This window comes from Molothrus aeneus, chromosome 12, assembly GCF_037042795.1.
Source record: "Molothrus aeneus isolate 106 chromosome 12, BPBGC_Maene_1.0, whole genome shotgun sequence".
NCBI classification, from domain to species: Eukaryota; Metazoa; Chordata; class Aves; order Passeriformes; family Icteridae; genus Molothrus; species Molothrus aeneus.
In genome coordinates, this window is record NC_089657.1 from 20,397,164 (window position 1) to 20,682,585 (window position 285,422).

General features: G+C 47.3%; 3 protein-coding genes and 3 long non-coding RNA genes across 9 annotated transcripts in view; 3 read left to right on the plus strand and 3 right to left on the minus strand.

The window, feature by feature from the left end:
- The first annotated feature begins 12,920 nt into the window (after positions 1 to 12,920).
- FBLN2 (fibulin 2) lies at positions 12,921 to 82,659 on the plus strand. The gene is made up of 16 exons (XM_066558106.1): positions 12,921 to 14,250; positions 50,152 to 50,263; positions 52,550 to 52,679; positions 56,925 to 57,111; positions 57,892 to 58,098; positions 60,038 to 60,154; positions 60,745 to 60,846; positions 67,642 to 67,776; positions 68,870 to 69,007; positions 69,295 to 69,438; positions 73,484 to 73,612; positions 74,839 to 74,964; positions 75,969 to 76,085; positions 77,055 to 77,183; positions 79,380 to 79,503; positions 81,751 to 82,659. Exons 1-16 carry the CDS (start codon positions 12,921 to 12,923, stop codon positions 82,106 to 82,108), a joined length of 3,585 nt encoding a protein of 1,194 aa, XP_066414203.1. The 3' UTR covers positions 82,109 to 82,659.
- Positions 82,660 to 93,391: 10,732 nt separating this feature from the next.
- LOC136561524 (histone H1-like) lies at positions 93,392 to 181,580 on the minus strand. The gene is made up of 2 exons (XM_066557861.1): positions 181,576 to 181,580; positions 93,392 to 94,013 (listed from the first exon to the last, which is right to left on the minus strand). The coding sequence occupies exons 1-2, from the start codon at positions 181,578 to 181,580 to the stop codon at positions 93,392 to 93,394; spliced, it is 627 nt and encodes a 208-aa protein (XP_066413958.1).
- Positions 181,581 to 213,915: 32,335 nt separating this feature from the next.
- On the minus strand, positions 213,916 to 248,345 carry WNT7A (Wnt family member 7A). The gene is made up of 4 exons (XM_066557889.1): positions 248,167 to 248,345; positions 247,058 to 247,284; positions 235,632 to 235,903; positions 213,916 to 215,332 (listed from the first exon to the last, which is right to left on the minus strand). The coding sequence occupies exons 1-4, from the start codon at positions 248,235 to 248,237 to the stop codon at positions 214,853 to 214,855; spliced, it is 1,050 nt and encodes a 349-aa protein (XP_066413986.1). The 5' UTR covers positions 248,238 to 248,345; the 3' UTR covers positions 213,916 to 214,852.
- Positions 248,346 to 249,245: 900 nt separating this feature from the next.
- On the plus strand, positions 249,246 to 251,099 carry LOC136561697 (uncharacterized). Its single transcript, XR_010784387.1, has 2 exons — positions 249,246 to 249,355; positions 249,465 to 251,099. It is a non-coding gene; the product is annotated as an uncharacterized lncRNA (long non-coding RNA).
- A 23,126-nt stretch (positions 251,100 to 274,225) lies between these two features.
- On the minus strand, positions 274,226 to 277,330 carry LOC136561690 (uncharacterized). Of its 4 annotated transcripts, none has more exons than XR_010784384.1 (3): positions 277,221 to 277,330; positions 276,929 to 276,977; positions 274,226 to 276,333 (listed from the first exon to the last, which is right to left on the minus strand). It is a non-coding gene; the product is annotated as an uncharacterized lncRNA (long non-coding RNA). The 4 variants fall into 4 exon arrangements; XR_010784385.1 differs by having other exon boundaries at positions 277,217 to 277,303; XR_010784386.1 differs by lacking the exon at positions 277,221 to 277,330 and having other exon boundaries at positions 274,226 to 276,001; positions 276,929 to 277,161.
- Positions 277,331 to 283,453: 6,123 nt separating this feature from the next.
- LOC136561780 (uncharacterized) overlaps positions 283,454 to 285,422 on the plus strand; it is a 2,111-nt gene continuing 142 nt past the window's right edge. The window contains exons 1-4 of the long non-coding RNA XR_010784405.1: positions 283,454 to 283,551; positions 283,858 to 283,977; positions 284,610 to 284,775; positions 285,305 to 285,422. The exon at positions 285,305 to 285,422 is cut by the window's right edge and continues 142 nt beyond it. This is a non-coding gene — a long non-coding RNA (uncharacterized lncRNA). The remainder of the gene's footprint in view (positions 283,552 to 283,857; positions 283,978 to 284,609; positions 284,776 to 285,304) is intronic.

The following is a 285,422-nucleotide window of genomic DNA, read 5'->3' on the forward strand; positions in this document are numbered from 1 at the left end:
TTTTAATGCCACTTCTGGCCTTTTGACTGGGAATTCAAAGTTTTACCTCACAGGAGGCTGGAGCGAAAGTTAGGTTTGTTTTTGTTAATGTTAGTCAAGGAGTAGCAGTGATTCACTGTGACAGGCTGAATGTGAGCCATATGAACCGAGCTGCACAGGCATAAAGGAGAATTGTGCTGCAAAATATCTCCAAGTAATTTAGATTTTGACACACTTACCACTTCTCAAGTTGCATTTCCCCGGTCTCCTCACACTCCTGCCCTTCCCCCACCATCCTGGATCTGATGTGATGGAAAAATATAGGCATTGTCTCTAGGATTAGGAATGGCTGGGCTAAAAGTGCGTTTTGCTTCTGTGGATTTTATTATAGCAGTGTGAGAGCTTCCCAGAGACATGGCAATGATTGTATACGCTTACATAAAGGGTCTTAAATGACAGCTTTCTGGGCTGAAATAATAGAGTTTTGAGATGTTCGTTCCTATCCCTGGGAGCGTGCAAGTGCTGTGGGCTGGTTTGTGTCACTGGGACGGTCCGTGGCTGGGTTCCTGCTCCAAGCAGTGTGAGTTGTGTGCATTTGCTGGAGCCCGGCTCCCACAGCTGAGGGGGACAGGGGACAGGGGCTGCCTGGCCCCAGCAAACCCCAGGAACTGGGCACGGGGCCACTGTGTCCCACTCTGGGGGCAGCATTCTACAGAACCCTTTTTTTTCCAATTAAACACCTCCGATTCCTTTTGTGTGTGTTTTGGGGTTTTTTGCTGTAATTCTCCTTTTTCCCCTTTTTTAGTCTGTGGTTTTCTTGTATGAATGTGTTTCAGTGTTGACTCAGATGGTACATACTCATAGCAGGACTTCATGTCCAGCCTCTTTATTGATTGAACATTGTAGCATTGGGGTGTGGAAAGGAATGGCAAATGGCAGTTCATACCATCATGAACGTGGGGTTTCTTGTCAGTCAGCGAAAGGCAGAGTGTAGAGCTGTGTGTGAGGGCAGTAAGTGCAGTATCTGTAAAATAAGGCATATTTTAATGGCTCTTAAACTTGAAGATTGAATTCTGTTCTCTTAGGAAGTGTATCCTGCAGCTACAACAGACACATGCCAGGGGCAAGGCGAGCAGAATGTGGTGTTGCAGTGAATTTGTTATAAGCCAGTGGCCCACTCCCAAGTCTCTTTCTTCCTGAAGTTATTAGCCAGGACCCTGCTGGAAGTGGGGATTCAGCCAGACGTTAAGGTCACGTTGTGACCCACCTTTGCTGTTTAATGTTGAATGTGAAGTTTTAAAAGCAAACCAAAAATAATACATTGGGTACTATTTTTGAGTAGCAAAAATACCCCAGCAAAATGTCTGTCATCAGGTTTCAAATGATGCCTTGCTTCACTTTAACAATGAGCTATCCATTCTATGGTCTGAATTTATGGAATGTTAAACAGTTTCTGGTATTACTGTGCCCCTGCAGGAAGAACAGATGGTACTTTTGAATGAGATTTGCTATGGGATAAAATGTTCCAGGTCTTCACCAGATCATACCCATCTGTAAGAAAGGAATAGCATTTGTGTAAAGTAAACAAGATAAAGTCAAACAACTCAAAATCTCCTGCTGAAGGAGGAACAGTGCCTGTGGGCTGAGATGGAAAGTAATGTGGAAAGGTACTGCTTAATATTATTTTAAAGGTGAACACTTATCTTGGTGAAACACCCCAAAGAGGAAATCTCCTTTATCAGGCCCTGGGAGGCAGTGGTCAGGGTGTGAATGGTCAGTGTGTGACAGGAGCCTGTGTATAACAAGAGCACATTATTTTTATATCTTGTTTGATTTATAGAGCTTTGGCTCTCTGAGAAGAGCATGGAAACACTGAAAATCCAGATCCTGACAGTCCTTATCGTGCTCATGTGTAATGTGGCCCCCCCCACATTACTGAGAGGAACACCTCCATCTGGATGCACACCTTGCACCCTTCATAGAAGTTTGTCTTGTAGGTGAAACAGAGGATTGGCAGAATTGTGGGGTGTTGCACCAGTTTCCTTCTCCATTCTTCTGGATGACCAGAAACTGCTGGAGTGATGGAGTCCATAATTTTTTTCAGAGCTCTGCTGGGATTCTCCCAGTTGACCTCCAAGGGAATGATTACTTTCTCCTCCCTGGCCTCTGCAGTGTTGTGGTCCACATTTGGTGAAGGAATATCCCTTTCAGTTTATTTCTGTTCCTTACAATTCTGTTCAAGCTTTGTTCATATTGCCCATAGAGTCCTGCTTTGCAAAGTGAAAAATCACAGGCTCTCCAGCTTTATCCACCCAAAATTAAGGTAGGTATCATGTAAATCATGTATAGTCTCTGGTGCACAGTTGTGGGCTTCCCATCCCTGGAAGTGTCAAGGCCAGGCTGGACAGGGCTTGGAGCAACCTGGGGCAGTGGAAGGTGGAACTGGGTTATCTTTAAGGTCCTTTCCAGCCCAAACCAGCCTGGAATTTTGTGGTAAAGCTCAGAGCAAAGGGACAATGTATCCATCCCAAACAGTTTATTAATTGCCCACTGGAGAATTACCCAGCCCTCCACTGATTGTAGAGAACCTCATCAGCGAGGTGACTTCTAGAAAACTGCTGTTAAACAGCACCAGTGATCTTCTGAGAAGTTAAACTCAGGGACCTCTTTGTTCTGTTCTTGTTCTTTGTACTTGGGATACCCAGGACGTGGTATCTGCCCCTTGCTTTCAGAATTGAGCCTTCCAATTCAATGTCCGGTTTATTACTGAAACCCCGTGGGAATCTTCCCTGTGGCAGGCTCCAGCTCAGTCAGCTGGGTGTGCACGTCTGGCTGGGCTGCCAGAGCGTTTCCATCAGGCAGGGTGAGGCAGGGCCGTGCCACAGGAAGGCTCTCTGCAGGTGCCTCTCGCCTCAGAGAGCCTCGGGGAGCACTGACAGGGGAGTCTGGAAGGCTGAAATACCTCCCACTGCACCCCCTCCGCTTTCCTTGGTGGGGTTTTTGTCCTCCTTTCATTGTTGTAAATACCGAATATTCTCTACTCTTGGGAAATTTCATTTCATCTCTCATGTTAGTAATTTTTCCATCTTAATTTTCCTTCTCAGTCATCTGCTGGATTGTACATAACTAATGTGGAAGGAGGGACTACAAACTCATTCTTCTTCTTTTGTACTAATTATTTATTTCCCCTTGTACTGATTATTTACTTCCTCTTGTATTAATTATCTTTAGAGTTATAGGATTTCCTCAGCTGGAAAATAAAATAGGTTCCTTCCCTTCCAAAAGATCATTGACCAAAACATAAATATGTATTTTAATGTGCCAAGACCAAACAAATTGTTCGTACTAGTCAATACCACTTTAGCTGGAGTATTGTTTGCTGTGATGAAAATCAGATTGAATTTCCTGTTTTGTCAGTGTGTTCAACAAAACCAAGATGATGATAAAGGAAAAAAAGTATTCTTGTTTAAATTATGTGTGTGTCTATAAGGCAACATATACAATTATTCAGTCAGCATTTTTTGTTAATGCAGTATCATCTGGTTTGCTGGGATTTCTGTTTTGAATATTCCACCTGTGGTTGCAGGTGATCATGGGTTTACTTGTATTGGGTGATGATCAGTAAATTAAAGTATTCAAGAGTCTGGGTTGCAAGTTTACCCAGCAGATCACTGTAACTTCCTGTGGTATTAGAAAATGTCATGTGTAATTTACAAAATAAATAAGAGTTGCTTTCCTAATCTCATTCTGGTTTGTAGATTGAATATGGTACAGAACCACAAGTTGTTCTGAACACAAGAAGTGCATACGTGCATCTGAGGGCAGAAGCTGTCCCAGTGCATTTGGACACTTGGCAAACTATCACTGAGTGTGCCAGCTTGGGGTTCTGTGCAGAAACAGGAAAAACTCGTGCTCCTATCTCCAGGAAATTATTCTGCAAATTAAGGTTACCCCCTGGACAGTTTGGATCTGTTCCCTATGAAAGGAAGGGAGTCAAGATACAGGATTCCACGTGTGCTGCAGGCAAAAGGGCAGGATAAACCGGAGGTGGAAGATGGGGCCATGCTCGTGTGACTTCTGTAAGCTCCACCTGGAATTATTGTTGTCTCTGCATGATGGGCTCTGAGATGGAATAGCAGAGCAGGTTTCTTTCCTTTTCAGTTTGGTACTCACCAAACCAAATTAATTCCATTATCTTTTATGGAAAGTTTGTGCAGGAACACTTGGGATTGATGGATTACATCTGTGGCTGCTGACTGATTAGCAGCATGATAGATGCAGCTTCATTTACAGGGATCTACTTTAATTCATGAGGAAAAATTGAAGGTTTCTTTCCAGCACTTTTTTTTGCAGTAAAACTTTTCAAAGTGCTCAACAAATGGTAGGCTTTGATTTCCATTTGTTTAATGCCTGTGGTAACCAACATTTCAATGAAAACATTTTAACCAAGTTTTGTTTTAGCTGAAGAATTTAATTGCTATATATAATAACCTTGATATGGACTTTGTTTTGTCACCATGTGAGAGGAAACTGTTCCCAGGGAATGATCACTGTTGCTTTTTCTGGATTTTATTAATTTATAATTGGCAATATGCCTCATGGTACGTCCAGTCCATACTCCAGATATGTTCTTGTCTGCAGTCCATGGAGGTTGAGAAGGCATGTGCAGGAATGCTGAAACAAGTCTGAGTTCCTTTTCTTCAGACCAAAGAATCATGTATTTTGTCAGATGCTCAACCAGATTCAGTAATTGGGTATTTTTCAGTGCCCAACAGCTAGACTTTCACCATTAATCACGATAGTGACAAAGTTGGGATGCAATTACAAAAAAATTATTTGCTGCAAACTTGCTGTATTGACATTTTGTTTTAACACGGATTTGGAATGAATTGGCAGACTGAAGCAAACCCCTCTGAGTTCTTCTGGAGGGTCTCAGATCCACTCCTGTTCTGAAGCTGAAGTTCAGATGATGGAGGCAGCTCTGGCTCACAGGTACGCTGTGCAAAGCTGTCTGGCAGCTCCCTTCAGCCTTCCCTGGATGAAAACCATTGTTAATTATTTCCAAATTGCCACATGGCAGCGCACAGGGCAGGAAAGGCCACTTGCTAAGCTGTCAGTTAAATAGTAGGCTTTCTTTGGCCTAATTTGGATTTTAGATGGGGGTGGGGGAATTTTCAGTTTGAACTGCTTGGAAAGAACTGCCTGAAATAGGTGGGGAGTGCTCAGATGTTCCAACCAACGCATTTCCCAACAAAAGGTCTGTATTATTGTCACTGCTTAGGGGGCAGTGGGGTTCAAAGTGCATAACAGGGGACTGGATTACGAGAAAGAAACAAATGCAAAACTTAAATGTACTGCTTAGAGAGAGCTCTAAGTAGTGTCAGAGTTCTTTCATGGAGGAAAGGAGAAACGGGGAGACGGAATCACAGAGGGGAGTGGGAGTGACATCTCAGGTTTTGCATGCCACTGTCCCTGCAGCAGGCTCTTTCCTTGGTGAGAGGCACTGCAGCCCTGCAAATGGGAGCTCTGTAAAACTGTGGGAAGGGGCAGGGGGCTGGAGCATCCTGCAGGGAGGTTAGAGGAAGGAAGCAGAGAGAGTGAAATCTAGTCCAGGATCTTGAAAGGATATATTTGAGGGGCATGGTTGTGAGATTGTGCAGGGGTTGTGCTTGGGTTAGTTTTGGGAAATGGTAAATGTCTAAATAGTGGGAAACATCTTGGAAACTAGGGGTTTGTTCCTTCCTGAGAGGAAAGAGAGGAGTGCAGCTCTTTAAATAAATGAGAAAAAATTCTTTATTTCACTTATCAGAGCAGCCTCCAGTATTGACAGTGCTCACCCAAGCCTAGAGCCCAGAGCTGGTGCTGGTTCCTGGGAGCTGTGCTGCCCCATCACGAGGTTGTCTCCACATGTGTGCAGCTGCTCAAGGTGCTGTGGAGCTCAGGGACCTGCCTGCTGCCAAAAGAGCTCTCCCTGTGCAAATTAGTTCATAACTTATGAGCTTTGACAAGTTTTTGTTGGCTGTGCCTTGGGAAACATTTTTGAGTGGCTGTTGCTGAGTTTGCTTTAATCTTTTCCCAGATTTCTTTGGCTGGTGTGGAAATAGCTGGATTATTTAATTGTGTTTTTGAGGAGTATATATAGTCACCTGAAACTTGGTGATGTAAAAAGAAGAGAAAAAAAGTGTATCAATAGCAAACACATTTATTTTCACTCCAGTGTAAGAGTTTGGCTCCTTCTGCAGCAGAGCTGTGACCCTGGCTCCGCTGTCAGGACTTGCTGAGCCTCCTGTGCATTGTCCAGAGAGAAACCTGGCCATGGTGGGTTTGCCAGGGATCCCATGGTGGGTTTGTCAGGGATCCTGCAGTGGGTTTGTCAGGGATCCCATGTGGGTTTGTCAGTGATCACATGGTGGGTTTGTCAGGGATCCTGTGATGGGTTTGTCAGGGATCCTGCAGTGGGTTTGTCAGGGATCCTGCAGTGGGTTTGTCAGGGATCCCATGTGGGTTTGTCAGGGTCCCTGTGGCAGAGTCCTGGGCCAGTCCCTACTGCTCTGGTCCCTGAGCTGAGCTCCCCATGTCCCATGTGAGCCCTTCCTCTCTGGCTCCTGGGCAACTGCTGTGCTCCCACTGATTCACTTTGGATCTGCTGCACTGGCGATTCCCAATGACACAGAATTTCATTCCTCTGGAATCCAAGTTCCTGCCCTGTTGTGCTGGGCTGGGCTGAAGGGGAGCACTGACACAATAACCCCAAGACAGGATTCTCCCCTCCCTGGCTCTGTCATTCCCTTGGAAAAAGGCTGCCTTTGTGCTCTGGGACTTCAGAAAACCTTCAAACCCTGCACATTGTGGAAGAGTAAGTCCCTGAGCTGCCTGGTCACTTCTGTTAATGCTTGGCTACTTCAGCTGAAATACCTTGGGTGATGCTTTTCCATTACTGCATCATGTCAGATTCCTGTTTGGATTTGAGCGTGGGGAATGTCCTGAGAAATTTCTGGAGCATCTCTGTCCAAGAGTGCTTCTGCTGGGAAGGGAGTTCTCATTGTAGTTCTTTTGGGAGGCTGCATGAGTTTTGATCCCATCCTGCTTTCTTCTTGTTTGTCTCCTCTTGAGTTCACTGTTGAATTGAGTAAAAATCCCCAAGACTCCCAAATGTCCAATTTTAAAAGCTTTTCCATGAAAAGGGGGTTAATGATAACTGACTTCCTATTGAAAACAAAGCTGAGGAAAACTGCCTGCAAAAGCTATGACTCCTGAACACAGCCTTGTTTAGCCAAGAACCAGAGTGTTGACAACTCCAGAGTGCTTTACTTTCAATAACAAAAAGCAGCTTGTTGGACTGGGATTTACCCTGAGGTTCATCCTACCCCTCTGCTCCTTCTGCCCAACACAGGGGTTCAGCTCAGCTCAGATTCCATAATTTGCAGGCAGAGATGATGAGACCTGGGCCTGAATGTTGCATAAGAGCAGTGATGGAAACACTTCTCCCTTTTCATTCATTCTCCCGGTGAATAGCCTGCAGTTCCCTCTGTGAGGAGAGCAGCAGTCCCTTCCAGCAGCCATCCCTTCCAGCGCCTGGTGAGATCACAAGTTTCCGGATTGAGAGGGTGTGAAAGGAAGATCTAATCCATGGGCTGGCACAGCCCAGTCAGGACTTAGTAGGTTTAGGGTTTTTTTCCTGGTTTTCATACAAGATTGAAATACTCTCACAAATTTCCATTTTCTCTTGCATTTAAAAGGGATTGTTTTAAAATTGTTGTTTCCTTCCGTCCCCTCCCTTCTTCCTCCCTCACTCTAAACTGTGACCGCAGGCAAGGAGAGCTGTTGGCAGCTGCAGCAGCCCGGAGCTCTGGCTGGGGAGAGGTGTGAAAATGCTTGGACTGGGGAAATACATTCCCCTTGCTCCTCGGGACGGGTATGCACATGTGCTTCTGCCTGCTGCCCTGCTTTCTGCTGAGCTTTCACTGCTGTGAGAGAGATTCAGCATCACCAAAAGATTCACCAGCACAGAGCAAGGCTGTGTTTGGTCCCTGCTCATGTACAGCTTGAGCCTGCAGGGCCAATTTCAGCTGGCTGGCACTGGTGAAGCAGGAGAATGTTCGTGGCAGCTCTGTGGGCTGATGAACTTGCTTTGTGCACAGGCGGCGAGTGCCAGCCCTGCGCTGGCTTTCCCACAGGTTTTTTCTTTGTGTGTCTGAACCTTAGGTGTGGATTCCTGGGCAGGCTCAGGGGCTGCTAGCCCAGTTACACCCAGGGTGCTCCCAGTACCCAGCACGGGAGGGATTGCACAGATGGCTGCCACCTTCTGCTCTTACATCAGCCTGGCGTCTGGCACCGCTCACTCTCAAAAGTAGAAGATACAGATCAAACCAGCATTTCTGTTACTGTCATCCTCAAACATGGCAATTTAGTGAGGGACTGAGAGGTGGGACAGAGAAAAGAATTGTTCTGTCAAAACCTCTTCACAGGGATCTGCAGCTGGTGAAATTGCAGGTACATCTTAAAGATGGAAATCAGTGAGTTCTCCTACAGTGCACTGGATTTATTCTCTTTACTGCTTTTTCTTTATAAACAGCTGTCTCCTTTTGTTCAGTGAACATTTGACAGAATGCTCCTGTGTTGCTCCTGTGGCATCTCTTCCACATGTGCCCACCTTCTGTATGTCTCTGGGGCACCCTTCATACAGAGACATTGTCTTTGGGTGAAATCTTTGAAGGAGAGTGCCTCCTGTCACCTCTGCTTACCTAAAATAAGCTTTCTGGTTCAGCACTGAAATGAAACCATCTGGAAAAAGAATCTCCCAATAAAATGCTCCTCTTAATTTAAAGAACTTGCACATTTAAAATGTCTAGATCTTCTGTGGGAACACACTGGTTTCATCAACATTTTAGAGTAATACGACTGAACAATTTTAATCAAGTCAACATTCTTCCTTTTGGTTTTATGTTATGGCTTTGAATGAAGTAAATCACTTGGAGTATATTGTTTTGAAAAAATGTCAAAATTTATAACTTTTTGGCCCTAAACTGCATTGAAATAAGCATCTTGAAATCTTGTTTTATTCCCCTGCCAGGAGACAGGAATATGGTGTTTTTCAATCAGGACTAGTTACAATTTTGATGGCTGCTGCTGTTATGGATGTCCCATCACACAGATACTGGGTTCATCTGCTTTCCTTTCCCATGAAAATGTGTGCCTGCAGTTCATGCTTATTTGGACTGTTTTTAAAGCTGGTTTTACATAAAGTGTCTTTATTCTGACTTTCCTAGGAATACTTTTTCAAGGGGGAATTGAGGCATAAGGAACTGCAGCAGTGTGACCATCCTCCATTTACTGCTGGTTTACCTCACATGTTTATGTGGGTAGAATTTGAGGGACTCACACTCAGTCCAGAGCATTGCCCCTCTCTTGCACAGGCACTCCTACTTGCTCAGGAGGTATAATGAGCACAGGAATGGCAACAATTTCTTTAATAATGGCCCAGTAAAGCCAACAGGGTCAGCCCTTGAACCAAACCAGGGCAGGATATACAGGTTAGGAAATTCCACAGTGGACATGAATGGAATTCTCCTGGGACGTGAAGCAGTGCATGAGGGCTGGCATGGGTGGCACATGGTTCCCTTGCTGTAGAGCTCTGTAAAGCTTTCCACAGAGCCTTTGAAAGACTTTTATTTTAGGTGTGCAGGGCGTAATTTGTCCCTCAACGGAACAGCAAAGGTCACTGACATCAGTAAGAGTGGTGAAGGACATTGGTGAGAGTACAAAGAACCAATTCTCATTTTAGTGAAGCCCTTGTGTATTGCCCTAGTTGTTTAAAAGGACATCAAGGAAAGCATTAAAATAGTTAATGGAAACAAATCATTGCAATAACATCTGCTGGTATTAAACTCCCCTGTCCTACAGAGCTAGTGTATTGTTTTTACCCTCTTGGCTCAGAGACCTTTCTTTATTTACAGCTCCAGCTTTTGGTGCCTCTCCCCAGTAATGAGCTGCTGTCTCCAGAGCATCGTTGCAGTGTTGGGGCAGGGCAGGGGTCCACGGTGGAGCACACCAGCTGTGGGGGCTGGCAGGAGCACGGCTCTGTGTGCAGGGATGGGGGCTCAGTGGGGCTCAGCAGCCCTGTCTGTGCTTCCCTCAAAGATGGTTTTCCCTGTGCCTGAAGTAGAGGCTGTTTCTTTGATAAGTGAGTTTGTGGTTTGGGGGAGTGAGGGGTGCGGGAAACAGATGGAGAAAGCAGAGGGAAACGCAGTGGTTTAAAGGAATGAAAAGATACTTTTTGTTGGAGTCATTGCACCAAAACCAAGCAGCCTCTGAGGAAAGAAAGTGAGCCTGAGGTGAGGAAAGGGAAGGTTGTGGTGTCATTCATGGAGGAAGGGCTTATAAGGATTTTAGCCTTATCGGTTAAGCCTGAAAACCCATATGCTGAGGGATGTGGAAATGGTGGGAAGAGGAAGGCACGAGGGACTGAGCAGGGCACGGAGCAGAGAGTGTGAGAGGCAGGGACAGTGGGTGAGAGGCGAGGGAGCAAGGATGGGAACAGAGGAAGGACCGGCGGTGACCCAGGCAAGCAAACAAACCCTCGGATGGAAAAAGGTGGGGGTGAGGGGGCCAGGGGGTGACAGCACAGGGGAGCAGCTCCTTTCTCCAAAGCAGGATTGTCCTGTGATGAACCCTCAGCTGTCCTTGAACGCTCTCCCTGTGAGGGATGACTGCTCTCTGCCTCTTGCTTCAGCACAGGGGTTTCTTTTGGGAGTGTGTGCCTGAGGCATTTCGGGGCACCATTTACCTGGGGCTGTGCCCCAGCACAGACTGGCTGGGCAGGGGTGTTCACACCAGCTCCCCCTTCCCTGTCCCACAGGTGATGCCTGGCCCTGCCCTGGTGCACACTGAGGCTGCCACACCTGTGTCTCTGACACCCACATGGCCCATTCTGGGTGCTGGGGCTCTCTGGGACACCTGATGTAAAAAAGGGAATATGGCCAGGGCAGAGCTGAGCTCAGCTGCCTCCCCATGGGGTTTGCACTGAGGCATCACAGCCAGGAGGTACCACGGCAGGGGATGTGACAAAATCCTACTGTGAGCCCCTTACAGAAGTCACCTGTACTTGTTCTCCCATTCATTATTTCCCAGCTAAAGCAATGTAACAATTACAAATTTGGATTACCTGGAAAAGCTGCTGAAAGCAGGATAAATTATTAATTCCCAGGCTACGTTCTGAGGAATTAATTTCAGCACCACGTATTGAAAATTCTCCTTCATGAGAAATAGCCTGGTTTTGAGAGCAGTGAGATTTTGAAAAAGTGAAATTGTTCCAAGCCATTATTGTATTTTCTGACAAATTTATTTTTCAGTCACTCTCCTTTAGCACACTCAGCTAATATACTCAAATTAGTAGTAGGAAACCTACATTTGTAAGAATTCTGTCTCTGTATAAGGTACTGAAGTAATTGGGATTCCAGGGCAGAACTGTGGAAATTCTTAGCACGGTTTGCCCATATCTTATCAGAACAGGCAGGCATTTCCCACAGCCTGGCCTCTTGCCAGAGGGACTGAGCAGACTTGTTGGAAGCCCCCTTTGAATGGGAGAAGTAATCTTTCTGAATGGATTTTCTGGCACAGCTCCTGTTGCGTGTGTGGCTCATTGTTCTGGGTGATGTGGCTGTATTTTACCCCCTAGATAAATGTTTTAGGGTTGTTGGTTTTTTTTGATGATGGGAGGGGTCCTGGGAAAATAATCAGATTGCTGGTTCTATAAAATTTCTATAGGCAAATTGGTTTTTTGTTGTAAGTGGTTTTCCAGGTTAATTGTGTAGCTTTGTGAGCAGAATTTTGATATAAAGGACAACAGCTGATTAACCCTTGAACTTTTTGATGTTCAAAGGGCTTAGTAATTAGAAAGCAAACCATTTTCTCTTCTTCAAGGCATTTTAACAGTGCTGTTATGGCAGTTCATGTATGTATAGATGTATATTGTATGTTCATAGTATAGTATAGTATTTAGTATTCACTAAAAAGTACCACTGGTGTTGTCAAAACTAAAAGAAGTGGTTGCCAGTGGTGGCACAACCTCAGTTGTTGTAAATGTCCTCCAGTGAAGTTGGAGTTGATCCCTCTGTGCACCACAGTCCTGCTGTGGAGCTGTGCCAACCTCTGTGAGCAGAGAATCTGGCCCTTAATATGTATTACAGGATAGTTAGTATTACCACAAAGTAACCACAACACACAAAGAAGTTCTATTTTAGCCCTGCTGGAGCAAAGAAATAACTGTTAATGCTGAAGACTGAAGTGCAAGAGATTGCTCAGTGGGGGAAGGAGGCAGAAAAAATCCAGATTTTGAGTTAACATGTGTACAGACAAATTCTCACGTCCCAAGGCTAAGTTTTGTCTATAAAAATTCCTTAAGATTTGAGTCTTTGTAATTAAAACATAAAGAATAATTATCTTAAGCTGATATCTGCAGAGGAAGAACAGTGTATTTACTTATGCTCTGCCAAAAAATCTTTTTAGCTGAAAAGATTAACAAAAAGGCATTGAAGTATAAAGAAGGGCCTTCCTTTTATTGAAATATATATGTTTTGTCAACAGATTCAAAACAGAGCAGTCACAACCTTTTTTTCTTCCTTTCCTTTTCAGAACAGGGTGGGGGAAGCATCCAGCTCCAAACTTAGTGCCTCTAATGCTTGGAAGACATTATGATTAATTTTTGTCCTTAGGTTTCCAGATGTTGGATTTCGTCCCAACATTTAAAGACCTCTAATGTTTAACAGGATATGTGCTGAGTGTAGTCTTTAACAGAGTTTTCTTTCATAACTCCAGGATCTATGAGAAAAAGTAACTTAGGAGGCCGCTGCAGATTCGGAGCTGAAGCCCCAGCCTTCCAGGAGAGCAGCCAAGGCTGAACGTGCGAGCTTGGAGCGGAGCCGCGTTCCTTCGGGAAGACGATGGCCAGGGCCCGGAGCTGGCAGCAGAGCCCTTGGAACGCCCTGCTCCTGGTGCTGCTGTGCTCAGGCGGCTGCCAGGCCCAGAGGGACTGCACGGGCGCTGAGTGCCAGGCCCTGGAGAACTGCATCGAGGACGTGCTGGAGCCCGGCGAGTGCTGCGCCACGTGCCTGCAGCACGGCTGCACCTGCGAGGGCTACCAGTACTACGACTGTGTCAATGTGGGCTTCGTCAACGGCAAGGTGCCTGAGGGACAGTCCTACTTCGTGGACTTTGGCAGCACCGAGTGCTCATGTCCCAAGGGAGGGGGCAAGATCAGCTGCCAGTTCATGCTGTGCCCGGAGCTGCCCCCGAACTGCATTGACGCGGTGGTGCCGGCGGACGGGTGTCCCCAGTGCGGCCGCATCGGCTGCCTGCACGAAGGACAGAAGTACGTGGCGGGGCACACCTTCCACATGCCCCCCTGCAAGGTTTGCCACTGCCCCAACGCCGGCGGGGAGCTGATGTGCTACCAGCTGCCGGACTGCGACACGTTCCCCTTGAACACGGCCAGCCCGGGGGACTCCGAGGACAGCGAGCCTGAGCGGCACTACGACGATCCCTACAGCTATGACCAGGAGGCCTCCGAGGGAGACAACACCCAGGTGGAGTCTCCAAAGAAGTACAGGAGTTACTCGTCCCACCTGGAGCATGAGAGCCTCAGCCAGGAGCAGGGTGAGGACTATGACTACCTAGCAGCTAGTGTGGCTCCCTCAGTGCCAGCCCTGGCTGACCCCCACACCGAGGGCACGGCGGCGCCCCGCCCCACCCCGGTGCCCCGGGGCCCCGCTGAGGCCCGCAGTGCCACGGAGCGCGGCGAGCGCCGCAGGCTGCCCCGCACCACCGCACCCTCCCTCCAGCAGGGGACACACAAGGAGGCACCAGCCACCACTGGGGCTCCTCCCCAGCACACCACGGCCACCACCGAGGCATCCCAGCACCTGGAGGAGTTGGAGAGGAGGCCAAAAGGGAACAAAGAGAGGCACGAGCAAGAAAGAGCCCCCCACTCTAAAATGAAAAAGCATGCCAGGAAGGAAGAGCTAGACAATAGCATGTATCAGGGCTTGAAAGAGGTGAACTTTACAGAGTCAAGCTCAGCAAGATCATCCCATGAAGGCCTCGAGGGGAATGATTTCCCCAAGGTGAAGTTCAGTGCAACAACCTCTCCTCCTGTTGCTCTGAAGGAAGACCGCAGCCAGTCCTCCCCAAAGCAGTCGCAGACGCTGTACCGGTACCATCCTGAGGAGGATGGGGACCCCAACTCCATCCACGCTAACCCCAGGCTGCCAGAAGGTAAGAACGACTCCATTGTGGGTGTCTAGAGAACTCTTACTCGTGGTAACACTGGTGCTCATCCTCTGCTGTGTTGTTCTTACTGTTGCATGTGGCCTTGAAATCAACCAAACCACCACCAACCTTTCTTCCATCCCCTCAGGAGGTGGTTTGTGTTTCATTTCATAGAACAGGTACCATTTCACTGTTGTCCTCCTTGCTTTGATTTCACAGACAGTGGATGGGGTTTTCTGGTATTTTAACTTTATTTCAGATGATGATTGATTAAACTCTGGCATTTTTCTTCAATTACTTTTAACTTCTGTTATGATGTTAAAGAAACCTCTTCCTCGGCATAGAAGGATTTAATTATCTCCAGTTACCACCTCAGTGTAATCACATTTGTAGCTTTTGTCTTCTTCTGGAAAGGAAGTGAAACAGTTGTGCTTTCACTTTCTAAATAAAAATATTTAGAGCACTTGTAATGTTTATCTCATGGTTGAAAGGCTGTCTAAGCTCATTAGTTCAAGAACTGGAGAGACACTCAAATACCCCTGAGGACTAGTAGGGAGAAAAAGGGCTCTCTCTTTCTTTATGTTTTCATGGGACTGGAAGTTTATGATGTTTATGATCAGCTGTGGCAAGTATACGTATTTCCTCCCTGCCTCTGGATTCCTCTTGACATCTGCAGGGAATGTTGATTATACACTTTATGCAATGCTCATTACTGTAATGAATGCAAACTTCATCGCTGTAAATTAGCACATATACAGCTCATATTTCCAATTCATTTTTCATCAAATCAAGAGCAGTACCTCCTCTTTCAAGATGTAGCACAAAATGTTCTCCCAAGACTCAGCTGGAGGATGCTTGCAGAGAATACTGATGAGTCCCTGGGCAGTGGCATTTCTCCTGGGCTGTGTCAGTAGCCCTTAAATCTTGAGCTGTCCAGTCCATCTCCTGGAAAAGTTTAAGGCAGACGGGAGGAGGAGAGCAGATTTGGAGCTCAGACTCTAAGTCCCGACACACACAGCACCTTGTGGCTGTTCAAACAGAAAATGTGCCAGGTCCATGGATGGAGATGGCAGCTTTTTCCTTTTTCTTTGACTTCCCTTTTATTTGCTTCAGCCTCCCTCAAAATCTGAGCTGTGCACCAAGGCTGTGTATGATACATGGGCCTGAATTAGGACTGACACACAATAACCTGTTTCCTGATGTCACTTTAAAGAAGATTTTTTTTTAAATAAAATTGCCTTTTCTTCTTTCAAAAAGGGATAAATGGGTGGAGCACCCTGAAACTTTCAATGAGAGGGTTTAAGAAAGTCTGTTGGGGTGAAAGTGTTCAGCACCAGAACTAAATACTGAATTTTAGAGTCTGCTTGGGTGATTTGCAGTCTGTGATTCCCAGGAACTGCTTGGCTGAGACAGGTATTGTTGGGGGATGGGTTAGGTTGAGGTGCCTGGAGCAAGATGTGATGGATGGCATGTCAGGCATGAATTGTTCAGCTGGGAGAAGCAGACTTGGGAATCACTGGGTGCCATTTTCCCCTTAGCTGAGATACCTGTGATTTCCTTTAAATATTGCAGAGGTAGAAATGAGAAATAAATGTCCCATGGGAGCACAGAACTCTCTGACTGGCTGTAGATGGTGCAGCTCCAAGGCTGCTGCTTCCCTGGCCCATGGAGCTGCTGCATGCTTTGGGAGCCAGCACTGGTGCCACCAAACCATGTCCATCACCCACAGTCACTGACAGGTGGGACCTGGACAGGCAGCCCCTGATCTGCCCCACCATTCTCATCAGGAATATTGGTGGAAGATCTGTATGGAACTGCAGCCTCTCAAAAAATGAGGGCTCTCTTCTGCCATGACCAGCGCTCGTTCCTAGGGACAGCAGTGCTTTCACTCGTTATGCTGCTGTAATTGACGTGGTTGTGATTCACGGGAGTAGCTCCATATGTTTCAAGTAATAAAACACATACATCTTGTCTCTTTGGTGACTTCTGAGCCAGTGGTGGAGGAGTGAAGATACTAGTCAGACTTGAAAGAAAAATTAATCTTGCCTACAGATACAGAATGAAAACATAAATCCTGTGCATGCATTTCCAACTATAAAATGGCAAAATCTACCAGAATTGCCAAATAACTTATTTCCTCCCTTCAGGAATTGTCAGCATGATGTAAACTACATCAGTCCCCTGATTTTCAGAGCCTGTGGGGCTGTTGGGCTGTTCCCTAATGAGGCTGCAGCCACTCTGGCAGTGTGCAGGGTTCTGTTCGACCAGCTCTCAGCAGAGTGCTCTGGGGTACATTTCTGTAACTCTATGGCCATTCTAGATTTATTTTTATGTTTTGTTTAGTGTTTCTTTTTCCCCAGAGTTTAGGAAAGTTTGTGAGCTTCCAGAGAGGCTTTCAGGCCAAGTTAGGTGGCTGTTGCATTTGTTCCTACTGTTTAGCTGTATCCTGTCCCCAGAATTCTGCTGTGCTTGGGTCCTGATGTCTTTGGTTAAAAACTTCGCTTCATTACTTGTATTTTACATATCTCACTTTGGTTTTATATGTAGCTGAGTTTTCATCTCCCAAATCTTTGCTGGTTCATATGTAATCTAATGGTGGAAACAACATGGAACACTTTGGTGCTCAGGAAAGGTTAATTTTGTGGTTTGGTTTTCTTTCTTCTTTTTAGCATTGTTTTTATCTGTTGTATTGCCCTGTGTTCACATCAGCTACTCCATTCCTAAAGGAGCTGTAAGTGTACAGCAGAGGTAATTACTCAGCTGAGAAAGTACAAATTAAGTGCTTTCACCATGGGAAGGGATGAGATTAATGGAGACTGTTCTCCTTATACAGTCTCTCTACAAACATTGATCTTACCCTGTCACTTACTGCAAGAGCAGCAAATGTGGGGAATTTTAATTTCTGTATTGCCTATTTCCTCATCCTAAAAATGTCCTGATCAGGGGAGGGCTGACTAAAATATATTTCAAGAACTTAGTGTCAAATTCTGTTAAGATTTTCCCACTTTCTTCCATTTCCCCATGCTCTGGCAGTAGAGTGCTATTCCTTGGATAAATGTAACTCAGGTAGCAAGCAGCCTCACTGTGAAAGTTTTATGATTTGCATTCTGGTTTTGGCAGGATCAGCAGCAGTTTGGATCTAGCTGGACCTGTCATGTTTCAGAGTGGAGGTGTTTTTCCACTTAAACTCCTCCATAACTGGTGGTTTTTTTCCCGTGGTGGCTTTTAGAGATAAAGGTAATTGTTCTCGAGCTGGAGTAAATTGCACCATTTTGGGAGCTGAGATCAGTGGATGTGAGAGTGGCATTTATTGCCAGTGAATCCTGCTCAGGCAGGAGCTTCTGGGAGGCTCCTGTGAAACTTCTGAGGATGTAGCTGAGATTCCAACCTACCCATCTGCTGCATGTTTGCTGATTCTGAAACTCCTGGAAGAGGATGACCTTGAATTTCTGAAATGAGGGCAGACAGATCCATGTGCAGGTCCAGGAGTTGGACTTGATGGTCCTTTTGGTCTCTTCCTGGATATTCTATAACTCTGTGAAAGCAGACCTGCAGTGAGGGTTTGGAAGCATTCCCTGAGCTCACCCACCCTTTCCTCCTCTTACTGCCACCATAAAAAGCACTGGAGGTGGAAGAATGCTTGCATGGTCCTTCAGAAACAAACTCTGTTTGCAATTAATTTGGGTTTTTTGCTATCAGGTGAAGTGTTGTCTCATTTTTACTTGAATTACCTCAGGCTTAATCCTGTGTTCTCTACTTTATCCCAGTCCTTTCTTGTAACAGGAAGAAATGAGCTTTGAGGCCTCAAAATAGGATATCTGAGGAATAAAAATAAACCTCAGGAGACTGGTGTATGAGGAGAAAAAGTCTCTGGGCCAGCAAGTGTGAATCAGCATGAATTACAGCCCTGGGTGATAGTGTTCGGTGATTCCTTTGGTAGTTGGAGTTCTGACGGAGCACAAATGGGAATAAGGCAGTTCGAGATACTTGCAGAAAGAGGAAGACTAAAATACTATAAAATTAAAAACTGTCTATCTGTTCTGCAAAAAGTGGCCTTTGTACTGTATTAGGCAGCCAGATGCTAGTTTAGAAGGAAAAATGGAAATAATTCAACCATTTCTATTAATGAAAACATCCCATGTATGATATGTGGGGGGCTGATGCCCTCACTGCTGCTGGTGCACAGCCTTCCCTGCACCCTTCTCTTGTCACCTCAGGCATGGATTTGTAAGCCGAGGGTGCAAGGAAAACCCAAACGTACCCAAATGACACAGAGGAGTGCACTCAGAGTAGATGTTTGCAGATTCTGAAATAAACAGTAGCCAGAGTATCCAATCTGCAGGCACAGATGTGACCTGGCTCTCTGCTTCCTCAGCTCTTGCTTTCCATTGGGTCTGTATCCAGTGCTGGGAGCAGCCCCATGTGAGGGATGGGAGCAGCCCCGTGTGAGGAATGGGAGCAGCCCCATGTGAGGGATGGGAGCAGCCCCGTGTGAGGGATGGGAGCAGTCCCAGGAGCAGTCCCATGTGAGGGATGGGAGCAGCCCCGTGTGAGGGATGGGAGCAGTCCCGTGTGAGGGATGGGAGCAGCCCCATGTGAGGGATGGGAGCAGTCCCAGGAGCAGTTCCAGGAGCAGTCCCATGTGAGGGATGGGAGCAGTCCCCTGTGAGAGATGGGAGCAGCCCCATGTGAGGGATGGGAGCAGTCCCATTTGAGGGATGGGAGCAGTTCCAGGAGCAGTTCCATCCCGTGTGAGGGATGGGAGCAGTCCCATGTGAGGGATGGGAGCAGCCCCATGTGAGGGATGGGAGCAGTCCCATTTGAGGGATGGGAGCAGTTCCAGGAGCAGTTCCATCCTGTGTGAGGGATGGGAGCAGCCCCGTGTGTGGGGCTGGGGAGCCCCAGGCACGCAGGCAGCAGCTGAATTCCCAGTGTCCAGACCTGTCCTAGGGGCATGCTTTCAGGTCAGTGCCAGTGCTTTGTGGTTTGTGTCTGGGTGATGGCTCTGGGCATGTTGCTGCATGGCTGCTGCTCACCTGGCTGTGTTTTGGGAGCTGCTCTGGGTCAGATCAGGCTGTTGCTTTTCCAGCTGTCTGGGCTTCAGGGCGCCTCTCAGAGCTGCAGGCTCTGCATTGGGAATGTTATTCTTTGCAGGAATTCCCCTGTAGAACCCAAACCCTCCTCACCACTGTCCTTCTCCCATTCCTCATGTGCATCTTCCTTCTAAAACAGAGATATTAACCACAGGTCGCAAGCTCCTGGCTACCAATACTCTTGTGTCAGGCTTTTATGGGACTGTTTTGCTCCTTATCTTAAAGAGTATTTTAAGCCATAGCTGTATATTGAATAGTGGTCTTTAGTTAGAAAATATCGTTTAGATGATCCTTTTTAAAGTTGCAGAGATCTGTGCAGTGATGCAGGCACAAGCCTGGTATGCAGAATGCCAGCACTGGGTGCCATGCTTTGCTAAAAGCTGTGTAGCCTGTCACAGTCAGGTGTCTGCCGACTTCTAAGAACCTAAATAATTTAAGAAATGCTCAGATCTTGAGTTCTTTTCTTTTCAAACCCCAGTACGTGCCAATCTCATAAACAGAGATGTGTAAGAAGGTGGCTCTCCATCTCCCTGCATTATTCATAAAATTAAGGTAACAGCTGCTGCCTGCAGTGTGAATCACTGGGGACCACGACAGGCAGGTACAGTCTACAAGGTGGGAGAAACATGTGTTCCTGCAGCTCCTGCCAGTCCTGCCTCCATTAAGTACCCTCTGAAGAGCACACTTCTTGTCCCACACACAGCTCTGTGTGCTGGTGAGGTGCAGACTTCCTCTGCTGACAGTGCATTATACTCCAGGCTGTTGGTGCTGCAGCACAGGGAGTTACTCACAGCTGGCTGGGAGTGTTCTGTATAAGGAAATCCATTGTGCTCAGTCTGGCACCAAGGGAATGTGCAGAGGATGACTGAAAGTGGAACAGGATGGAGCATTCACACCTGGCTGGGGCGTGCAGGGTAGACCCATCCTCCCTGCAGCACAAAACCAGGGCAGTGCCTACATGGGACAGGCTTTCCACAGGGACACTGAACACAGGGGGGTTTCAGATATCCTTGCCTTCAGGAGGTTGAGGTACTAAGATAGTTTAAATCATTTCAAATTGTTGCCATAATACAGCTGGAGTTAGGCACCCAACCTAGGATGGCACCAAAGTACCTTTGAAAACCCATCTCACATACCTGTTCTGTTGAGGTAAAAATCATTATTTATGCAAAGTCAGCTCCATCCATGGTTTGCAACAAGAACATTGAATCTCAGTTCAGAAAGTCAAACATGCTGCAGACAAAGTATGAACATAAGATGGGAGTTTTTTTGCATAAATTAATTACCCACTTGAACAGACGAGGCTGTTGGGCTCAGCAGGTTTCTTGAGGGGACTCCATTTGCTGGCTATTTATAAAAGTATCTGAGAGTATATTTTTTTGGTGTGCATGATTGATACTCCTTCAGAAAACAGAATTTAAATGAGGCTTCTTTGCAGTAATGTGTCTGTTATTCTAATCGATCACCAAGGAATTAAAACCGTGACTCTGAATGTAGCTCCTTGTTAGAGAAAGGAAAGTATAAGTAGTAATTCCTGATCCAGATTTTGTGAGACAATAACCTTTTGAACAGTTTCAAATATGTAGGCCAAATAAACGTAGCTTTCCAGCATATGCTTACTCATGAAAGGATTTGTAATTTCATTATCCCGGGCCTCACAGTGAGCAATATCTCTTACCTCTCAGGGATTCTTAGGTAACACGCCAGCAAGTAATTGGAATTTTATAAAGATCCCCTTATGTGTGAGCAGGTTTTATGTTTTCTTGACTGTTCTCAGTCTCTCTGGGAGAGACTCTGCTCTGCTTGAGATGACCAATTCCTTTCCAAAGCCACCAGAAAGTCCTAAATGACCATCCGAAAGCACTGGGAATGTTTCTGCTCAGCAAAGGCTGGGAGAGGGGTAGGAGAAAGAAGGATTTGTGCTGTATTTTGGGCCAGCAAACCTCCTCGGCACATTTCCCCTTCCCTGCCCTTGCCAGGGGCCAGGGGGCTGCAGAGCCCCCCAGGAGCCACCTGCCTTGCTCCAGCACCACGTGTGGGTGTCTGGGACACACCAAGCACCCTGCAGCAGCATTCCAGAGTCACTGCCTGCAGCAGCTCACTGCCTGCTGGAATTGCAGCTTTCCCTCCATCCTGGGATACTCTGGTGGTGATGGGGTGGCTGATGGTGATGGGGTGGCTGTGAGATGGTGGCAGTGGCTCGGGTGGGTGCAGTGAGGTGGGAAGGGAGTCTGGGCAGCCAGGGTGGGCAGGGGGCTTGTGCTGGGGCTGCCCTGCCTGTCCCTCTCCAGCCCTGCCTGCCCCCTCCAGCCCTGCCTGTCCCTCTCCAGCCCTGCTTGTCCCTCTCCAGCCCTGTCCCTCTCCAGCCCTGCCTGCCCCCTCCAGCCCTGCCTGTCCCTCTCCAGCCCTGCCTGTCCCCTTCCAGCCCTGCCTGTCCCTCTCCAGCCCTGCCTGTCCCCCTCCAGCCCTGCTTGTCCCTCTCCAGCCCTGCCTGTCCCCTTCCAGCCCTGCCTGCCCCCTCCAGCCCTGCCTGTCCCTCTCCAGCCCTGCCTGTCCTCTCCAGCCCTGTCCCTCTCCAGCCCTGCCTGTCCCTCTCCAGCCCTGCCTGTCCCTCTCCAGCCCTGCCTGTCCCCTCCAGCCCTGTCCCTCTACAGCCCTGCTTGTCCCTCTCCAGCCCTGCCTGTCCTCTCCAGCCCTGCCTGTCCCTCTCCAGCCCTGCCTGCCCCCTCCAGCCCTGCCTGTCCTCTCCAGCCCTGTCCCTCTCCAGCCCTGCCTGTCCTCTCCAGCCCTGCCTGTCCTCTCCAGCCCTGCCTGTCCCTCTCCAGCCCTGCCTGTCCCCTCCAGCCCTGCCTGTCCTCTCCAGCCCTGCCTGTCCCCTCCAGCCCTGTCCCCCTCCAGCCCTGCCTGTCCCCTTCCAGCCCTGCCTGTCCCTCTACAGCCCTGCCTGTCCCTCTACAGCTCTGCTTGTCCTCTCCAGCCTGGCCATGCTGCTGCACTTCTGGCTGCAGTTTCTCCAACCCTTTCTACACCAGAAATGGGGCCATTCACACAAACCCCCGAGCAGTAATTCCTTCCCCTTGGTGTCTGAGTGCTGCTTGCTTTTGTGGTCCTGTTGTGAATCACAGGGAGGCCGATTGTGTTCAGAAGGGCTCAGAGTTGTTTGACCATAGTTTTGAATTACCAAGTACTAAAATAAATGTTTATGGCTTCAATAGCTCTGTGTTTAAAAGCTTTTAACAGTTCTAAGAGTTGCCTGAAAGGGGAGGATTTGCATCAGTAACTTTTAAAAGGTGTAAAAGTTGATGCTCTTGTGAGCTGTTCCTGTGTGTAAACTATGCATCTTAAAAATAATGAAAATCATCAGATGAGATCTCATGGTCTTACTCGTGCCATGCACAGGGCAAGTGACTCCTTGCAGCTGCAGTGACCTGTACTGCCCAAGGAATAGGTGTGTGTTAGTCCTGAACACCCTTCCACCAAGGTTACCTGAATTGAACACATGAGGATGCCTCAGGGGTAAGGATGCTGAATTCTTAGGATGAGCTTTATTTTGTATGAGGTCACTCTGTAGAAATGTTGTTTCTAGAAGGTGTGGGGGAGCTGCTGCCCAGCATGGGGACTTGGTGTGGGGACCCTGCAGCCTGATGCTGGCCACCAGACACTGGGGACCACTACAGGAACTCTTCTGTGAGAGCTGCAGGAAAGAAATGCAGGCAGACATGCCTCCAGTGGTGTGAGGGAAGTCAACAGGTTACCAAAATCCAAATCACTGGAAAAGCAAGTGTGTGCTCAGTACAGGATCATCAGTGAGCGCTTTTGAAAAGGAAGAGAGTATGGGATGTGAAAAAAGGAATTTTCCATGGATGTCTTACATGGTCCAGAAAATTTTCAGCCAATTTGATGCAATATATTCTGGTCTTGGAATGGCACTGAGATGTTTGTTGTGTGATAATCCCCCTAGTGCTGTGTGAGGGCTCCAGTCTGGCACTGATCTGTAATAACACTCATTCCTTGTTTCATTCTCTGAGAGCAGCAGCATCAGCTGTGTTTGGAGCAGGGGAGCTGGGGTTTGACTGGAGCTGGCTCCTAGGCAGGGAAAAAGAATTGGGAAGATGAATGAGCTCTTGCAACAAGAACATCTGGCTGTACCTCAGTTTCCTTCTCTTCTAACCTCTCACTATTTTATGTTAATTTCAGTCTTGGTCTTCAAAGACATTGTATGTGCAACTTGCTGGAATAATTTTGTGAGCACAAGTTAAATTGATTAATATTAGGGAGTTACACATCTTGTATGAAGTGAATCAGATAAAGTGCTTCTTGTATTTGTGTTCTAAGGTAGACATCCTGCAGGGACTTAGGAACCCATTACATTTTGTCAGTGGTTTGTAGCACAGCATTTGTTATACTCAGTAGCAAACCTCTTGCATGCCAATGGCACAGGGAAAAGACATTCCAGGCACACAGACATTGCCGTGGTGGGGAGGAGAATTCCCTGGAAAGCAAACACTGAACAGCAAAGCACACCCTGCGCTCCGGCCGGCCGAGCTGTGAGAGCAGAGCTTCTCTGGAGGGGACTCCTGTCCAAACTTGTCTGCTCTGTCATTCCAAAAGTGAACTTCATGACTGCAAAATGAAAATATGTGAAAACATATCTTTGTCATGAAAATGGAGCTTATATAGTGGTGGTTTCTTACAGTTCTTTCTGTAAAGTTAAAGAGTTCTTCTGCGTTGAACAAGAAGCTCTGAGTGAGTTTAATGGTGTTTAAGGAGTCTTTCATTTTTCTTTCTTCTACTTTTAATAATGATTGTGAGAAGGCTTCTGGATAAGAGGTGAAGGCAGTGTACTGTGTACTTGGTGGCACGGAGAGCCCTACACCCATCCCACATCCCTGCCAAGTGCTGTCAGGGTTTGGCTACCAAACTTCCAGCTGATGGCTTTAAAGTTTCCTTACACCCGACTGTAATTCTGCAGCTATGTCTATAAAACATCTTGTTTATGGCCTATAAGCAGCTGAAGATTAATATAGTTCTCCCTCTTATCCAAGAATCCTTTCTCTGCAATGTTCATTAATTTTCCTGGTGTTGGAATTGCCTTGCATGGTATTACTAGTAGTTTTCATTTCCAGATTCAAACCTACAGTGCTGTAGCTGAATGATTTTGTGAGAGATTCACTCAGGCGAACTGTTTTCATTGAAGATAACATACACTAAAGTAATGTCTCATGTAATAATGATAAAATTTGTACTTTTCCTGGTTCTGGATCAAAGTTGATAAGCATTGTCTGAACTCATGGCATTGAAATCAGAAGTGTAGTGACCATCAGTAATGGCTGGCTTTACATTAGAAGGTTCCATAAATGTTGAATTTCGGTCAGTTTGGATTGACTATGGTTGTTTTGCTGGTGGAAGATAAATATGGAGACTTTCCAAAATCTTGTGCTGCGGTGTCAGAAGTTTTGGACGATGCTTTAAAGTGATGAATGTGCTTTGCGTGTGTTCTTGAAGTACAGACTTTTGGCTTGCTCAGCCTATGGCCCTGGGAAAATTTTCCTGGTGGTGTCTTTGCTCTTTCTCCTTCACCCTTGGCCGCCAGGGCCAAGAGGAGCAAGTTTGTGCTGTGGCATGGCCAAGAACAAGTTGTGGGATAGGCAGGGACTCTCACTGCCCTGGTACCATGTGAAGTTAACCAGCTAAGATGAAAAAAGAATTACACTGCTGGTTTTCTTATTCTGAAGGAATGTAACCAGGCAGTTAAAATGAACAGGAGCTTTTGGAGTCAGCCAGTTGCATTTGCTTTCCAGTGTGAATAATTTGGTATGCGGAGAAATTGTGGCCTGTGGCCTGTGGCCGAGAGGGCAGTGCAGGCTGAGCACTGGTACCTCCTGTGGGAGGATGAGCAGTTCAGCACTGCAGGGCTGAGCCTGAGCCTCCTTTAGCCTCCAGCCCCAAGTCCCCATTCTCACTCTGGACCATGCAGAGAGCCAGTGCATCATCAGCACTGCTGTTTGTCTGCACAAACCCTTCAACCATGGGATCTGACCTTTATTAGGTAATACTGAAGTCTCCTCTTGGTATGGTGAACAGATTTACACAGCTTTGAAATCTGACCCTGCTATTTCAGAGAGAGTGCTTGCTTGTTAGTCAGCTTTTAAATGGAGTCAATAATGTTCCTTGAAAAAAGACTCTGAAGGTCAGACCCTGTCTTGTCGATGCCATGTTAACCCCATTACTTTCAGTGAGGAATACATTCATTTTAGCTGTATTGCTCCTCTGACATTACTTTAAAATGGTGAAGGGCAACTGTTAAGCATCTGAAATTTTAAAAATGAAATGCTGTCTTTAAGAAAGAACTCCTTACATCTCACATAGGCATTCAGCAGCTGCTCTCACTTCACAAGGCTTCCTTTGCAGTAACAAAGCACTTAGTTGTTTGTTATATTTTTTGGTCAGACTCAAATTCCTCTCCCAGAACTTAGAGTTAATCTATAGTAAACGAATACATCATAAACCATACGATAACTATATAAATACACTATTTTAGCCATTTGTCTCTTTTGTTTGTAAATTCCCCAAACTGAATGTCTGCATAATGGACATTTGTGGCCATGCAGTTGATAACACAGGGCCCCTGGCACCACACGGTGCTGAGGGTCACAAGTGAGCTCCCCTTCCCATGACAGGCAGGAAAGGACTTGATGCCTGCTCATCCAGCATCACCAAACACATTCCTTTGGGAAAGAAGAGCTGGTGTTGATTGATTCATATGCTTCCCCCACCCTTGCCAGGGTCACAGAACTGAGATTACCACTGCTCTGTTTCAAATGTGGCACAGACAGCTTCAGACTCCCACAGAAAGTTAATCCTGCCCTTGAACATAAATATCTGGACTATGATTGGTTTTGTGCCATATGGTCAGTTGGTCAGTTTTACACCCAGAGGAATTGCACAGTTTTCTAAGTATATAGCATGAGAATTGTCCTTGTGTGCTGCCCTTGTGTGCTGCATTCATACTAGGTCAGGATGCTGCTTGTCTTGGAACAAGTCTTGGCTTAATTTGATGTAGTCCTGGTATTAGTGAAGAAACCTTCACAGCAGTTTCCTATTTTATATTTTAATGGAAAGAAACATATATATATATATATATATATCTAATATGTATATATATAATAGAATCAAAGAATCAGTAAGGTTAGAAACTAAGACCTCAGAAATCATCAAGTCCAAGCTTTCACTTCTCTCTCTCTCTCTCTCTCTCACTGTCCTGCAAGGTTCAGGAAAGAGTTCATTCCTGGAGGGCCAGGGGACCACGCTGCTGATGCTATGGTGATTGATTCTGTTCCCTAAGATGAACCTCCCCTTGAGGTTTCCTAACCTATTCTCATTTGTTTTGGCTGGCTGTTTGCTGCCACCTTGCTGAGATTTTCCTTTTGCTGCTTGAATCTGCTCCAGATTCAGAACCTGAAAGCTGCCAAAGCTCATGGCAAGTGAGAGGGAACAAATGTTGGTGCGTGCAAGGAGAAGCCAGGCTGGCAGTGGGTGTTGAGGATGTTTTTGGTGTAGTAGCCCACTCTCAGTATGGGCTATGACTTGACTTATCTGTGCATTCTCTCAAGGATGAAAAGCAAATTATCTGCTCTCATCACCTGTCCCCTCTCTGCTGCTCCATCAGTTCTAGTGCACAGTGCAGGTTTGTTTGGCCCTGCCTCTCATGGGGTGGAGAAGGTAAAGTTTAACCTTTTTTAATTAAGTATCTTGGTGTAATTAAGAGAAGGTGGCTCCATGTGGGCTCCCTCAGCCCAGCTCAGAGGCCTGGCTGTGTGTGCAGCTGGGGGAGAGTCAGCACAAAGCTGTACCTCATGTGTGGATGTGCAGGCTGGGCCCTACAACAGGAGTTAAAGCTGGTGTTCTGCACAGACACTGCCCACAGCGTGCAGGATGAGTGTGCCAATGCAGCCAACACTGCTGGGCACGTGTGTGTGACTGTTGGGTATCAAATGCCTTAAAAAAGGTGCAGAGGAACTTCAGCTGTGTGCTGGGGAGCTGCCTGCTGAGGCTGGAAGATGCCTTTGTCTTGTTTGCCCTCTGATTCCCTCGTAGTAAAACTTGGTTGTTAACTTTCAAACTGCTGAGCAGCTTTTAACTACTTGTGTGGACTAAAAATGCACCTTTATCAGATGCTAAAATAGCTCCTAACACCTTCCCTGAATTAGTCTGTCAAGCAGGGGAGAGTTCAGTTCTGCAGCAGTGATGGCTGTTGCCACAATTTATGTAATTGAAAATAAAACCTTTGTAAGCAGGAGTTCAGAAGTGGCAGAATTGCTCCACAGGTGTGTGTGGTGCTGTGGGAATGCTGGCTAGCTCAGTGTAAACACTTGGAATATTGACAGATGGAAATTTTGGCATGTCCCTAAAGTGAGGTGCTGCAGAGCCCCAGGGGTTTGGTCACTGGAGGTCAAGCCAGGGGAGATGAAACAGGGAACCTTTGCTTGGGGAGCTGAGCTGAGCCCCAGGGCTCAGAAAATCCCCAAAGTGATGAAAAGTAGGGCCTGGTTTGCAAAGCAAACACAGCACAGCAAATGCATTTGTGACTGTAGCTTGATAACAGGGATGTGTAAACAGACTGCACCTGCCTTCCTGTTTAGCTGCATTTTTCTTCCATAACTGCCACTTATGCAAACGGATTAATTTGACAGATTTCTGCCTTTTGTAGCAAGTCATGTTCAGAACAAGGAAGAGTGTTAATCTAGAATGAGGTTAAAGTTGCTTGTCAGGTGTTGTGCTTGTAAAGAAGATGAATAAACTCTTCCCAGCATGGAAATGTATGCCTTGGACATCACCTACGAAATTAAAGGAATGCCAAATTCTACAACATGTTTCAAATCATTGGATATATGAGGTTATTTGTTAGGGTCCATTCCCTGGAGTCCTGTGGCTGTCCTAAGCCATCAACTTTCATTTAAAACATTTTTTTTTTAGAAAAATAGGAGGGTCACAGTTTTCCTCAGAGAGAAAAACTAAATCTCAAATGTTTAAAACTAAACAAAACGCACCAACCCTGTAAAGAGAGAGCAAATTAAAAGCTATTCATTAGACTTTACTATTTAGATTAGATGTTTAGAAGGAATTCTTCCCTGTGAGGGTGGGCAAGCCCTGGCACAGGGTGCCCAGAGCAGCTGTGGCTGCCCCTGGATCCCTGGCAGTGCCCAAGGCCAGGCTGGACAGGGCTGGGAGCAGCCTGGGACAGTGGGAGGTGTCCCTGCCATGGCCGGGGTGGCACTGGGTGGGCTTTCAGAGATCCCTTCCAACCCAGCCCATTCTGGGATTCTGTGGTTCATGTTTCTGCTGTTGCAGTCCTTCCCCAGCCACCAAGGCCCTCAGGCAGGGTGGGGTGGTGGCAGGGCTGTGGTGGGGTAGCTGGGAGCCTGGGAGCACCTCTCCCAGCAGGTTTGGGAACACCTTTCCCTGCAGGGTTTGGGAACACCTCTCCCAGCAGGGTTTGGGAACACCTCTCCCGGCAGGGTTTGGGAACACCTTTCCCTGCAGGGTTTGGGAACACCTTTCACAGCAGGTTTGGGAACACCTCTCCCAGCAGGTTTGGGAACACCTTTCACAGCAGGGTTTGGGAGCACCTTTCACAGCAGGGTTTGGGAACACCTCTCCCAGCAGGGTTTGGGAACACCTTTCACAGCAGGGTTTGGGAGCACCTCTCCCAGCAGGTTTGGGAACACCTTTCACTGCAGGGTTTGGGAACACCTCTCCCAGCAGGGTTTGGGAACACCTTTCACAGCAGGGTTTGGGAACACCTTTCACAGCAGGTTTGGGAACACCTTTCACTGCAGGGTTTGGGAACACCTCTCCCAGCAGGGTTTGGGAACACCTCTCCCAGCAGGTTTGGGAACACCTCTCCCAGCGGGTTTGGGAACACCTCTCGCAGCAGTTCTTCTTGGGTGCACCTGAAGCACCTGAGGTCACTGCAACAAGGAAGAACCAAAGAGGAACCAGACAGCTCAAAGGGATGAGAGCCAAACTAAGGCATTTCTTTTGCTGAGACCCCCAGAAGTCACTGGAGAGGGCAAAGGAAGCCTTGCTGGAATGTTCTGCAGGAGAAGGGAGAGGAGCAGACAGGAGTGTCCTGCTCTGTCACATGCCCTGAGCTGTTAGAGGGGCGCCTGATGGGGTAGGCTGGGGCTTTGTGTCTATTTAACATTCAGCCTGGAGGTGGCTAAATGGGAATGGTTTAAAATAGCCCCACAGTTGCCATAGATACTTGTCTAAATTGAAAATAGAGGCCCAAGCTTGGAGTGCGTCAAAGCCGGCCTTGGTGTGGGCTAGAGGAGCCCCACAAAACTGTGGTGCTGCAGGGATTCAGCCCAGGATGGGGATGTCTGGATGTGTTTGATGTCCCCAGGTAGCTCCAGCAAGGCTTTGCTTGGGCCTGGAGACTGGGAAGGGAAAAATCCTTCATGCTTCAAACACTTTCCTCCCTTTTTTGCCCTGGGAGGTCTGTAGAGCTGGAAGAAACGCCATGGAATGCTGCTCTCGTGGCACTGGGTTTGGTTTTTATTTGTGAAATGTTACTGTGCAACAAAGCAGCAGCAAATTTAAAGTAGTTCAGCTGGATAAAAGCACCCTATTAAGGTAAATTTGGTTTATTTGTCCCAGGAATGTGTAGCAAATGCGTGTCTAATTACAGATAAGGCAACTAAGCCTTTCATCTTCTTTCGGTGAAAAAAACTCTGCAAATAACGTGAATGAAGGTCTTTTCAAGGATTTAGTTATCACAGATGAGAGCCCCACTTGAGGGAATTGGAATGTTTCTCCCTAGCCTCCGGTTGGATGGATGTTTTGGGACAATTGCAGCTGGCTCTGGAAATGCCTCATTTTGAGATAACAATCTGTCCCTCTGCCTTTGGAGATCTCTGGTGTCATCTCTGGGTTTGGGATGGGGAGGGCAGATCTGCAGGGCTCGGTGAGGAGGATGGAGATGCAGGAATCTGACTGAAAAGTGCACACTTAGCAATGTGCCATGTTTCCTCTCCAATTTCTTGCTCTGTAGGTGGTAGAGAATTAGTGCTCAATTACTTCAGGCTGTGGACAACAACCACCCCCTTAAACTGTTTACATTTCTAGATAAGGCTGGAGCTGGATATTCTTTGAGGTTCAGTCCTTCCTAAAATCTATGGAAGATTTTATAGTGCTTATTTTGCTTTTATACCATGTACTGGAAAAAATGTTTGTTCCCAAAGAGCTTTTATCTATTAAGAACCCCTGTTCATCCACGTCTACATCCCATTATATATGATAAATCCCATTCATGCCATTCATCTTCCCAGCCTGTGAAAAGACTCAATCAAGAGGCTTGTGCAAATGGGGGAGTTCAGAACTGGGCAGAAAATCAAATCCAAGGTGGAGCTGGAGTTCTAGACTCACTTAGCTACAAGGAATTATATCTAGCAAATATCACTTGAATAAAACATTAATTTCCCATTATAAAACATAATGTTGCTCTGATAGTGGTTCCTGTTTTGAGTAATCCTCATTTCCTGCGTCTCTCTGGTGACTCATCACAGCAGAGCTCTCATCCATTCTGCTCTGCAGATGCTCTCAAGCTGCCTGTTCCCCATCTGACTCAGCTCCTGTGTATCAGCATCTCCTCCCATTGCTGTGGAGCTCTGGGAATGTTTGCCTGCAGAGCCCTTCAGCCTAAGCATGACTGGTGCTCCTGGCTGCGCTTTTAAATTTAACTCAAATTTTTAACAGGTTTTTGGTTAAAAATTCACATGTCAAAATTTCAGGTTGTCTCAAGTCTTGGATCTGGAGCTGAGAAGCCCAGATTGCAGAAATGTGTGTGTCTGTCCTTGTGTCTATCTGTGAGAGGAACCAATCTTTCTTCCTTTCAGGTTTTCAGTGAGTGGTTGCCTGTATAAAACATTCCCAAATGTGATGTGTGCCTCCTACAGCTTTAATTAAACTTCAAGGGGTTAAAAGTGATGGGGTGCAAGGGTCTAAATGGAGACTGTACCTCTCAGCTGTCACTTCTGTAACAAGGCCTGAGCTGCTGCTACTGAATTTTATAGGTAAATATAAAGTTTTAAGAAGGCTGATGGGTGGGTGGTGAACTAAGCAACAAAACCACAGGATTTAAAGAAATTTTTGCTGGAGCTTGGAGGGCTGCAGTGCTCTGAGGTGCCATAAGGTCCATGCAGAATGTTCCACGTGTGAATTCAGAGCCCCCAGAGCTGGGGCAGAGCTGTGGGCAGGGCTGGCGTGACATTTGTGGTGCTAGGGGAGATGTTTGTGAGCTCTGGGGTTACAGCAGAGCCTTTTCTGACCCTCTCTGCCATTTGGGCTAAAGGAGAGGAGGGTGCAGCTGTTACCAGCTGTACCTCCCATTACAGAATTACCTGGCTGTAAACAGGCTGTTAAGACTTCCCTCTGCTTCTTGTTAAAGGCTACAAGAATTTGTTGATCCTGAAGAAACACTAAAATCTCCTGCCAGGAGGCTGGTGGGATGTGTGCAAGGAGGAATCTTGCACAGATGAGCCTTTCTTTCTCCTCCCAGTGTTCCCTCTGTGCTGCTCTAGGTGAGGTTTGGGCTGGAGGTTCATTCTCCAACTCCTGGGTAATGTTGGTGAGCTTTCTTTTCCTTTTTGAAGTCAACCTCACCCTCCTATGAGCAAAATGGAACCTGGTGTTCAATAAAGGGTGCACTGCAGTGAATATATAACTGGTTGTGCTTGTCTGGGGCTTTCATTACTCAGGTGAAGCCCATGGAATTGGCACTGCCATGGAGCTGCCCTCTGTCACCTGTACCACGGGATGTAGCTGGGACTCACTGCACCACAACCTCTTTACTTTTAATTGACTTCTCCACTTTTTTTCTGGCAGTACTTTAAGCTTCTTAGGTCATATTTGGGTAAAGTTTTCCTTTCCATCCTGAAAGCAGTTTCTAGTATTAAAAGTTGCACATGGATGAGAGTTTTCACTGAATGAATGATGACAGAGAGGGGAGTTTTGGGAAAGTGCCATGCTTCATATAGTTCCTTAGATTGTCATGAGGTGGTTACCTCAGCTGTCAGTCTGTTAGGATTACATAACATTTTAAAATTATCTCCTTTCCTAAGGCCAAAAAATGATTCAGTCCTCTTGTATATTGTATTACCTCGAGCTCTTGGTATTTATTACATATGCAATCAAGAAAATAGGAGTCTGAGGCTTGCAGAGATTTATTAGGTAGCATTTAATAGCTCTCTGTTTGCTAGCAATTTGGTTCATCAGAATGAGGAATTTATTTCTGAATTGTCTTTTAATGAGCAGGTAAGCAGGTTTCTCTATCACTTGAAACTGTGGGTTGTCACTTCAGGGCTTTGTTTTACAAATGGAAGTTGTTATCTCTTGGATAGGTATCAGCCTGCTGTGGTAGTTTCCACTGGTTTTAATGGAGCTTGAGTTTAAATACCCCAGCTAAAATAATGACAAGAACGTTTCTCTTTAGAGATATTTCTTTTACTGTGTATTTTGTGCTTGATGGAATTTACACAGCCAGAACTAAATGATTTTCAGTTCTGTAAATAGTGACTTTTTACTTGGGTAGATTGTGATAGGACAAGGGGGAATGGTTTTAAACTAAAAAGAGCAGGTTTGGATTTGATATTAGGAAGAAATTGTTCCCTGTTAGGGGATGCCTATGACACTGTAATAACTGGTTTTGGAAGGGCCAAGGCCAACAGAGGTATTACTCTGTGACAAGGATTTATGAGACCAAAACAGAGGATGAGCAACGTGATGTTTCTTTGTGGGAAATAAAAGTGGTTTATTAACTGATGGACTAGCTGGGATTTGACTTAGTGCTGCTGAAACACTGCACATGTGCAGCTGAAGTTGTCTGAAAAGAAGGAAGGGAACAGAGCAGAGTTGTAAGAGGTAAATTCAGCACCTGGGCTCTCAGTCCCTCTCTGCTGTGTGTTACAGGTTCCACAGCAGATCAGAGTATCACAGAATTCACAGAATCACTGGGTTGGAAGAGACCTTCAAGATCATCGAGTCCAACCCAGCTCCAACACCTCAGCTAAACCCTGGCACCCAGTGCCACATCCAGGCTTTGTTAAACACACCCAGGGATGGTGACTCCACCACCTCCCTGGGCAGAACATTCCAGAACTTTATCACCCTTTCTGTAAAGGACTTTTTCCTAATATCCAGCCTATATTTCCCTTGGTGCAGCTTAGGGAGGAGGAAACTCCTCCATTCTGGGGGAAACAGCCACAAGTTGCCCCAGGGGAGGTTTAGGTTTGATATTAGGAAAAATTTCTTCATGGAAGGAATTGTCAGGCTTGGGAGCAGGCTGCCCAGGGCAGTGGTGGAGTCACCTGAACATGTTCCAAAACACGTGTGGAGGTGGCACTTGGGGAATGGCTTTGTGGGGAACAGGGTGGTGCTGGGCTCATGGCTGGACTTCTCCAATCTTAACGATTCCATGGTTCCTTTTGCCAGAACCTGGAAACTTCTCTGTGAGATGGGATTTCAAAGCCAGGCAAAGCTGGTGTTCCTCCTCCAGGGTCTGCATGGAACACAGTGTATGACACTGGAGATGTGCAGCTCTGTGGGGCATTTCTCTTTCACACACCATGTGGAAGGGGAAAAGCCAGAAGAGCAGAGGAGAATCTTTGTGCTGACCCAGTGGGGTCTCCCAACAGCTTTTAGTTTTGTTTTTGTTTTTTTTCTTTTTCTAATCTGAAATTTACAATTAAAAGTCCCTGCTGCAAAGCCTGTAGATGACACATGGGTTGAGGGAGCAGGGAGTAGCAGGGAGTCCTGCACAGGGCTGTGGGAATTGCCTGCACTTTAGCATGCTCAAATGAAAGGTCATTCCTCTTCAGCCAGGAAGGAAAAGGAAAAGCTAATTCTCTCTTCTTCCAGGCTGGGAAAGCCACCAGCATTTCATCACACAGGGCTGAAAGCTGCCATGAGGCTTATGGAACAGAGAGTGGGGTGATGGACCCCTAATTCAGCTGTCATTCAGTTTTAAGGCTGCTCTTCCTACAAACAATTGCTATACACAAAATTACTTACCTCTGGGTCCTGGGTTATGATGAACAGCATCAATCCCTACAGATAAAAAACTCACTTCTCTCATTTGCAGCTTGTGAAATCCTGTGGGAAATAGGGAAAAAATGAGCTTTGGGTTAAGGAGATAGAAATGGGCAAGTAATTGCAGTTTCCTCTCTGTTTTCCAAACACAGGCATATTTGGCAGTGCAAATTTGCAGATATTTTCAAAGAAACACTGAATAGTATGTAAAGTGTGTGAGATTTTTGGTCAATATCCATATTTTAAGGAAGTCAAAGAGAAGTGTAGTAGTAGGTGTAGTTCTTACTTTTTGTTGGCTTCTTGCCAGGGCAATGGTCCTTTTTTTAAAGCCTTTTTGTCCTTCAGTTTACTCCAGTTATAATTTATTTACAAAAGTATTCCTCAGGAATGTCATTCAAAAGCCATGTGCAATGAGACAAGGCAGATTTTTATTTTTCACCCAGTCAGGTTAAGCTGTAGAAAGTGGATTAAACAGTACACATGGCTGGCCTCTTTGATTTTTTCCTCCTCTGCTGAAATAAACTCATAGGTGTGGGGAGGTAAATCCTACCTGAGAGTGCTCATACCTGTGTGGGGGTAAATCCTAACTGAGAGTGCTCATACCTGTGTGGGGGTAAATCCTAACTGAGAGTGCTCACACCTGTGTGGGGGTAAATCCTAACTGAGAGTGCTCACACCTGTGTGGGGGTAAATCCTACCTGAGAGTGCTCATACCTGTGTGGGGGTAAATCCTAACTGAGAGTGCTCATACCTGTGTGGGGGTAAATCCTACCTGAGAGTGCTCATACCTGTGTGGGGGTAAATCCTACCTGAGAGTGCTCATACCTGTGTGGGGGTAAATCCTAACTGAGAGTGCTCATACCTGTGTGGGGGTAAATCCTAACTGAGAGTGCTCACACCTGTGTGGGGGTAAATCCTAACTGAGAGTGCTCACACCTGTGTGGGGGTAAATCCTACCTGAGAGTGTTCATACCTGTGTGGGGGTAAATCCTACCTGAGAGTGCTCATACCTGTGTGGGGGTAAATCCTAACTGAGAGTGCTCACACCTGTGTGGGGGTAAATGCTCCCTCAGATGCTCATACCTGTGAGCTGGAGCTGGCTGAGCCAGGTCTCAGGGAGGTGGGAATGCTGATGCACTCTGCTAAATCAGGTGAACAATGCACACAGTCTGCCCCAGCTCCTGCTCAGCTGGGATGGCTGAGAAGCTCCAGCGTGGAGGGGCTGATCTGCTGGTCCCCTCCCAGCTGGAGGAGCAGTGTGGGCTGCTCGGGGGCCCTGCAGTATCCCCAGCCCTGGCAGGGGCTGGGCTCTGCCCTGGGACCAGCACTGGGAGCCATTCCAAGCTGGAGGGTCATCCCAGGACCCGGGTGTGTCCGGCCACGCAGCTCCAGGGAATTTTGGCACTGCTGTGCAGAGCCATGGCTGCAGACTCCCCTCCCCGTGGCTTGGCACCAGCCAGGCTTTTGGCACAAGGCTTTTGGCACAAGGGCTGGCAGGAGGAGTGACGTGGAGCAGAACTCCACCTTTGGCCTGGCTGGCTGCAGGAGCAGGGCCCTCCCTGCTGCTGTCACAGCCCAGGGGACATCAGCCCTGCCACACTTCTGTCTTTTGCCATGATCCCTGCACCCCCATTCCTCAAATCCTGCCAGCTACAAAGAGAAAATGAATGTGGTTTTTGGGGTAGTGGCTGGACTTGATGATCTTGAAGGTCTCCTCCAACCAAAATGATTCTGTGATTTGTAAAACATGAAAAATCACCGTTTTCTTACATGGGGGAAGAAGGTTTGGAAGGAGGAATTTGTATTGTACCAGCTCTGGTAAGTGAAGATTACCACTATTAAGAGATAAAACAGTTAAAAACATATCAAAAATGAATGTTGGCTTGGGTCCTGCTTTGAAAAAGAAAAAAAGTATTCTGTGAGGTGTGATGGACCCATTTGTTTATCTGAGGTGAAAAAGGAAGGAAAAAGTCATCTGAGATCTGTCTGATGTGAAGATGACCTGAGCTGTGCTGTATATATCTTTAGAGATGGGAATGATACCTCTTGCTAGCAGCCAAGACATTTCTTAAGGCATTGAGGAGATTTTCAAGATGTGCATAGAGAGAGATTATTGTGAGTTAGACTGCTGGGATTCAAATTATGGCCATGTTGAAGGGAAAGCATCCTCAGCTTGAAGCCATTTTGATTTATGTCAGGTCAGTCTGTCCTCAGAATTTAAAGTCATAAAATTATTGCTAGAAAAGTAGATGCATTGCAGTGTGGAAGAATTGGGACAGGCTGGGCATTTGTGGAGGTATGGCTGGAGTTGTACCTGCAATCATCAATTAAAACAATTATCAGTGATTATAGCTCAGTAGAATGTCAACATTCCTCCAGCAGGGCTGGTGCTGGATGGTGCTAGGTACACAGTTCCTAAATTCAGTTTGCAACTTGTTTCTGTGCACCAAACTGGATTGGGAAAATACTACATCAAGAGTTAGAAAGGTTGAGTCTTTCCTTTTACCAAGTATCACTGGATGTCAAGCAAACATATCAAATTTAATTGAGTTTTTAAACACATCAAGTGTTTTGGAGCTATTCTGTGGAAATAGCATTTGGAAAGTTTTACCTGTCCATGGTATTTCTGTTTCAGTTGCATCTGCATGGTGCTGGCAGAGAACAGGACAGTTTGGGCTTTTGGGGTGATTTTGTTTGAAGGCAGTTGCTGATTCTTGGGAACTAATGTAACCTTCTGTCTTTAAATGCCAGTGTTTAAATTTTCCTCATTTGCAGTTGGTTTTTATGTACCAGGTCTACTGTACAGAGGTTTGCAAAAAAACCAAAACCCCTTTTCATGACTAATTCTCAGTGACAGTGGATGTCATTAAGCCTGTTTGTGTCATTGTAAATTGACATGAAGCCTTGGAAAGCTGGAAGTGGCTAAGCAGTTTTTCCACTCACAGGTAATTAGGAAACAATAACATGGGAACATTGGTAGAGATAAAAGGATGTGGAAAGCAGAATTGTATTTAGGAGGCTTCTTTTCACTCTGTTCAGTATTGAACATTACTTCCTAAAGAATTAACTTTCCTCCATGAATCAAGTCCATGGAGTTGTGCTGGTCATAACTTTAACAGATGATGGTGAGGAAAAGTAATTAGCCTTCAGTCAGAAATGGTTACACTGTGTGAGGCAGTGGTGCTTTACACTGCATGCACTGTAAATTTAAGTCATTTTCGCATTGCTGGGAATTCATGAAGCTCTGAACTCAGGTTTCCATGTTCTCTCAGGTTCCTGAAATGTTAACTCTTGGGTTGTGGTGCCAGTCAGTTCCTGTGCTGACAGTGGGAATTAGAAGTCATTGAGGAGTCACTGAGCTGCTGCACAGGAATGAGATCTGCTCCAATTGCATGGATTCAGTGCAAGTGTCACATTACTGTGATTCCATCCCTGGCTCCAGGGGCTGCACACAGCAATCGTGCAGGGGATGCTGCAGCACAGACACAGCATGGGCAGGTGCTGCCAGCAGGATAGGGATCTGCTCTCCAGCAGGATAAAGGATCTGCTCTCCAGCAGGATAAAGGATCTGCTCTGAAACAGGACAAGGGATCTGCTCTGAGGCAGGATAGGGATCTGCTCTGAGAGAGGACAAGGGATCTGCTCTGAAACAGGACAAGGGATCTGCTCTGAGACAGGACAAGGGATCTGCTCTGAGGCAGGATAGGGATCTGCTCTGAAACAGGATAAGGGATCTGCTCTCCAGCAGGATAAAGGATCTGCTCTGAGACAGGACAAGGGATCTGCTCTGAGACAGGACAAGGGATCTGCTCTGAGACAGGATAGGGATCTGCTCTGAAACAGGATAAGGGATCTGCTCTCCAGCAGGATAAAGGATCTGCTCTGAAACAGGACAAGGGATCTGCTCTCCAGCAGGATAAAGGATCTGCTCTGAAACAGGACAAGGGATCTGCTCTCCAGCAGGATAAAGGATCTGCTCTGAGACAGGATAAAGGATCTGCTCTGAAACAGGACAAGGGATCTGCTCTCCAGCAGGATAAAGGATCTGCTCTGAGACAGGATAAAGGATCTGCTCTTCCCCAGTACCTGTGGAACACGAGCTCAGGGTTCATGGCACTTGGAGGGCACTCTGAGCTCTGGTCCTGACTGAAAGCAGAACCTCTGCTGAGTCAGCGAGTGGATGTGCACAGAGGTTTGGGGCTGAAAAAGGCAGACTGGGTGAGAAATGTAGCATCAGTAGTGGTGGCCTTGCTGGATTGCTGGATTGTTGTTTTGTGTCCTAACTTGGAGGGAAAAGGATTTTTTTATATTTTGGTTTTGGGTTTGTTGTTTTTTTTTTTGTTTGTTTGTTTTGTTTTGTTTTTTGTTTGTGGTTGTTTTTTTTTTTTTGTTGGAGATTTTCTGAAGAGATGTGGGAAAAGAGATAGGGTTTGAGGGGGAGATAAGGAAAAGGGTCAAGAAAAATAGGGGTAATGTGTGCAGGTAGGAAAGGGAGAAGACTAAGGGACTCTAGAGAGGAAAAGCAGTACTGAAACAGGAAAACCTTCAAGGGTGAGAGCTACAGGACTCCAGCTGGACACAGATGAGACTGTTAGTGCTGTAAGGCTGCTATAGTTACTCCTGTCTGTCCCAGCAGCTGGGTCACTGCTGCTTTTGTCACTATGAGGCCATCCCTGTGTGACAGCCCTGCCTCTGGCCCTGCAATATGCCTCACACAGGAAGATTGAAGAGAGGGGTCCTAACCTGGAAGATGTGGATGGCACTTTTCTGTTATTGAAAATGGAATATTCATATTTTTTATGAGAGCTTTTCTAACAAATTGCCTAGAAAGCTTGTGATCCCAATGGGGTTTATACTGGCTTTTGTCAGATAGCCAATCTTTCACTATAATGTGGTTGCAGCACATTTTACTTGAGTTTATAAACAAACAACTCCTCCCTAAAAGCAGCCTTGCCAATACACTCTGTTGGTGGTCCTCACCCTTGCAGAAGGGAGTGCAGCTCCCAGCTCTTGTCCCACAGCTCTGGAGCTGCCCCTGCCTGGCAACTTCAGCCTTTAACTGTGCTGCTGTTACAGAAAACCTTCTCCCATGACCTTGTGCTGAGCATCAGAGCCACAAAGCTCAGAAAGCTTTGTCTTATCTATGGGAAGGAGTGGAAAATCCTTCAAACCAAAATGTATCTTAGATATCTACAGCTTGTGCTGGTTGGGTCAGTGGCCTTCCAGAGCATTAATATGTTGAAAATGTTGAGATTTTACTTCAAGTTGTTATAAGGAGTCACCTGTCTGATGTGAGACGGGTTTTGGGCTTTTGTTTTGGTTTGCAGACACCACAGGGATATGTGTTGATACACTGCCATCACCATTTACACCTCACCTTCCCTCCACTCCTTGTGAGCTGTGTTTCCAGCTCTGTAGTGGAGGGGAGCAGTCAGTCCCTCACCTCTCCCCACTGTGTGGCTGTGTTCCATGTGCAAGCTGATGTCTTGCAGCGATTGGGAAACAGCTGACAGTTCAGCACCAGTGTTTGTTGGCTGGGAGAAGCTGAAGTTTAAAGGTGACCCTGTCCCCTGATGAGGAAAGCTTCATTCCTTGCAGGGAGGGGTCTGGCTGGTGCCCAGAACATGCTCTCCTGTCCCATGGCACCCCACATGTGTCCCCCAGTGCTTCCCACTGGGCTCTGGGCAGTTCAGGAGTGATGGGGCAGGGAGGCTGGGGCAGCTCCTGGCTGTCAGGGACAGCCCATGGTGCCAGAGCTCGCCTGCAGTGCAGCACTTTCCTCCCTGAAGTCTCAAAGGGTTTGAGTTTTTCTGAGGTAAGAGCGGATTTCCCCTGGCAGGGGTTGGATTTTGAGATGAGGCTCAGTTGGTGTAAATGTGACCTGGAGCCTGGTAAGGAGGATACTTCCCAGAGGAATTCTTGTCCTTTCCTGCCTCCAGGGTCCCATTTGGGATGTGCAGGATGTGCTGCTGGCTTTGTCAGAGCCAGTTCTCAGGACAAGAGGACTTTTGGGAGGTTAATAGGAAGAAACTGCATCTGAGGAGGAAAATGAGGGGATGCCACTGGCACTTTACTGAGATCTATGGGTTTGCTTGTCAGTGCTCCCCAGTGTTGTATCTTGCCTTTAAAGATCCATTTCACATCCATTTGTGGTTGCAGACACAGCAGAGAAAGGTGTAACTGCTGAACCCAAGTAAAAACAAAATAGATCTCGGCAGCAAGAAGTCAAAATTGTAACAATTGCTGGAGAGAGCAAATAGTATGCAGGGTCCTGCTTCTATGGAGTAGTTTAAAACAGACCTCTTTCTATGGAGTAATTTAGGAAAGACCTTTCTTGTGTTACTGAATTAAATTCTGAGAAAAATGTGAAGTATTCTGGCCTTCCTCAGTGTTGTGCTTGTGTGTGTGGGTGTGCAAAACTTGGTGGTGCTCCAAACCCTCTCAGGCACCCAGAGCCCAGTGTTCCAACCACTTCTATCCCTTCTCCTGGCTGATGACTCAGCAAGTTATTGTCTTTTTCCAGCAATGTCCAGACTTGTCTCCCTTTAAGTATCCAGACACTTTGTTCTTTTCTTGTTGCTGCGTCACCACAAAGGGCCTCATATGGATCTTATTTTCAACAGCCCCTGGGCAGCACTAAGGCTTTATTCTCATCACGAGCTGTTTCTAACCTGGGTAAAAACCTTCAAAATTCAGCCATCCTGATATTTTGAACATTCACTTATAATTTGCACAAGTGCTGTGTGGGAATGGATGTTTCTGGCGTGTGGTTAAATATTGAAAAAGAGAGAAACTGAGAAGTGCACTCTACTTATTTACACACAAGTAATAAAGACTGGGGTTTTTTGGAAAAGCATTGATGAAGTGGTATGTGAAGTTCTGCCTCTTTTCATATTTTCCTTTACTCTGTTTTAGGTGTCTCTTGCAGAAAGTAACAGTAATGAGTCTTTGTGGGAGAGATGAAGACTCCTCCACCCTTCATTAGAATTTGCTGCCTTATCCCAAATGCTCCAAAACACATTTAAATCACATAGTTGGAGCTTTTCACAAGTCAGTGCCTTTTCTGTCTCTTCATCTCTGATTCCAAACTGGAATGTGATTGGGAATGTAAATTCCTTTACAAGTGGCTGCAGCCTGTGTTGTCCAAGTAGGAAATGTGAGCCAGAGTGCACTGCAGGAGATGGAGCTGCAGCTGTGGTTTAGCTTGTGGCTCTAAATTTTAAGTTGTGCATGTGGGGTGTGGAACCTGCCCCAGAGCAGATTTGTCTGTCTCTGGCTGCTCAGGAGCAGCAGGAGGAATGTGAGCAGAGCCCGATGCCAGCTGTGTCCTTGCAGCCGTGCTTGTGTTGGCTGCAGTGGTGGGAGAGGGACTGGGGCTGTCCCTGCAGCTGGAACAGCTTCTGTAGAGACAGATACAGGCTGAAATACTGATCCATAACAGGCTGAAATGCTGATCTGTCCACAGCATCCTCCTGATTGTTTCATGCTTTGTACATGCAGCTGTTGCTTGTTGGCTGTTCCCTGTAGGAATCGCTGTCCCACCCGTTCTTGCTGTGCCTCGGCGGGGCTGGGGCCAGCAGTGGCCATCAGCACTGCCTGAGCTCCATCAGTGCTGCTGCACTAAGGACTGGCCTAAATATTAATATGTTTGTATTTACTCTGTGTATAAACAACCCCAGGCTGAACTGGAGTTGCTCAGCCTGGAGAAAAGGACGCTCAGGAAGACCCTTCTGTTTCTCCACAATTCCATGACAGGAGGGGTTGGGCTCTGTTCCCAGGGAGCAAGGGACAGGACAAGGGGAAATGGCCTCAAGCTGTGCCAGGGAGGTTTGGATTGGATATTAGGGAAAAATTTCTTGATGGAGAGTGTTGTCAGGCATTGGAAAATGCTGCCCAGGGCAGTGGTGGAATCCCTGTCCATGGAAGTGTTCCAAAACAGGTGTGGATGCAGCACATGGGACATGGTTTAGTGGTGGCGGAGCTGGCCTGATGGCTGGACTTGATCTCAGGTCTTTCCCACAGAAACCTTAAGGATTCTGTGAATCTGCATTCAAGGGCTTTGTGCTTGAATTTCTGATAAAGGAGCAGGCAGTGCCTGTGGGCTTCCCTGGGCATGGGGTCAAACCCCAGCTTTAGGTGGAAACAGCCACTTCTGCCATAGTTTACAATTATTATCAAGTGTTGCCTTGTTTGAAAGTGACTTCAGTAGCAGTGCTGGCAGGTATTCCAGGAGTGTCCTTTATCCTGATGAACACACACCTGAGGGACTCACTACTTTTAATTAGGAAGATAGAATTGGAACAAATAGTAGGAATTTTGTGTGTGATCTGAGTGGTGTAGATCTTTCACCAGGAGAAAGGACTTTGGGAATTGAACAGTTCATGTGAATGTGTTTCTCTTGGTGTGTTCTGGGGTTACACTGAGCTGCACCCTGGGCAGTCTGAGCTGGAGGCAAAGTCTGAAGTGGGAATTAGCAAAATGGTTCACCCAATCCCTGCTGTGTGAAACCACACTAACAGCATCAAACAAGGTGCTTCATTTAGAAGTTAAAAACTCCATTTGCCTAATTTCTACCCCAAACCATTACTTTCTTAGGGAACTAAACCCCCTTCTTTCCAAACATCTGTGGCTGAGGCATGCTGCATGGCAAAGGAGAGATTTCCTGCTGTGCTTCCTGCTAGGGCTGCTAAATTCCCCTGGAACAATCTAAACATCATTATCAGCCCATTCAAATTAGTATTTCCTCCTACTTCTGTAAGGGATAAAAGGAGGTTTGTTTCCTTGCTGTTGACTTAAGTGTCCCACTGAAATTCCTTCACAATAACTGCTCTGGCGCTGGGTGCAACCTTGAGAGTTTAAACCTCCTTGGGGTTACTGGATCAAGGCAGAACCGGGAGCCATCAGCTCTTCCAGCTTGTCATTAATCCAGGAAATGCCCTGGGCCGCAATCAATACTGCTGAAATTCTTGCCCAAACCCTGATTACAAAACTTCATAAAGGAAAGCCTGAGGAAATGAGAGATCTCTTCAGAACATCATTGTCAAATAAGGAACAATGTAATTTATGATTATAAACCTGACAAGGACTAGCAAGGAATCCTGGAGGGCTCCCAAATAAGGAGATGGAGCTCTACAACAGCTCTTCTGTTCAGTTTAAGCATCCCTGCTCACTAATTAGAAACTCAGTGAAACTCAGAGGTTTCCTTCCTCTGCTATTCAGAATCCTTTTGTCAACAGCCCTCAGCCAAACAGAGCTGGAGGGCACATACTTGGTCAGGAGCACTCCTGGGGCTGTTCAGGTCACTGACTGCTGCTGTCATGTCCTTTCCTCTCTGTTCTTACCTTCTCCAGGTGTGCAGGCTGGTGCTGCAGCTGAAAGCTGTGCTGAGCAATGTAGCAGAGCAAACAAGCTGACACCAGCAGCTGAGCTGGGTCAGGGGGTGAATCTGCCCCGTTTTCAGTGGTGTTCTGAACAGAGATGAACTCGGATGAATTTTACACTTTTTCTACTTTGGGTGAATTGGTCATGAGGAAAATTAAAATCTTGGCTTCCCCCTCCTGAATGGATTTGAGACTTTGTGAACAATTTCTGGTGGGTTCTCCTGGGGGCAATGAGGCTGTGTATTTTTTAGCCTGTTCTGTGTGTGCTGAACTGGTGGAAGCAGACTGAGCACTGGGCAGGTGCTGGGGATTTTCTTTTCAGTTGCCAGAGTTACAAAACTCAAAACCCTAAAGGCTCACAACAGCAACCTGAAGGATGTTTGACCTTTGGGGTCGGCTTCATAGAGCATCCGTGAGCAGTTCCCTATCCCATGTTAGCCCTGCCAGGGTGTGCACAGTGCAGTTTGTGCCACAGCAAGTCAGATGTGGTTCAGATATAAATGTACAGTCCTCCTTCAGGCTTCCAACAAAAATACAATTCTCATGTGCTTGGTGTGAGAATGAATAATATATTTATATGGATTGCATGATTAAAGTATGTGTAGTGGTTTTAGGCAATTGGGCTTTAAAATGGCACAGTAACTTGGCTTGTCCTTGATCAGTGCTCCCAGTCCAGAACAAAGACCTTTTTCACTGCTAAACTTTTAAAATTTCAAGCAGAAACGTGTCTTAATGGATAGCTGTTCCTAACACTGCAGTGTGGGGGTGTGAATGGGTAATGGTGAAATGAATGCATTTTTTTCTGTAGATAAGGGGAACATATATACTAAATGAAGGCCTTACAAACACATCTATTTGCTTCTTTATATTTGTTTGCCTTTATATTTTTTAAGACAAAGGAATTTTGGTTTTTGTAATTTAGTTACCATTACAACCTCAGCTCAGTTTGTAATTGGTTAAGAACATCCTGGAAGTGCTTGGCTTACTCAGTGTTTGAGTTGCAGCAGTTTTAGTGATCCTGCCTGATTTTCCCAAGTGCTTTGACAGGCAATCCCTGACTACATTCCCTGATAAACACTACTCCTCCGAATTTTAACTTTAAAATTAAACAGGGCTGGTGGAAGTGCTTTGGAGAAAGGAGCCTACCTAGCCACAAAACAGATCATGCAAAGAGCTTGGTCTCCCCAAGATAAAATTCTTCAGACAGGAATTACAAGGATAATCGGAACCAGGCTTTCCAAAGCCTCAGCTCTTTTGAAAGTTAATAGTCAGCATAAATATGCTCTGTGCAATATCTGGGGAAGGAGGGTTGAGGGGGAAAATACGGCCAAGACTGGGCTGAAGGGCAAGAAACATTCTGCCTGCTCTGAGTTATCATTGTAACTGATGGAAGGATGATTGTGCATGAACTGTTCTGCTTCAAACTCCGTGGCAGAAGGATACAGCAAAATGAGACACATTCTGCAAGGCAGGCAGAGGAATTGCTTGGGTTTGTAGCTGGTGAAAAGGGTTAAAGAATTTATTTAGTTGTGTTCCCCCCCCCCCCCCCCTTCTTTCAACCTGGATCTAATAAAGGATGCTGTCATGGAAACCTTAAAGACCAAACATTGTCTAAATTATCTGGCCTCTGCCACAGGTAATACAAGTTTTGACTTACAAGGATTACCCAGAACTAAAGCCAGAGGGAGTATTAGGTTGCTATTCATTGACACTTTGAACAAAATCTGCCAAACAAGCCTGGCTGAGGCCATGTTGATGTATGTCTCCACTGTATGGTGCACAGTAAAATGAACATTCAGCTTGGGTTATCCGGTTTTCATTGTGCCTTGGGGCAGACACAGCTCTCTATGTTTTGCCAAGCAAGCCAGCATAAGGAATTTATGAAAAAAAGAATAATGTAGGAAACAGAATGTTTTCATGTTGAAATAGAAAGCAGATGCTTCCCAAAGAGTGAAGGCAATATAACAGGAACTTGTCCTGGATGAGTGGTGGGATGGATTCCCTAAGAGACGTGGGTACCTTCAGAGGATGGAGGAGAGCACAGAAAAACACTTTGCTGCATGAGGTTTAAAATGAAGGCAGGTTGCTCCAAGTGTGATGGACCTCCCTTGCACTGCTGTGGTGATGGCATGGCAGGCAGGAATTGAAGAGCATGGTGGAAAAGGATTAGGCACTGAACTGAATCCAAGAGGTGTGCGCTGAGTGCTCAGCTTAGCCTGTATTTCTTCTGCAATCTGCTTTTCCATCATTTCCAAGGAGAGAAGCCTCAAAGGCTGAGGAGAGCACGTGGGTTAATGCCCCATCCTGAGCAGCGAGCTAACTGTGGTTTGGTCATGGAAACACTCCAGCCCTGCCCTCCTTTCAGGGAGATTTAGAGTCAGACACGTCCTGAGCACTGAGGCACTTGGAGGAGCCTGCAGGAACCTGCACAGAGTAAAACCCTCTGCTCATTTATCTGGGAACAGGTCCTGGGAGAGCTTAACCAGCCCCAATGACGTAAGTGATAGCTCAGTTTGGAGTGAAAGCAGCTGGCTTTGGGGCTGTGCTTCATTCTCCCCTCCCCTGTCTTTGCCAAGATAAATGTTCTTCTCCTCTTTACCTTACTCATTAAAACGTCTTCCCAGCCATCCCAGATAAACCAAGTTGAGAACATGTTACAGTGCACACCTAGATTGTGAAATTCAAGGAGGGAGTTTAATAAAGCCTCTCAGGCTGTTGATAAGATAGGAAATGACAACCTGTTAAGGGGTAAAGCCACAGTGCTTTATTATATATTTATTTGAGCTTTAAATGGTGAAGAGATTGGAGCAGAAAAAAAGACCCACTGGAAACAGTTATTTTTTAGTATGTTAAGAACTCCCCCAAGTTGTCCTGTGAGGTTTTTGTCATTATTTTTCATAATATATTGCTTTATGTTTTCAGGCAGGTATTTGATAAGGAAGTACAACTTATTTTTCTCCAGTTCTTGTTAAGTGTATGTGCTGGGTGCAAGTGTAAATACTATAGATTTGGGGAAGATACACTTCTTTCTTTAGGTGTAGGAATGGAATAGGAAGTCCCATCATAACAGCAAGAGCTCAGCTCAGTTTTGGTGGTATGACCTTTGCCTCTCTCCCATGTGAGTGCTGATCCAGCAATTAACAGCTGGAATTAAAGCCAGCAGGGAAGAGATGTGGGTGCCTGGGGCTGGCGTGCCCTGCCCGACATCCTGATCCTCCCGGTGGTTCCTGCAGTGCTTTGCCTTTCCCTGGCTTATAGATAATTGGTGCTGGTGTTAATACCAGTTTTGAACTTCACCTCTGCCTGAAGTCAAGTGATTCTGTCCAGGCCCCTGCACTGTGTCTGCCTCACTTGGGTCTCTCTGTAGTTGAAGTTGCTGTCTGAGATTCCTCAATGTCATGGCTCCTGGAGTAATTTTAGTGGAAAGGGAATTAATTGTCCACTTGTGCGTTGGAGGCTTGGGTGGATTGGTTGGTGTGGTGGGTCAGTCCTTGCTGCTCCCATCATGTGAGGAGTCGCAGACTCACAGAACAGTTTGTGTGCAAAGGGATTTAAAGCCCACCCAGTGCCACCCCTGCCACGGCAGGGACACCTCCCACTGTCCCAGGCTGCTCCAAGCCCTGTCCAGCCTGGCCTTGGGCACTGCCAGGGATCCAAGGCAGCCACAGCTGCTCTGGGCACCTGTGCCAGCGCTTTATCAGGCTCAGTGAGGAAGTGCTGATGTCTTAAGGTTTGTCTGTCTTTCTACTGAGACACAAGAACCGCTTAGAAGGGAATGATGGATAAAGCTGCTGACAGCTCAGTCAGGAGTGCTGGCTCCAAGAATGGGCATTTGCATAACAGGAGTTATTCAATCGATGCAAATGCTCTGCAGAGCTGCAGACCCGAAGTGAGAATGGGAGGAAGCAAATTGGAGATGTTAAAGGTGTGAAATGGTCTGAGTGGAAATTCAGGTGAAGCTGAAATCAGGAAAACTTCAGTATCAAGAAAGCTCTGGCAAGAAACTGAGATACTCTATCCCTTCTTGACCTTCTAGAGCTGGCTGATGATTTATCACTCTGGAAACATAATTTGTGAACACTGGGAAGGAAAAAGGGGAGGAAAGTTTATGAAAATCCACTTTGTCTCCTTTGCTCCTTTAACAAACTTAAGGTTCACTGTCACAGTGGCAGGAAATAATTTAGTAGCCTTTAACTGTGTGTTTTTCTCAGTTTGAACTTCAACTAAACTTTTTAAAATACACCCACCTAGAGCAGATTTTTGTAGCTGAAATTCTTAACCTGTAAAAGCTGTGTAGATTTTGTGTGACCATGGAAAACCTGGATGTGTCCCTGGGTCAGCCTGAGGCCATCTGGCTGCTGCTCAGGGTTGGATCAGGCACTGAGACAACTTTAAAGCACAGACAGGGAAGGGTTAAAACTCTCGGAGGGAGAAGTGTTATTTAAAATATTTGAATTAACTTCTAAGTGTCTTTAAAAGACAATACACCAGTTTTTGTGATCAGGCCAAAAAGTTCTGTAGTTCATGTCTTGAGACTGATGCAGAGTGATAATTGCAGGAGGTGAGTTTCTGAATTGCAAACAAGTGAGGAAACTGCTGCTGTTTTCTAGTGCAGCCTTCACTTTTTTTCCTTAGTGAAGACATCTATAAATAGCAAATTATCTATTAGCAGGTGGGTTGTGAAATGACTTTATCTTTAAAGATTCACACAGTATATATAAAAAACCAAACCGGGATTACAGAGTTCTCAAACAAAATTACTTTGTTTTCCATAAGCAGATGCAAATCTGTTTCTAAATCTGCTTATATCATGGAAGCCCCAAATAAACAAAGCTCTGTTTGATTGTTTTTGTATTTCAAAGTCTGTTACACACAGAGCTGAAAATCTCTATCCAGCATAGAAGCTCTGTGATCCCCAGTCCTGTGCATGTATTTAGTTGTATATATTTGTTCTCCCTAATGGAGAATTAAAATATCATAAATCTATGCTAATGTCTGTGAGTCCTATTATGAGTTATTCCAGGTTCTTTTAAATTCCTGATGAAGATAAAAAGCAGTAGGTTGTTTACTTTATGATAACTTCATTCTGGGTTTAATTATTCATAAGATCACAGCAAAGGCAATATATTTTGCAAATATGACTGTTTAATAGAATGGCACTTCAGTAGAGCAAGCTGATATTGAATCTTCAGTGAGGAATGAGTAACTCACTTTTAGTTGAATTATAAATCATGTAGATTACTGCAATGTAGATAGTTAAATTCTGCTCTATTCTCATGTTCCAGCAAGAGCAACAAATGTATTTCAGCACTTGGTAAAATGAATGGAGTTTCCGCCGAGGGGGTGAATTAGAACTATGTTAAAATTTCACTGTTTTATAGCAATGTGTGGTAATTATCTAGTACTGGATATATTTCCTGCCAGTTTAACTGCATAGATCAACCCTCCAATGTCACAGAGCAACTCTTACACCTAATAGAGCTCTCAGAACTCAAGTATATTTTAAAGCTGTTAATGTGTTGTATAAAATGAGACCATTGCATAGCCTGGGGACCATGTGCAGATTGTTGTGGTGCCACTGCCCCATGTGTGAGCAGGAGCTGGGCAGGTGGGGAGACACAAATGGCTTTGGTCATTAACCCCCTGCACCTGCAGGTCTGGTTTGGGCTGTTCCTCCCCCAAGGCTGGAAGAGAACAAAGTGCCCCAAGTCTATGCAGTAGGTGTAGAGGATCCAGCAAATCCCATTTCACTGCAACTGCACATTTACATCTTGGGTGCAAAACCACAGAATCAAATGTGGGAGCTAGAGCAGCATTCTCCATGTCCATCTCTCTTACTGCATCTTAGTGCCAGTGTAACAGTCTGAGTTATGGCTCCCAGACCCTTTTCACTGTATTTTTAAGCCAGCTGAACCATGCAAGGCTGGGGCACTCTATGCTAACCCAGTCTGTGTAGTGAGAGCACTGTTACAGCAGCATAATGACTAAATCAACTTGCACCAAATGGCCAAGCATGATTTTTCAAGGATTTTGCTCAGAGTTGTCAAACATAGAATGTCCTTCAAACCATTTATGTAATTTATAACATTTAAAAGTCTTAATTTCCTTCTGTTTTTCCTCCCTGAAGGACGTCACCAGGTGATCAGTTATGTCAAGATGTTTTAGGTATCAGTTGTCTCTTTATTTTTTTTCCTCATAACAAAATGTGGAAATAAAGGGAAAAATGAAAAATCTCACCCTGAACAATCGTTATTTTTAAGATTTTCTCAATTAAGAAGCAGAGTTAAACCAAATCCATTCCCTACAAAATAATCTAAAAAAATCTGTGTGTATGCTTTGTACAGGTTCCACAAAGGAGTTGATTGAGAGCTGCTGTGGAGCTGGCCAGCAGTGGGCTATAGACAACGGGGAGTGCACAGAAATCCCTGTAAGTGGCATGGATGGTGATATTTGCAGGTACGTAAGGTAAAACTGAACATTTTTGGTAAGCATAAAGAGTGGCCCTTGAAAAGAAATCAAATGTACTTCATGGGATGTCCAGGAGACTGGAAACAGTGTCATTCATTGTCTGAATTATTTGTGGGCTGGCAATATTCATGGCTAATTAGAAGCCAGGATTTCCCCCTCCATTTGCCCAAATCTAATCTAGACGAAAGCTTTTTAAGGTTTCTTTTTGTCTGTCCCATGAGCAGAACACAGATTTTTATTTCCCATTTTCCGCCCGTCTGTGGAGTTGCAGTTCAGTGGGAGGGCAGAGCTGGCAAGTGCTGAGTGCAGTGATTATCTGTGTGTTAGGGGATGTGTTCATTGCTCTGTGAGTGCCCCTGGTTCTGCTGAGTGGGACCATACCCTGATCCTGCTGCTGGTGTCAGCAGCACCTGCTCTGAGAGGGAGCCAGGTTCCCTCTGCACAGCAGGAGGACAGGGATGGGTGCAGGTAACCTGGACCAGCTGCAGTTCATCCCTCTCCCTGCCCACGAGCCTGGAGCAGCCCTTGGGGAGGTGGAGACAAACTCACTCCAGACTCACATTTTCGAAGACTGATCCCATCATTTAGAGCATTGAAAAACTTTGGCATAATTCCTTTTATCAAATTTAGTATCATTGCACCTTTCTGAAGTTACTGGGAGATTGAAGTCCTTCCTGCTGGGATCTGGCTGACATAACTGACACGTCCCAATTGTCTGTGAAGTAAAGGCAGATTAAAAATCCCAGCCTCGGCCTAAGTAAGTGCAAATCCAGTACATGAATGAGTTGCACCTGCACATCTGAGGCTGGCTGTAGATGAAAAAGCCAGATCCTAAATATTTCAGTCCCTGTGAACCTACTGGGATTAAAAGGAATAAGACATCAGGGGTTGAATTGTCTTACTTGTAAAATTTCAGTTGTGTCCCTGTTTTAAAGATTTAAGCCTGCCCATAAATATTACGTCTAAAGAAAATGTTTTATGTAAAAAAGTATTCAGGTATGTGGCCTCAGAGCCTGGAAAGCAAGGACAAAATCTTGCTGCTGGCACTGGGAGCTGTGCCAGTGAGGAGAGCTGGTGACCCTGCCCCTCTCCAGCCCCAGGGCACTACCTGTGCTGGAACCCTGCAATTCCTGCAGCTCCCAGGAGTCTGCTCCAGCTCAAATCACTGCCCAAAGATTGTAAAATCCCGGTCTGGTTTGGGTTGGAAGGACTGGAAGCTCATCCACCCCCTGCCATGGGCAGGGACACCTTCCACTATCCCAGGCTGCTTGAAGCCCTGTCCAGCCTGGACTTGGACACTTCCAGGGATCCAGGGGATAGATACAAAGTAGATACTCATTAAAAAAATCAGTTCCTGTTCTGCCAGGATAGTTCTCTGCAGCACATGTTTAGGCCTTCCGAGTGGGGTAGTTGAGGTGGCACTGTGACATTTGCAGGGGTGTCAGAGAGCCCTGTCCCTGGGCTGTGTGACAGTGGTGCCTGTCCCTGGGCTGTGTGACAGTGTCCCTGGGCTGTGTGACAGTGGTGCCTGGCCCTGGGCTGTGTGACAGTGTCCCTGGGCTGTGTGACAGTGTCCCTGGGCTGTGTGACAGTGCCTGTCCCTGGGCTGTGTGACAGTGTCCCTGGGCTGTGTGACAGTGTCCTGGGCTGTGTGACAGTGCCCTGGGCTGTGTGACAGTGGTGCCTGTCCCTGGGCTGTGTGACAGTGTCCTGGGCTGTGTGACAGTGCCCTGGGCTGTGTGACAGTGGTGCCTGTCCCTGGGCTGTGTGACAGTGTCCCTGGGCTGTGTGACAGTGTCCTGGGCTGTGTGACAGTGGTGCCTGTCCCTGGGCTGTGTGACAGTGTCCTGGGCTGTGTGACAGTGGTGCCTGTCCCTGGGCTGTGTGACAGTGTCCCTGGGCTGTGTGACAGTGCCTGTCCCTGGGCTGTGTGACAGTGGTGCCTGTCCCTGGGCTGTGTGACAGTGTGCCTGGGCTGTGTGACAGTGTGCCTGGGCTGTGTGACAGTGGTGCCTGTCCCTGGGCTGTGTGACAGTGTGCCTGGGCTGTGTGACAGTGTGCCTGGGCTGTGTGACAGTGTCCCTGGGCTGTGTGACAGTGCCCTGGGCTGTGTGACAGTGGTGCCTGTCCCTGGGCTGTGTGACAGTGTCCCTGGGCTGTGTGACAGTGCCCTGGGCTGTGTGACAGTGGTGCCTGTCCCTGGGCTGTGTGACAGTGTCCCTGGGCTGTGTGACAGTGTCCTGGGCTGTGTGACAGTGTCCCTGGCCCTTGCAGGATTGCCCAGAAGCAGTGCTGCGTGTCCACGGTGAGGGAGAACAGCTGCCTGGCCGGGATGGTGGCCGCCAAGGAGGGGGACACGTGTGGCCCCGAGGACAGCGACCCCTGCGCGGGCTCCTCCTACAAGGTGAGCTCCTCTGTGGGTGTGTAAGGTCCTCCTGCCTCAGCAGGGATCTGTTCCTGCATTCCTGTGGGGCACAGAAAAGATGAACTTGCAGGAATGTGGCAGTGAAATGGTGCTGTTTGCATTTCAGTTTGCAGCCCCTTTTAAAACTTTGCAGTAATGTTGAATTAATTTCCATCTCCATTTTGTAGACCTAACTGGCTGTATTGCTTTTGCTTCCTCGCTTTGGAAGTAGGTGAAAAGTCCATTTTAGTTTTTATATCTATAGCGTAGAAGAATTTAGAAAATGATGGGGCAAAACTTAATTGAAGCTATAATGTGAAACCCATTACTGGGCACTTTGCTTGGCTCCAGTGTTGAATTGTAGCCCCCTTTCCCAGTTCTGCACAATGCTGGACTAGATGAACAAGCATTTAGATGATGATGGAAGCTTTTGTTCATAAATAAAGGCAAAGTGTTAATGGACAGCACAAATCACAAATCCTGAGCCACAGCCTCTGCTTAGATAAATGAGATTTGCTTTATGAGAACCAGTGGAGCCAAACCAATTTAAACCAGTTTGAAGATTCAGCAGCTCACTTGTCCTGTTTTCACCAGAACAGTGCCTTTCAGAATTCATTTCCCTCTGATCATAATTTACATAGCTATAGCTCAGCTTAAGTGCAGCTTCCTGGGCTCAGCAGGAACCCGATTAGTTCTATCTTTTCTTTTACATCGCAGATTCTCCAAGATAATTGTTCCCTGGAAAAGCAGGGAATGTGGACATCCACTGCAGGGTTTAAGGGTTAATTAGCTGTGCTGATTTGTCATCTTCAGAACCATTGCTAATTTGGGTCTGAAGTCTGTCATTAGAGTAAAAGGAGAATTTGTGCATTCAGGAGAAGACATTAATATGTCTGAAATGTGACAGAACTGTTATTCTTAGGTTTTCACCAGGGGTTGTTTGCATGCCAGGCAGAGCCAGGCTGTGGAGTCAACCTGATTACACATGCCATTCCTCAGGCAGAGGTGGGGAGGGAGAGCTCCATCATTCCTGGCTGAGCTGAAACCAGTGACAAAATACTCTCGTGGAATGGTTCCTCATGCCAGTTCCAGTAGGATTTTTCTTTTAAGATAAACCATCTGAGACAGTAAAATTACTGAACAGCTTTGCTCACCTATTTAGCTCGTTTAGCTCTTGAGTCATTGCAGTTACTGCTTGAAAAAAATCAATAAATATTGAGACTGTTGAGACTTCGTATTACGTTAACATTGCAGTATGTACTGCTGTAATACAAAATAATCCAGCTTTGTACTGCTTTTTAATGCTTTGTATTACAAGAAAGGTTTTCTAATTTTATTGTAGTTAAACATTGTTTCAGAGGGGATCTGGCAGAAGATGCTGACAGTCCATAGTGGTGTTTCCCCTGATCTGTCTGCTCGTAGGAAATCCTGCGGCATAAATCAAAAAAGTTTGTCTGGAACGTGGAAAGGTTCATTAATTGCCTCAAAACCCAGCAAGATATTTACTCTGTCTTGCCAAAAGCCAGGGTTTTATCTCCAGGTTACAAACATTTGCAGGTCTTCAGGCGTTTTAGATGTTTTCACCTTTTGCTTCAAGGTGAATGTGGCAGTGCTGGTTTTTCAGATCCAGGAGTTCAGCCTGTGCTAAATCAACCTAATCTTTGGGTGCTTTAATTGTTATTTACTCTTTACACCAAAAGCACAGGCTTAGGGATTTTTCCTAGTGGATGGAGACTCCACCATGGTAAATCCAATTATGCAGAATTCCAGCTAATAGTTTTGAGGGGAATGCAGAAAGCTGTGAACCAAAGAATGGTTCTCAAGGTGGGTTCCTCAATTGCAAGCTTATTTGCTATTAAATCAGTTATAGAATTCCTGGGAAGTTCGAAAAGCAGCTTACAGAAAGTCGAGGCATTCCAATTTTTTCATTTTAGAAGGAACTTTTCAGAGAACAAGTTTTTCCACTGGAAAATGAGACAGTTTTGTTCACCTGGAAAATATGTCTGCCTAAAGATGTATGACTGATTTAATACTCTCTGTCATGCCTGCACATGGGATAAATTGTTAATCAAAGTATGACTGAAAGATGCTGGGGTCTTCAAGTCATATATTGCACATTTTACAGTAATTCAGTAAAAACATGTATTATCTTGAACTTCTGTTTTGCATATTGAAGGTGACAAAACTGAGCTAAAACAAAAGACAAACAAAGAGAATTTGTTTTCATAAAATTCAAATTTGAGGGTTCTGGATTTGGGGAGGATGGCAAGAGGAATTTTCTCTTTTCTAGCATGACCACAATTCATTATTGCTAGGGGTTTTGGTTTTTGGTTTGTTGTTTTTTTTTTTTTTTAATATTCATTTGAAAAGATAATTTAAGCCTATTTAGTGTGCAAAATAATTCATCCTCTTCAAGGCTTATAGTGTAAATAATTTTTCACAAATGTATTTGGGCATGTGAAGGGAGCTCCTTATGGCTGTGCATATTTGCAGATGTGAGTAATGTCTGCTGTTTATGGTGTTTGGGGATTTCTCAGATTAGGAAGCAGGGCCATAAAATGTAAGCTGCAGCCATCAGTGCTGGCTGAACATGCCAGGCTCTGCACTGAGTGTGAAGTGCTCACAAAACCCCAGTGCTGTCCTGAAAAAAGGGGCTCAGGAGAAGAGTTCCTGAGCATTGAGCTGGCAGTGGATGCATCTCCCTGCAGGAGACAGGCTCTGGATTAATGGGAATGCCCACCTAGGATTTCTAATGATGGGAAGTGATCCCTCCTCATTTCCATGCTCCTTAGAACACTGCTTCTCTTTGAGCCTTCCCAGCTCAGGGATCTCCCTCCTGGCAACTGCTCTGTCCCTGGAGCTCCTGCTGCCAGCTCAAATCCTGCCCCTCATTTCCTGTGTCTGACCCCCTTACACAGGGTGAGTGTTTGACCAGGCTGGAGTCTCCTCTCTGGGCTCAGGGAGGCTCCTCCAGTGTGGCTGCAAACTCTGAGTGAGTGGGTGACTCTCAAAGGAGCTGCAGAGGGAAAGAGACTCTGTGCTTTTCTGGCAGTGAAACATGGTATATAAATACCTAAATACATACCTAATACGCTAAAATACACGAACAAATAAATAAATAAATTAGGGGTGAGAGGACACAAATTCAAATCCACAAAGGCATCTCCAGCTCAGGTGTGACCCCTGTTGTCTCTGCAGCAGATTCAGCTCCTCAGCTTCCCAGCTTGGTTAGGTATCCACTGTGCATCCACACTGTGGACTTTTTGAGTTTGGTATCATTTATCTGATGCCCTTTTGTGGCCTGACTGTGCAGTAGATGTGTCTGGGACTGAGTAAAGCAGCACACAGGTTTTGCCTGCCACCTGCAGCAGAGCAAACTGCAAGAGGTGGGAGATGAACATGTCAGCGAGGCTGCTGTTCAGGTACTCTGAGGAAGGAAAGAAAGGCACAGAGCTCATCAAAGACAGCCTGGCCTCCCTCCAGCCAGTCCCAGCAGGATGCTGTCCAGCACAGCCAGGTAATGAAAGGTCAGAGCAGGGCTGTAGTGCATAGAGGAGAGTCTTTACTGGCACTGACAGGGCTGGGATGCTGCTGACCCTCATGTCTGTGCACGTTATTTCCAGTTCCTGTCACACAGCTTCAAACTGACCATGGTTTGAGCTCTAATGCAAAGAGGTGCAGATCTCTATTATTTTGTTTATAATTTCTGTTCATACTAGACACAGGCAAGGCCTGGGGGGGAGCAAGATGTGCAGCACCACTCCTTCCTGGCATGTGGAGCTGCTGAAATCACTGGCACAGCCAGACGTTGTGTTTGTTGTGGCTGCAGTTGACCCGTTGGTGCAGAATGGCAAAAACAAGCACAAGTAAAGCTTTGATATTTACAACTGTCCACACTCCAAATGTTTTTCCAGATGCTCCACTGCTTAGGAAACTGCAAATCAGTTCCAGGTGTGTGTGGACTCATCCCTGAAGCTGTGTTGAATCACAGAATAGAATTGTTAAGGTGGAAAAAGGCCCCTAAGACCATCAAGTGCAACTGTAAACCCAGCACCACTGCCCTGTTCACCACTAAACCATGTCCTCAAGTGTCACATCCACACACTTGTTTGAACCAGGTGTGGGGACTCCACCATTGCCCTGGCAGTTTGCTCAGTGCTTCTAAATCCTGGTGGCTGACAGACATTCCCAGTGCTGGTGGCTGACGTCCCCAGTGCTGGTGGCTGACGTTCCCCTGTCTTGCAGCAATGCTGTGATTGCTGCAGCCTGGGCCTGCGCCTGAGGAGTGAGGGGAAGAGCTGCGAGTCCAACATCAACCTGGGCTACCCCTGCAGCCACGTGATGCTGTCCTGCTGTGAAGGGGGGGATCACTTCGTGCACCCCGAGATCAGACGGCATCCGGAGCCCGTGCCCACGGTGACCCCCGAGAAGGGTGAGTGTCCTTTTGTCACTGAGGGCTCTGCCTCACACGGGCCTTCAGCAAGCTGCTGGAGGGAGCAGGGCATCAGGGGCACAGCTGCTTTCCTCTCAAGATCTAGCACAGATTGCCTTGTTCCTAAGGCAGGTTGGAGAAAGCAAAGAATCTCATCCCTAAATATACCTGAGACCTCACTGAGCAAGGAGCTTTGGCGTTGTGTGTTTAAGAAAAGTTGACTGAGAAACTCAGTTAAGGATTAATTTTAATGTCACAGAAATACTTGGTCAGGAATAGAAGCAGGTGGTGCTCCAGCTCTGGCTGGTGTTTAAAGGCAGTAGGAAGGACAGCCATGTCACTGCTCAGTGGCTCCCAGGCCGCTGCTGATGATAATATAGGAGAAGCCAACAAATTGTGATGTTGGAAAGTTTCCAAACCAATTGGATAACTCCTCCTGAAATTTGGAATTCAGTGTGGAGCCAGTTTCAGCTGGGGGCTCAGCACAGTGCCTTAGTTCAAATGTCAGTGGGAATGGGGTTGGCAGTGATGTGGAAGGTCAGCTTGTGACCTCCCCTGTGACTGTTTCTCAGTGGCTCTGTAAAATCTGTCCCTGCAGCCCTGGGGAAGGGGGAGGTGGCCCTCCAGCACAACGGTGTTATCTCCAGGATGGGTTCCTTTCTTCTTATCCTTGCAGTAACTGTTTTGGGTAGATATGACTTTCCTTGGCATTTTGTGCCCACCCACCCTGTTGTGTGCAGTGCCAAGGCCAGAACAGCTGTCAGACATGTTCTGCTGTAGTTTCAGAGAGGGAGGATCACCACGAAGCGTTGTCCATCAGCAGTGAGGCTGAGCTGTCCAATAACCTGCCAGGAGATGACCTGGATGAGTGTCTGCTCTATGGGGGGGAGCTGTGCCAGCACCTGTGCATCAACACCGTGGGCTCCTACAAGTGCTCGTGTTTCCCAGAGTTCACCCTGCAGGAGGATGGCACCAGCTGCTCTCCAGGTGAGAAAAGAGACATGAAGGGCAGTATCTTTATACCTGCACTCATCAGCCAAGCTTTTCTTTAGTTTCTCTACAGTTTCTCTTTTTTAATCGGTGTTGATGCATGGATGTGTTCTGTAGAAATTGTAAAATATAAAGAAAAATGGTAATTTAGGACACTCAGTTACACCTTATTTTTGTGTTTGGTGGTATGGGATAAGGATGGTGTTTCATATGTTCAAAACAAGAGTGTTTGCACTTTTCAGAAGGGGATTTGTAAAGATTTTTTAAGAAATACCTGTTCTCAGATTAATTTTATATGTCACAATTAGGTTTTCTTTAGATAAGTTTAGATAAACTTAACTCAGTTCAGACAGACAGCATTGCTTCCTGAGCTTTGATTTTAATCTAAAATCATTAACATCCTTCAGTGATAACAAACTCCAAATTTGTCTAGTGTGATGGAAGTCTGGAAAAGAAAGTCACTTGTGTTGTAGTTGTTTTGATGTGTGGAGTTCTCCAATGGCACAATTTCAAGTCAGATAACCCAGAAAATTGAAACCTCATATTAGTTACAAGTGCTTTCTGTTATTTAACAAGCAAAAGCAGTGTTTCCATGCAATGACAGAGCTCCTTAGGCTTCTAAATCCTCTGCCCAAGCCAAACAAAGAGCATTCTGTATGTCATCCTTCTCAATGTGGAGTTACCTCAGGAATGCATTTGACTGTTCCTGTGGCAGCTGTCTGCTCTGCTTATATTAAAATTCTGGGAAAGGAACCTAATCCAAAAGAGGCAAAGAAAGTTCTTATTTTAGCACTGCAGAATTTGGCCTCATTGCTCACCTGGAGTGTATTTATGGTTTTGCTTTGCGGTTCTTCTCCCAGCAGTGCCTCTGCTGAGGTTCTGGGTGAAACACCTTGTGATCTGGGAAGTCATGTTCCTGCAGATGTGCAGGGCTGTGCCCAGGGCTGCAGAGGGGTTTGCAGAGCTCACCTGGGGAATGGGATTGTGACAGGGGCAGGGCACAGCCGTGGGACCCCAGAGATGCATGGCAGGGGCCAGGGCAGGGAGGGCTGGTGCTGCCTTTGCTGTGCCAGGCTGAGGGAGGGTCAGGGAGGGGACTGGCAGCCTCAGTGGCTTTGCTTGGCTGAACCATACATGGCACAGTGACCTTTCAGTTCTCCTTGTCCCTGTGTGTCTGTGCCCATCTTGGGCATTCCTGGGGAAATCATTCAGGCTGTGCCCCAAGCAGGTGAATTTTGTTTGTCTCTGTTCCACAGCCTTTTATGTGTCCGTGCTGACTTCATTTGTTTAAGGAAATCACTCTTCCCACACCCCAAACCTGCACTGCAGTCACCCTTAGTCATTTAAGGTTGTCACTGTTTTGGGGATCACACTTTGCTCCAGGTGACCCTTGAACTCAGTGGGGACAGGACACATCCCTCTTAAGGGACAATTTAGCCCTATGGATTTAGGCTTCTATTTTGATGATACTGATACTCTTATTGATGTAACAGAGCTCTTTTTTCCTGATACCTTTTACATTACTGTCTGTTGAAAATATTAGTGGCAGACAGCAGCTGTCATGTTTTCCACTTGGCTGTACAAAAGTCATTCCAAAGTACCCTGTGCTTGTAAATATGTTTGTTGTTTGTCTGTGTTGAAATAGGATGGACAGGATAAGGTCAAAGCTTGGGTTTTTTTCCATCAAATTCCAAATGAAAGACAGGCAGTGTATTTAAAATACAGCAAATGTTTTAAAAATGAAAATAGTGCTTTGTAGTTTATTCAGATATTGCAGTACTTTACAGAAGTTATTGTCAGCCAGCCTCTCTGATCTGTGTCCATGATATTTGTTTCCTTCTCCAAACCATGATGGAGTGGGATGAAAGGGATTCACCCCTTGCTGTGGGGTGTCTGGTGGGGATGGTGCTGTCCCTGATCCTCCCTTGCCTTGCAGATCCTGACAGAGGACAGATGACCAGGCTGGAAGCTGAAGCCACCATCCCTCCAGTAGCTTCTCCCTCCCAGCCCATCCTCGTGGTGTCCTTGCAGGAAGAGCAGGACAAGTGCAAAGGTTCGTTGGAGGTGTCAGTTGCAGAGGAATGTTTAGAGACAGAATAAAACTTCTCTCATCCCTCCTCAGGTCTGATTTCAGTGCACAGCTTTAATCTGTTGCTGTGGCACAAGGCTGAGAAATTGTCAGGGGGAACCCGAGGGAGAAATGTGAGGCTGCTCTCTGCTTCCAGGGTTGTTCCCCACTGCTCCTCAGGCTGGGGTGGGCAGTGCAGCAGTGCAGGGGGTGTGAGCAGTGCAGGGATGGGTGTGAGCAGTGCAGGGATGGGTGTGAGCAGTGCAGGGATGGGTGTGAGCAGTACAGGGGTGTGAGCAGTGCAGGGATGTGAGCAGTGCAGGGATGGGTGTGAGCAGTGCAGGGATGGGTGTGAGCTGTGCAGGGATGGGTGTGAGCAGTGCAGGCAGGAGGGACCAGCTGTGTCTGTGTGCAGCAGCAGGGTGTGAGCAGTGCTCAGGGCTGCCTGGACAGGTTGGTTCCAGGCTGGTTGCCCTTGCCTGAGCTGGGATTGTGCCTGGCTGGCCTGGCAGTGTGGAATTGCAGCTGATCTGTGCTGGGGGTCCTGATGCACTGTGCAATTTTGTGTTGTGCAGATAATGGCCCCTGCAAGCACCTATGCAACATCGTGGATGGAGATGCTGTGTGCTCCTGCATGGCTGGCTACACGCTCATGGCTGATGGGGTTTCCTGTGAAGGTGAGTGCTTTGGGCTCCCCACAGAGCCATGGTTAAATGTTTGTGTACCTCACAGCCCTGGCTGTTCCTCATTTTCAGAGTTGGGAATTGCAGTGCCACCAGAGAGACCATTTGGCAGAAGGATTCCCAGTTCTGCCTCACAGATACCTCCTGAAGCACAGCGTGGCTGTTACCCAGCGAGGTGGAGGCAGACCTGGGCTGGTGCTTTTCTCCTCTGACGTTGCAGGCTTTTTTACAGCCCTTCGGGTTTCTCTTCCCACTGAGGTTCCTCCCCAGGCTCTGTGTGCACAGCTGTGGACGCTCAGCACTCTGGCTGGGAGCAGGAGCAGCGAGCAGGACACCTTTGCTGTCCTGGGCACCCTCAGGGCACAGCTCTGCCCTGGCATCTGCTCTGTTTGCTTTTAGCTCCTCTTGCCTTGGAAACCTGAACTCAGGGAGGCTTCACAGCTGAGGCAGGACATGCCATGGGAGCTGGGCCAGCTCCAGGTGTTCATTTGCTGCTGGAGCTCTGGCCTGCCCAGAGATGAGCAGTGAATTCCAAAGCTGCGTTCTCACCATTCACATTACAGACATTTAAAATGGACATTCTTGAGTAGTCACAAGGGATGTGTTTGCCCAGGGAGGGCTTGGGGATCAGAAGCCATGTCCTGTGACATACCTTAATTATAAATCTCTAAGTAAGGGAGCAATAACAGTGAAATACAAGCAGGAGCTCCCAATGCTCAGAATTGCGCACAAATGATCCACATCACTCTTAATCTTAGATCTTATTGAATAACAAATCATTTTCATAAAATTCCAGACAGTCTGTGAAGAAAATGGGATTTTAATATCACCAGATGAAACATTCACAGTGCGCTGCTTACCCAAGTGTGGTGGAAGCTAATTTGATTAATTAATGTCAGCATCAAAAGGGGCATTTCAAGGCAATCGTTTTCCTACAGGAAATGAAAAAATTTGTATTTGTCAGTGGAAGCAGTGAGTTTAAACATTGGCAAGGGACGTTTATAATCTCTGTTGAAGTCAGGATCTGATGGTGAGGGTGGTGCACTGTAACAGGTTTCTTTCAAGGAGTGTGCTCTGTCTCTGTGTGAATGCCTGCCTGTTTTTAAGGACATTTCTTTCTGGAATGGCAAAAGTACAGGAGTGTGAGCAAGGACTGAATGATCTCCAAGGGTTTATTCCAGCCCTATTTTCAGTGTAACACTGCATGTATTGCAGCCTGGTGCTGATGTGGGAGCTCCAGCACACTTCATCTCGGCATCCCCGGCGTGAAAGAAATGTTGTTTCATTTCAGGACTGTTCTAATGGAGTTCTGTTTTTCCCTTTTGGCTGCCCCGTGCTGCTGTAGATTTGGATGAGTGCCTCACAGGTGCTCAGGCTTGTTCCAGCGGACAGTTATGTGAGAACACACTGGGATCATTCTCCTGTGTCAGCCACAGTGGGATGTGTGCAGAGGGCTTTATTCTCAACAGGCATAGGAAATGTGTTGGTAAGACGAGAGGTACACGCCCTCCCTCAGCATCACAGCTCTCCATGCTCTGCAACACCTCCCCACCATCCCTGCATCTGACATCTCAGAGCCACTCAGCACAAACACACATCACACATGCACCATTTGCTCAGCCCTTCACCTCATGAGTTGTGTGCTGTTTGGTGTTTCCCAGCCATCTCAGGGTGCAGGTACCCTTGAGCAGGAGCCCCGAGCCCGCAGGGTGGGGAGCACAGCAGCTCTGCTGGCTGCAGACTGAGCTCAGGGGTCAGAGCAGCTGATCTCTCTGCACAGTTCAGTACTGCCAAGTTCTAGGCACCACCAAACAACAGAACTTCAGAAATACAGCTCAAGAATCCGTGTGAGTCCAGGCACTCGACAAGATCCATTCCAAAAGGAGGGCATTTTAAAATTCATGAGTCCTTTGTTGATTCTGGCATAAATTTCTTTGTGTAAAAGTCAAAGATGCATCACAATTCTGCTGGATCATCCCTGCTGTTTGAATTCATGGAAGAAACCAATCAATTTTTACAAGTGTATTTATGAGGATTTAGTTTCCTTCCAGCAGCCAGGACCTCAGTTTATGTGAAATAGTTTCTTTTTTGGGTATTTTTCTAGAGGCTGGGTTAGGAGGCAGCAGGAGCGTTGCCTGGAAAAATGGAGCACCTGGAGACCTCCAGTCATCCATGAAAGCATCAGTGCTCATGGCTGTAATGTCCTGTGTGAATGCAGAGCTCTCTTCCACCCCTGTCCTCCTCCCTACATGTATAACACTGTTTTTCTGACCACCACAGCTTTGGTTTTGTTCCTGTCTTTAAAGCTCTGTGATCCCATCTGGTTAATAAGCACCCTGTGGCATTTGGGCATGAGGAGGAAAACTTCTGCAGTGTCAGAATCCAGAGAAGAACTGTGATTTACCGCCTTTTGGGTGTTCCTTAAATTGTTGACACTGGATTTTTATTTTTTAGTTGTTATTACTATTTATTTTGAAATCAGAAGCACTGGTAAGAATGGGAAACTAATGAAATTATTTGGTTCCAGTGAAATGGCTGAGAGAGCAGCACTGTAAGGAAAGAGGCCTTTATGAGACAGCTCAGCCTGAGCTGAAGCTGGTGCTGGAGGTGCCCAGGGTGTGCCCAGAGCCTGCAGCAGGCCCCACACTCCTGCTCAGGAGCCTGGCAGCTCCAGGAACGGCCCCTCCTCGAGCTCTGCTCCCGACTCCTGCCACTGAACCCCCTGATGTTTTCCCTGGATGGTGCAGGAAGGATGGATCTGTCCTTTTTCACCTCTCCCAGGAGTGTTCTGAGACTAAACCAGTGCCTGTGTCTGCAGCCTTGGCAGGAGCTGCTGTGCCAGGTGCTTCCTTTGTCTCACGTTCTCCCTCTGCCCCATGACATTGGAACAGTTTGATTATGGCTGATACCAGATAAACCTCAGGCACTACTCATGAAAGCAAAGACACAACTCTCATTTGTGAAGCTCTTCTCCCTTACTGAACACCAAACTTCTGTGTTCCTCTAATGCAGGGCAGTTTTTACAGGTATCCTTTTAAATAACCTAAAAACCTTCCCTTTTTGTGTGTGCTGCCTGCTCCCATCCAGCTCTGCTCTGTGTGTGGTGCCACCAGAACATTTGCCATGTTTAACATTTTTTCCTACTTTTGTAGTCGAAGGGGAAAGCCACAGGCATACACTGTGGTTTGTGTTTTGCTCACTGCCTTGTTCTCCTAGGGTATCCTTTTCCAGCCTAACAGCTTGCTCTCCACCTTGAACTGTCTCAAACACCAGGAGAAAACCTTAGGTAATTAGTTTGCAAATTCTTGTTGGTTTAAGGATGTTACTCTGTGCATGTTTTAGGGACGGGAGGAACAATCTTTGCAGAGCCACAAAGCAGCTGGTAATCTTTGATCTGTGGAGTTCCCTTTAGTCAGAGGTGGGGAATTATAACTCCAGGTGCATTCAGGAGCAGACAGCCAGGATTTCCCAGAAGCCAGCCATGCACAGAGAGGAGTCCCCAGCTGTTTAAACAGCTCTCACACAGGCCTCTGTGTGTCCTTGGGAGCAGACACTGAAATGCCTTTGGGCTAGAAGCTCTGTGTTCTTCAGAGATAAGAGCCAGGCTGGGTGTTGCTTTCCTGGTGACTTTGAGGCAAAGTCATTCCCACCACCCACTGCACTGGGTGACAGCTCTGCTCCTGCCTTTGCTACTCCCACCTCAGTTCCCTCCTGACAGGGAGCAGGACATGGTCTCTTTATTCCTGGACCCACAGGGTGGGTGGTTGCAAAATAACAAAGTGCCTGCATTGCACAGATGTGTCCCATAAAGCCAACAGAGCTGAGGTGATTTGAAGAGGAAAAAATAATGAGAAACTGCAGATGCAGCACAAGAAAAGTCTGAATTTCACTTTTTTAATAGAAAGTGCATCAAAATGAGGTTTTGATGTCAAAGTGCATATTGAAATAAATAGCAGTAGGTAAAATGTTGATGGCAGAAATGCCAGCTCTTAGGTGCAACAGATGTGCTCAGGGATCATGTGTGTGTTGCTGTTTTCAGCAACAGTTCTGTGGAAAAAAAGAGTTATTATATGATTGCATTTCATTCTGGGTTTTGCTGACATAAAGTGAGGAATGTTGCTGCCACACACAGAGACTGAGTAGATTCCTCAAAAATTAACCGTGTGACTTGTTTTCAGTATAGTACTGAGTTATTTTTCCTCTTTTCCCTATTTTTTAAAGAAAACATCATCTTACCCTCCCTCGGAGCCTTAATTGGGTTAGATGAATCCCACAGCTGGTCCAGTGTTGGAATTAGCTGTGTTTGAGACTGAAAACATAACTCCTGTTATTCCTAGTGCTCTGTCAAGCATCTTACTGACTTGTGGAGTTGGCTCCAGGACTGGAGGGAGACAGGTCACGGGCACTCTGGATTCTATGGCAAATTTAGGAATTTGTTTAGAAAAATTAACAAAACCAGGCATGTTTGCGTGCTAAACTGGCCAGGGGACTGTGGTGGGCTGGCAGCTGGCCTGATGGCACAGCCAGGGGCTCCTGCCCTGACTCTGAACAGGCAGAGCTGAACTTTGCTTGGCCATGGCTCAGGGTTTAAGCCTTGCAGCTCAGCCCAGCTCACAGTCAGGCTGTAGGACTTGTCAGTGTCTCATGTGCACAAAACTTCCATTGAAAATGAGAACACTGCTTTGTAATCTGCCAGTTTCCATCATTTTAATTTCCTCAGATATGTTCCAGCTAGTTCTGCATATTTTTTCAAGCACTCAAAGGTTTGAAAATTGAATCAAAAACATAGACAAAACATGAAATCATATTAGATTTTTTTTCTCTCTGTTAAATCACAACTTTTTTTTTTTATGCCTGTTACTCAATATCCACCTGCTGATCACATGGAATGCCTCCTACCCTCTTTGGTTCATATGTCACAAACATACTTTCTCTTTTGACATGGTGCTGGACTGACTCAAGCTCATGAGCTGCAGTGTGATGCTGTCAGTTTGTTTATGTGAGAGCCTTTTTGTGGTTTGCAAGAGCAGATAATCTCAGATCTGTGGTACAGCCAGCAGAAAGTTTTGCAGTGCTTTGGGTGCTATTAAGTGGCCATCCATTGCTGGTTTCCTCTAAAATAAATTTCTAAAAAAATCAAAATTTTTAAAGAACTAAGTAGGTAAGAGGGATCTACCACAGCACGTCACATTCATCTCCCAGCATGTGGGGGGGGGTTTGCTACCCCCACAAGATCACTTCTGAAATTACTCTTACTCTACTCCATTGTGATAATACCAATTAATAGAAAGTGGGAAACTACACAGGCATCAGGGGGACATAACCCTGCAGGAACTTTGGGGCAGGCAAGGACCTGCCCCTCAGTGCAGGAGCTCAGACTTCATGTGGGACAGGTGGAAAGAGATCCAGGTGATGGGCAGGACCTTGCTGTGGATTAACCAGGTGCTTTGGAAAGCAAGCACAGAGCATGTGGAGAGTGGCAATGGCAAACAATGAGAAAAACAAAAAAAAAAAGGAAAATAGGAATAAGTGAGAAGTGGAATGTAAACAAGTTAATGCAGGTCTTGGAAAACTCATTGCACATCATCAGTTATCCAAACCCACCAGGAACTGAAGGGTTTTGGTGCTTCTCCTCATTTCTTTGCTAGAAAACCAGCTGACACATTTTTAAATACAAAAATCTTCTCAAATGGCTTTTCCTGTTTTCATGCTCCACAGGAGAAGTCATATATTGATGTACTTATCTGAGAATGAAAATTTGTTCTACCAGCCAAAATGAAAATCTGATTTAAACAATACTTGCTTTATTGTGTAGTATGAAAACAGCTTCATGCACAGAGCAGCCAGAGGACTGGTAATGGTGCTGGTCACATTTGGCTTTTGTTAGCTCTAGCAATTCTTAGCTTTATATAGAACTGGGAATGTGTGAGGTTTTGTGGAGGTTGGCAAGAAAATTTCTCTTCCCAGTCTCTGCCCCTTTTTGTTGCTTCTAAGTATTTGCTCATCATGCTGTTCTAGCTTTCATTATTAACATAAGCAAAACCTGAATTTTAGATTATTTCATCCAAGCCTATCAAAACATATAATTTTAAAGGTGTTTCATATTCCTTCCCTGTCCCATGCTCTGCAATCTTGTGTTCAAGTGATTTCTTAAAAAGAACTTTTTCACTACTCCACTTGCTGAAATCAAATCTCTTTAAAGCTCTAAATACAAATTTCCAGACTTGATTGAGCTATCAGAGTTCCTCTCCATGAGTTCCTGCATATCCAGTCCCAGTGCTGTATTCCTTAGGGAATAGGTGTCAACATGACCCAGCTCAGCAGGCAGCCTCAGCTCCCATCCCTGGGCTGTGCTCCCCCAGCAGCCCCTGGCAGCCTGGCCTAAGGCAGCAGGGCTGCTCAGTGGCCTGGGCTGTGGAAGTCTGGAGAGAAGCAAGGGCCATAATCCCTTTCTCATTCCCTTGTCCAGGAGTTCCCATCCCTTCACCACCAGCTGGTCATCAATCCTCTGCCCACCCTGCCTTTCCTCAGTTCTGTCCATCCCCGTCCCCAGTGCCTGCACCATCCCCATGGCATTTGGGAAGAGGGGAGGAGGAGGAAATTTGTGTCTCTTCAGTCACTCTGTGCTAACTAAAGAGCCTGGACTAAAAGCATCTTCCATCATCAGAGCCCTGTAACAAAGCCTGTATTGAGTGTCCTTCATCTGAGCTTTCTGCTCCCTCCAGAAGAGCAGGAAGAGGGAGATCCCTTGGCACCCTCTGGCACTGATTTGTTCCCTCTTCCTCACAGACATCAACGAGTGTGTGACAGAGAGACACACCTGCCAGAGGAGAGAGCACTGTGTCAACACCATGGGCTCCTTCCGCTGCCTGCAGGAGCTGAGCTGCCAGCCCGGCCACGAGCTGAAGGACGGCGAGTGTGTGGGTAAGGGAAGGTCCTCAGCTCTCACACGGAGAGGGAAAGGATTGCAGAGCATTCTGGTCTTGCTGCTCTGTGATACCAGCGCTGCAGCTAAAAAAGGCTGCTCATCATGGAGGTGTTGGGCTTTACAGGCTCTTCCTGCACATTCACTCATTTGAAATGGTTTCCAGGGATAACTGTAAATTACTTAGAACATGGATAAAACCTTCTGAATTAGGATTTGACATCTCCCTAAAGGAGGAATCCCCCTTAGCTCCTCTACCTGGCTCAGCTGATGCTGTTTGCTGATGATTCCAGCAAAAATTCCCAGCCTGAATGGAACATGGGGCTGACAGCCCCATCCTTTCTGTGTTCAGAATCCTTGTCATCATTTATTTACATGTAACCATTTGGAATGGGTTAAGAAGTTATTCTTCATCCCCCCTGTCCCTGTAGGTGACTAACAAAGAAGGGAACATCAGTGCTCACAGCAGCACAGGAGTGTGTAAGGGACACACGTGCCCTGCCTTCAGGGCAAAACTCACTGTTATTTACACTTACACGTTTTACAGTTTCCTGACAGCTGCAGTAAGAGATGCCTAAGGAAAGAGCTTAGCTTTTGATGTAGAACATAAAGCCATAAAATAGAAATTACCAGAACTCTCCCTTTATAAACAGCTGTCATAAATAAAGCTTGGTTTACTTGAAGAGGCTGTTTTGTGAATGCCTTGTTCTGTTGGCTGATTCTAGAGCATTTCTAACATTTATTACTAATCTAATTTACTTTCTAGTCTTGAAAATAGATTATAGAGGATTATTATATTTACAAACTGTTTTACAGTAGCCTGTAAAAAACTGCAGATATTTTGGTATTTGTGGGTTGCAAGAGATGCTGTGAATGAGGCAGTAGGGACCTGAATCAAATTTGCTGCAGGACCTGACAAATCCTGAAGTGATGTCCAACAGCACACACACTTAACCCTCAGATTTCCCATTGGTAACACGTGTCTGTTGAAATAATGCCTCCTAATTTCCTTTCTGGAGGTTAGCTGGCCATGAAGGCCACTGAAGTGTAGAGCTGAGCTCACCCCAGTGTGGTGTTTTGTGTGCTGAACAGATATCGATGAGTGCAAGAGAGGAACTCACAGCTGCAAGGTGAACTTTGTTTGTCAGAACACAGAGGGCTCCTTCTACTGTGAGTCAAAGCAGCGCTGCATGGATGGCTTCCTGCAGGACCCCGAGGGCAACTGTGTGGGTGAGTGTGAGCAGCAGGGTCTGTGCCCTGTGCTGCAGCTCCTGGGCCTCTTGGGACCTGTGCACTGACCCCTTGGAGCTGGAGTTTTCTGTAAACCCTGCTGTGAGCTTAATGCTGCTGCCCATGCTTGCATGTTGAATTTGGAGCTATCCCCACAGCAGACCTTCATCAGCCATATCTTTGTAGCACGAGAAACTGAAGTGAAGAAAAAGAAGTGACAGTTGGAAGAAAGCAGACCAGAAGGGTTACACAGCATCTCTCACTGCTCTGTTCATGTTCTCCACCAGATATCAATGAGTGCACGTCTCTCCCTGAGCCCTGTAAGCCAGGATTCAACTGCATCAACACCGTGGGGTCCTACACGTGCCAGAGGAACATGCTGAGCTGCAGCCGAGGGTACCACTCCAACGAGGAGGGCACGCGCTGCGTCGGTGAGGCCAGCCTGGGGCTGGGGGGGTCTCCCAGGGGAAACATCTATTTCATTTCCAAAGAGATATTTGCAGTTATTTCCAGATTCCTAAGTGTGTTTGAGGAGTGGGAATTTGCTGTCCCTGCAGCTCTGGGATTTGTTTGTGCTGCAGGATCCTGATGTCTCATTGCTCCATAGAGTTTCTCTTGGTACGCTCAGCAACTGGTTTTGGCTGCAGATTTCACTGACTTCCACTCTGGAGAGAGTGTGTTTTAATACTTTTTAAATTCATCCTGTCAGTCAAGACCACAATGCCTAGGTGGTTTTTGTAGTACCTCCCTGGAAGTGAAGTGATCTGCAGTAAACAAGGCATGCTGGTTTTGGAGGCTCACAAGACTAGCACCACATGGATTTTCTTTGTAGGGATGTTCTGTGCATGGTGTTCCCCATTACATCCACTTGTGAGGGTGTTTAGGATAAATTCTCAGTGTGTGAAAAAAGTTCTGAGGAGAATGAGTATATGAAATATTCATATAGGCTGGCATGCAGCTTGATCCTGATTTGTGTTTGTTCCAGTGTATTTAGGGAGTTACTGACTCAGAATAGCAGATTTCAGTGCTTGTTAGCATTTGTTTGTAAATGAGAACATGAAGCACCAAGGGCTGGGAAGCTCAGTCCCTGGTGCCCAAGGCAAGGCTGGCTGGATGTTCTCCGATTCCCCATGTTCCAGGTTACATAAGATAGGAAATCCTGACATGACAGTGGGGGAAAAGAAAAAAGGAAATGACAAAGCAGCAGTTTGCTTAGTGGTGATATCCCAGTGATTTTTACCTACCTTCCCCTGGAATAAAGGAAGGATGGCAGATTAACAAAATGTGCTTTGTAGTGCTGCAGGTGGGTGGGAACTGTGTTGAGAGCCATTAATTTGGCCATGGTTAGCAGCTTGTAGTGCACACCAGTGGTACAGCTAGACCCCATTTCCACAGATATTTCTGCATTCACCTTTTTGCTCTTCATTATCCTCTACCTCCCCTCATTTGCCCCCTGGACTATCCAGACCATGCGTGGCCAGTGGAAAGGTGGAGAAGATTTGGAAGTAGCAGATTTGGAAGGAACAGGTTATGTGTGCAACTGAGGAAATTGAGAAAGCTTCCAAATACTGTGTTTTGTAAGTGCAGGGCAAAGCAGTGCAGTGTTCTTTGCTGTCATGTTACAGCCTGGGATATTTCAGTTCTTAGAAGCTCCAAAAGTGCTGTTCCTCTCAGTTCTGTGCAGATACTCAGAACCTCTCAGTTCTGCAGCTGCTTTTGATCAGTCCTTTGTCAGCCAGGCCACCTGGGCTGGGTATGGTTGCACCACCTGGCGTGTGGTTACCCAAGGTTGTTTTTAGGGTGACCACCACGCCAGAGTCTCCCTGAATGCCATTTCTCCACAGGGCAGCAGTCAGCCCTGAGCAGCACAGCTGTCCTGGCTGCAGGGCCAGCAGCCTTTGCCCTGCATGCTCCGTAAATGAGGGCAAGGGTGCAGTCCCCATCCCTGGACATGGCCAAAACCCACGTGGGTGTGGCACCTGGGGACATGGCTTAGTGATGAACATGGTGGTGCTGGATCAACAGCTGGACTTGGTGATCTTGGAGGCCCTTTCCATCCTTAATGATTCTATGATTCTGCAGTAGCTGGGGGAAGTTATGTTCCTAAATTTATAAATGATGGGACAGAAAGAATCCAGCTTTTCTCCCCAGCTGTTCCTAAAAAAAAAAAGTTACCGTGTGTAAATCGAGGAGAGAGGAGGAAATTGCCATTAATCGTCCAGCATCTCTGCTCTAGAGCACAGTGAGATAACACAATGCATTGTGATTCCTGATGGCCTTCAGTCTCTGCTTTACAGCACTCTCAAGGCTCTTCAGGAGCAGCCATAAGGAGGCTTCTCTAGCTTGATTTTGGGAAAACATAATTGATGTTAATTAGTGATTTCTCTGTCTTTGCTGTGTGCACTCTGTCCCTACTGCTGGTCTGTGTTGTTTGGTATTTTTTGAATGGCTTTTTTTTTAAGTAGGCAGAGAGCACAGAGAAGAAAGAAGAAAAGCATATGGTCCTAATTTCCTCTCTCTGTGATAAAGACTAGTGTCTGTGAGGCATTACAATAGCTAATTAGATCCCTGAATCAGATTTATTCATTTCACAGTAGTAAAAACATCATCTGCACGTGTTTCTTCAGCAGAACGACACTTGTAGGGTCATCTCCTCTGTTTAGAGAATTCATCTGTCTTTAAAATGCTCAGATTTTCTGATTTAGCAAATGAGTTATTAAAACCTGCCTCTTAGATTTAGCTGAAAACTGCTGTAAGTGTGAAATATGGCACAGTTCTGATGGTGTAATGCCCTAGAACTAATTAAAGTCTGAATGTAATGGAATGCAGAATTTTGGACAAACTAGCAAACTGGTTGCAGACATGAATTCATTACAAATAAAGCTGCTACTTTACAAATTATCTGCATTAGAGACTTCCCTGTTTTTGCTGCTACCTCTGATTAAAAGAAAACTGGTAACTCAGTGTTCCAGCAGGAATCTCAGTTCCTGTCAGGAGTTCCTGCACGGTGAGGGCACTCCCTGCCATCCCTGACCCCGGTGCCAGCAGGGACTGTGTGGGTGCAGCCTCTCCAAGGCTGTTGTTTGATGGAGAACTGCCCAGGAGTCCTCTGAAATGATTCAATGCTCAAATTTATGAATTCAGATAGGGCAGTATGGTGAATTTCCAGCCTTAGAGATGCATCCTGATGATTATTACAGATGGGCTTAGAAGCTCACTGTGAGCTTGGCTGGGAGGAGCCACTAATAAATGAGAAATGGGAACAGTGGAATAGCCCAGAAGATACAAACTGTAATAACCAAAATAACAAAACATGGTGCAGGTTACAGAGGCAAGATTCCAAAGATCCCTGGGCAGGGCAAATGCAGACAGGTATAGGGACACAGGTGCAATCACAAAGGTGAGCTCAGAACCTGACCTTACATGAACTAGGCATGGAGCCAACTGGAAACAAGAACTGGAAACTTGACCAAATACAGGATAGTCCTGTTAGCATACTGCTAATTCCCATGACCCCACTCTTCCCACTGTGGCCTGGTCAGGTGCCCCTCCCCTCAGTGCCCTGCCTGCCCTGGCTTGTGGCCAAAGCCCTTTGCAAATGCGTCTGGAGCAGGAGTCCCAGTTGGACGGGGTTCCACAATTACATGAACAGGGATTTGGGTTGTAAAAGTAGTTGAAGATGTGAACAATAGGAAAAAATCAGGATATGTTGGCTTAGGAAGTGGCAAAGCTTGGAATACTTGAAGAAAAACACAGTTCTGAGGGTTAATCAGACTTTTTGATGCTTCTTGTCACAGATGGTAAGAGGGATTTGTTAGATGCTGATGAGCTATTTAGTCATGTTGCAAGTCTTGTAAATCAGCCTGTATTGAAAACTCTCATCTTCCTCCAAGGATGTTTCAATGAGATTGGAAATGATGTGTGTGAGTGGAGAAGCAACTAATTTGTTGGTATTGGATTTTGGATGAGAGGCCGTGGGGAATATGAAAATGGGAGCTGATTGAGAAAAGAAAAAAATCAACATTGGGAAAGAGCAAAAGGTAGACAGCAGGAGCAGACTGAGAGGGCAGGTGGAGATGAAAATAGCAATTGCTTTAATTGAAGGGATGAGCAGAATTTCTGCTGGTTCTTGTTTTGCTTTAAATGGCTTGGTGTGACTCATGGAATAGCAGAACATCAGAATGGGGGGTTTAAATGTCATGGTTTGATCAGAATCAAAGTGTGTTTACACTGAAATGCAGAATATACTGGGAGAACCCCATTGCAAGTCCAGTTACCATTTTCACTTTGAAGGTAAGGCTCTGCTTTTCCCAGGTTTGACTCAACTGCCTCTGAGAAGAGCACGGAGGGACGAGCTGGTGGTATTTCTCCTGTCCAGTTTCTAACCCTGCCATTAAATGGACCTTTTTGTGTCTCTTTATAAACACTGGTTTTAAGCAAACTGTACTGATGCTGATGCCCTCTCTGGCTCTGCAGATGTGGACGAGTGCCAGACTGGGGTGCACCGGTGTGGAGAGGGGCAGCTGTGCCACAACCTGCCCGGGGGCTATCGCTGTGACTGCAGGATGGGCTATCAGTACGACGCCTTCAGCCGCAGCTGCATCGGTACGTGGGGCAGGGGGGGCTGGCAGCTCACCCTGCCTGAGCCTGGGCCCCACGGCACTGCTCAGCACCACTGCAGTCTGATTGTGCCGTGCTCAGCACCACTGCAGCATGAGTTGTGCCACGCTCAGCACCATTGCAGTCTGATTGTGCCGTGCTCAGCACCACTGCAGTCTGATTGTGCCGTGCTCAGCACCACTGCAGTCTGATTGTGCAGTGCTCAGCACCACTGCAGTCTGATTGTGCCGTGCTCAGCACCACTGCAGTCTGATTGTGCAGTGCTCAGCACCACTGCAGTCTGAGGTGTGCAGTGCTCAGCACCACTGCAGCATGAGTTGTGCCATGCTCAGCACCACTGCAGTCTGAGTTGTGCAGTGCTCAGCACCACTGCAGCCTGATTGTGCCGTGCTCAGCACCACTGCAGTCTGATTGTGCCGTGCTCAGCAGCAGTGCAGCCTGAGGTGTGCAGTGCTCAGCACCACTGCAGCCTGAGGTGTGCCATGCTCAGCACCACTGCAGCCTGAGGTGTGCCATGCTCAGCACCACTGCAGTCCGAGGTGTGTCATGCTCAGCACCACTGCAGCCTGATTGTGCTGTGCTCGGCACCACTGCAGCCTGATTGTGCAGTGCTTGGCACCACTGCAGCCTGAGGTGTGTCATGCTCAGCACCACTGCAATCTGATTGTGCAGTGCTCAGCACCACTGCAGTCTGAGGTGTGCAGTGCTCAGCACCACTGCAGCATGAGTTGTGCCATGCTCAGCACCACTGCAGCCTGAGTTGTGCCATGCTCAGCACCACTGCAGTCTGAGTTGTGCTGTGCAGTGCCTCAGAAGAGGGTGGCATCACCTCCAGAGCTGGGCTGTGCAGCACATCCAGGGCTCTGTCCCTCCCAGCTGGGATTTGGGACCAGGCGCCCTTGGCTTGCCTTAACTGCAGGTTGTCACTTAAGCCATGTGCAGAGTCCTTTCCTGTGGGTTATGCTCTTGCTGCTCTGGGAGTTTGTCTGTCTGAAGGTTCCATCACTGTCCTCCCAAGAGCCATGACACAGCACTTTGTCTTTGGTCCCCCCTGTGCAGCAATTAGAGCTCAGAGTCACACAGCCTCACACAACCCGAGGCTGCGGCACTTCACGCTCTGCAAACCAATCTCTGACACTTTAATAAATACCCTCCTGCACCTCGTTTGCTCGTGTCCCTCAGCTGATTGTGGGTTTCCTTGTTGCTGGCAGACATAAACGAGTGCTGGAACTACCCCGGGCGCCTGTGCCAGCACACGTGTGAGAACACGCCCGGCTCCTACCACTGCTCCTGCTCCTCCGGCTTCCGCCTCTCCTACGACGGCAAGCACTGCGAAGGTACCGCGCTCCTCCGTGAGGAACGACCTGCTCGGGGAACTGGGGGACTTGGGAGGAGGCCTTGAGGTGAAATATAAAGGCAGTAACCTTTGTGTGCTCAGATTTGCAGTCACAGAATCACAGAATCACAGAATGAGGTTGGAAGAGACCTCTAAGATCATCGAGTCCAACCCATGCCCTAACACCTCAGCTAGACTATAACACCAAGTGCCATGTCCAGTCGTTTTCTAAACACATCCAGACATGGTGATTCTACCACCTCCCTGGGAAGAGCATTCCAGTACTTTATTCTTTTGGTGAAAATTTTCTTCCTAATATCCAACTTGTACCTTCCCTGACGTAGCTTGAGGCTGTGTCCTCCAGTTCTGTCAGTGCTGCCTGATGGAAGAGACTGACCCCACCTGACTACAGCCTCCCTTCAGGAAGGTGTAGAGAGCAATAAGGTCACCTCTAAGCCTCCTCTTCTCCAGGCTAAACAGTCCCAGCTCTTTCAAACATTCCTCAAACACTGGAGTTGTCAGATGAGTGTCAGCAAGTTTCTCCTTTTTCTTTCTTTCTTTCCCCATGTACTCTTTGCTTTCCTTTAAGATGACAGGAGAACAGAACAAAGTTAAAACAGGAAACCATTCAAATTTTGATAAAGATGAAACTTGGTAATGACAAAACTTACAAAAAATGACTTTGGATTGAATGGAAAATTTTTGAGTTCTCCATGATTTTTTTAGGGAACAATTACATATTTTAGTGAACTGAAACCTATGAAGTCTGAAACATATGTCTGCATGTGTGTGTGTTTCCATTGGCATATGGAGAAATGAAATTCAGGTACAACAGACATGCTCCAGCTTCTTGGCATTCTGCCTAGGGAGCAGAAAAAATAGGGACAAATTAGTCCTTTCTTAGTCACTGTGACTGGAAGGTAAAGGTTTTCAGGGGCAGGAAAGGGTAGAAGACACTGTTCTGAAGCACTGTGACCATCTCTGTGTGTTTGTTTTTGGATGCAGATGTGAATGAATGTGATAACAGTCCCTGCAGCCAGGAGTGTGCCAATGTTTATGGTTCCTACCAGTGCTACTGCAGGCAAGGCTTCCAGCTGGCTGAAGATGGGCATTCCTGTAAAGGTAAGGTGCTGCCTCACCAGGTCAGGGGCGTGTGTTTATTCCTTGTAGCAGGAAGAACTCTCTGACCCTCAGCAGCCCCTGATGCTGCAGATGATGCCTGAGGATGGTTGTGAGCTACAGCAGCTGCCACAGAGGCTGCCAAAGGTCACTCAGCTACTGCACAGTGCAGTTCAGTGGGTGGAGCACAGCTGTGGGACTGCACAGCCAGGGAGGTTGTTGTAAGGGTTTCATGGGGCCAGAGCTGACTGAAGAAATCAGGTGGGAAGATATTCCTGTATTGCATCAATGAACACGTGCACTGCTGAGTGAAGGTTTGCTCTGACTGCTGCTCATAGTGAATGAGGAGCAGAGTGATCAGAATGGAGAGGAAGGGTTTTACCTCTTTAGCTGAAGTTACCAGCACTGACATGCTGGAGAGTCTCTGTTTAAGGAATGATGAAGCCAACACCCTTCCTAGCACAGGGAAGCCTGGTGAAAAATTCATTGCTGAAAGGGGAGTGAGGCCCTGGCACAGGTTGACCAGAGAGATTTCCCATCCCCAGAGCGTTCAAAGCCAGGCCCAGCCTGGTCTTGTGGAAGGTGTCCCTGCCCATGGCAGGGGGTGGAATGAGCTTTAAGCTCCCTTCCAGCCTAAACCAGTCTGTGATTCTATGATTCTCTCAATTACAGAGGCACCAGAGAGAGAGACAGTGCTTCAAACTCAGACATGCCCCACCCTCATTATTCCTTCCCATGAGTGTGTACTGCTTGCAGCCAGTATTTCTGGGAGCAGGCTGGTGTTCAGCATTTCAGAAAGCACCAAAGAAATGCCAGACCTCCATGGTTGTGCTCACGTTTAGCAATATATTATAAATGTGTCAGGTGAGAGTTTCCTGGTGTCCTGCAGCCTGCCTTTGCAGATCTGTGTTTTGTTTTTTGGTTTGTTTTGTTTGTTTTGTGTGCTGGGCTGTGACTGTGTTCTTTGCACAGACATTGACGAGTGTGCCCAGAGCGCCGGCATCCTCTGCACCTTCCGCTGCGTCAACGTCCCCGGCAGCTACCAGTGCGCCTGTCCTGAGCAGGGCTACACCATGGCAGCCAACGGCAGGACCTGCAGAGGTAACAGCCCTGAGCAGTGGGCCACTCACCCCCTTGCACTGAGCTCAGCCATTACAGCTGCTCAGGCAAACCTCCGTGCTTTGTATCAGTCACTGTTCCAAAGTGAGTCTTCAACAAAGTTGCCAAATATTGGTATCTGCAAAGTCAGTTTTCCTGTGCTAGAAGAAAGTGCTGTGGCAACTCAGGTGTCAGTGTGAGCTAATTGCTTCAATGAATTCCCCAGGAGCCCACTTCATCCCTCAAACTGAGGCACTTGATGACTCACACGAGCTGTGTGTGCACCTTGGAACAGCACTCAATGATCAGGGGTATTAGAGGTGCCAGATGTAGAAATCTGTGGCTGTTTTATGAGTTACAGTTTTCTCCTCCAGAAAACTGGGAGATTAAATGTTGGTGCTGTAATTGAAACTTGGCCATCCAGCACTGTCACCTAAGCTTAATCGTGCTGGCATTAATAAATGTTAGTGAAATGACAAGTACCCTCCCCTCACACACCCCTTTTCCTCAGAATTGTGGAGATGTCTCCTGGGAGTCGGGTGGTTTTCATCTGGTGTGCAGCTGTGTGGTTCTGAGCTGAACCCCCCTTTCCAAACGATGCACTGCCTGTGTAACCTGATGGAGGATATGATTACCTTTAGTCCTCTGCACATTCCTGCAGTCCTTACACCAACTGCCAGGCATTTCCTGCCCTGGCTCTTTCAGGAACCCTTCATGTAATGAAGAATTTGGTTATGTATCTCCTGTGCTTGAATTCTGAGTGCTAATGGCAGTGAATTTTCTCTGTGTAAATCCTGAGCAGCATGAGCATACTTAATCCTGACTGTGGAGCAGTGAAGCAGATGAAATGACAATTAAAATCCTTTAGAAATGTTTTAAAATATTTTCAAATGTGTTTTTAAGTATGATTGCGGTAATATCCATATGCACTTAAATTCTTACATAAAGTTCACCTTTAGAAAACTGCAGCTCCCCTGGATATATCCCCTTTTTGGAGCTCTGCAGGACTGTAGATACAAGTTTGGGCAGATACTGAGGTGTGTCTGAAAATGTGGTCAAAGGAAGGCTGGGTTGGTATTGGCTCTGTTGTTGGCTCCTCTCTGCAGGGAGATAATGTTGGTTCCTCCCAGCTAAAGATCTGGCTCCAGTTGCTCATCATCTGACCAGTTCTGAAGAGTTACTGGTGGAATGTTCCTTGTAGCCTATTTTCAAAAGATGAGTTGTATCTCATGGAGTAGTGGCTCAGCATATGGATCTTTTTTGCAGAAACTGCCTGTGGCGTTTTGCAGCGCAGCCAAAGTGGTACAGGGAGTGCTTTCATGACAATGATTGCAATATGGAAGAAATTTTCTTTTCACCTACGGGCACTGCTGAGAACCAGCAAGGGATTTACTTGACTTTGATTCCTTCCTATTTCCTATTGTATACTTTTCTTTGCAAGACTTTTAAACCAGCCGGTTCAGTATGTGAGATCAGTTCTCATCCCAGGGGAATGGAGGGAGTGGAAGGCTGTGATTTCCCTCTAAGAGTCTTTGCTCTGTGAGAATCGACAGAGCTGCAGGGCCCTACGCAGTCCACATGCCTTGTCTGTTGGAATTTATTTCATTTTAAAGCCTCTGTGCATTGTCTAGACATTTGGGAGTACACAGTGTGACTGCCAGGGCTCTGCCAATGCTTCCTGCTCAGGCTGGATCCTTGTCTCTGCATCTGGCTTTCAGCATTATCAGGCCCATGGCTTGGGCTTGTGGCTATGTGTTATTTAGGTAGCCACATTATTCTTTGGTGTCTATGAGCTTTTAAGTGCTCTTTATTATGTCTTCTGTAATTACATCTCATTATGGGGGGATATTTGTATTTAGGTTTTCCAAACTCTGTGCCTTGTTCTGAAGGGTTGTTCTGAGTTCCCATGTTCCACATCTCCTGGATCCTCTAGGACAGCAGTGACCACTTTGCCTTTGCTTGCTTTAACTCCAGATTTATTTTAGTTGCTCTGCTTTAATCCAGAGCTACCTTCATGCACAGATGCATTCTTCTGGCACAGCCCAGCTTTCTCCAGTCTCAAAAAGTCAGTGAGAAGGTCCTGTTGTCTTTTAGCATGGCTCAATTATATCCTGGTGGGGCTTGTTTATTCCTGAAAAATACTAGGAACTAATTCTTACTTTTGAACTTAGAACCTCTTTTTCTTGTGTTTCTTCTTAGATATCGATGAGTGTGCAATAGGAAGCCACAACTGTTCAGCTGCAGAGACTTGCTACAACATCCAGGGCGGCTTCCGCTGCCTGTCCTTCGAGTGCCCTTCCAACTACAGGAAGGTGTCTGACATGTGAGTATGGCCTTGGGGCAGCACCAGAGCCAGCCCAGTGCCTCTGCTGCTGTGTGGTGCTTAGTTTGTGGGTGGGTGTGGGTGCTCTGAGAAGCTGCTTTGGTACCTGGAGCTCATAAACCTTCCCTATGCAGAATTTGTGTCTGGTTATCCTTCATTCTCTCAAGCCCTAGAGCCCCTGTTTGCCCTCCAGCTGCTGGAACAACAGAAACCAGAGCCTGCAGCTCTCCTTGCAGCTCTAAAATGTCTCTGTTTATAATTATGTTTTAAAGTATGATCTTCTGTGCTGTTTGTATCAGAGCAGGAGCAGCCAGGCTGCTCAGTGCTCCACTTTGACAGTGGGTTTGGGGCTCCCTGCTTAGTACTCACATTGCAGTTCCTCAGGGAGTGCTGAAAGGGAGCAGGATACTGAGCTTGCCAGGCCACAGGATTCTGGGAATGGCACATCCCCAGCTCCTCAGCAGCTGGGGCTCAGAAGCCCCAAAATCTCCCTGCCCATTTTCTGCCTCGGTGGCTGCCAGTGCTTTGGGAACCCATATTTAGTTGCTTATGGCTTAAAACATACTTTTCCTGCCTTACAGAACTGAGCAGCTTTGCCAGTTGAGGAGTTTGTTTCCCAAAGTGTTTTAGGTACCTTTTCAAGGGGTCTCATTGTTATTTTCTTGGAGCAGTGCCCCAGCCCTGCTGATGATGAGCCCCTGGCTCCCTGTCCCGGCTCTGTGCCGTGCAGCCTGGCTCTGGCTGTTCCTGTGGAGCTTCCCCTCGCTCTCCCCAGGCTGTGATCTGTGCCTCGGGCTGTGCTGCTCTCAGCTACACACCCAGAGGTGTCCTGGGCACTGGCAGGGCAGAACAAGCAGCTGCTGATCACACACTGAGGTTTGGGAATGCCGTTTGTCCTGATGGGACTACCTAAAAACAGAGGCCAGACAAAATTAAGAGAATAAAAAGCTGTTATATTTATTGAAGGGCCTTCAAGTACATTTAGGGTAGAAAACCCCCCCCGGGGGCTACACCCAAAATGTGTAGTCAGAGGTTTTTATACTTTTTTTATAAGTTTGGTCCATTTGCATATTGGGGGTTAATCTTCCAATTACAGCTTCAGGTAATGAAGTCATTTACCCCAAGTTTGCTCCCCCCAAACTCACTTTTGTTTCCATCTCTGGGGGCCTGAGGCAGTGAGGTGTCCTTGACTGCCAGGCCCAGAGAGGAATTGTTGTGTCTGCCCAAAATGGGAAAGCTGCAGCTGACACTCTGTATGGAGTTTGGAGTTATACACTAAAGAATTGCAGGATTACAAATGCATGAAAAATATAAAAGCTGAAATCCTAAGGTATTGAAATTAAATCCCAATATTGCCAGATGGAACGTGCCTGGGCTCCTCTGGCCCTTGCTGCTTGACCAGAGGTGGCAGCTGTGGTGGTTTCACCTCAGAGACACCTTTGGCTAAGCTGGATGTGTGGTGGTTTCACCCCAGAGACACCTTTGGCTGGCTGGGTGTGTGGTGGTTTCACCTCAGAGACACCTTTGGCTAAGCTGGGTGTGTGGTGGTTTCACCTCAGAGACACCTTTGGCTAAGCTGGGTGTGTGGTGGTTTCACCTCAGAGACACCTTTGGCTAAGCTGGGTGTGTGGTGGCTTCACCTCAGAGACACCTTTGGCTGGCTGGATGCTGCAGCTGGTGCTTGGGACAAGTCCAGGCTTGCAGGAGCTCAGGTTTAGCTCTGGCAGAGAGGCTTCAAGGCGAGGGGAAGGAAAAGGAGTCGGGTTCTGCTGGAGGGTTTTGATCCAGAGCTTTATTCCTGGCACATGGGCCTCTGAATGCAGCAGCTGCTCCAACAGAACAGAGAACCGCTGTGGTTGCTGTGTCTTTTAACCCCGGGGAGAGGGGCAGGGAAGGGGTAGGGATCCCACCAACCAGGTAACGGGGGGAGTGTCAGGGGACAAATGACACCTGGATGGATGGCCCAATGTCCCCAGGGCTGAGAGGCATCTTTTGAACTTTGCCAATCACACGAAGCCCTTGCTGGAATGCCAAGATTGATGGACAGCACTCAGCAGGGGCCAAAGGAGGGGAAGGGAGAGGTGATTGGCACACCTGGGGAAAGAACCGGGATGACTGAGACAGGCAAATACATCACACCACAACATCAAGGCATCAGTCAGTCCGATCCTTGGCAATGCCCCCAGGTTTTCATGTTTTCCCTGCTGTTCCCTGGCCGCTGAAGGTGCCTCTCTCCTCTCTCCCCAGGAGGTGTGAGCGCATCAACTGCTTCAACTACCTGGAGTGCCAGAACACGCCGGTGCGCATCACCTACTACCAGCTCAACTTCCAGACCAACATCGTGGTGCCCGCGCACATCTTCCGCATCGGGCCCTCGCCCGCCTACGCCGGGGACAGCATCGCGCTCACCATCACCCGCGGCAATGAGGAGGGCTTCTTCAGCACCCGCCGCCTCAACGCCTACACCGGCATCGTCTACCTGCAGCGCCAGGTCAAGGAGCCCAAAGACTTCCTGCTGGATGTGGAAATGAAACTCTGGCGCCAGGGAACCTACACCACTTTTCTTGCCAAAATCTACATTTTCATCACAGCTCATGCCTACTGAAGCCTGCGCTGACGTTGGATTTTATTGGTGCTATGCTCTTTAACTGTTCTACCAAAGCTTAATACCGTTGAACTGGCATTTCATGTATCTAGCCTTTATATTATTTTTCTTTCGTTGCTTTAAACTTTCTTATTGGTTGTGTAAATTAAGTTAATTTTTATCTTTTTATGTTCTGTTTTCCTATGCAATTCTGTACATCATCGTCTGCCAGCAAACAAAGGAAGGGTTAGAAAGGCAGTACAGACCTTGTAATAAATGCTGGAACCTTTTCTTAGCAATTATTTTTAGGTGTAGTCACTTCTGCAGGGTATTGCACTAGAGAGGGAAGGTGTTCATGTGGGAGTACTGGGAAAAAAAACATGGAATGATTTATCTTTCTGACAAAGTTCTGATTTGGTTGGGCCAGTGGCCTCACTGGGGTGTCTCTGCTGAGGTGCTGAGTCCAAGGCCATCCATGGACACTGATGGGGACCCCACCTCCTGCTCCCAGGTTATTTTCCTCCTTCCAACTTTCATAATATGTTGCCTTAAAATATATATAAATAAAAGGAAACTCCACCAGTGAAAAAGCCTATGGATGAATCTTGCTTTAGTAGGAATGCTCATGTGCTGAATATTTGCAAGACCAAGGCCTTGCCAGAATGTTACACTTTAAGGTAAAAGCTCACATTGCCATTTTTAGTAGTTGTCTTTGAAAGTGTTGGTGTTCCTCTGTTCCTCACTCTATAATATGTAAGTGCAGATGTGAAGCTTTGTCATTCTTAAAGGAATGTCCAAATGGAAATAATAAAATAATAATTACTGCTCCTTGTTTAAAAGCTTGGGCATGTCCCTGAGCAATAACTTGCAGTTTTAAATAGACAAAAAAGGGATTTGCTTCTCTGCTTCAGGAAAATGGCTCCAGTGGTGTTGCCAAATGAAATGCCAGTGAAATTGGTGGGTTGTATTTTGCCATTTAGAAAAGAGCACAACCAAAGTTTTGAGCTCGATTTCCTTTGGTTCTTCAGGGAACTGGATGAAGTCCAAAGTTACAGGCCAGATCTGGCAAAGCATAATATAATTGAAGTATTTATTAGAAGTTAGAAATGAATATCAGAACTTCTTTTTGGCTGTTTTTTTTTTCCCTTCCCCAAAAACCTCCAGTGTTGCAATTTTTTGAATTTTCTGAGCTTCCTTTGTTTCAGCTGTAATTATTCTGCAAAATGTTTTAAAGGAAAAACATAGCTACAAGATATGGATGTTTATTTCTCTTCAGTTTAATAATCCTAGAATCCCAGGTTGGATGGGACCTCAAGGATCCAGCCTTTCTTGACAAAACAAAATCCTGTTCTTTTCCACAGTCGATCTTACTTTGATTGATGTGTACACAAAAAGAAATGGAGAAATTGAATCTAACACGTTTTTATGCCATATTCAACAATTTTATTATATTGTAAAAATTGTATCTAAAAGTCTTGTAAGCATCACCTATATGGTGAGAGGTATTCACTGTATCCCCAGGCCAGTCTCTACTACTTTGAGTCACTCCTTTAATTTAGACGTTCTTAAAATAAAGGGCAAATCTTTCTGTATCTGAGACCATAAAATCCCATTAGCAGGGAAAATTTATTTACGTTCCCCAGCTGTAAAACAAGGCCTATCTGTGAGCTTGCCTACATCAAACTTCTCTTTTTTTTTTCCTATAAAAACCATTTAGTAAAAGATCTTCCATCCATCTTTTGTTTTCCATAGTTAACAGTTTTGTAAGCATGTAACAGGGAAGTGCCAGCTGAGAAACACAGGCTTGTGCAATTTGTCATTCCAGTTAATTCCTATCTTACAGCTCCAGGCCTTCCAGATCCATCCTGCACACGTTCAGGGGTGACACATTTCTCCAAGCCCCACTGGGGCACGTCAGGAGTCACCAAAACCCAGAGTTTTCCATCAGCATTAGGATTTGATTGAGCACAAATGATACGCAGGCCTCGACTGTGCTTCTTGTCAGAGAACAAATGGACAAGACATTTGTTACTGGGAGACCTTTTGCTGACTAAAACCAGCCACAGTCAATCATATTAAGGATCTGGCAGTTCTTAGCACCAGCTCTTCATTTTCTAGACAGGTAATTGATGAAGAAAGTTTTAGGGAAGGCTCTGCATACTATTAGAAGGAAAATGTTCTGCTAGGAAGAAGGGTGTCTTCATCTGTAGTTGAGAAATGTTAGAAAGGGTTGCTCAGTGCAGCTGGTCAAAACAAGGGGAAGGATTTCAGGCGATAACTTCACATTCTTCTGCTTCCAGATGAACCAGAGGAGGGTTTAACCTTTTTCCAACCCAAAGAGTTCTCCCTGTCAGTTCAAGAGGGAGCAGGAGCAGCCAGCACTGCACCCTTAGCTCTGCCCTGGGGCAGTCCTGTGGCTGAGCTTGAGCAGCCTCAGCCCCACCCGCAGGGGGATGTGCTTTCATGTGGTGTAAATGGCCTTGAACTGGGATTTTGGTCTCCTTCAACTGGTCCAGCTCCCAAAGGCCCAGTCCCCATCTCCAGGAATGCTCTTTCCCTTTATTTGGCTGGGTAACCTGTCTGTGTGTCTATGTGCACAGGAGGTCTCAGTGGAAAGACTTCAGGCCTGGGCTGTATTTCTTTTTCTTTTCTTTTGAGTAGGTTTCATTTATTCCCTTTGCTCTTTTGTGGCCCCCCCACCCCTTGCCTGGTTGAGGTGAATTAAGAGCAGCTACACAAGAGCTGTGCAAGCTGATAAACTCGTGAGGAAGACAACAGCTGCAAACCTCATAAAGAATTACAGCTGACTTGGGGCATCTGTTCTATATGTGTGAAAACTCAGATTATTGGTGTGTTCCCCAGGATGGAAATGGCCTTGCTGTGACCTGCCTGAGCAAGGCCTGCTCTGCTCTGCTCAGCTTTACTTGCTCCTGCCTCGATAAAATCTGACCTCTCTGCACTCTGCTGTTGTATTCCTTGGGAGATCCAGTGATCCCAGAGACTGAGCAAGATCAAATGAGCTGTTGGAAAGAAGAAGAAATGTTCCTCTGTGTGTTTGCTGGAAATTCGAGTGGGTCTATTCCAGAAAGAAGCATCAGGTTTTATTTGGACTGGAATGTACATAACAGAGTTGAAATAGCAGAACACGGGTGAGAGAGATGTTTTTACCTCGAATTTTAAATTGTTCCCTTTCTGGAGCAGGGAGGAAGTGCTTTACAATGTCTTTGTGTGTAAATACATGTCTGTGGGTCACTGCAGGTGCTGGCAGCCTGTGCCAGCATTCCTGTGTGAGCCTGGGGCAGGGAAAGGCCTTGGATGGCTCAGCCTGGGCCTCGCTCCTTCTCCTCACACTGGGGGATCAGAGCAGGGGAGGGACCTGTTAGTGGGCCCAAAGTTTTACATTTCTTCCAAGATATCCCAAACAGACTTTCATTCTCTGTTATTTCTCTATACCAGCTATTCAGTCGCGTATATAAATTCTATCAGATTCAGGAGAGGAATAAATTTCAGACAGATTTTATAGCAAAAAGTTGTAATAAGGGCCATTTTGCAATATCTCCTCAACTTCAGAGCATGAGAGCCTCTTGTGCAAAGGTCCCAGTGCCTTTGTCAGCTGAGGGCATCTTGGAGAGTGAGGGCAGGGCTGACCCCTCTCCACCCCTGTTCCATTGGGCAGCCCCTGGCACACCTTTGGTAGACCCTGGCTGTGGGGGGCATGCACACATTGTCCTTTTGTGTTCCTCTGTGTCCTTCTGCAGACCTGCCTCACACCTAGGGAGATGATTTTCCCATTCATTTGCCTTTTTTTGCCTTTGTCTTTCTTTTGCTCCCACCCATGCCAGGGGAAGAGAAAGTTCCAGCTGTGGAGAATTAGGATTGTGGAGTAAAAATAGATTTTGAGGTCAAATAAAAAGTGTCTTCACACTTCCAGTGTTCTCTGCATTACAGAGACACTCATTTTGAAGTGGCTACTGAAAAGCAGGATTTAATTATATCTGGTTTCAATGATGTGAAGCTGAAGTCACAAACTCGAGCCTTTTGTCTTTTAAAGCACAGTTTTTTCTCTTGCACGTTCTCTTCCTATAAGCTGAGGCTCCTGTTAGTTTGGGGTTAAAAATGACAACATCTGCAGTGAATTTTCCCTTTTTAGCAAGGGCTGGAGAGGAAGAGGATGCCATTGTGGTGCCTGCCCTACACGCTGTGACCGGAGGGGTGGGACGAGAGCCTTTGTACATCAGTGAGTTCTTGTGTGGCAGCCAAGGATTGTGTTCAGTGCATAAATGCACAGCAGGACGTTTGGAACATGGGATGGTGCCGTGGTGGTGGGATGGAGGGGCTGAACTGGTGATGCTGGGGCTAGGCTGCAGCAGAAGGGTCTCTGATCTCACTGCCCCATGGGACATAAACCCAGGCTCACTCTGGGTGAAGAATTGGTCTCAGGTGAGGTGCCTTGTGCTTACATGTGACCCAGAGTCTGGTTAGTGAGCCCAGAATGTTGAGAAGGGAAATTAAATTAGTTCTGTGCAAGGTTCATGAGATTTGGTTCATTGCTAATAGTCTGTAACTCGAGCACTCAACCTCCCGAGGAAGTGCTGAGTTTCTGAAGAGAAACACTGATTATGGAAAGGCCATCTGAAGGAGTCAGAGCTTCTCCCAATAGAACAAGTGTGGAATGCTGTCCTTTCTGGGGAAGGGTGGAGGGGGACAGATGTAAAATCTAATTTTATTCAGGAATAATAGTCCAGTGTGCAAAGCACTAAACTCTCCTCTGTGCCACCATTACTAGAAAGGAGTTGTGGAACATATTAGCAACACCAGTTGATCCAATGTAAGGAAAATGCATCCCAAAAGGAGACATGAATGCCCTGAGGGAATGGGAGGGAGGAGATGCCTTTCTCTCTGTCAATGAGGGCCCCTGACAGCAGCACAGACTGCACTGGGCTCCGCTCCAGGGAGGGATTTTGGCTGACTCTGATTGCAGAGTTACTGGTTGCAGCCAGATGCACCATAGAAGGGGATAGATCCTCCCCAGCACTGATTGCCAGGAGGAAAATGTATGTGGAATACTTTCAGTATGGAAAAAAAGCTGATAATCTTTGATGAAGGACACCTGAGGTGGAACAGCGCCATTGCTGGAGTCTGAGTGAACCATGGAACATGGAGGCTGAACAAATCCCACTGGGGTTGGTTCCCTTCTCCCAAGGATTTCCCACAGCAGACACCAGAGGTGGTGCTGGTGGCTGAGGGCTGAGGCTGAGTTTGTTCTCAGGTGCCACAAACCTGCAGCTGTGCTGGGCTGAGCTGGGTGCCACCAGCACCTCCTGCTAACTGCAGGAGCTCTACAAACAAACAGCAAAAACCCCAACCTCAATCACCTCAAAAATAATGCTTGCTGAAGAAAAGACTTAATATTCTTGAGAAAGAGTTTTCCACAGGTTCCAAGCAGCTGTTGATGCAGAGCTCCATTGAAGTGGATGGGCTGGGTGAAGGCACAGCTTTAATCATAACTTAATTTTCCCCTGGGGACAGGAACAGACACACAAATGACATGTGCTGCTATCATTGCCTGAATCACATCTGGAAGCTGCTGACATAAATAATGATGAAGGCCATTTAAAAACGTGATTACTCCATGTAAGTACCTGAATTTTCTTTCAAAAACATATGTTTGCACTAGGAAATGAAGTGCTCAGAGGAGGGTGAAGGCCAGGCCTCCAGTGTGGGAGGACACCAAAGCCAAGAGGCAGGGTAAGAGCTGCCAGAATGCAATGTCAGGCTCCCCAGCCTTCAGCCAGCCTTGACCCCTGCGTGGAGGGGGTGTTGGAGCAGCTTGGGTGTTGGTGGTTGGACTTCAGGAGGTTTTCCCTGTTTTTACTGGCTTGGGTAGAGAGGGAGGCTGTGGGTGTTCACAGCTCTGCCATGGGTGTGTTGAGCATTATCATCTGCACCTCACCTGGGTAGTCCAAGTCCCTTGGCAGGTAGTGCAGAGTTGGTTTTCCATGAAGTGTGACCTTCTCAGGACTCTGAAAGCTCTCACCATCCTCACTTCCCAGCCTCCCCACCCTTGGAAATCCAGGAGTTCTCAGTTTATTTGGTAACTTTGGTACCTTTAACCCCTAACAATCTCCACCTCTTTTTCTCAGGAATTCCATTTGCATCCTGTCCTTTCTGCAGCTGCTTCCTGTGGGTTCTCTTGCTTTTACCCCACTGCCAGGAGATCTTTGTTTCATCACTTCTCTCTCCTTTAAAAGAGCACAGCTCAGAAAGAGAAACGTCCACCCTTCTTTATGCCTGAGAGCCTGCACCAGCATGAGGAGTTCACTGCCCTGCTGAGCCTCTGAGCTGCCAGGCCAGATCCTGAGCAATGATATTATTCTAAACTACACCATGGCTTTAAACTGCAGCCTTGCAGGTTTGGAAGGCAACTGCTCTGTACCTTTGGGATTCCAGGGTGTGTTGTTGAATGAGTGCCCTGGGAAATCATTAATAAAGGATGATTTGTATTTCCACAAATTCCACTCTTTGTTTTTATTTTTTTAAGGCATTATGTTTTGTTCTTTCTTGGAGTGTTTTTGTAGAAATGTAGAGTTTAATGTTCAATATTTGCTCCCATGTGTTCGTTTTTGAGAGGGTATTGGGATTTTCAGCTTATGTCCTTCAGCATCATCTCCCCCCAGGGAACAATCTGGGGCAGGGCAGGGGCACTGCTCTGGTGCTGTCTGGCCCAGCCACAGCTGGTGCTGGAGTGGTTCAGTCAGTTTTGGGCCCATTGTTATTGCAGAGCTGCTTGGGTTTATTCTGGTGTGTTTGGTGGTGCTATCGCTGACTGGAACAGTGGCAGTGGAGATGTTCATGGAAATACACAAAAACCAGAGAAATGGCAGAGGGATTTGTTCTCTCTCATGTGCTGGCACTGGAAGACTTTGAAGAACAGGCTTCAAGAGCAGTTGTTACCTGCACACACCATTTTCCCAAACCTGTCAGTGATGTATTTATCCCTCCCCCCATGACAATAACTCAGTTGTTTTGTAGGTTGGTGTACCAGGCAGGACAAGACATTTCCAAATGCACATCCCAGTGTTTCATCATCTCTGCTGTACATTGCAGCCATATCTGCACAATCAATAATGCAGAGATTTGCAGGCTCATTTTCTTTCAATGCTGATCTAATTAGTTAATAAAATAATAGTCTCTCCCCTACCTCCTCCTACTTGTTTCCCCCTCGTTTCTCATCTTAGCCACTAAAGAAATATTTCCTCTGTTCTCACAAAAGGAATGCATTTACTCTTGCCACAGCAGTTCAAAGATACCAAGAATATATTTTCCTTATGCTGGTAATTGCTTTTCTTGGTCATTAGTTGATCAAAGTGGAGGAAATAGAGCGGGGGCAGTCAGACTAAATAATGGATTTGGAGTAGAACTGGGACTGGAGCTTTCTTGGGGTTTTTCTTTTGTTTACAAAGTGCTGAGTTATTCAGTCTGTGCACAGGGGTGCCTCCCTGGTACATGGGGAGTAACTGTGGATCACTGAGGTGGTTCCTCCATGGTGTAAATCAGGCACCAGCTGCTCCACGTTGTTCCTCCAGACTCTGAAGGAGCTCATAGCTCCAACACAGGTTTGTCTCACAAGCAAACTGAGCAAACTGAGGAAAGCCTTTTCTTTTCACCTGTCCAGCAAAATATGCAGGTGCTGAGAAAAAAAATGGAAAACGGGATTTGGTGCTTGAGGTTTTTTTTTTTAATTTTTTTAGAAAGGTAAAAGTTAAGATTGTTCTTCCATGCTTTCTGGCACTGTTCTTGTTTGGAAAGCTTGTGTGGAACGTGAAAATGAAACTTTGGATTAGCATGAACATTTTAAGGTCTTTCATCAAGTCTCTTGCACTTACTGTCAATGTATTTCATCATTGTGGCTCTTTAATGAGATTTGGCTGGTGCTGGCGAGACAGACAGTCAGAAGTTCACTTTTGCTTCATTTGGGTTTTTTGTGGGTGTTTTTTCCCCCGCCTGTGTCCGGCCCCGTGAGCTTTGGTGGATTTGCTTGGAGACAAACCAGTTTCTAGATTTCTCCTTATTTGGAACAAGTGCCCTTATCACTGCTGCCAAGAATATCCCGGGCTGAGTGGCAAAGGGCCAGGACTCGCCGCAATCACTCGGAGGGCTGGAATTCTCAGGAAAACTGGGGCTGGCACGGTCACTGCCACAGGAGGGAAGGTGTTGGATACGCTGGATGTGTCTCATGAACACCATCTTCACAGAAACACTGGTGTCTTTGGTAATCCTCCCTTTATAACTGGATGCTGAGGTCAAAGATAATTTATTTTAAACAAAGTTTGGGGTTTTTCACAGTGAAAGTCTACTTGCTTACTCAGTGGCATTTAATCATCTCAAGATCCATAATACACATAAAAAGTCTGAGAAATATGGAAGGTGGGTGCCCTAATTTGCTTTTTATTCCTCAGAATAATTTACTGGAATATACTCAATAAGGATTTTTATGAGCTTCCAGGGGAAATTGCTACTGTCCTGCATTCTTGTAATGAAGGACGATCCTGGAAACAACAAACAACTCCTTGACTTGGAACAAAAGGGGAAAAGTGTCTGAAATTGTCAGTATGTGTTTACTGGAAGAGAAGGTGTCATTTGGTAGTGTTAATGATTCAAGATAGTTCCGTGTTTTACTTTGAGTGTGGAGGAAGTTTGTTTTGAAGACCTGACTCAATTTCAGTTGGGTTTAGTATGTGTGTGACCTGCTTTTGCATGTATGAACAATATTCCCTATGGATATCCTGGGAAAGCACCGGGCAAAATCACATCTGATGTTACTTCTGACATCAACAAACTCATAACAGGGATGAAAGTAATGCAGTATTTCTACTTCAAAAAGAGGAAAAGCAGAAACACCTGGGAAAAGCTTAGATGATCTTGGATTTCCTTGGTGTGTGGAAGGATGGCAGGGGTAGACAAATTGCTCCCTGGGATTGTTCACCTGATCATTGTTAGTTTGCCAGAGAGGACCACCATAAATATAGGAACCACACACAAAGGGAAACAAAGTGGGGGGAAGGGGAAAATGGAGGGGAGGGTCACAGATGGAAAAATTAAGACATTCTTTTAAATGGAATTGGTAAAAGCAACAACTGAATGAGCTGCAGTGATCCCAGCCCTGCTGTCAGCTAATGCTGGCAGGCATAATAAATGTTTAAAATCGGCCTTAACAGTGCAAAACTTTAGGACTCTGCACCAATAAACAGAACTGTTCATAATGTACTTTTAATTAGTACCCATCAGGGAAGTAGCACACCTCCAGACATTTCCACACCCTCTGCCATGCCCACGTTTTCCAGACACAGCCAGGAGCAATGCACACCCATAGCAGGGACAATGCACACCCACAGCAGGGGCAATGCACACCCACAGCAATGCACACCCACAGCAGGGGCAATGCACACCCATAGCAGGGACAATGCACACCCACAGCAATGCACACCCACAGCAATGCACACCCACAGCAGGAGCAATGCACACCCATAGCAGGGGCAATGCACACCCACAGCAGGGGCAATGCACACCCACAGCAATGCACACCCACAGCAGGGGCAATGCACACCCATAGCAGGGACAATGCACACCCACAGCAGGGGCAATGCACACCCACAGCAATGCACACCCACAGCAGGGGCAATGCACACCCACAGCAATGCACACCCAGAGCAAGCCTGAACCGTCCCCCACGCACGCGGAGCCCCATGCGGGACACTGTGACAGACAAGGCCTCAGAGGCCTCCCCAGGAAGGGTTGAAAAGCTCCATTTTAGGAGCTCCCTGCCTGGAATCACATTCCCCTGTGGACCAGGGGATGCAGCTCAGGTCTGGGCTCTTGGTGAGGTGAGTCCTGGACTCAGGTGAAGTCCTGGCAGTGTGGCATGAGAGCGGCTCAAAAATGGAGCCAAGCAGAACTCAGCCTGGCTGGAGGCTGGCAGGAACAGAAGGGAGGGATATTTTTGAGTTTCTGGGAGCAGGGCTCTGACGGGGGAGCAGGCTGGCTCTGGTGCTGCGGAACAGGCTGACATAATGCTGAGGGAAGGAGCCAGCAGAGTGGGTGGATGGTGCTGGTGCCACGTGCATGAGCGTGGCTGGCACATGGCTGTGAGCCACAAGGACAAGGAGACAAACGCTGGGCTGCCCCTCCTGTGCCTGGCAGGAGGCTTGGGTCTCCCCTGGGAATGCAGGTGTTTGTCTGGGACCTGTCCCCTGTGTTTGGGTGGTGGCTGTGCTGGCACAGAGGCCAGCCCAGAACTGGAAACTGATCCCTGTTCCTTCTCTCCATGGATGCTGAGGTCTCCAGGCACAACCTGAGCAGTGTGTAAATGGATTTCTGGGGATGTAAATTGTACCTGTGCTCACTGTAAGGCCAACTCGTCCTGGCAGAAAGCTGCAAAATGGTTTGGGTATAAAAGGTGCCTTGTTGGCTGTCACAATGAGGGGAGACAGCACAGCACTCGTGGTTTGTGCAGCAGAGACTTTATTGGTTTGCACAGCTCTCACACACCCTATTCAAAATACTCCACGTTCAAACCTGCTTGGCTATGACTGGTTACCACCAGCTCACTGACCAACAGCTGCCTGCATTCTTGTCAAGGGCTGGCTCTCCAAACCCCTCCTCCTTTTATGGCACTCACAGTCCAGCTGTGTGCTCTCACAGCTCCCCCTTTTCTATTTTAAAATATAAAAGCCATGTTTATTATCTCTCTGTGGGGCCCTTTGCAGAAAGGACAACAAACACAGTACAAGGAGAATGAAATTCTTCACTAAACTGACAAACCTAATCTTTCTAGCTATTGGTGTGTCCCATCAATTTTTTACTATCATGTCCAGGAGCTATCAAAGGTACAATGTTGCTGCCTGGCATGCTGCCAGCTAAATACTTAAAACTTACAACTTGAATGTTACAAACAAACAAACCAACTTAAAAACTATTAGAGGTAATATTTGACACTGTCAGAGGGAGCATTTCTTTTTGCTGGTAATGTCCTTAAAGTGTCTGACTCTTGAGGTCCAGGTGAAGTCACAGGCGAGTTGTCATTCCAAAGGTCTGGGGTTTCCATCCAGCTGGTGCAGAGGGTTGTTACCATTGGATACCAGTGTCTGTGGGAATACACACACACCCTGCCCTGAGTGACAAGGTCCTGTACCAGTACCTTCAGTTTAGGTAACTGGGCATCACTAGAGGACTGTAATGACAAAAAATTATTTAAGATGACAGGGTTTATTTAAATGAGTAGACTCTCAATTTCTCTCAGTTGTCTTACTTCTTTTTTGGCACTGCCTTCTTTACCTTGGCCGCTTTGGGTTTGACTGCCTTAGGCTTGGCTGCTTTGGGCTTCACTTCTTTTGCCTTAGCTGGGTTCTTCACTGCCTCCTTGGCGTGGCCTGCCCATGCGGCTCCCTTGAGACTCTTGGCTGCTTTCTTGGCTGCTGTGGCTGCTGGCTTCTTTGCCTTCTTGGGGCTCTTCTTCACCATCTTGGCCTTCTTGTGGCTCTTCTTCACCATCGCCACTTTCTTGGGCTTCTTGGCAGGGTCTGTGGGCTTCTTGGCTGCTGGGTTCTTGGGTTTGGCAGCTGTCCTTTTCTTTGTTGCCTTTTCTTTTGTCTCACCCGTCTTCTTGTTCAGCTTAAAAGAGCCAGAGGCCCCAGTGCCCTTGGTCTGCACCAGGGCTCCATTGCTGGCAAAGCTCTTGGGCCCCAGCTTGATGTGGCTCTTGTTCTCCTCCTCGTCACAGCCATCGGCAGCCAGCGCCTTCCTGAGCATGGCCAGGGAGAGCTCCTTGTGCTCCTTGGGGGCAGACACGGCCCTGGTGAGCAGCTCGGTGACGCTGGGCCCTGCGGTCTCGCGGGCCTTGGAGCCACTCGCTGCTGCCTTCATCTTCCTGGTCCAACATCGTGCTGGCCTTCATCCGTGACCCAGGGAATCCACTGCAGCTGCCTGCCTGTGCTCTCCTCAGGCACTGGCTCCTGTGGCCAAACCTGCCTCCTTTTATGATGTGTACAGTCCAGCTCTGCGCTGTCACAGCTGCCCAAAAGGCCGCCCAGCCCTCCCTTCTGCCTGCAGGAAAACCATGGTGGGAATTCCCTGGGAGGGCTGGTTTGGCTTTAGCCCTGCCTGGGGCTGCTCTGTCCAAAGGACAGCGGGATGGGCACCTCCTTGGGAAAGGAGCAAGGCTTAATTCCATGTGCTGGTAGGGATGTGGTGTGACTGGGCAAACCAGCTAACTCTACCTTTCGTCTGTCGCCCTGTTTTTTAAGTTTTTCTAAGCCTTCTGATGTTTATATTCTTGTAACAAACTTTCTCACACACTTTATGTAAATATTTTACTGTTTTGCATTCTTTTATGGAGCAGCAGAAATTTGATGGACTGTTGGTTTGTCCAGTGTCGTTGGAGAGGTGGCACTGTCACCCTCCAATCCACTGTCACTTTTGGAAAACCATAAATGTTGGAGTCAGAAATTAAACTTCCCTCTTTTTTACCTTGAAGAGCTGCGTGTCCACATTGTTTTATTTCGTGTCTTATAGCGACATTCTTCCCTCTCAAAAATGGGGATTATACCATCCCTTATCCACAGTACAGGAACAAAAAGCCTGATTGTTTTTTTGTACACTTCTAATAAAAATAAATGCTACCTAAACATCTACAATATGAGTTTAGGGTATTTCCTGTTTGCTTTATTTTTTTCTTATTTCTTTTTAGAAAGAACTCAAACTAATTTTGCTACACCCACCAACTCTTTTTTTCTTAACTCTTTTTTCTTCCAAGTAAAAGATTTTTCTTAAGAATTATAGACTAATTTTACTGTACACATATTGCACTGAAACAACTGGTAACTTTTTCTTGTGCCTACTCATAGAGCTGGCTCCTATAAATAGTATTTCACATGGCAGGCATATAATACCCATGCTCTGTGGTCTCTGCCAACAGTTTGAGGTATGGAAATGAGGTTAATATTAATCTAAAAGACATATTTTATTTGGAAACCCTCTTCTGCCTTTTCCCACGTTGCTGTGGGAGAGGTGGGAAGCAGAGATGGACAGCAGTTTCATCCCTGGGAACAGATGGAAGGTGCAAAGCAGACATCTTCAAGAAGAGCTGACATTTTAAGCACTATAGAGTCTGCAGGGAGAGATAATATCGTTCCTGAGACATAATGATATACTTGGAAGAGCAGACAAGCTTTACAGCATGCAAACTGAAAAAGCATTTTGAGCCTGAATGTTTATTTCTTTTTATCATTCTATCCCTATGTGCAATAAAGATGTTATCTCCTCCTTCAAATCTTGTCTTGCTTGTATCCCAAGATATTCATGTCCAAAATTATATCCAAAAGATATTCATGTCCAAAATTATATCAGATTTGACTTTCCAACTTGCTTTCCCATCCTTGATATTGATGTCTGCATCTTCCCACCTTCAAGGCAATGCTGCATGTCCTGGCCATGTGACACAGGATAAAGAGAGCAAGGGTTTATTTTTTATTTGCTGTCTTCATTGCTTTTACTGATGAATGTTTATTTATCCATCAAGTCAGAATAAGCAGTCATTTGCACTGGATCCTAATTTCAATTATGGATAACTTAAGTACTTGAGTAGTAATGTCATTGTTTGTTATTAGGTTTTAAGTAACAGACATGAGTAAATAATAAGACAATATAAATATAAATCTATTTAATTATCTGAGCCTTAAATGCCAGGCAATAATACCTAATCTAAAAAAAGAAACCCATGTGAATTACTAACATCAGAGAGACTTCAGAAAGAATCTGTCTCTTATTAAATTTAAGTGGGTCAAATCCTGCAGCTCCTCAGTGCAGGGGAGAGGTTTGTTCAAGGATTTTAATGGACTACACCATGATAAATGATGACAGAGGGGGTGATAAATGCAATGTGTTGCTCATTAGGACAGGCAGAGATGGGCTGGTAAATGATGGGTACAGATCTAATGATTTATTTGCAGAAGTACTGAGAAATATTCAAGCCCTAACTTAAGCTGTACATTGGGATGATTCTAAGTGAGTTTCTGCAAAACTTGAGTCTCAGGGAGTTGAATCTTACATTATTTGTCTTCTATATAAGCAGAAATAATAGTAATAAGGAATTAAAATGTGTATCCTAAGAGATTGATTGAAATTACAACTTCAGGGATTTTCTTCATCAAAAACTGGCAGGAAGAATTTAGTGCTGGCTGGATGTTTTCCATTAATTTCTGAAGAGCTCACCTTTAGCTGAAGCATTAATAGGGAGTAAAGTGAAAAACTGACAAAAGCCTTCAGTGTTTCCTGGGTTTCAGCACTTTGAGTTGATCCTGTGGCAGCCCTGGGCCCAGCCTGTTGTGCTGTGCAGCTCAGATGAGCTTCCCTGGATCACCAGGACCCTACGGCACCATCCCTGCTCCAGAGTTTCCTCCCTCCCTGTTTGAAATGGAAGGAATAACAACCCATGAAAACATTGCCTGTGCTCCTGCAGCAGCACAGGGAAAGAAGAGCTCACTTGGGAAGCCACCAGGTTTCCTGCTTTGTGTGAGCTCTTGGAGGGGGGATGGTGCAGCAGGGTGTTCTCAGTCTCTTCCAGGACAAAACTGGATTTGGTAACTGGGAAGGAACAAATGGCAGCCACAGCTGGGAGGGAGATGGGGCAGGATGAGAGGGAAGGAAGGAGCAGGGGAGGGACCAACCTGCCCAAGGAAAGGAGCCTTCAGGGCAAAAATGATAATCGAGGTCAAGCTGTCAGAGGAAACCACAACCTGTTATATAAAACTGATGGCAGCTGTTCCAGGGCTTTGAGCATGCCAGTGCTCCTCAATTTATTTTACATTCCCCTGGGGCAGTGATATGTGTGCTCTCTACCCCTCAGATGTGTGAAGGGAAATGAATTTCTGCTGCCTGCAGTGGGAATCTGGAGGGCTCTGACTGAGGCAGAGGGGAGGAATGGGCCTCAGGACAGTTTTAGAGATAATTTGCTGTGAGGACAGGGGTGGGAGCTCTGCTGCAAGGGCTGAATGGGGGTCCCACCACACATGGCTGAGAGGGAACTGGTTTGCAGTTCTCTCACTGCCTTGCTAAGATTCACATCTTTGGAGTCTTTTAGGAGAGGACTGCAAACCTCAGAGTGGTGTTGAAGCTGCAGCTTTGCTGTTTCAATCTGCATGATTTTCAGAAGCAGCCTTCTACCTAAGCAAGTATTTTGGTATTGAATTAATTAGCAGTTCTCTTACCACAGCACTTTCACAGGAACTCCATCCCACACCTGCATCCCTTCACCTTTTCTGGCTGCAGCCCCAGCCAGACTCTCAGCCAGGCTCATGGGGTGCCAGCACTGCCTGCCCTGAGCCCAGGTCCTGCCTGCTGCCATCCCCTGCCTTTGCAGAGCTATCCCCACAGTGACCTTGCCTAATGCCCTCACTGCAGAGCCTGGTGCTCAATCAGCCTCTGCAGAACTGCTCTGGCCCTGGGCCAGGCTGGCCCTCTGCAGGCTGGGGGGGCTCACAGGGTGCTCACGTGCTCTGCAGTGGGACAAGAAGGACATCACAGTGCCCCTTCCCCACTTGGTTTTAGTCTTCCCTCTGGTTCTGCAAATGTTTTGAGTTTTCCAAGTTGAAATAGAAGAGAAGCTGATGGCCACTGCCTCCAGTTATGAGTTAATGTAGCTGATGTAGCCTGGCTGCCAAAGAAGGTGTGAGGTGAGCACTGTGCTGAGCTGCTCTGTGAAACAGGCAGGCAAAAACTGCAGCAAGCACAAGGGGATTAAACACCTTCCCAACACATTGGGCACTGCAGGTCACCAGTTTTCCCTAGAGCCACCAGGTTGAGCCCCTCTGCTCTGGAGCCAGGCTGGGAGAGCTGGGGGTGCTCACCTGGAGAGGAGAAGCTCCAGGAAGAGCTCAGAGCCCCTTGCAGGGCCTGAAGGGGCTCCAGGAGAGCTGGAGAGGGACTGGGGACAAGGGATGGAGGGACAGGACAAGGTGGAATGGCCTCAACCTGAAGGAGAGTAGATTTAGATTAGATTTTAGGAAGAAATTTTTCCCTCTGGGAAGAACTACCCTGAGAGTGGGAGGCCCTGGCACAGGTGCCCAGAGCAGCTGTGGCTGCCCCTGGATCCCTGGCAGTGCCCAAGGCCAGGATGGACACTTGAAGCACCCTGGGACAGTGGGAGGTGTCCCTGCCCATGGGGGTGGGACTGGATGGGCTTTGAGGTCCTTCCAAGTAAACCATTCAGGAATTCTGTGATTTATTTAACTCTAGAGTTACTGGTAGCCTCTCATTTCCTTGTGTTCCCTCATTCCTACAGTTCTGCCCTCTGGACTTTTGTCCTTTCCCTGTGCCCATGTCAGGGTAGGAGGCAGGAGCAGAGGGGTTGGGAGGCTCAGCCTGCAGCCAAACCATCCTGCTCTTCTCAGGTAACATTGTGCCAGGGGAAAGAACATCTAAGAGTTACAGGTAGGCCAGAATGACAACAGCACCGTTAAAGCCTTTGTCATTCGTGATGAATCCTTGCAAGAAGTGTTCCTCAGCTTCAGAGGATGAAGGTGATCTAAACCCAGATAAAATTCCCAGCACTACACTGCATTCATCAGCACAAAGAGTCAGAAAGATGCTGGGTACCACTGGCTCACACAGGAAAAAAAGTATAGCCAGCATCAGACCTCACAGCTTCAGGGTTTCTTTCTGAGCTAAGCAAACTTCCAGCAATTTTCCAGCCAGGGATTCGTTTCTGTTGTGCTCTTGCTTTCCAGCCACAACACAGCTACTCCTGGGGCTGTCAGACTGGGGCTGGGCTGTGCACCCCTTTGGGAGCAGCAGGGTCACAGCGTGATCTCTCCTGTGGAACACTTGGTGCCCCCTTGAGAATTGTGATCCAAACAAGAAAACAACTTGCTGGAAGTCTTCCATCCAAACTGGTGTTCTAGAACTCACTTATTTGTGTGAGTGATCTGATGAAAGTCAAAGGAAATTCAGAATAAGATTTCTTCCACCAGAGGAACTGTTTTTAGCATCTTTGGGAGCTGTGCAGTATGACAATAGGTAGGAGAGAAAGGGAACATGCTGGACTGAGTAATGGCAATTGTGATGAATGTATTTCAGCTACCTTAAATATACAACTCACTGTAAAAGAAGTAAAGAGCCAATCTGAGGAACTATTATTTTTTTTTACATCCTTCAGAGTAATTATTTGTGCTTGTTGTGTTCCACTTCCATAAAACATGTACATAGGGCAGGTTTCTGAGCATCACATCCTCCAACTCCAGCACAGGAATTTGTGCTGCAGGAGTGGTTTTTGGTTTGAGAAGGGAGGGGTAGGGTGTGGGTTATTTTTAGGGTTTTTGTTCCTTTTTTCTGAACAGGGAAATGGAATGGTATTGAAGAAAATGGAATTTTAAAAAAAGGAAACTGGAATGGCATTGAAAGCAGAAGTTCCCTTCCACGGCAAGAGGGAAGCCAGCAGACCCCCTGTTAGCCCAACACACTCACTCAGAGCACTGAGAGCTGTGTAAACTCTTTACAGGGATGTGCTTATCCAAATTTCTTCATGGAGAACATGGTCAAGCATGGAACCAGGCTGCCAGGGCAGTGGGGGGGTTCCCACCCCTGGAAGTGTCCCTAAGGTGTGGATGTGGCACCTGGGGACACAGTTCAGTGGTGGACAGGGTGGTGGTGCTGGGCTGATGGTTGGATTTAATGATCCTAAATGTCCTTTCTGACCTTGATGATTCTGTGATTCTGTGTTTGTCTGGGGGATAATTCAGACAGGCTGCCCTATACAATTATTAGTACAAGTAGAAAGAGCTTTTATACTCCTCTGTCTCTACTAATTTCAGCAGCCAGCTTGAATTCTTTTCTCTCTCTGATATTTTCCTCTGATTGCCTTCATATTCAAATTTAAATTAAAGCCAAAGATAAGTGGCCAGAAGTTCTCACCTTTGGCCTGTGGATGCTTTTGCTATCAGCTCTGGTGTGCCATGCAGCAGCAGTGCTGCTGCCATGAAGGAGCTGCTGCTGGAAAGGTTGAATGGAGCTTTGCTGATACACGGCTCATAAATCTGAGCAAGTCAAGAGTTCTGATTTACACTTTAATTAAAGGATGTATCATACATATATTAAAATTCAAATGCTTAACTAATATAAAGGTCAATGGAATGCAGAAGCTGCTCCCTTCCTACATTTTTAATTTCCACATTTTGGTTCACTCAGTCAAATGTGCACACAGAGTGATCAGGAAACTTAATCCAACAGTTTATAAGGAAAGATACAGTGATGTGTCTTAATCTAAATTCAAATTACTTTCTTCTGGAGAAAAAGTCATAGCTGTCAAAAACATTGCTGTACTAACTGTAAATTTATCACTTTTGTTACATAATCTCTGGGGAAATTAGATTATAAAACCTGTTTCTGATTCTTAAGGCTTATACACCAAACAATAAAAATTTGCCTTGATTCATAACCTGTTAGACTTCATTAAAAAATATGGAGCCTAGAGATTTATGAATAGCACTGACATTGACATAGCTTCATTTGCAAAGAAATTACATCCATAGCTCTGCATTAATCTGTAAATGCTTATGAATGAGAACTATTTATAATTGTTGGGAAAAATATTTGTAGGATTTACAAGTGAGATATGATTTATCTTGGGAAATTTATAATTTCAATTATATACAATTAATACCAGTCATAATTTAAGACTTCTGGCTGATGAAAGGCTGTGCACATTGACTAATTATCCTACTTTTCAGTTAGACATAAAGAATGTTGTGCTTTGAATAGTTTAAGGACTGCAGGTTTTCATCATGTATTAGCAAGCAATGGCACTGATCTGTTTTATATGATATAGATAATTCTTGTCTCCTAATTAACTAAGTACAGAATTCAGCACTTGCAAGGGCAGACTGTCAATGTGAGGACTAAAACCTTTTGTAGTGAATGTGAAAATACAGTTTTATGGTTGTAGGTGTTTATATCTACCTGGTCTCTCCTTCCTAGTCTGTTCTAACATCACTTTGCAGCTTCTTCCTGGGGCACCTGCTTGGTCCTTTCCATGCTGTGCTGGGGCCTGTGGCACAGGGAAGGGGCGCTCACAGGGACAGTGGCACCATCCACCCACACCTTCCTGTGCTCCACATCTCAGGTGGGTTCTTGCCCAAATTAGATCAAGTTGGCTGCTATGGCACCAAAGGTTTGTTTCCTGCAACAGGAATGACCAAGGGAGAGATTTTCTGTGCAAACCCCCTTTAATCATGAAATCATCCTGAGACTGTAAGTGCCATAAGGATGCAGCTGCTGTCCTGGCTCTGTATTCCCTGGGAAACTGGGTTACATTTGCAAATAAATTTTCTTCTATTTGTGTTTTGTATCTACCAGAGCACCAGTCCCAGGGAAGACTCCTTAGCATCCATTCCAATGTCCTTGACCTTGTGTCTACCTAAATCCTGAGTCTGAAATGGGAGGAGGGATGTCTCCACAAGAAAATTTTAGCAGTCTCTGGGAAGACTGGACAATGATATGAGAGAACAGGAGTTTCTTTTGAGTGCATGATGTAGAAATGGGAATAATTATAGTGTCTATGAATGCTTCCAGGCTGTTCTCTGGGCCCAGGAAGTCCTCAGTACAAGAATTACCAATCCAAGTTTTCGCAGCACGACAATGTCCCTCAGTTCTCTCAATGTCAAACCATTCAGTGCATTGCTAAAAATACTTTGCTTGTGCACAAAGCCAGCCTACATGACAGGCTGGCGTGCTTTGAAGAGGAAAGCATCCGAGCTGCCTGCACTGATTGACTACTCCAAAAAAGCTTTCTGCAGAGAGCTGTGCAACTTTCTGAATGGATTAGCTGTGGCCAGGCTCACAGCCCTTGGTGCTTCCCTGAGTACAGACAGACAGGCACTGAGGGTTTATTGCATTTTAACTTGGAAGTTGAATTTATTGCATTTTAACTTGGGAGTGTGGACACAGCAAATGACAGCCCTTAATTTTGCTTTTGAAGTCTGTTTTGCTCAAGAATATAAAAAAGTTATGCTCATTTTGTCAGAGAACTTAGAGCCCCTTATGTGTCTGGGGAATAATCAAAGCTGCAGGCATGTGTTTGGGTGGGTCATAGTACAGAAAAAACCCCTGGCAAAGAATTGTTCAAATGCTGATACTCGATGTCAACATTTGTACAATATTTTATCTCAGGCTCACAAAGGTCTGAATGAAGCAATGATTGACTTTGGGGAGCTTCCATTTCCACTTGCAGAGAAGATCCTGTGCTCTCTGGTGCTGCCAGGGCATTTGAGAGCGCTGAGAGCAGGGGGTGACAGTGGCTGAACACTTGGGACAGAGCTGGAGCACACCTTAGGACAAGGGACATGAAGTGGAGGGGAAAGCAGAGCTGAGGAGGACGAAGTGGGGAACCAAGCAAGTGGCATTGCAGATGACTGTAGTCTTAATTAGCTCTTTTCTGTAGCCATCATCCTACTGAGATGCTGTGGCAGCACTCTGAGGAGGCTAATGGAGTTTGGAAGTATCGAGATCCTCCTGAAATTTGTGTTGAAGATTTTGCTATTTCTGGAAAGGCAAATAAGCTTCTCAAAATGGCAAATGTTTGAATGGGCCTTAATTGGACCATAATGTAAGTTCTTCTTTTTTTTTTTTTTTTGAAGGTAGGCCAAAGTTGGGATTGAGCAAGAGAGATCAAAGTAAACTGGAGCTAAATGCAGCTGAGGCAAATGTGAAACTAATTTACAAAACCCCAAGTGTCGCTTTATGATCTGAACAAGAGAGATCAGTGCTGGAAACTGTAACACAGCTCCTACATGGCAAAGCCAAGAGCACTGAGAGGAATGGTTCAGCAAATCACTTGCATATGAGCCAGTCCAGGCAGTAAATGGTTCATCTGATAATTTGCTGCTTTAAATGTGGAACTGAGTTGGTCTTTGTTCTTTCACACTTGCCGTCTCTATTTAGTGACAGTTTCAAATTGCAGTTTGAATGACTTTGTAATACTTTCTTCCTGAGGACAATTACCTCTTCAGAGATTTGTGGTATTGTCATTATTCCTAAAGATAATCCTTATTTTCTAGCACCTTGGATGGACCTGTTCCTATTGATTCAGTGTTGAGACTTGACATCTTGATGAAATTTTCAGGTATCTTCCCACAATAGCCCATGGCCACAGGAGTGTCCCAGGAAGAGCTGCTGGCATGAGGGTGCCCTAAGGCTAAAGGCAGAAGACAAAAGCAAGGGGAGCTCACTTGACTTTTTTTTAAGATGTAACATCCCTAGAAGTGTGACTTGGAGCCACCTGGGCTGGTGGAAGGTGTCCCTGCCTATGGCAGGGGTGGAACAGGAGAAGGTTTAAAGACACTTCCAGCCCAAACCAGTCTGGGATTCTGCGATCATGGGCCTTTCTCAGGCCCTGGATCACATAACTGCCATTAGGGTCAATCCTGAAACCAAAATACTTGGAGCTGTACACACAGGGCAGTACAGAAATGTGAGAGCACCCTGTAATGCACAAACTGGAACCACAGAGGGCATCATGGCATCCATACCTGTTCTCTGTTCAAGGCAGGGCTTTGGAATATTCTTGACTTGGCAGACACGTTCCAGATGCTGCATTTTGGTGGGTGCTGGTGTCTGTCCTGCTCTGGGCACTACTGCATCCTCCTGGGAACAGCACCCAGCCATTGTCTCCAAAACCCCAGCCAGGTTCTCAGGCAAGCCAGGAGAGTCTTTGATAGCTGCGATGCTGAACACGCTGAAACCCAGCTGTGCTACCAAAGAGTGTTATTTCTTCTTTGAAGATCCTTTCAGAAAAGTTGATGAATTAAAATGCTTTTCAGATCACAGAAGGAGCTGAATTTCCATCTCGTGCCTCCCTCTCACAAAAGGCGCCGCAGTCATTACGGAGCAGCCAACCCCTGTCTGCCTGTGATGGATGTGTGCGAGGGAGAAGTGAAAGTTCCTTTTATTCTCAACAGCCAAATGCCACAGTCAGAGCTTCAACCTCTTAATCAATCAGTGTCAGGCAGTGTCACAGTCCCTCAGCACCTCAGTTAGCTCTGCACTACCCATTACTCCCATTACTGCTCCTGCTGCTGCACCGGCTCTGCCTCACAATTCCTGCATCAGGAGTGGGGAAAACTCTCTGTGCTGGAAAGGCCTGTGGAGCTCTGAGACACCCTGGGGTCTGCTGCCTCCTCAGCTGACTTCAGAGGGCAGGGGAGGGAAGAGAAGAGAAGAGAAGAGAAGAGAAGAGAAGAGAAGAGAAGAGAAGAGAAGAGAAGAGAAGAGAAGAGAAGAGAAGAGAAGAGAAGAGAAGAGAAGAGAAGAGAAGAGAAGAGAAGAGAAGCTGAAATACAGCATTGTGGGTGAATCTCTCAGTCTGGTGCTGTTCCTTTGTCTGTCACTGGAATTACCCAAGGAGGCCAGGATGGGGATGAGTGGCACAGCTGCAGCACCACTCTGCTGCTGGAGCTCTGCTGGAGTGTCAGACAGGGCTCGGGTTGTCCTTCAGCAGAGCCGAGCAGCTCGTGACCTTCAGCTCTATTGCAGCCTCTAATGTGAGGACTGAAGTTCAAATCAAGCCAAACAGATTGCTTTTGTCATTTAACTTCATGCTGCAGCCTCACTGCACTGCTCCCACCCCTACCCTCACTTTTCTCATCTTGGACTGACTGCCCAAAGGAGTTAGGGAGAAGCATTGTTTTAAAAACATACTGCTTCTAGGAACAGGAAAGCAACACAGGGCTCTTTTAAGGGCTTGCTCATATGTGTGGTCTAGAATTGTTTCCTTTGAAGAATGTGAGTCTTAAAAAACCCCAGTTGCAGTGAGAAAAAACTAATGGAAAAATAATTTTCTACCTGACAAAGCAGCATAGTTCTGCACTCTGAACAAAACCCTAAGGGAGGCTGTGAAAATCTGAGTCTGTTGCCTCCTAAACCAGAGTCTCTAGGAAAAGGTTACCCTGCAGTTTTTGTAAGGTTGGCTGGGAGTTGGAGGCTTTCCACTCTGAACAACCTTGTTTGGGTGCCAGCACCTCTTCCACCATCACGTCCAGCAGACACAGACACAGGGGCCCTGGGGGGCCCTGCCTTCCTCCCCTCAGCCCCCACCCTCAGCTGTGATGGTCAGAGAGGGGCTCCAAGATGCTCTGAGCAGATTTCTGCCCCTCCTGCAGACAGTGACCACAGGCTGTGCCTGGAGACCGTCCTGGCTGAGCAGCCCCAGGGGCTCCTGTGTGTCCCTCCTGCACAGAGGAGGTGTCAGTGTGGTGTCTGCACAGCCCTGGGCTGGATGAGCTCCCCAGTGTGGGCTGAAATCTGCTCTGCACGGACCAGCTGGGCGCTGCTCCTTTAAATGCTTTTCATTTCTGTTCCTCTCCGCTTCCTCTGGCGCTCAGCGCTGCCCAGGCTGAGCTCTGCTCTCTGCTGGTCCGTGACCACCCCCTAGTGCACAGCTCTAGTGCACTAGTGCTAGTGCTCCACTGCTGCAGGCACAGAGCCTCGGCCGGGCACTTTGCTGCGGGGCTTTGCAAAATTCCCACCTTGGGAATTCCATCCCAGCCCCTCCCCACCCTCCCAGCCAGGAATTCCTTCTCAATATCCCATCCATGCCTGCCCTCTGGCAGTGGGAACCATTCCCTGTGTCCTGTCCCTCCATCCCCTGTCCCCAGTCCCTCTCCAGCTCTCCTGGAGACCCCTTCAGGCTCTGAGCTCTCCCTGGAGCTTCTCCTCTCCAGGTGAGCACCCCCAGCTCTCCCAGCCTGGCTCCAGAGCAGAGGGGTCCAGCTCTGGGATAAGCTTGGTGCCCTCCCCTGGATTCAGCCCAGCTCCATGTCTCCCTTGGGCCGTGGCCCAGGGCTGGTGCTGTCCTCCAGGTGGAGCGGGGTGCTCCAGAGGAGTCCAGAGCTGATGCCTTGTGCAGGCTGACCCAGAGCAGAGGCTGGATGGAGCTAAAGAATAAAGCAGGGATTTATTAAAAGGCCTCAATGGATGCACCTTGGGCAGCACAAGAGCCCAGCCAGGGCTGCACCCAAGATGAACCACAATGGTCCCAAAATGCACGGCCGGGCACGGGGTCTGTCCCTGGGATCAGTTCTGCTCCATTTGCATCTTGCAGTTCATTGTCCCATTCCAGCTTTAGCCCCTGCAGTCCCATCCTTGTTTTTCTCTCTCCAGCCCACGGTGTTTGTGCTCCTGGGCTGAGATTTGGATCATTTGTCCTTGGCGCCCAGCTGGAGCAGGAATTGTTTTGTCTCCCTTGCTCTTTGCACAGAGCTCACCATCCCCTGATACAAACCCCAGACCCACACACTAAAGCAGCCCAGAATGAATAAAATATAAAAGCTAAACCTGAGGCATCACAGTGACCTCACAGAGGTTTGGATTGGGGTGGGTTAACTGCAGACACACATCCCTGAACAAAAGAAAAGTCAAACTGAACATGTGTTGCAAAGAGCAGGGATGGGTTTAGATCCATGCTTTTTCTGCATAGATCAGGAGGCATTTATATTAAACTGGAGCCACCTAAATAATCTCATTGCTGAAAGATGTTACTGAGGGGAGTTTGGTTTCTTTCATCCTGAGCAGTGCAGAGCGCAGCTCAGCACTCCCAGCTCTTCTTGAGGCAGGTTGGCTGTGCCCTGGGATGCTGGCCAACCCATCTGATCAGTCAGTTACTTATTTATTCAACACTTATTTCTAAAAATCCCAGGCAGATTAAAATTTGGCAAACGCTAGGCTGCTGGAGTGAGCGATGCAGAGAATAATAAATGGAGCAAAATTAATCCAACTTCCTCTTGGAAACTTTGCAAATATGCATATTAAATCATGCTTGAATCACAATGAATATAAAAAGTAAATGTTCACCCAAACACAGTGCCCTTTTACAACCCTGCTCCCTGTAAATCCAGAGTTTACAAGGCATGTAAATCCTACACAGTCCCACCTCCACAGTAAATCAAAAGGGGGAGGATTTGTTGTATGCCAGTAGCTACTTCATACTTCTCTGCAGCATGTTTTGCTGAAAGGTATCCTCCAGGAGAATCTGCCCAGGATGGAGACCCTGCCCAAGAGAAAAAAAATGAAGAAAATTTTCTGAAGAATGGCCTCTTAGATTTCCATTTTAGTTTGTAAACTTCTTATTTGTACATTCTTATAACAGTCTCAAGGGGTTCTTGTTTTTAAAAAAATTTAAGACCTCTAGGCTGTGAGCCAGGATGTCAAGCTTCTACCTTAATTATTCTTTAGTGTTAAAAATAAATAAATATACCTGCATCAGTGCTAAAAACCCCCAAAACATAAATGCTGAGGTGTCTTGTATTAGCCTGGGAAAATGTCCCAAGTTTTCTCAGAATGTTCTTGCCTGCAAAGAATGAAAATGTTATATAAAAAAGGGTATGGTGGTTTGTCTTACAGAGATATGTGAATGCACAGTACCCTTTAGAAATGACAAACACCTCCAAGTTTCTTGTGATTTGATTTGTTACTTCTGCTCCTTTCCTCTTGGTTTTACCCTTGGCCTCAATGGCTCATCTGTGCAGTAAATCCCACCACTGCTGTAATAGCTGTGGGTTGGTTTTATTTTGGGGGTGTATTTTGTCTTGAGGTTTTTGGGGGTGAGGATGGGTTGGGTTTTGTTTGGTTTTTTTTGGCTTTTTGTGTGTGTGTGTGTGTATTTGGGTTTATTTTAGGGTTTTGTTTGTTTGTTTTGTTTTGGGGTTTGTTTTTTTTTTTTGTGAGTGGAAATTTTTCTATTTGTTTTATTGTTATGGAGGGGTTTTTTTGTGGTTTATTTTGTGTTTTATTATGTTTCACTCCTATTTTTTCTTCAGAAAAAGAAATTAGTTTAAATAATAAAGGAGGGAGGAAGGTAATGTACAGTTGAGTAAGGACCTGAATGGAATTGAAATACAGAGATGGAATTAAGATAATTTCCCTCTCTCTAGGTGTTGTCATTGTCTCTATTTCTTATGTCTGAGGAGTAAAAGCAGAAGGGAACTGGTGTGGCCAGCATGTAAAAAGAATTAGGTTTGGTTTTTTTGCTAGAAATGCCTTTGTGTACTCATGCTGGAGATGCAATGAATGTTCTGAGGGCTTCCAGCTCACGTTAAATTGAAGTCTGCACACCCAGCCAGGAGTTTGCTTCTAACCCAGCTCTGGCTTTGATTAAATACTGAGGAAAAGGGTGAGGAAAAGGTGCTGTACACAGCTGCATACACTGATTTCAGGGTTTTGTTTTCTCCCTGTAGAGACACTGCTCACCTGTCTTTCAGCTGCATGGGAGAACACCTGGTTTATTCTGCTGCTGCAGTTCTCACCCAGCAGATTCACCTGCTGGCAGAGGTGGGTGCCAGGGAACCCCTGCCAGCTGCATATTGCAAATAAACCTCATGGATTTTAACGAGCAGCTCCATGCCCACACACATCAGCTGCTGCTGCTGCTGTCGGTTCAGAGGAGAGTCCAACCCACAAACCTCCTCCCCCTGCAAGGACCATTCCCTGGTACACACTTTGCCATCATCACTAATTGGTGATGTGAAAGGAGGTTCCTCTGTGTTGGTGATAAATAGATCAACTGCCACATAAAGCAGTCTGCTTCAAACTCAGAACCTGCGTGCAAAAGAATAAATAAGTTCATCAGCCACTTTCCAATATCAGATTTTCTAATCCCAAAGCCAGTCCTTGAACCTTTTGCTCTAATTGATTTTATTCTACCTGTGGTTGCATAAAGAATCATCTTCTAGTCTTCCTTTCTGCCTTTAAATCCCTTCATTTAATTTTTTTTTTTTTTTGCAAAGCATCAGTTTCTCCCTCCTTATTTGTCAAGAGGCTGCAGTCAGTTTTCATAAGTGCAAAATGAATCATCTGTAAAAACAATACTACCAAGTTTGTGATAGATCATGTCCAGAGGGAATAAAAGAAACCCAACCCCTGCACTGGCAATGCTGTTACTGATGGCAGAGTGATGTGTTTTGTCATCTGCCAGAGCTGTGGTGATTCTGAAGGGGAATCACAGAGTCCCAGAATGGTTTGGGTGGGAAGGGACCTCAAAGCCCATCCAGTGCCACCCCTGCCCATACAGGGACACCTCCCACTGCCCCAGGCTGCTCCAAGTCCTGTCCAGCCTGGCCTTGGGCACTGCCAGGGATCCAGGGGCTGCTCTGGGCACCCTGTGCCAGGGCCTGCCCACCCTCCCAGGCAGGAATTCCTTCCTACTGTTTAATCTGAACCTGTCATGTTTTATTTTAAAATCATTCCTCCTTGTTGTGACACTATGTGCCCTGAGAAGTCCTGCAGCCTGTGCCAAGAGAGCAGGAGGAGCTGGGTGGCAGGAGAGGAATTCTGGGGGTTTCATTATGGGCACAATCTTTTGCATCCTCCTGTCTTTCCCAGTGACCAGAAGCACCCAGCAGAGCAGGAGCACATGGCAGAGCTGTGTCCTGTGCACCTTTTCCCATTGCCTCTTCAGCCCTGCAGGTCTCTCCAGGTCTGTCACCCATCTGCCCACCACAAACAGCTGAGAGTTTATTCAGCTCACCCTTCTGAGGGCTGTAGGATCCTCTGGATTAAGGTGGGGGTGCCAGATAAGCAGTGCAGCAGCAGCAAGAACAGTCCAAGGACATTTGTTCACTCTCCAGGCCCTTGGCTCAGCTCACAGTTTTGCAAAATGGAGATTTCAGTTTTCAATGTCCACCTTGCCCCTTCTCAGAGGAGTTATGTGTATCTGGTAGGAAGAACATCAGGAGCCTAGGTGTGTTTTACAACCTGGCGCCCCCGTGAAGCAGTGAGGGACGCAGCTCTGTCATTCTCACCCTCTGCCTGATGGAGACCTGGGCTTGCTGCAGACAAACCCCAGCTCAGCCTGTGCTGGCTGCTGGGAGCGAGCTCAGCCCCTTTTCCTGATGAGCTTTGTGCAGGGTGAGAGGCCAGCAGCCTGGGGAGGCTCAGGAGCAGCTGGAAGGGGACTGGGAGGGTTGTTCCCCTCGAGTCAGCTCCCTTGCAGCTTCCCTTCAGATCTCCTGCAGGAAGAACAGAACTGAACTCTGAATAACGATGGTGCAGCTTGTCCAACACCTTCTACAGTAATTTGGGTGATAATGAAATGCAGAATTGAGCTTTAAAACAGCTAGCTCAGCTCTGGCAGCTTCCCAGGGGAGCACTGGGGAGTACAACAAACTCTGCTGTGGACCTTTCCCACTCCCAGCTCCTGGAGAGGTGTGAGCTGTGCAGGGCTGATGTGCAGGGACAGGTATCAGAGCTCAGCGAGCACCTTCCCTGTGGTTAGCTCAGGATTTGACTCAGAGCAGCCTTGCTGTGATCCACCTTTAACAGAAGCATGCTGTGAGCTCAGGGAGGTCAGGCTGGGGCCGCCTGCTGAGGGCTGTGTGCAGGGTGCCCGCAGCAGGGGATAGAGCAGAGCCATGGCACTGCCCTTCAACTCGGGCAGGGGAGGCTCCTGTCAGCTCTGAGCCCTCTAATTTCATTACTCAGCAAGCTGCTGAAATTGATTTTGCTTCTCCAGCTGTTAGCAAGGGTAAAATTACATTTTTACTAGATTTCTGGCTTTCAGCAAATTAACTTGAAGCCAATCAGGATTCTTTAGAGACTAAAGGAAGGAGAACAATTAGCCAAGCCATAAAAATCTAACTTAAAAAAAGCTGCCAAATACAAGGCCAGCTCTCTCTTAAAAAGTTTTATATCAGCATAGCTCTACTTATGCAAATTATTGGTGCAAACAAATATAGAAAAGGTCTTTGCTCTCTTTCTGCAGCATGAATTTTAATGTATTTTCTGCAATTACTAGGGATATTTTGCTTTTAGTTCTTATTAGGTGAACATTGCTGTAACCACTCACAAAATCTCTACCAGATGATGCCTTTATGACTTGGGTCAATTTACTGTCATGAGGTATATCAAATGCCACCTTATCCTTGTTTCCAACCTCAAAACATCCCAGAATTTGTTAGGATGTATTACTTTGCTTTCACTCCTTCGCCTGCCTCCTCTGCTTAGCAGTATCTATCTTTATTTTTGCCCTGAAGCTCTTTTCCTCTTTCTTTTTCCTCTGATTCTCCTTTGCTCTTCAGGGCATAGATGTGCCATTTATTCTTGGCATCTTTCTGTGAGCCTATTTCTGCACATCCCCTTCCTTAGCGGTACTCTAGAAAAGAAAAAATCAAAAAGAATTTCATCAGCATTCCTGATATAAAGTACATCCATGGGGGAAAACCTGCTTAACCCCATTTATTCCATTTAAACAAATGGAATAAATGCTTTGTGTGTGTAGCAGGAAAATTCTTGGGAAAAGGCAAAATCGGGACTGAGGGGCAGGAACTTCCCAGGAGATGGGAAATCGGGGCCGAGGGGCAGGAAATTCCCGGGAAATGGGAAATTGGGACCAAGGGACAGGAAATTCCCGGGAGATGGGAAATCGGGGCTGAGGGACGGGAAATTCCCGGGAAATGGGAAATCGGGGCCGTGGGACAGGAAATTCCCAGGAAATGGGAAATCGGGGCCGAGGGACAGGAAATTCCCGGGAAATGGGAAATTGGGACCAAGGGGCAGGAAATTCCCAGGAGATGGGAAATCGGGGCCGAGGGACGGGAAATTCCCGGGAAATGGGAAATCGGGGCCCAGGGACGGGAAATTCCCGGGAAATGGGAAATTGGGACCAAGGGACAGGAAATTCCCGGGAGATGGGAAATCGGGGCTGAGGGACGGGAAATTCCCGGGAAATGGGAAATCGGGGCCGTGGGACAGGAAATTCCCAGGAAATGGGAAATCGGGGCCGAGGGACAGGAAATTCCCGGTAAATGGGAAATCGGGGCCTAGGGACGGGAAATTCCCAGGAAATGGGAAATCGGGGCCGAGGGACGGGAAATTCCCGGGAAATGGGAAATCGGGGCCCAGGGACGGGAAATTCCCAGGAAATGGGAAATCGGGGCCTAGGGACGGGAAATTCCCGGGAAATGGGAAATCGGGGCCCAGGGACGGGAAATTCCCGGGAAATGGGAAATCGGGGCCCAGGGACGGGAAATTCCCGGGAAATGGGAAATCGGGGCCGAGGGACGGGAAATTCCCGGGAAATGGGAAATCGGGGCCGAGGGACGGGAAATTCCCGGGAAATGGGAAATCGGCTTTTTTGAGTCAACAGCGGCACCTCGTGGCTGCTCGGGTTATTGCAGCCGTCCCGCATCTCCCGGCAATTCCCTAATTCTGGGATTTCCCTGGGATTTCCCAGGAATTCCCGCCCGGGGATGGCCGCAGGACCCCTCTGCCGCCCTCGCCCCCACCCCCTGCGGGTTTTAAGGGAAGGCACAGAGAATATCGGGTGTTTATCTGGTGTGGAGCGGGCGATGCTGGGTCCCCTTCTCTGAATGAGTGTCCCTGCAGTGCGGGGCCCTATGTCCCCCTCAGCGTGGGGCAGGGTCCCCTCCTCAGCATGGGGTGTCCCCCTCAACCTGGGCTGTCCCCTGCAGTGGGGGGCACTGTGTGCCCCCTCAGTGTGGAGTGTTGGCTCCCCTCCTCAGTGCGGGGTGTCCCCCCTTTGCAGGGCAGTGTTCCCCTCCTCAGTGGAAGGGACACGTTCCCCCTCAGTGTGGGGTGTCCCCCGGGCTGCCACAACACCCTGCCTTAGGCTGAGGCATTTGGTGCCCCTGGAGTGCTCCTCAATCTTAGCCATGTTCCAAGTGTTTTAGTGCTGACTCTAGGCAGTGTAAATTCAGGATAAACGAGGCTGCCACAGAGGTGGAATACTCAAAGGAACACGGCCACATGGCCACATAGGTCTTGTCAGAATTGGGCTGTAATCTGGTATTTTCCATGCTGAGAGGCCACGTGTGTAATTGCTTCATCCTTTTCCTTGGGACAGACATGTGCCAAGTACACTGCTGACCCTAGCACATAAATTTTTCACTAACAAATGAAAATAGTGAGGGGAAAAAGGAGATATTTCTAAAGGAAACTTTCAGTATAAACTTTAAAACCCAAATCCGCTGATTTGGGATAAGTGATATGTCCTGCTTCCTTCGAGCTGTCACCTCGTGTTACGCACAAGATGTGACCTGTGAGCAGCACTCCAGGACAGGACAGATTACATCTGGGCACGGCAGAGGCTCCAGGAGTCACTCAGAGCCAGGCTGAGCCCCACACGCTGTGGATGCACCCCAGTCCTTCAGCATTTGTGCAAGAGTTACTGGCCCAGCTCCATGCAAGTGAAAAAATGTGTGCTCACAATGAGACAGGTTTAGAGCTCTTCCAGGCTGCAAACAAAACCAAACCAAAACCAAAACCAAACAGGCTCCTGCTGGTGCTGGTTTAATGCTGTTTCAGGCTTGGGAGCAGCAAACTGCCCTGGGAGAGGGGCTGGGCTCTGTCCTGTGCCAGTGCCCCCTGCACCAACTCCCCTGGCAGCGCCTCCCTGCCCTCCTTCCCTCGCCCAGGGGCATTGCCCAGCCTGGGCTGCACTGGGGAATGAGCACAGCTCAAAGGCTCCTCAGCCCCTTTTGCTCTGGATCTTAGGGGAAACAGAACTGGACCTGCTTCAAACCTTTTTATTCTCAGTATGCCCAGCAGGGCAATAATTTCAGTTGTGTGGGCCAAGATAAAGAACCACTTCCAGGATTGTGGAGTCCACCCAAAGAACACCCATTTCTTGCCCTTTTTGTAATCAGAGGGTTCAGCAACTCTGGCAAGAAGCCATGAGGGGAAAAGCAGTAACTCAGGTGGGTCAGTGCTGGGCTCTTTCATGTTGGACTGGCCACCAGTGCCTTGCTGTGTGGGTGGAAATCCAGAAGGGAGCTCTGGCTCACCTGTTCCCAGCAGCTCACTCTTGCAGTTGGAAAATCTCACTTTGTGAAAATATTATTGTCTTCTTGTCTTGGACCACAGTGAAAGTTCCAGGACCTATTACATAAGGGAAATGGTTATCTCAATGGATAAATGCAAGCTGAGTACACAAGGAACAAAATTCTAGAGAAATATGGAACCAAATATATATATTATATGTAGAAACCATAGATACCCTATCATATAGATACCATACATATCCTGTGGTACATAGAACCATCATTGAATTTGTGAGTGCAGGAGAAAGGCAGAGCTTGGAGCCTGGAGAACAGAGTGAGTGGGTCTTTCCAGCTGTCTATAAAAAATGGAAGGTGAAGGATGTGCACCATCCAGGTCAGTTTGCTTTTGTCATGTTTCCCAAGGTGATGCTCAGTTAGACAATTAAAGCCACCATTCTGGGGGGGGATCAGCCTTCTCCAGTGGCTGTGCTCTCATCCAGAAAAGCTCAAGAAGGCTTTAAGTAGTTTACAAAATCCATCATGTGTTAAGAGCAGCAAACACAACTCTTCATGCAGGGAAAAGATTCAGTGTCCAGAGGTAAAATGAAAACAGACTGTCAGAGTTCTGAAAGCCTTGGTATGAGGCTGAGAGATGAAAACAGAGCAGTCAATCATGTAGCTTAAAAAGACTTAGAGCAGCCCAGAGCAGCAGTGACAGTGGGGTTTGGGCTCCTATGGCAGTGTTAAAGTGCTTCAGGGCCTTCCAGTTATTGACAATTCAGCTCCACCTCCACAAACCCTGCACCCAGCTGTGACAATAATGTGTGTGCTCCACGTTCAGAGCTGGTTAATGAGGAGTCAGACGCTCCTGGAGGATGCTCCTGGCTGAGTGGATGCCTGGAGAGGAGAAGTCTTTGGGGCAACCCAATTGTGACCTCCCAGTACCTGAAGGGAGCCTGCAAGAAAGAAGGACAGAGACTTTTTCCAGGGGCCAAAGTGACAGGATGAGGTGGAGCAGCTTCAAACTGACAGGAGGTAGGTTTAGGTTGGATATTAGGATGAAATTCTCTGGCAGGGTGGGCAGGCCCTGGCACAGGTGCCCAGAGCAGCTGTGGCTGCCCCTGGATCCCTGGCAGTGCCCAAGGCCAGGCTGGACAGGGCTCGGAGCAGCCTGGGACAGTGGAAGGTGTCCCTGCCATGGCAGGGGTGGCACTGGGATGTAAATTTCTGCCAGGGAATAAAATGCTCATGAATCCAGGGAGCCAAAGGAGCCTCTTCCATCCGTCCATCTGCACCAGCTGCACCCTAAACCTTTCTTTGAGGTTCCCCAAACCTTTCTTTGAGGTTCCCTGCCTCAACAGCTCCTCTCAGGCAGGCACGGCCCAAGCCCTCCAGACTGGATGTGTTTATTTGCTTACGAATTATCTTAATTGCAGGCAGGCCCTTGTATCTTGGCTCCAGAGCCATTGTCTTCTGTCACCCTGCAGCTCTGGGGCTTCCTGGGGAGCCTTCTCTATGGCTGGGCCATCCTGAGGAGCCCGAGGGTACCAGAGTGTAAACACTTGGGCAGAGTGGAAAATGCCATTGGGAAACAATGGAGCCAGCTGCTGCTGGGGAAGCTGGGTGTTGTTACTGGGATATTGCCCAATCCTTCACTTGACCCCGAGCCATTTCCAGGCTCAGAGACCTGCTGGGGACACAGGAGCTGGGGACACAGGAGCTGGGGACACAGGAGCTGGTTCCTCAGAGAGCTCTGCAGTGCAGCATTAGATCTGGCAGCCAGGGCAGATCCCCTCTGTGTGCAGGGGCAGGTCTCACCGAGAGCAGTTTCTCCTTTTGCCAAAGCCCAAAGCACCCATTTCCTTCTGCTGCTGCTAAAACATTCCTTTGGAAGGGCCCGGGCTGCCGTGTGCCCTGTGAGGGGCTCTCAGGAGCTGGGATGGCAGCTCCAGCCCCCAGCTGATGGCAGAGGGCAGGAAGGGAGTTTTCCTGCAGAGCTGGGGCTCTGACCCAGGCTGCTTTTCTTCATTCCAGCAGCAGCAGCAGCAGCAGCTCTGTTGCCCTCGCTCAGGGTGTGTGCCCATGCGCGCTGGTGTCACTGCAGCCACACGCAGGGGCCAGGGAGGGACCCATCCCTGCCCCTTTGCAGGGCTGTGGCAGAGCTGGGGCTGTGCTGCAGAGCTCCTGGGCAGGCGGGGCTGTGCCCTCTGCTGGCTGCACAGCCGGGGTCACCTGCTGTCCCTCAGGAGCTCTGAGTGTCCCCAGCGTCCCTCGGGCCACACCAAGGCTCTGGGGAGGGACACAGTGGCTGCGGGTGAGGATACAGCACCTCACTCTGTGGGACAAAAATGCAGTTATTGTGATCATGCTCAGCCAGAAATAACCAAATATTTGAAAGCATGAGGAACACCTTTAAATTCCTTATTAAAAAAAAAAAAGTAAGAAGGAGAAGCCCAGAACTAGTTCCTTCCCACCCCTAAGAATGGCTTCTCTTTGATTCCAACAGAATAGGAAAGCATTGCACCTTTCAGTTGTGAAATTGGGACTGCTGAACGCACTGCCATTTGTTTCTATCTCACATTTCACCTCTCCACAGGTGATGGTGACAATCCCTGAGGGCTGGCCCAGCCTGCACTGCCCCAGCTCAGGGCAAGGAACAGCTCTGTGTGTGCCCTTCCACCCTGGGCACAGGGCACGGGCTCTGGGCCAAGGGCAGAGGAAAGAGGTGATTCTGGTTCTGAGGAGACACCAGCCATGGCTCTGCCCCACTCCCCAGCTGGTGAATGTGAGCGATATCCCCGGCATTTGTTAACATCCCCAGCCTCTGGAAAGCCTCTGTAGCAGCCAGGCAGGCCCTGGGGTGCCTCCCAGCCTCAGGAAAATGCTAATCTCCCCTCAGCCTTCTCCTCCCAAGGCCACAGTCAATGTCTCTCCGAGATTCAGCTGCCAAAGGATGTTCCTGCAGAACTCTGCTCACACCCTGTAACATTTTTGTCTGTTAGCTAAATATAACATGGCTAATAATTTTACTGACATGGCGTAAATGGCTGTAATTTTTCTTTGCAGAGTCTCTGCTTGGGATCCTGTGTTATAATCCGGCTTCAAAAAGAGACATTTTTTCAAGTGTGTGTCTTGATGCCATACTGTGCTATACATGTTGTTTAAATCAGTTGCTGGCTGAGTTTGGGCAGGGAGTTTTTAAGCTCCTGTGCTACCAGGGGAATCTGTGACCCCAGCTTAGGGTTTTAGTTCTTACTGCAGGATCTAACTTTCTGCACTTCTGCATCCTTTTGGTGTCACCACATTTCCCTTCACAGAGAAAAGCAAGGCACAATTCTTCCCAAGAATATTTCTGAAATTCACATTCTCTGAACCGCAGAGAAAGGAAAAATATTTTTTATCTCATTTGCTGTGCCTGTGTTGTGCCAAAGTAGAATGCAATATGGAGATTGTTTGCCCACAGTGATGGGGTTTTGTTTCCTTGGCCTGTCAGGGCCAGGTGTGTGTGTGTGTGTGTGTGCGTGTGCGTGTGTGTGTGTGTGTGTGTCAGGACTGTTGGTGACAGTCACGAGATTCTGGGCAGTGTGTGCAGGGTTGAGTGCTTGGCAGATTGAGTTTAGATGTACTGTAACATAGTGTAATATAATATAGACTAATACAGTATAATAAAGTAATTAATTAGCCTTCTGATCAGATGGAGTCCTCCTCGTCATTCCTCTCCTTTGTCAGGGTGAAAATATCCTCAACACTTTTGGGATCTCCCATCCCCCGTGGTGCTGTGGGCCCTGTGTCTGCTCTGAAATGAAGCCCTGTGCTGTTCTACACCCAGCTATTCCTCAGAGAGACTCCTCTGCAGTCTCTTGTTCTCATGGGGCTAGTAAAAAACAATTTCACACCTGATTGGGCATTTAATTTTCACAATATGTCTAAGAAACTGCAGAGAGCTCTTTTTCTGCTCTCCAAACACCCTGATGATCAGCTGTCTTGGGTGTACTCAGTCATCATGCCGTACTAATACACTTAAATACCTTCCAGAGAGAAGCTCACATCCAGACAGCTCCAAAGAAGTAAGGTCCCTAAAGAATTGCTGTAATTCACATCCTCAGTGTTCACTTTAAAAGAACAAAACCGTCTGTCTGTGATTCTTCTAATTATTTCATGTGCTTTCTTTTAGAGAAAAAGGCATTCAGGTTTTCTCCCCTCTCAGAATACCTGATTAAGCATCCCAGAAAGGAAGCATTTCCCTAAAACGTGTTCCTTAGTGTGTTATTAGCTCTGGGGTACTTGCCCTGGTGCAGGAATGAGAATGAATTGTGTGGTTGTGAGCTGAGGATGCTGGCAGAGGAGATTCTTTGTCATGTGAAAGGCAGTAATTCTGATACTGCACACGGCTGCAACAAAGGGTTTGGGGCACAGGAGCTGTGCTTTGTGCAGTAATTGTAGCATCTGCAGCAGGGCCATGGTTCTGTGCAGGCAGTGAATGGTTCTCCTGCTGCAGTGAATGTTTGCAGTGTGCACTGCACAGTGCAGGAGGAACAGCTACTGCTGAAGGGTCCAGGAGAGTCCACAAACACACAGGTGAGAGGGCTCAAATGTTTTGGCTTGTTCCCAGTGCTGCAAGGCTGCCTGGCTCCTGCCTCTGGTGGATAAGCAGTGTCTGGGTTGGGCAGGATGCCCATGAGCAGTTCCACAAGCAATGCCAGAGGAACAGGAACACACCCAGCCCCACCTCTGTCCTGCAGAGCTATCTGGGGATGTGAACCCCTGTGCTCTGCTGGGAATGCAGGGTGCCCTCTGCCTGCCCAGGGCCAGCCTTAGGGCTGGCTGCTGCTTCCTAAACCTCAGGAGGCAGCCCCAGATGAAAAGAAACAGGAGGAACAACTGAGTAGCTTGAGGGCAGGGAGGCAAAGTATCTGGAGCAGCTGAGAAATGAGCCTGTGGGATAAAGGTGAACTGGTCACCAAGAGGAGACAGGAGCATCTTAAATCTTCAGCCAGACAGAGGCCCTGCCCTGAGCACAGGATCTTCACTGGCTTGGGAAGCATAAAATCCATATCAGAGATACCAAGGGGTTGAGCAAAACAGAGGCTGTTTTTCTCTGTAGGCCATCATCACACTCAAGAATTTACCTTCCTTTCTGATAGTAAATGTCAGCCCTGAGACATTGAGGGGAAGCAAAAGCACATGAAATTCTTGTTCACATTTCTTCCCTGCATAGTTTTAGATGAAAAGAAGTGTGGCTACAATGGTCATAAGATTGCAATGAGTTCTCTGGGGAAACATTAAACTGAGCTCTTGGGGGTAACTCCAGCCTTGGCAATGTCGTGGCAATACTGACTGTTCTGCAAAGAGCTCAGCTCCTCCAGTGCCCCTGCAGGAAGATGAGGGAGGGTCAGGCACAGGCTTTGGGCGTGTTTGAACTGACCAGCCCAGTGTGAGGGCAAACACTGTGGGCAGCCCTGTTAGCACAGGGGTGGGCAAGCTCAGGTGGGTCTGACTTTTTACTAACAGGTACAAATATTTTCCCACAAAAATGAAATGTACTTTTTGATGAGTGCCATCAGCAAAAATGTGGAGTTTTGAACACTAATTTGGCAAATGGATTGCATGCATGGTTGGGGTTTTTGTTTTCAAAACTACAGGTGGCACAAAAAAACATTCATGTCTAAAGGTAGCATGGAACCAGATAAATTCAGCTAAAGGTAGCACCCTGGCTACTTCCTAGGCTCTTCATAAGTACTTTGCCATAAAATTGAAATTCCCTGAGATTCACTGATGAGAAGAACCTGTTGGATTCTCCTTCACCCACCAGGTGACAGGCACTTGGCTCTGTGGCACGAAGAAGGGATGGGGCCATGTTCACCTAACAAAGGTGCAGCTCAAGGAGTCTTTTCTCAATCCACCTCTTGCCCCAGTGTGAGCCAGGATCTGGCAAGATCCCTGTGTGGCAGCAGATCTGCTGGGGGCTCTGGGATCTGCCCTTCCCTCCCTGCCTGGGCCCTTCCAGGATTGATTCCCAGGGCTCTCCATGTTTTGCACTTGTGAGATTTGACAAATTATTTGCTTCCCCTGCTGCCTTTATCAGTAGAGCTGTCCCAGTTTGACTGAGTGCCAAGCTGTTTTTCGTAATCCCAAGTGATGGGAAATGGACCAGAGACATTCTGATTGAATGGGTGAGGAGATTCACTAATGAGCTAGGAGACAGTAATCAGTGCAGGACCTGGCACTTGCAGAATGCTTATGTTTTGTGAAAACTGCACAGATTCTAGTTTTTTAACATTATGTTAAAAAATGCAGTGTTCTAATTGTCTGGAGGAACTAGTATTAAAGATCAGCACAGCTTTTTGGAAGTTTGCCATTAAAAAACCAATAATGATTATTATTATCAATTATTAAAACTTATTCAAGATGCCTCCAATCTCCATCTCATGTCCATTTATGGTAAATGAAGGGAATAATTTTACAGATGGTTATATTTAATTTTAGTAATATAATTATAAATTCTCTTTTTTCCTTCCCCTTTTCTGTATCCCTGTGATTAAGCATTAAATTGAGAATGTTTAAACATTCCCTTTGGAAAAAATTGTGTCATGTGGTGGGACAGGAATGGGAAGCTCTCCATTTCTTATTGTACTTTATATAATCCTGCTTCTGGGCACAACAGAAGTTTATCCAAACCCACAGTTGTGTTGGTGTGCAGGTGCTGGGGCATTTCCAAATGGCTCACAAGGATCAATCAAAGGCTTTAATGCTCCCAGCTCGAGCCAAATGCTGCCCTCCCTTTCCAGGGAGCTCTGTGAGGTCACAGAAACTCCTTTTACTGTTTCAGCCATTCTGGTGACACCGAGAGGAAAACTGAGCTCATGGATTTGTGTTTGTGCCCAGCCAAGGCTTCACCTGCACCAGTCCAGTGTGCCCTCATGGGAAATACTGAATAATTCAGTTGATTGAAGGTGAAATGTTCAGAAATAGGAGGCAAAACAAGAGCAGATTTTGACCTGTTGAAATATTTTTTCTCATTTTTTAGTGCTGACCATGGCTCTGGTGTTGATGGGACCTCCACCTTTGAACTGCTCCCCTCCAGACTGTAATGGAAGCCTGACCCCTTTTGGGATATCTGTTGCTGTGCCTCATGTGTGTGCTTCCTTTTTGGTATTTGATCCTGAAATCAGTCTCACACCAGGTATCCAAAAAAACCTGGGCAAAACCCCTACTGCTGTAAAAGGCTGCTGTAAAAACAATATTCACCAGTGCTTAGCAGAACTTTGCAGAAATTGCTGCTTATTTGGTAAGGAGCACAGTCCTGTCTCTGTGTCTTATGCATTCTTTGTGTCCTCACCCAGGTGAGGGCACCTGGGTGTGGACTCTTCACATGGAATAACTTTGGTTTATGAATTGATTTGGTTTGGGCATTGAGTGGGTTTTGTTTGGGCACTGAACCAGTTTGGTCTGGGCACTGAATCCATCAGTTTGGTTTGGGCAGTGAGTGGATTTGGTTTGGGCACTGAATGGGTTTGGTTTGGGCTCTGAATGGGTTTGGTCTGGGCACTGAGTGGGTTGGTTTGGGCTCTGAATGGGTTTGGTTTGGGCTCTGAATGGGTTTGGTTTGGGCACTGAATCCATCAGTTTGGTCTGGGCACTGAATAGGTTTGGTTTGGGCACTGAATGGATTTGGTTTGGGCTCTGAATGGGTTTGATTTGGGCACTGAATGGATTTGGTTTGGGCTCTGAATGGATTTGGTTTGGGCTCTGAATGGATTTGGTTTGGGCTCTGAATCCATCAGTTTGGTTTGGGCTCTGAATGGGTTTGGTTTGGGCACTGAATCCATCAGTTTGGTCTGGGCACTAAGTAGGTTGGTTTGGGCACTGAACCAGTTTGGTTTGGGCACTGAATGGATTTGGTTTGGGCTCTGAATGGATTTGGTTTGGGCTCTGAATCCATCAGTTTGGTTTGGGCACTGAATGGGTTTGGTTTGGGCTCTGAATGGGTTTGGTTTGGGCTCTGAATCCATCAGTTTGGTTTGGGCACTGAATGGGTTTGGTTTGGGCTCTGAATGGGTTTGGTTTGGGCACTAGGACAGAGCATTTGGGGTGGAGGGTGTCAAGCCCCCCCTGCTCAGCAGAGGAACAGTTCCATTCCATGTCTGAGTGTTGCTGTGGGCTGAATGCTGCTGTGGCAGGTTTTTGTTCACAGCGCTGGGTGCTGTGAGCAATAATCTCATGAGCTCCCTGTGAAAAAAACTCCTTTCCACACCCATTATTCTGCAGAATAAAATCAGTATTCTCCTAGGCTTTGTCAGAGTGAAACAAAGGCCCTGTACAAGTGGAAATAATAACCATTCATGTATGGGCTGTGGGTGAGGGAATTATGCAGGTTTTTTAACCCTCTTCTCAGCAGGAAAAATACTCTATCAGACAAAAAAAAAAAAATCTTATTTTGTTTGATTTTTGAAAAGAGAATAATTTTATCATGCGACCTGTCTTGGTTTTGTAATGTAGCCAGTCAGAAAAATAGGCTAAAATGTTTTGGGCAGTGTTTTTTTTCAGCTCTGCCTTGACCTGTCTTCCAGTTAACCCCCGGTTAAACCACTGGAGGGCAGGATGGAAACAAAGGAAAGCTCTTTCCAAAACGGGACTGCACCTGGTTCCCAGATTTGTGTGTGCAGGACATTTATCTTCAGAATTCTGCAGACCCACTTCTACTCATTACTACAGTGAAATCTTGGCACAGATAATTAGAGGGGAAGTCCATTCGTTCTGAATAAAAGTCCAAAGTTTTTATTTAGCAATATTTTTTTCCCCAAAGTCTGATGAATGAGCCTCCTGGAGCACTTAGGTCACAGAATATATCACAGATATCACAGAATCCTGTAAGGGTTTGGGTTGGAAGGGGCCTTAAAGATGCTCTGGCTCCAGCCCCCAGCCTGGGCAGGGCTGCCCCACAGCAGCTGAGGGATATTGCAAACAATGCAACAGAGAAAACACCCCCACTTTATAACCCAGAGGTACCCCTTGGACAGCAGCTGAATGCTGGCATCACTTTGGGACAGCCTTTGGGAGTCAAAAAGAGCTGTGCATTTTGGAAATTCACCTTTTTTCCTGAAAACACATAAACTGGACAGATCAGTAATTTCTCTAGTTGCACAAATAAATTGTATATCTTGCCATAAATGTCAACCTTCAATGCAATTGTTCCAGGACAGCTGTAGGAACTCTCTGGTCTCAATGCAGTTGTTGGTTTCTCTGTCCAGTTCCAGTTATTTATTAGTCAAAAGATTGAGGTGCTATATTGAAGTGATCTCTGTGAGTTGTTGGGGGCCAGGTTTTTGTGGGGTTTTTGGTAGGTTTGCTGGCTTGTTTGTTGTTTGGTGGTGCTGATGGGGGGCTTGCTTCAAGTGAAGTAGAAGGAAGCTCAGGCTCAGCTGAGCACTGAGGGTTTTGGGTAACAACAAGTGCATCAATTTCCTCTATTAAATTTTAAATAAAAGGGAAAAAATATGTAGGCTGAGCAAATAGGTAGGGTTAGAAGGTGCCTCAGGTGCTGAGTGCAGTAACCTCTATTTAACCAACACATCCACCAGGGACAGAGCTGACCCTTTGCTGAGCAAGGCTGCTCTGACTTCTGGCAGCTTTAGAAGACCTTGCCTAATTTATTAATTTCTTTCCAGGCTGTGTTTAAAACATGCTGGTTAAGGTCTGTGAAGTGTTTAAAGTCCCACCTGCTCCCCTGGCAGGTCCCCATGCAGCTCAGGGTGTTCCTGAGCCTGTCCCACTGTCCTGGCCCCACTTTGATCTGGCTCAGTGCAGCCGAGGTGTCGAGTGGCTGCAGGAGGGGTCAGTGCCAGGAACACGATCCCTGTGTGCTCCTGCCTGCTGCTGTTGATCCCAAACAGAAATGCTCCTTTGTGTCCAGGACAGCTCTCAGGGAGGGGCTGAGGAGCTCTGCCTCTGCCCTGTCAGGGCAATCCCGAGTTGATGCCAGCCCAAAAGAGCAGCTGACGAAATATTTGATAACAGATCAGCTGCAGAGCCACCCCAGCTGCCCCTGGCTCACTCTGCCTGTGCAGGGGAGGGCCAGGAGCTGTCCCCAGGCACACACAGGGAGCACAGGGACCTGCACAGATTTCTGCCTCATTTTCCTGCTGCTCTCACCTAACCCTGTGTTAGCAGTTTATGTTTTTGTCTTTCCTTTCACTTCCAGTGAAAGCCTATTTTCCTTAGCCAGCTAATTCCGTGCTTCTGGAAATCCTGCTTCCATTCTTAGCAGCCTGCCTGCTTTTGACAAATTAAGAATACCAAGGGAATATAACAATGTGTTTTCCTTGTGGTGAAGACAGCATTTAAAGTACAGAACAGCTATTAAAGACAGTAAAAAATGCAATTTTGATGTTTTCCAATTTTTATTATGGTAGACAGGTAGTTTCATGTTAGAGATAAGCCTATCTGTAAGTGCAATAATTACTCTTTAATTAAGATAATTATAAAAACAGGAATGTAAATACTCAAGGTATAGTATGCCTCAACATTTTTGCCTTCACATTATCCACAAACTTATCTTGCATACCCTGTTTTTACTTGATGATTACAACAGCATATGCTCAAAACTGAAAACAGAGTAAGCAATTAAACTGTATGTAGACTGTTAAGTTTAATAGCTGAGAAAGAATTTTTGTTGTCATTTTCCTAATTTCTTCAACCTTTATCTGTTTATCTTCCTTCCTAAGGAGCTGGTGGGATTCTCTCACCAGTCTCTGATACTGAGCTTATTTCCAGCTGGACTGGGGCAAGGGGCAATGCTTTCCAAGTTCCATCAGGGTTCACAAAATTACCTGGCCAAGAGTAAGAGACCTCCCTAGTACTGAAAAAGGCAGAGGGTGAATTCTTATTAGAGAAACAGGTGAGAAATATTGTGTGCCCCAGCTGCAGGAAAATTGTGTATTTTGAGATCTCAGAGGCGCCAACCATGAACCAGCAGGTTCATTGGGGCCAGTCCAACTGCAGCAGCTCTGCTGCTGGTGGCATTGGTCATTTCATCTGTTCTGCTAAGGGGGAGCAAAATATGAATCTCTTCTGTGTCCTCTTAATAGATAAATCCATGGAACAAAAGTGCAACAGCAGATCTGTAACTCCTTTCTATTCTGACCAAAGAGAAACTCAAACAATAACCAGCTCCTTGCAATCCCAGAGCCCATTATTCCTGGGCTTGTTTCTGATCACTACAGTGATGAACAGAAGTTATTAGAGAATGATGGCAGTTTTGTGACTTTATTTTATTAATTTTTGTAATAAAGAAGGGAAATCACGCATCTGGAATTAATGGTCTGGAAAAACACTCATGTGTCCAGCTGCTATCTTGTCTCCTTATGCAAGGTGCTTTCTCTGATGTGTCTGTGCTGCAGAGTCCCATCCTGTTCCTCTTTGAGTCTCTGCGTGCTGTTCCCTGTTGGTAATAATGATTAATGATTTCTCTAAGTGTTTAATTTCCTTTGTCCCCCTTTATTCAGGGGTGTAGGACACTGCAGAATGTGATGTGGGGGATCACTGCCATGAGCCCACAGAGCTGTGGTTTCTGGCCCAGGCTCTGAGATGCTGGAGGAGAGCATTTCCCAGAGCCTGAAGCTGTGCTGCACATCCAGGATGTTCTGGTAGCCCAGTTTGTCTCTGAGCTCTGCCTGTGCTTGTTTCACACAGCTGCAGGCTCTGGTGCCAGCACCTCTGTGCTGCAGGGCTGCAGGAAATCCCTGTGCCTTCCCTGCAAATGGAAGCTCTTGGGCTACCAGGAAAATGGAAGGTGGTAAGGAACACAAGGAAGGCAAAAACAAAACCAAAGGCAGCACCTGGATGACTTTGCTGCCCTTCCCCTGTTGCAGGACAGCAGTGGCTGCTTGCTGCTCTGCTGGGCTGTGGAATCAGAGCATCCTTGTGGGCTGGTGAGACACCAGAGGAATCTGTGGAGGAGGCTGAGTGCCCCCAGTGCCCATTGGAAAGGGAGACTCTATCAAGCTCTCAGTACCTTAAACATCCACAGTGATCTGGTGGTTTGGTCAAACTGGGACACTCAGGGTTAGGTCATGAGCAAAGTGCAAATTCTGTGAGCAGAACTGCCACCTGTGCAGAATTAACACTTTTAAACTATCGAGACAGGGCATCCGTGGGGCATTTATTGCACTTTAGCAGGAGTAAGAGATGTGTCCAAAGCCACTAATTCAGTACAATGCAGCTCACTCCCCTGTTGGGTCTCTGGGAGCTCAGTCCCACTGGGAAGAGCACTAAAGTTCTGTGACATGGAGATGCCAAGCTCCAGTTCTGCAGAGCTTAGAGGACGACTCAGGTCTGCCAGACAGCATTGACCTCAAGGTCTCACTTTCAGAATTGGTGGAACAATAATTTTGGCCACTTCACGCAGGTTAGATATGTAGGCCCTGATACCTGCAAATAAAAGTGTCTCTGATGGATGATGCAATGACCCAGTGAAGAATTATAATGTCTTTTCTTGGGAAAACCCCCTCAATTTGAATTGAGTGCACCTGGTGACAGGTCTGTGTGTGTCAGCAGTTCAGAACCAGGGCAGGGCCACTCTGAGTGCTCCAACAACTCTTGGGGTGGGATTATATCAGTAAAGGCTTCCCTTGACTTCGGGGCCATTTGGGTTAAGATTTAGGGTTACATTAACTCTTTTGCTTATTGATATGTTTAAGGGAATATTTTTTAAAAAAAGCTTTTTTAGGAAACCATTCCAATACTATACTTGGTTGTAGACAAAATGAGGAAATATTCCACATCTCCAGAGGGTCTGGCTCTAGAAGTTCCCAGTCTGATCACTGCTTTGGTGAGGGTAGAGTGTTCTTGAAGAAGTTAAGATGGTGAATCCAGAGTCATTCTCTGAGGTTTGGGGACACTCTTAACTTACTGATTCAAAAAGGAAGATGACCAGGTGCCCGTTCATTGGAAGAGTCTTCAGACTCCACACTAAGGCAACTCTTCATTGGAGCAAACTGGTCATCCTAACCTTGGAAAGGAAATTAAAGAGGTGCTGGAATCCAGAGGAGCTGGGGAGCTGGAGCTGGTCCTGGCCCAGAGGGACCTGTCCCCACTGCCAGGGCTGCCCTTGCTCTCTGACAGTCACAGAATGCCATGGCTTGGCGGGACGTGCCCAGGGCAGGAACAAGGGAAAGGGGAATCTTTTCCAGGTCAAGATAATCCTCACAAATCCCAGGGACAGAATTCTTGAAAACCAAGTGCTGAGGCACAATGATAACCTAATCTTTTACTGGAAGTTTAAATCATAGGAGAGAATCTGCCTGCAAAGTTCAACATGCAAAGTTTTGAACAAGGTCAGTTCTGCAGCCTCCTAACCTGTACATGGGGCATCTGGAAAAGCAGACAGCAATCCAAAATGACTCCAGATTGGTAGTGACAACCAATTTTTAAAGGAAGTTTAGTGAGTTCTGTAAGGCAGGCCACTCTGGATGCTGTTTGCAGAGCACAGGTATCCCAATTTAACCATGACTGTGTCACTAAAATGTTTTTCTACTGATCCTCTGAACAAAGCAGCCAAACACAGAATGGTGCCCAAGGAGGGAGGGCTGTGCAGTGTGGCACCTCCAGCTCACTGGCAGGATAGACAAAATTCTCTTGGTAAACCTTACCTCTTCTGGTGTCCTTGATGTCCTCTGAGGGTGTAAGCCAAAGACCTTTACATTTTAAGGCTCTTATTAAACCAAAGAACGAGCAAATTTCTGTGAGGTTGCATTGTTTTGCAGCAAATTATCTAAATCAATAAACTTGATGTCTCAGACAGGTGTTGTGCCCAGGACATCCTTCTTGACCATTTTAGGGCTGGTTAAAGGAGTAGTCTCTGAAAGCAACACCTTTTATTGAAGGAAAGAGCACAAAAGGTCCCTGTCAGACAGCTCCTGAACTGGACCTCAGTGCCATTCAGGCACTTTTCTCTTCTCTTCTCTTCTCTTCTCTTCTCTTCTCTTCTCTTCTCTTCTCTTCTCTTCTCTTCTCTTCTCTTCTCTTCTCTTCTCTTCTCTTCTCTTCTCTTCTCTTCTCTTCTCTTCTCTTCTCTTCTCTTCTCTTTTCTCTTCTCTTCTCTTCTCTTCTCTTGAGAGTTTTGTACATTTGTATTGATTGGCTCTGTGACAGTGCAGCCACCTTAACCTTTTGCAGCAGGTTCACTTCCAGCAGAGCAGGGTAACTGATCAGCAAGGGTACAGCAGGCAGGTGGGAATAGTCTGGAGTTTGCCTGAAGGAAAAAAGGATTAAAGAAACTTGGGTGGATGTGTTGGACTGCAGCTCCTTTCCTCTAAGTTCTTGTGATATTTGTGGTGGTGATGTGATTGGTATCTAACTGCTGCAGGGTTACCTTTAAACAGAGCACCAGAATGGCCCAGGAACTCACTTTCTAACAGTCTGGTTGGGATAATTTATTTTCCTTGAATTGAACATGTCTCCAGGTGTGGTAAATTTACAGAACATCCTGTTCCTTGATCAGTTTGTGCTTGTGTTTCTCCTTCCAGTTTTCATCTGGAATTAATTCTGCAATGTGTGGCTCAGTTTTATGGTCCTTCACTGCATCCTCTCCTCTGTAAATAGGGAGAATCCAGTCTGGATGCACACCTGGCTGTACCTGAGACCCAATGCACAACTGGAATAGATTCTGGTTACCATTTGTTACTCACCATGATGTTTGCCAAATGGATGACCTCTAACACGGATTTTGTGATGTGGGCTCTTGGATTCTATTCCCTGAGGAATCCTGGTTCCCCTTGGGAAGATGTGCAAGTTGTTTTCCTCCCTGTGCTTTTATTTTATTGTTTGTAAATTGGGATTCCATTTGAATCTCCTTTATAAAGCTGTTATTCCACTGTTGTCAGCAATAGTCACATCCAACAGAATAAAATGCTGATTTCTAATTTCTATCAAACCTCTCCACATTGTATTTTTGGGGAATGCTTTGTCCTTGTATCCTTTGCAATAGCACAGGAGATGAGATTTAGATTTCACCCTCCTTGGGCCAGGAAACACTGGGAGCTGATAAATCCAAGGAAATGCTTCAAACTTCCTTATCAGAGGAGTGGCATTGCCTTTGTCTGTCTGAGCAGGGTGGGGCCCTGCTGATGTCCCAGAGCTGGAGGGAGGACAGAGGAGTTCCAGGTACTGCAGGGGGGACAGATGCGAGCAGGTTTGGGGGCTGCACTCTCTGATCTGTTCCCTCTCTGCTGTGCCACTGCTGGCTCCCCCAGGGCAGTGTGAGCACGGCCACCCTGGCAGGGGCCTTGCCCAGCTCCAGTGCAGGGGCAGCAGCTCCAAGCACCACCTCTGCAAGGGGGGAACGAGGGACCCATCCGTGCCAAGAGGCAAAGCATTGATTAATGGGCTTGAGAATTAACCCATTTTTTTATGCCTGGTTGGAAAATGATTCAAATTGTATCCCTTGTAGATTGTGTATTTAATAGGATGATAGGAAATACATGCAGTGTAAAACAAAGTTTAGGGATATAATAATAAGAAAATGGAGGTGTTCTGCACTTTGAGGTAATCCCCTGAATTCCACCTGGGTACACAGTTCACAGACTGCATGGGATCCATAGGTTTGTGCATCCTGGGGGAGGAATGCTATGATTTGCTGAAAAACAGAACTGGAAAACAACTGCTGTCCCCCAAGCCCTTTCTGAGCTCCAGAGATTGCACAAGGATGTGACCACAAAGGAAAGCACTACCAAGTTCCCAGTGGAACAACTCTCACAAAATGGTCTCACTACCCAGGGCTTTTGTGAAGGTCTTTTGCATCTTGAGGTGAGTTCAAGATCACTTTCATAAAAGCACTGACCAGTCAAGTCTTAACTAACCCCACAGAGGTAATGCAGAAGTAATTACCAGTCTCTGCTGTTCATCCTTCTGCCTCTCCCACCATGCTGCTGACATTTCTATTTTTCTTGGCTAATTAGTCTTGAATTTTGTTGTTTTAAAAAAACCTTTTGTTAAGTTTTTAGTTTGTAAAAAAATAATTATTGGGAATTCTTTTACTGTTTCAGTGTCTGTCATGTGTTACTCCAGTAAATAACTTAAAAAAAATCAAATATTGATTTATATGTTTGGCTTCCCTTTGTTCTATACAAGAGCAATGATTTCACTTAGCTATTATGATGGATAAAACTTCAGAGATAATTAAATACATTAAATCCCTAAGGGAAGACTTACTTCAGGTCTGAACTATTCAGACTTGAAAGCCTTTGGAAAGTGTTAAACCCACCATCATTTCAATACTGAGGCTTGAAAAGCCCAGCAGAGCCTCACAGAACAGATGCAGTGCAAGGAGCTGTTGTGTGTTAAAGGCATTTTCCTGAATTTGTACAAAACCAGCAGCAGAGCACCACTGCTGTGTGTTTTATGCAAACTTTTCATATATTCACAGTAGCTGAACAAGAACTTGCACTTTGTACACTTTTAAAAATTGCTGTGCAGCTGTGGCCAGGTGCTGAGAGCTTTATTTGCCCCAGCACTGGGGCTGCCAACTTTGGTAAAGCCTCCTGATGTGTCTGTCTGTCCCTGCCTTGCTTTTCCCACCCATTCCTTCTCCGGGGCAAGAACAGGAGAAATCTTTTACTTTGCCATCCCTGGCAGGCTCCAGGGCCAGGCTGGACAGGCTGGGAGCAGCCTGGGGCAGTGGGAGGTGTCCTGCCCATGCCTGGGGCGGGATGAGCTGAGCTTTATGTGACTCCCATCCCGAAGCATTCCAGGACTCTCTGATAACAAGTTCATACTTTGAGATGTAGATATTTAGGATTATTGTCAGTGTGTTGAGCACAGAACTGCAGAGAGCAGCAGGTATCTCCTGCATCATCCACTTTTGTCCTGGATTGATTTAGAACTTGCTGTTCCTATCAATCAGTTGTCAGCTGTTGTCACCTGAGTTAGTCAGGAGACCCTGAGCCAAGGAACCCTCACTAGGGAACTGCAGCAAATCACTCCCTGTGGTGAATTGCACCATGAATTATGTGTAAGTCAAAATATTAATTTTTTACTTTATATATAAAAATGTGTTTTTCAAATTCAGCTGAAAATTTGGAATAAGAGGCAAAGCATGAAATTTCCTGAAAAGGGAAAAAATTTGTACACATAAAATATTAACATTCCACATGAAAATCTATCATACATCCAGACTGCAGCTGAGAAGAGGGGAGTGTGTCCATGTGTGAGGAGTGTGAGCATCTTCCCTGAGTCAGGACTTTTGCCCTGCAGCAGGGCTGGGCCTGGGGCTCTCCCTGGGGATGGAGTCCCTGTTAGCAGAGCCACATCCAGCCTTGGATGACTTCCTGCCCAATTTCCCCTGGCTGGGGTGATCCAGCAGCCCTGGAGGACCAAGGGGAGGATGAGGGCAGGTTTGGCCCCAGGCTGGAAGGGTCACAGCTGCCAACCCCCTGGGACTGGCTCTGGGGACACCTTTTGGCCACACATTTCAAGTCAGATGAGCTGAACCCACATTTTTCAAAATTCATAACAGCTGGTTTTGCATCTGACCAAATACAGGGAACAGCACTGGTGGAGAATGCTGTGCTGGTCCTTCAGCTTTTTCCTCTAAAGGTGAATAGGGAGACTAGGGTTAAAGAGAGAAGAGGAGAGGAGAGGAGAGGAGAGGAGAGGAGAGGAGAGGAGAGGAGAGGAGAGGAGAGGAGAGGAGAGGAGAGGAGAGGAGAGGAGAGGAGAGGAGAGGAGAGGAGAGGAGAGGAGAGGAGAGGAGAGGAGAGGAGAGGAGAGGAGAGGAGAGGAGAGGAGAGGAGAGGAGAGGAGAGGAGAGGAGAGGAGAGGAGAGGAGAGGAGAGGAGAGGAGAGGAGAGGAGAGGAGAGGAGAGGAGAGGAGAGGAGAGGAGAGGAGAGGAGAGAAGAGAAGAGAAGAGAAGAGAAGAGAAGAGAAGAGAAGAGAAGAGAAGAGAAGAGAAGAGAAGAGAAGAGAAGAGAAGAGAAGAGAAGAGAAGAGAAGAGAAGAGGAAAGAGAAGAACCCAAAACAATAACAACAAAACAAACAAACAACAAAGAAAAATAAAAATAAGATTGTCAAGGCTTTTATTTTACAAGCAAAGCAAGTGCTTGTGCTGATGAGCTATTTTGTCTCCCTTTTCACAGCATATCTTGGCACCAGCCATGAACCATTCTGCAGCAGCCTGCAGCTCCCTGCCTGCCCTGCAGGGCTGTGGGACTGTGCCACCCTGTGCCAGCAGCCAGGGCAATCCTCACAGACACCCTGGCAGCAGCACAGCCAGCAGGGAAGGCATCAGCATTCTGCAGGCAGAAAATGTGAATCAGAAGATTTATTAGCTAGAGAATGAATCCAGTAGATGATAATGTGGGAGACTTGGCATCTCTGTTTTGCCTGCTTCATGAATAAAATTGAGCATTTGTGTATTTAATGAAAAAAAGGAACCTCTTAATATTAAAAGGGTTAATTCTTAACTCATTTCTCTTTCACAGACCAGAAATATTTTCTGTAAGTCATAAATAACACATTTTAATAAATGGAGACTTTGATTACTTCATGCGGCCCGACTTGCATTGTAATTTCACAGAGACTCTTTGACACCGTTCCAACATCCAGTTTCTGTTGTGCATATTAAAAGTTCTACATATTTCAGACATGTACAGGTCTTCATGGTCTACTAGTGAACAGTGTTATTACTGAAAATAAGTTTGACTTCTAGAGAAATAATTGGCTTTTAACGGAAAGCGATTTTATTTTTAAAAAAACTTCATTGTTTTCATGATTTACCTTTAATTTATGTTCCCTTACTATACAGTCATTTTTCTCAAACTGCACTAATTTTGTAGTTCAAACAAGGCTTCCATTTCACCCTTGAGCCAGGATCCCTGATTTTTCTTTCAACTGGAAGTGCACAAACTAAATTTTTGGAATCGGTTCAAGGTCAAATTCAGTTCCTTGGAGTTTTGTCTTGAATGTGAACTTCAACAAGGAATGAGAAAATGTAACTTTTTCTCAGTGACAAATACTAGCCAATATGTTGGTAGTGGCATTAAAAGAGCAAGAGGGCTCATGCTGGCATGTGCTCCAGTGCTGGAAGGAGCTTTAACTGCTTCAGAAGACTGGAAATTAATTCAAGCAGCATCTGCTTTGCCCTCTCTAATTTACTTTCATTGATTATAACCCTACAATGAGCATTTGGTAGAGAACATTTTTAATGTGGTTCCCTCCCTGACCCCCTGAAAAAGAAATAAGGAATGAATATACGTACCTGTGGGTTCAGCAGGTGCACAGTGAATTGCTTGAAATTCTGAGTTTACTTCCACACTGGGCAAAAATGTTTTTTCTCAAACTGGGGAAGTGGTTCAGCTATTAACTAGCTGAAAATGTGCTAAAAATTATAGACAACCATTCACTAAACCTCAGTTTCTGCAGAAAACTGAGCAGCCCTGAGCAAAAGATGGCCCATGTTTCAGCTGGGTGAGCTCCTTCCAGAAAGCCTGAATTATTTTCTCTGTTTACAACCACATATTAAGAACTTCTCCCTGTATCTCCAGTGTTTCCCTGTCTTTGCAATTGTTTAGATGTCACCAAGAGTCTTTGCATTATTGTCATTACAGGTTTCTGGTGGCCTGAACAGCTTGCACAGAGGTGAGCTGCTCTCCTCCACTGCTCCAAAATCCACCCATCGCTGCTCAGACTGCAGCCATGCTTTGCTGTCCCTGGAATTCCTTTGTTCAGAGCTGACTGTTCATCTTTAACCCTGGTTATTTATGGTTTACCTGATTTTGGCAGAGCTGAGTTCAGGGCTGAGTAATTTTCCAGCAACTTTGTACATGATGAACACTTCACTAAACTTGCTACCAATGCCTTTGATCAATGTTCTCTTATAAAAGTAATTATTCAAAGCAAAACAGGCTGCTGATGGAGTTCATAGCTCACTTTTGAACTGCCAGGCGGGTGGTGGACAGTGCTTATATTGTAATTGTAAATGATAATGGTATTTATTGCTCCTTCCAGTTGCTTTTATGGAGGCGTCTGCTGTAACTTGGGGCTCTCTATTAACTCAGCCAGGCATTCCCTTTACCCAGAGGTATTTCTGACTTTTCCAGTGTCCATGAAATTGCTCCTGCACAGCAGCATAAAGGGACATAGAGGCTGCTGAAAATTTCCTATAAAAAAAAAATTAAATCACTCTTACAAGCACACAGGAAAGAAAAAAGATAAGAATCTGAAATTACAGTCAAGGATTCTTAGAGAAAGGTGCTTGACAGAAGGATTTAAATGAAAAGTCAGGACTTATCTGAGGCTTCAAGACTGGGGGCAGGTCTCTAGGATCAGGAGTAGTGAAGTGAAAGTTAAGAAGAAGTGAAGGCAAGAACAGGAGTGTGTGAAAGGAAAGTTACAGAGATATCAGTGGTACCAATAAGCCTTGAGAAACAAAGGTTAGGACAGTCACCATGTGCTTTATTTTGTCTTTCTCAGCTGTTGAGTAGAAGCTGGATTTGCATTACATTTTGTATTTTTATGAAGGGATCAGTTAGTTCCTGTGGCAGTTCCATCCCAAGTTTGTAGCCCAGCAGAGCAGGGAGTGTAGGGCACCTTAGGAGGAGGCAGCAGAGCAGGAGGACAGGACAGGGTGGTGCCCAGGGGCAGCGTGTGCCCCCAGGCTGTGTGCCACTCTGGCAGTGCCAGGGGTGATGCTGCTCTGGGACTGGCACTGGCTGTTTGACACCCACATCTCCATGCTTTTGTTTGGGTTTTTCTCTGTTCTTCCCAGGACTGCATGCAAGTGATTACAAAACATTACCAGGTTCTTCCCTCTTGCTGCAAACGTTCATACAAAGAGCAGTGCTCTCCTTGGTGCCCCATCCAAAGGCAGAGTCGGTGCCTGTTCAGATCTGTGTTCCCACTGTCCTTCCTGTGTGTGCAATCAGTTCTTGTGGTCTATCATCGAATGCTTCCAGGAGATCCTTGGGCTCAGGGTTCAGCTGCCTGGCTCCTGTTGGAGGTTTGCAGGCTCTCCAAGGGCCTCTCTCCATGGAGGGCAGCCCAGGAATTTCCCTTAACTTGGGTGGGCTCTGGGTCTGACACCCTCTGGAAGGCAGCAAAGCCATAGGTGCGCTCTGTTTCTCCCATTTTCTTATCCCTCACACTGGAAGAAAACTTTCCCTTGGCTTCAGTGGAATCACTTCTTATTAACTCCAGTACAAATAAGAGCAGGAGCTGGTCTGCAAGCCTTGAATTATTCATTGTGTCTTCAGCAGGGCTTTCTAAGATACACAGTATCTTTGATCTATGACATCATTGGTTGTGGAAGCCAGGAGGAGACATTCTACAACTGAAATGTAAATTCCCAGATATGACCTGAAACGTAAATTCCAGTAATATTCCTCCTCCAGGTGATCTCTTATTTCATATAAACTCAGCTTAACAAATATTCACCACCCCCACTGCAGCCAGCTTTGTGCAATTTAAAAGCAATGATGCACAACTAATTGCTGGTGCATTGTGCTCAGTTATAGCAGCAGTGAATGATTTCCAAAAGTTGATTATCCTTGGATGAATGATTTTCTTACCTCTGGTACATGCAGGGTTTACTTTTGCTGCTGTGATAGACAGCTAACCACACGTTCTGCCTCAGTGGAACATCAGTGTGTGGTGCTGAAATCCATTTCATGCCTTGCAGTGGGTGTGCTCTCTCATGCTTTTTGATACTGATGTTTTATGGTGCACACAATCACCAGGCCACACTTGGAAGAGAGAGGGCTAAAATGGAATTTATTACCTCTAAATTTGATCCAAAGCCTTCAAAGAGTTTCCAAAAAAAAAAAAAACCAAAAAACCCAAAAAAACCCCCCCAAAAAAAAACCCTAACAAAATTATGCACACTGGCAGGAGACAGTGTTTACAGTGTTTGTAATACTTTCACTTTTTTCAGTTGTAGAACATGCAGAAAACAAACACCACCACATGCATTCTTCATGGCAGGCAGGTAACTTCAGTGGGCTCCTCAGAGGGCTGAAATCACCCTGAGTGTCCAAACCAATGTGATTTCCAATCAACCATCTGTCTGTAGGCTGCTCATAGGATTATCCACAAGGTGTTCAGAAAATATCAGTTCATACAGAAACTTTAAACTATCTCTTTTAGTTTAGGCAAGTTAACTGAATCTTTTGCACTCAAAGCCACTCACTGATGTGAAGATCAGCCCTCAATGTCCAACCCTCAGTGCTGAAAGAAAGAGGAGGGAAATTATTTAAGAAGTTTAAATGAGTAAAAGCTCAGACTGGTATTTCTGAGATAATTTAACAGATTGCCCAGAGAATCTGTGGCTGCCCCACCCCTGGAAGTGTCCAAGGCTGGGCTGTACCTTGTGCAGACACCCAGGTATCCAAATGGTGTCATAAAATGGCACCAAGCTTCACTCTTGGTGGCAGTCCATGGGATTTAGCTCCTCCAGTCTCAATGTTTGTAAAGCAAATTAACAAATTGTGGAGAAGTTAGTCCAGGGTGTATTGTTATCCATTAGGGTTGAACCTGCCAAGAGCAGATCCTGATGTGATTACTGAGACAAAAGTATCACTGAACTTCTGGAGTTCTGCCCAAATTAGGGCTTCAGCACTCAGTCCTTGTTCTTTTATGTCATCAGCAATCATAACGAGGTTATTTGTTAGTGTTCTCAGCTAAATAGTATCTAACAAGAAATCGTCACATTTGTTTGACAGAACAAAATATATTTTCATGTGAAATCTGTTCTTCAAAATTCCAAACCCTGTTTACACCCAGGAAATTGCTTCATTTGTAGCAATTTCCTTTTCTTTAATTCCATTTCCAATTCCCATTATGAAACTCCCAGGCACGTAGTATGGCCCAATAAATAGGTGGAGTAGGACCAGAAAGGAGGAAATACCTGCCCTTTTGTACATTTTACTCCCATTTAGAGAAGGAAAATAAGAGAGACATATACAGAAATTCCAAATGTAAGCAGTTACAATAATTAGCAGCAAGATTAGCACTTGATTAACACTTTTTTTGATTTTTTTCCATATCCCCCTTTGCAGCCAGACATAAGTGGAATATTGTGGCTGACGTACTAAAGCCCTCTTGTGAAAATTCCAGTGCAGATTATGAAGCTACGCCCCGAGCCCTGCTCCCAGCAGAGGTGGGTATCACCATAGCCAGCTCACAGGCTGCCAAATCCCCCTGAGAGCCGTGCTCAGCATCAGCCACAGAGCCACAGTGGTGTGAGCCAGCTGCATCCAGCTGTGCTGCTCTCCTTGCCCCCTTGCAGCAGGAACTCCCTGGGCTGGGCTGGGCTGGGCTGGGCTGGGCTGGGCTGGGGGAGGCACTGCTGGGTGTTGGGCTGGGGGAGGCACTGCTGGGTGCTGGGCTGGGGCTCTGCAGCCCTTGCTCTGGTGGGACCCCGCTGGTGCTGGCACCGCTGCCCTTCCCGGTGCTCTGGCACAGCCAGGGCGCTCCCTGCCCTCTGCAGTCCCTGTGTGTGACACCCAGGCAGGGCTGTCTGAGCACTGCCCTCGCCCTGTGCCCCGTGGTGACATTTGTGACCAGGTGGCAGCAAACAGCATTGCTGGGCAGGGAGGAGCAGATGTTTGACACGGGACAGGCCCTGGCAGGGGAGCGTAAGAGCCAGAACAAACAAAAGAAAAGAGGCTGGTATATATTTTCTTCCTTGATAACAGAACTGACTTAGCAGAGAGGGGAATCAGAATGCCAGGAATGACCTCCCTGAGGCCAGCACTGAAATGCAGCAGCACCACAGCTCCCTCTGCCATGCTCTGGTGCTCTCCTTCCCATCCCAGCCGCTCCTGAGCTGGACTCCAGTTTGCCTTGTCCTGAGCACAGCTCCTGGTGCTGCTGACCAATGCCACCAGCTGCAATGTCCCCGGCAGCTCCAGGGCCACATTTGTGACAAACTGGGCGTGGATGTGCTCAGCTTCCTCCCAAAGAGCAGGGAGATATGATTGCAAACCGAGTGTGCTGAGAGGAGGGAGCCTCCTCCTCAGCCATCTCCTCCTCCTTGTGTTTCCTTCCCAGCAGCTTCCACTGCAATCAGAGGGTGTTTGCCCTGGAGATCTCCCAGCAGCTGCTGCTGGGGAGGGCTGAGGTGGGTCCTGCTCCCAAGCATTGATGCACCCAGATCAGCTCTGCTCAGCCTCACAAACCTGACACAGTGCTTGCTATGGGATTGGGAAAAAGTGCAACGCCCTGTTACCCTGGGTGAGAACCTTACAGGGGAGCTGGCAGTTAAGAAATTACCCTTCAACTCACAGTGTTTTACATCAAATTTTCCTAAATAGACTAAACCCAGCTCCTGCATATAGAAAATGCAAGTGTTCATCCATGCTTCTTGAAATTCACTCAATCAGTGTCAAATCCCGGAGAGCTGGGACTAAAATCTCTGGTTTCTGTAGCTGATTTGCATGCAAGGATTGTGCACTGGATTGTGGTGACATTCCAGCTTCACCAGCTGTGCTCCAAGCCCTGCTTCTTTATGTGGGAAATTTAGCAAAACCATGTATTTTACATTGCTTTATGTTCTTGTTTTCCTGGGAAGGGAAGGGAAGGGAAGGGAAGGGAAGGGAAGGGAAGGGAAGGGAAGGGAAGGGAAGGGAAGGGAAGGGAAGGGAAGGGAAGGGAAGGGAAGGGAAGAGAAGGGAAGGGAAAACCCCTACAAAACGCCAAAACCTGAACCATTTTTACTTTGCAAACACCAAAGAATCTTGATCAGGGTACAAAATAGAGTTGAATTTTAGCATTGTTAAGGCTGCAGCCCTCTCTCCCGTGCCCTGCAGAAGGCAGTCCCAGCTTTTTCCCTGCTGCCATTCTGCTCCAGCCAGACAAGTTGTTCTGCCTGGTTAAACCTGTGCTGTGTGTTTCATGAGCAGTGTAAAAGATCCTTATTGCTGTTCTAAAAATACAATGTAGTCAACAATCCTAATCCAACAGTGCAAGACAACACAGGTTTCTTTCATTAGAGGATCGTGGTAGGTATTGCTGAATCTAGTTCAAACAATTACCACTGAATTTTATATCTGCAGGCAGTGTAATAAACTGGAATATAGTTTTCACTCTGATCAGTCACATGAGAAGTATCTCCTTACTGCTGCATCCCCTTAAGCATCCTTATTCACCCATATGTGCATTCTGGCAAGTTCTGCATCCTCTCCACCATTATTTTATGTACAGACCTCAGCCAGGGCTCATTATTTTGGGAGTTAGGCAGCCCCTTCTCAAAGTGCCACTGAGGATGCACCCAAAGCCAGCGGCTGAGCCCAAATTCAGAGCCTGATGGACTGGACCAGAGCACCCAGCCAGGAGTGTGGTGATGGAAGCAGCCTTGTTGGTTCTTAAGCTTCAAGATTTGGGGGTTTGTTGTTGTTTTGGTTTGGTGTTTTTAAGAATAGTTTCATGAGGAATAGAAGGAAATGGTGAAAGGAAAGATTTACTTAACTCTTCACAAAATAGGCTCGTATTATTGGTCCAAATTAATGTTCTGACATGGTTTTTTCTTCTAAACATTTTTTCTGAGTTGTGCAGAAAATGCAGCATGAGCTTGTTACAGATGAAGATTGGGGCCTTTTTTGAAGCCACAACACTGCTGCATGTTGCAGTTGACCACAGCTTATTTTAAAAAGAGCAGGTGGACAAGGTGAGGCCAAGGAAGTTGCGTTAATGTGAGTCAAAAAATAAGAGGGAAGAAGTCTGCTAAATGAAGAATTCCAAGGTTTGCATACTTCCTGAAAAATTAACTTCTTGATGAAGTTTCCTTGCATTCCTAGATGAGCTCTGCTAGATTTCATTATGTGGGGATCAGTCCAGAACAAACCATGGCCTGGGATTGCAGAGGAAGGTGAGAGGTGATGGGCAGGCTGAGAGAGCGGGGCAGCCCAGACCTTGCTGTGGATGAAAATGTGTCACTCCATGCCAAGGGGCTGCTGGGGGACAGCTCTGACTTCTGTCAGGGCAAAAGGAGCTGCAGCCCACAGGGGTGGGAAGGATTTGTCTGTAGACCTCAGGGAATAGAGAATCCTCATTAATTCTATGTGTGAACATAAAAATGAAATAAGGCCAATGAATCATGTAAGAGAAACAATTTTAAAAGCTCAGGCAACTCGAATTGGATGAATTTCTATTGAATGTTGTCTCATGGGATGTAGTGTCACTCAGGGAAGTGTGTGCATGTACCAGGTTATCACACGTGCTCAAACCAGCTCCCTCCCCAGTAATGCTGCTCCAGGGGGCAGGTGATAAACAAAGAGTGCAGGCAGGTCCAGAATAGATGTACCTAATTAGCTTTTTTCTTTTTTTATCTCTGAGCTGTGAAAATTGGCTGCAGCACTCCCTGTGATTACACCTTTGCCTACTACAAATTTTGCTGATGTTTGGTTGAGGGAGAAGAAGCAATTACGCAAGCCACAGGTGCCGTGGAGCACTCCAAGGTGTGCTGAGGGAGTAAACAGCCCTGCAGGATCAATTTCCCTGTGTTTCAAAGCAGAGCATGTCTTCTGTAAATCTGCTGATGCTGAAAGATGTGGCTCTTCACATGTCCAAATCTCAGAGCCAAACAGCCACAGAGAGCTCCAGTAAGGGAGTGACCTCGTTACATTTCTTGAAGGTTGGGCTCCAATGTGTCATGCAAAAGTAAACAAACATCATGTCCTGATATAAAAAGGGCTCAGTGTTCCTCATCAGTGCAAGGTTTCAGGCTGTTGGTAAGGGGAACATGAAGAGTTCTCATTAATGCTTTATCTGTTACAGGAGAGAATGCAGCACGGGGATGGGGAAGGCAGTGATGTTCTCTCTGCTGCTTCTGCCTTGCCTTCTGAAAAGGCAGAGACTGCAGAGGCATTTCAGGTCCACAGGTGCATTTTAAGCCTTACACTGACTCCATCTACTCAGGTGAAATACTTGCACAGTGAAATATCCCCTCCCACAGAAATTCACCTCTGCTTTATCAAATGTGACCCAAAGAGAACACAAAGCTGCCTTCTCATAGGATTCCAGAATGGTTTGGGTGGGAAGGGACCTAAAGATCACCTTGTTCCAAGCCCCTGCCATGGGCAGGGACAACTCCTGCTTGTCTGTGTCCCCTCAGGAGCTCCTGCTCTCCTTTCTAGTGCAGGCTCTGCTGCTTTATCTCTCCCCTCTCAGACACGTTGCTGTCACTCACCTCTCCCAATCTTTAGGAGTCTCCTGTACTCTGTGCCTGTAAGAATTTCCCCTTTTTAATCACACTATTTTGTATCTTCTCTCTGGTGTCTAAAATGCTTCAGTCTTCTGTGCCGTGCTGGTTAATGAGTTTAAACTAAATTTAAAATAGCTGAATGTAGCTTCAAGATAACTAGATATATTTTGTAGGGGAAAAACTAATTGGAGAGACAATGAGAAAATCCCTCCTAACATTTTCATTCTGAACATTGAAGGGTAATTCTGTTACTTGTAACTCGGCCTTGGTTCTGTCTGTTAAATTTAGGTCTTTAGAGAGTCTCCAGCACTCATTTGCTCCCAAAATTTCACTGGTAGTTGCAGGAAAATTGTACCTCAAGGACACTGTGAACTGCAGAATGGCAGATTTCTTTGGGCTGGGGACGGTGCAGAGAGAAATCTGCAGCTGGAGGGATGTGACACACACAAAGCCCAAACACAGGGAAACCCCAAACACACACCAAGAGACCCACCCCAAAAAAACCCCAAGCAAACTCTCCTCTTCAGATGGAGCTCTTCAGGAGGCTTTTTGTAGGAAACATAGAGTAAAAGGTGTTGTGCAAGCCCAGCTGGCTTTACCTGAATGGAATGGGAGAGCTGGGGAAGGTGGGGCAAGGCAAGCCTGGGGCAGGGACAGGAGCCTTCCTGCAAAGGGAGGGGAGGATTTCCACTGGAATGGCTGGGAGAGGATAATGTGGGTGCATCTGGAAAGAAATGGTGACTGTATTTACTCACCACCCCAGGCTGGCATTTGTTTGTGGGCAGGGTGGAAGGTATTCCCCTTTCTGCTGGCACTGTCAACGTGACAAAACTGAGCTGGTGGCTGAGCTCCATTTGTGGGTGTGGAAGGATATAAACCAGGGGGGAAATGGTGAGTTACTCCTTGGTTAACTGTGAGAAGCTCAGGAAAATGAGTGGCTGTTTGTCACTGGACAAACAGAATGTCTCTGGAGGGGAACTGCCTTGGGCAGCACAGTCTGACAGCTGCTTTTGGGCGAGGATTCCTTTTATTTGCAATGCTGGATGCAGCACACCTGTGTGGAAGTCTCATTCAAGTGAATCCTTGCAAATAGGGCTTTGTGGAAAAGAAAGACTCTGGTTTGGCAAATACAGCACAGTTTTCATGAGATACTTCTGATTAATGTGGATTTGCCACCTCTGCCCCACCATCTGCTACCCAAAAATACAAAATTTGGAGTGATGCTGCTGCTGCCTCTAAGCTTCCAGTTAGGATTCAGGCTTTAATGGAATAATTACATCACAAATCAGTGAGATCTTGCTCTCGAGCCATTAATGATCATTCCAAAGGTAAAATTTGTAATTTTCTGGTTTCCCTTTCCCTCTTTTGTGCCCTTGCCTCATAGGAGGTGGTCAGCCAAGCTGGCTCAAGCTGTGCTGGCCATGGCTGGTGTGTGGCCAGCTCCAGGCAGGGCAGGCTGGGAGCTCTGGGCCTCTGCCTGTCAGAATAACCTGTCTGAAAACGGGCTCTGCACCAAAACTGCCCAGGTTTGAAAAGCAGCTCTCCTGTGGCTGCTGGGGGTGTGAGGGGAGAATGGGGTCTGGAGTCATCATGGCTCAAGGGAGCCAGCAGGAGATGCTGGTGATGATAATGAAGATAATTGTGGTGGTGGTGATGCCACCTGTATTGCAAATCTAGTGCTGAAAATAGTTTGGTTTGTTTTTTCTTTTAAAAGTAAACCACTAAGATCCCATCGAGGGAATTGATTCTGTGTTTTTGTCTCTTCCTCCCCCAGTGTGCACTCCTAATGCTTATGAAAAGTTAAGAGTCACTTTGTGTTTTGTTTTGCTTTTCCTTAAATGGGGATGTTCCATCTACTCTCTTCTCAAGCCTGATCAAGCCTTCTATTTGATCCCAAATAGCCCAGGTTTTCAGTTTATAGAATTATGAATAAAGGCTTCATGTGCCATTTAAGATACACGTTCCTCCTCATTCAGAAGTGTTTGGCATTTTCCTTTCTTATTTAAACATGTTTAAGCGATTCCATTACTAAATACTGCTGGAGGGAACCAGAGAGGGAGAAGAAATTTGGCATCAATCCCAGTGCAATTTGGAGGCGAAGGTCTGAGGATGCTCACTATCCTACAGAATGACAGTAATTAAAATTAATGAAAAATCACTGCATAACACCCACCACTTGACATATTTCCTCAGGTGTTTTTGCAAAAATCTCCAAGAGAGACCTGTGGCTTGGGGCTTTGAAGTTCCCCTGCCCCTCCTCAGTCTCACCTCAGCTTTCATAAATGCAGATAGATAGCTGAATAAATATTCCAAAAGAAGTTCATTACTTAATACTTTTCTGTCCTAAGTAGCTTAATTTCTGTCTCAAGATGCCTTTGTAAAACTGCATTTGTGCCCAGGTGGAAGGATTAGAATTGGCTCAGCCCAGTGGCAGGGATACAACTCCTTGGAGAGGCAGCAGGAGGAACAGCAGGGCTGGGGGAGGGATGCAGTGTGAAGGGGAAAAAAGCCCAAACAAAACACAGCAAAGAGCCCCAAAACAAGTAAAAAAACCCCAAACCCCACCCCAAAAAAAAAACAAGCCTCACAAAATATTCTGTGTGAAGATAAATCTGTTTGTTTGATGAAGAAAAACAGGCTCTTCATACTTCAAAAATTTCTGATTGTTTGTAACCAACAGCACAAGCCTGGTAAGACATGGGACAGGGGGCACACACAAACAGTTATTTCTTATTGCACTTAAAATCTTTGTGTTGATTCCCTGCTTTCTGTTAGGTGGAAGGATCTCATACTGGGATGCTAAAAGGCAAATTCACAATTCAACAAACTTGGAGGAAGAATCCCACATTTTAGGGGTTTTTTTCCCAGTGAAACTGAAAGAACCCTATTAAATTGTCTCTTCCTGTTGCTACCACATAGTGCCACCTACTCAGGTCTGTAGATTCTCTTTCAGGTGAAAGAAACTGCCTGACTTTTTTTTCCCCTAAAAGCAATTAAGAGAAACACTTAAGAGAACATTCTGATCTATCTGTGAAAATCTTTTTTTTTTCTTGCTGAGAAGAAGATCAGCATCAGCATATCAGGCAGAAGAGTTTCCAGAGTCACTTGGAAGTGACATTAAAAGGCTCTTCTGAATCAGCAAAGCACCTAACACATAAAATCCTCGTGCTCTGCAGCCTCAGTGTTTGGTGAACAGTCAAGATATTTTATTACCCTAAGGAAAGAGACAGAGTTGTTTTTGTCTTGGTACTCCTTATTCTGAGTTACTCTTTGTTTTTTGTCATGTTGCAAATCAGCAGTGAAGAAAACTCACTCAGCAAGCAGTAAAAGCAGCAACAAATGTTTACCCCTTGGGATATGAGCTCTGCAATCCCCACCCAGCCCCAGCAGACACCTCCAGCTCTGCGCGTGCAAGTTCAGCTTGACTGGGAGCACAGGCACTGAGCCAAGCAAGGAATCACACACTCCAGGCCTGGATTGGAGGGTAAAACATTCTCTCTCTAACAGGTTAATAAGTTATCCATGAAGCACCAGAAGCATCAGAACTGCAGTTTGAAAGATCTGATATTAAATCTCTAAAATAAACATTGAGAACTAGAGAAAATAAATTGCTCTGTGAAAGAATTTAGTAATATGATTTCCCTCTTCCTCACCTCTTGAATATATTGCTTAATCTGTCCTAAGACTGTAATCACCATCCTTAAGAAGGATGTGCTTGTGGATGCCTTTGGGTTCCACAGCCTGTTTTCCTTACAGCAGCAAAGAGGGGCACTTCTGACTCTATTACTTCTCAGTGTTTATTAATAATCTGGATTTTGGGCAAGGATCTTATGCCACATTTGTGAGGATGAATCTTGCTTGGAGAGCAGTCAGTAGGATCCTTGACACTGATTTGATGAAACTTTTAGCTTGGCAAAGTGTCTTTTCTGTGATACGCAATGCAAAAATTGAGTATACCCCATCCAGCACTTCTCCCCCAAATGGCTGAGTTTCAGGTTGGTTCCTCTGTACTTTTTCTGTGATGGTTTCACACTCTGAACTAGAAAAGGTTGGATTGGAAATTCTTCCAGGAGTTGCACATCTTTGCAAATATGGAGTGTGTGTTATAATTTCTGAGACTGTGCTATAATGTCTTGGGCCATGTTATCCTCATCTAGAAAATGGTTATTTATGTAGATGTTTGCTAATGAAATCCTGTTTGTTTTTAAATTGTTACACCTACAGCAGCAGTGGGATCACACCCTCAGACTGTAAAATCTTCAGGGCAGCAACTCCTAGTTTGCACAAAAGTGCAAAAACCATAAAATGCACGAATCTGCCTTGTTGAGAGCATATGTATCACTGACAAGTGCTTCCAGGAAAAATGGTGAATTCCTTTCTTTCCCAGAACTGTTCAATTCTGCATTTTTCTTTCGTGAGTTCTGGAATTGAATTTTCAGCCTCTATTCTTGTTCGTTAGATTTTGTTTCTTCCTGTCTTGTCCTCTAGGTTTTATGACTACTTATTTATAGGTTTGTTTCTTCCAGGCGGTTAAATTGATCTTTAATTTTATTTCATGACCACAGAGGAAAGCAGCACAAGCTGCAGCAAGTTGGGAGGCAGGCAGGTATTGTGTACACTTTCCTGAGGCTAAACAGACCTGTGCTCCAGTGTCTTGGCTGCTGCACTGTGCTTTTCTAAGGAAGAGGATGTTGAAGGAGATCTGGGGAATTTGTTCTTTTATTGGATTAAATGGAATAAAGATCTGTGGTCACTGTGCTGTGGGGCTGCAGTGGAGCTCAGGCGTGGTCACCGGGTCAGCCTGGGAGTGCGGCTGTGGGGAGAGCAGAGAAACCCAAACCCCTGGGAGCAGAACAAATCCTCACTGTGAGCCAGGGCTGGGCCTCTGGAGCTGGTTTGGCTCTGGAAATCAGGGGAGTTGTGAAGAGCTTTCACCCCAGGAGCCGAGGTCTCGTTGTGACCTGAGCCGTGCCTGGAGTTCCCAGAGCAGAGGTGGGAGCAGGGTCTGAGCTGAGAGCACCTGAGCAGGGCTCATGCAGAGCAAGCAGGAGCTGTCTCCACTTGCCAGGCAGCTGTTTCAGAGGTGCAGAGATGCATCATGACTTTGCTGCTGATCCCAGTACACTGGGGAATAGGATTTGCCACTTTGTTCCTGTGCCTTGAGCAATTGTCATGTTTTCAAAAGAAAATTGCTCTGCTACAGTTCTGATTTCCACCTTTTGAATGCTATTTTTCATCTTCACTTTCTCTTTGCTTCATGGGACAGAGGAAATCACTACCTTGAGGACATGCAGCAGTTTCCCCAGAGACAAGGGGGCCAGGGCATTGGCAGGTGACAATCCCTCTGTCCCCCTGCCGGGCACTCGGGCAGTGCCAGCCTGAGTGGCTGAGGGACACAGCCCTGCACTGGAGGGCTCTGGGGAGATCCTGGTGCTTGGCTCCAGCACCTGGCTCTGCTGGAAGGCACCTGTACTTCACACACAAAAGATTAACCCCTTGTTCTGCAGAGCAGAGCTCAGGCTGGGCCCAAGGCTGCTGTGCCAGTTTTTATTGAGTTAATACCAGAATGTGTAAAACCATATGCTGAGTATTTCTATTGGAACCAGAGGTCTCGCTGTTCAGTAAATCCTCCTCAACAGCACTGGGTTTCTCTCGGCCAGGTATCAGTAGGTTGTGATCAGAGCTCCCACTGTACAATAGCACACACAGGAAAACTGAAATGTGTGTGTTTCCTGTGCTGGGACATCCTGCAGGAGTAATCCTGTGTGTGGCTGGGGCAAGGATTGGAGAAGCTCCTGTCACTTCATGTTCTGCTTCCCTTCTGTGGGTTCTGCTTCCCCTCTGTGGGTTCTGCTGCCCCTCTGTGGGTTCTGTGCTTCCCTTCTGTGAGTTCTGTGCTTCCCTTCTGTGAGTACTGTGCTACCCCTCTGTGGGTTCTGCTGCCCTTCTGTGGGTTCTGTGCTACCCCTCTGTGGGTTCTGCTGCCCCTCTGTGGGTTCTGTGCTTCCCTTCTGTAGGTTCTGCTTCCCTTCTGTGGGTTCTGTGCTGCTCCTCTGTGGGTTCTGCTGCCCTTCTGTGGGTTCTGCTTCCCTTCTGTGGGTTCTGTGCTGCCCTTCTGTGGGTTCTGTACTGCCCTTCTGTGGGTTCTGTGCTGCCCTTCTGTGGGTTCTGTGCTGCCCCTCTGTGGGTTCTGTGCTGCCCTTCTGTGGATTCCTTTAGGAGGGATTTGCCATCCCAGAAGGACAATCTGAACTGTGGTGGATGAAGCAAGTGTGGAACTGTGCACCAAATCTTACAAGAGTAGTGCTAGCAAACACCTGAAGGAAATGCTGTAAGACTGACTTAAAACAGCTGAAAGAAGGGAAATTTCTGTTTCTGTGCACAGCAGGAGCTGCCTTGTGGAACGGGCTGGGACTGCCTGGAACTGGCTGCCCAAAGCAGTGGTGGGCACAAAGAGCATCAGCTGTGTGCAGAGCCAGGGATGGCTCCTTGGCAGCCTCAGTGCCACCCTGGGGATCTCAGGGATGTGCAGGGATGGGCTGCAGGGAGTGCCTGAGCTTCAGTTTTTGTCTGAGTAGTGCTTCCCCTTGCCACAGCTGCAGAGACAGCACTGAGCTGGAGGGAGCACTGGCCAGAGCCCTGGGCAGGGATTCACAGCTCCCTGCAGGGGCTCTGAGAGGGAATGTCTGTGGTTCCCCTGCACAGAGTGAACCTCGGGGGCCAAGGGCCCTGCAGTGCTTTGGGGTCTGCCCAGCACGGGGCTGAGCAGGACCTGCCCACAGCCTAAAGGGCAGGGTCAGCACTGCCAGCCTGGGAGCTCCCACTGCACTGCAGCAGCCACAGCAGCAGGATTGGAGGGCCAGGAGTGTCCCTGCCCCCCAGCAGGACAGCATGGATCTGACCCACAGTGAATTGCTTTGCTCAGGTACCCTGCAGGGTAACTCCTCAGCTTTAGCAGAAAAAGAATTCGTAGTTTTCCCAGCAAAACAAGTTATTGATGCTTTAACCAGTTCAGGAGCTCTTCTTTACTTCACTTTTGAAAGCAGTTTTTGAAAAGGATCTCAGTGGGGTTAAAATGTATGCCAGAGGTAGCTAATAAGCCCCCCCTTTCCCTTGTCATAGCAGCAGGAAAATCATCAAGGGCTGCTTCTACATATAAACCATTTGCCTTCAATAAAATAAGTGGATGCACAAATTTGGGATTTAATTTCAGTCTTATTTGGTGGTTTTTTCAAGTTGTGCAGAGTAATGAATTCTGGCATAAATTGTATAAAATACTCTGATAATTTTTTTTATTAATGTTGCCCAAGTTAGAGAACTAGCACTTAAATAGTATTGACTTTTTCTTTGTTTGTTTCTTTCTTATCAAGTTTCAAACATTTTTGAGGGTTTGGCAGGCGTCCATCATCCCTGCAGCCCTGGATGATTTATCACCTTGCTGTGCAGGGCTGAGGTAGCTGTGTGCCAGCTGCCCTGCCTGCTCTCCTGTGGCATTCCCAGCCCTCCCTCCAGAGCTGCCTGTGCACAGGCAGAGCCACACCATGCTCCCCAGCAGGACACTTCTCTCTGGGAATTTTATTGATCTAAAAACTGTATTTTTAATAAACACGCTCAGGAAATGTGTTTGTAAACAGATTTATCACTGTTTTGCTGCCTCCAGAGGAGATAACTGTGGAGTGTTTCCTCCCAGTTCTGTCTGGACCTCCTGATCCCTTCCTTAGCCACTTGCAGCTCTCAGCCTGTTCTGTATCATCACCCTATTCTAACACTGTGGCAAATTAGACCTTTTTTTTTTTTTCATTAAGCCATAAATTATGGCTTCCTGGATTTAACTTATGTTTTTAAATTAATATTTCCCTATCCCTTTCCCCTTTCCAGAAAGTCTTTATCTGGCAGTTCTCCAGTAGAGGTTCTGCCCCAAGTCGAAATCCTGCCTCAGGATTTCCTGGTCTTGCCTCAGCTTACTTCATGTCCAGAGAGCCATTCTGCAAACAAATTAATTTTTCCTTGTCTAGAAATTATAGAGCTCTTTCATTCTGTCCTTCTGCAAGGGAAGTTAGGACAAATCTGTCTGAGGGGCTTTCAGGGTGTTGTGCACTGTGTTATCTATGGGTAACAGCCAGGTGCATCTGCAAATAGAACAGGAGCAAGAGAGGCTTGTAAAATTGAGTGAGGAAAAGCAAACTGTTATGGTTAAAATAGTTGTTTGTTCTTCTTGTGTTCGTGCATTAAACTAAACAGTTGCCATCATCCACACAGACAGAAATAATCTGCCTTCCCCTGCACCTTGTTTTGGAGAATGCTTTAGAAACTGCTCCCTTTTCTGCCCCCTTCTTTGTGTAGAAATATTGAAAAGTTACAGCAAGTTTTCCTCCATGCCTCTTCTGTAGGCTTCAGCCAAATATCTCAGGGTTCTGTTGCCTACCAGCCTTGGAGCTTTGGCTTCTTGCCCTACAGATCTTCCAGTGCAGATATGAGCAGAACTGTGGTTTTGTTTGGCTGGAAGTTGAGTTCTTCCCAGGGGATTTGGGTGGCTGTGAAGCCAAGTGGCATCACAAGGTTCTGAGCATCCCTGCTCCCCTCTGTCAGCAGATGACAATCTGTCACCAGCTAAAACTCTCAGGCACCCAGGAAAAAAGCAGCAGATGGAGTCAGCTGCCAAGCAAACTGCTCCCTGGCTCTGTGTGAGGCTTTAGAACCACAGAATCATGGATTCATTAAGGTAGGAAAAGATCTTTAAGATCATCAAGTCCAACTGTCAACCCAGCACTGTTGTGTTCGCCTCTCAACCATTTTGTGAGTTTCTGACTGAAGAACACATTGTGGGTTTGCTGGGGTTTGGGAAATTCCTTGGGTTTGTTCTTGCCCAGTCTTGCCCTCTGTGCAAGTGTCCAGAGGAGGAGAGTTCAGCCCAGGGGTGACACTGCGGGGTGGCACTGGCTGTGTCACTCCCTTGGGACATCACAAGGCTAAAACTGCAGCATGGCAACAAAATCTGATTCCCTTCCTTGTTCTACCAATCCTATGCTCTGTGTAGGGATTTGATCTCTCTGTGGTGAGTAAAATCTTCTCTAACTCGTCTCCCTGTGCCAGGGAAATGGAGCACATGAACAATGTCCACAGGTCCTGTTTGTGGGAGGTGCTGGACATCAGCTCTGGGACAGGGACTTGCTCTTGCTTTGTCTTACACTGTGCTGAGGGAATTTTGTACTTCATACATTTTTAACAAGAAAAAAAATGCACTAGGTGGGCATGATATGCTGCTAATGCTGCACTTTGTCTATTTTTGGGAAGCTGTTGGCCTGCTCATTTGCAGTTGTTGCAGTCGAGAACAAATATTCTCAGTCAATGATGAAATAAAAAATGGGAAGGTGCTGGTTCTGCTGTCAGCCAGGCAGGTGCTGCTCTGAAATAGCCCCATTGAAGTTCAGGAGCACATCTGATCAAAGAGGACATCAAAAGCAGCACAATCTATAAAGCAATAGTGCCTGCATGGAAAGCAGGAGAGCTTTATTGAATTCCATCAAATTGTTCTCGGTGTGTTGGTAGCACAAGCAAACCTCACCTGTGGATTTTTGCAAGTGAGGATGAGGGGAATGGTGGGAGGTGGATTAAGTTCTTAAGAAGAGCTGCCTTTGGCATTTCTGATGGAGGTTTGCTAGAGCAGGGTCCAAACACAGGCTGAGATCCCTGCACTGCCCAGGCTCAGGGCTGAGGTTGTGGTTGGCAATTCTGCTCGGCTGGCTCACTCTGCAGCTGGCACATGAAGGCAACTTTCCATGTTTGGAGTGCAAGGAGATTAAGATACTGATATAAAGGGGTGAGAGAGGATTGCTTTGGCATTACTGAGGTGTGCACAGTGCTTCTCTCTGAAGCCATGTGTGATGAGTGTGAGTATGGAACCTTTACCTGGTGGGTTTTCTTGCTCTGTCCCTACACCCACTCCTGCAGAATTGCCTGCTGAAAGTGTTCATCTTTCTCACCTTTTGGCTGTTTGCAGAGAGTTGAGTGAATCTCTGAGGTGAAGGAGAACTGCAGATCTGGAACTCAATGGGATCAGGCCAAGAGGATGCTTCAGGCAATGTTTTTATCTGTGAAAAGCACACAGTTAAAGAAGAGTTTTTGTGTTTCATCTAAAAGATCAATATTCATTTGACAGTGAGCAGAAGGGGGAGCCAGAAAGGCACAGTGTCAGTGCTCACACTGCATTTGCCATGTGGTGGAACTGGTTCTGTGTCACTGTGCCTGGGTCCAAAAGTCTCATCTGACCCCCCTTCCATCATTTTGCTTTCTTTTTTTGACTTTCTCTGTCATCTTCCTGTAATACTAATTCACTTCAGTTCTAATAAAAACATTTGTAAGATAATGGAGGAATCTTGGCTGAGCATTTGTTGGTTTAGTTTCCAGCATATTATATTGATTCTCTGAAGATTGCTTGTCTCCCTGAGATGATTTGTGGGTTTGTGGCCTTTTGTTCCTGTGGGGACTGGGAATCAGGAGCATGCAGCAGTACCTGCATTAGTGTCCTTACCAGCTTGGAGTAGGAAAGTTGGAATACTCTGAGTTTGTAATTTTTTTCCTTCACAGAGGTAGAAAACTGATTTCCTAGGCCAGGAGATGCATTAGATGAATAGAGGTGTGATTCAGAGGGGTTTCAAGGTTTTTTCGAGTTTTGGGGGTTCTGCATTTTTTGGTTTTGCTTTCTGTTTTACTTTTTCTTCCTGTCCCCTAAAAACAGCCCTAAACAGGAGTTGGGAAAAACCTGCAGATTTCAAATGAAGATGGATGCTCAGTTGGGACTTATTTGGAAAAGTTTTCAGTAGCAGTTCTGCAGAACTTTTCCACTCTTGGAGTTTGAACTTTTGTCTCCCATATTCCAATGGAAGGTGTCCTTGGAAAGGGCATAGGACACAGGGATGTCCTTGGGGATGGGGTAGGACACAGGGATGTCCTTGGAAAGGAGAGAATTCTGCTAAGAAGCTCTTTGAGTTTTGGCAGTTAGCGAAGTCACGGTGGAGGTGTGCTGGGTACTTTCTCAGTGGTGTGCCTCAGGTACCCTTCCAGAAGACTATTTCTGTTTTAGATCAAAGAAAAGTGCAGTAGCACACCAGAAATCCTTTCTCAGGCTTTTTCTGTGGTTTGATGTGTTTTTTTCTTCCTCTCCTTCAGTTATTGTGTGGTCAGCCTTGACGGGCTTTTAATGCCCTGCCAAGTTCTCTGGGAGCTGCAGAGACCATCCCTCTAATGGAAATATGATGTAATTATACTTCAGCATCCTCTAAATGAGTCTCTTCTACTACCAGGGTGCTCACATGTCCATGCAGTTGGAAGTTTTGCTTTGTGCATCTGTTTTAAATGAGGATGCGGCCCTAAACTATCACAGAGGGCCAGGAGAGCCAGCTGTCAAAAGCTTCTGGTACCCAGAGCTGGCTGTGATGACTACAAATGTTTTTCATTTGTCTGATTAAATAACTTCTCCAACACAGTAATAATCAAAAGTGCTTGTTTTCACTATTCAGCTACATTACTAAGTGACCAGAAATGTGTAGAAAAACCAGGGTGGAAACAAAAAAAAAAAACCCTTCAGGACTTTAAAAGTTCACCTTTTAACCCATCTTTTCAACACCTGCCTCGAGCAGGGCTTTGGTGGAACAAAGGCTGTGGAGTGATGCCCATGCTGGGCAGTGCATGTGCTGATCCCACCTTCCCTGCAGCAAACTGCTGCTGCCAGGAGAGCCAAAAGCCCTGGAGACCTGGCTGCCTCTGGGGCTGGGATCACATCCTGGGGCTCTGCGCTCACCACAGGGTGTGGGGAACACTTGACACCACAAATGCAGGCAGGGACAGGGAGCTGTGTTTCCATTGGAAGCGGGGCTGCATTTTCCTCACCTCACCTCATGGAGGCCTTGGGGCAGAGATTGGCTGGAGAGCCCGGCTGGGGTGGGGACTCACCTGGCTTCGGGTGCTTTCTAGGACTGCTTTGTGTTGCTGCATGTGCTTGAGCTGCAGTGTTTGGATTTTCAGAACCCAGGGAATCTGTTTTGGGCCTGCTCTTGGTCTGCTTGCCTGGTTCTGAGCCAATTTACAGCTCAGAACTTGTCTGTGTTTGGAAATGGATTTTAGAACAGACACGCGACCAGTGGACCCAAGTGCCGAAATACAAATCCCAGGATCCCAGAATGGTTTGGGTTGGAAGGGGCCTTAAATCCATCTCAATCCAACCCCCTGCCATGGGCAGGGACACCTTCCACTGTCCCAGGCTGCTCCAAGCCCGGCCCAGCCTGGCCTTGGGCACTGCCAGGGATCCAGGGGCAGCCGCAGCTTGTCCACCCTCCCAGGGAAGGATTTCTCCCCAATCTCCCATCCATCCCTGCCCTCTGGCAGTGGGAGCCATTCCCTGTGTCCTGTCCCTCCATCCTTGTCCCCAGTCCCTCTGCAGCTCTCCTGGAGCCCCTTCAGGCCCTGCCAGGGACTCTGAGGTGTCCCTGGAGCTTCTCCTCTCCAGGTGAGCCCCCCCAGCTCTCCCAGCTGTCCTTGTGTTGCTGTGAGCAAACAGGAGGTGCACTTGGAGGATGTGCCACCTCCTCTCAGGTGTGGCATCGCTGGAGGACAGGGAGAGCAGCTGAGGGCTCAGGAGCCCCTCTGGCCGTCCGTGCTCACCTGCAGCAGCCTCAGCTCTGTGTGCCCTGCAATCCCCTGGTCACTCCCTGCTCTGCTGTGTGTGCCCAGAGGAATCTCACTGAGCTCACTGGTGAGTTTCCTTGGACAAAGATCATAGAAAACCCCATGTCTTAAATGGTAGCTTTGGAAATCATTTAAATGGTAGATAATGATGCTCTTTTTTTACTCTGTGCTTCGTTCTGCAGCAGTGTACTCAGAATAGCTTGGAGTGGATTTGGCCAGTTTGGATTTCTTACAGTCAATATTTTCAAGAGAGAGCTGAAAAGCAAAATAGGTGTGGGATTAAAAGAGAGAGAGAGAATTGTTTGCATTAACAGAACAACAGATGTCTGACAGCTTTAAAAATAAAAACAATCAATTTCCAGCAGTAGTGATTATGAAATGGACCACTAGGACACGACTCCAGGGAGAGACAGTGGATAAAGGAGCCTAGTTTGTCCCCTGAGCAGGTCATGAGAAGCTCTGAGGGCACCAAGCTGGGCTCAGGGTTGCTGGGGCTCCTTGGTCCCACAGCTTTGAATTAAAAGTCAAGATTCAATCGCCACGTGTTAAACTCAGAACACTGTCACCTCCAAAGGACTCAGAATAACATTTTACCTGCAAAGAACTCAGTTCCTCCTGCTCTGGGCAAACCCCAGGGGCAGCTGAGCACCCAGAGCCACTGGCTGAGTCACCACAGTGACTCACACTTGTGCCCTGGGGTTTTGTTTTCTTTTCAAAGCAGTTTCCTGTATTTTGGTCATATAGGATTACACTTTAAAGCCCTGGTTGACCTGTTTGGGTATGCAAGTTCAAAGAAATACAGACTTTCAAATGCTGACCAAACATGTATGACTTCTAGATGCTGTTTCCATGTCACTTTTCAAATTTTGTGATAACTCAGTAGAAAAAGACTCTTAATGATGTGAATTTGCAGTGATTTAAAAAAAATTCCTGAGAATTGTCCCTTGTGATTAAAGAGGCTGTAAATCAAGTGTGTAGGTAACTTTCTAAGCCTTGCTTTGCTTGCTGAGGTCTTTGATGTTCAGATGCAGATGTTCAGGCTGGTGCCAGGGCAGAGTCAGGCACCCCAGGCCCTGTGTCCCCTCTGTGCCACCAGCTCAGTGCCCTCCCCTGTGCCCTGGGCTGCTCCCCCTCCTGGGCCCTGACACAGAATTCTCTTTGTGGGTCAGGTTCTGTGGGGCTGCTCTGGCTCTCCTGCAGCTGGGTTTGCCCCCTGAGCTGGGACACTCCTCTGCTCTCAGGCAATCTCTAAGACCAGCAGTTTTTAAATTGCAGCAGCCTCCATAGCTGAAAAATGTCTGAGGCATTTTAATCAAATAAATCAAACTGGCCCAAGTGTCTGTTGTGGCTCATAACAAAATCAGAGGAGCAGAGTAGTGCTGAACACACACATTGTGTTTTGTGCTGCAGCAAAGTGAGACAAATGCCCCGTTCTGTGTCAGCAGGTAATGACATCTCCCACAGAGCAGAGTTCCTGTGTTAATCATATTTGACTTCTCCAACTGCCTCGCTTCCTCCTCCCAGCCCAGCAAGCAGCTTGCTGAAATTGTGACAAATGCTCACACACTTCACAGAATAAAAATCCTATTCAATCCTTTCCCCATCCACGGTGCCCAGAAGGCTCCCAGTGAATCCTTTGGCTGGGTTTGCAGGCGTCCTCCATCCAAACTTCTTCCTGGAATTCCACCTGAAGCTTCTCTGTGTCCTGTTCACGGGCTTTCCTTTGCACAGGATAATGGATTCTTTAAGCTTTGAAAGTGAGTTGTTGTGGCCTAAAGTAACAAATCAGTTTTGGAATGCATGCTGTCTGTTGTAAATGATTTGGGGGTAATAAATTTTCTGGTACAAAGCAATAGGCAGAGTTTTCATAATGTTGAACAGTTTGGACTTGTCTTGAAGGGAACAATGTCGCGAAAGCAATGTGCTGGTTCCAACTATTTGTTATTATAAAAGACAATTTTTTTTTTCCTTAAGGTAGAATCCTCATCAGATTTCATGCTTTGCTGTAACTTGTTTTATTCCTTATGTTAGACAAATAAAAATATTTGAGCATAGTTGTGTATCTGTTACATCTGTTAATGTAAGCTTTTTTTTTTGAGGCTGCTTAGGAAAGCTTATACATGCTCCCCTTTTTACCAAAGGCCCATGAAAGTGGATTTGATTACTCCTAGAGCTTTTGATAAGCTACATTTGAACCTGGCTGATTGAAAACTGAGGCCACAGTGCAGAAGCTCTATGTATTACCTTAAATTTAACATGATGGTTTTTCAGCACTCATTCATTCCCTCCTGGAAACGTTCACAGGTGGCAATTTCTAGAGCTCCCCCACAGACAAATCTGATGAAATAACTGCTCCAGACAGCCCTCAAGTCAGAACTGAGTTTTGGTGAGACTGGATGTGCAGTAACTATTAAGAGACAAGACTGTTGCACTTTTCCATGGCAGCATCTCTCTGGGATCTGTGCTGTGCAAACCACGAGAAGCTCGGAGTCTTTATCTGGTACCCAGCTTTAGGGACTGCAGTGCCAGGAAAATGAACTTTCTTCATTTCCACCAGCCACAAGACTGAGTGGCTTCACTTTTCTAACTTCTCTAACACTTCTCTTTCCCCAGAGCCCCTTGGCTGCTGCAGTGCCCAGGGTGCCAGTTGGGTTTGGGCTGGGTGTTCCTGGGTTAAATTGGAACAGTGAAAGAAACTTGTGCATTCAAAATGGATTCAAATCTGCTCAAATGAGACCTTTGACTATAAACTGGGGAGTAATCATTTCGTGGGTGAGTTTCCAGAGCAATCTGAGCTGGGCTGCTTTGGGCTTTGTCATGAATCTGGCTGCAGTTTGTCATGTAAGGGCTGCATCAGCAGGCTCTTGGCTGAGGAGGGAGCAGAGGAGCTGCTTCTGCAGGGGTGGGAAAGCTCAGGATTCTCTTCATCAGAAGGATCTGACAGTCTTCCCCTTTCCTGTCCCTGTGTGCACCTGTTCGTGGCTGGAGCAGGGCAGAGCAGTGACTGCCCCCACGGGGACCTGTCCCTCCTGCTCAGCTCTGTTTGCCCCGTGGCTGCTGCTCCAGCAGTGAAACCAGCAGCAGGCAGGGACAGCAGGCCTGAGGCTGCCCAGGGAGGTTGTGCTGCTCCTGTGCCAAAGGCAGGATGGGGCAGAGCCCTCCCAGAGCCTTGTCCCTCCCTGCCCCTCTCCCTCCTTCCCTCATCCCTGCCCTGGGTCCCCAGGGATGCTGCTCCAGGAATGGGTTACACCTTCTCCTTATTTCTGAGAGCTGGGGCTGGGGCTGGGTGCAAAGGGAGGAGAGAGCAAAGCACAAACCTCAGGGGTGTCTGAGCCTGCAGAGAGCCAGGATTGCTGCTGGAGCTCTCTCTGAGCCCACATTTCTGTGTCCTTTAGTCTTTTCTCCTCTCTCACAAACCAGGAGCTCTATGGCCACTCAGGAAATTAGCTTACTTATTGATCTTCCTGAGGGCCCAGGGATGTAATTCTGTCTTTATTACATCAGATTTTAGAAGATATTTTTGAACAGTGGCAAAAGCATAAAAAGCAGAGGGGAAAAAAGCTCACCAAAAAAAAAAACCCAAAAAAAACGCAGCAGCAACCTTATGTCTCAGGTTTGTGGGGCTGATGAAATCAGTTTGTGTGCATGGGGAAGAGAGGGAAGATTTTAGCAACTTGTGTACTTTAAGAAATTTATATCAGAAATTTATATCAGAAATCTTAATATTAGATTTATTTATAATCTTCAAATTTTCCTTATTTTAGGTCACAGAGAGAAGTTCGGGGTTTATTGTGCAGCTTTTTATTTCCACCACATATTTTCAGAGCTACTTATCTTTCTCATTCCCCTTTGTAGCCTAAAACTTGGCTTGGCAGCTCCTGAGAATTTTCCATGGAATTGCTTAAGGTGTTCCCATAACAGCCTGCACTGATTGCCATACAGCAAATGTTCTCCTCTTTCCCAAAGAACACCCTGGAATGTGTGACTTCCACAAGCAGCCTCAGCAAAAATGTGCCCTGGATCTCCAGTGATCAAATCTAAACCAGCTCAGGCAGATCAATTCTGTTCTAGCACGAGAACACGAGTAATGCTGATTTCTTCATTCCAATTTAGGCTTTGGATTTTCCCCTCAGCCTTCCAGTATCCACTAGTGAGAATTTCTAATATATAGGACAAATGTTCATCCATACACAGGCACATGATTTTTCTGGGACAGCTTTGCTAACATGCTCTTAGAAGTAACTACTTGTCATTTAAACTTGATTTGATGAGTTAGAAGTGAGAGAAGCAGTTCATAAAAATGCTTTCTTTCTGACTTCCACAAAAACTCAGGCAATTGTTTAATCACATTAAAAAATCAAGGCAGTTAAAACTAAATTTTCTTGGGGATTTTGCTTTCAAGACTTATTCCAGGTTTCTTACAGAACATTCTTCTATGTACAGGAACTGAAGTCAGACCAGGCTCCAAAAATGGTGGCACCAAAAAACATTTAATCGCTATCATCCTGCAGCAATTAAAATTCACTTTGACAGGACAGAAAATGTTGATGAGGCTCCCAAGAAATGAGAGTACAAGACACAGTGCTTGTGGTGAATTGAATTTTTATTTTTTCCTGATTAAAGCAGGAGCAAGCACAAGTCCTACATTCCCAACAGGTAAAGGATTCCAGCCTTATTATAATGTGCCTTCAATGTGAAGCTGTCAGATCTACAGAGTGAGAAAAAGCAGAAGATAGTCTGTCACCCTGGCATTTCTGTTTCCACATTTTCCTTATCACCAAGCAAAGAATGCATTTTTTCATTTACACCTACCTGTACCTTTATGCAGCACAAGCAGCCTTTCATGCATTTCACAGGAGTGAGATGTCATGCTAATGATATGTTTCTTTTTCTGCGTTTTGAAGGGCAATTTAAATTGTCTCCCTGATGCTGGATTTGCATTAGTGATGCTGAAACGTGTGCACGTGAGTGCTGTAAATGGATACAGTGGAGGAGTGCAGGTATTTCTTTCCTCAAGACTGATTTTTTTTCCCCTTATTGAAATACAAATTGCCATGTCTGTTTAAAGCTGAAGTGTGGGGTGTTCTTATTAGCACCTCTAGCCTGAAGCCTTTTCATGTTCAAATGAATGTTAAGTGTTACCAGGATTACACATTAGACACTTTAAAAGAATGGGCTGAGGAGCTCATTTCAGCTGTTTATTGTTCATTCCAGGGTATATTAACTAAGCTCATTTAAAAATCATATTTCCTCATCTCCTGATGTTTTGGAAGAGAAATAAGAAAAGGCAGATAAAATTTAGGCCTTGTGTCAGCTTACATTGATTATCCTGCATTTTGATCTTGCATTTCTCCTAAATTGGCTAAATAGTTAAAGAATAAGGGAGCAGGAATGACTACTGCATTGAAAGCCTTCTGTTTTTTCTTTTTATTGATACCATCCCCTGGCTGTAGAGAAGAGACTGTCTGCAAAGAGACATTTGATGTTGACTGGCAGCTCTATAGATCTTTTGAGCATATGTTCAAGTACTAAGAAAGTTTTTCTCTTCTCAGAACACACAGAGTGCAGCTTTAGAAGAGAATATTCTGAAAGTGCATTCAGCATGTGATTTGGTGGCCAGCAGCAGTACCTGGACTGACTATTTGGTGAAATGCTTCCAAGAAAGATTTCAAATGTGCAACAGCTCCAAGCATTGTATGGATGTGTCCCCCCCATACAGGTCAGAGGATGCTGTGGCTGCAGGAGCCCCTAAAAATGCCAGGTTATTTAAAATTTTTGGGTGCAGCATATCATCATGACCCTGTGATTTAAACAATCTTTGAATAGCAGGGCTCCTTCAGGGGTGTCAGGATTCAGAGCACTGGGAGGGGCTGCTGCTGCCCCAGCTGCATGAGGGGCAATGAGAGGCTGTGACACAGGAGAGGCTTCCACACTCCCTGTCCTCCCAAATCTGGGAAACCATCTCACTGGAAAGGAGCTACAAGGTGTGCAGGACTGTCACATTGAGGAAAAAGATTCTCTGGGATGCAAGATCCTAAAACATCTGCTTTCACCCAGAACAGAAGAGATTTTGGACAAGGGGAAGCAAGGAAAAAAGGAAAGGGGAAAACTGCCTCCTAATACTTGATTTGAAGAGCAAGCCTTGGGTTCAAACCTTGGGCAGAGGTTCAAGTCAGTTCTTTATCTAGACCAGTTCACCTAATCCTGGTTATCAGCCTTCTCCTCTCCTGTAGGCAGGAGCTGCTGTATAGCCAAAGGGAAGAAACTTCCCAGTGAAGAAATACCAGGGAACTTGCCTCAGCTAGCTGCAGGAGTTGAAAGAATTTTCCCCTCTAATTCAGATTTCAGATACTTCTCACTGAAGCGTTTTTGGTTGGAGTTTTGTTTGTTTGTTTGTTTTTTGGGGTTTCTTTCCTTTATTTATTTATTTAAGAAAATTTATTAATATGCCTCTCTCAGTTTTGATGGGACTCTTTAGTCTTTCAGCTGTGCACTCTCCAGGCTCTCAGCTTTCCCAGTTCCTTGTCTGCCAGCAGGACTGCCCCAGCCTGTGCTGAGCACTCTGTGAATTCTGTGCAAAGTGCCTTCGAGGTTTTAGTGACCCTGCAATTTACTCCTAGGCTGTGGTAAACTCTCATTTGTATAATTCATGGAAACTACTGAATGAAAAGGGCACTTTGGAATATTGTTTCCAGTACAGCAGCCTGCCCTGACTAAAACAATGGGGGTAAAATGAAGCATTTCTAGAAGAACTGGCCATCTGTCCAAACACTGCTCAGCTCCTTGTCCGAAGGCTATTTTATGGAATTTGGTGGTGAAGTGTTTGTCTGTGCACCTGTGGCTGCACACAAGGACACTTTTTCTTCCTTAGATAAATATTTATACAGGAGATACTTGCACTTAATACTGCTTGTTTTCCTTTTGCTCTAGTGAAAATATTACTGTTAGAATAGAGCAGGAGAGGAATATCTGCAGCTCCTCTGCACAGAGCAGCTCCATCTGCTCCTGGAGGCTGAACATGTTTCCCTGATGATTCACTGTGGAGCTCCTGTGACAGCAGCAGTGCAGAGGAGCCCCTGGCAGGAGCTGCTGGCACAGAGTCTCCCTGGGAGGGGCTCAGGGACTGGGCAGCACCAGGATTTTGCCTCTTTCCTTCCTGGGGAGGTCAAGCACAGCAACCCTGGGCCCTCATCCAGCACTTAAAACCCTTGATGGATCTGACAGAGCTGGAATTCTTGGATGTCAAACATATTTGAGTCCTGAAAATTCTGTGATGTCACAGCCCTCTGCTTACCTGGGCAGTCAAAGATGGGAGCTGCAGTGGCAGGGCTTGGGTCAGGCCCCTGGATCCCTGCACCCTCTCACTCCAGCTGAGAGCTGCTGGTAGCAGTTTTACAGAGCCCTGACTGGGGTCTGCCCCTCACTGGTTCTTCCTTCAGTGCTGCCACACTGGGAAAATTAGAAGTGAAAAATAAAATTTAAAAAAATCTTTATTCTCTTTGGCTCAATTACAGAAACCTTATCAGATCCCTTCTAGGGATAATGGGCTCATCCTTACAGCAGAAGGGTGTCGATGGAGTTTGGTCTGCTTTGTTATGAGAGATGACAACAACAAAGTGAAATTTGGATAAATGTCAGTTCACTGTTTTAAAAACAGATTGCTGAACTAAGAGAAAAAGCTATGCTAGAAGAAACTTAAAATTCTGAGGTCTGGGGTGGTTTTATGCACTTTAGAGAGCTCTGTCTTGTTTTCAGTTTCTCTGTGTGATTTATGAGGTCACAGAACTGCTTTTCTTTATTTGGTGAATTTGGTGATTCTCTGAAAAACTACTGATTGTAATGAAAATAATTTAAGTTCTTTTTATTGTAGTGCAGTGATAATTCTTAGAAATGCAAAATATTACAAAATGTACACCTTACTGTATAATAGATATCCTAGCAATAAAGCAGCCCCTGTTCCATTATAAGGTACCAATGTTAAGTGATTGTTTCCTTTATGCTGCCTGAATTTCTAACTCTTTGTTAGAAACCTGTTTAAGTAAAATCAACAAATGCAGTTTGCTCCAAATATGTAACCTGCTGTTCCCTGCTGCTTGTAAGCAATCCTTAATCTTCTTTTTTCTCTTGCTGTCATCTCCAAGGGCTCTTCCTGCAATGATTAGAAGCCTTCTTCACCTTTGGGAATGGCTCAGAATCACAAACAATATATTCAGATGAAAGGGAAATTCTTGACCAGCCTGTCCTGGCAGCTCTTTGATCTCCTTGGGGCCGGAGCATCTTCCAGCCACCCCCTTGGGAAGGAGAACAAGTGAAACATTGTCCTGGGGGGCACAGAGGTCTGCATACCTCACTTAGGCAGGAAAATACCCATCCCCTCCTGTGTGCTGGGCTCGATGGAAAACTGGGAATTTTTCAGGAAGAAAAAGAAAACAACAACATGCTGTTAATGAACTGGCCAGTCAGTCCCAGGCCATGGTGGGTAGGGCACCCACAGGTGAGTGTGCAGAACTTCTAGAGGTTTCTTTGGCAAGGAAAACATTGGTTTTCTTGAATGAGACTATCAGAAAACAGAACAGTCAGAGTTTAACTGGAGGTGGCAACAAACAGCAAAATGATGGGAAGGCTTGAGCACGAGGTGGTGTTTGGCTTTAATTTAGAAACTTGCTGTGTATGCAAGTTTAGATTTAGTAAGGAACTGAGAATTGTCATTTGAAAGCATAGCAGAAGCTCCTGGTGGCCAGCCTGCCCAAAATAAAAAGTTCTGATGGTTCAGATGATGCTGAATTCATGCTGTGACACCTTCTATGTTCACTGATTCTGAAGTATTTTCTGAAGAATTTTATGGTGGTTTCTATGTTTAAGATGTGTGATGTGCAAGAAGGACATAGACATGATTTCTCTTGATAGCTGGTGCCAGCACTAAGATCTGGGGCTTTGTTAAATCCTCCCAAATTTGAAAACCTTCAAATTATTGGACATTAAATTTAAGGCTGATTGATATGGCAAATTTCACAGAGAAATCTCAGGGTGAGTGGGCAGTAGAACATGAATTCTGGCTCCAGGATCCTCAGCTCAAATTCCAGTCTATATTGCTTTAAGACTTGCAGTTATGACAATTTAAAATTACAAGTGGCTGAATGCACGAACCAAACAGACCTGTCAAAGGCATCAGAGGTAATTTGCCATCTTCTTTTTCTGTTGTCTCCTCTAGCAGGACAAAAAGATAGTTTTGTTCCCTGTACTGACTCTGCTCTGCAGCTTCTCACTCTTGCCTTGGTTCAAGGGAGGCAGAATTCTTGTTTTCCCCTAAACCTACTCAGTCTTTTGATAGGGGCCCTCTGATTTCTCTACATTGTGAAGTGCTGGTTAAGCTGATAATGAACAAATAAAAATTTAAGTGGAATGAATACATGCTGATAGACAGATAAATCTTTTTCTTGGATTTTTGCATACTTAAGGATCTGGCCTCACTCCCATTCCATTGAGGGCAGATGAGATGCCTGTGAGATTAGTCCCATATTAATGACTACAGAACGTTATGTCATAGAGGAACATAACAAAAGATTGTGTCATATAGGTACTAAAAAACCCCAGTTACCTTCCTAAAGCAGTGCTTCAAAACCTGTTGGTTCAGCAGATCTTAAACTCACATCAACAACTTTTTATGCTCTTTAAACCATTTGCATTACTGAAATGCTGATTGATTTCTGCTGTGTTACGTCCAATCTACGACCTGCTGAAAATATCCTGTGATATTGTTTTCCCCCTGCTTCTTTTGAAGCAGTTACAAAATGTAGAGATGAAATAAGATACTGTAAAATGCAATTTCAATGGATTCTGCCTGATCCACAGGTAATGAAAGGGATGCTGTTTGTGGGCTCTGGGGAGATGGAGATGTTTGGGCCCCGTGTCTGACACAGTTTGTAAGCAATACCCAAAGCATCAAATGCCCAAAGCCAGTCAGGAATGACTCAGGGTGTTCTCCCAGCAGATGTCCTAAAGCAGAATGGTTTTGTCTGAATTTGTGTGTAAGTTCTTATGTGCACTTAGGCACACAAGGGAGGAGACTGATTTCTAGAAAGGCTTCAGCATACAGTTCTATCTGAGATTAGAGCTCATGATGGATGTCCTCAGAATGTCGATATCAGGTTACTCCCTCCATCCATCACAGCGTGCTTGCAACTACTTTGAAAATGAAGGTCAACGAATTAAAATGACAAACAGGGGGTAAACAAGTCTTGGAGCTTAAGCTGCCTTAGAGCTGGGGAGGTGAGAGGCACCAGCCCTGGGCTGGGATGCTCTGTGCTGTTCCAGAGCCAGGGCCCTGCTGTGCTGGCCCTGTCCTGCCCACCAACACCAGCAGGGAACCAGGCTGTGAATTGGAACCTGGAGCTCCTCTGCTCAGCCTCAGACCCATGGACTAAACACCTCACTGGAGAACTGAGGCGCTCCAATGGCTGCAAACCTTTAGACCACTATTCAAAACTGTCCAGAATATGTTTTGAAATACTAAGACATTTAATTTTTGCCATAAATTCTCAAATACTGTTTACCTCCTTTGTTCATCCAAACAGCTGCTGGCAACTGCCATCATCTCCTGCAACGTTGATATTAGCAAGAAATAATTGAATTTCTTGTCTTTTACTACATAATTGCAACAACAACAACAAAAAAAAACCCAACACCCTACCTTAAAGGGAGGGGGAGGGCAAGGAAAGGTGCATAATTGAAGAGACAATCCCTGTCTCACACATGTAGTGACAAGCTTTATGTGATTTTTATTGCAATAATTACTGTATCCTGCTGATCAAGAATAATTATCATCACCATAGCAACTTCATATGGAAAGAGTGATTGGGGGTGGGACAGAGTGGAATGGCTCCTTGAGAGCAGCTTTGATTTGCTCATTTGGGATGTTCCTGTGCCTCTCTTTGGGTCTCGACACATGAATGCAAATCCTCCACATTTGTTTTGGCTCCTGCATCCAGCAGGGAAATGGGGGGTGTTGCATCAGCATGAAAGCCCCAGAGTTGTGGCTGCACTTTAAGTCAGGTCCTGCTTTGGCTGAGAGCTGGGAAGCAGAGCCTGGAGCCCCTGAGCTCGGAGAATGTTTTGAATGATTTCTGTTTTGAAACCCTCCCTCCTCAGGATTTCTTGCAAAATTCATTGCTTGTTGATTTTTATTTTTTTTAATTTCTTCTTTCAGCAGCATTTCACCCGTGCAGAGGTGATGCTGTTTCAAAGGCACCTTTCAGATTATTTTAAAATGAAAAATAACATTTTGAGGAATACCAGGTGGCCTGGACATTTGTGAACACACAGAGCAGCCATTTTAATGGTTTGAGTAGATGATGAAAACAACTCATAAAGTGAAGATTATGCTATATGAGTTCATAAAGAGGACTTATGATATTCCAAAACATCAATATATCTTGACCAAAGTTTCCAAATTCCTCCCACCAAGAGTTAAGGTAGCAGTAGCCCAGATCCAGTGCTTTAGAGGAACCAGAAGAACAGATCTAAGGTATGTGGCAAGTTTGCAGCATGGTGCTAAAACTTTCCAGTCCTGAGGGTACAGTCAGTTGGACTTGTTCCCTTTGGCATTGCCAAAATAACTGCTGTGAGGCAGGGCTGAGCTGAGGACAGGGGCTGGCATCCTGAAAATCTGAATTCTAGTACTTTGTCCACGAATTCCAGGTCTCTGATGCTTCCTTGGTGGTGCCACACTGGATGCTGAGCGGTTTGGTGGTGCTGGAGAAGGAGTTTTCTCCCTCTTTCCTTCTTCCAAGGAGATTTCCCCTCCCAGTGCCAGATTCACTTGGGGTGGTTATGATGGTCAGTCTTGTGGGTGGGTGAGGAATGGTTTCATCCTGCCAGTCTGCAACGTGGAGGGTCTGTAATGAATATCTTGGTGAGTGGATTTGTCACAGGAGGAGTGACATCCCTGTCCCTCGGGGCTGCTGGGGCTGTTCCAAGGTGCTGTTTGCAGAGGTGGGGGTGACAAATGTGCCTGCTGTGTTGAACTGTACTCATGTCCTTGTTTCTTCGCTTTCTCAGTCTTCAGAAAGGGGTGGTTTGAGGTTCATTTCTACTTTTTGACCTTCTTGAGAGATCAAGTGCTCAGGACTGGCAAAACAGAGTCTGTAACTCGCAGCCCAGCAGCTGACAAGTGAAGGAAATGTTGTAGAGGGATTTTTGGAAGCAGCAAAGAGCAGTAAGTCTGCAGTAAGAACAGGACTGGTGTTCATGGTCCTTCTTTGCTGCCATGAACCTGACTCCAAGCTCCCAAGCCTTGGAAGACAGAGTATTTTGAGCTGGCCCATTGTGCAGGTATTGACTTTCTGTCTGGATTTTAAAGCCTCTCTGCACACAGGGCCCAGGATTCTCCTCCTCCCTGCCCTGCTCTGGGGCAGAGCCTGTGCCTGGCACAGCAGAGCCTCAGCATTCAGGGCTTGCTCACATCCCTGCCCACATCCCCAGCTCCTCTGCTGCTTTCAGGGAATGGCTCCTTTTCCCACTGACAGAAAGGGAGGGATTGGTGAGGGCTGAGAGCTGGACAGAGCCCCTGAGAGAGATGTCCCCAGGCATGGGAACGTGGTAAAACTCAGATAAAAGGGGCAGAGATTCTGCATCCACCATTTCTCAGCTATTTTTTTTCTTGCTCTACATTTTCTCCTTATTCTTCCCTGAGTTCTGGAGAGGCAGCAGTCCAGGGAGTGATGGCAAAAAGAAGGCAGCACTCAAATCCAGGAGCCTTTTGGCACCTCATGTCCACCTGCACTTTCACCACTGCTGTCACCAGCCCAGCTCTGCCCCCAGGGATTGGTCTGCAAGTGCTGGGGCTGTGGCAGACATTCTGAATTCAGGCTCTTGGATCTTTTTCTGGCACTCGGTCCCGTGGCCGAGAGATGACTGCTGTGACTGATTCAAAATTATCTTGCTCTCAATGCTTGTTAAAATCTTTCATCTCCCGCTCATTTCATTTGCATTGTACTGCTTCCAAGCTGCTGTGTGGCCTTCAGGGCACTTTAAAAGTAGTATTCTAAATCTACAAGTTGCTTCCTCTAAGAGCTGTTTTCCTCTCAAAATAGAAGCATGCATCTACTGGGGAAGGCAAGATGAGCCTGGGATCATTTTTTTCCCTGTTGAGGTCTTATTGTGTGCAAAGCATTATCCTATGGAGGTCTAGATCCTCTGAGAGTTCTGTAAAACCAAACAAGTGCTCCCTTCAGTGTGGATAATGCCCTCAGGCACAGGGTGGGATTGTTGGGGGGTCCTGTGCAGGGCCAGGGGCTGGACTGCATGGAATCACAGGAAGCAAATTCTAGTTTTAGCTACTGTGTCTGACAAATCACTTAAGACTTTGCTTCTGGTTTTTATAAGTGATGTAGTTATGACCTTATACCATTTTGAATCAAAATAATTCATGTTTCTGCACTTTGACTGGTTTTTCTACCTGTTGCTCTAACTACTGGGCACTAAAATGACAGCAAGAAACATTTGCAGAGTGTGACCAAATATCACATAATTAAGCAATTTGACATTGGAATGCAGAAAACAAAATGTAACAGTAAAACACTGGTCTAGATTTCATCTGCTCAAAGTAATAATAAAGACATCAGCAGGGAAATCAGTCATGCACATATATTATTTGTGTGCACTTAAGTTGGACAGATAGGATAATGGATGTGGTATACACCAGATGTTACATTTCCTGGAAATAGATATGTTAAAGGAGCTCACAAGTGGTTGTCAATGCCCCTTTCATTACCCCATCAGTCTAAATTTATCCAGTTGAAATAAACATCTTAGTTTGTCTGAACTTAGGATTCACCTTTAAATTCTCTGTGCTACTTTTATGTGCACAAAATAATAGTTAAAAACTCTGCCATGCAATGCTATGGTGTTTCTTAAATCCTCTAGCAAATTTAAAAGGTAGGAACTTTCTCACAGGCTCATTTTAGGACAGGAGCAGCAGCCAGGTGGGCACAGGGATGTTTAGACACAGCCAAGGCCCACACTTTGGTAATAGTTTGGTCTTGTCCATCACAATATGCAGAAATCACCACCTCAGCTGCAGCACAGCCAGCCCCTGTGTCCCTGCACAGCAGTGGCTGATCCAGGCCAGTCATTTGTGGAAATTCCTACTGAACATGCCATAACATTTGGAATTGCTTTTAGAGATATTTTCTTTAAAAGAAGCCAATAACTAGGCTACCTTAAGGGTTAAAAGCACTCTGTAGTGCATGATATGTGATACTCATGTAGTTGCATGATATGAATGCAATAGTTTACCAAGGCAGCAGTTGGTCATGTTTTTGCAGACTATTTTAAAAAAATCAATGTAGTTGAAGAAGAAAATCTATCAAGGTGCTCATGCCTTCAGCATTCCATGGGAATGGCTGCCCAGCAGCCCAGAGAGCAGAGTGCTGGAAGCACACACTGTGTTTGCACAGGGAGCTCTACAAAAAGGTGTGTCTGCAGCTCTGGGGCTGCTTCTTTATGTAATTTATTCTGTGCAGGTTTCAAGCATTCACAACTGCACATGTTTATGGCCTCTGGTGACTCTTGCCCCACTGGGCATAGTGGGACCCTATTATTTATATGGACACGAGGTCTGACCTGTCATTGGAGACCCTTCCAGCCTCCTCTGGGGGAGGGAAGGAATCTGTTCTCCTGTTGAGCTTTGTTTTCAACGCCAGGAATCCTTTATTAGAAATGCCAGCCAGGAGGGGCAGCACATGGGTTCTGTGACCTTGTGAGCAATGGTCTCCTCAGTTTAGCACTCAATCTGATAAGGAATAGGATGAGGAATAGAATAAAGATTAGGATGAGGAATAGAATAAAGAATAGGATGAGGAATAGAATAAAGAATAGGATCAGGAGTAGCTGCTGCTGACATCACCCTGCTGAACAATGAAGGACTGGACACTGCTCCATGTGTTTGATGTCTGCAGGGCTTTCAGCCCCAAGCCAAGGAAAAGATGCTTCAGCAGTTCTGACTATTGGTAGTGGTGCTCTCAGGGGGTTTGGGATGCTGAGGAGCCCTTCACTGAAATAAGGAATGGGATCTGAATAAAGGAGGAGTCTGAAAAAGGAAGTACATTGGAGCTGGACAGAGCCTTTGGAGTGTGTGGAATGCACTTGTCAGCAGTTATTTTTGTGCCAATAAGTTATCTAACTGTTACTGTTTACATACCAATTTGCTCTGTTATTGAATAATTTCTGTAGTAACCAGGGCAACAGTTCCATCACATGATAAATTAATTAGACCAAAGATACACATCTTCATAAAGGAGCTTTGTATCATCAGGTTATGCAGATGCTTGGAAAATTTAGTACATTTCTTGGTTGGGAGATAGATCCAGTAAATAAACAAAATCATCCCATACTTCAGGCTCAGCCACAACCTGTGTGTGGTATAAGAAATCTTCCCCCTGACTGGACTGGGGCTTGGATCTAGTTTTAAGATCTGCTTAATAAAACCAAGCTCTTGTATTTCTTTTCTGCCTGTTCCATTCATGTAGATCTGAGCAGAAGCCCCCAGGCAGGAGCAGACTTGGCATGGGATGGGCAGAACAAGGTGAGGATTTGTCTTTCAATCCATTGTAAAGTCCATGGTCCAGGATTAGAGGAAAGGCAAGGGGACTGCTGAGCTTTGGCTTTTCATGGTGATTTTTCATGGAATAAGTGCACTCCTGTGCCAGGAAGACTGAACTTGAGTTACTCAACCTTGAAGCATCTCATTGTATAGAGGAATGAGGCTTCCAGAGATCCATGGTCAGGAGATTACAACCTCCTGAAAGTGCTGGAGATTTTAACTGATTCATTTCTACAGCAAAACCCAAAAGTGTGGCATAAATATCTTCTTCCTGTTTTGATGGATTTAGAAAGTAAAGAAAAGCAAAAAACATGGCAGGACAGCAAAGGCTTAGGTCTAAAGTGACCTGAGGATATTAATGAAGATCAATGTTTGTAGCTGAAATAAAATGGACCATCAGGGTCCAAGCCAGGTGTACTGCAGCTGCAGATCTTTGTAGGTCAGGAGATTTAATTTATCTTCAAGACAGCAATAAAGGGCGGATGTAGAACTCTCAGATTAGGTGGGAAAGACCTGTCAAAAGAGGTTGTGAGTCTTCATCACTGCAGGGTCTCTGAGCCATGGTGCACTGTCCTCCTCTGAGCTCTGCTAGAAACGCGGGCTGTGGAGCAGAGTGAAGAATCAGCCACAGTCTGTAAGTTCTGCCTGTTCAAGGGCCTTGCTCTGTTCCTGTGCTCTCCTGCTCACACTCTGTGCTGCAGGATGTTCTGTGACCTGTCTGAGGGTGCTGCTGCAGCTCTGGCTGGGTTTGCAGCCAGATAAAGAACTTGCTGACACACCTGAGATAGGCATCTCCCAGACTGTTAGAACTTGATTTCAGTGTACCAAAGCCAATTAGCTATCTACTTATATTAGAGATAAGCTACTTAATAGATCTAAACTTTTTTCCCTTTTTGCTACTTGTGATAATTTTGTAAGTTAAAAGCTTTTCTAAAATTAGTGTAAGAATTTCATAATGGTTGAAATCAAGGACTTTTTGTAGCATGTACAATGCACAGCATGGTGGGATGATGAAGCTGTTGCTTTAGGTTTCTCCACACACAGCAAAATATTCTGTACAAGGGAAGAAAAGGTAGGAAAGGGGAACAAAAAAGCCAAAATTAAGAGGTTCAAGGTGCTTAATTTTATGGAATCTGTGAAGAAATATATCATCAAAATCTTCAGAGCAAAAGAGAATGGGGAAGCAGCTCTATAATTACTCCAATCAGAAAGTATGCCAACAAAAAAGGAACAATTAGTGATGTTTCCCAGGCAGTAGATATTTCTCCTTACCTGAGTGATCTATTGCAGAGATATGTAATTACGTACATGTAATAATAGGTTGGGTAACTCTATCCCTGTCAAAAAGAGAAGAAAATCCATCCTATTGATAATTGCAGGTTTCTCTGTGTCTCACTTCTTTCCATCCTCCTTTTCTCCTCATCAGATTCCTTAAACATGCCTGGCTCCAGGCTCACCATACTTCAGCTCGAGTCAGTGGACATGTTTACATCTTCCACTCCAGCCCAGGACCTGGAGGTGACTCCAGGTGTGCATCTGCTGCCCTTGGGGTGTCCATGGGGATGGGGGGCTGCTGTCCAAACCCTGTCCACTAAACACTGCCCTGCTGGAACAAGCTCTGGGCCCTGCTGCCTTCCATGGCCAGAGGTGTCAGAAGCCCCTCGTGGAGCACGGGCTGCAGCAGTGCCCCAGCTCACTGGGCTGTGCTGCCCATTCTGGAGCAGCATCTGCTGGTGCTGCTCCTGGAATATGGATGGACACTGGTGAGGGTGGCTGAGGCTTGTCTGCATCTCAGCCCTCAGCCATGGGGCAGCTGCAGCTCTCCTCAGTCAAGCCAGGTTTGAACTGAATTTCAAGAATTTGAAACTGAAATCTGCAGCTGTTTGCATTGTAAACTGAAAATCTGACTGGTGCTTGAAAGGAACAAAGACCTTCCCTTTGTATTGCTCATAACAATGCTTCCTTTCCAAGAAATGATATTTCACTTTTGTTTTATGAGGATGAAATGAAGTTGTCTCCAAATGAATAAATAAATAAATGAAGCAATAACCACCCATACAATGTCACATTTAGAGCAGAAGTCAATTTTCACCTTTGCAGATCCAAGGCTCCTCAGGAGGCCAAGAGCTCCATCCTCCCCTGGCAGAGCAGGACTGAGCTTCAGTGGCACCCTGTCTGTGCAGAGGGCACAGACCAAGCCCTGAGTTCCTGCAGAACCTGCTGAGCTGGAGCCAGGGCAGCAGCTGGAGAGGCTCCTGCTGGAGCTGTGCCCACATCCCTCATCCCTGATGCTCCCAGAGCAGCCCTCCTGCAGCCCCAGCACCCTGCACTGCCCTCTCTTGCACAGCTGCTCTGGTTTGCATCTGCCCAGCAGTTTGGACTAAAGAGACACCACTGACACTGCATTTCTGCATAGAGAGCACAGGGATGAGAGACACAGGTTTATCTAGAGGATATTATTGGCCAAGTATGGCTTACTTCCCCTTGTAAAGACTAATAACAATGTTATAAAAGAGATTAGGTATTTTTGATCTTTGCCATTCACTTGGGTTTGTCCAAGTACATTCTTTTAACTGGAAGTGTCATCTGTGAACATGGGCAGTATTTTTCACTTTCCAGAACAAGCAATGAGCAAGTCTGGTGATTATTTAGCATATTAGCTTTTCCAGAACAAGTCTGGAAAAGCTAATATGGAGTCTTCTATGCTTATAAAAATTTCTTGTTAAAAAAAGGCAGAGCTGTAGTACCACTAAACCAAAAGCCAGCTTTCCAAAAATGTAAAGAACAGGGAGGCTTCCAAATCCATACCTGCTTCTTGAAAAGATTATTACCAATACAAGATGTCACAGTGGCTTCAGAAATAAATTACACAAAGAACACAAATTGTATTTGTTTTACAAAGTGACATACAAAAACAGAGATGGGAGTTTTATTCACAAGTTCCTTGCAGTTTGATTCTCTCTGCTCACCTTTACATTAACAGACTGTTAGGATTCCCAAGCCAGGAGCTGTCAGCTGTTTCCAGGAGGGTTTTTAGACCTCTTGTTACATGACCCAGTAGCAGGGATTTTCCTCTGAGCAGGGCTCCATTCCCAGAGAAGTACATCCTTATGTAGGGCATCTTAAAAAACATGATTTCAGATAAGCACAGCAGTGGAGACTCAGTTGGATCCTAATATCCAGTAGCACAGATCTTTGCTGCCTGAAAGCAGCTCATGGCTTCCTAAATTTGTTCAAATAAGTAAGCATCATCTTTCAGAAAATTACCTACAGAATTCAATATAGATTATTAGAAGACAGATCATATAAACAATATAATAGTGTACCTTTCATCCCCATAATCTTTGTCCCTCCGGTGTTTTTAGATAACTGAGTCAAAGTGGCCATAACCTGACTGGAATCTTTTTGGAGAGAGCCAGGATCATTGTTCCTGGAGCTATTTCTGCCTCTTTGCCTTTTGTCACTAACAAAAAAGTAAGCCAAGAATTTTATTCTTCTGAATTCCCAAACTTCTTGCTCTGAATGCAGTTCCTTCCATTACTACCAAGATACCAATCTACACTTGCTCTGCTACTGTCAGCAGTGGCTCCCACCCCTGCAGCCTGCAGAGAGGAGACTTTGCCATCTCTCTTCACAATTCAGACTTTGTTTCTCCCAGCAGGGAAATGGCTCATTCCAAGGTGCTGCACCTTCAGGTGTGTTCACTTTCCCGTAGAGTTTTTGCCTCTTGACAAAACCACTCAGATGGTGATTCTGCTGGAAAGCTCAGCCCCACCTCGTGACTTTCTGGGTACACCCACACATTTAACTCACAGAGAAATGAGCCCATTTTGCCCTCTAACCTCGAGGGTACAGTTAGAAGGTTAATTCCAGTGGTTCTTCTTGACTTGGAAGGTCTTGCACTGACTGTGTCTCCTAGAGCTTGACAGTGAAATTCTGGGAGTGGTATTTGGCAATGCAGACAGCATCAATGGGGGCTGAAAGATCCAGCTGAGCATGGAGAAAGAATAAATTGATTACAGCTCACTCAAGTGCAGATTGAACTGTCAGCTTCTAGTTACTGTTTGCTCTGTTCTGCCTTTTGATTTTTTTCCCGTTTTGATATAAAAGCCACATTACATGCAGGAAATAATGCCGAGGTATTTACAGGGAAGATGTTTTGATAAGAATCCAGTCAAGAGTTTCTGTCATCCTTTACTTCAGCTTTTAAGTCCTCAGAGTACAGTGCTCCTAATAAAACCTGCTGTGGTGAAGCTCTCTTCTGACAAACCATGCTAAGGTTTGGTTAATTGTTACACAATAAAGAAATCTTTAAAAACCCATAGGACAAGCTATAATCTTGGAGTCCTGGGGAAACACTTTGCAATGCTCCTCTGGAGGAAGATGTTTTTAATCTGTTTTCACATCTGATGGACAAACAGGAACTGAGCTGGTATCAATGTTCCCCAGAGAGGTTGTGCCTTCCCCATCCTTGGCAGTGTCAAAGGCCAGGTTGGACGGGGCTTGAAGCACCCTGGGACAGGGGAAGGTGTCCCTGCCATGGCAGGGGTGGCACTGGATGAGTTTTAGGGTCCCTCTAACCCAACCCACCCCAGGATTTGGTGACTCCCTGTATAATGGAGCCCATGCATCCAATCTCAGGATGGCAGGAAGAAAAGCAAATTCCAGCTGAATCAGACACTTCATGCCCAGCTGAGTTCTTTGTCCTGTAAAGTGTTCATGTTCCCTTAAAATTTCTAGGGAGAAAAAGAGGAGGAAAATGCCAGCTTTACAGACAGACAACGGATGCAGTGGGCATTAAGAGCCAGAGCTGGGTTACAAAGTAATGCACAAAGCTGGTTTGGTAGGAACCAACTGTCCCATGGAGTCAGAAGATCTTATTGAGGTTCCAGTAACAGTAGAAAAGCGAAGCTGGTGAAGGGTCTGGAGAGTCAGTCCTGTGAGGAGCAGCTGGGGTTGTTCAGTCTGGAGGAAAGGAGGCTCAGGGGGGATCTTCTCACTCTCTCCAACTCCCTGGCAGGAGGGTGCAGGCCTCAAACTGCACAAGGAGAAGTATAGGTTGGACATCAGGATGAATTTCCCAGTGGAAAGCATTGTCAGGCTTTGAACAGAGCTGTCCAGGGCAGTGGTGGAGTCTCCATCCCTGGAGGTGTCCAAGGACACCCTGGATGTGGCACTCAGTGCTCTGGGCTGGGCAACCAGGTGGGGTCAGGCACAGGATGGACTTGGTGATCTTGGAGTCCTTTTCCAGCGTTAAAGATTCTGGGATTCTGTGGAATCTTAAGTCTTCCCACAGAGGGGAAAGATCAGGAACCTCCCATTGCCCTTGCTGCCCCAAGATTTCTTAGAGTTTGAATTTTCTATGAAGTGAACATATCCTAGGTCCTCTGTCACCACCCAAACCCAACCCTAAACAGGGTAACTGCATATGAAACACTCAGTGCTGGGGAGCTGCAGGTGCTCAGCAGTCAGGTTGGAAGTTTTGTCATTGCCAAACCCTTGTTTACACAGAAAAAGAAAATAAATAAAGAAATATTTGTTTGAATTCAAACTGAACTCTGAAACAATTAAGTGGAGCTGAGCAAATTCATAAAACAAAGACTAATGACACGTCCCCCACACTGCTTGGCTGTGTGCCCCCATTGATTGACTGGTAGAAAGTTACAGGCGTTAAGTTGGTATTTTTCATTACTTGCAATGAAATATGAGGATTTCTTACCATTCCCTCTGCCTTATTCTTGTAACTAAAGCCGCCCATTCATTACAAGAAATCATTATTTATTTGTGTGCAGGAAAGAATCCAGGCTACTTCACAAATTCCAATGCTCCCTCAGTAGCCTGGTTGCTGTTACCATTCACCTTTTCCATGTGTGTCCCTGAAGTTTGTCTGAATCCAACAGGAAAGGCCAATCCTGCAACAACGCACTTGTAGGCAAGAGGAAAATCCCAGCTTTGTTTGCAACAAGTGTTCCATGATTGTTTCTCAGTGTTTTTCTACCCTGTGTGAACCAAATGGGGGCTGTGTGCATGCACCAGTTGGGTTTTAGAAAAGTCTTTCTAGTGTCCACCTTAAATTTTATTCAGAATAACAAGAAGAATGAAGTTGTGGATATAACCCCGAAGGCAACTACATGTGAAGTCATTTATCACCAAAAAAAATGTGAGGAATGTTGAAAATAAAGTTAACGTTCATCGTCATATTTTCATTTTTTTTAACCTGTAGTGCTAAAGGCATTTTTCTTTGTTCTCTGAGCATTTTCCTTTCTTTTTATTCTTTATTTATTTGATGCAAGACATTATAATGTATCTAAAAGCAACTCGAAACTATTCCTCTAAATGTAAGAAATGTGTAAACTGAAGAATAGAAAGAACCATCCATCTTCCTGTTTTCCTCTCACCTTCCTCCAGCCAGAGGTTTAGTTGCTGCCTTTGATACATCAAAAACAAGCTCTGGTGCCAAGGTCTGAATTGCCAGAGCCACTCTGGTTACTTGTCATGGCACAAATGCCCTTGAAGTAGCCAAAGCCAGGGCCATGATGGGACAGGGGGGCAACTTCTCTCAGATACAGGGACAGCAGCCTGGCACCTGCAGCTGGCAGCCAGTTCAGCAGTCTGGAGGGCTTCTTGCAGTTTGTGGGGTTATTATTATTATTATTATTATTATTATTATCATCATCATCATCATCATCATCATTATTATTATTATTATCACAAAAGATGGTAGAATCCCTGCAGGGCAAGGAGGGGTCTGGGGTGTTTTTTGTGTGGTCCCACTTACAGGAACGGCTGCAGTGAGAGGCTAAGTGCCAGTGTGGGCTGTACTCCCCCAGAGTGTGCGTGTCTGGGTGTGCTCCCTCACCTCCCAGTACAACAATCCCCTCCTTCAGCCTCTCAAATGCTCCCAGCTGGCTGGGAAGGGCCACATCTGAGTGTTGTGCCCAGAGCTGCCAGGTGTGCTCTCAGCTGTGTGTAGAGGTGGAGGGATGCACTGGGAGGTGGTGTGAGATGCAGCTGAGTGCAGCCTGCAGGAGAGGAGGGGGCAGAGCTGTGACACTCAGTGCTCTGGTGTGCAATGAGTGTGAAGGGGGCACGGAGCTACTCTCCAGAAGCTGTGGCTCTTCCAGCCAGGCACATGGTTTTAAAGTGGAGCTGCTGTCGTGTGCACCCCGGTGTGGAAAGATCCCACAGCCCGGGGCTCTATCTGGAGAACAGAAAATTGGTTGTGCAGCCGTGAAGTTGGAATTACAAATCAGAAAGCCTCGGGATTAAGATTCCTAGGAGTAGAGTTTAATTACAACAAGCTCTCTCAAGCATTACTGCACCACTTGCAGCAGTGTACACAACACTAATCTGTGCTTACAGCCTGCCCTACAAGTTGTTCTGCCATTTGGCAATTTGGGGTTGGAAATGTGTTCTGCTGCCTGGGCTGGCTCTTGGGGAGCCAGCAGAGACCCAGCTCTGGGGGACCCAGCCTGTGCTGGGGGCTCAGCTTTTAACCACTGTGGGGATGGAGCAGGAGGTGCTGGAAAACCTGGAACTGCTCACGCCCAGGATGGCTCTGAAGTGTGCAAAAGCAGTAGCTGGAGAGCTGGTGGCTCAGGGCAAGCTCCAGCTGACTGTGTTCCAAGTCAAACACAATAAGCTGTAAACCCAATGGAATGTGAAAGAAATTCATACCTTAGTGAACCGTAAACAGAATCACGGATGATAAAATTTAATCAAAATGTAACATTGCCTTCGGGATTCAGATCCAGCGTCTTTTGATGATTAGCAGGATTATCAAATGTAGATGCTCTTTTGAATACCATAATGTTGTAACGTTGCACTCTATGGAACATCAATGCCAGAAATAATTTAACACCTGCACATAAATCATTTTGCAATTATCTTTTGGGAATTATTTTATCTTAATCTTTTTATTTTGTTCCAAATAAAATTAGAGAGGAACACTGAAAGATGACACTAGGTGAAGCAGAGGAAGGATAGGAGCACTGTCAGGTTATATAAACTAAGCTAAATGTCTGTTTTCTATTATTTAATTTTTAGATTGACATGCAGCTTTGGCTAAGGACTGTAAAACAGAATTGGTTTGTGTGTATGTACATATAGTTAATTAAATGAAGGTTTAACTCAGCAAGATTGAAAATATATGTACTGTGCTCTTTAGCATTAACAACAGGGATATTAAGGCTGGAAAACCTTGAGCCTGTTGATCCTCCTTTCCCTAAAGCAAAACAGCCACCTAAGTTTGGGACTTAGAAGATTATCAGTCAGAAGTTACAAAAACTATTCTCTGATCAGGGAACAGAAAAGAGACAAAGTTAATTCTTCCTCACCTTGGGGGAGCTGGGGGTACAAACCCCTGTGCAGCCAGAGAGGAAAACTGCCCCAGGTAACTCCCAAAGCAGTGATGGGGGGGTCACTGGTGTTAATGGAAACTGGGGCTAAATCCCATCAATCCTTTAAGAGCTGAACCCCCCATGCTGGGAGGATGTAATGATGGGCTGTGTCTGCAGAACAAAATAAGACAGAAATTATTACATTTGGGTGCATTTGGATTGTGTTCCAGCATCTGACCAGCTTTGTCTCAGCAGTGTTTTGAAAGGGAATTCTTGAAACCCTATTGCCAACAACTTTGCTTTCTGCTCTGAGTCATCACTGGGGAGTAAAATCTCCAGTGTGTAATAGTGACAGTAATGATAAGCAAGCAAACTGTGACAGCAACAATGTAGATGTCACTTTATATTCAGCCAAAAGAATGACAAAATGCCTCACTCTGGGTGTCAGTAACCAGAGGGCCAAACTCTGCCCCAACAGACCTTCGTGTGAGCTCCTGCAAACACACGAAATACCAGCAACTGGCTTTTATTTTTGTACAAGTCATTGTAATTTTCTGTACCTTTTTGTCATAGGAAAGTTTTTCCCTGTGTGCAGGGGGGAATGTGAGCAGGCTGTGCAAAGCTCACCTTCCTATCTTGCCAGCAGGAGCTAAAAACTGAGCCCTGGGGATTCTTTTGAAAAAGAAAAAATAAAATTCACTGGTCTATTTACTAACATTCAAACAGTGGAAGGGTGAAGTTAAACAAGTAACTCAGGAAATGCTCTGAGCTTTTTGGATGGGAGTTTCCTATGGAGGTGACAGGGAATAGCCCTCAGTGAATAGCACAGCCTTTATCCTAGGGCTGTGCTCCTGGTCAAAATTCGACCAAAGCAATTTGCAAAGGTGGAAATAACTGTGCCATTTTAGTGTGATTCAAGGATTTATTATATTATATTTTCTTCCTAGTGTACTTCCATACCTGTGCGTTCCTTCCAGCTCAGGACATGCTATGGTTCTGTGATTCATGCAAATGTCTCAGTCTTGTCTGGGAAGAATTCAATATTTCTGCCCATGAGAAAACCCTGCATTGAGACATTTCAGTAGGTCTGAGCTTGGAGGAAGAGGTTTTTGAAAGTGAAAAGGAAGGAAAGTTTTGGTGTAAACATTTTCCATGCTGGACAATGTTGTGTTTAGAAAACAAACACTTAACTTTTTCTGATGGGTCTGCACAGAGGATGAAGCCACACACTAAGCAACCAAATTTTCAAAAATAAAGAAGACTCTGTTAAATAAAGATAAGCAATGCAATGGACTATACAAAGAAGATTTTGGTGTTTTGGTTTTGCTTATTGGGTTTTTATGTATATTTCTTTAAAGTTGTAATAATACCTGTGCACTGGAGTGCTGTTAAAAATATTGGCATCTTTTATCTTAATTTCTGATTGATTTTATATTCAAGTGAGCTTAAATAATATTCCCTTTATTTAATTATTATGCAATTATTCGCAATTATTTTGACATTTGCTCACCAGTACTGAGCAGGTTTCAGCTGCTTGGCTTTGCAGTAATCACTTTCAAGTCTATTTAGATACAAACATTGATGCTCCTACATCTTCAAACCTGGAGAAAGGTTAAAAAGAATAAAGATAGGGTGATCTCCTTATATAGAAAATTGAGTGTAGCCCTGGTTTCCTTTAAAGTTCTTTGCCTTCACTGTATAACACAACATATGGGGCAGTAAAATTCAATGTGAGAAAGGGGAAGAATATTTTAATAAGGCTCATAATAGTGAGTGTCTATGATCAATTCTAGATTTTAAGATGAAGAATGTAACATGAACCCAACTACTATTAACATAAGTTATGCAAATTTCTGATCAGGGATGGAATCATTATGCCACACTCACTATAAAGTAAGAGCACAGAAAAGCCTTTGTAATTTGAAATGGAAATGAAACCAAGTGAAAGATGCTTCAAGCCCATGGGATTTCTTCACAGTATCAGCGCAGGAATTAAAAGGTTGCTTCAATTTTTTATGTATCTCACTAGGACTTTGACAATGTCTTAGTTTACTGTCACAATGTCTGCACTGAAATTCCAGAATGGGCTTCACTGTCCAGATTTGGTTTCCTCCACCATCGTTTACATTCCCACAAAATCTGAGAGGCACTGCAGGGTGGAAAAATGGTGGTGAACATTTGTAGGATCTGACTGAGCTCTGAAACATCTCCAAACGGTCCTTGAGGAGAACAGTGAAGGGACTTAAGAATAGAACTCTGCTATCAGCTTGAGTGTCTGGATCAGAGTGGTAGGTCAGCTGTGGTCACTTCTGGAAGTGCTCTGGAAAGTTTAGGGTGCTTTGGGTTTTGTTGGAAGTGATAAGAAGTCACTCTAAAGCTTTCCATGGAGATGATGTTCCTGTAGCTGTGATCTCTCATTAAAATCAGCAGGTAGGGAGGCTGTGGGGCTGTTGTTTGAGAGGTTGTTACTCCAGGATGGATATTTCAGTGTGTTTGTACCTGCAGTGATGCTCCTGACACAAATCAATGTTCAGAGCTGGTGGAAGTTACTCAGCACTTGTTTAGATTTCATTGACTGTAACATTCTTTAACAAGAATAACATAAATTATTCTTATGTAAGAGATGGGAATGGAGGCCTGGGAGTATCCCTGAGTGTCATTGTTGGAATGCTGAACAAGGAGGATGCTAGAGAGGCAGAGCAGAGCTGGCTGTGCTGCCCTGGGGTGCGTGGCTGCTCAGCGAGCCCCGGGTGCAGCAGCTGCCAGCCCTGCTCTGTGGAACAGCCCAGTTTGCTCTCCCCGTGCTCCCTGCAGCGTGCCAGAGCCAGCAGGGCTGCTCTCCACATACCAGCCCTCCCAGAGATGTGCCTGGGCAGCACTGGAGTGTGTTTGTTCTGATTTAGCAACTATGTGAGGCAGCAGCAGAGCTGTGGAGAGCTCTACAGGGCTGGAGTGCTGGACAGAGAGGAGGTGGGTGACCTGAGCTTCACAGGTCACCTGTGCACCATCCTGACACGGAGCTGTCTTTGCAGACTCCCTAAAAACCCACTGGGGTCCACCAGAGAGGAGGGATGTGTTCTGGGGCTGGTACTGTGCCCCCATGGACAGCTGCCCAAATAGTTCCCTACTTTATTAACAGACAGTGTCATTTGTCAATTCATCCCACAGCCTCCAGCCCAGGAATTCTGAGGGGATGCAGAAGGGAGAAGTGAAAAGATCATGTAAAAAAATCACTGCATGAATTTAACACGAATAATGATCTTGTCCCTGTGATATCTGGTACCTAATCAAAGTTCTGTCAGAGTGCACACAGGCCAGGACTGGGAGCTATAAAATCTCTCTCTCTGGGCTTTGGATTTTCACATGTATTTGGTTTGAGGCAAGTGGGTACATGAAAAGAACCACAGAAAGTTGTATTTAGTAGTCAGGATACGTTAGGCTCTTGAATCATTAACACTAAAGACATTTTGAAGTGTTAGCTTCCAACTTAAGGAAAGGTTTAAGTAAATTGCATGTAAAATATTCCCATGTTTATTCTACAGTGAAGTGTTGCCTCACTTGATTGTAAAAATGCACTTCTTGAAACAGAATGCCAAACTGACCTGGTCTCATTTATCATATCTCTGAAAGTGAGTGGCATTTCTTTCTCTCTCTTTTCCTGGGAAAAGCAGAAGGAAAAGCCCAGCCCTGACTGCAGGTTAAACAGTGTGCACCCTCTAACTGTGGCACCAAATTGTGCTTCATGCATTTACTTTGAATCCAAAGCCTGGAGGTTTAACTCTGTGTGCCTTGAAATGAAAGTACACTCTGGTGATGAAGAAGGCATTTGCCTTCAGGTTGGGAGAAATTGAAGCTCACGTCATCTCGGCATGATTAGAGCTGGAGTGTACTGCTGACCTGGGGGCGTGCAGCAACAGGCAGCAGGCACAGCACAGCCAGCTCATTCTCTGCCTCTGGAGAACGGGGCTGCAGCAGGGTGAAAATCCCTCCAACAAGAATAGTAAATATCATAGCTGTTAAGAAATCAAGGGATAAAAACATTTGGGAGTGTCATTACAGTGCTTACAGTGCTCAGAGTATGGGGTGTATGCAGGGGTATAGAAATAAATTGTATTTAATCAATATAAAATTAAAGGTCAGTCTTAGGAGTGAGGCTTCGTTTAAGGGAATTATACCACTCTTACAGGCTTGCAGAGTTTGCACTTCAATTAAGCTGTGTAAGTGTGAAGAATCAGGTTATAAACTACAGAAACTCTATCCTACTATCAATTATTAAAGTCAGTCAGTAGTGTTAACACCTTGGCCGGATGCCTGGCCAGGATAATTATCAAAGTAACAACACTGTGATATTTCCACAGTAAGACTGAATCCTTGTAATAATCTCTAGACCTGATTCCACATTGATATACTACTCATCCATGTTCTGTGCCCTCCCCTTGCTTTCCTTCACAGTAGTTTCTAGGACTCCCCTGGATCCCTGGCAGTGTCCAAGGCCAGGCTGGACAAAACTTGGAGCACCTTGGGACAGTGGAAGCTGTCCCTGCCCATGCCAGGGGTGGGACTGGATGGGTTTTAAGGTCCTTCCAACCCAACCCATTCTGGGATTTATAAAAAATATTTGCACTTGTGGACTGCCTAGTTAGAGTTTGCAAAGGCACAAGTGGGCTGAGGTTAATTAATAGTAATTGAACGTGACCTCAAACTCAAGTCTTCAATACATTTGAAGAGACGGAAAGGGAGTAATGAATCTTCTGTGAGGAATAATATCACAAACAAGGTGGATCCTGAAGTTTGAGACTTCAAAAATTCCCTGTAGAGGGAATCTTTGAATGGTAGCAAGTAAGGCATAATTTAAAGAAAAATGCAAGATTAACTGTGCACTGCTTCAGTAGTAATTGGGGGGAAAAATTACCTAACTGGAAGTTCTGGGGTTAATTTCCATGGAGAATGCATTTATAAATCAAACTGTGGACAATGTAGTCATTAAAATCTGTCTCACCTGTCTTTCCTTGTTGCCCAGCTGGCCGTGTGGAGCTCCAGGGGGAGGTGCTGGGATTACACCTTTGGATGGGTGCTGGATGCAGCGAGCTCTGAGAGAGAGCATCTGCCAGCTCCAGAGCTCTTCAGATGTCAGCTGGCTCTTATCTGGCTGGGCTTCAGGCACTCGTGCTTCCAGGGTGTATTAATTTCCAAAGTCAGGTTTTTGCCCTCTGTTTTGAGGTTCTATCCTTTAGAATTCCTGAACTCTTTCCAAAAATGTCAGCCCCGCCCCAGAGCTCTCTTTCAGGCAGGTCTGCCCGTTCTGCAGGAAGGCTTGTGCAGCCCTGCCGTGAGCCAGGAGTGGGTTTGCTTTGCCCTGCCCTGTGCTGTGGGGCTGCACTGCTGCTCTCCAGCTCAGGGCTTTCCTGGGCTTTCTCAGCCTGGCTGTCCCTGCAGGGCCTCGCTCTGCAGAGGGAGGACACTCACTGTTTTGCAGGTGCAGTAGATTGTCTAAGTTTATATTCAATGCTGTCTTTGAGAGTTGCCTGACCTCTTCACTCTGTTTCCAATAAACCAGTGTATTTCTCCCAAATCCTGACCCTTCCTGGTGCTCAGCTCTCTGGGGCTGCAGCTCTCTGGCAGTGGTGCTGTGTCTGGTTTTGGGTTCGTTTCAGTAGGATACGCTCACTTCCAGCTCTTACCAGCTGGAGGAAACCTTTGAGGAGAGCTGTGGACAGCTAACTTTGGTTAGACATGCAAAAATAGGAATGTGCTTCTGCTTGGCTTTCACTGGACTGGAGAATGAGTGATGTACATCAAAAGAGCCGATCAATACCTTTAATAAGCTCCAACAAAGGTTTAAATTTTTTTTTCTTCTGCTAATAAGAAATACTCAATGCAGAGATTTATCTTTCATACTTTTCTTACTTTTATAGCTTATCCAAAATTCTTTAAAGTGTTCCCTATTATTTTTCTTTCAGTTTAGCCTCACAGAGCTCCTTCATGCAGTGATTGTTGCTGGTCCCATGGGATGGAGCAGCATCCTGTGGCACAGACACCCCTGCTGAAGGACCACAATTCCTGGTGCACATTTCCACCAGCACAGGGCATAGAAATGATGACAACTATTTGTAAAATTTGGGTTGGAAATAAGTCCCATAAGTGTGGAAGCCTTCTATTATCTTGACCAGGAAAAGTACACCATGGAGAAGCTGAGGTGTAAATGCTGTTCCTGTAAAACAGTCTAGTGCATTTCTGCAGTTTTTGTGGGCTGTAAAGGTTAATGGCAGATCTCTGTCTTCTGGGTTAGAAACCATAAATGAACTGAAGAGTGGTGGGGAGAAGGTGGGTTTTGGTGGCCTCTCCCCGATTCCACCCAGATAACCCGAAGTGCTCCGGTGGGACTCGCCGTGGATATTCTGCCAGCCTTTGGCAAAAGGAGCGCTTTTCGTCCTGCAGAAAATGATGCTCTGCCCCCACTTCGGACAAATACAAAGAATTTCCAGCAGGGGGCATGCAAAGGGTACGGTTTCCCAGGGCTTTTGCCTCGGAGGGGTTTTCCCTCAGCAGTCAAATAAAATGGGAGCAGGAGTTGAAGGGACGGTGCGGAGAGGCCCTGCTGGCTGAGGGAGCGGCGGCTGCCCCGCACTGCCGACACCAGCCCTGCCTCCCTCCTGCCCCGAGGGTGCTGTGCCCAGGGAGCCTGGAGCTGCGGCTCCGAGCTGTGCCCAGGGGAGCCTGGAGCTGCGGCTCTGTGCTGTGCCCAGGGGAGCCCGGAGCTGCGGCTCCGAGCTGTGCCCAGGGGAGCCCGGAGCTGCGGCTCCGAGCTGTGCCCAGGGGAGCCTGGAGCTGCGGCTCCGTGCTGTGCCCAGGGGCCTGGAGCTGCGCCTCCGTGCTGTGCCCAGGGGAGCCTGGAGCTGCGGCTCCGTGCTGTGCCCAGGGAGCCTGGAGCTGCGGCTCCGAGCTGTGCCCAGGGGAGCCTGGAGCTGCGGCTCCGAGCTGTGCCCAGGGGCCTGGAGCTGCGGCTCCGTGCTGTGCCCAGGGGCCTGGAGCTGCGGCTCCGTGCTGTGCTCAGGGGAGCCTGGAGCTGCGGCTCCGTGCTGTGCTCAGGGGAGCCCGGAGCTGCGGCTCCGTGGGACCAGCCGGCAGCTCCGGGGGGCTCCGAGCCCCGGCACCGCCAGCGCCGGACATGGGGACACAGCAGGGCTGGACATGGAGCACGGCAGCGCTGGGCACAGGGACATGGCAGGGCCCGGCATGGGGACACGGCAGGGCTGGGCATGGGGGCACGGCAGGGCATGGGGCACGGCAGGGCTGGGCATGGGGCAAGGGAGGGCATGAGGACACGGCAGGGCTGGGCATAGGGCACGACAGGGCTGGACATGGGGACACAGCAGGGCTGGGCATGGGGCACAGGAGGGCATGGGGGCACGGCAGGGCATGGGGCACGGGAGGGCATGGGGGATGGCAGGACATGGGGCACGGCAGGGCATGGGGCACGGGAGGGCATGGGGGATGGCAGGGCATGGGGGCACGGCAGGGCATGGGGCATGGGAGGGCATGGGGGATGGCAGGGCATGGGGGCACGGCAGGACCCAGCATGGGGACACGGCAGGGCCTCCCCGTGTGGGGCCGGCCTGAACCCCAAATCCCCAATCCCCCATGACAGCAGGTCAGCAGCATGGCCTGAGGCCATCGGGAACCTGCGCGGGGATGAAAGAAATGCTGTTTGTTGTTTGTGGCCTTATTACCAATGTCTGGGTTTAAGAAGCTCCTGCTTCTCCCACATCAGCGCTCTAGACAAATCTTGAACCACCTTTGTAGCAAGGCCTAACAAACGCTGTCACTTTGACCTAATCCACTTTTCTGCACAGCTGTGCTAAAGTCACCTTTAGTTTTATCACATTTTAATGCAAACAAGGCCGGAAGGGTGCTTGTTTGGATTGAAGAAGCTGTGACAATTCGTCTGAATGGGAACTTCAGTAACTGGGAAGAAAAATGTGACAGGGAGCTTTATCACTGCATTGTACACAACAATCTGAAAATTATTGCTTCTTTAGGGGCCTATTCTCTTCTTGAGGCCTAGCACAGTCTATGCTAAGCAGCCAGACAGCTCTGAATGGTTTGCCAGTCCTAAAGACAGATTTTAATTCTATTGTTAGTGGGTATCCCTGACTTTCCTAAGAGGATTCAAAGACAGGCTGCAGAACAAGGCAGCTGACATAAGAGTTTGGCCAATCTTTAAAATTCAAATAGCAAAGGAGGTTTTCCCTGGTCCTCTTAAATTAGCCAACCTCGAGTGATGTTTGCTTTCAAAATTTGTCAAGTTCATTCAAAACTAAACGAACTTGCAAAACGTGCTTTTTTAAGCCTTTTTAGAAAAGTTTGCTTAACCACTAATTTCCTGTAACAGTGTGAATAAAGCAGGGAGGAAAGATCTTTTTTTTTCTTTCTAAAACCTGGAAATTGTCATAGTAAGAGGTGCTTTTCAGAAATTACATATATAAACATTTACCAAATATGGGCAAATATTTATATAGGCACAGGTCATGTTTGTACTAATTTTTTATTAATACTTAAGTAAATTCCAAGTGAAACTGAACAAGTACTGAAATGCTGAAAAGCTTTATCTCAGCATTCGATAAATCTACTGCAAACTGAATATTCAAAGTATTTGCAGGACAGTGTTGAATGAATCCTTCTTGAGGCTGTAGAGTGAGGTACATGGAAAATAAGGGGTTTGATCTCCTAGGAGACAACAGACTGGGCTCGGTGGGACCAGGAGGCTGGAGCTGCCTGGCTGGCTCTGCTATGCCACAGAACTGGCAAAGCAGCTCACAGTGTCAGGATCCTACTGCAGCACCTGAAAGAGCCTCTCCCAGAACTCTCAAGCTGTCTGTCCTGCTGGAAAATATTGCATTTAATCTGTCCAGGACCTGTAAAACTTCAGCTCGTGTGAAATAAATGAAAATACCATTCTGGTACAAATAGCAGCCAGGTAATTGTACTTACCTTGTACTGAGTTCTCACAGAGAGAAACACAGAGAGGTTTTGGGGACACAAACACAAACACTTCTCTCACAGAGAGTTTTTGGGGATGTTTGTAACAGAGAGTGGAGCTGTTCCTCCCTCACAGTGCCAGCACAGGCAAGGAGGCAGGAGCGCAAGGACCAAAAAGGGCAATCTCCCTGTACAGCTCAGCACTTGGTGGGCAAAAATGACTGAATTATCCCATTCTGCAGTATTTTCTCTCTTCCCTCCCACCCCCAACTTCTGAGATTGCAAATCCTGGTGAACAGTGGTGCTACCAAAACCCAAAATTAAATTCAAGAATTCTGCTGTTGAACTGAAAGGGTGGCAGCTGCCCAAGTGGCTTTGGTGACCACATCTGCTTGAAAATAAATACCCATCAGATTCTGCCTCTTTTCTCTAAAGAGAATCTGCAGATTATGTAGCAGCTGGAAAATATTTCACCATGAAAAGGTGGAGTTTTTTTTCATTTATTTTAAGGGAATATGTATTTTGAAAGTCTGTAGTCATTAACAACAGAACACTCGACAGCAGCCTGATTGTCCTGGCTGTTTCCAGAGCCACTCTGGGGTGCACAGGAGGCAGACCTTGGAGGGCAGCCCCTGTTCTCATGGGAACTGTGGAGTGAAAGGCAGCAGTTCCTTTTGAACACAGCTGTGGGGTTTGTGCTGGGGCTGGGGGAGCAGGGGGTGCTGCTGGAGCAGGAGTGAGCCCACAGCTGCCGCCCTGCACAGCTCTTCCCCAGGCTCCTACCACTGCTGGGCTCCCCAAACCCCCCAAAGGCAGAGCCTCTCCTGCAGCAGTGCTGCCTGTGCAGGGCCAGGAGCCCTGAAGTGCCACCCTGGCGTCACTGTCACCCTGCTGGAGCATGGCACGTCAGGAGCAGCAGCAGCACAGCTCTGGGTTGGGACTGTGCCCTCTGTGCCTGGCTCTGCTGGGGTTTGCCCAGGTGAGCTTTGCTGGGGTGTTTGCCACCCTGCAGAGGCTGGCTCTTCTCTGCAGGGAATTGCACTTCAGCCCCACTTCACATGTATGTGAAACTGCAAGGCTGTTTTCAACATACTTGAAATGCAATTAGGATTCTCTCTAATTGCTTATGAGTTCTGTGCCAAGACTTGTCTGCAGTGTTGCAATTGCTGCTTCCAAAATACCTTTCAGCTCTTTCCATTGTATTCTTTGCATCTTCTGACCACTTTCCCTGTGATTTGCTCATTGCCTTTCTGACACAACACATCCTTAACTTTCCACCTCTTCCAAACGCAATCCCTGCTTAAACTAATTGCTTGCAGGTCTGCTCAGGTATTTATTAAATCACAAACATGAACGAGAAATTGAAGGCTGGGAACCTACAGAATCCTGTCTCCTTATACAGGAATTTCAGGTTGTCCTCACCTTAGCACTGCCATCCATTTATAACCAGACACTTTGCAGGGAAGGGAAAAAAATCCTTTTTCTTCCTCCTTCCATACCTGCCTGTCTCAGGCTGGCAGTAATTATATGGAGTGAGTTGGTAAATTCTTCAGCTTGGGTCTGCTCGTGTCCTCGGTGAGGCTCTAATGGATCTGGCTGTGCCCACAAGAGCTCTACACTCCAACCACTGCCATGGACCCCGTGCAGGATAATTAACCACAAAGTGAGTTATCTGTCCCAGGCTGAAAATGTAATGAAAATCAAGGTCAGATGCCCTGGTGTAGGAGACTAGGAGGAGTCTTCTGTGTGGGAGCCCATATTAGGTTTCCCACCCCCTTTAAGACTGCAGTTTTTAATGTTTAATAGAATAATATTTTGAAAAAAGAATGTTTAAAATCTGTTATCATGACGTAATGAGTGGGCTTCACACTAATTTTTAATCCACTGTTTTTTAAAAATTTCTTAGAGCCCACCAAAGCTGGATTGCAGCAAATGAAAGAACATCCTTTTAATTCATTATTCAACAGTTTTCCAGCAATTGGGACTTACTCACAGAATTCTAGGGAGGTAGAGAGAATTTCTGGCAAATCTCATAATTTATGGCAATCAGCCTTGAGGGACTAAATCTTTGGGCAGTGCCAGAGCTGCTGTTCCAGGAGGTCTTTATTTGATTCCTTGTAGATAAGGCTGTGGGTTGAGGCAGATCAGACAAGAGAAGTATCTGTATGTGTTGTATCAACAAAAAAAAAATCCATTTAATTTGAGGTCATAATCTTTTTCTTTGTTTGTTTTTTGTTGTTTTTTGTTTTTTTTTCCCTAGGGATTGTGTTTTATATTTCCTTGATCTAATATTGTCAAAGGGAAAAAGTAGCCACTGTCTATAGAGTTACAATCTAATGTAGTTAAACACATCATTTTTCAAATTGCTAGTCCTGTCTATAGGTCAGGTAATTGTATTCACAAGGACAAGTGATGGATCTAAAACTGCCACTGGAATACCATGAACAATTGTCTTGGCAAAATCTGGGCAAAATTAATTTTTTGTTTCAAGGCTGAAATACTGTCTTAGTGGAATCCCCTGTGTAATTACAATTCCATGCCCCAGAAATAAATCTGAGGGTGGAAGAAGACTGTCATTAGGTCCTGTTAGGAAAGACTGTGTCATTCACTTCTGTTTTAACAAAAAATTCAAAAGTGGAAAATGGGTGGGTTGGAGGACTTGAAGGACTGTGGCATTTTGAAGCACCTCTGCAGTGCTACCAACAAAGAAATGAGCTCTCAGGACTGAGGTGGATTTTAGCTCTTCCCACCCACTGCCCCTGTGTGAATGGAGCAAAGCCTGGCTCTCCTGCCCAAGCCTGCATGGTAATTTGGTTGCTAAGTACAAACTGGAAATAAAATCCTACTTGCTCTCTTCATTTTATGAGCTGCCTGCAGGGAAGAACAGAGGTTTCAGTAAACTGAGATGTGAGGTTCCTGTGTGCTGGAATGTGTTGCTTTTCAATATAAATCTCAGTCTGTGGTATCATTTTCCCTGCTTACCTGGAGGTCCTGGAAGTTTGTGAAGTCATTGGTGGAAACTGCTCTAGAGTGGAGATGGAGTACTTTTCTCTGTCAGCAATCTACCTTTGACTTCCTCTTGCTGTGAAGTGCTCCCACAGCTTCCTACAGTGATTCCGTTTCAAGCTGGTCATGCGAGACTTTTGGTCACCAAAAGTCCTTTTCCTGGCCCAGCATCGCTGTGATTTCAAGCCACAGCCAGCCTGTTTCCTCAGTAATCCCCTGTGCACCTGCCAGCCCTTGATTTGGGAACATGTTCCATGCTTGAGCAGCGCACCTGGTCTTCTTCTGTGCCCTCTTTGAGGTCTGAATAAAACGGCGGCTGAACACGGTGGGCAGGCAGCTGACTAAGGAGACTGACACTGTTAATCATAAATGAGGCATAAGCAAGTCTCCAGCTATTCAATTCACTCCTTCTGGGCACTAACACCTGACTGTGAGGTTCTAAACTGTCCTGAGAGAAAACTGTGACCTCGTGTGATTAGAGAAATGGGGCTAATTCTAATGCACATGAAAGTCTGTTGTTTTAGTCTGTGGAGTTTATGCTGTGAAATATTTCACAGCATATAAACTGATGGGAATAAGAGCTTTAGTGCGCTTTACCTTTAGCTTTAGTTCACTTTGGGGCCACTGTGCGGGTTGTCAGCTGTAGGGTCTCTTACTGGATGAAACCTTCTCTACACATGCAATAATTGTTCCCCAGAGAGCTAAAGCCACTAGCTGTTGGACCATAATGTTCTCTGCTCATCTCTCACCTAACTGCAAAATTCAGGGAAAGGAGGGAATGAAACTGTGACTGGCACAGCACCTGGTCCAGGACAGAGCAGGACCGGGTGATGGCAGCAGGACCGGGACAGAGCAGGACCAGGACAGAGCAGGACCGGGGAATGGCAGCAGGACCAGGACAGAGCAGGACCAGGACAGAGCAGGACCGGGTGATGGCAGCAGGACCGGGACAGAGCAGGAACGGGACAGAGCAGGACTGGGGGATGGCAGCAGGTCCGGGATAGGGCAGGAGGGGCAGGACCCGGGGATGGCGGTTCGGGACAGAGCAGGACTGGGTGAAGGCTCAGGATAGAGCAGGACTGGGGGTCAGGATAGAGCCGGGGATGGCCCTGGCTCAGGATAGGGCAGGACCCGGGGATGGCCCTGGCTCAGGACAGAACCGGGCCCGGTGGTGGCAGCTGTCCCCATGGGGCTGCAGGAGGGTGGCAGCCCTGAGCAGAGCTCCCTCCGCCCCGGCACGGCCGCGCTCGCACAGGTATCGGCTGACGCTGGCGTGGCACGCTTTATTTCAAAGAAGTAGCGGTAACAATGGCTCACAGTAATAACAGCGCTGCCGCTTCCCCCGGGGGAAGGCACAGAATGCTATCTCGCCACATGATCTCATTTCTTTTAAGCTCTGCACTAACCGCTGACATATCGCATAAATGCCTCCTTTATTACCTGCCAGTGATTGTCTTCTGTGCTGGGAATGGCCCCCGGAACCCACGTCCTGATGCCAGCCGAGCGCTGCTGTGCTGCCTGCCTGTGAATTTGTCTGTGTCTGGCGCTCCGGGAGGCCCCGCATCCACCTGAGCATCCTCGGTTACGGCGCTCTGAGACGCCTTTGTTCAGGTGCCTCGCCGGGCTGGGCCGGCAGCTGGCACCGGCCGGGGCTCTGTTGCTCTATTTGCCAAGTCGGTAATTTGCCATTTTAGTCAGGGGTGGGTTTTTTAAGCCGTGTCCAGCGGGTAATGTAGCCTGGCCACACATCCCTGCAAGGATTCTGGTTCTTATCTCTGCGGGTGCTTTCAGACAAAAGCGACATTCAGTCACACCGCTTCCCTTATCAGCTTGCTAGCAGATAAAATAGTTATTTTCCAAATTGCCTCTCTCTTTCCAGTTTTAAGTAGACCTATATAGATACTTTTCAGTCATTGTAGTCTGCAGATACTGATTTCACATAAACAAGAATACACACTCTGTTTTGTACAACCATTCATTCAAACGCCGCTTCCATCTGGACAAAGCACATTCTCTGTATTTCATTATATTATGCTTTAATCTGTTCTGTCCAGCCCTGTTTAAATTAAATAAAGGGCAGAAAGTAGCACACAAGTCCCAGTGACTATTTTTCCCCAGCAGTGAATTACAGTCTGCTACACACACACCTGCTCAGGCTGGTGTTGAATTGGTAGATGGTACCTTCTACCTTCCGCTTACTCCTTTATTTTTCTGCAATGTGCTCTTTTGAAAAGGCTGGTAATTATTTGGTACTCTGAGTACAGCAAAGGACTGAGCTTTTCAATGAATCTGTGCTTTGCAGATAAATATTTTGATCAATGGTAATAAATAAAGCAACAGCAATAGCAAACAACTCACTGTCTGTGAGCTGTTCCTTGGTGCTGAACCTCTCCAGCTCCCTCCCTAAGGCCACTCCTCCAGGTTTTTAAAGACCACTGAATCACAGAATCCCAGGATGGTTTGGTTTGGAGAGACCTTACAGCCCATCCAGTGCCACCCCTGCCGTGGGCAGGGACACCTTCCACTGTCCCAGGCTGCTCCAAGCCCTGTCCAGCCTGGCCTGGGACACTGCCAGGGATCCAGGGGCAGCCACAGCTGCTCTGGGCACCTGTGCCAGGGCCTGCCCACCCTCAGGGAGGAATTTCTTCCTAATATCCAATCCAACCCCACCCTCTGACAGTTTAAAACCTTTCCTCCTTGTCCTGGCACTATCTGCCAATATAAAAGGCCCCTCTTCCTCCTTTTCATAAGCTCTCCCTGGAATCTTGCAAAGAAATCTCCCCTAACCCTTCTTCCCTGCATGCTGAACAGCCCCAGCCTTCCTGGTCCTTCTCCCTGTGCCTGCTCTTCCAGCCAAGCCTGGGTTTAGGTTTTCCAGAGCCCCAGGCTCAGCCTTTCAGGCCCCTGGGATGTAAGTCAATCATTCACTGGGGGGTCTTAATTTTCAATTCCTTGGGGCTCCTTCCAGCTTTGCCTCTGTGTTCCACCCAAGAGGGACCATGCTGGTCCATGCTGGTGGCTGCTGAGTGCCAGGGCTGTCCCTCAGGGGTGTGAGTCAGCCACAGACTCAGGGCCTTGCCAGGAGCCCACATATTTCCAAATGTACCTGATTTGCTCCTGCCACGCACACACACACTTTGTCATTAACAAATTGGGCCTTTGCAAGCTGATTGCAAAATGTGCTGTCAGCAGGGCTGGAGCTCCTCTCTCTCCTCTCCAGGCTGCAGTTTTGAGGGAGCTGTTTGGGCTCCAGAGAGCAAACCCTGCAACTCAACAGCAAGGTACCACTAAGGGAAAACTCTGTTCAAATGCTACTTTTTAACATTTTGAGTCAAAGCTTTCAAGGACTTATTCTTCCTTGGACTTTATATCTATTTTAAGTCTCTCTCTCTCTCCATATAATGTCTTCCTGCTGAAATTAGGACCAAAGATGCACTTGAATGCTACAGTTTCAACTGCATAAACACCTACTGCACTTCTGCAGCCACTGCTCAAGCTGTCTAAACAACGGCTGGGAAGGAGGGTAACAACCAACATGGAATAGCCCTGGGAAAGTAGAATAATGCAAACTTGGAATGGGGGTGAGGGAAATTGTCTTATTTTCTTTTCTTCAGAAACATGAACTTACTTCCCACTTTTGTTTGCTTTAGTTTGCTGATCTGCCAGGTGCACGGATCCAGTAGGCCAGGGCGCACCCAAGACATTTGCTGAGATGGTTTTCTTTCCTTTACATTGCTCTTCAGATCCTGTTGCATAAATTAACACGTCATGTTCCCACATTTGGTGATGGAGGGTTTGTGGTTCAGCAGGGATTTGTTCTCTCTTGCTCTTGTACTGAATCAGCAGCAGGTCTCAAGGAGGATGAGCTTCATCAGAGAGTTGTTGTGTCTTCATGTTGCTGTGTGGGAAACCATCTCTGTTTCTCACTCTTTACTTACAAGTCTGTGGTAGAGTTCTAAAATCTGCAGTTTATTCTCTTGCTGGTGTTTTCATAAACTTGTGAATAAAGTGCTTGTATGCCCTTAGCAAATCTCAGCTTTGCACTGAGAACTAGAAGTTTTTCATTTGGTCTAAGCTGTGTGAAGAGTAAATATCACAAATTATCCCCATGTTATAGGAATTGTCCTTCGATCTTTGCAGAAATAGAGGTGAGTATGAACCATTAAGGCAGGCACCCCCAAAATGAGCATAGCAGGGCCAGGGCCAGTGTTAGCACAGAAATTTTGGTTCAGTGATTAAGGAGAGGAGTCAAAAGTCAGGGCTTCTGACTGGTGCACTAAAGTGCAGTTTTATTTTTGGAAAAGAGACTGCAGCTCTCCTTGGTTTGTCTAAAATTCTTTTGATTTGCCCTCTGAAGTTCACATAAGGGATAGCAGATTTTTATACAGCTGGCTTTCGTTGTTTCAGTCCTTATTGGTACATTGCACTTGTAAATGCTGTTAACTGATAAAAATACTGTGAGCAGAGCCATTTGAAAGGGGCAAAGCACCCCTCCCTCAGCTGAGGAACTCATTCCTTCCCTGAGCTCTGCAAGTGCCTTTGGCTGGCTGGCAGTGCAGGATGAGGAGCTGGAAGATTAAGAGTGTCTGTCCCTTTTGCTTTCAAAACCAATTTTCATTCAGTGGTGGCTAAAGCTGGTGGACAGATGGCTTCAAAAAGCCCTTTAACTAATAGGTTTTGCCAGGCCTACATCCTCTCTTCTGTTAAACATTTCATTCATTATGCAGCTTCAAGGAACGGTGAGAGCCAACTCTTTCTGCCAGTGTCACCCCTGCACGTAACTCCCCCTGCTTTCCAAAGAGCTGTCAAGAAGCATTTTTCTTCAAAAGGGGTAGAATCTAAGTCTTGCTACAGTCAGCTTCTGAAGAGGAAGGGCCTTGCATTCAGCCAGAGCTCTGGTGATTGCTGAGATGGAATTAAAAAGGAGAAGAAATAAGAGGAGGGAAAATCTCAAAGGGTGTCAGGGGGCTCTTTGCCTCAAACAGCCTCGTGGGATGGAGTGTGGATTACAGACTTTGTTTTACAGCCCCAGCTCAGTGTGCACAAAGACAGTGCCTTGGATGCTGCACGGGTTACCAACAAGGGAAAAGAGAAATGAAAATAACACTGCAGCTTTTCCATTCTACAGGAGCTGCGTAATGACTTGAGCAATTAGAGGCTGCAGAGCAAAAGTGGCTATTTTTCATTGCCAGTCCCATTTTAATTCAGCTCAAAGTCACCTGTTGGTAGAAGAAAAGAGGTAAAACAACTGAGCATTGGTTCTGCTCCTGTGAAGTGCTGGAATTGCTTCCCTTAAAAATGCAAGGAATGAGAGCTGAGAGTTCCTCTGGACACGGAGATCCTGGCCCAGGCAAGGAGCTCCCAGTGGGAACACATGCCTGGGCTGGGAGGCTCCTGGGGGCTGGGAAAACTCAGCTGTACCTGTGCTTTGTGCCACTTGAGTGTAAAGTATTTGGGACACTGATTTGAACTGAAGAGCCAAAAGAATTTCCTGGTCTATTTTCCTGTGAATGACCATGTGGTCAGGAAAAGAGAGGGGCAGGGGGAGGACCAGGGGATGGGAGACTCCCTGAGTGCACCAAGGCCGGGTGCTGCCACACTTAGGAAAGGAGAAATCCCCCCAGAAGGAATGAGAACTGTGTTTCCTCTCCTCTGTTCCTCTCCTTTCCCATACACACACCTGCAAGCTTAGTGGGGTTTGGACTTGGTTCACAACACAGTGGCCCCATTTGTGTCTGATAACCAACACAGAAGCAGCTGGGGAGGGAAAGAAACAAACACACTCTGAGCTCTGCAATGTCTGTGTTTTTTTCTGTTTGCTATCCATTTTTCTGCTATATGAAATATGAAATGGTTTTAGAGTAACTTCAGCCATTGACAGTAAATGGAAATTGGGGCAGGAAGAGGTAATGCATTTGTCATTTCAAAGAACACCTCAAACTCCTTTAAATTGAAGGAATTTAAAACATCCTTGTTTTCTGACTGTTTAGCATGTGGAGAAAGGATAGGAATTTTCCCCAGTCATAATAAGATTTACTTAAGTTGCAAGAATTTTTTCAAGTGTTTACAAATCCAAGTCAGTTAACTACTGGTCACATGAAGAGCTCTAAACAGTTTGATATCACTGGTGCACAGACTGGGAATACATGTGAAAGGTAGCTCAGCAGATTCATTTTGACTCCAGCCATGACTTGCAATCAACACCAACAAAATTTTGACATGTGGGACTCTGCAGACAGCACAAATGTATTTTCTGTAGGACTTTTGCCTGATGTGAGCACTTCCCTTCTTCCAGCAATCAGCATTTTGTCCTCAAGTGCTAAATTAATATTTCTGACGGTTTCAGGAAAAGTAGAACTTACAGCTAAGGCTTCATACATCACTCACTTTAGAGGAGACACACTGAAGAGATCCCAACATCTCACCCTGGGATTTGGGGTGATCTTTCCAGCACCAGGGGAACAGGGAGAACTTGAGGTGACCCACAGCCCTGCACTGGGGATGCTGTCACCACTCACTGACCTGGCAGTCCCTTTCCTGACACCATTCCCTCTCCCATGGGGAAGAGAAGTAGTACATTTCATGAAATTGTATCTATTTGAGATTAGAGAGTTTTGGTACCCAAACCCATGCAGTCCTAAACAGGGACAAGACACGGTGACAAGCCAACAGAATAATTCCATGGAGAGTGCAAGGAGCACCTAAGACATTTCTCAGCTGCTGGTTTGATTCCTGGTTAAAGATTTCAGCAAAAACAGTGTGGATGTGTTGGGGGAAATTGGGATGCAGTTCAGGAATTTGGAAGAAGAGGCAACAAGCCATACAACCTGTGAAATTTAGGAATGATTCTGTTTTGTCACAAACCCTAATGGGTTTTTATGGGTTTTTATTTTCTGGGACTCAAAATTGTCAGTGGGATCTGTGTAGTTGGAATTTGTCCATTCCCTCTGAATCTTCTCAACAGTTTTATAAACTGCAAACCAGCTTAAATCCGGGTGTGGGATGGAATATGGGGAACAAGGAGAAGGAGGTCCCTGGTATTGATATGCCTGAGGCCACTGACATCAAAAGCCGTTTTTAATGGGCTCACAAGTGACAGAGTGAATGGGGCTGATGTGGCACAGAAGCCACTGCGAGGGGCAGTTCCAAAGGACCCAGCCTTTCCCTGTTCCTGGATTAAATCACAGCAAAGGAAAGACAATGAAATCCAAGAAAAGACTGAAATGTTGAAGAGTTGGAAGATAATCTGTTCTGAGCCAAATCCTGCATTTTAAAACACCCTGACAGAACCTGAATTTACTTTAGTTCACAACAGCATTAGTCAAGGACTTTATCTGTGTTTCAAAGCACAGCCTCAGAGCTGGTGCTGAAATGCTCAGAAAATTCAGCCTCAGGACAAATGATGGTTGTGACATGACCTGTGCCAAAATTATCTGGGTCTGCAAAAATTGGAAACTTCAAAGAGCTTCTTATTTTTGAATCTTTCGGTTCCTATATCCAAACTCACAAGCACAGAAGGGAGAGCTAATGCAAGTTTTTAGGTGTCAGTGTGGGGCAATCTCTAGCTCAGGAGTGTGCATCACCCCAGAGCACAGCTCAGATCCCTGGCACTAATGGGGACTGTGGCACATCTGTGTGACAGGGCACACTGGGCCTTTGGCACAAGGCTCTCACCAGCAATTACTGAGCCCTGCTGAGGTGAACGTGAGGCTCTTGCAGAGTCAGATCCTGCACGTGGTCCTGGTGCAGCCAAGGTTCTCCTGTGCTCTCCAGGCATCACCTCAGCCTGTGCAGAGAATATCAATAATTTTCCCATGCAGTCTTACATCAGAGCTCCATTTCACTGGGGAGGGGATTTTTATTTGTTTTCAGGGACTGACTTTTTACTAAGGAGTTCAATAACCTGAAGAAAAAAGGTGGTAGGAGTCAGCTGGTGGTGGTTGCACTGTTCCTGCTGCCCCTCTTTCCCCACAGATGTACAGTTCTTCGTTTGACTTGCCTTAGAGCAAAGTTTTCATTTGAAAACTCAAACTCCCACCCTGCAAATCTTATTTGTAATGTTTCATAGCTTAGAGAAGGAGACAATGTGTTCTAAATCATGAAAATATGGGCCCCCACAAAATGCAAATCTAAGTAATAATATAATTATCATGTAATGATATTTGGCTGTGTTAATTCAGCTGCCCTGAATTATACATGCCTTAAAATCTCATACTGTAATGTAATTTTTCACACCATGTGTTTTGTAGGGATTTGGAGTCTGGGGATTTCTTTTATTTATTTATTTATTTATTTGTTTGTTTGTTTGTTCTCCCTTTGTTGCATCATTAAATGTAGCAGAGCATCACTTGATCAAAGTTGTTCAAACTTGTGTGATTTCAGCCCACTCAGCTGGGTTGAACTCCCAACTGCTTTAATAACCAGTTGCAAGAATGGACTGCAGAGTTATCCCAAATAACCCACAGAAGAAAGGAATTAGTGTTTTTCTATCCTCTGCTGATACGAATTTTATGCTTGAAGGAAGAAAATTATCTCATTACATTAGAATCTAATAGGAGGAAGTGCTCAATGTAATAAATTAATGTACATTATAATAGTTTCTCTTGAAAGCTGAGGAATAATTTGAAATAAAGTATACTTGTAAATATTCAGTCATTCAGTAAATCTACCAATCTCTGACTTTGTTAGTTAATGCTTTTTAATTGCCAAAGCAATAAGCGAGGAAGGAGAGCACCAATCTAATGTAATTACCTCAAAATACTGTGCTAGGAATATCAATCCCAGGGGGTCCCACTCCTGCTGGGGCTGTGGAGAGGAGATGGAGTCAGTCAGGAGGAGTTCAAGGTGCTTTGGTGGAGCAGGTGGAGAAGGGAAGCAATGTGTGCCCAGGAAGGAGCTGCTGGGGTGTGCCAGGAATTCTGAATGCCAGGCAAGGGCCTCGAGGACTGCTCCAGAGCAGGAGCAGCTGGAACCCTGCTTGGGGAGGTGACACCACTGCCCCCTCAGCTGAGCAGGGCCTCGAGTGCCTCTGGCACTGTGTGGGACTCCTGGGGGCCAGCATCCCTGTCCCTGTGCCATGCTGGGAGCCATCCCTGTCCCTGTGCCACTGCTGGGAGCCATCCCTGTCCCTGTGCTCCTCCTGGGAGCCATCCCTGTCCCTGTGCCATGCTGGGAGCCATCCCTGTGCCTGTGCCACTGCTGGGAGCCATCCCTGTCCCTGTGCTCCTCCTGGGAGCCATCCCTGTGCCTGTGCCACTGCTGGGAGCCATCCCTGTCCCTGTGCTCCTCCTGGGAGCCATCCCTGTGCCTGTGCTCTTCCTGGGAGCCATCCTCGTCCTTGTGCCACTGCTGGGAGCCATCCCTGTCCCTGTGCTCCTCCTGGGAGCCATCCCTGTCCCTGTGCTCCTCCTGGGAGCCATCCCTGTGCCTGTGCCACTGCTGGGAGCCATCCCTGTCCCTGTGCTCCTCCTGGGAGCCATCCCTGTCCCTGTGCTCCTCCTGGGAGCCATCCCTGTGCCTGTGCTCTTCCTGGGAGCCATCCCTGTGCCACTGCTGGGAGCCATCCCTGGGCCTGTGCTCTTCCTGGGAGCCATCCCTGTCCCTGTGCCACCGCTGGGAGCCATCCCTGTCCCTGTGCTCTTCCTGGGAGCCATCCCTGTCCCTGTGCTCCTCCTGGGAGCCATCCCTGTCCCTGCGCCACTGCTGGGAGCCATCCCTGTCCCTGTGCTCTTCCTGGGAGCCATCCCTGTCCCTGTGCCACCGCTGGGAGCCATCCCTGTCCCTGTGCTCCTCCTGGGAGCCATCCCTGTCCCTGTGCCACTGCTGGGAGCCATCCCTGTCCCTGTGCCACTGCTGGGAGCCATCCCTGTCCCTGTGCTCCTCCTGGGAGCCATCCCTGTCCCTGTGCCACTGCTGGGAGCCATCCCTGTCCCTGTGCTCCTCCTGGGAGCCATCCCTGTCCCTGTGCTCCTCCTGGGAGCCATCCCTGTCCCTGTGCCACTGCTGGGAGCCATCCCTGTCCCTGTGCCACTGCTGGGAGCCATCCCTGTGCCTGTGCTCTTCCTGGGAGCCATCCTCGTCCTTGTGCCACTGCTGGGAGCCAGCAGCATCCCTGTGCTCCTCCTGGGAGCCATCCCTGTGCCTGTGCCACTGCTGGGAGCCATCCCTGTCCCTGTGCTCCTCCTGGGAGCCATCCCTGTCCCTGTGCTCCTCCTGGGAGCCATCCCTGTGCCTGTGCCACTGCTGGGAGCCATCCCTGTCCCTGTGCCACTGCTGGGAGCCAGCAGCATCCCTGTGCTCCTCCTGGGAGCCATCCCTGTCCCTGTGCCACTGCTGGGAGCCCTCCCTGTCCCTGTGCCACCGCTGGGAGCTATCCCTGTGCTTGTGCCACTGCTGGGAGCCAGCAGCATCCCTGGGCCATTCCTGGGAGCCAGCAGCCATCCCCATGTGTGGCAGGCTGGAAATGGAGCACTTGGCTCTGAGCTTTTGGGAAGAGCCTCTGATCCTCTATTAATTTCAGGGGTTTTACCTCTCTATCTCACTGGTATCCTGCTCATCACCTTTAGCAGCTGGGAGGAAAGGGAAAGGGAGTGGGAGGGCTCATTCCCAGTGCGTGATCCCCCACACATGCACCCCCTCAATCTGCACTTGTCCCATGGCAGAGGAACAGAGACAGAATTCACCCCTTCTGGGTCTCACTGGCCCCAAGCACTTTACTGGCAGCATAATCTGACCCAGCAGGTTTAAAGGCAGGATGGTCTCCTTTACTTTATTGAGTTGATGATAAATATTTCCAGGAACTACAAAAAGGAGAAAAATGGTTTCTATAAGGACCCCTTGTGTAAGAGTGCATGTGCTGAGTGTGGGTGCACTGCTGGGTGGGTTTAAGTGGTGTTCTAGATGCACCTCCATCATATGCTAGAGTCTCATTTTAGCAATAAGTAGAAGATGATCATAAATCTCACTGAATGCTTTAAAAGATATTTGGATGCTCAGACTCACTATGGCAGAGTGGAGCTGTAGCATTTCCTTACCTGAGATGTAGAGGAATAATTACACAGGTTGTAGAACTTAACAAATTGTCTCATTTCAGGCAGTGTGAAATGCTAATCCATGAAATGACTCAGCCCTCATTCATCATTTCATAACATATAAATCCAGTTTATAATGTTCAACAAGATGCAAGTCAGACAACAGAACAGAACCCCAGCAGTCTTGTCCCTGGCAAACCAAAGGCAAATCTTGGTAAATAAAGCCAGGTTGTTAATGATAAACTACTATTAATTAGCATTCTTGAACCAGCTCTTGAGGAGTTAGATGAATGAGCAGATCTGGAGCCAAGGCAATAATGACTTTGTGTTTGTGTAACTACATCAGCTTTTAGAAGGTCTAAGACAGTTCTGGCACAGAACGGACCCAGCAGTGATAAATGAGCAGCAAGGAGCAGATTTGCCTCCCTGGGCTGAATCACCTGGTTCTGTGCAACTGGGCATTGGACTCCTCTGGCTGTCTTCAAACAAGGACCTAGAACTTTACCCTGAGCAGCTGCACAAGAACAGCCTTGCTTAAAGAAACTTGTCCAAGTGTGGAACTCTCCAGTTTTTCCAGTTCTGGACTCCTGTCACCACCACTTTTTGCTCACACAGGTTGGTGGTACCCTGAGACATTGATGGAGCCTGGCAGTTGGCATGCTTTGATGGAAACACACTGCAGGTCCTGCTGGGCACAGAAGAGCAGCAACTTCCCAAGATCTGGAGCCATGGATTCATCTCTGATGTGGAATAAGGTTTCTGTGATTGATATGATGACATTCTTAATGCCCAAGATAAAGGGTCTACAACAGACAAGGCTAAATTTACAATGGCTGCACATCACCTCTTGTAATAAGACAAAAATTACACTGTCTTCTGAAATCCTGTGTAGATTTTTAGGTAGTTACAGGTAAAAGTAGCTATAAATATGATACAGCTATATGAAGTATAATATAGGAGGTAATGAGTATTTTGTTCAGGTATTGAATGTCTTTTTGAGAAACAGAAAAATCTCTGTAACTCTATTTTGACTTTTTTTGGTTGAAACCAGCCTTCCTCCAGAGATGACTGAAAGCCCAGGTGAGATTTCACATGATGATTCTGTGCACAAACCCTTTAGGAGGATTTGGAAATCACAGCAGCAATAACAGTTACTACAGAGCACACCTGATTTAGAAAGTGTGTTTTGCCACAGCACCTGTCCTAAAGCAGTGCCTTCATTGCTGCTGGAGTTTCAGAGCATTTGTAATGCACAGCCTGCCCAAAGCAGGAGCTCAGTGCAGAAAAGTGCTCACAAGAAAGGGCAGGTTGGCCACATTTCCCTGGGACAGCTCCAAGGTGCCTTTGTAATGTAACCCTTTATTAATGATAGAAATGGAGTCCTGAGGTTAACCAATCTGCCACTTAAATAGAACTACAGTTTGTGTTATCTGTAACTGAAGAAGGTCATGGGATCTCTCGTTTGCAGCGGGACTTTGCAGTGCCAACAAATTAGCATCAGAGCCCTGGCCAGGCATACAGAGCAGCCTCTGAGAGCGGCCCAGGAGCCAGAGGAACAGGCTCCCTCCAGCTCCCGAGCCCACTGGCATTTGCTAAAACAGCCCTGCTCTTGTTGCCAGCCTCAGTGTGCTTGAGAAAGTGTCAGAGGAGCCTCGGGCAGGGACAGGAGGGCGGTGGTGCCAAGGGAAGGGCCCGCGGTGCCGCTCCAGGGCGGACAGGGCTGAGCAGGATCTCACCTGTTCTTGCCTCCAGGAAGGCACAACTGGCTAAGCCTGGGAGGAAAAACACTTCTGAGAGGGTAGAAAAGAAAACCAATTTATTTGAGAGCAATGAATTTAAGTGCTTTTGCCCTTTCTTAACAAGACTGGCTAAGAAGAAGAAAAAAGGCAGAAAGCAAAGTCTTCTTCTTTCCTCCTCCCCCTGCAAAATCCTACATGCCCTTTTGGCAGAGATCCATCATTCACTTAACGTGTCCTGCTGAAATCAATTCATGTGTCAGGATTTAGAGAGCTAGAACAAAATTTGTTTGCTGATCCCATCCACAGATCACTCAAGAGGATTCATAAAGGTTGGCAAAAATACCCACAAACCCACGTTCAATTTGCTGTGTAAAGTAATGCATTAGGGAATGACAGATTCCAGCAGGGAGGGGGAAAGTCTGATTGTACAAACCAGTTGGTCAAAGTCCACAAGCACCTTGAAGCACATGCAATTACATGAGAGGGGATTTGCCTGCTTTGGTGATGGAAGAAAATGGACTTTATAGAGCAAATGTGCCCTGCTGAGTGAGGAAGGGAGGGCATGAGGAGCTGCTCCGGGGCCTGGGGCTGTGACAGCACAGGGTGGGGGGGTCACACAGCCCATGGGAGGAGCAGGTCCCTTGGCCACTGTACTCTGAGCCAAAGCCAGATCCATGTCCCTGCTGTCCATAGGGTTTTGTAGCACTCCTACTTCCACATTTAATCATGCGGAGAGAAATAAGCACTGCATAACCCCTGCAGGGCAGCTGAAGGATTTTCTCCTGCAGCTCCTACACTTCACAGACCTATGAAATGGCTCCTGGTTTGGGATTCCCTGGTCTCTGTCTGGGCTGCCATGGAATCACAGAGTCAGGACTGTCCTGAGCTGGAAGGGACCTCCACGGATCACTGAGCCAATTCTGAATGCACATCCCCAAAGCTCCTGTTCAACTCTCCCAGCACAGAGCCAAGCAAGAAACATCCACGAGCCTGTGAGGGCTGAGGAGGCGTTCTCAGGGCACAGGGCTGGCCACAGCCTGCTCCTCTGCCTGCTGGGGTGCTGGGAGCCTCCTGCTCTTGCAACGGGTGCAAGGAGGACCTTGCTTGCTGAAATTATTCTTAATTAAAATGCAGTTAGCTGCATGAAGCAGAAAGTGGCTTTCTCCAATCTCCCATGTGAATAAAAAGGAATGCTGTGGTGATGCTGTGGTTGGTCAGCAGTGCTCAGGTGCTCACCCAACAACAGCCTCCTCACTTTGCTGGGTTCACAGAGTGCAGCTTTGTGCAGAGCATGAGGCTGGGAGGGCAGAATTCTCCTGATTGTAGCCGAGCCCACAGCAAGTGCATTAACCCACCCACAGCTGCTGTGCTGCTCTGCAGCCTCCCTGTGTGCAGCTCCTGTGGTAAATAGTGTGGGCCATGATGTCACTCTTGCTTAAAGCAATTTGTTGAGTTGTAAATACCAATCAATTCCTGTGACTGAATCCTGTGACCTTGGGTGTAATCCATGACAATGCTGACTTTAATGTATTTTCTAGCCTTAGCAAAACTACTTTTAGCTGCCCTTTCCCATTAACTTCCCATCTCACTAATAAAATACTGAGAGAATGATATTCACCACTTCTGCCAATTTTAACCGGAAACAATTCTGACTAAGGAATATTAAATGTTGCACATTGACAAATCTGATCTCTGCTCATCATTGCTGGGGTCAGCAGCCTCCTCCTCAGCCTTTTCTCAAAGCCAGACATGCTTTGCAGCCCAGGGTCACTTGACCAGTTTCAAACTCAAATTAAAGGGCTTTTAATTTATGCCCAAAGGAGGAGGGGGTGTGTGATCCCTGTGGGTGTAAGACCTCTCCAACTTTAAAACTTCCTTCTTTGAGCTCAATTTCTCCTTCCTGCCTCTCCTGCCCTCCACCAAACTTGCATGCAGACACTTCTGAAAATGATTGGTGTTTGTTTCCCCTCGGTTGTCTCCTAAAGCAGGAAAATTACTGCCCAGACTGGAGGGGTTTAATAGGATTTGGAAGGGTGGTTTGGGGAGGATGATTGAGGACAGGACACACAAACTCTCTGACAGGAAGGATATTGCACTCAGAGGATTTTTTCCTGCCATCTGAGATGATTGCAGTGATACAGGCCCCCGTGCTCTGAGCTGAGCTGCTGTCACACAGAGCCTGGGCAGGTTCCTGTGGCTCAGGGCTGCTGAGCTCTGACTCCCCTGCAGCACCCTGGGTGTGAGTGAGGGACAGAGCTCAGAGGCAGACTGGGATCTGCCAAAAGCTCTCGTCTTTCTGTGATGACATGAGGAATCTTTGCATATTTGGCTTTTCTTCTAGAGCTGTGACAGGAGAACAGGCACAGCCAGCAGCAGATGCAGCCTTGTGGGGCTCTAAATCCCTGTAGTCCCCATGGAGATTTTACACTTGTAATTCTCACTTCTGGCTTTAACAGCTTTGCTGGCTGCAGCAGAAATCCTCATTGTTCCAGCACGTCAGGGTGAGAGCTTGGTGTTGCAGAGCTGTCTTTCATCTTTCCCTGTGCTGCTGCTCTGCTTCAGCATCCCCAGGCCCGCCCTGCCTCCCCCAGGTGCCCTGGCCCTGCAGGAGCTGCTCCTGCCCTGGGCAGAGCTGAGCTGGTGCCCTGGGAGTGTGGCTGAAGGGCCTGCAGGGCTGACAGCTGCTGCAAGTTTGTTCCCTAGAACCCAAACTTCAGATGAATAGTACACGCTGGCTGCCATTTAAATTCAATCAATATTCAGTTAAAAAACAAATAGAAAGCTTTTTAGATCGGTGATGTAAGGGAATGTTGGTTCAAGGAAGTAATTACATATTATGTAGAAAAAGTCAATTTAAGTCCTCAATAATTTACTTAAGTGATTTACTTGACTGATGTGTTGTCTTGACCCAGCAGGGCAGAGTGACAGACACTCAGCTGTGGCAGAGCTCCAGCAAAGCCAGCCCTTGTTACCATCCAACATAAATCATCAGCTACTGTCTTGTTCCAGGTGTACACAGGTGCTATTTAAAACAAAAAAAAGGTGATAAATTTTATGTTTGTAAACATAACTCTGTCAAAACTAATCCTGTTTCTGGCAGATGAAGATGTTATCCATACCTCTTGCTTAGGCAATATCCATTTTCAGGAAATAAAGTTCCTAGTGTATAATTAGCTGAAATTGGCTGACATTAGGGCAGTGGGGGTACCTGGTGGGTTTAACTGGATGGCTGGGAAAGGAGCAGCCAGTGCTGCACAGACCCCTGGGGACAATGACAGGGTGGCTGCTGGTGGCCTGCTGGGGCTCCAGGACTTCTCATGGCAGTGGATTTTTAAGGATGCTCTTTGGACTCTTCCCAGATTCCATTCCATGCATGTGGAAGATAGAGATTGCCATTTGTAGCCATGCCAACGATGCTGGCGAGGGCTGCTCTTCCCTGCTGGCTGTACCTGAGACACAAGGGTCCTTTTAAAAATGGCCTCTTGTGCTGTGCTCGTCCTTTAAAGCTGGGAGTGAGCTTTGGCCCTGAGGAGATGAACCCTGGGGTGCATTGGGTGGCTGTGCTGAGCTCTCAGCTTGGTCTTGAACTGCACCAAGGCTCAAAGAACAGCACCCAGTCCCAAAAGCTCACTCCAGGTAGACCTGAGAGTAGCTGAAATCCCAGTTTAGGGTTACACAGAAATATCTGTGCAGAAATAGTGCTCCTGGGTAAAGCTGTATGATCCAACATATTCAAAAGCTTCAGGCAACCCATTAGTCCCCTGTTGTACCCCTGTTTCCCTGTTCCTTGCTGCCTTGAGTGCTTGTAGCAGCAGCTAAAACAAGGCAAAAAAACCCCACTAAAAATGCCCACAAAAGACCCCAAAACTACTCCTCACCTACACTTCCTTGGAAATTATTGGAAATTGAATATAATTGAAAAATATTGGAATTTGATTCAACTAATGCTACTCCATCGTTGCCACTAGTTTGTGTGATGTCCCTTGAATTCCCATGGACTGAAGGTCACCAGCTCTAGGAAGAATCTCTGGGAGAAGCAGGCTCAGAACCAAGGGGGAAACCAGACTGATGGCAGCTGGACAGGGCAGTGGTGAGCAGCAAAACATGGCTGAATCCTTCATTAAACCACATGGCTTTGCAATAATAACATGAAACTGGGGCAGATAGAACCCAGGAAATCACTGTGGGGAGGAGACCCCAGCATGTGTTCAGAATGTAGCAAAAAATGGCTCCTGGCAATTTTTCACATATATTCTTCCAGTAATAAGTAGCTTAACAAATCTTGAGCTTGGTTATGTAACAAGATCATTAGATCAGCATTTGGGACCTATTTACTGTGACAGGAAAACAATACACCTATGATCTATTGTGGGCTGGGTTGAGATTTCCAACTTCAACAGTAAATATGGTTGATAAATTAAATTAACGTGATAGTCTTGACATAGTACTAGTAGTTTGTGTATTACAGCTCCAACAAGGTGTTGAATTTCATTCTCAAAGAATTAACCTGAACTTCAGCCCTCTCAGGTCTTCAGTCTCTTGGTAAAGCCTATAAATACCACAGACAAGGCTTATGTCATTAGCCTCTTAATGTTATAAACATTTAATGAAGTTAAATTTGAAGTACAACACATTGTAAAATCGATCTGATCTTGTTGGGGAGACAAAGGGAAGAAAATTGTTTGAGTCATTTGGAAAACAAATTAAGAATTACATTCACTTAACTTTGAAGTGGATGAAAAATTATGGCCAAGATGGATGGAGCCATTGTATTCCAAAGGCAGAGAGGGCTGGGAGCAGGGATCCTCTCTCAGAGGAGGATCTGCCTGACACAGTTTAGCAGCACCCTCAGTGGCAGGCAGCCCCCATCAATCACCTGGGCCATGGCAGGCAGAGCTTTCCTAGAAATTAGAGGAATTTCACTCCAAGAGCTGCAGCTCAGGCACCTCTCCCTCCAAGCAGCCCCTTCAGCAGCTGGGGATTTCTGTGCCTTTGGGCACAGCTCTGCACTGTCCCCTCCAGGGCTGCTCCTGTTTCCAGGGATGCTCACCTGCCCCCCAGCACAGCCCTCAAACACGGGCCTGCCTTGTCTGCTTGCAGGACACAGCCATTCCTGCTGCAAATGCTCCCCTGGAATTGCCTTTCTAAGGAATAGGTGGCTGAGGCTCTCCCAGCCTGTCCTGCAGTGGGGCTGAGAGCCTTTGCTGGCAGCCAGCTCTGTGTCCTGGCATGGTTTACCAGCACCCAGGGTCTCCTCCAAGTGCTAAGCAGGCAGGAAAGAAATAAATAAAAATAAATAAACCCCTATTAGTGAAGGTTTACTGTGTAAAACTCCAAGACAATGAACAGGAAAAAGTGAAGGGCAGCAGACGTGTTAAAATGCTGCTCGGAGGAAAGTGTATTTGTTCTTTCTTTTTAAAACTCATTATTTATTTTCTCTATTCTTCAGACCTAATGTCTCACTAATGAATTCCAGGGGGATTTTTGAATCATGGTGATATCATGGGTTAAACCCCTTCTCTACTTTTTGAATGTAAATTCTTTTTGACATTCTTAGTTATTGCAGAGCATTGACTTCTTTCCTACAACAAAACCAAACGCTCTTTGGTTTTGCATAGTTAACATTTTGCTAATGGGTAGCCAAGATTCTCTCAGCAGCTCAACAACATTTTCTAAAGCACACTGGCGTTGTTGTAGCAACTGGTGGCTGATCTGTGAATAAAGCAGATGTCATTGTGACAGGATAAAGGGAGAATAATCTATCACCCGGCCACTGCCACTCCTGCCCAAACAAGTCATCAAAATGACAACTTTGATGTGTAGCCATGAATTCAGGTCTGTGTATCCCCTCATCTCATCTCGTTATTATATCAACCAAGGGTATGTTACAAACACCAGGAGTTTCCCAGCCCCTCTCCCTTGTCTTTCTGAGCCAGTGCAGCCTGGATGTGCCGAGGCACTGACGGTTTGCCAGCTTCCTTTTAGGCTCTGATTGATTTTGCACTGTCGTCCAAGCTGCTCTGGCCTAAATAAACACAATATATATTCTGGGATGCTTTTTTTCTTTACTGTTTAATCTGAATTCAGCTCATGTGGCTCACTACTAAAAATGGGCAGGCATCAAAATATTCTGACAGGTGCCCGAGCTGAACACAAAAGGAGAGACAGCAGCAGATAAATTGCCTTTCTAACTTCTCAGAAAGGCTTTAATCAATTTATTTTTTGTTTTAGCTTCTGTTCTAATTCTCATAATTTGTACTTAGTTGGTACAACTCGTCGACCCCAGTGAGTCATCTCACATCCCCTTCTTTTGGTGGCAGCAAACACCATGTGCTTTAACGCCGTGCTATTAAACCCTTTCCAGTAGAATATTCCCTAACTTTTTCTATGCCTCCAGTGCTGAGGCATCAGAGCAATGTGCCCCTGCTTTGTGGAGACTTTGAGCTGAGTTTCAGCTTGCCAGAGGCTGTTTGTTCCCTCTGTGGAGCTGCTGTCCACATGCCCTCCCTCAAAAAGCCTGCTCTGCCATCTCCTTTGCTATCTCCCAGCTTTGCTGATCACTTGACTCAAGGAGACAAAACATGAGAGCAGCTTCCTTCCATTTCCCTGGTGCATGACTCATACTTAATGTGGAGGTTATATTAATTACTGTGTGCTCAGCATTTAATGAGCCTGGGAAGGAGTCTCCTCTCTTCAGCTACCCAGAACACACAGGGAAATCACTGCATGAGTGAATGCATTTCCCAAACCTCAAATCTGGATATGTATTTTATACAAGGAGACAAATCAGTCATTGCTCAAGTTCCTTTACAAAAGGGATGGCAGAAGCTGAGAAATCTGGGCCATAGTCCTATTTCTCTCACAGGCTGCCTTTGTGCCCACTGGCCAACCCTCTCGGGCTGTCTCCTGATTTCCTGTCTGTTTGTAGGGACAATAGTGGCTGGCTGGGACCAGGCTCAGCTCAGAACTTTTGTACAACTTGACATCACAGCATTAGAGAAGGCCAAGAGGAATTATCCGGAGGTTTTTTTAATATGTGGAAAATACTTTTTTTTTTTAATAACTGATCTATCTTCCAGTACTGTGTGATGACATTATGGTCTAACATGTCTGCCTTTACTGGTTCTGTGTCTTTCTCCATTGACTTCTTTATCAAGGTGATGAGTATTTAACATTCTCTGTGGGATTTTATGCTAAAAAATACACTGTATGTGATGTCCATAGTGCATATTTCCATGTGTACAAGAAAAGTTGCTAGGTAAAAACTTTTGTGTGAGAAACAACTCACAAAAGAGGTTTCTTGCTGGTTCCAGGGAACAGATACTATGGATTTGGCTTGATGTGAATGAAATTGCTCTATGGGCTGTGCAGCAGCAGGCAGGCTCAGCTTTGCTGCAATCTGCCCATGCTGCTGAGCCCGTCCTGTTCTCTGCTGGACTCAGTGCTGTGCCTTCCATGCATTGATTTGCCCAGGGCTTTTCCTTCTGAGGCTTTTCCTCTGTACTCCAAAGCATTTCTGGAGTGCACCCTGTCTGTTACAGGCCTTTAGTTTCTTTATCTTACAAATGTCTCTTTCTGTCTCCTAGTTAGAATATGGAACGTCCTAAATTGGAAGGGACCTGCAAGGGTCATCGAGTCCAGCCCCTGGCCCTGCACAGACACCCCAACAATCCCACCCCAGCTATCCCTGAGAGTGTTGTCCAAATGCTCCTGGAGCTCTGGCAGCCTTGGGGACACGACCAAACCCAGGGGAGTCTGTTCAGTGCCCCAGCACCCTCTGGGGGAAGAACCTTTCCCTGATGTCCACCCTAACCCTCCCTGGCCCAGCTCCAGCTGTTCCCTGGGTGCTGTCCCTGTCCCAGGGAGCAGAGGTTGGAGCTGCCCCTCGGGAGGAGCTGCAGCCCCTGGAGTTCTGACCTCAATCTTCCCTTCTCCAGCTGAGCAAACCAAGTGCCCTCAGCCACTCTTTGTAGGGCCCCTCCACACCTTCCTCATCCTGTGTCCCTCCTTTGAACACTCTTTTTTACATTGCAGAGACCAAAACTTCAGACAATATTTGAGGTGAGGCCGCCCCAGTGCAGAGCAGAGAGGGACAATCCCCCCCTGGCCCAATGGGCCATGCTGGGCCTGGTGTCCCCCAGAACAGGGATGTCCCCCCTGGCTGCCAGGCTGGGCTGACTCAAATCCAGTTTTCCAGCCACCCTGCAACTCAGACTTGAGACCTTCTTGCTCCATGGACTCCTTTGGTCACAGGTTGGGGACAAGGGGCAGTATTGGTTAATATTCACAGTGCATATTTCCTCGTCTATTATAATGACAAATGTGAAAATATTGTCAGAAATAGTTATACAGCATCCTAGTTTGAATTTGCGCATCCTAACTGCAGTCTGTGACGTTTCTCTGTTTAACAAATTGATTTTGAAGTGTGGTCAGTTAAAAAGAGTTTTGTAATCCACAGGAGAGTTGAGAGCCTTGTGCAATATGGTTAGTAGCCATTATTTGCCTTTTCTAAGTTACTGTGTCCCCTTACAATAACTTTATCAAATAAACCACTTAAGAGTATATTTTAAGGATGTTTTCAGTTTAATTATCACTGTTGAAAGACATATCTCCATTAGCTTTGGGCATACATGGCAAAGAAAACTTAATCATGGACTGATTCATTTTATGTAAGTGCTTCTAGTATCAAGATGAGTGAATTCAGGTTAATTGTCCTTTTAGAAAGGCTGAGAGGTAAAATCCTTAAAACTTACTTGGGAATCCTGAGGCAGAGCATCTTCATTTCCACAAGCTGGGGTTCCACTATGGGATGGGGAAGGGACATTCCACAATTAACAGGTTCCCGACTTGCAGCCAGGCTTTTCCCCTTCTGCTTCCCACTGCTGTCCCTGACCCTGCTCCTGGGCTGTGTTTCCCCTGCCCCAACCAGGCTGTGCCTGTGCCCAGCACTGCCCTGGCAGCACACATGAAAAGATGGATTTTCCTTTGAGGGCTGCATTGTCCTGCACTTGTGTGCATTTCAGTGCCTTTGTGAGCTCCCTCCCCACGTAAAAACAGAGCTCCTCTATCCCGGAGCACAAAGACCGAGCTGTTGTGGGAGGAGGAATATCCACCAACCCGTAAATCTTCCCCCTTCTCCTGTTTATTCTCCGGGCCATTCAAGCCCATTTAGCCAATGACCAATTAACTCCACATTCATTGCACATCCTGATGGGCCCGATTTCTCCTATCTAAGGTGGCACAGCCAAATTTCTAAATACTTTCTAGTTGAATGCAGCATTTGGTTTTCCTTGCTCTTTAATTCATGATTCCCAAACTGCCATTCCAGTTATTAAACAAATTGACAGCTTTTTTTCCTTTTCGTCTCTTCATTTTCTCATCAGCAATATTGTAAAATATAGGGAAAGTTTGTACCAAATTGAATTCCTTGTGCATCCAGTTTTTTATTATTGTGAGTAAAACTGTTTAAAGATATTTGTCCTTCAATAATTATTCCACTAGCTGTACATGGCACGTCACTGCATATGGAAATTTACAGGAAGCAGGAGTTTTGCACATTACTTTTCTACGGTAAAAACATGCTGCAAAAGTAATACCTTGTAAAGTAACTCTAATTAGTGAGGAAAACACAATTTTAACTATGATATGGTATTCACTAAATCAAAGCCCACTACAAACTGGAGGGGAGATTCCAATATTAAATGTTAGATCTGAATTATTTACTATAATACAGAGTTATAATGAACATCCCTATGGTATGTGGCTGCATTTTAAATCTAGTTGTGTGGAATTGAGGAGGACTAAGAGCAATAACTCAATGAGAATTGACAAGTCATAAGATTGGAAGTAAATTACATTAATAACTTTATTTTGATACCCCATTCTGGTGCCTGAATTGAATAAAAATTCTATTTTGTGTTAAGTGGCAGGTCTGCAAAGAAACTGTGCATTAACCCCTGATATACATTGCGAGGATTAGGTACTGCATGGGCTTGTGTTCTTAAATAATATATATACAAGGAATGAGTTAAAACCCAAGTGCTAACAGGTAGGTTGTCAAACTTTGCAGCATCTTTTGTGATGCTTCTGTTTCCCTTCTCAGAAATTCTCTGTTTTCACAGTGTTGGGTGGGAGTTTTGCCCGAGAAGGACCAGTGCACACAGGACAGAGGTGTCTCACCTAGCCCTGGTGGCACTTGCTGCTGTGCAGGGAGTCAGTGACACATTCCCATCACTGATGCCTCATTAACTGGGGAGATCCCGCAGTCTGGAAGGAGCAGAGAACCTGATCTGTCCCAGACAATGTGCAATATCATCTGTAATGCTGGGCCACGTTTCTTACCCAGTGAAAAACAACGTTAGAATTAGACATGGTTTTTTATCAGCCACAAATGAGTTAAGCAGTAGGAACAGAACAATTCTAAATGCAGAGAAATATTTACTACTCCAATGTCTGAAGAAATCAGCAGTGATAAAAAGGAAATACCCCAAAGGGAATGCAAAACAGCTTAGTTGGGCTCTGGAAAACAAGTGAGTAGTCTTTAAATTTGCCTCTTTAAACTGGTCCGAATGTTTTTCTGTATTTTTGGGCTCTGGCTTTTGGAGGGGGGGAAAGAATAATGTAAATGCCAAAAGGAGCTGGACAAAAAGTAAGCTTTGTATCCTATCTATGAGAATCAGACGATGTGTGTCATGCAAGTTATTACAGTCCCAGTCTACAGTCTTGCCCTGATGGGAATCAGCTTTGACAGCAGCACAAAGCAGAGGTTTAACTGACAGCACACACAGCACATTTGCGAGTCATAACGCCACAGTTTAATGACTGATGCATGTGGGAAGCTAATTCGGATTTTTTTTCTTGAATGGGATAAATGAGCATCCAGTTAATACCAATCATGAATTCAAGCCATGTGACAAAATTGATGCTACATACCCTGTTCTTGTTTTGCATATTCTGCAAACTGAGCTGCAGGAAAAGAGCCAGGAGAGAAAGTTCATCCTGCTTTCTGACACATCCACCAATTGCAGCTGAATGCATCCAGCTTGCTGCTGTTGTGTTCACAAACTAATTACCCTTTCTCTGTTAAATAGCCTAAGAATTACAAATTGTATGCCTGTTTTGAGAAAAAGTACAGGTTGAACAAGCAGACGTAGTATAAATAAAATATTTATATAAAAATAGTCTCTTACAAAATATACTCTCTTATCCTATGGTTGATTTTTCCAAAAGATGGAATTTTGTCTGGATTTTCTTATTTTTAGACATATTCCAAACAGGATTTTATTAATGTTTCTTTCTTTAATTGAAGAAAAAAAAAAAAAAACAAAACAAAACAAAACGCAAAACTGGTAAAGATCTGTAACCCCTACCACTCCACTTTTGTTCCAGACAACTAGCAGCAAACAGGAGGAAACAAACAAACAAAAACCCCCAAATACAGTGTGTTTGTGTATGTACATATATATAAAGACTCCAGCTTTTGTCCTTAAACATCCAGTACTGTAGAACATATCCTGCAAGTCCAACTAATAGAAATATCCTAGTCAAGAATAATATGTACAGCTCCAGTGTTTCCTTGCTGATCCTACAAAATTATTCCACAAAGAAAGCCAGCTATCTACTTTAATTGCAGAATAGTTCCAGAAAGGTTGGTAAAGTTCTTCTTTTAATTAAATAAATTAATATTAGTTTTATCTGAATAAATTGTTAAATATTGTTATTATTATGCCCAAGTGTCCCAAATCCCTGTGCTAAAATCTGCAGCTCACACACACACACGAGAAAGGCAGATAAAGCAGTGTCTACAGAACCCTTCCACAGTTCTTCTTGCTGCAGCAAGTGCTGTGACGTGGAAAGATGGGCAAGACCAGTAGAAGCTTTTCACGAGTGTGGGAGCCTAAATCTGTGTTATCCACACACTCCCACAGGCAATTCACAGGGAGGCTCTGTCCATCCCATCCTGTGCAAAGCCCTTCTGTAGGGATTTCTCCCCTACCCCTCCCTGCTCCTCGTACACAGAGGTGTTTGAGCACCCCTTTCCCAAACCAAGAGTTGTTGCCAGCCCCAGAGATGCCTCCCTGGCCGGTTCTTTCCGCAAGGCAGCCAGCGCTCCCTCCTCCCGAGGGGCAGGCTCACTGAGGTGATCCTTTCCTCTCTCTTTCATGTCTCTGGTGGCCTAGGGAGGGGTCTGCTTGTTTTTGTTTCTTGGCTGACTTTATAAGAGTCTGAAATGTGTATCCACATGAGCAACGAAACGTGAGGAGAGAAGAGAGGGCTCCGTTGGTGAGCATCTCCTGGGGAGAGCAGCTCTTCCCGCAGTTCCGCTCAGCTCCGTGGAGTGCATGTGCAAATGTATCCAGGCCGGGAGCGGCCGGGGCAGGCTCACTTACAGGTGTACACCTCTGTCCTCTCGCTGCACGTGTTGCATTTCACGTAGCAGCACCAGTGGAACTTGCAGTTGCACTGCCACACCCTGGAGTACTGGTGGGTGTTGTAGCCGCGGCCGCAGCACATGAGGTCACAGCCGTTGGACTGCTGCGCCGTCTTGTTGCACATGCGGCCCTGCGTGCCCACGCTGCCCGTCACTGGGTCCTCCTCGCAGTAGTTGGGGGATTTCTCGATGTACACCAGGTCTGTGTCCATGGGCTTGCGGTACGAAAGGGGCTTCTTGATCTTGAGGAAGGTGGGGCGCTTGTTGCGGCTGGCCCTGACGGGCTCCACCTGCACGGCCTCGTTGTACTTGTCCTTGAGGATGTAGCCCAGCTCCCGGAACTTGGGCAGCGTTGTCCAGCAGGTTTTAGTGGTGCAGGACCCCGAGACCCCGTGGCACTTGCACTCTAACTTCATGTTTTCCTCCAGGATCTGTGGTTAGAAGAACAAAGAAGGATGCATTAATAGCAGGCCTGTCAGAGGGACACTGGCTGGGTGACACTCAGGGATGGGTTTGCTCTGCACTGGGAGCTGCCACCACACACAGGGCACGCTGCTGTCCCAGGCAGCAAATGCTCATCAGTATGACCCAGTCATACTGGGTCAAATGCTCATCAGTATGACCCATCAGCCTGCAGAGCTGATTCCCCTTCTGCGCTGTGAGTTCAGCAGGGAGGATAACTCTGCCTAACTCCACAGCCAAGGGACCAAAGCTGGAATGGGACCCTCCTCAGGCACAGCTTTTCTTCAACAGGATTGCCCAGTGCCCGACACTCTCTTTTTGAAGTTAACAAGCCTCATCTTCCCTTCTGCCTTCACATCCCCTGAAACTCTGTCCCTGTATCTTCTCCTGCTGTTTACCAGCCCAGTCTTTGCCAAATAAAACTGGAGTCCAGCTTAGTCCCTGCTCTGAGTCCTGGGCCCTGCAGCTGACCCCAAGCAGCAGTGACGTTGGGATAACGCAAGCACACACACCTAATTCCAGCAATTAATTTCCCACTGTCTTTTACTTGAAAGAGGCCACAATAATTTTGATGATGAAACTCTGCCTAACCTGGCAGAGCCCAGCACTGGAAAGCCCAGGCAGAGGGATTATCAGGGCTCAGGGAGTGGTCACATCATTTTTCCCCTGAGAAAACCCAGCTGATCCATGCAGCTCCAAACCTGGGCAGCCAGTCAGTGATATGGAAATTGGAATTAACCCTTTGTTACAGCCTCTCCCTTCAGCTTGGGGTGTTTGGAAACAGCAGACACTGTCACTGGCCATTTTCAGCAGAAAACAGCAGCCTGCACTAAAGGAGCCAGGTCCAGCTCTGAGGCTGGACATGTGTGGGGACCTCAGGCCTAAATCCTCACTGTGAGCTGGGGGTGGCAAGGACAGACAGAGCACTGACCCAGAGGAAGGTTCCTGCCTGTGGAACGAGGGTCAGAATTAGATGAACTTTAAAATCTCTTCCTATGCAAATCATTCCGTGGTTCTGTAATTCTTTTGTTCTATGAAATAGCTTTATTTTTATTTTAGTCTAGGAGCACATGTGGTCTGAAGACAGGATCACAACCCGCAAAAGCACAGGTCCAAGCCTTTGACACAAGTGAACTCAGCACATGCTAGGTCACATTTTGTGCTACTGATTTTAAATCAGCTTCTCATGCAAACAATCTAATGACTGCCCTAAAACTCAGATGTGAGAAAATTCCATATTCTGATCTACATCTTAACTTCTGCTCAAGCTTTGGCTTTATCTTGTTATCTTGAGTTTCTCTCTCAGCCACTGCATACTTCTTTTATTGCTCACTCATTCATAAGGCAGGACACTTGGAAGATAGATGAGGAGATGGAAAAGGAGTTATAGCACAGAAACCGGAAAAATAACATAAATTCCTTTAGCCTCATTTGTACCTTTTTAAAAGCTCTCTCTTTTGAAATTGAAACTAGCCAGGGATACATTTCTCAACCCTAATTCAATCACTGCTCTTGTAGAAGGCCTTACCTCCTGGTAAGATGTTCAAACTTGCAACAAAGTATTTCCAATCTGCCACGGGGATCCGCCAAATTGGCTTGGAACATGAACACAAAACACATCATGTGCCACCTACCCAGGCAGGGCTTTGCCCTGAAGTGCAGCTAAGGAGCCTAAATTGCCTTTTGGTTATTTCATTACCATCCCATCTAGAGCCAGCAGGGTCTGAGGGATGGGGCTCCTCAGGAAGGGATGGGGGCTCAGGAAGGGATGGGGCTCCTTGGGAAGGGATGGGGCTCCTTGGGAAGGGATGGGGGCTCAGGAAGGGATGGGGCTCCTTGGGAAGGGATGGGAGCTCCTTGGGAAGGGATGGGGCTCCTTGGGAAGGGATGGGGCTCAGGAAGGGATGGGGGCTCAGGAAGGGATGGGGCTCCTTGGGAAGGGATGGGGCTCCTCAGGAAGGGATGAGGCTCCTCAGGAAGAATGGAGGCTCCTCGAGAAGGGATGGGAGCTCCTCGGGGTGGCCTCATGCCCTGGGCTGGGCTCCTGCCCCAGCCCCAGCCAGGCCCTGCTCTGCAGCTCTCAGCCAAGCCTGGCCAAAGGCACTCAGGGTTAAAAGGGCTTTTGAACAGAAGTTTGAGCAACACCAGCTGAGCCCCAGTGCTAGGGGTCCTTCCTAGAGGTCCAAAAACACCTGGAAGGGGATGGGAAGGAGCTCATGGGTGAGAAAGTTCTGCTTTATTGTTCTCTCTCCCATTTATTGTTTCTGTATTTTCCTAAGGTTTACTGGCTCCCTCTCCCTTTCTCTCTGCGCTTGTCAGAGGTGCCAGAGCTTCCAAACTCTCTGCTGGAATCTCTCTGGCACATCTGCCTCATTTGTGTCCCCTGCCCTCTGCAGCTCAGCTGTCCCCTCCAGCCCTGCCTCCTCTAACCCATCCTCTCCACCTGTGGCTCACAACCCCTTTTGTTCCTTCTGTCCTTGCACACAAATCCATCCTCCTCTTTGGGCTTTCAGGGCCATGTCCTGCAAATTCAGCAAGGCTCAATTGGCTCCACAGCCTGTACAAATGAGGCTGCATGGGACTTGAACTGTCTGGCCTCAGCAAAAGCAAACCCTGCAGTGGTGATTTGATGGTTCTGTTGTACTCTGATAGCAGGTGCTTGGACTATTTGTTTTACATTAAAATATGTGCATGGTGGTATTTTAATACTATTATATTATTCCAGTACCCTCTGATGAATCAGTGCCTGTAATGTGGGATTCTTTGGGTAGGGACACAGACCAGTCTTTTCCTTGGTTTCTGTGAGCCAAAAGCAGCGCCCTTCCATTAAAAACTTTGCCTGTGTTAAAACCAGAAAGCATTCTTCACCTTTTATTTCAGGATTTGTTTCTTTGAAGGAATTATCCAGCAGCTCATACTTTTTACGTCAGATTTAAACTTTAGGTGTGTTACAGATTGACTTTTCCTAAAATGTAAGAGCATGGAGTTCACAAAATTTCAGACCCCATTTTTCTTACCAAATGACCATATCCAGCTCCACCAGCCATGGGAAGTAAATCTGTATGCACCAGTGGGTGCTCTGAACTGGATCAAATACAGACAAAGAGCTGGAGTTCTTTTAGCTTTGTCCACTTTTTCTTTGAGCTTCTACAGCAAACTGTCAGTACTTGTTTCTCCCTCTGTCTCCCTTTGCCATTTGCCTCTGGGAAATAGTTTGTGTGGGGAGAGCTGGGCTGGCTCTCCCTGCTGATGTTATCTCCAGATGCAGCACCTTTGGGCACTGCTACTGGGAGCACAACGTGTTTGCTCTCCCTCTTTAGCTTTGCAGGGAATGTGTGGGGTTGGCCATGGGAGGGTGGCAGCAGCAGCCCAGGAGCTGCAGGGGCTGTTCCAGCTCCATGGTCCAGGAGCCTGGTGGGGCTGTTCCAGCTCCATGGCCCTGCAGCCTGGTGGGGCTGTTCCAGCTCCATGTGACCCTGCAGCCTGGTGGGGCTGTTCCAGCTCCATGGCCTTGCAGCCTGGTGGGGCTGTTCCAGCTCCATGGCCTTGCAGCCTGGTGGGGCTGTTCCAGCTCCATGTGGCCCTGCAGCCTGGTGGGGCTGTTCCAGCTCCATGGTCCAGGAGCCTGGTGGGGCTGTTCCAGCTCCATGGTCCAGGAGCCTGGTGGGGCTGTTCCAGCTCCATGTGGCCCTGCAGCCTGGTGGGGCTGTTCCAGCTCCATGGCCCTGCAGCCTGGTGGGGCTGTTCCAGCTCCATGGCCCTGCAGCCTGGTGGGGCTGTTCCAGCTCCATGGTTCTGGAGCCTGGTGGGGCTGTTCCAGCTCCATGTGACCCTGCAGCCTGGTGGGGCTGTTCCAGCTCCATGGCCCTGCAGCCTGGTGGGGCTGTTCCAGCTCTGTGACCCTGCAGCCTGGTGGGGCTGTTCCAGCTCCATGTGGCCCTGCAGCCTGGTGGGGCTGTTCCAGCTCTGTGACCCTGCAGCCTGGTGGGGCTGTTCCAGCTCCATGGCCTTGCAGCCTGGCTGGGGCTGTTCCAGTTCCATGGCCCTGCAGCCTGGTGGGGCTGTTCCAGCTCTGTGGCCCTGCAGCCTGGTGGGGCTGTTCCAGCTGTTCCAGGCTCAGCCAGGGCTGTCCCACCCTGCTGGGGGCCCATGGAGAGCTGGTTCTGTGCCTGGCATGCTCAGACACAGCACTCACACCGACATAGGGCTTTTCCCAGCCCAGAGTCTGTCCCCAGTCCCTCAGTGGTGTCAGTCTGTCCCCAGTCCTGGGCTCCCAGCACCAAAGCAGCTGAGCTCCCCAAGGACTCCACACGTGGGGTCAGGGACTGCCCAGCCCCAGCTCAGCCAGAGCTGTGCAGCCCTTGATGCCAAAGCTGTGCTCAAGGACCTACACCTCAAATCTGGAGATCATCCCACCTCCAGCTCACCCCCCCTCCAGCAGGATTCCCAAGGGATCAGTGCAGGGCCAGGCACCCTGCAGTGCTGCAGCCGGAATAACCCCAGCCCAGGCTGCATCTGCAGCCCAGGTAATCCGTAATTAGTGAGATACTGGCTCCTGCCCACCAAGGCCATGGTCTTGCCTAATTTTGCCTGACATCAGACTGCCTGGGTCAGGCAATTACTGTCTCCTGCAAATGTCTGCACACACACCTTCACTAAAGGTCAAGGAAAGTGTAAGTATTGGAAAATTAGTGAGATTTTCACTCCAGAGAAGAATATGGCAGGGCTTGGAGAGGGCCATGGGGAGATGCCTCTTTCAGCTGGTGGAAGGTGAGGACTGGTGATTGATATTATTACAGAGGCAATTGTAGCTCCTTAAATAAGACAAAGCTCCTCAAACTTTGGGAATAATGTTGAGATACATTTGTTTTGCTATTGGAAAGATTCATTGAATAAAAAGGATGCTTTAAGCTAATAAAATAAAGCCATGTCTTATTTAGTCTTTCACCAAAAGAACGTGAGAACCAACTCATGTGCAGAGTGAGCCCAGGAACTGGAAAGGGCACTGGGTGGATGTGTAGCACTGACTGGACAGACAGCAAAAGGACCATGTCTCTTAAAGTTATTGGGAAGTGTCTCTGCCACATGTTTTATCCAAGTGTGAGATTAATCTCAAAAGGATGCTACTGCTTAAGTAACTTGCAAGACTGGTCTAGCACCAAAGCTCTGAAATCTGAGGGCAGTACAAGTTATACCTAGTGCTTTTTGATTGGGAAAAAGAAAGAACAAGAGAGACTACAAAAAAAGAAACCCTGCTGTCAGAGACTAATCCTATGGAATCTTTAAGAAATTGAGAAACTGTGTAAAAGCCACTCAAATGCAAGTTTAAAATTAGCAAAGGCATACTTAAACAGGAAAGATGGAAAATATTCCCATCAGTGGATGGCCACTAGTTATGACTACTGAGCTGCTATCAGATGTCTTCTGTAGGAGCACATTTTGCACTAACTCCTCTGGCAAACTGACTGGGATGAGCTTGGAAAGGATTGTGTCCCACAGAGTGACTCATTCCAGACAGGCTTTGACACCTCACTTGAACATTTTATGAAGATCTTATTAAGCACAGCCAAAAGATGGTTTTTCTCATCTTTTTGATAAGTAAATCCGTGCAACAGAATATCTGAAGTCAGTATCAAACAACTTTGCTCCAGAACACCACGAGCTGTGACTATCCCAGAAATCCTGCTACCCCAGGCAGGCTGAACCCTTTTCCTCATGACAAGAATTTTTGTGTTTTAAATAAAAAATGAGCAGGGAATCACCACAGCACGTGACCTACATCAATCAAACCACCTTTGCACTTTCCTTGGAATTGGTGTCTCAGGAAAATTGGGCAACCTGCTGGTCTGAGGGCTGGTTATGCAGGGAGCATTCTGATAAATAACACCCTGCTGCAAACACCACAGCTGGCTGGGATTTCACCACCATCTACCTTCACTAAGGGATATCCTCTTTTAAGGAGCAGAAAAACTTTTTCCAGATTTGAAGTCATGACACCCTGAAAAATGAAGGCTTCAGAAATTTTATACTCTCATAAGTTCAATCTTTTTTTGTCCTATTTCTGACCTTTCTCTATGCCACCCAAAGAAGGAGATTCCTTTCATTTCTCGTGTGCCCTTTACAGGATTTCATATTTATTTTTGTACTTTCTGCCTGAAATATTAGTTGCCCTTTACTTCATCTTTATAAAAAAAATGATCACATGCCGGAATTATCTTTGAAAAGCAGCTTCTGTTTTCCCAGTGTGTCAAAGAAGTAAAGAACAAGTATTAGTGAGACTTTCTGCATGGTCACAGTGCTCACACAATGCTGCCAGCACGTGCAAACAGAATGAGATGTGATCCTCTCTCCCTGGGCAAGTTGTGTTGTTTAAATCACAGAGCTGGAGCCCTTCAGCCACTGCCTAACACTGAGCAGAATAGCAAATGAACAAGAGCAGGATCAGTAAAAGCTGAGAGGAATGCAGCAAAAAATATTTTCTCCTGCATATTTTTCTTATACTTCTGATAACCTCTGTGACTTGCTGTAGACTAAATCAATTTGTCACCACTTCTGGGTCCAGAAAGTAAATTTCACAGAATGCTTTTATAGTTGTTATTTCTGAAGAATAGCTGAACTTGGGACACAAAGGACATAACTGGTTTCAAAAGGTGAGATTTAATTGGATGGATTCTCACACCACCTAATTAATGCTCTTCTCAAACATAAGGCCTGGCCCTTGCCTTTTCTCGAGCTGTAGGAGCTGCTCTGTGCAATAAAACAAGGTGTCACAAAACCTCAGGGCCACAGAAACATTTAGGGGAGAAAGCCTCCCACACCATCCAGTCCAAGGATCCTCATCTTGTCCCCAGCCCAGAGCCTGAGTGCCACATCCAGAGTGGCCTTGGACACCTCCAGGGATGGGGACTCCATCCCTCCCTGGGCAGCCCCTGCTGGTGTTTAACAATGCCATCCATGAAGAAATTCCTCCTGAGAATTCAATTCTTCCTCAGCTTTCTGGCACTGAGGGGTCCTTCTAGGAGAGCACCCTATCTGTGGCTGTGCCTGTGGCTCGGGCTCTGAGCCTGCCCAGCCCTCAGGAGTTTGCTCTGCAAACCTGATCACACTTTATGGAAGCCAAATGAGGCTCTAGAGTTTGAGTTTGCCTCCATCAGGGTCCTGCCTGCTGAGGTAGAGGCCATGATGTGGCAGCCCCTGATGCTGACAGCTCAGCATCTGTAGGGGTTTGAGAGGAGTGACACCCCCAAAATCCCCTGTGCCCCTGGGGTGCCCCTCCTGCCTCAGGTGTCTCCAGGTGCTTCCTCTCCTCTCCCTCTCCCTCTCCCTGTATCTGATAACAGCTGCAGGACCCTGGGACCCCTCTCCTTCTCAGCTCTGTCCCATTCCAGCTCTCCCCAGACAGGAAGGACCTGCACTCTCATCTCTCTTTGGCCATCAAAATGCAAATCAAAGCCATTAATGCCCAGCTGGAGCCTCAGGTTGGGTTTCCCATGCTTTGCAAAGTTCCTGTTTTCTCTGTTTTCAGTGGTGCATTCAGTGCAAAACCTCCTCACCCACCCTTTCACAGGAAATGCTGTAAGAAAACTACAAATTTCAGCTGCAAATTTCCAAATTAATGCTTAGGTAGGTTTCACATCAGGACAGAGTCTGAGAGCAGCCTTTTCCCAGTATCTGTTGGATGTAGCTGGGAAATGGGGGATCCTGGTGTGGCACTTTGTGCTTTCTCAGCTGCTGATGACAAAGGCTCACGATTTGAAAGGTGGCCTGGCAGTTTATTGAGGGGTCACTGCTGTTCTGGATCCTGGGTACAGCTGCCTGAAGCACCATTTGCCTTTTGGTTCTGAGGGGTTTTCTATTTAAAAGAAAGGCAAATATTTTAACAGAAAAAAATGGAAATAATTTGAAAACGTAACTCTCAATGGGTTGGATAAACGACTTGTTTTTGAAAAGTAACTCTTGTGAGACACATTATCACCTAGATTAGACTGGATCAATGCAGTGCCAAGTAAGTGTCATCATGTAGGAAGTTTGAAGATCTGTCATAAAAAGGAACTTGGAAAAAATATTTCCGAAAAAAATCTGATTTCTTTTAATGTAATTTCACTTGTTATTATTAGAATATAGCTGAATTGTCTTAAAGACATTAAACATGTGATTTTATATTCTATAATTAAATGAAAATGGGATTTCCTAGCCCCTTACTGAAATGGGATTGTGAGATTAAGTGAAAATTTATCTAGGATCATTACTTGCTGCTGTCCAAGCAAAACTGACACTGTGGACATGATGGATTTTAGCTTGTGAAATACTGAACAGTCTTGTTGTCTGGCCCACCTGAGCACTTTGTAGGATGAAGCTGAAATAGGCTGGAATGGGGGTGGTGGCACAGAATTACAGATAGAGTTGTTGGTTATGTTATCTAGCTTTCCTTCCTATCACTACATAAGTTTTCCACAGTACATATCTTCCTTTCCAAAAAGATACTGGATAGAAGGTTCATGCCAGAAGTGAATAAAAGATGATGATTGAAGAGTTTTGGAAATGAAGAAACAGCATGGTGCTCACTGACACTAAGACACTAAGTTTAGAAAGAAAATGAGGCAGCAATTTTTCTGCCCTTTGACATGCTACCCACATAACATTTCTTCTTAGGTCATATGTTCCTCCCTTACATTCTGGTCACCAATTAAAAATCACCCTAAAAGACTGATACTTCCAATCAGGATTCTCTAAAATAGTGATCTGTGTGGTAATTTGCTATGTATTTAAAACGTCATGGATGTCCATTGTTAAAAACATCATTTTCCTTAATCCCTGCTTCACCCCACAAGCTCACCCCTGCAGTCAATGGATGGATCAGGACAGTGAAGTCAGTGAAAGCCAAGCTAAGCCGTGTCTGCTGGCCCTGATCCCTTCAAAGCCAATGCAATCTTTGCAGCATCCTACACCCAGAGTGTCTGCTCAAAGTTCTCATCTGGGGACAGTGATCTTCCCCCATTCTCTGGGCCTCTGAACTAAGATGGCATTAAGAAGCTAATTGTGCCTGTAGCTTATGTTTTAGCATGATATTTGTGAAGAAATGGGAAACACCCCCAGGTAAGAGGAGCTGAATTTAATTATGTTCCTCAGTTTGGGTACACATGAGTTAAACTCTTGGGGTTATTCAGACAAGGACGTCGCTGCTGCCCCTTGCTTTGGGTTTTGTCATGGAGCCTGAGTCATTCTGCACATAAAAACCATGCAGGGAAAACAAGAAATGACACAACTGGAATTTGTCCTCATCACAGTGGATTCACAGGGAGAGGAATGACCCAGGCCTGACTCATCCCCTGAAATTCACCTTCTGTGGGACCCTCCCCAGTGGAGGGGAAGCTCTCCAGGGAAGTGGTGCTGGCAGTAAAGGATTGTGTATAAAGAGCTGGGAGCCACCAGGTAGAGCATTTTGACAAATGCTGAAGTTGTCGAGAGGAAAGTTTCCAAAGAGTGATGGAAACCAAGAGAGCAGCCTGGCTGGTTCCAGACAAGTAATCAGGAAACACCTCTTGTGCTAAACTAACAAAACCAGGTACTGGCAGGAGTATGAGCAGCAGAATATTATCACTTCATATTGCTTCCAAACATTTTCAACCAATAGCCACACACAGTTAATTATAGGATCATTTGGTTGCATACCAAACTGTGAGAGTTAACCCTAGGGTACCCAGCAGATGATACTACAGAGGACATTATTCAGGATGCTGAAAAATGTTTATAAATTTTAGTTCTCCAAGACAGTACTTTTAGTTGAAAGGGATGTTTTTCCTTTCTACTGGCCTTTTTAGGTAATGTCAAAGTAATTCTCCATCAATTTTGCAGTACTGCCTTTATAAAAACACAAAGTTTCTTACCTCAACTTCTTCATTAAATCCTTTGGTCTAGAACAAAACATGAGCTATGCTTGTATTTGATCCAGAGACATATTTAAACTTCAGTCCTAACACTGTTCACAGCTCAGTAAATGGCACTGGAGAGGCACCCATGGCCTGCTTTGCCTACCTGCCATTTGTTGATCTGGGTAGAGCACCTGAGCTACCTCACCCCCAGTCCCATTCCTTTCCTTCTCCCAGCCCCACTGCTCTCCAGGGATAACACCTGGAGATAGCAGGGATAACCTGGGCTGTGGCACAGGCTCCAAGCCCATTGCCACGGGTGCTTGTACCCTGGGTGGGATCTCACCAGATTGGCACATCAAGCCACAGCTGCTCAGGGAAGTGAGAGCCATTCCTGTTAGTTTAAAAGAAATGTCTCATTATTCCTCCAAATAATCTCCATGCAATTATGTTAGTTATTGGAAAGCAGAAGCTGGATCACAATGACAGAATGTATATTGTGCACAGACTTCCACACATTTTGTGTTTACAATTCAAAATACTCATGTTATCATAAAGTAACATGATTTTGGTGTTAATTGTAATATTACAAAGATGACTTTCTAATTAAGTTTAATCCATAAGTGCTTTCCCCCTCCTGCTGCAGTTGGGGCACTAGGTCCACACTTCCACGTTTTCAGATAGCTCCCACTTCTCAGAGATAAGATCCTACCAGCAGAGCCTCTCTCTGCAACCCCACAGCTGCCAAGAGCAGCACGCCCAGACCCAGGCCAAGAATTTTAACAGGGATCTTCTGGACTGTTAGCAATGAAAATTTGCTCCTATGCAGAAGAAAGTGGAATTTCCTAAATTTATGTGTAATGCTGAGTGCAGCCTAAGCACAGGGTGCCCAGGGGAGCTGTGGCTGCCCCTGGAAGTGTCCAAGGCCAGGCTGGGACTGGGTGGGTTTAAGGTCCTTTCCAACCCCAACCACCCTGTGATTCTGTGATTGCACCATTTTGAGCAACAGTTGAAGCTTTTGTCTTACAAAGGAATCACATGCTAACAGAATTCACTTGAGGTGTGCTGTGTGGTTGGATGGGGTTCCCTGAGCCAGCTCACCCTGACACCACCAGTGCTGCTGATTTTCCTGACTGATCTCTCTGCTCACCACTCATGCACGAGTTCAGCAGCAGCAGCAGCCTACAATGCCATTGATGGTTCCTCTTTATAAGCCATGCACAAGTGAGTCTTCACCTTGAGATGGATGTTTTTAACAAAGGGTTAACCAGTTGCTCCAGGTCTCCAGTTCAGAAGGCCACAAGATGCCTGTAACAGAGCTAAACACCAGTCCCACCAGTACATGAAGCATCAGCTGAAGAAACCATGCATGTCCATAGTGCACCTTCAGTGTATTAATCTGATCTCAATTTTATAAATCTCTCATTAAGGTACCTTAATATAAAGCAGAAGTCTGTTGGATCAAATTAAACAAATATTTTAATGCTAAGGTATTCCTTAGCATAGTTATTCAAATCTACAGTTTTCTAGAAAATATTTTAGGACTTTGACTACACCTTTCAGTCTAAATTTGCACGAAGTATAGCAAGGCAGACTTCTCAGGCTGATTCCCTGGGAAAGCAAAGCCTAAGCACTCACTTGGTGTCTGGCTTCCTTCTGCCTTCTCATTTCCCACTGGAAATTTCAAAGTAAATTCAGCTAAATATGACAAAGTGTAGATATATTGAAAGAAACTCCTGTGAAGTCTTAATCCATGTTTTTTGGATACATTCTCTTGACTCCTTGTTGCACTTCTTTATTTACAGCCTATTGTGCCCTCTCGATGGTTATTTGTTCCATGCTTGCAGGGTTTATCCACCCAAACACAACAGTGTGTTCTGGGGCTCAGGAACATCTCCTGGGGGAGCAGCTCTGTCCCAGGGTGTGTGGCTGTCCCTTAACTGTGGGTGGGCTCATTTTTGGTACAGGATCTGGAATGCTGTAGGCAAGGCTGGTTCCCTCAGGGCAGGCACCAGCCTGCTCCCAGGAGAGTCTGGCTGGAGCTCCAGGATGGAGCTGCCTCACATCTGGGCTCCAGCCCATGCCATGGCATTCCTGCTGCTTGGCCCAGGGACACCCTTTAGGTGCAGCTGCCTTTCAAGTACCAGAAGGCTTGGGCTGCTTTCAATAACCAGCACTAATTCAAATGGATGCTGGTGCCTTCTGGCACTAACTGGGCATGAGAGCCAAGCATCCTCCCTGCAGTTCCTTGAAACCTTTCTGTCCTTCCATAGCTCAGTTCTGCATCCTGCCAGTACCAACAGGCCTTGACTGTGTCCTTGGACTAAAAGGTTGTTTTTCATTCATTGATTTTTTAAATTGTTTACTTCAACATACCTGGAAACTCTTTCCATTAAAGCAAAAGTTGGTTCCATTTGTACAGCACATGCTGGCAATTATTTCTCTTGGTGAGCATTCAGGGCTTCATGAGCTCAGAGTTTTCTGCCATCACATGTTAATGACAAGGTTTGAACCAAACCTTGGTTTAACTTTCAGTTTTACCAAAACCTCTGTTGAGTTACAGGCTTAGCTCAGGCAACTGAGATCATGTTCCTGACTCATCACTGAGGCTCCTGGAAATGTTCCTGGAGATACTTTCAGCTCAGGCTCAGGAGATCTGGGCTGTAACTGCAGAGGATTCCAGTTTCACACAGCATGGAGCAGAGATCCTGCCCCACATCCGAGTCTTGGCTTTGATTTGTCAGAGATTTAGTGAATGAGGCTGCACACTGGGAGATCTCCACCAGAATTTGGTGAACACTTCATGTATAAACACAGACTGATTCTGCATTAAAAGTGGTCTCAGTGAACTGGCCTAACCATTGGTTTCCTGCTGACTTGGCCAATACCAATCTTCTTTGAGTTTTGCTAAAGTGTGGGTATGGAAGATCCCAATATCAGGCAAGGAAATCAGTCTTGGAAGAAACAGAACAGTTCTCAACCACTGTTTCTGAAATTTTTTCAAAAACTTGGGCCAAAATTCAGGTATGAAGCTCAAAAATCTTGGATTCTGATCTCAACAAAACATCAAGGAGCACAGGCTAATAAAAACATTACAAGACAGGACAGCCAAGCTCATAGGTCACAGTTAAGGTTAACAGGTGCTGGTTTTTTTCTCACAACTTTTCATAGAGTTACAGAATGGCTGGAAGAGACCTTGAAGCCCATCCTGTTCCAGCCTCTCAGGCTTTTTTTTTCCATGACCAGGGTAAGTTTTACAACCCCCAAACACAGCAGGAATCTGCTGTGGGAAGATTGTGCTGTGTGAAGGCTGCATATGCTTCAAATCATTAATGTTTTGTTCTGCAACAGGAGAGACAACAAGGACTCTATCAAGGCTCCAAAGGTGCTGAAAAGCCTGAGAGAAGTGAATAATCTACACAGTACCTATTTTGGTCAAGCTGATATTCCCCTCTGAGCACTGAATGACAAGCATGGTCCTATGGGAAGCGTTGCTAACTGTCCAAAGAGAAAGGCCAGATTAAATCAGAAATTGTCCAGAAACCTGTGACCCAGCCAGTGGCTTTGCTGAGCAAATTAATCACCAAAGCAAGCATCTGATTATTGCCATAATAGAAAGGTGCCCCCTATTAAATTTGGAATTTGAGATCTCTGTTATTTATGAAGAGAGGCTGGCCCTCAGTCCCAGCTCTCTGTCAGCAGTATGACAGACTGTCAGCTCCAGGAATCACACACATGAAATGCATGTTTTGCTCATAATGCCAGAATCCTCTAAAACTGCAACTCCAGGCAAGTGATAGCATTTATCATTCCCTAATCTCCAGTGTAAATCAGGAATTCAGTTTTCAACCACATGAGATATAGGAGGGAGCTGAAAGCCAAAATACAGGTAGGACCATGTATCACCATTTCTGATTAGATGAAAGTGGAGGACAAGTGGAATGAAAATTCATTTTTGTGGATTACAGTTCTTGTGCAGTCCAATTCCCTCTCATAATTTAGACCAACATTAATGCTTCCTTTATCTTACTCTGGGCTGTTGAGAAGATGCAGAGCTTGTCTGTCAAGCTCAGACTTGCTTTAAGACTATTATCTAAAAAGTAGGAAAGCCATAAATAGTGCTTTGATCCTTTCAAACACAAACAAAATGCTCTAAGGCTGCAAGGGATGTGTATTTCTTTTCACACCTAGGAGGCTGCCCAGCAGAGCCTTGGGATGGAGCTGGATGGGATTTTGGAAGCACTCAGCTGCACCCTGTGCTCCCACCAGCCTCAATGGGAGCTTTCCCATTCAGTGAACTGGATTTTCTCCAAGCTCAGAGCTTGGCCTTTCTGGGAATCCTGCTGCCCCAGCCAACGAAGCTGCCAGGATAGACCTTGTGGCATTTAAGGCTCCTTTTCTAATTGCACTGAAGTACAGCTGGGGTGCCAGGCCCTGGGGCCAGAGTGCTTGGAGGGAAGGCAGGCACTGAGCACTGGGTGTACCTTGGATGGATGGAACTGGGTCTGGGTCCTTGGGTGGACACCCCTCTTTGCCTCCACAGCCACATCAGAGGTTTGCCAGAAGATACTTTTACACATTCTGTCTGGTCACAGTGAGGCACAAGCCCTGTGTGTAAACCTTCTCCTCAACATTCTCTGTCTGCCTGGTTTTAATCTAGGCCAAATATTGTACCAGGAGAGCTCCCAGGAGAGCTCCCAGGAGACCCTCCATAGGCACATCTGCTGCACCCAGCACCAGGTTTCCTGGGCTTGTGGAGCCATTTTTTTCTCTATTAATACTCCTGCTCTGTGAGTGGGAGTGCTGTGTGCTGTCCTGGCTGAGCAGGGCTTGCAGGATGTTTTGGGCATGGCTGTCTCCAGCACAGGGGTGCCATGGGCAGGCTGCAGCTCAAGATCTGCCAACCTCCCCTGTCACAGCCCTGACAGTGACAGTGGGGTCTGGCAGAATTGTCACTGCCACTATCACCAAGGGGCACCATTCAGCTGAGTGTTTGAGGAGCATCCCTAACATCAAGAATAGGGGTTTCTGAAAAGGAAAATGAGGAACATTTCTGTGCCCATGCCAGAAAAACCAAACCAAACCAAATTAAAAACCAAACCAAAACAAAAAAATCCCACCACAAACAAAAACACATTGGAAAATGTGAAGTGCAATTGCAAAGGCACTGCTAAATCCCGAACTCCAGGGAATGTGGCTGTGCTGCTGGTACTCCAATATCCTTTGATTGCTGGTGCTAGGAGTGTCAGGGCAGCCTCTCCCAGTCCTGCTTGGCTCAAAGCTGCTCTCTGAGACTCTCTGGAGTCTTCAGCAACTGTGAGCAGCTCCAGACACTGGAGCTTTATTCTGGTGGGTGCCATGAGAGCAGTTCCTGCTGATGGAGGGGCAGCAGGGCAGGTGTGGCTCTCTCAGGCAGCTGGGCTGTGTGCAGGCACTGCAGGGGCTGGCTTACAGCAGCCACATCCCTCTGGAAGGCATCTCCTGGCTCCTCTGTGCCTCTGTGTCCCCCTGGCACCCAGCTGTGCCTGCCAAGCAACCAGCATCCCTGGTCATCTTTGGGAGCAGAGCTCCTGCCAGGAGCTGCTGGAATGCTGGGGTCCCTCTGCAAGACTGGTCTATCCCAGGCAGGGCCACTCCAGTGGGGCTGCAAGCCCACAAGCTGCACTCCCCTTTCACTGCATCTCTTCATGTGCTTTAAGATTTAGCTCAGGCAGAACTATTACATCTCCAGAATTTCAGGCCTATATTCAGAAAAATAGAAATATTATATTGTTTGGCAGCCTCTTTTATCAGCCCTGTCTTTTTCCTAACACGATGCTCACAGCTTTTTAAGTCATTCATCTGCAGGAGGTTGTGTTCTGTGCTGCTGCTGGTAGTCAGGTGAAAGGGTAGTTAAAGAAAAAGGTATTTTGAGAGAGGTAGAAATAGCTGTCCCCTCCAGAGACAGTTAATTGCAGTGGTGATTGCACACCCCACAAGAAGAGGAACATGTTCAGAAAGTGTCATGGCAGCAATGTCCTCCTGAGGTCAGAGAAGCAGCAAGTAAAGAGTCCCATAAGTGTGGCTTCCCAGGACAGCTCGGGAGAGGCCCTGAGCTCCCTGCTTTCCTAATGCCACTGTGTCACTTCAGCCTTGCTGCAGGTTTTTACAGGAGAAAACATTAAACACGCCAGTCTGTTGTGATCCCTGCATGATCCATGTCAGGAACACCTCCTGGGTGCTCCCAGCTTTGCTTGCTGTTTGCAGCAGCTCTGTCAGGCACATCCTCCACATCCCCCAGGAGCCTCCCCTTTTTTTGAAGGGGAAATCTGAAATACTCCTGATGCAGAGCATGGAGAGACATTGCAAAGTTAGTGCACCTACACATGCCTCCAAAGAGAAATGCTGAATAAAAATCCACCTTGATGTGCTCTTGAAGGCAAAAGCCTTCTAAATGCAGCCTGTGCCCATGATTTATAACAATGACTCATAATATTGCATTATACTTAATATGATGTAACGCTGATGCAAGATGCCATTTGTGGAATTTCAATGTCACAGGGAAAAAGAGAGGAGAGAGCAGTCTGGTCATGTACCTTGCCATGCTGTCAGAATGAAATGCTTACAGCCAGAATGTGTAGAGCCTTTCAGTATCTACTTTGTTATTTTTTAGCAGGATAACCTGGAGAATAACATTTCTGTTTCCTGGAGTATAAATATTTCTCAGACATACATTATTGTGTTACTTACAGTAATTTAATCAACTTCATATTTGAGAAGACAAATTTGCTAACAGACAATTCAGTCTTGCAATTATACCCCCTCACATGGAAGTTTGCAGGGCAAATAAGGATTATGCCTTTAAATTAATTGAAGCTTTATCTCCCTTTTCTGACCCAGCTGTTATGAATTCTCCTCCTGTTCTCACTGTACTGCTTGCTCCTTCCTGCAGTGAATCAGCACTTCAGGAAACACTAATTCAAAGAGGAAAGACACCCTAAACTCTGCTTCTGAAGGTCAGGAATCGCTGCTCTCCAGCAGGTTTGACAAATGAGGTGAGGCTCTGGGGCTGCTCAGGGCCACTTTGGGGGGGTGTTGGTGACCCCTGCTCAGAATTCTGCCCCTGCCCTTCCAGCAGCCCGAGGAACTTGTGCTACACAAGTGAGTCCTGCTGGATTGTCCCCAGACAGACAAACAGAGTCAGAGCCTGTCCTTCAGCGTGGGGAAAGCTGGCCCTGGCTGCAGGAGCCATGGGCAGCCCTGGCTGCATTTGTGGTGGGAGCAGCTGGGAATGGCTCCTGTCCCCCCTCTGCTCCCAGGGCTGCTCCTGGCTGCATCCTGGGCGTGCCCGGGGGTTTCCAGCACTGCACGATCCGAGCTGTTCAGCGGAGGAACAGGGATGTTCTCTACCCCTGACCTTTGAAATCCTCCACATCTGACACCCTTGGTTGTCTCATTTCCAGCAAGAGCTGACAGATTGAGGAATTACAGAGTATCCTGAGCTGGAAGGGACCCTCAGGGATCACCCAGTCCACCCTGGCCCTGCAGAGACATCCAACAATCCCACCCTGGGCATCCCTGAGAGCCTTGTCCCAAGGCTCCTGGAGCTCAGGCAGCCCTGGGGCTGTGCCCATTCCCTGGATAACTGTACCCCTGCTCTGACAGAGCTGTGTGTTCAGGATGTTCAGAGGCTGCTGCTGGCACCCCAGGGAGCACTGAGACATTGCCTGGGTAAAACAGGACTGTGAGAGGCTGGAAAGCCTTGACCTGAGGTCTCCCCAAATCCTGGATCAGGCTTTTCCTGGTGGTTCTCTGTGGGTTCATACCCTGCAGACCCTTCTGTGCCCAGTGCTCCCACTAAGCCCAGCAGAACATTCTCACCCACTGAGACAGAATGGATGATTTTATCAGGGGTTCTCAAGAAGACAATTCGATATTGATGGATCTGTGCTTTCTAGAGTGCATCCTGAACCACGTGCATCAGGTGTCACCTTGAAGAAGGACCCTGTCACAGGTGAGGACCAGGTGAGTGGACACAGCACAGTTTCACATTGCAAGCCAAAGAAGTAGAAAGGACTGAATTTTGAACAGCATTGCAATGCCTACAGGTGCTGGTAAGAAATCAATAAGAATTGATTTATTTTTGGAAGCCTGGTAGGTGCCAGTCTGTCTCCCAAGTGCATAAATATCATCAAAACCTAGCCATGGGCAAGTGAAACAAGACAAGAATTTGTAGCCCAGAGGAAAGCCACCATGAATAGATTGTTTGGAGGCTGATAAGATCCATACTGCTCCAAAATGGAGTTCCACCTCACAAGGCTGTCTTTGTTGTGGAAGAGTCAGGTTGTGAGAGTCCTGGCATGCCAAATACCTGTAATGGCCTCCCCTGCCAATTGTCTTTAAATACTGTGATCTTTCACACAGGAGCAAAGCCTGAAAGAAACCTCTCTAGCAAAAACATCATTTATTCATTCTCTACGGGACAGTGGAACAACAAGCCTCTCCTCAGTCCTGTTACTCTTTCTCTCCCCTGCAGATTTCAAGCGGAGATGTGTTCAAACAAAGATGGGTAATTTTGCTCTGTGAGGATGCAGGAAGAAGTGCAGAGCTATCTCTAGATCAGAGCAGTTCCTGAGCCTGCTGGAGAAATGGCAGATGGCCAGAGATAGCACAAACCACTGCTCTCCCAGATTACAATGTGGAGAGCTGAACCTTCCAGGCACAAGCTTCCAGGACAGCAAATTGTGCACAGAAAGGTGAGAAACACGAGGAGCCTGGCAGGGAGGCTGGGGAGGCTCCTGGAGCCAGCCTTCCCACAGCCACCTCCAGCACCAATGGCCCTGCTCTGCCCACGGTCCATACCTGGGGGATAACCGAGGTAAAAAATGAATCTTTTCTATTGCTCTGCATTTTTAAGCTTTGCTTTGGGGAAAAATTTCTGGCCAGTAGGCAGTTCCAGCCATGTTTGCAGTCTGGTGTAGGCTGCTGTGTCATTTCCTGGGAATCTTTTACTGCCAGCACCCATCAAATACAAGCAGACCTTTCAAGGAAGTAGCTGTGCCACAAAGGTGAAACTCCTCTGCTATTTTTTGTTTCACTGGGTCTGTGCTTGTACAGCAGAACAGACTGTGGGTGTTGGTGCTTCACCAAGCTTTTCAGGATGTGCCTTCATGCTACCAGAAGCTAAGCAATAAAGATCTCAGAACCATTCATTTTGCAAATATTAATGCTCAATTCTTGAGTTATTCTCAGAATTCAGGGTTCATTTTGCCAGTGTTGAAGCACAAGTTTTGGCACCACAGAACCAGACAAGGCATTTGGGATACTACGCAGAGTAAAACCCAGAATCTCACCTATAGAACTCCTACAGTAGCATTAAATTAAAGAAGGGTTAGGCTTTTGTTTGGGGTGGAAATGGCTTTTCTTCAATACAATCTGCCTGGCTCCAGCATAACTGGAGATGTCTCAGAGCCTACAGGTAATTACCACAACAAAAATAGCATCCACAAATTAACTGCTGCTCCCAACTTCCTTCTCCTATTTGCCTCTAAGTCACACTCACATGATGCTGGAATCAGGACTATTGCATAGCAGGAGGTAAAAGGAGAGCTGAGGAAGCAAGGATTGACATCCCTGAGAGATGGGATCAGCAGAACTCCTGCAGGGAGAGCCCTGCTGGGCTGTGCCCGGGCTGTGGGGAGCACACAGACAGCCCTGGCTGTTCCAGCTGCTGGAACTGGAGCCACAACCCCGCTGGGACTGCCTGGGAATGCCCGGCCCGCAGGGACCTGGGAGCAGGGCTCAGAGCAGGCTCCTGAGCCTGGCCCAGCTGCCCCTGGAGATCGGACACACGGCCAAGGCAGCAAATCCCGGTGTTCAGCGGCTGGGATTCCCAGGAATCCTGGCTGTGGGAGCTGCTGGGGTCCTGCCTTCCCCAGCGCTGCCTCGGCAGCAGCTGCTCTCGGTCCCAAAGGATGGGGTGGGTGGCAATGCTGCTGTGCTGAACCCAAATCCGAGTCACAGTGGGACACGGAGTGACAAAGGGCTCAGCCCGGGCTCTCGCTGCTGAAGCCTTTTCCTCCTTTGCAGGGGCGGCTCTCACACAAAGAGCAACGTTTGAACAGCGGGGTTGAAAATGATCCCTTTTCAGCTGAGTGAGACATTCATGTCTGAACCTGACAAGACTCTTGCTCACCCACACAGCAGCAGGCAGCTTGTTACCAGAAGTACCGTTTGACTTCCCAGATAAAACACTTGTTTGATTTTTTTTTCCTTTCTTACAGCTGCAAAGAGTAACATTTAGACAAATGCTTGACGAGCAGACGGCCCAACAACCTGCCGAGGTGCCTGCTTGTGTGCTGCGAACGATGGCAGCGCCGCGCAGGGCACCGTCCGGCCCCGGGGACAGGGGGGCACTCACCTTGCGCCCGGCCTCGTTGTTGTGCAGGTTCATGAGCGTCCTGGCGTTCTGCTTGATCTCCCGGGCGTCCACGAAGACCTTGGCGAAGCCGATGCCGTAGCGGATGTCGGCGGAGCAGCCGCCCCATTTCCAGCCCTCCTCCTTGTGGTACTGGCCCTGCTTCTCCTTGTCGCAGCCGCAGTCGCTGAGGTTGCCCTGCGTGCAGGCCGCCGTGATGGCGTGCGCCACGCCGGCCGCGATGATGGCGTAGGTGAAGGCGGCCTCCCTGCTCCCTGCAAGGCAGAACGGCCGTGAGCGGCGGGCAGGGGCACGGCGGGGAAACGGCAGGGGAACGGCGGGGTCTGCGGGCACACAGCACCCTGGAAATGCTGGAAACCTGCTCCATGGACGGCAATGCTGTGGGCACATAGCACCCTGGAAATGCTGGAAACCTGCTCCATGGACGGCAATGCTGTGGGCACACAGCACTGGAAACCTGCTCCATGGACGGCAATGCTGTGGGCACACAGCACCCTGGAAATGCTGGAAACTGCTCCATGAACGGCAATGCTGTGGGCACACAGCACCCTGGAAATGCTGGAAACCTGCTCCATGGACGGCAATGCTGTGGGCACACAGCACTGGAAACCTGCTCCATGGACGGCAATGCTGTGGGCACACAGCACCCTGGAAATGGTGGAAACTGCTCCATGAACAGCAGGGCCGTGTGCCCGCAGCACTGGAAACCTGCTCCATGGACGGCAGTGCTGTGGGCACACAGCACCCTGGAAATGCTGGAAACTGCTCCATGAACGGCAATGCTGTGGGCACACAGCACCCTGGAAATGCTGGAAACCTGCTCCATGGACGGCAATGCTGTGGGCACACAGCACTGGAAACCTGCTCCATGGACGGCAATGCTGTGGGCACACAGCACTGCCTGCTCCATGAACGACTGACCTGCTGCGTGCTCATCCCTAAAGCCATGGCTCTCCATGAGGCATGGGGAGGTCAAGTGTTGTTCAGGCTGATGCCTTTGGAGTTTAACTTTTATATGTTTCAAATCCTGTACTGATCAATGTATAACTCTAAATGCCATACAGAGTGTTAGCTACTGTCTCCGCGTTTTGGTCTGACAAAAAATCCCTCTAGGCCTGAAACTCAAGGACATCCTACAGCCTCAGGCCCCGAAAAGTATAAACAAAAGTGAATGGGGAGGAGGAAACTGGGGGTAAATGACTTAAATATCTGCAGCTGTAATTGAAGAATTAACCCCTGATATATAAATGGGCCAAACTTATAACTGTCTGAAAAGCTCGTGACCATCGTCCATTCTGGGTGCAGCCTCTGGGAGGCCTCTGGCTGCCCAAGGTGTCCCTGTTAAAGGCCTTCAATAAATACCCACTTTATTCTCTTTATTTCTCTTGCCTAGCCTCTGTTCTAGGGGGGCCACTCCAAGGCATCAAGCCAGCTTCATCTCTGTATTTCCAGATGCTATTAGAAGTAGGCAAACTAAACTTAAACCAAAAGGATGGGGTGGAAAATGTTGGGGCTCAAAAATAAAGAAAGAAAGGAAAACAAAATAGGTGGTCTTGGGGGTTAAATTTTGAAAGCACCCATATTCAACCTTTTAAAAATTCAGCTCAGAAATAGGGTTTTATTTAAAAAATTAATTCTACACTAAATTGTATTTTTACAGGACAACCACTTCTGTTTTACTTGTGTTCTGAAAACATTTTAATTCAACTGGGATGATTTTTTCACATGGTAGGTGTCAAACGTTTTCAACACTGACATCTATGCTGACTCAATGAAATAAGTCTTGGTTTGATTTCAAAATTTCTCATAAAATGAAGAAAAAATCTTGACCTGTTGTAGGCACAGTGACCAGAGCAAGGTGAAGTAACAGCCTCACCAGAGGGCTATGAGACAGAGGTTGGGCCAATATTACTTTGTGCAACAAGGCCATAATGACAGGCTTCTGTTTCCTGAGGGGGGTTCTCACTTTAAGATTTAATTTCTCTTTTTGAAGTTTTGTTGCATGCTGGTGTGTGTGTTTCCCACACATGGACCCTACGGGATCTGTGAGGCTTTGGGGGCCAGTTCAGCTGAGAGAGGGCCCTTCACAGCCTGAGGAGGTTTGCAGAGGTTGCCCATGTATGTCAAACAGCCCTTAAAATTTTTTGGATCTCCCAAACCAAGAACTTGTCCTACTCTTATTTCTCCAATGACAAAATGCACCGTTGTTCAATAGAATCAGAATCAGGCTCTTAATTAGGGGAGTGCAGATGGGAAGATCTGCTTCCCTTCTCCAAGTGCTCCTCAGCTGAGTCCTGGCAGACCTCAGCTGCTGGCAAGAGTCTGTTACCCATGAAACAAGCCCATTTCTGCTGCTCATTGCATTTCACAAAAAAAAAATACCATCATTTGGGAAAGAAACCTTACAATACTTCAGCCTTGCCTGCATCCCTTTTGTGTAATATGATCTGGACTTCTCTGCTTGTCTCTTTTAATGACAAATGTTCACTTCCTTATATCGAGGAAGTAAAATGGAAAACAAGATGACATTATCACAATCTGTTAATAGTCAACTTTGTGCCCTCTATTAGCAAAGGCAGTATTCCCTAATGCTACAAAGTGCTGCATTTATTAAGGAACTTAATAAATATTAAGGAACAGTCAATTATCCGACTTTCTCAAAGGATTCCTTGTTTCTCCTTACTTTAAAAAAAACCCATAAAATTTTTTGGTTTTGACCATGGAAATTGGAGATGAAGCTTTCTAGAACTCTTGGCTTTTTATAAAAACCTGAATGTGGAAGAGAAATGCCAGGCTTTAGGTGTATTTGGAGTTGAGCTTCTCCTCCAGTTTACACTCATCAACACCCTCACTATTTTAAGCACAACACCATGAAAAAGGCACTGGTAAACAGTGTACAATAAGAAGTCCCACTCTATCTCTCAGAGGGCAGCACTGCATCACACCAGGTTTCTCCTCCACAAAGCAGCAAACAGGACACTGTCAAAGAAATATTTCTGAGTTGAATTTACATGTGGTTCTTTGTTCCCTTTGATTTTGATCAGATTACTTTTGTTCAGCACAAGTTATTTTCAAGTTCTAGAACAAAAACCACTTGAATCTGATACACTCAGCATTGTAGAGGCTGAGCACCTCTTTTGCTTTTTAGAGGGGAGAAAAATACAATGTAGAAAATACAAAATTATAACAAGCAGAGTCAGAAACCAGTGTCAAGCCTGATCATAAATTACATTACATAAATTATTTTATAAGTTTGTCTTATTTGGAAGAAAATCTTAGCAGCTTTTAAAAACTCAAATTTTGGAGATTACAAGGTAAACAAAGCAAGTGCCTAGAAAGATTGGCCCAAGTAGGAGGTGCCTTGGCACTCGTGCAGTGGTGATAAAGTGATGTGGGTTGTCACGTCTGCATCCAACTGTTCCCGTTTTTTCATAAATGATTGACTTTTCAAGTCTCATTACCCTGGCCTGGCTCACAGAAATGCCAGCATGGGGGGGAAGCTCAGACCAGCCTGAGTGTCTTCTGTGACAGTGCTTGAGATCCCAGGGGTTTGTGCCCAAACAGGGTAACCTGAGCATGGGGGTGCTCCTGCCACTTCTAGGTAGAATTTCTACTCCTCTCCTTTGGATTTCAGCAGAGTTGAAATTCCTGGAGGATCTGAGGGGGAAACATGGCTTTCCCAAGGTATGGCCAGGCAGCTGCTCCTACAGATGTTGGACAAAGGTGGAGAGTCACCTGTCACAGAATCATGGAATCCCAAAGGATTTGGGTTGGAAGAGACCCTAAAGCTCCTCTCATTCCACCCCTGCCACGGGCAGGGCATTTCCAGCACTCCAGGGTGCTCCAAGCCCCGTCCAACCTGCCCTGGATGTGTACAAGAATTGCAAGCCCTCCTTTCAGCTCCCAAATCACACATTCTTCTCCTTATCTCAGACAAACCATGGTAAACACTCCAGAGCTCAACTCCAAGCACTGGAACCTCCAGAGAAGGATCTGGCAGCAGTCAGAGCTTGCTCTGGCCATTCACAGGGCCGATGACCTGACAGGTTCCAGCCATGGCTCTGCTCCCTCAGCCTCACCTGGGGCTCTCCCCAGCCCCAGCCAGTGCCTCAGTGCTGTGGGACCACAGGGGCTTCTCTCCAGATGTTGGACAGAAACATCCTTCTGCTTTTCCTGTGTTTTTCTGGACTACAATGAGGTGTGCAGCACACTGCAGCTCCATTTGCTCTGATGGCAGAGAGCTTGGCATTGATGGCTCCCAAAATTTCTGCAGCTCCACCTGCTGATGCAGATCCTCTCTCAAAGCGCTGGAGTCCTGTCTGCAGACCCTGCCCTGGGCAGGGCACCTTCCCAGGCTCTCTGTACCCGTGTCTGAGCTCTGCACGGTCAGGCACCACCCTGGGCTGCCAGCTGTCTCAGGGGGAAGCACTGAGAGGGTCCCAGGTGGGTGCAGACTCAGGGATTAGCAGGGCAGCTTCTCTCCTAACACTGAGCACAGTTATACACACCCCATGCACACCTCGGAGCCTTCATTCTGCAAACACTCACTGCATGCCCCTGAGTTTGGATATGAATGTTTGCTAGACTGGGTTTGGGCTGATCAGCCTGTCTGCCAGCTGCACAGACTGCTCTGCATTCTGCTTTTAATTTAGCTAACGGCACTTGGGTTTAAGTTTAATCTTTACGTTTGAAAATTTTGTAAAAACTTCATTCACACAGATTAGAAATGAGAACTTATTTTTTAAAAGGAGTGCAATACCTTTGGGAAACAAAGCCTGAGCCTGCAAAATGCAGAGTGGATTTACTTGCAGGAAGTCAGTAGGTGCTCAGCAGTTTGGGATCTAAGGGTGCTTCTAAACAGCCTGTCCTGCCCTATCAGTCCCCCTCATAAATTGACTAAGCTGTGAAATAAAAGAGAGACAAATTTCTGTTTATCTCACTGGAAAACATGGGTTGTATTTTCTGCTATTTAAAGCCAAAGGGTCAGAGAGGGAGTTATCTGCAGTGACATGAGCTGAAATATGATTGGGAAAATATAAAGATGGAAAACACAGCATACCTTGCCAATTATGTGCCACAGCAAACATTACTCCTCATCTCTCTATAGAGGCCATAATTCACAGCCTGGAAAAACGCAGAGCAGAACCCATCCCCTGCCTGCTTCGGGCTTTGCCTCCTCCTTCTTTGGTAGACTACAAATGGTCTGCCAGGATTTTTTATTTTCATTTTTCTTTAATCTAGCACAAGTGATTAATAAGAATGGTAGCTTAAAAAAAAAGAAGTATTCTCTTCCTAATTTTTCCTTCCCCTTCTGTACAAAGTTTGGGGGGTTGGTGCCTTAAAATAGTGTATTCAGTTGGATTTAAAAGGATGGTTCCCTATAAAATAGCACTGTGACTTTACAAAGATTAGTACAAGTAAATAAAGTACAGAGGGGCTTTAAGAGGCATTCAAGACTCTGGGGGTTTAGGCCCTGCCCACTTTCATGAGCTAAAGTTCCTTTCATCAACACATTAAACTCTTGCAGAGGAAACACTCCAGCTAAAGTGATTATTTCTGAAAATACCCCCTTTAAATTCATAAAGTTACTACTCAAGACATGTGCACTGCAAAACTCAGAGCCATTATTTTGGAATTCAAATAAGTCTCCCCTTTTGAGGGGCTCTGAGCCCCCAGACCCCAGTGCTCCTGGGGAACCCTGCCCTGCCACAGATCTCCCACCTTCCCAGTCAGATGCAATCTCTCTGTTCCTCTGGAACAAGTACTCACAAGACACATCTGAAGGCAGGTATGAAAACCTTGTGATGGGAATTCCAACTGCAGTGACCTTGGGGCAGTGTTTTATCTTGTAGTGACAGTCCTTGCTGAGAAAGATTGACTTTTTGGCACAAAGCAGCTTTGGATGATCAGGCCATATTTCAGCCTGGCCTCTGTTTTGCCTGCAAATAACTGTTCTCCTGCAAGACATTGACAGTAAAAACTGGTTGTAGGGGCTGGAAACCTAGCACAGAAATTCAAACTCTGACCTCACCTGACTGGATAGAAAGACTCCAGTTAATTACATTTTTTTTCTGTGCATCTTGGGGGCTTCCTAACTGCAGTGGTTGAGAAAACAGAGTACTTCTCAAACTTTCCTCTAAATATTGACCAAACCATACAGTGCAGTAGCACTCAGAACTTTGTTTCCCACAGAGCTGGGCAGGTAATCTTCCATGCAAAACAAAAACAAGAAGGATTTTCTTGCCAGAGCTCCAGGAGTGTTTGGACACTACTCTCAGGGATGCACAGGGTGGGATTGTTGGGGTGTCTGTGCAGGGACAGAGCTGGACTCCATGATCCCTCAGGGTCCCTTCTGGCTCAGGAGGTTCTGGGATTCTGGGATTCCATCAGTGGTTGTTCACTTGGTCTGTTATTCTGGAATTCAAACAATCAGACTTTAAAACCTGGCACGAGAGACTACAGCAGTGTTCAAAATCAAAATGCTCCCTGAAATGATTGAAGATTAAATCTGTTCTTCAGCACACCTGTACTGGGATCTTTTCACAAGTGCTTGCCTATAACACAGTGACAATATGAAGATTTACTCATAACTTTCCTGTTAAATTTTGTGTTAAATCTACCCAGCTGGAGAGGAAAGTGTCCTAGATCTTCTTCTCTTTTCCATACCAGCAGGAGAGCTGACAGCTCTGAGCAGGTTAGTGAAGGCTTTGCCTTGTAGGACAGTTGCCATTTGCTTCAATAGGCAGGAGCGGGAATGTCCCTCTTTCCTGACGTTGTTTGAAGCCAGAGAAGAAAAGTTGATTTTGGTACCTGGCAAATGAATCAGTGCTAATTCAGTCCAGTGCAGAGCCAAGCGTGCAGTGGATAGAGGAAAGCCAGGAGGCTCTCCTGGTTTAGTGCGTGCCTCAGGGCAGCCCGGGATGATCCCTGAGCCAAAGGCATCGGGCACAGCCTGCAGAGCTGCTGGGCTGCCCTGCTGTGCTCATCAGCTTTGGGACCAGCCTGTCTATGGGGACTCTTCTTCTGATTTCAGCTTTCCTTATTCCCAAGAGTAATGTCAGGTGGGTGAAGTATCAATGTGATTGTACTGAAACATTTTCCAGGGTAGAAGAGAGCGAAGAATTGATGCATTTTAGTAAGGCCAGGATGAGGACCTGGCTGAAAGGTTCTGCTGAAATGCTCCTTGCAGACCACCACTCACACCTCAGGACTCCCTCCATGCTCCCCCCTGCTGGGTCCTTGCAGTCTTTGCAGGGCTCTTGTACCTCTCTTCTCTCAGTTCTGTCCTGAGGAGTCTCCACTTGGCCATGTCCCTCTGTGGAAATGCAGTCAAACAGTTTGTACCACTTCACTTTCTTGTTTAACAGTGCCAGTGCTGCTCACTTGTGGCAAAAGGAGATGGGGGTTTTTCCCCCTATGATGCCAATGTGGTGGTGTCCTCCAGATCCCATGAAATGTAGTTGTGTCCCAAGGCAGTCCTTTGGGACACCAGCAGCGTCACTGCTGGCCACCTGCTCACGAGGTTGCACCCTGCAAAATGGGCCCCTGAGGCACCTGATGGAAAGCCTTTGCCACAGCTCTCACTCTTCCCTTGATCCAGCAGAGCCCAAATCTGATTTTCAGACTCTATCAAAGGCATCTCAGATCCTCAGGCTTGAACCATGTTTCACCAGAAGACAGACAGGCAGGAGGGTTTTGGCCTATCCTGCTTTAAAAACGTTGGTTTTGATTGTGGCCGTCCTCAGGAACAGAACTGCTGACCACTGTGGCAAAGATATTTGGTTTTAAGTGTGTCCATAATTGCAGCGTTGCATCATCTCCATGGTTATTTTAGAAATTCTCTCTGCCACTCTACATTATTAATAAGGTGTCTGTGGAATGGTCTAGAAAAATCGTCCCTGTGTTGATCTGGGCTCCATTGCTCTCTCTGGGACCGGAGCAGAGCAGTGTGATGGCACTTTGTGACTTCTCTGCGTGCTCCTGGCACTGCTGTCACCAGCTGGCACGGGGTTACATCCACAGGGTGCCGGGAGGGGACACCTCTCTTTGGAAGGGCAAAGCAGATAAAATGACCCAAGAAATGGAGAGTCAGTGCTGGGCACTGGTGGGAGCTCACTGCCACCAGTGGGAAACTCAAGCCCATGAGCACAAAAATGCTCTAGGATGAATTCAAAGGGTTGCTCACTGTACCTCTACAAATAAACTCCACAAATAAACTATCACTTCACTGGATGATGGATTGTATGTGAATTTTTAAAAACACTCACATGCTACAGGTTAGAACAGGGAAATATTGTTTGATGCTTTCCTTCTAGAGAATTCCAAGTGTTTCAATAAGGTTAATATTCCTGTTGCCATTTTAAAGGTAGGAAAAGAGAAACACAGAAGAGAGTGCCATGACCCTTAGGTACACAACAACAGGGCCAGGAGGGGAATTGCCCTGAATGGCAATAAGAGAATTTAAATAATTGCAGTACGTTTGCATAACATTCATAGAATAGATTACCCAGCAAGGGTAAAAGCAAAGAAAGCTGGAACTGAAGATGTGGCTTGGTGTGCCATCAAAGCTGTGGGCTGGGAAATAGATCACAAGATGCTCTGGTACCCAAGGGAGTTTGTTTGTAAGGACTGACACACACAAACCCCACAGGAGTTACTCGGGCACATCCTCCCAGGCTGCTGTGAGCCCCTGCTGGCTGCACCCACCCCTCAGGGCCATGGCCAGGACAGCCACACCTCTGTCACCCTGGAGTCACCTCCTCGTCACAGAGGGCCAAGAGGGCCAGCAGGGCCACTCCAGAGGCAGAGGAAGCCTCGCAGAGACAGAGGGACGAGCTCACATGTGGCTCACTGACTTTATTGCAAGTGGCCAGACAAAGGTGCCCTGCACTCCCCAGGCAATAACTTCAGGTGCCATTGCCAGAAAGGCACAGTCACTTCTTAAATGCCAGGGAGGGGACTGGTGTGCTCGGGGCTGTGGAACAGTATTTTGGAACACACCTCATCAAAGGCTAATTAAAAAAGCACCGAGGGTACGTTATCCTCACCAAATGGTAACCTGGGCTGTTCTGGGGCTCTGTCACCTTGAAACCCTTCCTATAGGGCTTCATGGTCCTTCTTGTCCCACATCTCTCTTTCCTATTCAGGGTAAGGCCCTCAGACCTGATCTCCTTTTGTTTGTGGGCACCAAATTTGACTTACAGCTTAATGGCACATAGGTTGCACCCTTTTTAACCAAGGAAAATATTATTTCTCTGGATGGTAACCTGGAACCCTGGCAGAGATCCTTGGGAAAGAGCGAGAGGTGCCTTTTCCCCATAGCCATAGAAAGATGAGCTGTGTCAGATGTTCAGAGTTTCTGTACCCGCTGATAGAGAAGAAGCAGAAGAAAGGAGACCAAGCAAGGAGACCACCTGAACAAGAACAGTTATAAATATTTTGTGGTGTTTGAGAGCCTAGGTAGTTTTATCCTTGGGGCCACAGGAATGTCTGTGCAAAAGAAAAAATCACCATTGGATTTCAACCCCCTATGATTTTTACCAAAGTTTACTTTAAAATAACACGTGTAACCTGTTTAAATTTGAGGGGTTTGTTATTCCTTAAACGATTTTTATGGAGTTTTGTAATTTGGATGCCATTCAACTCTTGACTGTGTTCTGAAACCAAGGAAGGATTTGCCCTATCCATCTTAGCCTCATAATGGATAGATAGAACATATTAAGAGTTATCACCTCAAAGACAGATCAAAGTCTACTTCCTTTGATATTGACTTTCTTTAAAAGGACCTAAATATAACCTGCTAGCTAAATAATTCAATTTTCGGAGGGAGGGAAGGAACTGAGAGCATGTTTACACAACAGACCACAACAACTCTGCAATTTTCTAATTTCTGGGAGAAGAAAACTCCTTCTCACATTTTCCTTTTAGGAAATGTTACTCTTGGACTAAAAGAGCCCAAACCTGCCAGCCATCCAAATGGACTCTTCACTGACAGAAGTGGCAAACACTTGCCTTGCCTGCAATCGCTGACAGGAAGGGCTAAGCTCAAGGAACAGAAACAATGAGCTAACCTGAATTAATACTCCATTTTCAGATGATCCCCAGTGTTGTGCAGGGAGCTTTTTACTTCGTCTACTTGAGCCACTGTGATTATCAAAGGTTTTGAAAGGCAGAGTTTCCAAACCAAACAAGTTCCTCTCTTCCTGCTCCTTCCTTACCAAAGTTCTGGAGAACACCTCCCAGTGTGCACGGCTGTGGTAAAACACACACTCAGTGTTCTCAGGGGCTCCAGAGCACCGTGGCAAGGCTGCACCTCTGTGTTTCATGGCAGTGCCAGCAATGAGGGCCTGGGACAGACCCTGTCATGGGACTGAGCAGTGCCTGGGGCCAGCCCATCCAGGGCTCCCCCACGGCTCCCCTGGCCCCTGTTCTCTGGGCTGCCTGCTCTCCTCGTGAAACATCCACATTTTCTACCATGCTAAGTATTGCTTGATGGGGTTTCTGGGTTTTTGCAACTTCATTTTACATGGGGAAGAGACTGGAAACCACAGATCCTTCTGGATGTGGAAGGCAGTGCTGTGAGCTTTCCGTGGTGGCTCTAAAAAAGACTAGCCTGTATTTGGAAAACACAGTCCTTGGTCTTCGCATTTTAAGTGGAATCAAAGAAACGTTGGGTAAATTTCACTACAGTGTTTTGCAGAATGGGGGCATGAGAGTTTTAATCTCAGCCCCATTTCTTCAGGTATTTACATTAGTTATTATTAATGCTGCTTTAGTTCAGAATTTGCATATATTTTGTACTGTTGCAATAACTGAAAACATGGAAAATGGAAGTGGGATCTTCTGTCAGTTGATTGGACCAGCGTTTGTGAATGCCCTGACATCCCAAAGCAGAACACATCCACTCTTCCTCGTGGCACAGGGGCACAGCTGCTGTGGAAGGATTTTGTGTGCTGGGAATTTCTCACAGTGAGACTGATGGCTGTGCCTGGATCCCACCAGGCACGAACATCAGCCCAGTATCCCTGGGGGTGCCTGCACCCCACAAGTGCAGTTCCAGCTCTGCTCAGCATTCTGGCTCTCACCGCTGCCTTCAGCAAGAGCCAGTCTCCTTTTCTCCCATCCCTAAGTACATGAATCGGGTCCTGTGCACACAAACGGGAAGCTTTTTGGAGAGGATTTCTGAGAGCAGGGCTGTGAAATAGCGCCCAGGTGGGAGCTGGCACACGTGGGAGTGAAGCGCAGGCAGGTGCCCTGCCGGGAGGGAGCAGGTCGGCAGTGCCAGCACAGCGCCCAGGTGCACACAGTGCCCGCAGTGCCCGCGGTGCCCGCGGTGCCCGTGCCACCCCCGGTGCCCGTGCCACCATCCCCTGCCCTCGGGCGGGCGGAGCAGAGCCCAGAGCACGTACCCACTTTGAGCTCCTTGCCGAAGACCGTCCGCTCGCCCAGGGCCGAGCAGTTCCAGCGCCCGTTGCGGAACTGGAACTGGCACTCGTTGATGCCCATCTGGGACCCTTCCCCGATGACAATGATCGCGTCGGGCCTGCTCTGGCAGATCGCCCGCTGCCGGGGGGCGAGCCCCGGGATCTTGTTACAGATGATGCTGGCTCCCAGGGCCACCACAGAGGAGAAACCCCTGCAACGACAAGACAGCGGCGGTGGCTGAGGGCAGGCGGGTCCCGGAGGCAGAGCGGCACCCGCTGCCTTCCCGTGCCGCGGCCCCGGCGCTGGCGGTGCCCCGGGGAGCGCCCGCCTCTCCCCTGCCGCTGCCCTCTCCCCGTCCCTCTCTCCAAGCCGAGGCAGAGATCGGCAGCGCGCGGGCTCCTGCCAAAACAGGACCAAACTTCCTCCTTCCAGAATTAAAGTGCGTGCAGCGGCATTGTCTGCCCGGGCCGCGCACTGGCAGCGGGCTGGGAGGCTTTTCCCAAACCTGCCGAGCAGTTGGAGGAGAGAGGGAGAGAAGGAGAGAGGGAGGGAGGGAAGGAAGGAAGGGAGGGGGACAACCCACGCTCCCTGCCCCGGGGCCGCGCCGCCTCCTCCCGCACCCAGCGCACCTGGCCGGGGATGCTGCGGGTCCGGAGCGCCGCCGCCCTCCCTGCGCCCCTCCCGGGCCGGGCGGCGTTGTCCCTCCGGGCAGCAGCGGCCGAGGGATGTCCCTGCGGGAGGCGCGGGCAGGTACCGGCCAGGGAGCGGCCGGGGCACCCCGCACCGGGCTGGGGAAGGGCCGGCTGCCCGGGATTCGCCCCGGCGTCCCTCCCCGGCAGGGACCGCCGCCCAGCCCCTCGCAGCCCCGCACATCGCCGGGGCCGCCGCCTCGCCCCCCTGGAGGGTCGCTCCGAGGTGCGCTGTACCTGTCTTTTGAGAAATAATCGTGATCTCCACCATCATCACTTTTTTTTCTTTTTTTTTTTTTTTTGAGACTTCTCGAGTTAAATAGTAACAGGTCTGGGCAGGTTGGGCTGAGCGCGAAAGAGAGCGCGATTGTTATAAAGGAAAGAAAAAAAAAAAAGTTACTTACCCAATCTTGATATACACAATCCCCAGGCTCAGGAAGATGTGGAAGATCCAGCGCCTTGTTTTCCTGTTCATATTCCTTGCTTGCCGTGGCTCAGACCAACACGCGAATCGATGCCCGGCGCGCTCGGGGCCGGGGCCGCTCCGTCCCTGGCGCTCACGGCCGCCCGGCCGAGCGGGGCAGCCCCCGCCGCGCCCCGCAGCGCCCGCGGCTCCGCGCCGAGCCCCCGCCGGCTCTGGGCATGGCCCCGCCGGGGCTGCGCTCCGCCCGCGCTGCCGGCCCCGCTGCGGGCGCTGTCCGGGAGCGCGGGGCTGGACGGGCTGCGGGGTCCTGCGAGCGCCAGCCGCGTCCCCACCTTCGGTGTGAATTGGCTCTCTCTCTTCTTCACACAAACCCCCCCCCCCTCTTTTTTTTTTCTGTCTTTCTCTCTTTTTCAGCTACTTGGGCGTGTTCTCCAAAGGAGGGAGTTGTCCAGCCGGGGGGGGAAGCGAGGCGGGGAGGTGGGCAGGAGGGGAACAGGAGCGGCAGACGGATCACCTGCCTGCGGGCAGGCTCAGCGCGATCCTCCTCCTGCGGGCACGGCCCGGGGGAACGCGGCGGGGGCTCCGGGGGGTGTCACCGGGGGACGCCCCCGGGGCTGGCCCCGGCCCGCCGGGCGGCATCGGGGGCCCGCACCCCGCGCTGCTCCGCGCCGGCAGCGGGGCCGCAGCTTTGACTCCGCGCTCGCCGCCCGCTCGCCGGGGCCGCCGAGCACCTGGGGCCGGTTTTATGCGTTTGTCCCGACGCTCCTCCCCCCGGTCTGCCTCCCGCGTGTCGCGGGCTGTCCCGCAGCCTCCCGGTCCCCGCGCCGAGGTGAGCCCCGGGCGGCCGCAGCATCCCCGGAGCGCCGCTCCGCCCGCACCGGGGGGCGAGGCGGCACCGGCAGGTGCCGGGGGGGCCGAGAGGGAGCCCCGTGCGCCCGCAGTGACCTCCCCGCCGGTTTTGTGGGCGATCCTTCAGTGACAGGGCAGGGCTCGGTCCCCGTGGCCGTCGGCGCACGGCCGTGCCCGCGGTCCGAGCCCACGCTGGGGGCGGCCCGGGGGCTGCGGCCGCCCGGGAGCTCCGCGGAGCCGCCCGCCTGCCGCGGGCGGGGGCGCCGGCCCGGCCGGGAAGAGGATCCCGGCTCCTCGTTGCGGGAATTTACACGGATATGGTGACTATTTTATTATCCACTTAAAATATTTCAAACAGGGAGGTTACCTAAATGATAACAGGGGTGTGGTGCGGGAATTGTTCTGCTGATAATGTTTTTCTGATGACAGAAACACGATGACAGGATTCCTCAGCGTCCCTCGGAGGAGCCGGGCAAGAGCAGAGGCCCCCGAGGAGCCGGGCTGGAGCCCCTCTCGCGGGGCAGCGGCCGCACGGACCCCCCGCTCTCCCGAGCCACCGCAGGGGGGTCCGAGCGGGGCGCAGCCGGTCCTGGGGCTTGGGCCGGTCCGTCCCTGCCGGCTGCCCGGGGCAGGGAAGGAGTGTCCCAGTCCAGCTCTCCATCGCTCCGCGTCCCCCGGTGCGGCGGATGATTCCCATCACCTTGGCGCCCTTCAGCCTCTCCGTGCAGCCGGGCCGTGCTTCCCACTGGAGCCAGCGGGCGGCCCGGCCTCGGCCCGGGACGGAGCCCGGAGTGAAATGCGGGGGTGCGGGGGCTGCGGAGGTGGGAGTGCAGGGGTGCAGGGTTCGGGGAGTGCAGGGCTCGGGGATGCAGGGTGTGGAGCGCAGGATTTCGGGGCTTCGGGGTTCGGTTCGGTTGGGTTCGGTTCAGGCGCGGGGGAGCCCCGAGCGCCGCGGGCAGCGCCCGCCGCAACCTCTTTGTCAGAGCGGCACCTGGCGGGCACGGCCGGAACTGCAGGCGCGGACAGCGCGGCGGGGAGAGGGGAGAGGGGAAAAGGACGAGACGGGAAAGGGGAAAGGGAAAAGGGGAAGAGGGAAAAGCGGGCAGCAGCGGGCAGCCCTCCGCACCTCCAGGGCATTTGGGGCGCTCGGAGCAGCTGCTCCGAGGCTTTTGCAGCCTCCAATGTAATAAAGGCTCCCAGCCCTGGAGCACACCCAGCACCAGGGACAAGGGGATGGGCCAGAGTCTGCAAGGGTGAGTAGGGGGCTGCAGGTATTGATGAGAACAAATTCAAGGCTTGAAGCAGGTCCTCTTTGGGTGGGGAAACCCCCCAGCAGAGCGAAGTGCCATTAGAAGGCAGCAGAAAGGCCGTGCCCCGCTCCCCTCCTTCAGCAGCGGGACACGCCGTGGGCGCTGACAGAGCTGCGCTCGCTCCAGTGCCGCGAGCAGGGGGCGACAGGGACAGGGGAGCAGCAGCCAGAGCTTTGGGAATCTGAGAGCTGCCCTGCCCACACACCACAGGCTCCTCCAGCAAACATATCCACAGCTTTTTATGCTTCATTTTTCTGATTTTTTTTTCTTCATTTCTGATGTGCAAGCTAGTGATGATCACTATAATTCAACCTCAGCTGTTTAACAGAGCACACTGCTATGGGACAGGTCAAGGATGAGCAAACTGTTTTCTTGGGGTTCAGGAAAAGTGGAGCATGGCAAACTTTCCTGAGAAAATAACTTACTGGACTAATCAATGACTTTCTTTGACTCTGTTCATTCCTAAAAACGTTGTGACCTAGATGCATTTGAAGCATACATAAAATAACATTCCTGTGCAGATTACAGGAGGTAGTTTGGCTTGTTTGGCAAAGTTTCTCAAGCTTTTTCATAATTTTTAAAATGCTGTGGACCTTAAATCATCCTTTCAACCACAATGTCTTTTCAGTGGGCTGTAGTAACTAATCCTTACCTACCATTACAGGGTCTGCATATCCAGCTTCCTTTTTTACACTGTGTCTTCATATTTATTACTTCTAATAAAGAGATTCTAATACCTGCATAATAGAATCAATATGAGGTATTGTGATAACTAATTCTACTTCTCTTTAGAGTAATAAGTTACAGGCAAGTTGGTAAATTAACACAAAACTTAGAATAACAATTAGAGATTAATGACAGAACCGTAGCAATCAGGAAATTGCCTGTGGCAAGAGAAATTAACTCAAAACCATGCTCTTAAAAGGATTTAAGAGAAATCCCAGAGCTCGTGGCAGGAGGAGGTTTGGCTCTGCTGCTCCTCCCAGTGACCAAAGGAGGAGGCTGGAGGGGCCTTTCCACAAGGGCTGGGGGTGACAGGGCAGTGGGAATGGCTTTAAGCTGAAGAAGGGCAGCCCAGCTTTAGATGGGATTTTGGGAGGAAATTCTTCCATGTGAGGGTGGGCAGGCCCTGGCACAGGGCAGCCCCTGGATCCCTGGCAGTGCCCAGGGCTGGTTGGACACTGGGGCTGGGAGCACCTGGGACAGTGGAAGGTGTCCCTGCCATGGCAGGGGTGGAATGTGATCATTAAGGTCCCTTCCCACCCAAACCATTCCATGATTCCCTGGTGCCTGGCAGTTTCTGATCATGCCCAGAGCCATGGGGCTCTCCTGCCTCTCCTGAGATGTTCAGTGCTGTGAGAAACACACCCCAAGCAGGGCAAATAGTTTTATTCCAGATACAATCTCTCTGCTCTCACCTTTTACTACCCATGTCTTTATTTAGCAGCAGCAACGTTCTTCTGAACAAAGCCTGGGCCCAAGCTGCACCCTGGAGCCATCCATCACTTGTTGCCACAATGGTGTTTCTATTGTTAATTGTTTCTCAGGGCAGCTTTTTGGGGTTAGACAGTGCAGTGATTTAGTACAGCAGCTAATCAGCTCTGAAAATGTATTCTCAAAATAAATTAGATCAAAAAAAAAAAAAGGAAAGAAAAAAAGCTTGGAAAGTCCATTGGTGTGGATACAATCCTTTGGGAGTGCTGAGCTCCCTCGTGAAGCCACAGCTGGGTCCAGGAGCTGCTCAGGGCTGCTCTGCTCCCATGGAGCTGGGTGAGGAGATGTGCACAGCACACACTGCTCTGTGCATGCTTCTGGTCAGGGTTATTAATGGCTCATTTTTCATAAGCATAAAGAAATACAAGAAACATCCCCATCTAAAATGAAAAAGAAAGGTTGCCTGTCTTTTTCTTTTTCTCTTTTTTTTTTTTCTTTTAAGATGGCCTTTGATAACAGGAATTCACAAGGGAAAATGTGGTTAAAAGCCCATTTTGTAACTAGATCCTAGATGCACATACCATCAATACTCCAACTGTGGCTCCCTTTTATCAGGCTAATCATAGCTGCACTATTTTGTCGTCAAAACATCTCCTGTAGAAGCCAGACCAGAGAGTCCTTTCAGTAGCAAAAATGTGAGGTTAATATACCAACTCTCCCTGTATTAAGAATCTCCTGCCTCCTAAAAGCACATGGAACAAAAGATACAATAAATAAATAAATAACATTCACAAAGCCAGGTAATTTCCTGAGCTCTCCTTGGCCCACTGCTGATCCTGTGCCATCAGCAGCCGGGTGCCTGCTCAGTGCCCAGCTCAGCCGTGGGGCTGCAGGAGGAGCCGTCCAAGGCTGCAGAGCTGCTCCCTGGTGAAGCCCCTGAGGGGCAGAGCCAGGCAGGGTGGGAGCAGCCCTGGCAGGATGAGCCCAGCTCCTGCCCTGCCCCTGGCAGCCCTGTGGCAGTGCCCAGTGCCCACTGTGATCCACCTCCTCCCACCGCCTGCTCTGGTGACACAAAGGCTGCTGGGCCCAGGCCAGTGGTCAGAGGGCCCAGGACAGGGTGGCTCCCCCTGAGAGGGCAGCTGTGACCCCCATCCCAGCCAGGGGAGCCCCCGAGGCAGGCACAGGGACACCCCCACAGTTACTGCACCCAGCGAGCAGGAGGAGCTCGGGCAGCACAGGTGCTTGACACCTCATTACTTGCAGCTTCATCTAATTAGCAACTGATGGGCTCAGAGGGCTGTGGGGGCAGGATGGGGAGGAGGATGGATGATCAGAAGCCAGTAGAAGATTTGGGATGAAGAAAGAGCTGCTCTGATTGGAGCAGTTAGAGTTTTAGTGGCTCTTCTGTGGTCTGCAGGGCTGTCCAGCAGCAGGCAGGCTCTCCTCTGCCACAGCCTCCAACACATCTTGTGGCTTTTGGAGCTGGACATGGCCTCAGAAGCTCCTGAAAACATGGTCTGTGAGTCCAGAGTTTCCCTGGGTTTGAGTTTGCTCAGATTTTTTAATCCAAGTACCCACAAAGGAATACCTTACATCCAAACCAAAGTAATGGCTTGTGAAGCTGCTCCAAGCCTGAGCTGCTGAGCTCCATCCAGCCTGGTTTCTCAGAAGGGATCACATGGTTCTGTCTGAGAGCTGAGGATGTCTGTATGAAGCCATGATCATCAATTCTAAAACCAGTGGCAAAACCCACAGGAGAACGTGGAGGTTGTTGCTGTGCTGTTCTGCCAGTCCCTCTGTCTGTCCCTGTGCTGCCTCTGGAGCAGCTGTGGCTGCACGCCCTGGTTTCCCTGGCTCCTGTGGCACATCCAGGCTCACCCTGGGCTGGTGCTAGAGCTGGATCCCAAACTGGGATTGGGATTGGGATCAGCCCTGCTGCCCTGCAGGCTGGGTCCCCCTCCCCTGGTACCGCCTGGAGTTTGGACCCTGCCTTGCTGCACACACCAGGGAAGGAGCTAATCATTAATACTTGTGAAGAAATTTCTCTCTCCAACAGTAATGCTCAACATCAGTAGCAGAACTGGATAAATAAACTTTTTGCCAGTCATTTTGTGTTCACTGTCTGTCCCTCAAGAAACGTGCAAGTGTCACCAGGTGCCCACTGCACTCAGTGACTGCCAGATCTACAGGGGCTCATTTCTTTCTTTTTGTTTACCCTTTATTCCCTGACAGGCATAAACTCAGCTATTTGTTCACAGGGATGATGCTCATCCAGACCTTTTTTAATTATTCATTTCCTGCACAGCTGCTTTGGGAGACTTTCCTGATTCCACCCCATAATGTGTTACTTGTTGCAAACACACTGGGGAATATCTGGAATTTGCACAAAAATAATATTCCTTCATTATCACAACATGCACTTAGACAAACGATGTTTTTGCTTTTTTTTTTTTTTTTTTTTAAGACATAACATTTCCTTTACATGTTTATTAATGGACACAAGGATGAAAAAATGAACTGTCAAAGCAGACTACCCATTGCCAAAGAAAGGTCTTAAACACTGTGGGTCTGATCCAGAAAACATGACACAGTCTTGCAGGCAGTGTAAGATCCAGAGAGCTGTGGATGCTGTTAAAAGAGGTTCCAAAGCCATCAGGGTCTCCCCAAGGCTACAGGGAGGTGGAGCAGCAAGAGCTCGTGTGGAGGGAAGGGAGCTGGGCTGCACAACTGGCTGTGGATGGGATCCTTGCTGCTGGACCAGCTGGGCCCAGCCCTGAACTCCTGCAGGAGCCCTTTGGGGACAAAACCTGCTGGGAACCAGGGACTGGCCACGGGAAAAGCTGAGCCCTGGCAGCTGCTCCAGCAGGGGGCAGGGGAGGCAGAGCTGTCCTGGACACTGGGCACTGCAGAGCTGGGCACTGGGCACTGCAGAGCTGGGCACTGCAGGAACACTGGGCACTGCAGGAACACTGGGCACTGCAGAGCTGGGCACTGCAGGAACACTGGGCACTGCAGGGACACTGGGCACTGCAGGAACACTGGGCACTGCAGAGCTGGGCACTGGGCACTGCAGGGACACTGCAGAGCTGCAGGGACACTGGGCACTGCAGAGCTGGGCACTGGGCACTGCAGGGACACTGGGCACTGCAGGGACACTGGGCACTGCAGGGACACTGGGCACTGCAGAGCTGGGCACTGGGCACTGCAGGGACACTGGGCACTGCAGGGACACTGGGCACTGCAGAGCTGGGCACTGGGCACTGCAGGGACACTGGGCACTGCAGGGACACTGGGCACTGCAGAGCTGGGCACTGGGCACTGCAGGGACACTGGGCACTGCAGAGCTGGGCACTGGGCACTGCAGGGACACTGGGCACTGCAGGGACACTGGGCACTGCAGAGCTGGGCACTGGGCACTGCAGGGACACTGGGCACTGCAGGGACACTGGGCACTGCAGAGCTGGGCACTGGGCACTGCAGGGACACTGGGCACTGCAGGGACACTGGGCACTGCAGAGCTGGGCACTGGGCACTGCAGGGACACTGGGCACTGCAGAGCTGGGCACTGCGGGGACACTGGGCACTGCAGAGCTGGGCACTGGGCACTGCAGGGACACTGGGCACTGCAGGAACACTGGGCACTGCAGAGCTGGGCACTGCAGGGACACTGGGCACTGCAGGAACACTGGGCACTGCAGGAACACTGGGCACTGCAGAGCTGGGTACTGGGCACTGCAGGAACACTGGGCACTGCGGGGACACTGGGCACTGCAGGAACACTGGGCACTGCAGAGCTGGGCACTGGGCACTGCAGCACCCTGATCTGTCCCTGGCTGCCCAGGCTGGCCGGGTGATGTGCCCAGCACGTGTGGCTGGGTGGGGACCAGCCTGGACAACAAGGGTGGTGTCCATTCCCTGGCCATGGCAGGGAGGAGTCCCACAGCCCTGTGTGGAAGGGGTAACAAATAGCATGAGGAAATCATGTGGAGAGGAGGGGAAGCAAACTCATGTACATGGCAGGAAGGAGAGAAAGGGTGGAGAAAGTGGAATGATGGGGAGGAGGGCACAGAAAGACACGGGTCCACTTTGTGTGGTGACGAAGTCTGACCTTGGGCTAAAGCATATTTACAAATCTGACAATCAGAAGAAGACATTTTGAGACTGTGACTAGATTAATATCTCTATATAACTATAATTAAAATGACAGAACTCAAACCCTGTCTTTTTCCAAAACAAAACTTCCCTTTTACATCTATTCAAAGATTTGGGATGCACTTTTACAAGGCTGATGTCAAATGTCAATAGAAATGCACGAGGCCATGGTGATATCATGGTGTGAGAGAGTCACGAGCAACGCACGTAAACTTTATGAAATATTGTCATTTTTTTCCCTTCCGTTTTGGCCAGTGCCTAAACTGGAACCATAAAATTAATCTTAAAATAGCACTGCTGGTTAAAAAAAAAAAAAAGGGGAAAAGTACTGAACTGGGTTTTGTTTTCCAGCCAAGTTTGTCCAAACAGTTTGCTAATAGGAGAGCTTTGGGGCAATTCTGTGAACCCTATAAAAGTGGTTTTTATTGCAGATATCAGGGCTCTTATCAATAATCTTCTATCTCCTGCAAAGCTGGGAACATTTCCCTATCTACCTGTGCAGAGAAAAAATTCATGTCCAGATGAAGGGCAAAACAATCTTGCATTCAACATTTAAAGGATGTAAACAGCATTAACCAATTTGTTAAAAATGCCTTCATGGGAAGCACTTGACTGGGCTGATTCCTGGTTTTGGAGAGGTTGCCTGTGCAGACATTTCCATGTGCAAACCCAGGGCACAGGGAACATTTCTCTGTCTGCTCTGGGGTGCCCTGACCCCCAGGGCAGCACTGACTTTGACCCTCACTCATGGAGAAAGTTTCCCAGATTGCAAGATAGACTGGAATCCACAAAAGTGTGCAATAGATTATAGAGAGCAGTGTAGGTGTATCACTTGGTGAGACATTTAGGTTTTGGGATTTTTAGTGTGTTGTGGATGAAAGCAAGATGGAGGGCACAGGGTGTCATCCTGGGCTTCTTCTTCATGCTGCTTCTTCCTCCTTCTTCATGGGTGGCATTTTGTAATTGGGCAGAAAAGTCCCCATTGCAGGCTCTTTGGGATCAGTTATTGGGTTAAAAGGGGAAATAATCCAGGTGTCAGTTCTTAATTGGATACTTTAAAGACCTTGTACCAAGAGATTGTTGGTCATTTTATGCCTTCTAATGAAAAGCTGCCAAACTCTCAGTAGTGAGACTGTTTTACTGATAAGAAATAATAAACACCTGAGTCTGAACATGAACTACTGTCTCAAGTGCCTTCAATCCAGACCCAGAGAAACCCACAGCTGGGACCCCCACACTCGCACATGTCTGGTGCCACAGGCCTGGGGTGTTCAGCCATGCAGTCACACATTCCCCACCAGTGGCTGTGGGGAACACCTCAGAGGTTTGGAGCAGCACTGGGCTCTGGGATGGAGCAGGGTGTGTCAGGACAAGAGAAATCAAGGGCTTTTCAATACATTTGATTCATCTTAAAGAAAGGAGATGCTAAAGTATGTAAGTGAAGGGGAAACTGCAGAATTCAAGGTTAAATGAGAACAGCTAAACATAATTAGAATTAAAAGGGATGAAGGAAGGATGAAAGACAGTGAGATGTCAGGGAGATGCTGTTGGAATGGGGAACAGAGCAGTGTCCTCCTGGAGACATGAGAAAAGCAGTCAGCTGATATTTCCTGGGAGAACAGGGGAGCCAGGAGAGAGCCACAAGCAAGGAATTGCATCAGATGGAGTTGCAGATACATTTCTTCAGATTCAGCTGGATCTCACAGCTGCATAGTTGGAAAGGTAATGGTACAGAGGTAAAGAGAATGAATTTTCTGCTGTTTTAAAAGCTCCAGGGAGATAAAAAGCAGTGAAATTCAGTCAGTAGGCCAGAGTCTGGGAGAACAGGATAGACTGGACTGAAATGAAGCTTGAAAGCAAATGAGCAATTTTCAAATTGAGAAAAGGACAGGGAGGAGAGGTCTGCAAACAAAGGAGGAGAGGAAAACTAATTGAATTATCTGGATGAGCAGTGAGCAGAACACACTGCACGTCACAATTTGCACAGCAGAGGTGAGGACGAGCAGTGCTAAGAGCAGAATATTGCAGATTAACCATTTCAGGGGGCCTGAGAGAGTCAAACAAGAGCTGAGCTCAGCTGAAGGAGCGAGGAGATGCCAATGTGAGGAACTGGTTGGGCTGTCACTCCAGAACCTGAGAGCATCAGGAGCATGTGTGGGAATCTGGGAGGAGAAGGAAGAGCCTTGGATCAAATGTGGAGAGGGATGGGGAGAGGCTGGGCAAGAGCAGGGGCTCACAATCAGCAGGAACAGGAGGAATCCCCAAACCATGTCTGCTCCTGACCCAGAGAGCTCAGAGAAAGGAAGGTGCTGGAAGAGGAGGAGAGCACAGGTGAGGTCCCGAGAGCCGGAGGAGCACACGGAGCTCATGAACGGCCAGAGGAGAGGGAACAGGAGGGGTGGTGGCATTGCAGGGCTGGCAGAGGGGTGGGACAACAGGGCAGGGACATGACCCAGAGCCAGCAGAGGAAGGGATGAGGAGCACGGTGGGGAGAGGATGGGCTTGGCACGGAAAATGGGAGGGCCAAGGAAGATAAGAGTGCCCGAGCTGGAGGGACAGGGTGAGGTCAGAGCTGCGGGTACCAAATCACAAAACAGGAGCAGCTCCTGCCTGGGGCTTCCAGGTACAGCTCTCGGCTGCCTGGGAGCAGCAGTGATTGATTACAGAATTAGGCTGCTGCTATTTTGGCCCTGTGACTTCAGATGCTGTAATCTGAGGCTGCCGTGAGTTAACCTTGCAGCAAGGATAACTCCTGAGGCAGAGGGATGCTTTGGGGGAGACACGTCAGAAAGCTTTTCCCCAAACCACGTTTGTAATGCTGCCACTCCTCTCATCAATCAGCAGGCGAGCACAAACCCGGCCGTGTGCTTCCTGCTGCAGGGTTGTGAATTTTCAAAGGCAAAGTGCACTATTGTTTGATAGCCAATTATTCACTGGCATTGATAAACAGGCTCTGCCCGCGATTACTGCTGCAATTACTCACTCTCCTAATTTAGACACAAGGAAAAATTAATTCAAGCTTCCAGTTGATCATTTATATCTTTGCCTTTTGTAATACACATCAGAGCAGGCTGAAAACAACTCCACCATAAAGGAAACTGATCTGTCCAAATTGATAAGGTGTTTAACTCCAGTTCTGTCACTGAGGGAGGCAGGACTGAGTCGAGCTGAAGGGCTGGGGCTGAAGGTGGGGTTTTTTACGTTTTGGGGGCATAAAAAATGAAAATAATTTTGTGAAACCTTAAAATAAAAACAGAAGGGATGAATGTTACTGCAATCAGACGGGAACTCCGTGTACAGCTAAGCAAGCAAATCAAGCAGTAGGAGGATGTTTAAGTGGTTTGACCTCATCCTGCCCCCAGGCCACCCTTCAAGGGCTGAGGGACCCATCTCCAGCCAGCAGACACCCAAGGGGAGAGACATTCAGGCGAAGCTGGTGGGGAGAAACCAGAGTGCTGGCAGCACAGCTCAGGATGAAGTGGAACTGGCAGAGGCACATAAAGCTGTAACAGACTCAGTAATGGTGAACTGCAACCATCTACTTACTCCTTCTGATAACTCAGGAGCCACGAGATGGAAAGGAATCCACGTTCCACCGGAGCAGGGAAATGATTTTATTCATTTTCTTGTTGTTATTAAAGTTCCAGCACAGGTCACAAAGGGCACAAGGACACTGTGGTCACTGTGAGCACCTGGGAAGGAGCAGCACTTGGGAAGTGCCTTCTCCAGCTCCTCTGTGGCCGTGCTGTGGTTTCACTTTCCTGGCTGCAGGCAGGGGTTCAGCCGTCGGGGAGAGGAGCAGGAGCAGCCTTTCTTTGGAAGGCGGCTGGCAGCGCATCCCTGCCCGGCTGGGAGCGAGGTGGAGCCGGGCCCGAGGGGAGGAGGTGCGGGGCAGGCGGTGCCGCTGCTCCCCGGGCAGCAGCTCTGCCCCTGCCCCGAGCACGCCCCGCTGCCCTTCCCTGTGCCAGCTCCTGCCTTGCTTGCCCCAGGTGCTGGCACTGCACAGAACTCTCCTGCCCGGGTGCAGGGCACAGCCTGAGTGGCCCCAGGAAGGATTTTTCCCTCGGCTCTCCCCCTGGGAAGCGCCCGTGCCAGGCAGCGTTCCCAGAGGAATGCCAGCACTTTCTCCAGCCTTGTGGGCAGATGGGGAGAAGCACAGACAAGGCTGTGGCACCTCTGTTGCTCAAAGCACACTGGAGGGAGATAACTGGGTGTAAAACTAAAAGGCAGCAAAATATTGTCACCTCCCACCATCTGTCCCGACTGCCAGCGTGGGAGCTTGGAGCGTTCAGCCCAGGCTGGGCACAAGGTTGGCTCAGTCACGAGAACCAGAATATTGTTTCACCTGGGGGCCAGAGCTGGGCCTTCCCTCTCTGTGCTCCAGGTGTGATGGGCAGCACTCGCTGTGCTCAGTGGGCAGCCTGGCAGGGGCACTGCCCACCCTGTGCTCTGCAGGGGCTGGAGGTGCTGCTGCCCCTGCCCAGCTCTGGGGGGGCCCAGGCCCCATCCCCTCGCTGCCAGGGTGGCTCTGCCCATCTTTGGGACGCCTGAAGCTCCTGGGAGCAGTGTAAGAGCCAGGCAAGCAGAGCTCTCCTGCTCCTGTGCCCGAGCCATGCAGGGTGGGCTGGCCAGGAGAGGACCCTGCTCTGGGAATGTGCTGTGGCCAAGCCCTGCAGCGGCTGGGAGCGGGCACAGCGCTGCCCACGGGAGCTGCTGGCTGGAGCTCTGTGCCAGCACATGGCACAGCCATGGCAAATACACACCAGAGGTGTGGGCTGGGACTGCAGCACCCCGAGATTCCCGGCCCTGGTGCTGGCTCCAGGTGTGTCCAGTCACAAAGCACTGACCACGATGTTGTAACTGGGCTGATGAGAAAGAAAAGAGAAAACTATCAGAGCTCATCTTATCTGAGACAATCATGCATGCTCAGGAATTGTGTAATTCAGTTGCCCTGCTTAGCCAAAAGTTAAAGAGTTTATAAAGTTTATTTCCTGTCTTTATAGCAACTGTCTGGCCCTTTATTTATTTTCACTGAAAGCTGCTGGTGTGCTAAAAATAATTTTTGGAGCAATTCTTGTGGCAGATTGTATAACAATCACAGGCTGAAGTCAGAGCAGTTGGGAAGTGAAGGATGCCTCCTTGGGCAATCTCTTCTCATGAACTTCCATCATTTTTATTTTTAAGCTTTGTGCTGTAGCGTTCCGTGTCCCTCACAGCGAGAAGAGCTGACGGCTCGCATTGTTGTTACCTTGGAAGGGCGGTTATCATGGCTAATCCACCCTCCAAGGCTTTTCCTCAGGATAATTATTGTTTTGGTGATTCATCTTGCAGACCCTGCCCTTCCTTATTCGCACAAAATATCCTACTCCCTGCAATATTTCTGGGTCAGGCTCGTGCCACACATGTGATTTCCTCTTGGGTATGCAAACAAGACAAGATGGATTTAAAGGGCAGCCAGGGCTGGCCACCCTTGGCACTGCCCCAGTGTCACCTGCGGGGACATGGCCACACGGGCAGAGTTTGGGGTTGGATGGGCAGGGGGTGCTCAGGTAAAGGTCACTCCTGTGGGGTGGGGGACAGGGCCTCTGTTGTTGTACTGGAAAATTTCACCACTCCTGCCTTCAGTGGAAAACATTATCACCAGCACATCCTGGCATGTAATTTGGCCTCATTTATTATCGTCCTGTGTTGGCTTAATGCTTATGGTGCATTTCTAAGGTACTTAGAGAGGGCTGTGGTTTTTCAAGGAAGCATAACTCATGGAGGACAGGGGAGGGAGAATCCTGAAAGTTTTTGGCACCCAAATTTTACTGAACATGAAAAACATAACCTGGGCAGGCTTTAGCATGATCCCTTCATGGCCCAGAGGCCACGGGGAAGGGAATCTGCCCAGCAGGCAGGATTAGCTCCTGGGAGAGCCGGGCTCTGCTCTCCTGCCAGCGTGCCTGTCTGGGTCTGTCTGTCCGGGTCTGTCCGTACATCCTGTGCTCCCCACCCCTCTCAGAGCAGGCACGTGCCTTGGGTTCCACCTCAGCACACAGAGACAGCATGGAGCCCAGAGATGGCACCAAAAGCTGGGTCAGAAGCTTGGTTTGGGTTTGTTTGGGAGCTTTTTCCCCTGCTTTGGTGTTTGCACTGGAGGGGTGGGCTCACAGGTCACAGCTCACAGCTTGTTTGGCTCTCCCTGATGGTGTGACACAGCAGGAAAGACGGAGCACTGACACAGGGAGCCAGGAAAAGCCCAGGCTGGATTGGATTGGACTGAGGACCTTCACCTGGTGAACTGACAGTGTTTGGAGTCCCCAGGGCAGCACAGGCACAGCTCCTGCTGTGACCCTGTCACACACAGGTGGAGCACGATGTCCATCCCAGACACAGGAGGTCACTTTGGGCATTGAGCACACGCAGAGCTGACACACAGCGAGGGAAACTTGCACAGGCAGCAGCCAGAGCAGGCTGGGAACAGAGTCTGAGCAGCTCTCCTGCAGCCACTGCCTGCCAGCAAACATGAGGCAGGGACAGCCCCAGCCTGCCCAGAGGCAGCTCATGGGCTCTCCATGGGCCAGGAGCAGCTCCTGGGGATGGTGCTGCCTGATGTAAGTGTTTTTAACACCAAACTGATTGAATATATGATGGTAGTCTCACAACCCCTCCCTGCATGGTACATAGTTATGACCTGTTTCATGAGAAAAAACACAAAATGGAATATTGTAGTGGCTTTACTTTGAAGAAGTTAACATGAACTGTGACCACACTGATTTGCTTTGAAAACTCTCCCAGCAGCCTACACTTACATTTACAGTTTCTTTGGATGCGTAACATCAACAGCTCAGAGAACTGGGGCTGTAGTGGCACAGCAGATTCAATCTGCTGCTGCTCCCTTGACTGTTATATGCTTTGAATTCACCATGTCTAAAATGCTATTTTTAAAAAATTTTCTTTTCCTGGCACAAGAGTTCTGAAGCAACACTTCTGAGAGCAGCTACCTGGGCAGGGAAAGCTGCTTCCAGTGCCTAAAGTATAAAAATCTCTTTTATTTGGGTAAACAGTGCTAAAACACCAATGTTGTACAAGTACACCTTATAAAGATTTACTTGGGATTTTATTATTGTACAAGAAAAATACTCAAACTACTTAAGCAATAACACATACATTAATGTGGCCAGTAAATAATCTAAAAATATGAGAGAGGGTTATATTCGCCATGCTTTAGGCAGTAGAGAATATAGAGCTTGGTTTGATTACTTGCCTTGTTTGTAGGTAACAGTTTCCAAAATGCAAGGTTGGAATTGATTGAGTTTTGATGACGCTCCCAAAGATGCATGTTAGAAGAAGCCACCTGTGCACTTTCTGTTAGGTATCAAAACAACACTTCCAGAGCTTTGTATGGAACTGTCACATGAATTTAATGTGCAAATCCATGTTAAAAGCTTTGCTCACCATAACCAGAAATGTGGAAACTCAATGAATCACCTCTGGAAAAATGGCATTTGTGAGTTATAATCTCAGAAGACTAAAAATAGAGCTCCATCTGTTTGTTTTCCTTTATGAAGTGGACAACTGTAACACTCCCTTACCAGCCCTAAAAAAGAATTTGCATAAAAGATGGTGACGCAAACCCTTATCTCATGACTGTGTCTCATTAGGTCATCCACAGTGGGCAAGAAATGACTTCACCTTTAAAGTGCCTTTGCCATCTTCCCTGAGCATGAACCAGCTCAAGAAAATAGTTTGGGGCATGATCTGCACAGCAACCTGTTAGCTTGATAGTGCAAATGTGTCAGGGGAAGCTGCAGTAAAATGGAGCTGTTGCTCACCTGTAAGGCAGCAGTGACACAGGAACCCTCCCTCGGGCAGTCACGACCAGAGCTCAGAGCTGCCCTGGCCAAAGGGCACTGGGCTGCTCCCCTGGGAGAGCTCCACAGCTTCAACCCTGCCAAGCAGAGCTTCTGGGCACCCAGACCTTCCAGCTCCATTTCATGTTGTATTGTTTTATTTTATTGTAGGAAAAACACTTGTCACGGCTTATCTGTCTGACAATGAACGTGTTTGGTGCTTGAAAATGAGGATCCAAACCCATGCCAGGGCCTCACCACCCTCACAGAGGAATTCCTGCCCAATCTCCCATCCATCCCTGCCCTCTGGCAGTGGGAGCCATTCCCTGTGTCCTGTCTCTCCATCCCTTGTCCCCAGTCCCTCTCCACCTCTCCTGGAGCCCCTTCAGGCCCTGCCAGGGGCTCTGAGCTCTCCCTGGAGCCTTCTCCTCTCCAGGTGAGCACCCCCAGCTCTCCCAGCCTGGCTCCCAAGCAGAGGTGCGCAGGAGATGTTTTGTTGTCATCCAGTAACAGAATTTGTTCTAAATCTAAAAGCAGCATTGGATTATTTTCTGTTGCCAATTTTGATGGAGAGAGCTGTGTTTGGACTGGAGAGGGATGACACAGTGATCAGCTCAGTGCTGCTCTCCACTAAGTGAAACACCCTGTTCAGTATTGAATTCACTGATCAGCACTTCTGACTTTGATTTCTGGAAAATAATTCCTGAGCACTTGCACTCCCCACCAGTCACCCTAAAATCAATAACCAGAGTTCCAGAGCAGCTTGGATTTGGCTGCTGTCAGAGCTGCAACTCAGTGGAGTCTGAAAGTCCCTGGGATATCCCTGTGGGAGCCAACAGTGACAGGAATGGGCAGAGAAGGCTCTGTGCACAGCTGGGCTGCACCCTCACCCAGACACAGGCTCTGAGTTTCACAGGAGCACAGTGCTGCTCCTGAAACCAAAGCAAAGGGCACAGAGGGGAGCTGGGGAGGGTGGGATTGCTGGGCTGTCCTGTGCTGGGCCAGGAGCTGAACTCAATGATCCTCATGCTTCCCTGCCAGCTCACGATATTTTGTGATTTTTAGTTCCTACATTTTAAGAGCAGTTTAAAGGAAAACTCCTGAATTGGCCCTGCTTGAAATACAACACTGTGGTCACTGAATGGGATTTGAAGGACAAGCAGTTTAGTGGGCATTTTTTCTTTAAGAAGGTAATATTGGAATTTCTTGGCCCCATTTCAGATTTTCTGCAACACAGTGGAGTGTCACTGAGTCATGGCAATCCAGTGGGAACACAGGTTTTGCCAGGGTTGAAATGTGAAACATAAAACAGGTATTTTATTAGGAGTAAAAAAATCTATCATGCACCTCAGAAATATACTTTAAATACTTTGGAAGTTTTCATATGGTCTAATTCACTTCACAATGAATAAACAAACAGCCTGGTTTATGGCAGGTGTCCCTTCCCATGGCAGGGGTGGAACAAGATGAGCTCTAAGGTCCTTTCCAACCCAAACATTTCTGGGATTCTGTGATATGGTATTAATTAACTCCTGTATCCCTCAGTGTGCTAATAGCATCTTTCTCTTCATGGCTGGGCTAAGCAGACATGGCCAAGCTCCTCAAAGCATTCTGTTTGCCACCAGTGCCCCAGCAAGGGCCAGCAGCCTCTGCCCTGAGAGAGCTGGCCCAGGGCCCCTGGAAAAGTGCCCAGGGCATTTCCCACATCCACACCTTCCTGCTGCCCACTCAGCCAACAACAAGCCTCTCCTAGCTCTGAGTAGATGAAAAAAAAAAAAACAAAAACAACACCTAATAACCTATTAAAAGCTAATCATTATTCTAATAATTTTATTTTACAATATTTTATAGTAAGTTAATATAATTAAGAATACTTAATAATTAGTATTTTAGTTGAGTCCTCTTAAGATGTTAATTAATGTAATGAGTTAATTGTATGCTTTATTTCAATCAAGTGTTTGGACAACACCCTCAGGCACAGGGTGGGATTCTTGGGGTCTCCTGTGCAGGCCCAGGAGCAGGACTCAATAATCCACAGGAGTCCTTTCCAGCTGGGGATATTCAAGTTTCTGTGAATTATTCCGAGTTCAAAATGAAATCCTGCCCTGAGATTAAGGGAAGGATTTCCCTTGCTCAGCTGAACCCAGGTTTAAACACGTCTGTTCCTGTCAAAGGACAGCTCAGCAGAGCTGCTCCCTGGCACTGCACCCACTTCAGCTCTCTGCACATATTTCATTGCACCTCTGTGTGACAGTCAGCTGGAACTTGTACCAGCCTTTGACAAGAATCCTATTTCCTGCCTTTGCATCCCTCAGACACTCGTGTATTCTGCTTATTTCACACTCCTTAGTCACTCTCAGGCCTCCTGTTCCACCTATGTCACTTACCTGGAGGTTTCTCCACTGGTCTGATGAGGTTTGCTCCAACCTGAGGAAGAGCTGCAGTGGTGTCTGTGCATCCCTTTCCTTGCAGCACAGAGGCAACTGGAGCAGAGCTGGGCAGCTGATGAAGAACCCATCAGGAATTAATTTCATCAGGCTCTGAGAACAGCCTCAGCCTCGCTCTCTGCACACAGACATCGAGGGAAGGCTCTGGCTGCTCTTTCAGCATCAGCCCTTCGGTGTTTTGTACCAGGACCAAGGGCTTCAGCAGCACAGTGGGAGTCGGGAAATTCAAATTGCACCTCTCCTTTTCTTCCTTATCCCTCCTCATTCCAGGGAGCTACTGCAGAAGCCACTTCCAGCTGAGAATAAGGGTTAATGTGTGACAGCATTTTGGGACACTGGGATTGACCACTGGTTGCTCCTTTCCCTTCGTTTACACAGAGTTGTTGGGAGTGTACTAAGGGCTGTCTAACACATAAGGTGAGGCACACAGGGAGTAGCAAACTCTCTCATAGAACTGGGACTTCCATGACTTGATCCTTTCCCTGCTTTTATGTTGTGCTGGGTTTAACTAACCAGCTCAACATCATCTGTATGTAGAGTTTTAATGTCAAAGGAGTATTTTTTTCAGAAAGAGTCTCCTATTTCAGAAAGGACCTTTTCAGTTGCCAAAAATACAGTCCTTAGTAGCATTATGTGGCTTGTAATAGCTTTATTTTGAAGATTGCTTTAGTACAACAGGCTGGAAGAGAACAGTGTCTGATTTTCCAATGCCTCTTCACTGGAGTGGTTTCAAGTGTCTGAAACAAACCAGCCTAAAAATCCAATTCCACTAGAACCAATAGAAAAAATAAGAACAAATCTGATTTCTCGTGTTGCAACAACACACACACTGACATCTGATGCCTCCAGTAGCTCCTGCCAGGACTCATCTTTACAGAACTATGACATTAAATTCACAGCTTCAGCTTGGGGGCTGGAGGCCACACCATGCTCTGATGGCTCTAGAATTGAGGGATGTCTGTTCCTTTGGGAGGCTCAGGTGAAAGCAATAATCTTAGCTGAACTTATCTCTTGACCAGTGTATCTGAGACTTGTCTTCCTCTCTTTCAATGGTTTTTGTTTTCCCCTTGCATATATATCAGGTATTTTATCATTTGTCTTGTAAAGCAAAAACCTGTCTGCACCTGTGAAAGTCCAACTTGCTGCTTACCCGGAGACAGAGCAAGGACTTTTTGGCATAAAGATGTCACAGAATCTTTCAGGTTGGAAAAGGCCCTTTGATAGAATCCAACCATTAACCCAGCACTGCCAGTATCTACTATCCCATCCATCCCTGCCCTCTGGCAGTGGGAGCCATTCCCTGTGTCCTGTCTCTCCATCCCTTGTCCCCAGTCCCTCTCCAGCTCTCCTGGAGCCCCTTCAGGCCCTGCCAGGGGCTCTGAGCTCTGCCTGGAGCTTCTCCTCTCCAGGTGAGCACCCCCAGCTCTCCCAGCCTGGCTCCAGAGGGGCTCCAGCCCTGGGAGCTGGTCCAGGGACTCCTCTGGACCCCTCTCCAGCAGTTCCACATCCCTCCTATATGGGAAACTCTGAGCTGCCACACCCCAAGTTCTCAACAAAAGGATTGAATTTTTAATGCAATAGGTTCCCCTATCATGACCATGGCACGAGCAGCCAGAGCCCCTCTGCAGGCACAGGGATGTTCATTAGCAGTGGTTTCTCCCCCAGAAAAAGCCCAACAGGTCTCAGGTTTCACACTACAGGAGGAATTCAGAGCACACCTTTCTGCATGGAAGAGCACAGCACACAAATCACTCTCTGGGATGTGGATCTGGGCTGGGGCTGTGTATTCTATTTTTGGAGCAATACTGGAATGTTTCCAAGACCACCATGACACAATCACTGCACTATGGGTGGTAAACAAGTCCCCACTGCTGCTGCAGCCCTTCCAGCACTGCTTGCTGAGCATTCTTTCACCACTGCCTGTGTTACAAGGGCTCTTGGCATGCTGTCACCTCATCCTTGCACCCCTTGGAATACACACATGGGAAAGGCAAACCAACCCTGAGCCCGCTGTGCAGCTCCCACCCACTGGGTGGAATCCACAGACACATCAAGGTGAGAAATTACCTGGTGAGACAAGGCTGCTGAACCAGCAGCTGCAGTGGGCAGCAGATGACTTAAAGCTTTTGTAAGCATACCACTTATATCTATAAAATGTTAGGTATATTAAAGCTTTTAAGGCATTTGGTACTGCCAAAACCAGACTTACTGGTGTTTCTCTGCCTGAGCCTTACCTGTAGATACCTTACCAGCTGCAATTATGTTAGGACTAGTCAAGATTTTTATGCAGCAATTTAAACATCTGGTCAGAAACCAGGTCTGGAATAAGCAGAGCTCCTGCACATTCAGCAGTAAATAAATGTTCCCCACCCAAGCAGTGAAGACTTGTACCAAAGATGTTTAACAGAAGTTAATACTAGGATAATTAACATACAATTAGTGTTGGAATTATTGTGAAGACCAAACATGGCCTTGAGTTTATTTCAGTGTGGGTACTGGTTTTTTTTCTAAAATTCACATCTTCATTTAGGAGAAAGTAAAGGCAATTCACCATCAGTTGCACAAAATGGTGTATTTTATTAACTAAATCAAAAAAGTACAGTTAAATTCACACAAAATATTCAACATAAGCAATACTCAACATGTTTATAAGCTAGGACTGTGTCTGATTTGCAATTTAAAGAGTGGCTGGTGTGAGCCCAGCACATTAATGCTGCAAGGTGCTCAGAATTGACATCACAGTATCCCACAGAACAGTGCCCAGCCAGAGCCCTACCAGAACTATTGCTGTGGTGCACTGCAATTACATCAAAAAGCATGGACTGATTTTTAACAATTCCATGAGAAACCACACCACCATTTTTAACTGGAAACTCCCCTCCTGCAGCACGGTAAATAATGCACCGAGAGCTTGTTTCACCCCGAGTGCCCATGCCTGGTGAGAAAGCACCAGCTTTCAGGGGAGCTGGAATCTGATACTTTTGGGGAAGGAAAACTGCAGTTTTTCCACTTGAAATGCACCATGCCAAAGGAAGGTGTATTTCAGCTCCCTGTGAGCACACAGTACCAGTACCTTGACGTTCAGAAGCTCACACCACCTCCACCCTAACCTCAGGGCCTCCAGCTTACTCTGGAAGGAGCTGCCTTCCCAGCACAGCCTCTTACTCACCACAGCCCAGTGTCCCCAATGTCACCACGCTGCATTCCAGCCAGCATTCCTGCACTTCCACTGCAGACCAAATCGGCCAAGACACAGTTTTCATTAAGCCTCAGCATGCTTAGAAATACCTTGTGCTTTCTCTCCATGTCCCAAAGCTGCAGAGGTTTGCAGGCTGGAGCCCAAAAGGTCCTGGTGTTATAACAAAGCCCTAAGAAAGGCAGCAGGTTGTATAGTTACCTCCTTGTGAGCAAAATCCCTGCCCTAAAACTATGCAACCTACTACCTCTTCCTAGGAGCCCCACGCTTCCTCTGTGCAGTTCTTCACTCTCTGCAGGACTTTAGCTCCCCAGCTGCTCTGCTCTTCTGCCCTGGCTGGGCACACACTCCGAGGTGACACTGTCAGCACTGACAAACAGTGGTCACTGCCTGGAACACTCACCAGTGGCTCCGTTTTCACTCTGCCTAAGCTGAACTTCCCATCCCAAAAAGCATTTATTTCTGTGGGGTTTTTTGTTAACTACAGCAAGCTGCTTGCAGGGCATCTAGCATAGAACCAGTTACAGACTGGGTACACCAAGCACAGCAGGAGGAAAGAGAATGCAATAAATTTTAAAAGTCTTTTTACAGGAAAAATACCACCTCAGAGAAAAGTTCTGGTTCTTGGATGTTCAAACTCCATAGCTTCACACCACCCCAGAAAGGTGAGAGGTCAGTTTTGGCCAAAATTGGCCAACACTTAAATTTTGCATTAGATCTGGAAAAGCTGCAGAAAAACATGCAGACTTATTAATAAAGGGTAATTTTAAGTTTTCCCTCCAACTTCTACCAAGCAGTTGGGAGTCACAGAATTTTAATGCATTATGGAAACTGGGGTGCCAGAAGAGTTGAAGTCACAATGCACAAGCCTGAGCTCTCTGTATTTTACGTTCTCCGAAGTGGCTTGCAATAACTGCCCTCTGTACAGTGTTCTACCCTCTACCTAAAGCATGGGCATTTTCCATCCCCAGCCAGCACTGTGCCACTCACCTTGGGAGCAAAGTTATGTTAAGTCAAGGATATCCTGTGGGGGTTGCACCATTCACACTGACTGTCAGTCCTGTAGGTTCTGGCACTGCTGCTTTCCAACCCTGAATTCATCTGGTTTCACTGCAGGAGTGCTTTTAGCCAGGACTGGCTGCAAGGGAGCGCAGTTTGTTTTACTCCTCAGGGAAGGCAATAGATTGTATAGTTATCTCCTGAACAGGGTAAAATAACTACCCTACAACTATACAATCTACTACCTCACTCTGACAGAGAAGCACAGACTTCAGCAAGAGCTCAGCAGCCAACCTTAGTTTCATTCTGAAGGATGTTTGATACAACACCCCAACAACTAAAACACCAGAAATTTTTATTTGATTACCCCACCATACACATACAGGAATAATCTATTCTTAACTTTTTACTCATTAGGGCAGAAAAATTAATGCAGAATGAAACCTAGCTTTTGCAAGAACTAGAAAAATCTAAACACAATTCCCACAGCTATTACACAAGTATTTTGTCCTGTCATAAGCACTACAAGTACAGAAGTTCAGCCAAGTCTGACATTGAGCTTAAAAGTGAGAAGTTTCCACTGTTGATTATCTGCTGCTTTAGGAAAGACAGTAGATTGTATAGTTATCTCCCAGTGGTGGGTATGACCCTAAAACTATACAACCTACTACCTCATCCCACAGTGCAGGCATCTTCAGAGCTGGGGCAGGATTGCTGCTTCAGTCAAGTCAAGTCAGGCTAGCTGCAGACAGCATTTATAATACTCACCAAAGAAAAAGCTTTCCCCTTGCTCCCCCTAGTCAAGAAGGAAGTTATTTTAAAAATAAGGTTTCCTAATTTCAAAATTTTACCAATTGCCTGGGTCTTAAGTAAGCAAGCTGTAGCAGTCATAGCAACTACAGTCATTAAACTTCTGTTGAATTACCAGTTGTGTTCCACAGGTGTCACTTCTCACCTGAAATCAGAAGAAAAGGCTCTCAGCAACACTGTAAGCAGACACACATTTCTTCCTCTTAAGAACTTAAAAATAATGCAATCTAGGACCACAGCTATGTGACTGATTTATACAGATGAGGATGAGGCCCTAATATTTGTAATCCTGATCGAAAAATATTATTACATAGAGTGACCTTTTCACCTATTGCACCAATAGCTGAAAAAAAAAATCATGCATTGCCTAAAGTACTGCTTGGAGCTTTTTCTGCTAGTCTTAAATTACATTAAGCCTTGTGCAGAGGAATTCTTTTATTAGAAACAAAACTCAATAAGATTGTGGCCTCTATCCTGACATTTAGTTGTTAAACTGCCTTACCAAAAGGCCACTGAAAAGACATGTTTTCCCATCAGAAAGAAGTCTGAGTTTCTCTAACTGCCTCTGATGTAACTTTAAAGCCAATTTCCACATTAGCACAGCTCAACATCATCTTTGAATACTGAAATGAAAACACTGGCCAGAGAGATGTGTGACTCAGAATTCCCTTTGTAGCAAGGACAGTTTGCTATGAAGAACAGGGCTGGAAAGGAAAACAACTGTTTGTCCAGGTAGTCTATACAATAGCTGAAAATGTTTAGAGAAAAGCAGTTTTTAAAACATTCAATACATTTCACTAGTACTTGATGCCAGTTGCAGCCTGCAGTTTCCAGCCCACTCTCCAAACAAAGCCTGCACAGAACAAGAGCACCCTCATGCCCGCTGGTGTCCTTGCCAAGCACACAGCGCGTGATCCCGTGCGCTCACACAAAGGGATGACGTTATTCCTTGGACAGACACAAAATCAAATTACCTTCCAGCCCCCTCAGTGCCTTACTACAAAATCCTTTATACAAACAGTGATGACAAATTTGGGTGAATCAACCTTAAAATCTCATTTGTAACTGGTATAAATCCTATTATGTGCTTTTGCTAACTTACACATCTACCAGAAAATAAACTTCAGTGTGGACACAAGTACTTGGTCCTGATGCCAAAGCAGGAATAAATTGGAACAGCAGCTCTGGGCCAGAGTCAAACCTTTACAGAGCCCTGGCCCCCATCACATCCTTTTCAATCAGTTCTGGCAGAGCTCACGTTCGGCAGGGAAGCTGACAATGCTTTCAGCTTCCTGCTCCTGCATCCCAGCCTTCAGCAGCTGAGCAGAATCCCTGTGAATTCCCATTCTTCAGCAGGAAAGGCACCCTGGCCTGGAGCTGAACTGCACAGCACCAACTCTGCACCTTCAGTTGGGCAGTGACCCCAGGAAGTTAACGAAGTCCCACGTTCAGTGTCTGAAGCTACTGGCTCTGTGATGTACTGAAAATGTTCAAAGCACATTGAAAACCTGCATGGGTGTTACACACCTGTTTAAATTCTACAAAATGTAAGGCAATGCTTCTGCATTTCTTTTTCAAATTAAGCCTGAAAGACGTAAGGATTACAATAAACCTAGAAATCGATCTGTTTCATTTCTCCAATTTTAGACAAAGCTTAGCTGCAAACCTAACCAACTTGACATGTATCAAACAACTTTTATTTTTGGTACTCTGCTTAACATTAATCCTGCATTTTGGGGCATTTTAAACTTGTGGATTATTTCTAACAGTCTTTCCAAGCTGCATCACCTAAGTTGGCATGTTCTTGGACAGGTGAGATCTGCCAGGTCCCCTTGGGGGCTGCTTCTCTCACACCATGCATCAGGGGTTTCTGAAACTCACAGCAGCAGGGAAGCCTGACAAATTATCCTGCTGGCACAGCCTCTACTGAGCTGGTGTGCTCTCATCCCCACTGAATCCAGAGCCGCAGAAGCTCCCTGCTGCTGATGTCACCGTGCTGGTGATGTCACAGCAAGTGCAGCACAGGAGCTCAGGGTCATGCACCTGCACATTCACTCTTTCAGCACAACACATTGTGAGAGACAAGCTTTAAACAATCCCTGAGTCATCTGCTTTCCCCCTTAAAAAAGCCAGGTTCCCAAGGGCTGCTTTTCCTTCCAGCACACGTTTAAAATCCCCAGAGCAGTGCAAAGGGACAAAGTGACTCCAACCGTGGAGCTGGACAATCTCAGCAGCTGCAGCTCCCAAAGCTGCAGCTCTGGCTGCACAGCTCCCACCACACGATGGAGCTCCGGGATTTACACAACAGCTCCAACACCAATTCCCCAGTTTTACTCCTGGATTCCAGCAGCACTCCCTGCACTGAAACCACACTTCCTGAATCCCAGGAGCTTGCTGAGTGAATGTGTACTGCCCTCTCCAGCTGTGCTGAGCATCCCAAGTGACTGATGCAGGCTCCTGCCTCAAGTGCTTTTTCCATGGGGTTTTTGTGTGACAGGAGTGCACAACTCCAGGAAGAAAGGGAGCAGCACAATTAATATAAACTTAACTATTCCTGATAGCGCTTCCCCTCACTCTACTCACCCACCCCTGCAGTGCAACAGGCACATCTCAGGCCCCTCTTCCCAAAACAAGCTCAGCAAAATCAGATAGTGACTGACACAAAAGTTTCAGCATAAACTAAAAATGTTTCCTCTTCCATATTCAGTTTTGGATTGTACCTTCCTTTGTCTTAATCATGTGCTAATCTGAAGGTAACATCTCCCAGCTCAAGCCCAGGCACCTTTTCTTCCCCTATGCAGACCCAAAACGGAAACATTTATTAGCTCCTTTTGGACCTGCCAGCCCACTGAGCAGCAATATGCTGGAGCAAGAGTACATCACACCAGAAAGCTGCTCTGTACTGGGAAATTGGAGTGAGGAGAAAAGGAGAACAAGCAGATCCACCACATAAAAATGCACAGAGGTGCTCTTGGGCAGCAACACAGTCCACACACCCAGACAAGAATAGATGTCCACAATGGTATTTTTTGGTATTTTTTACACAACATTAAGATTAATAGCACTGACTGCTACCAATAATGCCTTTGTCTGCTGCCTTAATTGGAAATACAGGTTTTTTTCCAAAATCTCTACCCCACTTGCATTTAATTAACACAGAACATTATGGCTTAAAGTAATTATCACAAGATATTACTGTTGTGCTACATTTTCAATTAGTGTGCTTGGTTTCAATTTATTTTTCTAACCATGCACTTACAGATGGAACATAAACATCCAGAAACCGTGGCCTGAGAGAAATGGGAAGTCACCACTGCCCACTCAAGCACAGAATGAAGCCCATCCCCTGTGGAAAAGTAAAGTCTGTGAGCACAATTAATGATTTCTGCTATGAACACAAATCCTGGCCTCCCTCCCTAGACACACTTGGTTTTATGGCAATAGTACTAAACTCTCTGCAACCAAGTGGTGCATGTGCCACAGCACTGCACAGTGCTGCTGGAAATCTCAGGAAGGTCTGAGAATGACTACACCAAAATGATCACATTTTCTACTCCTCTTTGAATACTCCTCTCTCAGAACACACAGAGGGAGATCTTTATAAATAAATAAATAAATAAATATATTCAGCCTCAAACATTACAAAGGCCTCAGTGCCCTTCTCAAAGGAAAGCATCAGTTTGGTTATCTGGCCCTGCTTCAAACATAAATGTGTGTGCATATATACATATATATATATATGAAATAAACAACTGTGTATTTATTCACTAGATTTATGTCTCCTAGAACATGCTAGGAGGAAGTAGGTTTTTTCTGTAAAAAGTTTACATATGATAACAATTACAAAATTCAGCAAGAAAGTTAGTGTACAAAAATATTTCAAGACTGCTGTGTTATGTTATTAATTGGCAATATAAACAACCATCTATTACCCTCTCTATGTCCTGGGAGCCTTTCACTATTTGCAAATGAACTGATGTTTTCCACCACTGAAAACAGAGGAAACTACAGAAGACATTTATCAAAAGGAAAGTGAAGTAAGGATACAGCTCAGTGCAGTAGGAAAACAAAGCAAGTGAACCTATGTTTTATCTAAACTTCCTTTAGACTAAGGAAGTACTAAATCTCCAGTATTAGTATGCAAAATCATTTCCTAGCATAACCTATGTGATTTGAGGTTGCACATAAGATACGTAGAGTACAACTTGGAAAAAACTCTGTGGAAAAAAATCACAGCCAGCAAATGTTCATTAAAAATATCACAATACAGCTATTTACTAGGTCCCTCTTCACAAGGCTAACTATCATAGGGCAAAAAAACCCTCATTAGGCCATTATTGCATGTTGACTGCCACAAGGTTCAACCACCACTGCAAAAAACTTCCTGGAAGTTCAGACTATTAAACATCTGAGGGTTGCTGTGAAGAGAACTGGTCAAATTTGACACCAGAAGCCACCGCAAACTGTTTGTGAAGTCCATGGCAGCTGGGGATGTTTGAAGATGTCCTGTTTCTTAAATATTATTTAAGTTATTGCTTTTGAAGGGACGGATTGATTTTCTCAAAAATTCTGTGATGGATTCAATTTGCCCCACTGCTGCTATTGAGCATTGCCGCTGTGTACAATTTGAATGGGAGCAAGTTTTCCCTGCCAATTAAGCACTTCAGTCACAAAACTGCCTGTGCAGAGTAGTACAGACAGAGAGCAGCACCAACAAGGTGGGACAGGCACATCACTAAACAAGGATTATCCTGACCTTGATCATCAGGTTGAGCTTTCACCCCTGAAATAAATCACAGAATTATTAAGGCTGGAAGGGACCTCTGGAAATCATCCAGTCCAACCCCCTGCCAAGGCAGGGTCACTCAGAGCAGGTGACATAGGAATTTATCCAAGTGGGTTTGGAATGTCTCCAGAGAGGAATCTGGAGATGTCTCCACTCCTTGGGCAGGCTCTTTCAGTCACTCTCATGGAAAGTGACAACGTAAAATCACAAAACCACAATTTGATGAGGTAACACCTCCATCTAAAACAGAGTGAACTGTGCCAGAATAAAGTCACCAGCAGCAACTGCGGCATGCCAGGGCCGGACCCTGCTCTGTGCCACCACCAGCCCTGCAAGAGAACCCACACATGCTGAGCCCTGAGTTGGCCTGGGGGCTGAGCTACCCATGCCAAAGGCAAGAGCCACTCCTGCAACGCCCAGAGGCCAGCCAGAGTTCCTGTCAGAAACTGCAGGTACGTGGTACACAGGGCATCCCTGTTCCACCGGGGTGCTGCTGCTCAGGCGCGCAGCCAGCCCCGAGCCCGCCGTGAGCGGCCCTGGCTGCGATGTGCCCGTGTCACCCCACGCGCTGCCGGGCAGGGCCGCACCGGCCGCGGTGCCGCCGCTCCCGAGCTGCTTCCAGGCCAGGCCGCTCGCGAGGATGCGGCGGGAGGCGCCGGGGGCGATGGGCCCGGCAGGCGCAGCCCCACGCCAGGCAATGGTGCTGGCCACGAACGACAGCCCCGCGCAGCCCCCTGACAGGGGCTGGGCCGCCAAAGCACTTCCACCTACTTCCTAAGGGATTTTCTTCACCTTTCGCCCCTCGCTCCGAGCTCAGACCCCGCTGCCGCCCTCTCGGTGCTCGAGCAGGGCTGAGCCCCGCCCGGCCCCGGTACCAGGGGGGCTCCCCCGGCCAAGGTCCCCCCGGCCCCGGCAGTGACGTACCTGGCGCCGGCGGCTCCCGGGGGCGGCACTTCCGGACCTTCCAGTGAGCCTGGAGGAGAGCGGGGGAGAACGAGGGAAAAAGGCATCGATGAGGGGAATAAGGACAATGAACCGGGCCCGCGGCAGAGGCGGCGGAGAGGCCGGGCCGAGGCCCCGCGCCCGCCCGTACGGGCCCTCTGGCTCGGGCCCTCCGCTCCCACCCTCTCTCCGGCGCGCCCCGACACCGCGGCCGCTCCCGCGCCCCCCCCCCGGTCCCGCGGCCACCGCCCGGCCCCGCCGTCCCGGTACTTGCGGGACCCGGATGAAGTCGCGGCCGCCGCGGCCGCCGCTCCCGCGGCACCACGGGAAGGGCGCTGCGCCCCGCCCGCCGCAGCCGCCGCCCGCCCGTCCATCACCCGCCGCCTCCCGTGCACATTGGCTGTGGGGCCGCGAAGTCCCGCCCCCGCCCGGGAATGTAGCTCTTCATTGGTCCGCTATGAACAGGGCTCCGCCCCCGTCCGCCATTTATTTCGGGCGCGTTCCACGGTGGTGCCGTAATGGCGCCCCCGGCGGCCGCGGGCCGCGCCCGCCTTTCCCCGCCTCCACCTCGGCCCGGCCCGGCCCGGCCCTGCCCTGCCCTGCCCTGCCCTGCCCGGCCCTGCCCTGCCGGGGGTGAGCCCCGCGGCCCGGCCCTGCCCTGCCCTGCCCTGCCCTGCCCTGCCCTGCCCGTGTCTGCCCCGCGGCTCGGCCCGGGCCCCTCGGGCGTTGGGTGCGGCATTAGCACTATTAATAGGTTCAGGGGCCTTGGCCTTCCCGTGGCCCATCGCACAGAATCGTGGAATCAAGGGTGGAAAAGCCCTTTAATGTCACCCATCACTGACTCTGTCACCCCCAAAGCACCCAGCGCCACACCCAGACACCTTTGGCACACCTCCAGGGGTGGTGACTCCACCACTGCCCTGAGCAGCCAGCCCCTCCAATGCCTGACCACCCGAACAGTGAAAACATTTTGCTAATATCTGATCTGAATCTCCTCTGTCCCAGCTCAAGGCCATTTCCTGTGATCCTCTCACTGCAGGCACACCACCACCTCACTAGGGTCCAAATGACCTTTTCTGGCTGTACACGTGATTGATTTTTGTAAAGTATGGGGGATGCACTGAGTCTGCAGGGAGCATCAGAGCCTTTCAGAGGAGGAGAAGTGGACCTTCAGCTCCTTAGTGTGTCTGTAATATCACACTCATCGGGATTCATACAAGCTCAGGGAGAGAAATGCTATGTTTAAAATCGAACTTCAAACATAGCATTCGTTTTCCACGTCTCTTAATTTTCACAAGACTTTTGGGATCGGTTTTCATTCTAATAAATAAAAGTATTGGCTACAATACTCAATATAATATTTACAATTATATATAACTATATATATAATGATATTCAGTGTCAAATATTGAAGTAAACAAAACTGTGGGAATGCAAAATGTAGTCTTGTCAGAATTTTTTCTTTTGAGAAATTTTTTAAATAATGAAACTTGTCAGTTCTTAACATTTTTTTTTAAAGTTTATAGAGTTGGAAGGATGACGTTTTTGTGTGTCTGGTGTCCTGCTTCACTTCAAAAGTAGTAATTTTTATCCCAGATTCAGGAAGGGAACGTGTGCCTTGGTAGTGGTCATGAGAGCCATGAACAGATTAAACAATGACCCAGCTACTGACTGCGTAGGGCAGATGCTTTGCACGTTGAACAAACTAAATCATGACGCCTTAACAGCTAAAATGCAGGTTTTAATCTTGTAGAGGTAAAACTTTATTAAGTAAATGCGCCTGGCTGCAGTAGTGCGTGTTATCTGTAATGCCGAGTGTATGTTGCCTGTTTTTCCGAGCGCAGGGAGAGGAGCAGCGCGGAGCCCGCAGCGCTCGGTGCCCGCAGCGCCCGGTGCCCGCAGCGCCCGGTGCCCGCAGCGCTCGGTGCCCGCAGCGCCCGGTGCCCGCAGCGCTCGGTGCCCGCAGCGCCCGGTGCCTGCAGCGCCCGGTGCCCGCAGCGCTCGGTGCCGCTGCACTTCCCCCGGGGCTCACGAGATGGGGCGGGAGCCCCGAGCGAGCCCGGCCGGGAGCGCTGCGGAACCGCCCGCGGCCGCGCTCGCTCCGACACTGCCCGGAACCGCGCTGGCTCACCGGCACAACTGACCAGGAGCAATTATCGCACGGTATTGGCCAGGAGTGCTGCTCGGAAAAGGGCAGATGTGTCTCCTTTCAGACATAATTTTGGAATAAACTTCTGAATCTTACTGCTATTTTTTTTATTATAATAACTTTGATATGTTAGGACTCTGTGAAGTATTGATCAACAGCTATGATTTCTAATCAATATATTTTTGAATCAGTAGGGAGTTAGCACTTATAGGATAGAAAGTGTGCAGATTTCTAAAAGAAAAGAGGGAAAAATTCATATCTAGTTTATGCTTTCTGCATGTTCTTTAAAGATTTGAGATGACTATCTTTTCTCCTGGGTAAAGATTTTTTCAAGCTCAAATTTAAATCTCTACAATAAGCCTTCAATTAGATTATTTGATAAGAAGCTAACATGTTCCTCCATCCCTCAAACAAATGATCTACAAAGGAAATAATAAGTAAAATAGTTTGAGTGATGCAGGAACACCTTACTTCTCTGATAATTCTGTGTAATGTAGAAAAACACTTCACTGTAAGACTTGAGTAGTTATCAAGACAGTACTATTTGGGTGCTGCTTTTAGCCAGAGGTACAGAAACCACATAAGTCATTCCTCATCTTTAAATACGTCGTGTGTTGTACAGCAACTAGGAAATTAGAGTAAATGGATTAATGACTGAAAAAAAACCAGTAACTGGACAGGTTTAATCATGAACAGCTGGATGAGCCTGCCTGTGTCCACACACATTGATCAGACATTGCTTTTGGGGATGACAGGGCCTAGTTGTCGTGTCAATCGTGCCCCAAAACCCAGCACTGAGCACACAGCACACACGTAGTGTCGTGTGGCAGGGCTGGTGCTGCCTGCAATAGTGGGAATCACCAATGTGAGTTGAATTTTGGACTTGACAAGGCTATTGCATGTAAACCCATGAAATCTCACATATCCACTGTCATATAATTCAGTTCTAGTAAAAAAAAAAAAAAAAAAAATCCCAAAAGATTGAAAGATTGGATGCAGCTGCCTGGCAGGACATGCTCTCCTCACTAGAAGGGCACATCTTGAGATCCATCCCACACAATCCTGCCCCAGCCTGAAGGTCAGAGAAGGCTCTGAGGTCACAGAAGGCTCAGGGATCACAGCAGTCTGAGGTCACAGTTGGCTCTGAGGTCACAGAGGTCCCAGACCCGGTGGTTGCACAGCAGCACGAGGAGTGAGCAGTCAGTCCTTGGGCACAACTGTTGCGGCAGCAGCGGCGGTGGCAGCAGTGGTGCTGCCATTGGGACAGCGGTGGCAGGACAGCGGTGGCAGCAAGAGCTGCGGGACTGGCAGAGGGCAAGGCACCATGGCCCTTGCTCTGCGCCTCTTCCTCCTGCTCCTCCTGGCCGTGGCCCTGCCTGCCAGGGCTGCCCAGGCTGCTCCGCTGCAAGCGCGGCGAGCAGGTGAGCCGGCAGCCTGGCTCCTCTTTGCCGGGACAGCGCTCCCTGCTCCCCAGGAAATGCTGTGGATGGTTTTCCCCAGGCCTTTAGGGAGAGTTTCCTCTGGGGGAGGGAGAGAGCCTCCATGGGCCCTGGGCAGCCCCTGTTTCCTCTCCAGGGATGTGTCACAGGGCCTGCAAAGAGGGTGGAGAGTGGCCAGGAGCCAGCCCAGAGCTCCCCAGGCCCCTGTGCAGTTTGGCCTTGTCCATTCACACCTGGCTCCCATAGCCCTACCCAACCCCCTTGCAGTGCCCAGCTCCCAGAGGCAGAAGGGGATCCCAGCACACCATGAATCACAGAATCACTGGGTTGTAAGAGACCATCAAGATCATCAAGTCCAACCCAGCCCTAACACCTCAAATACACCATGACTCTGAGTGCCACTTCCAGTCTTTTTTAAAACACATCCAGGGATGATAACTCCACCACCTCCCTGGCAAACCATCCCAGTACTTTATGACCCTTTCTGTAAAAATCTTTTTCCTAATATCCAACGTATATTTCCCTTGGCACAGCTTAAGACTGTGTCCTCTCATTCTGTCAGTTGCTACCATGGAAATGGTTCTGATCTCTGTTCCCATCCTCAGATTGGGATGCTGGAAATGTTTTTCTGGAACCTTGGCTGGAAGATAGTTTGGATCCAGTGGGACCTCACACAGGTAAGATATCACTGTTTTTCCATAGAAAAATGATTGACAACCTGGCAAGAACCAGGGGACAGAAGCTTCTGTGGCTGTTGAGTTACAGGTGTGTCTGCAGAGCAGAATTTTCCAACTCCTGGGCTGGATGCTGCACGCAAGCCCAGTTCCCATCACAGGGGTTAGTAGTGTGTCCCCGCTGACCCCACCACAGGCTGAGCCCTGCTTTTGTGGCATCCATTCATGGGAAATGGAAAACTTTCTCTTAAGGTCCTCCAAAAGGAAAGACCCAAGCTAAAGGAGAAAAAAAATCCCTGAAGCCTTCTGAACTTCTGGACCAGATGCTGAGTGATCTGGAGAGACACCGTGGTGGGTGCATTCCCTCAGCCTTGTCCTGGGGCTCAGCAGCCGGGGGCTTTGGCTGCACATCTGGACACGCCGTGCCCGGCACAGCAGGAAGGGATCCATGGCAGCCTGGCTGCCCCGCTGCTGCTTCCACGCCCTGCAGGGCTGTTTCCCAGCCTGGCCTGGCTGCAGTTTCTCCCCAGCCTCTGCAGGAAGGCATTTGGCATCAGCTGACAGGCAGACCAAACTGCACCACCAGGGCCACGCACCCCCTGAGATCCCCTGCAATTTCCGAAAGTCTCTGAGCAGATCAGGAGGGGCAGCTGATTGGAGGAGGGAGAGGTTTAGGGAGAGACACCAAAGCCCATCTGATTTCCTGAAACTTATCCATGACTTTGACAAGACTCCTGAAGATGCCACCTCCCCAGTGGGTAACAGCCCCACCTGTTCCAGCTGTACCTCATCCTTTCTCCAGAAGCAGATGGAGAGCCTAGGCAGAAGGAAGCATTTCCTGGACAAAGCAGTGGCTCATTGGCAACCTCTGCTGCAGGAAGGGAGGCGATGCCAGGCACAGTCACAGGAGGTAATTGCTGTGCCTCTGGGCCTGAGCCCTGCTGAGGCTTGAGCTGCCCTCTCTGCTGCTTGGCACTGCGGGCACAGCCCAGACAAGACGGGCACAGCCCAGAGGAATTATCCTGAGCAGGCTCAGGGCACTCGGGTACTGAGCTGTCCTGCTGGGCTCCCTCCGTGGGAGACACGTCCCAAAACCTGGGAGCGGCTGCACGGGGTGCCCACGGTGGGGAAAGGGCAGAGGGACAGAGCAAGGCTCCAGTGTGGCCTGAGAGGGCCTGGCCATGTGCCCTTGAGAACTGGGCAGTGTCCCAGCAGAAGGAGGGCAGGTGGGACACAGGGAGGCAGGGATAGCTGTGGCACTGCCTGCTGCAGTTTTTCTCAGGGATTTAGGAAGGATTTCCTCTGTGTGTGTGAGGGAGAGAGCCCCAGGGCCCTGGGCTGCTCCAGTCTCCCCTCCAGGGATGTGGATGTTGCACAGGGCATGGAAAGATTGTGGAGAGCGGCCAGGAGCCAGCACAGAGCTCCCCAGACCCCTGTGCAGTTTGGCCTTGTCCATTCACACCTGGCTCCCACAGCCTTACCCGACCCCTTGCAGTGCTCATTTCCCAGAGGCAGAAGGGGATCCCAGTACACCATGGAAATGGTTCTGATCTGTGCTCCCTTCTAGACTGGGATCCTGAAATGGATTATCTGGAAGTCCTGGCACATAACCATTTCAAATCCTTGGAGGATGCTGAAGGCAAGTTCTCCATATACCTTTTCTGAGAAAATAATCAGTGCCTATGTGGCACGAGCTCACTCATGCTACATTTCCCTTTAACATAATCTCAGGGCTGAAGGAATCTGGAAGCCCTACCCTACTCCCTTCTGGAGCCCTGAGGGATCCCACAGGATCGCTGTCAGTGGGAGGAAGGAGCATTTAGCTGTCCATCCTCCTCCCATGTGCAATGGCTGTGTGTCATTCCCTGTGCTCTGTGCAGCCACAGAGAAGAGCAGAGAGGGAAGGGGCCGGGCCCAGGGCTGTGCCCGGGGCTGAGCCTTTCTCAGCTCCTTTGCCAGCCCCAGGGAGCCTGAGCTGCTCCTGCTGCCACTGCCAAGCCCTGGCCCTGCCTGGGGCTGGGTTTAGAGCTGAGGCAGCTCCAGGGAGTCCTTTCTGCCCCGACTGCCCCGCAAGGGGCTCCTTCCATCCCAGTGTGGGGCCACTGCAGGCACATGGTCCCCCTGGCCCTGCTTCTGAGTGGAAGGCAGAGCTGAGGGAGTGCTTTGGCGGGCACCAATCACCCAGGTGCACTCACTGCCACTCAGGCCAGAAAGAGAATCTTCAGCAGTATCATGGCCTTTTATTTGCAGCCAAGCCTGCTGGTGAAGGTGATGCAGCTTCCCAACCCATGTCCAGGACTGAACTTCTGGGATCCAGGACTGAGCCACTGGGAGATGGTGAGGGTAGGTCAAGGCCTTTCCCCTGGGAGAGCTGCCAGCTCAGAGCCCAAAGCTCGGCCAGGGGGGCATCGCTGCAGGTGCCAGGACAGAGCCATGCACGTGTGTGCCCTGGCCCTGCACAATTCACTCACAACTTCTGCTCAGCACTGGCAGCTGTTTGAAGGAGGGTGGGCGCTGGCCCAGCCCAAAAAGCCCAGATGTTTTGTGGATCTTTTCCCCATTTTTGATAAGCATGATGCCCTGAAGATGCCACCGAAGAAATGGGGAATTGTTCCATCTGATCCAGCTGTTCTTTTTTTGTTTCTCAAGTGATGGACCAAAAGGCAGGACAGAAGGAAGTGTTTCCCCAAGGAAGCAGAGGCCAATTGGCAGCCCCTGCTGCAGTAAGGAAGGCCAAGACTGACACAGGCACAGGCACAGGCACAGGAGGTAATTGCTGTGCCGGGTTCATCCCTTGGCAGGGCTCTGTGGCAGCAGCTCTTCCCCCAGGGCCTGCCCTTGCATGGCCCAGCAGCAGCCAAAGCTGGAGGCGCCTCTGGAGGCTTGGAGGCCTCTAGAGCTCGTTCACAGCCCTGGGGAAAGGGGACTCGTGCACCAACGTCCCTCCCGCTGCAGCTGCTCCGGAGCCGGCCCTGAGTGCCCAGAGGCCCAAGGCACAGGAGCAGCCCCGAGCGGGAGCCCTGCCATGAGCCCAGGGCCAGAGCCAGCCTTGGCTCCCGACTGAGCAGGGGCTGCACTGGGTCCTGACAGGGCCTGACTCTGTGCCCTGGGGCTGGGGGAGCTGTCATGGGGCAGGGAGGGCCAGGGCTGCCACTGGCTGCTCAGGGATGGGTTTGGCCCGTGTCCCTCCAAGCAGCGACTGCCCAAGCAGCTGTGCTGGCCCCGGGCTCCCCTCCCGGCCTGCTGGGCTTTGTTGGGTGGCACAGCCTGTGCCAAGGGGCGGCAAGGTGCCTGCAGGCCCCAGCTCTGGGGGAAACGGAGAAGGTCCTGCCCGCATGCACCGTGCTGCCAGCTCAGCAGTGCAGCACGGCGCGGGCTCACCCTCCCCATTGCTCCCACAGGTGCAGCCGGCCCCACCACACGTGTTCCTGATTCCCAGAAGGGCCCTGGAAGGGGTTTCTGTAAGGGAACTCACTGTTTGTTAGAGTTAATGGCCATTGCGGCTGGTGGGGAGCTTGTCTTCATGTTGTGCTGCTTTGGAATCTGGTATTCCTGGAAGAGAAAACGGTGAGTGTTTTGTTGCTCTCCCTCTCAAACAGCTTCTTTTGAAAGCCTCATGTAGACAGGAAACATTACCAGTGAGGCTGGAGTGGAGTTCTGGCCAGTCCATGATTGTCCGAAGACCTCTGCTGAGGGTTCTGCTGCTGCCCAGAGCTTTCATTGGCCTCTTAATTGCTGGGCCTTGTCCTGGGGGCCCGCTGGGGCTGCAGCCAGTGCTGGCTCCCACTGAGGCTGCCTGGCCCAGAGCAGCCCCAGGGGCACAGGGCAGAGGCAAAGCAAGGTGGGGAGGAGAAAGAGCAGGGACGAGATTGCCCTTGAAAGGCAGAGGCGCTCTGGGGCCCGCTCCTGGCCAGGGAGCCTGCCCAGAGCCGTCCCCTGCTGGCCGGGGCCTTGAGGGACAGCTGTGCAGCTGGGCCAAGCTGCGCCAGCAGCTCCAGCCGTGCTGGGGAGCCTTGCCAGCTCTGGGCCCTGCTGTGCACGAGGCTCCCTGTGTGCCACTGGCAGCTGGAGCCTAAGCCACGACGTCTTTACACAGGCAACACCTTGAAGAAAAGTTGAAAGCTGGTGGCTGGTCACAAGACCTCTACAGCCGGAAGAGCAATAGCAGCACCTCTGAGTCTGACCAGTTTACATTTGTACCTCAAAGCTCTGTG

Excerpts from the sequence above, each read along its gene's own strand:
- FBLN2 (XM_066558106.1), top strand. The coding sequence starts at position 12,921 with ATGGCCAGGGCCCGGAGCTGGCAGCAGAGCCCTTGGAACGCCCTGCTC. Across the intron at positions 57,112-57,891 it reads CACGGTGACCCCCGAGAAGG|TTTCAGAGAGGGAGGATCAC; the intron begins GTGAGTGTCCTT and ends GTTCTGCTGTAG. Across the intron at positions 73,613-74,838 it reads CTTCAGCCGCAGCTGCATCG|ACATAAACGAGTGCTGGAAC; the intron begins GTACGTGGGGCA and ends TGTTGCTGGCAG.
- WNT7A (XM_066557889.1), bottom strand. The coding sequence starts at position 248,237 with ATGAACAGGAAAACAAGGCGCTGGATCTTCCACATCTTCCTGAGCCTG. Across the intron at positions 235,904-247,057 it reads CGGCAAGGAGCTCAAAGTGG|GGAGCAGGGAGGCCGCCTTC; the intron begins GTACGTGCTCTG and ends TCTGCCTTGCAG. Across the intron at positions 215,333-235,631 it reads ACAACGAGGCCGGGCGCAAG|ATCCTGGAGGAAAACATGAA; the intron begins GTGAGTGCCCCC and ends TTCTAACCACAG.